The 270507-nt window shown below is 40.9% G+C and overlaps 3 protein-coding genes across 5 annotated transcripts; 2 read left to right on the forward strand and 1 right to left on the reverse strand.

Moving 5' to 3' along the window:
- Positions 1 to 999: 999 nt before the first annotated feature.
- Positions 1000 to 75564, reverse strand: LOC126292006 (REST corepressor 1). Of its 3 annotated transcripts, none has more exons than XM_049985790.1 (12): positions 74636 to 75564; positions 74233 to 74292; positions 74081 to 74155; positions 47112 to 47326; positions 45566 to 45739; positions 39624 to 39701; positions 27990 to 28102; positions 19427 to 19640; positions 17066 to 17201; positions 15159 to 15340; positions 7407 to 7651; positions 1000 to 6502 (listed from the first exon to the last, which is right to left on the reverse strand). In XM_049985790.1, exons 1-11 carry the CDS (start codon positions 74739 to 74741, stop codon positions 7430 to 7432), a joined length of 1575 nt encoding a protein of 524 aa, XP_049841747.1. In that variant the 5' UTR covers positions 74742 to 75564; the 3' UTR covers positions 1000 to 6502; positions 7407 to 7429. The 3 variants fall into 3 exon arrangements, with proteins under 3 accessions (XP_049841747.1, XP_049841748.1, XP_049841749.1); XM_049985791.1 differs by lacking the exon at positions 39624 to 39701 and having other exon boundaries at positions 74636 to 74912; positions 75032 to 75205; XM_049985792.1 differs by lacking the exon at positions 39624 to 39701 and having other exon boundaries at positions 74636 to 75079.
- A 546-nt stretch (positions 75565 to 76110) lies between these two features.
- On the forward strand, positions 76111 to 177420 carry LOC126292005 (uncharacterized). The gene is made up of 13 exons (XM_049985789.1): positions 76111 to 76225; positions 92238 to 92422; positions 103948 to 104021; positions 112430 to 112613; positions 124879 to 124970; positions 140949 to 141039; positions 145893 to 146078; positions 150630 to 150813; positions 156248 to 156570; positions 158982 to 159143; positions 164343 to 164508; positions 167995 to 168096; positions 169692 to 177420. Exons 1-13 carry the CDS (start codon positions 76111 to 76113, stop codon positions 170024 to 170026), a joined length of 2199 nt encoding a protein of 732 aa, XP_049841746.1. The 3' UTR covers positions 170027 to 177420.
- A 38824-nt stretch (positions 177421 to 216244) lies between these two features.
- On the forward strand, positions 216245 to 263159 carry LOC126292012 (MD-2-related lipid-recognition protein-like). The gene is made up of 4 exons (XM_049985804.1): positions 216245 to 216380; positions 236527 to 236664; positions 243771 to 243940; positions 262726 to 263159. The coding sequence occupies exons 1-4, from the start codon at positions 216287 to 216289 to the stop codon at positions 262831 to 262833; spliced, it is 510 nt and encodes a 169-aa protein (XP_049841761.1). The 5' UTR covers positions 216245 to 216286; the 3' UTR covers positions 262834 to 263159.
- Positions 263160 to 270507: the final 7348 nt, after the last annotated feature.

The following is a 270507-nucleotide window of genomic DNA, read 5'->3' on the forward strand; positions in this document are numbered from 1 at the left end:
TGCTGTAAACTGTTTCAAAGGTAAAAGTTACAATCTGTTTTACAGCCAAGGTTATGCACACAAATGGCAGGTATAGCTCCGATTTTGTGCATAGTGGCCAAAGTCACATAACAGTGGCTTTTGTAGCTCAGAAAAAGAGGTTTGGACCACACTTTGTGTATTTAAGCGATATTATTAAATGAAACAATCAATAATAAGACCAACTGGTTGCAAAGTATCAGTCCTGCAATTACTGATATGTAAGACACTTGATGCGATTGTATGCAATTTGTCACCACAGAAAAATAAAAATTGAATTTATGCAAAAATTGTGAGTGTTGGGTCACAACTTTTACTTGTCACCACCTTCATCTGCAGTGTGTATGGGGGGCTAAGTTCACAATCTTCTGCTGAACACTGCCAAGCCCACGACAGCTTTCACATTTAATTTCCTCTATACATGTAATGCTATTGTTCCAGGAGTACATGTATCATCACAATCTACTACATAGTCATTACTCATTTGTATGCAGGCCAAAAGAACCAGATATGTATTTGCATTAACAACGCCTCTGGTCAAAACCATCAAAGTCTGTTTATTTATAAAAGGATACGAATAAAATGGTCCACTCGCATGACATTTTTGTCGTAAGTCTTGACAGTCGAACCTATTTTTACATTTGAACCATAAAACATCTACAATGTTACTGTGTTACATACATTCACTACGTTTCCACATGTCTGCCTGCAGGTGTCACCTTGTGTCTACACTAGCTTAGTTGGCTTTAGTTGAAACTATGTCATGATAGTTCATAATGCTGGTACAGTGGCACAGGTTTCACAGGATAAATAGGATTTCAGCAGGCAGTCAAGAACAACAGACATCCCCACCGACTCACTAGCTTCTCAAGAAAACTGGAACAGCTACAGTATCTCCTTTGTACTGTACACCGACCATAGTGTGATCTTCAGACAAGTTTTTGGAAATCAGAGTTATGTTTGAAAGAACCACATCGCACATCAAAATAGTGATAGTTTTCTTTTTATTTGAAATAAAGTGGAGGAATGGATAATCTATTTAATATTGATAGTGATACATTTTGCACTGTGTGTGTCAAATCTTGGAAAAGAAACATAAAAATTGAAATTTAATGCAAATATATCTTACTATTTACTTAGAACATACAACTCACAATACAAATAAATAATCGGGTAAGCTTCTTATACATTTTTTCCAATTTTCAAAGTTCACCACGAGTAAAGTTTCTATCATTGTACTAACAACTGAAACAAGATCTTTTGGAAAACAATGGCAAAACTAAGTTTTCATGCAAATTTAAAATGATGAGTTAAATAATATCTGTGTTGTACACTTTGAGGAGGACAGTATAACAAAAAATTGTGTAATAAACGAGAAACAAAGTATGCTATTTAAACCGTGACGTGCAAAATAAATAATGGTAAAACAAACAAGTTACAAGACACACTAATCACAGGTATGGGCATTACCCAAAAATAAAAATCTATTTGAATTCGCAGAAAAAGTAAGCCTAAAATATGACAGGGAGTTGACAAGCAACACCTCTCACACACAACACATTGCTGTGTGCAAGTCAACTCATACTGAACGGACTTTACTGATATTATCAAGTAAATCAATGCCATATTGTATCAAAGATATATGGGGTATAATTTGTAATTCAAAGAATATAGGCAATGTCTATTATTCACACACGCACAGAGGAAAAGAAGGCAAGTGTACAGCTGCAGAGCATGTGAGAGGTAACGGATAACCTTGCGACAAGTTGCTGAGCAAAATATTTAGTGTGTAACTGAATGCTTGTGTACCCTTTATTGTAGTCCACAGTGTATTAACAAATTAACATTTCTCAGTGTATTCATCTTTATAATTCTCAAAGATGAATGATAATGTTTAACAGGATATTATTTACATAGTAAGAGGCACTCTAAGAAACACAGGATCCAAATGATTTTTGAGTACTGGTATTACATTATTTGAAAATGGTTGCAGAGATATAAAAGTAAGAAATTACACTTACAAGAATTATATTTTATTTGTGTTGAGGAATAAATACTATTGAAATAGCCCCAAGATACAGGAAAATCCTACAAACGCAAATAAATCAATGTTTTATATGTGATGCAAAAACATATATGCGTGAAAAGGAAAGGGTCTACTGAGTGCACAGATGCAAGAACTCCATACCTTCCAGCAATCACACGATACCAATTTTCTGTAGTATTGTAATGAATGTGTACACTGCTGTATGAAAATGCACATTCTGGAATGTATGAGAGGAATTGTTACCACAACACACTTATCGCAAAAATTGTTAAGGAGAAAGTGAAACTAGGTGCCAATATTACTATTCACAGGTAAAGTGACAAAAGACAAGGTAACTACTGACTTGTACCTCCATTGGTTACCTTCCTCATAAATACTTGAAGGTCCACTTTGCACCCGGACGCAGATTCTGTCATATGAAACCTATTCATATTTTTAAAAATGGGATTGTCAATCTCTTACTAAGAGCACAGAGGCACTGCACAGAATAACTAACAGAATTGCTTAATAAAATATATGGGCGAGGGCAGGAGGGGAAGTCTGAACCTGCAACATACTTATAGTTGTCTTCAGTTTCTTCACACGATTAAGTTTAACGCAAGCATTAACTTTCATAATCAGAAACCGTATCCAAAAATATATAAAAGTTGAATGTACAATCCACAATAATTGCTATGCAGGTGGGTTACAATTCACTTGGGAAGAAACAGGATGATGTAAAAATATGATTATTAAAATGAGTTCAGAATTTTGGTCATCTTGTTAGCTCATATTCTTATCCCTATGAGATAAATATATGAAAACAAAATTTTCAGTTACATTTGCATTACATGGCTAACAATCTGAAATAAACTTGTACACACAGCAACAGTGTCATGACAAAGAAATTAGAATATTATTGCTTTGACTCTCTTCTTCTTTACTTTCAGGCTACATTGAAATGCCTCAGAAATCAAACATTTGAGATACTTGTGATAATAGTATTCCTTTTCCTCCTTCAAAAAATAACAAGCCTTAAAGAAGCAATTTCAGCCTTCAGCTTATCTACTGATACAAAGAGGCGTGCCTGCGCACCACATTCAAATCCACACCAGCCACCACCACATCCACTGCGCTCTTGCCCTGCACTCACTCATTGTGACTTGTTTTATAATACTTAACAGTTCCAAAATATGGAAATATTGGGTTCATCATAACAAGGAATGTCTATTAAATACCAAACATGAAGACCAGGAGTAATTTCTGCTCTCTCAGGTCTAGTGCACAATGTGTGTGTGCACATACAGAATAATTCATGATGCACCAGCACTAATTTACACCACAGTTCACATGCGAGAACACTCGTAACTCCAACTTGCTGCTCTAATGCACTCACTCTCCGAAGATTGGGACGAAAACAGCAACACACTGTGCTGAGATATGCAGTTCATCTTCAGACAATGATGTATTTAAGTACTCACACCAAATGTAATTGTGCAACGCCACACTCCAGTTAATATTGAGACAACATATTGGCTATTATAGATAATTATCTAGAAATACCTAACACTACAGACAGTCAACAATTCACTATTTTTAAGTATTTCATTTGTCTGCAGTGAGTTAAATTTGCAAAAACACCCAGAATTTCAGGAACATCAGCAACTCCACTATGGGATAATCATTTTTCTTTTGCTTTCAATGATTTTAGTAAACATTTAGAAAATAGATCCTTCACAAAGCTACCAAAACAGGCAATGCAGATAACTGTACGAGAATGCACGGCTACAACATACAAGTTTGAATGAACTGGAAAAATACGTGCTCTTCATATGACCTAACTGCCTGGCGGCTTACAACTGCACACAACTGATAAATGTATCTATTTTTAACAAATATATTAAATAAATACAAAACAGCAATGGGCTTGTTTATCATGACACCAGCCAATCAATGGGAGTGATTTTACTGTCTAGAACAGTGTAAACACTTTAGCATACTTATTACATAATTGTTAAATGCACATTTCGACGCTCCCCCATCACATTAAAAAACCACTTCAGTTGTGATGTACAAATCTTGACTTTATAAATAAAAGAGAAACCTGAAGAACGTTTTTATTACAGTTTGGAGAAACTTATCTTCCCTTACTGTACCTACTCACTGGCATTTGTAATGCATACCAGTTTTACAAAGGAGAAAGATAATACTTATTAAGACAGTTTGATGATTGATATGCATGCAGTTTATAAGTACAGCCTGAAGCGATACACTTTCAAATTAACCATCACCAGAACTGGGCTTAGTATCCCCTTGGGACAGAATCTCAGCCTTCATGAAGTACCTTAAAAAAAGCTGACATACAGTTTATTGGGTGCAACTTAGAGCACTTTCATAATTGAGAAAAAAAAAATAATAATAAAATAATTCAACACAGAAATCAAAATAAATCTGACATCATAACTAGAAATGCCCTTAAGAACACTGCCTTGTTTGAGGACAAGTATTACAATGCATACTCTGACAGAATACGTAAGGTCAAAAAGCCATTAAAAAGCGAACAGTAAGGTTGTCTTACGCTGACAAGCTTTTGGCTAAAACTTTATTACAAGCAACATCCTAGAAGGGGCAAAACAGAGGCAAAAACATGAATAAGGAATGACAAATCTGAAAGAGGTAGATAACTCATTTGCATCATAAATGGAATGAAAAACAAGATTCACTACAGAATATATATTTGGATTTCTGTATACCAGCTGCAAGTATTTATTACAATAGCTGTAACAAAGGAAGATACATGCACACAACAAATAAATGTAAGGCAATTTTAATATTGTGTTGCAAATATATCATGGAATCAGTCATGATGATTATTTGTTCCACACCTATTCTTACGCCAGCACAAGAACCCCATAAAAACAATAAAAGTCCATATGTAAAACTGAACCAGGGACAGACAGGAAATCTATGCATTTAAGTAAACACAGCATGAAGAAAGCTAGGATTCAGACAGTCCCAAATGATTTTGCAGAACAGACAAAAAACACACGGCATGAACTGGGAAACTTAAAAATCGGCAATGTGCATCAACTAAATGAAATGCTAAAGAAGACAAAGAAAATACTGAGTAGACACAAGGGGAACGGCAATCAAAAGCAAACACATACTACCACAGAACAGTCAAAACACATACTACCACAGAACAGTCAACTTAAAAAAATGAGGACGACAATTATGAAGGAATTACGATATTTACATATTTTCAAACTATGAACTAGACAATACATTAATTAACTACAGAGCAACACAGAGTGACAGGGCAATTAATCCTTGTTCCTGTGCAAAACTTCAATGAAGCCCTAAACAAATAAATATTTAATAGAATTATAATAAATATATATGTATAATATGCCTATTACACTGTCCCTGCATTGTGCCCAAGCACTCACATATAAAATTTTCTTAAGTGTTAATCAAGTTCAAACCCTGCTCTCTACGCAGAGAATGTTTTACATAAAAGATCTCGAACTTCTGAATTGAAACTGACGATTAATTACCGAGTTTGGTAAAAATTAATAAATCCCCCTCCCTTTCAAAAAAATTCAGCATACATTTTTCCTTCATTTTCTACTGACAAACAGAAACATACCAGTACCTAAATACATAAAAAATTGAGAGCATCCATACAGTTGTACACTGTGATTTTTGGAAAATGTTAAGACCAGCCTGGTGACAGCCAAATACACTATCAATGTTAACTCATTGCTGAACGACTTCATGCACTCTCACTGAAGGCATTGGTGGTTAACTTAAACTCTTAGAGAGCAATGAAGGCCACAGGATTACAAATGCTGTGAATGGTCTTTAAATGTAGTCACAGTCATAGTGTGCACTATTCAGTCCATTTAAAATCGTAGTGTTCACTACTTAGTCCGTTCATAATCTGTTTTTCAAACACTGAAGTTCTCTTGAGGAATACGTCTTTACGAACACACGGATTACTTGGCATTTCCACTGACTAGTTTGATTGTGGTTCTACGGCATTTGTGGAAGTCCGTCATGATTTACAATTGCCCAATCTACATACATAACATCAAAACTCAATTTACAGCAATTCTAAAATGAATCCAGAGACTCAATATTTTGTAAACAGTGGCTGCATAAATCAAACAATATTTCACATATGACATAGATAACACAAAATGTATTATCTAAAAAAGAAAAAAAAAAAAACATCAGAATATACAAACTACACAATAGTTCTCATGAAGCACACATTGTTTCCCAAGCACAGCAGAATTCCAATGACTGGATAAGTGATATGACTTCAGCAAAAAAATTACACTGCATGAAGTGTGTGTGTGTGTGTGTGTGTGTGTGTCTTTCTCAACAACAAACAGCCATCACAATACCACTGGCTCTGCTCCACTGCTATGGTTCTCTGAAAATAAAAATTACCTGAAACAAACAAGAATGGCGTTAATTGGAAGTATAGCGTGCAATAAATTTTCAAGTTCAAAATTTTGCACAAAACTGAAGATTGACAATAGGAAAGGGTATACACTCTTTCAAGAGAGATGAAAAATGACACAGAAGCTACAAAATTTCAATAAACATAAGAATACGTAAAATCACAACAGGATCTACTTCAGATTTACAGTTTGTATGTCAGAAGTGGATCAAAACAGTCAAGTGTCTTGGAACAGGATGTATATTCCACAAGCAAAATTAAGAAAAAGAATGTTTTAAGTTCATGATAACACATTTCTGAGAAAGACTCATGCATTTGGCCTAAACATAATACAAGAATGTACATGACATCAAATTCTGAAAGAAACTAAATTTCAGTTTAAGAACAAATCTGAATAAAATTCTGTATATAAAAAAAGAGACTCGCCAAGGAAGTCTTTTTGTTCGTTCACACACACACACACACACACACACACACACACACACACACACACACACACAAAATGTAATGTCATGTCTGCCCCCTAAGAACAAGTTCCAGTCTGAATACGAGGGTAACCCAAAAATTGAGTGCCTGCTGTTCCAAGTTTTACTGAAGGTTGACACAGACAGGACTTGGCTGTATTCTTATTCTGACAGTCTTTATGTCTAATTTCTCAATCATCCAAGTTCTTTCCATATTTTGTACCTACTCACATGCTATAATAAGGGAGAAACAAAAATACTCTAAGCAACCAGTTTCTACTTCTTTGAACTCTCTCTCAGAGTAGCTTACGAACAAGAAAAACAGAGTTGCCAAAGCCAACCTTGCCGATTGGACCAGTTGCAGTGCCAATATCAAAAAATGCTGAATCAAAGAGTGGATACCACTACTGACACTACTGACTCTCACCTAATATTATGCTAGAGCCAATATCATTTGGCAGCTTGTCCTGGGCCTACAGGTGGTGTTTTGGGAAAACCAGAAGAGTTCTTCCCGGGAGAAGCGACGGGACCAGACCCGGCACCAGTGCTGCCGACCACTGCCGCCGTGCCCGCCGACCCTCCAGCTGCCGAGGACGTGACTGTGACCGGCGAACTGCCGCCAGGTGTCGGAGTGCTGGCCTCACTCCCAGAAGACACTCCATCAGTCTCCATCTAGTGAACAACAACAAATACCATAAACCCTGACTGAAGTACCAACAGCAAAAGTCGAGCTTCTGTATACATAAAATGCATCAACAGCACTGTCACTCTTCTGGTTACGTTGTCTTGTGTTAGACTCAGCCAAAGGGAGAGAGGGGGGAGAGAGAGACAGAGGGTGGAGGGGGAGAGAGACAGAGGGTGGAGGGGGAGATGGGGAGAGAGGGGGGGAGGGGGAGATGGGGAGAGAGGGGGTAGGGGGAGATGGGGAGAGAGGGGGTAGGGGGAGATGGGGAGAGAGGGGGTAGGGAGGGAGAGAGGGGGTAGGGAGGGAGAGAGGGGGTAGGGAGGGAGAGAGGGGGTAGGGAGGGAGAGAGGGGGTAGGGAGGGAGAGAGGGGGTAGGGAGGGAGAGAGGGGGTAGGGAGGGAGAGAGGGGGTAGGGAGGGAGAGAGGGGGTAGGGAGGGAGAGAGGGGGCAGGGGGGAGAGAGGGGGCAGGGGGAGAGAGGGGGCAGGGGGAGAGAGGGGGCAGGGGGAGAGAGGGGGCAGGGGGAGAGAGGGGGCAGGGGTAGAGAGGGGGCAGGGGGAGAGAGGGGGCAGGGGTAGAGAGGGGGCAGGGGTAGAGAGGGGGCAGGGGTAGAGAGGGGGCAGGGGTAGAGAGGGGGCAGGGGGAGAGAGGGGGCAGGGGGAGAGAGGGGGCAGGGGGAGAGAGGGGGCAGGGGGAGAGAGGGGGCAGGGGGAGAGAGGGGGCAGGGGTAGAGAGGGGGGAGGGGTAGAGAGGGGGGAGGGGTAGAGAGGGGGGAGGGGTAGAGAGGGGGGAGGGGTAGAGAGGGGGGAGGGGTAGAGAGGGGGAGGGGTAGAGAGGGGGAGGGGGGAGATATGGGGAGCGGGGAGAGAGGGGGAGGGGGGAGAGATGGGGGGGAGTGGGGAGAGAGGGGGGGAGGGGGGAGGGAGAGGGGGGAGGGAGAGGGGGGAGGGAGAGGGGGGAGGGAGAGGGGGGAGGGAGAGGGGGGAGGGAGAGGGGGGAGGGAGAGGGGGGAGGGAGAGGGGGGAGGGAGAGGAGGGAGGGAGAGGGGGGAGGGAGAGGGGGGAGGGAGAGGGGGGAGGGAGAGGGGGGAGGGAGAGGGGGGAGGGAGAGGGGGAGGGAGAGGGGGAGGGAGAGGGGGGAGGGAGAGGGGGGAGGGAGAGGGGGGAGGGAGAGGGGGGAGGGAGAGGGGGTTGTGGCAATAAGATATTAAAAATCCAAAACAAAAACAATGTTGCAAAGAATAACTGTCAATGTTATGCAGTATTGAACTATACGCCACGTGCAACTAAAATACACAAACACCTGTATATTTCATTTGAGTAGTTTATCTCTCGAATTCTATATTGCCTATTATATTAGTCTTATATTGGTACTTTAAAATTTTACTTACTTCTCTGTAATTTTTCTTTTATTTTACTCAATAAATGTAGTAGTTAACTAAGTCAACCATTAATGATAATACATTAAACACTGTATTGTTAACATTGCAAAATTATTGTAATTTTCATAAAGAAACAAAACTTCTGAAAAAGTTAATTTGACACAGTTAGCAGGCAGGGGACTGTATGTTTTACTAGTGAAAATTGGGTGTCCTCCAAAACTCTCGAAGATAACCAGTACTTTTCATGATGACATAGAGGGTGCTGTGATATTTGGAGGAAGCACATAATATCCTTTCATTGAGTAAAGATCTGAGTGCTATCACAAGGACTTATTTGTAAGCAATCTTTTATTTGCTGACAATGCAGCATTCACAGCTCAAACTCAAGTTGACCTTCAAAGACTACTGGACAAATTTGTTGTTCTCCATATCTGTGAATGTACAGACGATCATGATTATAGCACAAAGATACAGAGATATCCTGCCATAAGATTAGATGGCTTGTAGTTGAATGTAGTCATCTCAACGATGAACTAAATACAAGAATAGGCAAAGCGGCAAACAATTTCATGAAGCTCTGCACACGAGTACAGAATAGGAAACACCTTACTGCAGGCTGTCCTAACGGAGCCCGAGGGAGGAGGAGCATTCCGGAGTACTCAGTGCAGTGGCTCGAAGCCTGTTTGGTGGGGGAAAGCAAAGTCAGTGCGCCCTGGCCCCATTAAGCCGCAGCTGAAGCAATAATCCATGGTCAGTGGCAGTTATGGTCAGTTGCAAAAGTCCTGTGCCTCAACAGGAGTATCCATTTCTATTTTTTGAGAGCGATGGAAATCCCTAGTGCCTTGTCTGTCACAAAGTATTTAATTCTACTAAGAAGTGCAACATACAGAATCCCTAGTGCCTTGTCTGTCATAAAGTATTTAATTCTACTAAGAAGTGCAACATACAGCGTCATTATACACGTTTTCACGCACCGCATTAAGAGCACACAGCGAGCTATATCTAGCATCCAGGATGAGGAACGACGTACCAGGAGATATAAATTTAAACAAGAATTCCAAGTACAGAAGTAACAGAAACAATTCACGTACTGTGTTGCGTTTATACTTTTCACGGGAATGACAGTGAAGAAAACAGAACTGAAGAAGCAGTTTGATAAAACCACAAAGTCACTCACATTATAGCTACGAGTGGCAAGCCATTTTCTGAGACGCTTCTCGTAAAATCATGCGTGGTAGCAGCTGCAGAATGTTTGTTTCCAATGGAGCTGCAGGCAATTGAAGGCATCTGCCTTTTTAACAAACAGTGCCTCATCGAATCCTGGGCATTGTAGCAAGCTTAGGGAGACAACTATGGAAACAAGCCAAGAGCTTTATTGCATTTTCGTCAGCACGTGACAAAAGCACAGACATTTGTGACTGTGCTCAACTTTTAATATCTGTACTTGGTCTCGATACAGTACTGCAAGTAACTGAGGAACCCTTAGGCATAGTACTGATTATACCTCAACAGGACTACATATTTTTGAAGCTGTTTGGGAGTCAGTGCACAATATGAATTTCCCTTGGGATAAGGTCCATTCTGTAGCCACAGGCTGTTTGCCACAGTTGATATGGTGTCATCAAGGTTTCAGTTCTCATTTAAAAATAAACTCAAGGACGAATTTGGGAAAGACATTTTGACTGTTCTTTGTTCCATACACAAACAGATGCTGTATGCTGAAACTGTGGAACTAGATGATGTAATGAAAGTTATGTTCAAGTGTGATAATTATGCCTGGCGTCGCAGTGGAAAGAACTGCAACTCCTGATGGCTTTTGAAACAAGATTCTGAGAGCTTGTCATTTTTTAAAATGAAAATTAATTTTTTCAGCACTCGTTTCTCAGATTCACCCGATGGTTTCTCATTGTTATTCCAGCTGGAAAGTACTGACTTCCAAAATTCATACTACAATATGCCGAGTTTGTCACAGTGGCGTCGTTCATCATAGAAAAAACCTTTTCGCGAGATCCACAAAAATGCTGCAAAGATCACATGCACGTTTGGATCTACCTCTTCTTGTGAGTAGCTTTTCTCAACAATGAAAAGAATAAAAAACCAAGGAACACTCTTTTCTTCAGGACGCAAAAATGAAGGCCGGCCATCCTCTGCATTACTGCTGCGAACACTTCGACGCCCAACATTTTCGCTTGTTATGAAAAAAATGTCTAACTCGGTATACACTTGCCCCACCTGGGGGCGCCAAGTGGGCTCTCGAATTGGACTCCAGAGTCACCGATGAGCATGCGTGATTGTACTTTAATCTTCTGTTACGAAGTACAAGCCATTGATAATATTTACTGTAGGAGTAATCGTACTAATTAACAGTGTAGTTAACAAGTAAGAAAAATGTAAAATTGAAATGTTGATAAAAAGTCGACTTTGAAACTGTGTTTATGTAAAAGCCAAATAAGTTTTATATGTAATCTTGTAGCAGGATTATGTCGATTACGAAATTTTAATTCAACCTTAAAAAAAAGTAAACATAATTTTTATTGTCAAAATGTTATGGAGGTTGTCGTGGCTTTGGACTTCATGACTTAGTTATGCCTCACTTCAGTTCAGATTTTGTAGATAATTATTGTATTTTGTACTGGTTATCATTTTTTACAATCAAGAAATGGGGGTCCAACGTTGCTCAAGTCCGTAGGTCTAACCTTAAAGTACCCTACATGTAACCCCTGGGTGGTACTAAGGGAACAACAATGAATAGGCAATCAGACGTAAAGTTTTTTTTTTTTTTCCTCCTGATCAAGATGCAACACAGAATTATGACAATTATGAACAATTTCTCAAAGGGACCTTCTAAGGACCAAAATACCACTAGGATCCTGGGATCTGTCCTACGTGTGTATCAACTAAACATTGAAGGTATTAGTTGTGCTAAAAGTGAAGCCTTGTCTAATCTGCTACTCTCTCACGAAGTTGATCTGGTAATCATACAAGAAACACACACCAGTGAGGAAAAGCAGCTGCGATCCAGAGGAAAAATATCAGGATACGATCTTCTAGGAGCAACGCATTATCGCGCTTATGGTAATGCTACATATGAGCGAAGTACTATAGATAATGCCTTTCTTCTGTCTACTACCACTGAGGACGACATCCACTCCGTTGTCATAAGAGTAGGTGACATTGAGGTTTCAAACATCTACAGACCTCCGAATTCCAAGTGGCGCAATCACGTTGTAGACATCCGATCACACCCAGCAATCTACATTTCAACAGCCACCACCAGAATTGGAAATACAAAACTAATTATGAAAATGGTGAAGCAGTAGTGGAATGGATGAACAGAAACAACCTCTTCCACGTCTTTTATGCCAGAGACTGAAGCATGTTCAACTCAGCAGCCTGGAAAAGAGGGTGCTCTCCTGATCTGTGCTTTATGTCCAGAGATGAAGGAAAAAACCTTTACCAACTACTCGAAAGGTGCTTAATGACTTCCCTCATAGTCAGTACAGACCTGTGATATATGACATCGGCATCCAAATCCCCCTGATCACATCCAACCCTTGACCACACTGGAACTTCAATAAGGCCAATTGGCCTGGCTTCACTGAAGAACTTGATAACTGTATACGTCGAATACCACCTACATATGAAGGATCTTGGAGATGGAAAAACAACTGCACAGACAATGTCAGAAACCCACCCAAACAAGACTGCCTCGCATATAGTCATTATTTCCAAAAGCAAAAGGAGCAAAAATCTTACTAAGGATATAAAGAAAGAACTGAAACTCCTTAAACATAGCTTCCCGATGACACAACCCAAACCATTCAACGTGGAAGAAATAAACACTGCCATCAGTGACACTAAATTAGGTAAACCCCCTGGTGAGGACGGCCTACACCCAGAGTTCTTTGCTCACTGTAGAAAACAGGCTCATGCCTGGCTAGCCGAATTCTACACTGATATTCTTGAAAGAGGCCAGATAGCTAAGCTCTTCAAACAAAGATTATTGCTATACTGAAGAAAAATAAACGAAATTAAAAGCCAGAAAGCTACCGCCCTATTGCCTTGTTCAGCATTGCACACAAACTCCTGGAAAGACTTTTACTGAACAGAATTGGACCTGATATACTCAAGGTAATTCCAGTGGAACAGGTGGGTTTTAGACCACCCAAGAAAATGACAGATCAAGTTATGTCTCTTACAACTTACATAGAAGCAGGCTATCGATTTAAACTTAATACTTCAGCAGCAGTTATAGATTTAACAGCGGCCTGTGATACAGTATGGAAAGACAAAGTACTCTACAAGCTCCTTTAAGTTATCCCATGTAGAAGAACTGTACGACTGTTGAACACCAAGCTGAGCCAAAGACAATTCTGTGTGTATATGGGAAAAGATGTAAACAATAAAACATTGTTGAACAACGGGCTACTTCAAGAGCTGGTTCTTGCTCCCTTACTGTTTAGTATGTACATTTCAGACATGCCAGTGACACTTTCAAAGAAATTCAGATATGCAGATGACTGGGCAATTGCTATTAGAAAACAAACCATTGAACAAATGGACGAGATCCTGACAGAAGACCTCAAGAAGCTGACTCAGTACTTCATAAAAGGGCACTCAAACTAAACACCAATAAAACTGAAGTTTGTTGCTTTCATCTAAGCAACAAAATGGCTAATAGGGAGTAAAAGGTATGCATGGACAACCAGCAATCGAGACACAACAGGTACCCTAAATACCTAGGGGTCATATTGGATAAAACACTGTCTTTCAATCATCATCTCCAAAAGGTTGCTGCAAAAATAAGAACTCGCAGCAACATAATTCATAAACTATGTGGAACAACTTGGGGATCTAGAGCCTCAACTCTGCGATGCTCAGCTCTAGGGTCAGTGTACTCGACTGCTGAATACTGTGCTGCTGTCTGGCTCAACAGCACCCACACTAATATCATAGATACCCAACTAAATACCACAATGTGTCTTATCACTGACACAATCAAATCTACTCCCATACACTGGCCACCAGTACTAAGTCATATCCCCTCCCCCCCTCACCAGATCTCAGATATGAAGACGTTCTCTTAAGAGAATTCAAGAAAATAATGGACAATCCAGAACTACCAATACGTTCTGACACCAGCAACGCAATTGCTAATCGCCTGCATACGAGAAAACCACCGACAAGAGATGGCATGAACTTGAGGAATAGCAACTACCAAACTACCATTGAGTGGCATAAGAGACTTAATGACAAATGCTGCCCAAAAATGCCTCCTGTGAAGAAGACGCCACCACCTGGTTTCAACCTCCCACGCAGACAATGGTCCACAGAATCTGAACCACCCATGGGAATTGTGCAACCTCCCACTTTAAGTGGAACATAACTTCAACACCTGAGTATGACTGTGGTGCTACACAACAGACGATCCAGCTCATCATCAACGTACACAGGACAAGAAAGTATAATGGCAGTACTAGTGACTTTGCTCTTGTGACTCCACAAACTATAGACTACATTCGTAATCTAGACATAGAAGTGTAAATTTCAATCATGATAGATGTATCTCTAGCCATACGCTAAATAAAATAAACAATCAAGAGCCCTTTTTTATGGAATATGGAAGATAAATATTAATGTTGTTGTTGTTCTAACCACATATTTTTCATCAATATCATGTGCTGGTATGTTGTGGGTTGATATACCAACAATATCACCTGATAATTGATACGATAATTAATATTTTTTTAAGTCTGTTAATTTTATGATGAAACACTCAAGATATTTACAGTAGACAACAAAGATATTTACTGCTTAACTGCAATGCAAAGAGTCTATTTATTCAAGAATACCAAGGCTAATAAATACTCTGGGAGATATAAAACTGAAACTAAAAAACACACACACACACACACACACAAAAAAAAAAAAAAAAAAAAAAAAAAAAAAAAAAAAAAAACCACCACCACTCACATCTTGTTCCCCAACAAGACACACACCCACCTCTTCCTTAATTAACTAATAATGTTGAGCACTTTCTTATAAGTTGATCAGTCAGACACACAATGCATGCAAAATTCTTAAATGCAGCAAGAAATCCTTTCTGCCGCTAACCTTCTCATCTTTGTCTGCTTCAGCATCAACAATGGGTCCATTTTCTGCTTCAAATTCCTTCAGAACAGCATCGAGATTGTAACGGCGACGATAATTGACAAAATAACTACGCACGTGGGCTTCTGTTTTTGTGCCCAGAACTTCTGCAATTGCACGGAAGTCCTTTCCATATTTGCGCACACCTGTTGGTACAGGAAACCATCAACTATTAAACATTCCAGTAAAGATACAGTACAACAATAAGTGGCAATATTGCCAAGCACTACTTGAAACATACACTACCTGCTGCAAAATGGGTCATAGTCTAATGCTAAAATCACTACCGTTAGTTCACGTATATTATTTTCGATATCGAGGAAAATCTGAAGAAACTTTCACAAGATTACATATCATATAAGTAATTGTTACTGTGGGAAGCCATTTGGATGAATTGAGACAAAAGTAACAGACAACAGTTAGAATGGAAAAAGCCACCCTTGAGGAAGAAGCTGCCACAATGAAGAAGAATAGAGCAAAGAAAACTCAAACATTGGGAAATCCAGGATGGAATAACAACAATATTATAGATTGCTACTCACCATTAGAGGAGACACTGAGTTGTAGACATGCATCACAAAAATACTGTGATAAATATGAGCTTTCAGCCAAAAGGCCTTCTTGTGAAGTACACACACACACACACACACACACACACACACACACACACACACACACACACCACTACCTCTCGCCGTTGAGGACAGATAGCCTATAGCAACTGCAGCTGATGTGGTAAGGTGGGTGGTGGGGGTAAGGAAAATGGTTCAAATGGCTCTGAGCACTATGGGACTTAAAATCTGTGGTCATCAGTCCCCTAGAACTTAAACCTAACTAACCTAAGGACATCACACACATCCACGCCCGAGGCAGGATTCGAACCTGTGACCGTAGCGGTCACGCGGTTCCAGACTGAAGTGCCTAGAACAGCACAGCCACACAGGCCGGTGGTGGGGTAAGGAGGCGGCTAGTGTAGGGATGGGGACAGATAAGAGTAGTCGGGGAAATCATGTGATCTACACACTAAGCTGCAACCACTGTGTCGCTTTCTATGTGGGCACGACAATAAACGAGCTACCTGTTCACATGAATGCCCTCTGACAAACTGTGGCCAAGAGGCAGCTGGACTACCCAGTTGCTGACGATGCTGCCCGATACAACCTGCCTTTCATCAATGACTGTTTCACAGCCTCCGCCTTCTAGATCTCTCCTACAACAGCAGCTTTCCTGAACTGCACAGATGGGAACTCTCCCTGCTACATATCCACAATTCCGTAAGCCCCCTGGCCTCAACCTCCGATAGATCCTGTCCTTCACCTTCCCTGCTTTCACTCCAGCACTACACAGCTTTCTATTCCACCAATGCACACACTAGCCTTTGCCCAGCCTCTACTTCTTTCCTTTTCCACTCTTCCCCCCTCCCAACCCCCCCTCAAACTTCCCGACTGCACATAGCAGCTCTACCCTGCTCCCATCACATCCCTGCATGCTCCCACAAGCAGCACTAAATATTCCCCCACACCTTCCCTCCTCCTCCTCCCTATCTCAGCTTCCTCCTTATGCCAATCACCCACAGAGGCCAGGGACTGTGGTGCCTGTCTGTGTCTCAATGTCTCCTCTATATGGCGAGAGTAATGAAAAACACTGATGAGAGGGAAAGTATGAAAATTAAGTGTAGTCTCGACCAAAACTGGAAATTTTTATTACATGTTAGAACAGAAAAGCAATTTTAACTTTTTTGGTTTACCTCCAGGCATTTATTAAATTCAAACACTAGAAACTTGGAAGACATTTATCTGTATCTGTCATTCCCTTTAAGCCATTATATAAATCAACACTAATATTTAAGAGGAATACGTGAATACACATACCTTGCACTGCAAGCAACAATTCGTCATTTGTCCAACGAGCATTGATACGGGTGTTCGAGTCCAGAGGTCTGTACTCGTCAATGCCTTCAGATGTCTTTCGGCGGAGAGCACTCAAGGTTTGTTTGTTATTCTGCACCTGTTAAAAGCCAGATAAATCGAATCAAGTTTCTTGTAATAGAGCTGACTCAAATTATAAGTAATGCTTCATTTCCTTTCGCAAATACAACAAGTACATAACCCTGTTTTAACACCCTCGAGAGAAATAACTGGATGGAAGGGAATACGGTGCTCACATTGGTCAGTAACTGTAGCTTTTTCTACTTCCTTGGATGAATTTAGTACACAGGGAAAGAATTATTTGAAGTACCAAATTTAATCCATTAATGAGACATTCAGAAAGTTTCACACATTTTGTTTTCAGACAACACGGCAGCCGTACACTATGTGATCAGAAGTATCCGGACACCTGTCTGAAAATTACTCAAGTTCATGGCACCCTCGATCAGTAATGCTGGAATTCAATATGGTGTTGGCCCACCCTTAGCCTTGATAACAGCTTCCACCCTCACAGGCATTTGCTCAATCAAGTGCCAGAAGGTTTCTTGGGGAATGTCAGCCCATACTTCACGCAGTGCTGCACTGAGGAGAGGTATCGATGTCGGTCAGTAAGGCCTGGCACGAAGTCGGAATTCCAAAACTTCCCAAAGGTGTTCTATAGGATTCAGGTCAGGAATCTGTGCAGGTCAGTCCTTTACAGAGCTGTTATTGTCGTGTAACCACTCCGCCAGAGGCTGTGCATTATGAACAGGTGCTCGATCGATCGTGTTGAAAGATGCAGTCGCCATCCCCGAATTGCTCTTCAACAGTGGGAAGCAAGAAGGTGCTTAAAAACATCAATGTAGGCCTGTGCTGTGATAGTGCCATGGAAAACAACAAGGAATGCAAGCCCCTTCCATGAAAAACACTTCAACACCATAATAGTACCACCTCCGAATTTTACTGTTGGCATGCCACACACTAGCAGATGACGTTCACTGGACATTCGCCGTACCCACACCCTGCCATCAGAGCAGCACATTGTGTACTGTGACTCTGTCACTTCACACAATGTTTTACCACAATTCAATCACCCAATGTTTACGCTCCTTACACCAAGCGAGGCATTGTTTGGCATTTACCATTGTGATGTGTGGCTTATGAGGCACCGCTTGATCTTGAAACCCGAGTTTTTTTTTCACCTCTCGCTTAACTGTCATAGAACTTGCAGTGGATCCTGATGCAGTTTGGAATTCCTGTTTGATGGTCTGGATAGATGTCTGCTTATTACAGATTACGACCCTTTTCAAGTGTCGGCAGTCTCCGTCAGTCAACAGACTGAGGTCGGCCTGTACACTTTTGCATTGTACGTGTCCCTTCAAGTTTCCAATTCACTATTGCATCGGAAACAGTGGACCTAGGGATGTTTAGGAGTGTAGAAATCTAGTGTACAGATATATGACACAAGTGACACCCAATCACCCAACCACGTTCAAAGTCCATGAGCTCGGCGGAGTGCCCCATTCTGCTCTCTCACAATGTCTAAAAACTACTGAGATCGCCGATATGGAGTTCCCTGACAGTAGGTGGCAACACAATGCATCTAATATGAAAAACATAGTGTTTTTGGGGCTGCCCAGATACTTCTGATCATATAATGTATATGACCAACCTTTTATGATTATGATTATGTCCACAGAGGTAACCAAAATGTCAAGGATTAGGGAAATATTACTGTGGAATGAACAACATTATGCGTCTCAAATACGGGTTCTTGTAGCCTGAGTGGATTACACACTTCAATTTTCTTTAATTGTGCTTGTGAGGATAACATATACTAGTAGAACAAGACAGATAGTGTTTTGTAAAGAGGTTGTAAACAAAACTAAATAGAGAATAATGGAGTATAGCTGAAATAATTCACACAATAGTGAGGGAATTAGGATTAAGAAACAAGATTCTCAAAGTAGTACAGAACTTTTTTGTGCAGCCAAGTAACTGATAATGGCAGAACTAAACAAGCAATAAAATGCTGACTGCCAATAGAAAGAAAAGCTTTTCCAAAAATGAGTAGTATGTTAACAATTAATATAAATTTAAATGATAAGCAGTCTTTCCTGAAACTGCTTGCAGCACAGCTTTATACAAAAGTAAAATGTTAGCAATAATCAGCACAGACTGCAAGAGAATAGAAGCTTTTGAAATGCAATGTTACTGAAGAATGCAAGCATAGTTGGAAAATAAATAAACAAATAAATAACATAAAACTCCACCACTTTGTGAATGTAATCACTGGAGTGTCCAGACATTGCCAGAGTTACGGACCTGCCTCTTTAGGGAGACTATCTCGCGGTCCATGGCCTTCAGCATGTGCTCGCCCCCTGCGCCAGCACCGCCTCCCTGCGATGATGCCATGGCGACCAGGTCGTCGTGGTTGATGTACATGCCGCGCGGCGGCTTGCGCTTGTGTCGCAGTAAGGAATGCATGTGGCGGTCCCTCTTCACAGGGCCTGTCGTTGGACGCACACTGCCAGTACGCCTGCAGACAAAAACAATTGAAAATTTACAGTAAACTGAAATGTGAAGCCATTTTTTTAAGAACATCTATAAATTTGGCCTTTGGTGTAGCTTCCCAGATATAAAACTACATGTGAAGGTCACTCAAAATTATGAGACTTTGAGAGTTTGCCATTGGGCAGATTCATTCTGAGGCTGGTATTAACAGTGGCATCCGCAGTCAGTTGCACACATTTTAGATTGCTCAGCCTGTTGGGTGGTCCAGCTAACCGTCAACTGTTTTACTACACGAGTCTGTCACACTGAGGCAGTAATGCAGTAGTTATTTTATGATTTTAACGTGCCCACATCTGTCACTGTACAGTTAGCAAGTCTTTATTTTGTTTGGAGAATGTGGTTTCAATTCACAATAATGCCATCTATTTGTCTTTAGTGGGATACCTTTTTTAGGTGCAGTCGGCCTCACAAAGAACTTTTTAGGGAGGTGAACTCACATCAGTGTTTGAAAATTAACAGTAGATTTTTGTCGGCACTTCACCTTCTAAAGCAAAAGTCCGCTGCTAGTTTAACAAGTGCATTCATGAGAGAAACTATCTCTACGATGAAGTCGATTAGGCTGGCCACTACTGAAGAAAACAAGCTCAGAGCCCCGACGATAATTGAAGAGGATGCCCACTGCACCTATCAACACACTGAAGGCACTGTTTGAATTAGATGTGGTTCAGAGGATCCTGCACGACAATCCTGAAGTGAAAAAGGTCTGCAGTTCTTGAGTGGTAAATAATCAAACCATTTAAAAATTAAACTGGATCTATAATCACTAAAATACAGAAAGTCTCTAATGGTTGACAGTAAAAGTCTTGTCACCTGGTGGCTGTACCTGTTTACATGCAATGAAAATGCTACAATCTTTCCCATACATGAGGCAACATTATGTGAACAGGGTTTATTATTTATTCATTTACAGCATGAACATTGTTGAAAAGTTTTCACACACTTTCCTTTACTTTCAATTCTCTCAAAATAAAGTTCATAGTTTTTCAGAGGTGCACACACATTTACTCTGTTTTTCATCATCAAGTATGTTGTTCATCTTAAGACAACCATTGTAAAGAACACTAGTCAAGTCAGATAAATAAGTCATTTAATTAATAAAAAAACATTATTTCTCCCTGCAGATATTTAAATACTCAAACAGGTTATGGGTCATGAGAATTTACTAAGAAAAATATTGTCAGCCGCCATTACTATGTGTACTCTTTTTACCCCAATTACACAAATTCTGATGAAAGAAAATTTACAAAGTTTCTGTGAGACCTATCACAAAATTAGACAGGAAGAGTTATGATGCCTGGAAATTCAAGACGACTGCAATTCTCAAAGCCTACGGAGTTTTTGATCTTTTAACTGCAACACGAGTTCAGCCTACGTAAACTGACAAAGCCATCAGCACACAGACAGTGCATCCAAACTTTGAGCGTGCCAAGTTTCTGACATCATAGCGTGGAATAGCTCACTCAGGAGTCTTCCCAAACGTGCAAGGCAATATCTAGCAGATGAGAGATTCTGAGCGTGCGTCTGAGCGTTGACCAATGAGATGGGACAAAGCCACCTACGTCACATGCACGCATTATCCCTTTAGCACAGAGTTGTGAGGCACTGTACTGGCATTCATTTCAAGCCTATATGTACTAGGTGATCAAAAAGTCAGTATAAATTTGAAAACTCAATAACCCACGGATTAATGTAGATAGAGAGGTAAAAAATTGACACACATGCTTGGAGTGACATGGGGTTTCACTTAAAAAAAAAAGTATTGCTATATGCGTGAAAGATATCTTGTGCGCGTCGTTTGGTGATGATCGTGCGCTCAGCGCCACTTTCGTCATACTTGGCCTCCCAGATCCCCAGACCTCAGTCCGTGCGATTATTGGCTTTGGGGTTACCTGAAGTCGCGAGTGTATCGTGATCAATTGACATCTCTAGGGATGCTGAAAGACAACATCCGACGCCAATGCCTCACCATAACTATGGACAAGCTTTACAGTGCTGTTCACAGCATTATTCCTCGACTACAGCTATTGTTGAGGAATGATGGTGGACACATTGAGCATTTCCTGTAAATAACATCATCTTTGCTTTGTCTTACTGTTATGCTAATGATTCCTATTCTGATCAGATGAAGCGCCCTCTGTCTGACATTTTTTGAACGTTTGTATTTTTTTGGTTCTAATAAACCCCGATGTCATTCCAAGCATGTGTGTCAATTTGTACCTCTCCATCTACATTATTCCGTGATTTGAATATAATAGAGGGAAACATTCCACGTGGAAAAAATATATCTAAAAACAAAGATGATGTAACTTACCAAACGAAAGCGTTGGTATGTTGATAGACACACAAACACACACACAAAATTCAAGCTTTCGCCACCCACAGTTGCTTCATCAGGAAAGAGGAAAGGAGAGGGAACGGTGAGCAGAAAGACTTACCTTAGGGGGAAAAAGGGACAGGTGTAAACTTGCGCACACACATATCAATCCGCACATATACCTGTATATGTGTGGATGGATACGTGTGTGTGTGCGCGTGCAAGTGTACACCTGTCCTCTACCCCCCCCCCCCCCCCCCCCCCAAGGTAAGTCTTTCCGCTCCCGGGATTGGAATTACTCCTTACCCTCTACCTTAAAACCAACATCCTTTAGTCTTTCCCTCTCCTTCCCTCTTTCCTGATGAAGCAACTGTGGGTTGCGAAAACTTGAATTTTGTGTGTGTGTGTGTGTGTTTGTGTGTCTATCAACATACCAATGCTTTCGTTTGATAAGTTACAACTTCTTTGTTTTTAGATATATTATTCCATGATTTATACAGTTTTCAAATTTATACTGACTTTTTTATCATCCGGTATATATGCTGTTTCTGAGCACCACCAAATTGAGAATCACTCGAAAACCCATTGTTAACTGTGTGATTCGTTGCAAAAAAATAATGAGAAACATCATATTCGTGGCAAAAGTATTATTGTAACTTGCATGTTATGAGAGTATGCCATTTGAAGCCAACACCACACTGAGGATCCACCAAAAACGCATTTTTCTTGGTACTATTTGTTATAATTAAATTTCAATTAGTAACACAGCTATGATTAAAGCTTTTAGCAAGTGTCAATATATTAGGGTTGGCTGTGCGAGGTTTGATGTCAGTTTAGTGTGAGTAGCCTTACCGGCTTCTATTGAAATGCCAATGGTTCGCGTCTCACCATGTCTAAATTTTTCTTCCCAACATTCATGTAATAGGTTCTGACGCATTATTATTAGTTTAATATATGTATGTGCTATAGTATTTGATGTTATGTAAATATAAGTTCACCTTTTTTTGAGGAGTTAGTTTGTTCGATTGGCTTAATCTACAGGACAGCTTGCGCTACTTGTATAACGATATTTTGCTCCTTTTTCTTTCACATTTCGTAATTTACATATTGCAAAAATTCTGCTACTGGGTAGGAGCAGTGATGAAGTAAGAATGAGATTAGGGTTTTATTAAAATGTAGGAATGGTGAAATAATGCTTATCTTACGTGGAGAACTATTGCAAATTTTATCGCACTGTTTGTAATAGAACTTTTATAAGCCTTTGTCCTTACTTATTGGTCACGGTACTTCCTTTTTCGTCTTAAAACATGTACATGGATATCGAAGTTTTTTTATTTGTGCATATTGCACATAGAACAACATGACTAGCCTATGGGCAATAGTTGAAATGTGCGTTTTGATAGAGTTAATGTGGGATTTTATGCGCACCTGTTTAGTAGACAGTGTGATTTACGAACTAGAAACATCCTGCAACTGCCGCTGGAGTGCGTTGTGATCACGTATAGCACGTTGGGGCCCATGTAGCGTATGCATAAGTCACATCGTTCCCAAGTGTTCAGCAGCACGTTGAACTTGGCACGCTCAATGTTAACGTTCAACAGCACGGTCCGTGTGCCGACGGCTTTCGGCTATGGTCCAAATTTCCACATCAATAAAGGACAATTACATGCAAAATCTGTTAGTTTACGAGACAGCATGCAGAATGTGGAACAAGTTGAGAATCATACATGAGTAATTATCAGAAGCAAAAAAGTTAAGCTTATTGCAGCATTTTCATGAATACTGGATGAAAGTGAATGATTTGGTCATTATGCACATAGATAAGTTGAAAACCTGGCACGGCAGCTCCGAAATGTTGAAGAAAGTGTCGAATGCTATAGTGACAAAAATCATCACTCCATAGTCATTGAAATACAACACATTTAAAACAGCACAGGGAACCGATCAACTTGTCAACAAAATATGGAGAAGTTGCTGTAATGACTCGTCACAGAAGAGTCCTAATTGGCCATGGATGATGACATAGTTGGTGCATTTGCTGCCATGGCTATCAGCTAGTGGAAGAAAAAGTCAGTTCAATCTAATGAAACCAATAGTTCTACTGAGCAAACAACACAATCCAATGACTAAGAAATGGAAAGTTCAGGATGGAATGTTGTCACAATCCACTGACTAGTTTTTTACTACAAAAAGTGGGGACAGTCAGCTCTCAAGAATGAATGAATGAATGAATGAATAAAAAAAACAAAAAAAAAAAATAATAATAAAAAACAATAAATAAAAAAAATGGAGAAACAGAAAAATGACAAAGATAAATCAGAAGGTACATTTATTGTCTAGTCACTAAAACATGACATGTTGTCAAAAAGTCACTATATACTTTTGTGAAGTGGCTTGAATATTATCAGTGACATGTACGGCTTATGGACAGAGGTGTGTTGCATCACCTGACTTTTCCACGGGAATTGCTATCGAAATTTTGGTATGTAACAGTGGCATGCGTATGACTCAGCTATAATAAAAGCTTTCAGTATGGGAACTGCTATGGAAAAGAATTTGTTTGGTGTTGGACCATGTACTTCAAAGAAAATCAATGCATTTTTCTGAAGCTCTACTTATATTAGTGCATAACAAAGAAACTGTAGCAGAAGTTGTGAAGCGAGAAAACAATATTTATAGATTGTTTTTCATGACGACTTAAATGTTGCAGAGAATGACCTGAAACAACACCGTGAATGATTGGGGCACGACAGTATACAGGTGATACAGCAAATTTCAGCCAAGGGAATTGTTGAAGGCTTTAACATAATAAAACAAGAAGAGTTATTTGCGAACTCCGTCAGCTACGCAAGGTTTATCAGCTTAGGTTCAACAACAATGACATAATTCATTCTACAAATTCAGGTGAATGTCTATATATTTGGCCTTCTGAGGTCCAATGTCAGTGGAATCAATTGATGGTGCACTGTTTTTTGTCACATTTAAAGTGACAACTGGATACAGGATTGTTCATTTTCTAGGATACAGATCCAAAGTCATTGGTCAATCTCGTTAATTCGGTGTGTTCGTGCTGAATATTTAACTTGTGACATGAAACACCTTCTAAGAAACCTTGAAATCCAGCTGGACACGATTGCTACATACTCACAAGAGGCTAATGGTCAATACGGGACAGTCATTGGATCTGATGCTTTTGCTCTTCTGACAAAACAATTTTAAACCAAGCTTAATGCCGAATCCCAAAAAGTTATGCCAGATATCAAGGAGAACTGACCAATTATCAACTTTTTGACTCCACAAATCAGAATGTTTTTGTATCTCGAGATATCACATTCAATGAGGCCAGCAGCAGCATTTTACCAACAATACAAAAGTTGATCACTTATAACCGAAGATCAAGGATGACGAAGAATGTAAGTTTGTGGATTGTGACGGGCAAGCTCACATCAGACCAGTACAGAGAAACAAAGCGTTTACAAAAACAATTCAAGAATTGCATAACAGCTAACTGAAGAGCAAGCTAGTCCAGTCGACATGGCTGAGAGATCATTTCAGAATTTGTTAGCAACTTGGTATGAAGCCAATTCCATTCAATATTGTGCTCCTAATAGTTTCAAGGAACACTGGAGAAAGGTCCACATTTACACATGCCAAAAGCCAAGACAAGCATTTTGACATCAGATATTACTGCATAACAAAACATTATTTCCTAAATGTAGCAGTACTTACTAGTAGAGCAGTTTTGCAAAATTATTTAACAAATTGTAATGAGCTTTTCAGTTGCTGCAACAAAACATTCATCCCCCTTCGGGTTCATTTACAACTGAATGTTGGTCATTTGTGTTACATATTTTGTCAGCCGAATCTCTACGATTGTTAACTGCTACCTGTAAAATTACAAGTTTCTCAACTGTTCCATTCTAGAATAGCATGGAGAAAAAAGAACACCTAAATCTTTACGTGCGCGCCCCAATTTTTCTTATTTCATTGCGATAGTCATTTGTTCCTATTTAGGTAGGAGTTGACAGGAAATATTTTTGCAATCATATGAGAGAGAGAGCAATCGAAATTTTGTGAAAAGACCTTGCTGCAACACAAAATGGCTTTGTTTTAATGATGGTCATCCCCAAGTCACTTATCATATCCACGAGACTCTCTCCCGTATTTCTTGATAACATGAAATGAGCGGTTCTTCGTTGAACAACTTCAATGTCCTCTAATCCCAATGGTAATCATCCCATACCTGCAGCAACATTCTGAAAGACAGATAAATTTAGTGTGGGCAGCTTCCTTAGTAGATTTGTTGCACCTTTTAAGTATTCTGTCAATAAAATTTAGTCTTTGGTTCATTCCCCGACATTTACTACGTGATGGTTCCAGTTTAAGTAGCTTGTAACTGTAGTCCCTAGGTATTTAGCAGAATTGACAACCTTTAAATTTGTTTTATAAAGTGTGTAACCACAATTTTAACAGTGCAGTTTTTTTACTCGTGTGGAAGATCACACACATTTTATTATTTGGGATCAACTGCCACTTTTTGCAGAACACAGGTATCTTATCTAAATAATTTTGTAATTTGTAAATAAAATAGAAAGAAACATTCCACATGGGAAAAATATATTAAAAACAAAGATTCCATGACTTACCAAGCGGGAAAGCACCAGTAGATAGGCACAATATAAAACACACAAACACAAAATTTCGAGCTTCCACAACCAGCGGTTGCTTCATCAGGAAAGAGGGAAGGAGAGGGAAAGATGAAAGGATGTGGGTTTTAAGGGAGAGGGTAAGGAGTCATTCCAATCCCGGGAGCAGAAAGACTTACCTTAGGGAAAAAAAAGGACAGGTACACACCCACACCCACACACCCACACACACACCCACACACCCACACACCCACACACCCACACACACATATATATATACAGACACAAGCAGACATATTTAAAGGCAAAGAATTTGCGCAGAGATGTCCTTTTTAATGCGGGTCAGGATGAAGCTGGTTAAGGTGATGAGGAAAGAGGTTTCAGGTAGGGTGGCAGGTGATCGGCGTGAAAGGAAGTGCTCCATTACAGCGAGGCCCTGAACATGCAGGATATTTGGGTATAGGGAAGTGGCATTAATGGTTACAAGGATGGTTTCCGGGGATAACAGACTGGTTAAGGATTACAGGCGTTCGAGAAACTGGTTGGTGTCTGATGAAGGCTGCCCAAACTCTTTGCCTTTAAATATGTCTGCTTGTGTGTGTGTGTGTGTGTGTGTGTGTGTGTGTGTGCGAGCGCGCGTGCTAGTGTATACCTATCCTTTTTCCCCCTAAGGTGAGCCTTTCTGCTCCCGGGATTGGAATGACTCTTTACCCTCTCCCTTAAAACCCACATCCTTTCATCTTTCCCTCTCCTTCCCTCTTTCCTGATGAAGCAACCGCCGGTTGCGAAAGCTCGAAATTTTGTGTGTGTGTGTGTGTGTGTGTGTGTGTGTGTGTGTGTGTGTTTTTATTGTGCCTATCTACCGGTGCTTTCCCACTTGGTAAGTCATGGAATCTTTGTTTTTAATATAATTTTGTAATTAGTTTTGTATTTCCGATTACTTTACAAGACGGTAAATGACAGAATCACCTAAACACAGGGCTGCATAGATTGTCTCCTAAATCACATACACAGATCAGAAACAGCTCGGAGGACCCCAATCATCACTTCTGTTTCACTTGACAACTTACCATCAATATTATGAATTGTTACCTTTCTGACACAAAACGACAAATTCCGTTGCATAACTGGGACCATAATCTGTAAGCACCCAATTTAGCAAGAATCTACTTGTGAGGAACGGTACCAAAAGCCTTCTGGAAATCTAGAAATACGGGACCAACTTGATATCTTCTGACAATAGCACTTTCACTTCACACGTTTCACAAGAACATACCGGTCCTTGATTAACACAAAATCAGTTTGCCCCTCCCCTGACTTGTAGAAAGCACAACGCAACTTGAGAGACACCCACCTCCAGTGCTGGTAGCATGTGCTGCACATGTTGCCCTTCGGAGTGATGTGAGTGTGAGTGCATGAGACACCACAGTTTGCACACGAATTCTTGCCTCCTTCGGCACCGTCCTTCTGCAAAAATTTACACTCCATCTCACTCAGTGTTCTATTGCTTAAAAAGTTTTGGTGAAATGCAAGAATTTTTAATATACAATCAGCATGCAACATTAAACTAGTCTACATCTTTGAACTGTAACACAATAGAAGATTGTAACTTGTCTAATTACATAATTGTGAACCAATTGCTATATCTATACTTAACATGCGAAATCATCACACTAAGTACATTACTAAGGGTCATATTGCACGTATTGTCTTTGAGACACATGCTATGGGACAAAGAAGAAATAATGAAGATAAAAACTGTTCCACAACATTAATCTCTCATGGAATATTTACAAAATCATTGAGGACAATGAACTGGCCAGAGAGCAACAGCCGATATTGCTGAGACCACGGAAAAAGAGTGAAAAGGGTGTAAGAAGAGAGAAGAGCGGGAAAACACTAATGAAACCAACAGGAAAAACTGAATAAATAAACAAGAAGTCGAAACACTGACAGAAAAAAGGCCATGTGTGTTTAAGTACACACTAAAATTAATGGGAGACAAGGGACGTCTGTTTTTGTTAGGCACAACCAAGTTCAGGGCATGGGCAGCAATTAACTACATGGGGAACAAGTTACCAAGAAAAACAGGTAACATCAATTGTGCGAACATGTCAGAGTAGCTTCCTTTCCACAATATATTGAGAGCTAAATAATTTAGTTTATTTTCTTCCAGAGCAGCAAATCAAATTTTCCTCTTCAGCATTCAACAATAACCTAATGAATTAGCCTACATATATTTTTAAAGAGTATATTCTATACTGGAAAATTATTTATTTCAGTTGGATGTGTCTTTTGGCTAAATTTATCATCCAATGTGGAACTTTGATATGCCTCTTTCCTTCAACTACCACTTTTCTGTCTCTCCATGGTCACATATATTTAAATATTTCCTGTGTTATTAATCAATGATCACACAGTTTCTTGTCATCCATTTGTTTCCTTTCCCTTCCTTTCAAATTGAAAGATTATTTTTTCATTTTATCATTTTCATCTGTATAGTTATAATACTGCGTCTAGGTGCACATTCTGGTTTGCTCTGTGTTACTTTATTTGGCACAATTTATATCTTTAGCTATCCTCAGTTCAACATCATACTCGAGCAGGTATTGAGCCACTCATAATTCACACACAATTTCTCACAGAGGACGAGTGGTGGTCAAAAACAGTTTAGGTCTAATTTACCGGCAAGAGAAAACTGTTTTTCTCAGTCGAGTGCTGAGCTCACAAATAGTCCACTCACTTTGATCGATGTGGAGATGCTTTTATTGTTCATTTTCATACAGAGGATATAAAACAAATGAGAATCAAAGAACACTGGAATCTTTAGGGTATTAATCAATCAACAGTGTTTGAGCTTGGTCATTCGAGCTGATGTCCACACTGAAATTATAATAAATTTGTGAGACAGAATGCAGTGGCTGGAACAGTCCTGCTGGCACACAACCAGCAATAATAGACAAGGCTTTGCATGTGCCTGCAGAAAGGGCAACACAGCAAGCACTGCAACTAGCTTGCTGGCCACTACCAGTCGGCTCGCTGAAAACTGCTTTAATCGGAGTATTGAAAATTTAGTTTCATGCGAAACCTGCCCCTAGATGTCTTGCATACATGACATACAAGTATTAGAAAAAAATCATTGGGGATCAAATGTTGAACCTTTATCTTAAACATATTGATTTGTGGCCCACACGGGCCCAGTTAATTATTTCACTGCATTACATTCGTCTCTGCCAGATATTCCTTTAGTAAAGGTAGCCAGTTAGGGAAAATATATTCTCAGACAGATGTTAAACACACCTACAAAACTCACCAGTCTAACCATTATTTTATGTCTCGCTAGCGGCACATTCTATGTACGCTCTTGCGATGATGATCGATATTACTGGCACTTACGATAACCTGCCGTGGCCATGTTCCTATGATTGCCTTAAGGAGCTGGAGCACCAAGCCCCACTAAACAACTGCCTGAGAGACTATTGCCAGAAGACACACAACTTTTTTAGCCCAGGAAAGGAAATTATGAAAATCTTAACAAAAAAGACTATTCACAGGGATCATTGTGTGGCCAGAGTTACAGGATGCAGCATCGGAAGCCATGTTACAGAAGCTACATGCAGCGGTTCATAAGCAGACTGGTAGCATTAGCATGTGAGCAGTGGTTCTTTGAAAGTGGTGATTGCAGAAGCATCACAGAAGCAAATGTAATTCAACACTCCATGAACTTTAAGTATGGAAATGTGTCAAATTGTCAATAGCACCTCACAAAGCTACGGACCCTTATGCTGTAAGGGAACTTAGAAAGAAATCCTAAAATACAATAAATGATGTAATGATAAGATTAGTGCAGGAACAGTATTGAGGGGTTTTTCAGGATAAACACTGTAACTCTGCACGGCATACATGCGGGGAGGGGGGACATCCAAAAGTAACAGGAATTTTCCTCTGGTACTTGGGGGGACACTAGTTCTGAGTTCTCTCGCTATGTGCCTTCTCTAGACACCATTCTGTACCAGTCAGCCTAAAGATATTGGTGCAGGAACATTATAGTTATCACTGTAGCAGTTTTTGTAAGCGCTGTTGGATGTACCCGGCGATTTTGATTTTTCAATGGCAGACATAACTACAACATGCTAAAAATCTAGTTTACATGATAGGTAAATCAGCCGTAAAAACTGAAGTATTGCTTCCAACAGCTTATGGGGGGAATGCTTTGAGTCAGGTATGGGTTTGCAAGTGGTTTTCTTATTTTAAAACTGGTCATATATCGACTGTAGATATACCTGACTGGGACATCCCTCGACTTCCAAAACAGATAAAAATGCTGAAAAAATCTGTGCTAAGTGATTTCTTTGATTGTCATAGGACAATCAGCAAACTGGTACAAATTACAGGAATATTCTGGAGTTAATGCCAACGAATTTTAACTGAAGTTCTAAAGAGGAAAGATGTTGCAGCAAAGCTCTTTCTGCGTGTGCTTTCTAATGACCAGAGAGCCAATCATTTGCATGTGTGCTGGGAATTGAAATAACAGCCAGAACTGATCTGGATTTTGACAGAAAAGCATCACAGGGTCCGGACTGAGGTGATAGGGATAAAACACAGAAACAAAGCAACATCACCAAGACCAAAGAAAGCAAAGGGAGATCCCATATTTGTTTATGTTTTCCAACATCAAGGAGACCTTCCAACATAAATTTATTCTCCTGGGTACCACATTTAGCGAACAATATTACCTTGAAGTGCTACAGCGATTAAATAAAATGGTGAGAAAAGAACAAGCTGCATTGTGGCAACCAGAACATCCACCAGTGGAATTACCCTGTACACACAGCATTTAGCGACAGGAAGGTTTTGGTCAAAAATCAAATCGCTGGAGGCACTAAATGGCCTAACTACAGACAAATTTAAAAACTGTTTCCACCAACGGAGAAAAGAAAAATATTGGGACAAGTGTATTATGTCTGATGGACATTGTTTTGAAGTTGAAAAAGTTTTGAAAATGTTCCGTGAAATACACAATTTTTTTGAACAATTCTTGTTATGTTTGCTCCCCCCTCCCAATTTGGGCTCATAGATTGCAATTTGTGAAGCCAGCTTCTTTAGTCAACAGAGTTGAAAAAGGATTGCTACTAAGATTATTGGATACTTACAACACTACCCTGAACAATGCACTGTTAGTAATTCCAAGAATGTGTCCACTGAACTGGGAAAACTAGAAAGAGGGAGAACTTTACTGGTTAAAGAAAGGTAATGAAATGGAAGCACAAAGGGTACCTGGAACTGAGGCCAATATGAAACAGCTAATACAAGATCGCATAATACAACCATATGCAAGATGTATGGGACTCTTCACGCACAGGCAGGAAAATACATGAATTTCTCCCTATCAAAGAGAGACTAAAATTGATATTTCTTCAACTTTCAAGTGGACTGATATATCACCTGTACCAGTCATGGCCCATACACTATGTATCTGTGTAAAATCAAAAGACAGATTTATAACAGCTGCATCTGTGGCAGTGTGGAAACTACAGAACATACATTGTGGGAGTGTGCACTCTATGAAGACAGAAGGTAGTGGTTGTCAGGTACTGAGGCTGCCAGATACCAAAACAGCACAGAAGAACAAGTCAAACTGCTGCATCTTGGACAATCCTAGAGCCATAGTATCCAGAAAGGCCAAGGAAGACTTTAGAAGACATTCAATCAGATGACAGCAGTCTGCCATCCCAATTGGATGAGATTCTCCAAAGATGGAGATTAGGCAACTGAAGCCAGTGACCACTGACTGAAATGATCTTGCACGAATTTATACTGCATTGATGCAAGTGATCAAAGAGGTGTGGAGTCTTACACATTACAGTGAATCATGGAATCACTTGTAACAGTGGAAATTCCTCTGTCATTCTGCCCTATGCCCAAGGAATCTAGCAGACAATGGCTTGTTGATCACTATATAATGAGGGTGGACCTAGCAGCAGAATTAAACATTAGTTTAGATGCACCCTAATAAAAATGGTTCAAATAGCTTTAAGCACTATGGGACTTAACATCTGAGGTCATCAGTCTCCTAGACTTAGAACTACTTAAACCTAACTAATCTAAGGACATCGCACACATCCATGCCCGAGGCAGGATTTGAACCTGCTAGAACCGCTCGGCCACAGTGGATGGCATGCATACTAATAAATGAAAATAAAGGAATATGTAGCACTAACAGTAGTACTAATAGTTGGGTAATTAGCTGAAGGGTTCTTACTGTAGTTTTGTAGTGATAAAAAGTAGATGTATTAACATTTTGGTAGAATTATTATTTTTAAAAATGTTTATAACTACCAGGAATAAATGACTAATACACACTTTTATTACTACCCACAAAAATGTGACAGAATGATCTATGTCAGATCTCTAGATAATAGGCTGTAATTGTGAAGAATAAATAAACAAGAAATAAATGACCAAAGTCAAATGAGTTATAATTAGATGGAAACTCTTACTATTATCCAGAATGAGATTTTCACTCTGCAGCAGAGTGTGCACTGATATGAAACTACCTGGCAGATTAAAACTGTGTGCCCGACCGAGACTCGAACTCGGGACCTTTGCCTTTCGCGGGCAAGTGCTTTACCATCTGAGCTACAGAAGCACGGCTCACGCCCGGTACTCACAGCTGTTCTGCAAGTATCGCAGGAGAGCTTCTGTAAAGTTTGGAAGGTAGGAGACGAGATACTGGCAGAAGTGAAGCTGTGAGTGTCGGGCGTGAGTCGTGCTTCGGTAGCTCAGACGGTAGAGCACTTGCCCGCGAAAGGCAAAGGTCCCGAGTTCGAGTCTCGGTCAGGCACACAGTTTTAATCTGCCAGGAAGTTATCTTAAAATTATGTTTTTACTTTTAATCTTAATCATTTTCAATTGCTTTATGGGTAGACTATTCAGTTATACAGTTGTCTTTAACAGATGCATATCAATGGAAGGTAAATCTTCTGAAAGTGCTTGCCTTTAATAGATGAAAGACTACCACAAGTGGATTTTATTTACTGCAATAGAAGCTTTAAATTTATGGACTGACATTGACAGTTCTGGTGAAGTGAGATTTGTTTTATGTTTTGTTTCATTTCAAGAAACAGCATATAAAAAGAGTGTTGGGAATGTTATTGCATGAACTATAAACACTGCAAAAACACATATTTGTGTAGTAACACAGCATATCACTAAAAAAGTCAAACAATCTACAGTGGATTGTCGAGTATCATGTAGATCCAGATGTACAAGCAGACAGAGACTCACTGATTACACATAATATACTGATCAGAAACTCTACAAATAAATCACTGCTGTAAATTTCTACAAGTGAAGCACTGCTGTTAATGGTGCAGACAGCATATCATTTTTTCTGCAGGCACAGCACTTCACATTCAGAACTGTGCATCATGTTTAATGTACAAGACTAGCCTATGGGAGAGGAAGGTATTGCTTTTTTTACACACACACACACACACACACACACACACACACACACAAAGGGGAGGGGGAGATAAATACAGCAGTTGCTATTTCTAGAAGTCACAGTGAGGCAGCAGACACAAAAAATATAGTGATTACAAATGATACACGGCTTCTTTATTACAGCTGTTCATGATACTTAGGTACCCTAAATCTACAGATAAACTCAAGCATTGGAGCAACAATGAAAGTTCTAAAGTTGATATCCCTGCTACTCCAATTCTTTCAAATAAAATTGTGTGTGTTTACATACATGTACCAGATGCAATAGCAAAGATGCACTTTACGATAAGGTAAATCTCATGGGTGACTCATTGGAAAGCAGAGTGGGCAAACGATGGATTTCAGCCTAAGTACTTCATAACACAGTTACTACTTTTACAACTTTGTGAACCATGTTAGTTCAACATAATAGGTATCCACAGGTTAAACTAATGCACATGCTTTGTAAATACAGCACACCATCACACCTATTAATTTCATATAACATCAAACTAGGTACAGAGAAAAATTTGGATGTGGTTGAAGAAGTGGAATAATCTAAACAACTCTGGCTACGAATGATGACGATAGAAAACATATGTAACATAAAAAGTAACTGAATTGAGGGAGAAAGACACCATTACCAAAAGCACATAACTGATGTATAGGGTGATTCTGAAAGACTTACCTAGTTTCTCAAGACTATATCTTTTACACGAATGACGATAACAACTTGAGATAGATTTTAACTTCTGCATAAAACTAAAAGTTTACCTTGGTATTAGCTGTAAGCTGACGTTTCATGTGGTTGCCAGTAATGGGTCTAGGTCTAAGCTTACTTGGTCGTTCTTTACCAAATGTGACTCAAGCTGAGATGGCATAAAACACACCAACAAATGATGTTTTGTGTTCTTTCTTCCAGCAAGTGCAATTATGAGTACTGTGCAGTATGATTCTTGTTTAGAGTATTTCCTAACAATGTGCTACCACAGCAAAAGATCAGCAGCAAGGGCTATGAGGATCTTGCATTGCACTATTGCTATCCAAGATCAGCTGATCTCACAGTGTGAAAGATTTGTGAAAAACTATGTCTAATTCTTCTCCTTCCAACAACTTAGGTTGAACAGTGATTCTACATAACTACAGCAGTGAGTGCAGTACTCCTAACATGCTCTTAAAAGCACGGGAATATTTTGACTAGTGTCTGGATTTTTGTCATGCGGCCAGTGGGTTGCACAATGAACAGTTGTGAAAGATACATGAAAACTTTATCCTAAATGTAATTTTAAAAAGTACCCTAATGTTGTATGTGCATGCATGTGTATAAATACAAGGTGTAATTTAAATTCTCTTTACATACATTGAGGATTTGTAGCTGGGACCAAGACAGTTAAGTTTAGCGTAGGAACTCTCGTTCGGAACTGTACCTTTTTGTACTATGTGCAAAATACCACAACCTATGTTCAAATCTCCCACTTTTTGGTGCCACTAACTAGGCTATTCAGTACGTCATTCACCGATCACCTGATGTCTCAGACCCACAACAGGTTTGTTTACATGCCATTCAGATGAGTTTATGATCTGCACTGAGAGTTTTGTACCTGCTGCTGCAGTTTGTGTTCATAATACAGGGTTACTCTAAATGATGGACTCATCTCCAAAAAATTCATTTGCATCCATGTACAAAGCCAAAATGAACAAGTGTTATACCAATGAAACAAGGAAATTTGATAGTATTTGGTGGTGGTGGTGGTAGGGGGGGGGGGGGAGGAGATGATGGTTTCAGAAGCAGACAGTAGTGTTCGCACGGCAATAGGGCCGTTGCTCCATTTCACTGTCAGTTGTGAGAGAGATGGAGACTGTGGAACACAAGATTTTTTTGTGGTTTTCAGTTCGCAAAAACTGGAAATTGCAGTGCAGTTGTCCAACACAGCCGCTGCGTCACTACTGACTACCCTGTCAGTCAGTAGTGAGCCAGCAGGTGTGTTGGACATTCCATCGAGCTACAGACCCCCTTGTAGATGTCTCCTGCAGACAGGGACGAAACGTTGGGTATTGAGACAAAATTCATCAACCGACCACGGCATAAAGCCCGGATAATCATAATGGGCATGACACTTCTGGCTGTGAAAGTCTACACTTTAGTATCTCCCCATACAGACAGAAAAATTCAGCTGGCACTTTAATTTAGTAATGCGTACAGATACAATTCAACCTTCGTCGTAATATGTAATATCATAGATAATTATCAAAGTACATTTTTAATAACGTGATTAGTACTGAAGCTCGTCTGCCTTTTTTCCATCTTTATTTTGCAAAAATTGTGAAAATTAACTGGAAAGACCTTTTTCCCGATTGGGATACAATAAAAGTAGATAAAATTCTCAAAATCCCTATAGAAATAACAATACTATTATCACTGCTAAGCTATCTGTTGCTGGTGTCCTTCACAAATAACTAGCGTGTGTGTGTGTGTGTGTGTGTGTGTGTGTGTGTGTGTGTGTGTGTGTGTGTTTTTAAGGGACCAAACTGTTGAGGTCCATGCCCCCCCCCCCCCCCCCCCCCCCCAGAATATATGTAGACACACCAATGGTCTAATTATAATGTGTACTGTTATTCCATTATTCATATTGCATCCACAACTTTTCCTTACAATATTCACACTGAGGTGACAATAGTCATCAGATAGCAGTATGCACATATACAGACGGCAGTAGTATCATAGACACAAGGTATAAAATGGCAGTGCGTCGGCAGAGCTGACATTTGTGCTCAGGTCATTCGTGTGAAGTTTCGAAGGTGATTATGGCCACATGACGAGAATTAACAGGCTTTGAATGCAGAATGGTTGTTGGAGATAGCGTATGGAACATAACATTTTAGAAATTAAATATCCGCAGTATACCAATAATGACTCCCCCTCCCCTCAGATGAGCTATATACCAACCATAGTTTAACAGCAGTTTTTAATTTGTGACTTTTAAAAAATCAATAAAATTCAGTTTCAGTGCTTGGTTAAAAACGCTGAATTTCCTAGATGTCCCTCGTTTTTTCTGGATCAAATGTAATTCCTGAGAATTCCAGATTTTCCAGAAGAACTGACACCCTGGGGGTCCGTACTAAATAGCAGTAACAGGAGATACTGAACATATACAAGGGTGAAGAGGAAGTCTTTTCCCCTATTTTTTAGTAGGCAGGACTTTTGCCCTATTTTTTATTTGCCAAAATAAGGTACATACAAGTAATTACAAATATACGTACTATTCTATGCACCTTACACTATTTTTCCACAGTCCCCACAGCGGTTCAGACCTTTGACCCTTCACGGCACTAAATTTGAGATGCCCTGTGGTAAAATTCATCTGATTGACTGTGGAACTACTGTCTGGTTGCTGTCTTGGCTTCACCATTGCATGTGAATCACCATCTTGCCAACAACGTCTTCAATGGACTGAAAACACGAGTATCAACCGAGAGAAAGGTCTGAACTGTATGGTGGGTCATCCAGACTCTCTCAGCAAAATGACTGGTGCTTCTTAAAGATTCTGATTACCACATGTGGCCTCTTATTGTCGTGAAGAGTAACCAAGTTGTCAGTATTATGAATCCCTCAGTGCTTCTTCCCAATGGCTGCCACTGTGTGGCACAGTAACTGTCGGAATCAGTTGTTGCACCTAGTCACATGAAATCCAGCAGGTGCAGTCCACTGCGATCCTAGGAGACCATTAACATCACTTTCCCAAAAGACGGCACAGAATTTTTTTTTTTTTTTTTTTTTTGGTTGCAAGTAACCTGTATGTATGTGTACCGTGCTCTGCTGATTCAATTCCAGCATGACATGCAGTTTCCACATTTCCTTATCAGTCACAATGGGTCCAGAAAACTGTCAACCTGCAATGTTTCAGTGAAACAATGATTTGCTTGCCTTTCATCGTATCATCCAACTGCTTTGATACCCACAGACATGAAACCTTCCTGTACCCCGAGGACCTCTGAATGATGATGTAAACGCACACACACATTAAATGCTAAGCTCTCAAGAAATACCCTCGAATTGCACATGTCTATTTGCTTTGACCACTGCATCCACGCAGGAAATGTCAGTCAGTGACAAGCACGGTCTCCTTAAACACTCATTGTTGCGTAAGTCTTCACAGTCTTTGGCGAACTCACACCGCCTCCACCTCACACTTTTTTAAGCCACACACAGTTCCCCATATGTGGACTGTATTCCCCAGTATATTTTGATTGGCTTGAACATGTAAAACAGAACCGCCATCTTCAACAACTGACAATAGCGCCATGGTGCGGAGAGCTACCAGAAGTTAAGGCCAGGTCGGTCCAAGAAACGTTCACCACTGAGAATAAATTGTTGACTTCACACTTAAAGTGGTGATTTGGCGAAAAAAATAGGGGCAAAGTCTTTCTGATCTGCCCTTGTACAAAGAAGGGCAGCACAAATTTGTCCACTTGTGAGACAGCATCAATTCTGAATTGGCAGAGGCTTTAAGATAAGACACTAAGTGAACTTAAAAAGCCTACTTAGAGAAAGTTTTAAAAGCGAGTATCGAGTGAGGAACATGGACTATATGACAACCCATATGTACTGCTCACACTGAGACTATGTAGAGAAGCTAAGACTCACTCCAGTGCATTTCAGCGGGCTTTCTTCCTGTGCTCCATATTTAAATGTAAAGGAAGAAACTAATATGTAGTGAAGTAGACAGTATCTACTGTCATGAACTTCAAAATGGTATGCAGAGAAGCAAGAGTGTTGTACTTCTCTCTGTTAAAAGCACCCTTCTGATTATTCACCACCAGGAAATTCAAGTAACGGATTAGTGCACACCTGTAAACTCTTGCAAAACATGACACCATCAAGAGTTTGAGAATGCATCCATGCTGTGTGTACAGTTCTTGTGCAGAGGTTTCTGTTGTCTTCTGCATATCTGTACAATTTCTGCATTACTGACACTCTTACTTTTTGTGGCAGCACACACTTCAAGTACATGAAACTCCCCTGAGATGCTCTCTTCCTCTGATCTCTTACCAAAAAATAATTGGCATAAACTCTCATTGGCCTCCAGCTAGTGTAGCACATTTCTTGTTAAAAATTCTAGTTGCAGATGGGACTGAAACCAACATCTTAACAGTTAAAGAACAACTTTCCACCACTCAAAATTTTTTACTGGATAATATTATGTTCAATTTTTTCAAAAATAAAAGTTAACCATTCTGATTTATTACAATTCATTGGAAGTGGCAAGCACACACAAACCCCATGGATTCAATGACATACTGGCCTACACCGGTGGAATGCCAATCCACACATTCCCACTTCCTATGTGCTCTACAACTGAGGCTGAAGCCGACAAGTACAGGCTCTTAAACAACTGAACACAAGCGTGCTTAAATATCTTTTGAATCCCAAGTGAGTCATCTGACTGCATGCATGAAGAGTTTCTGGGCAATAATTTCTTGCACTGTTTGCAGAGGTACTCACCTGAGTGCCATCCTCTGCATTCTGAGCGCGTGGGGGCGATCCACTCTTTCGACGGATCCCCCGGTGGATTGTCCATTTCTGCAAAATCACAAGGTAAGGCCAACTGCCTCAAAGAACAAGGGAACGACAACAGTATGGAATACTTGTTCAACTGCCTAGCCATGATAGTGATAAACGAAGTACAAGAAACACACAATCAATTATAAATGTAGAACCTACACTGCAATACACCTGTACTTACCCACGGAACAAATTTATGCTTGTAACACCTCAGCACACCTATGTAGGATCAACTTCCAATAACACTTTGTCTATTTCCTAATTTTGTGATCTATATTTAGTATGCTCAGTATTGAAATTCTTATCGGAACCATCCAAATTCTCACGTCTTAAATACCTATTTATCATTTCCTGTGACTTCTTCACTTCTCTAACACATCCTATATCTTTCTTTCAATAACTTTGCCACAGAATATAAACACTCCAAGTTTGCTTCCTCTGCAGAGCCTTCTATCTCATGAGTTGATAGAAATCACTAGCAGTCAAGTAAAAAGTACTAAACTTAAATTATGAAACTGAAAAAAATTGTATGACACTTCAGACAAAGAATCTCACCCCCACTCTGACTGTTCTCCAATTTCACTTTCGACTGTTTCCATTCTGGGATTTTTCACACCAATCGAGTGCTTCATCTGGGTTTTCTGCCCACTCCAGGCATACTTAATACTGCTAATATGGGAGTATAGTGCCAGTAGCCACACAAATGTGTGAAAAATGAAAAACTGAATTACAAACCCACAACTGAACAACAAAGCAATTACTTTCAAACTTCCAGCAGTTTTGCAAGTTTGGTTAAAGTTTTATGTATAAAACAGTAAACTTCTGGACAGTGAGTACAGAAGATGCAATTTCATTGACAGCAAGTCTTCTAAGACAATTGGTATTATCCACCTACTTTTGTTATCTGTTGGAAATATTTATGATGGATGTATGATTGTGATACCTTCTTCCTTTCCATGGCATGTTTACATCTGAGGAGATACTTTAAAGTTAATGAAACCATAAAGAAAGCATGTAAGTGTGTGTGTGTTGAGAGAGAGAGCTATATACACTGAAGTGCCAAAGAAACTGGTATAGGCACGCGTATTCAAATACAGGTATATTAAAGAAGCAGAATATGGCGCTGCGGTCGGCAATGCCTACATAAGTCGACAAGGGTCTAGTGCAGTTGTTAGAGCAGTTACTGCTGCTAAACTACCAGGTTATCAAGATTACAGTGGGTTTGCACGTGGTGTTACAGTCAGCGCATGAGGTAGCGATGAAGCAGGGATTTTTCCATACGACCATTTCACGAGTGTAGCATGTATCCCGTAAAATGTCAAATCTCTGACATTGTTGCACCCAGAAAAAGATCCTACAAGAAAAGGACCAACAAGAAATGAACAGAATTGTTCAATGTGACAGAAGTGCAACCCTTCTGCAAATTGCTGCAGATTTCAATGTCAGGACATCAACAGGTGTAAGCATGCGAACCATTCAATGAAACAACATCAATTTGGGCCTTTGAATCGAAAGGCCCAGTCACATAGCCTTGATGACTGCACGACACAAAGCATTATACATCACCTGGGTCCGTCAATGCCAAAATTGTACTGTTGATGGCTGGAAACATGTTTCCTGTTCGGACGAGTCTCGTTTCAAATTGTGTCAAAGAGTTGGACGTGTCTGGAGACAACCTTATGAATCCACGGACCTGCATATAAGCTGTTGGAGGCTCTGTAATGGTAAGGGGCATGTGCAGTTGGAGTGATATGAGACTTCTGATACTTCTGGATATGACTCTGACAGTTGACATGCATGTAAGCATCCTGTCTGATCACCTGCAGCCATTCATGTCCATTGTGCATTCCAACAGACTTGGGCAATCCCAGCAGGACAATGTGACACCCCATGTCCAGGATTGCTACGGAGTGGCTCCAGGAAAACTATCCTAGTTTTAACACTTCTGCTCGCCACCAAACTCCCTAGATATGAACATTATCAAGCATATCTGGGATTCCTTGCAATGTGCTAATCAGAAGAGGTCTCCACCCCCTTGTACTCGTACAGATTTATGGACACCCCTGCAAGATTCATGGTGTCAGTACCCTCCAGCACTACTTCACACATTACTCAAGTCCATGCCATGTCATGTTGCGGCATTTCTGCATGCTCGTGGGGGGCTTTACAGGATTTTAGGCAGGTGCACCTGTTTCTTTGGCTCTTCAGTGTAAATTATCTGCAAAGTTGTTGATGCAAGCAGAACAGGTCATCACATGTAAAATAACATAACTAACCAAATTACAACATTAACAATTTAATGAGGAAGGGCACTTCAAAGTTACATTTTGATCAATGGAAATTGCTAGGGAGGATTATGTACATATGAGAAAGAGTTATAACCACAAATACTATACAACATAAATAGTATAATACACCAACGACATTGAGATTCAGATTCAACCAAATATCCACAGCTTTAACAGTACCCCTCCATACATTATTAAACACACAAGCTTGGCAGAAAGATGATAAAGCAAAGCAGTGTTGTGAGACATTTGAACAAAGGAGAAGTCATGACATTCAACACACATGGGTAATCTATTAGGTTTAATAACAAATAAGTTTTCATATAATAAATATTCTACTGTCAATATACATGATAAAATCCATAAAAAGCACATTATAAACAAATTTCTACAGTTTAGGATCTCTAGCCAACAGAAACATACTGTAGAACCTTAACCAGCCATCAATCCTCCCACCCCCTTTCCACACCTAACAGAATGACTGAATATGAGTCCATTTCATCAAACAGCTGCAACACTTTCAACAAAAGCTTGTTATGTTATGTGATACTACACAGAGACATCTAACAGACATCATAAATACACCTTTTATGATACTAAGATTAGTTCTAGAGAATGTAGAATAGGAGTTTTGGTGGCCAAACCTCCATCTCTTGAACTAGATACTGGTGTCCACAGGATAAGAGTCTCAATCAGTTGCAGTGCAGTTACTTATAAGTTTAGCGAAGCATGTTGGGATAAAACACGTGAGGGGTGATGGGAACACAAGTGTGGTGGCAGCAGCTGGTTGTAAGTAACCAATCAGACAGTAGTGGGCAGACAAAGTGATTCACAGTGTTGGGTGAAGGCAAATCCTTTACAAATTTGCTTCCACCCAGCACTCTAATCACAGACTTCAATTTACAACAAAAAAAGGTGGAGGGTAGGGCATTCTATAAACCATCAGAAAAAATAAATTTGCTGCACATGACACACTACCAAAATGAAACTACAAAGGCATGTTAGATATTCGACCCTGAGCTGAGTTGATCACAATAACACATTCATTGGCTTTAACGGCTTACAACCAATCTGAATCTATCAACCTACCCTGAATTTGAACCTTTGGTTGCGCTACAAACATGTGCATGCGTGTGTGTGAGGAGGAGGGAGGGAGGGAGGGAGAGGGAGAGGGAGAGAGAGAGAGAGAGAGAGAGAGAGAGAGAGAGAGAGAGAGAGGGAGAGAGAGGGAGGGGGGGGGGGCGAGGGGAGCTTCCCTTGATAGATGATCTAACTTTACAGACTCTGCCAGGTAACAAATCGGACTGCTCTTACTGTTGGGTAGGTCGACTATGCCTGTATCTGACACTGTTAGAGTGAAGTTACGCTTCAGTGCCTTAGGACTGATATACTTAGTCCATCAAGTGAACTAACTATTGCAGTCGTTTCCACCACCATCTATAAATACTGTCACACCTGGTCATTATCCACAGGGCAAGGAAAAAAAAAGAAAAAGATTTTTACTAGATTTTCTGGTTGAAAATACAGTTTTCCCTGGTGAAAACACACTTCATCCATGTTAAGAGACAATGTATTTGCCCTCAGAGCTGAAAAATTTATCAATCCTTTGAATGGTAATGGTTTTAAAACCAGAGTAGAACTTTCCAGCACTTTAGGAAATGAAACACAGCAAAAACTAATACAGTTTGGAAATATCTCCGATGTGCGGCAACAGGTAAACCGTGTATTTTCGTGTAGTAAAAGTATACATACAAATTCCACCAAATACAGAATCGTATCTTCCAAAGCACTGAAATCGAGACTGCAATGTGCTTTTGTCAGCCAATCATAGCTTGCATGATGTGATCAAGCCAGCTAATGACAGCAGCATCACTGTTAAGTAGCACGAACATACAATTAGGAAAAGTTAATGGTTTAAATTAATATGCATATGGCATAACAACACTAAAAGCTTTCACACATAATATTGCTCTTTTAGTGTATGTTACCCCTTAAGATATATCAAACACAATCGTCTCAGTAAAATTTAAATAATGGTTTAAATGGCTGGTCTTTCTGCAACTTAAGAAATTCATTGCACATTCTCATACGTAACACAATTCACCTTGTGTAAAATGAAATTTACTTTGAAAGTAGTGCTTCTCAAAACCCATTCACAATATTTTCCTGTGACCTGTTACAAATGTAAACAGCTGTGATGTCACACCCATCAAAAGCAGTTTGCTGTGACAAAGTACTGCATAGCCTTCGTCATTAAGCCTGTCAGATTTTGCTTCTCGGCAGATGCTTTTGTGTGCATTGTGTTTTGCTGTAGTAAATGGCACATTTTCTTTGCAACTAAAGCTTTATTTTGGTGTTATTCACTCATTTATGTTTTATGGCTGCAGTATTATTCTGCAATACCAGGCTGATGCAAAATCAGTTTTAGATTATCAGTTCTTACCAGAAAAAATTGCAAAAATTTAACTAAAAAACGCACAGGTTTTCCCCAGATGAAAAAGATTCCCGTATTTTTCAATGATTTTCTAGGGTGTATACACCCTGTAGCCAGCAAGATGCCTGCATCTAGTTTAACCGGCATGTGAATTTTTTTTAATTTTCATGTGGACCGGGAAAATTATTCTATTGTGACCTTGACTTCTGTTTCATGCTGGAGTGTAATTGCAAGTGTAATAAATAACTGCCACCACAGAAGAGCGACTCATAAAATGAAAAGTTTCAATTTCAGCACTTTTCTTACTTCCCACTATTTACACAGAACTAATGAACTACCAGGACATGCCTCAGGGCAAAATCATTCTGATACACATTGCCAATGTGCAAGACTGTAGCCAGTGATCACTTAAAAGAGCATATTTCTAGAAACACAGCTAACTAATTTTTAGGCATGCAAACAAGAAAGAGCGTAATTACTATTTTATAAATCAAGAACAAGCTGCCACATTTAAAAGTTTAGCTTTGGAATTATAAAAGTAGCAGCAAGAAAGAAGACACATGGAACCAAGATTTAGCCACTCAGAACTGTACTTTAAAATAGATGTGGGACAATGTAGGAAGCTAGAGGGAGAAACAAATAGGATCTTTAAAACTGAGTAGCTTGTTAGAAGCTCAAATGGCTCTTGCCACATATTTAATATTAAGCCCCCCCCCCCCCCCAAAAAAAAACCACTATGCAATATCTAGGGATTAAACAGATTTTAGTTCAACAGAGGCATTTGAATATGCACCAAACTCGAACAGCCCATGAGCAAGAAAACAATTTGTGAGAGCAGTCACTAGAATACCTGTTACTAAACTTAATATGCGAACAGTGAATGTAGAGCTCAAACAGCACTTGCACCAAGTGGTTAGAAAATGTTTGATGTTTCATAACACATTTCTCTATTTTTCCAGGGAGAATGTCCCATTTAGTGCAGCAGTAGTATGAGGTATGGCAGGGGAATCCCTTTGCCAGCTGTTGCTCTCTGACATACTGAAAACAACAAGCCGTTAGATGGACATACAATCGCCAGTGCAGAAGCCAGGAGTTACCGACAGTGTCGTTTGCGACGGGACGTCCTGGTACATTTTCTACCACTGCTCCACAGAACGTACCTTATCATCAGAGTCTGAGTCAGTGTTGGAGCCCAACTCCGAGCCCCCCTCACTGCCCTCCTCTCGGTGTGCTGCCAGCTTGCGAGCCTGCCGATCCATGAGGCTGGTACGACTGCGAGTCTTCTTCCAGGAATAATAGTAGCGGACGAGGCTCGCAATTGTCTTGTCAGGCAACTGTAAGGAAAAGAATTACTTTGCAACATTGGCAGTATAATAAATACAATTCATCAGATCTGGTGCCAAAAATATTGTGCAGGACATGAAGAAGATAAAATGCTGTTACTGACTTGACACATTGGCGACACAAACACTTGCCGCAGTTATGGCAAGAGGTCGTGTAACACATTTACTAATTAAGAACTGTATATTATGTTGTAGTAATTATTTTGGTCAGCTACAGTACACAAACTGCAAAACCTCTCTTCACATCTGTACTAACACTCTGGAAACCAGAGTGAGATCAAAAGTACAAAATTTGAAGGAGCAACAAAGTTTTGAAAGAATAAAATAAATCTGCTGTAATAATCTTCCTTTAATCGGGATTTATCTTTGCAGAATTAAAATTCATTATGCAACAATAAAATGGAAACCTGACTGCCTATGTGAAGTTTGGAAATTTGATCTGCATTTAGACAGACGAAAAAAAAGTCCTATTACTGAGTAGGGTTTCGAGTTGTTGCACTGTATGTGTAAACTTACTGCCAACTTGGCATTTATTTTACCCATAATTTACCAGCTGATAGCATTTGTTTTTTGTTATATAGACAAGCGACACACAATTTTGTCATTTTAATCTGGGGAAAAGAGAGAAAAAAGCATGTTGCCATGCAGTACCTGCAGGCACTTGTTTAAAAAATTCTGCTGGAGGTTGGCGAAGCTGTTTCCACCCTTCAGTTTAGTCAATATTTCTGATGTTGTTGAAGAAAATAGTGTGCCACAGTAGAGATGGCCATGTTAATGAGTTGCAACATGACTATATTTGAGCGTAACTATAATGCTGGATTTAGGAGCACATCTTGAGATGATGATTGCAGTGTACACAATGATCCTTATATCAAGAAACTTAGCAGCTGAGAAGTTGTTTGATGCTTCTAATTGTCTTTAGTAGTAACAAAACAAATAACAGGTGTTTTGAACCTTGTAATCTGAATGGGAGAAAAATAAAAGATGACTCTGTAATTTATTTTAGAAAACTATCCCATTAATGTTATATTTGAAAAACTGGGACTGAATAGAAAGGTATGCCAATACAACAAATAATAAGATAATTCTTTTATCTGTTAAGTGTAAGAAAAAAAGGAAGCCAGTTTTGAACAACTCAAAATTTTGAGATATTAAGAATAGTTAAATGAATGTTTAAAAGTACTGTCCCTTAGCAGTATATATTGCCAAATTTTAATAGACAATACTTGCTTTTAAGTCAAATAAATATTGCCTGCGTGACACACAAAAGCAAAAAGTTTTATCACAGCTGCTGGAACACTTAGCCATGAACAGCACCTTTAGATGCCTTTAAATGTAAATGATGGCTAGTACAAATACTCACCATCTGTCTGATGCGGTGGAAACTCTTTCCGTGAAACTGAAAGGCCTGCTCAAAGAGCACTTTGTCCTCCACTGTCCACTCATCCGGAAACGGTGTGAAATTTGCCAGGTCAAGGATGGCTCGCTCAAGGTCATGCTTGTGCCAAAACAGCATTCCCAGAGCTTGTTCTCCATTGTAGCCATACTTCTCCTTAGCGAGGGAAATATACTCATCCACTGTAAAAGAATAAAACATTTTCCTGATGATCTCACAGATGAAATTACATGCAGGGCAATATATATTAAAAACAAAGATTCCAAGACTTACCAAGCGGGAAAGCGCCGGCAGACAGGCACAATGAACAAAACACACAAACACACACACAGAATTACTAGCTTTCGCAACCGACGGTTGCTTCTTCAGGAAAGAGGGAAGGAGAGGGAAAGACGAAAGGATTTGGGTTTTAAGGGAGAGGGTAAGGAGTCATTCCAATCCCGGGAGCGCAAAGACTTCCCTTAGGGGGAAAAAAGGACAGGTGTACACACCCACCCACCCGCCCGCCCGCCCGCACCCACCCACACACACACCCACACACACACACACACACACACACACACACACACACACACACAATCAAAGATTCCAAGACTTACCAAGTGGGGAAGCGCTGGTAGACAGGCACAATAAAATAACACACAAGCACACACGCAAAATTTCCAGCTTTCGCAACCAACGGTTGCTTCTTCAGGAAAGAGGGAAGGAGAGGGAAATACGAAAGGATGTGGGTTTTAAGGGAGAGGGTAAGGAGTCATTCCAATCCCGGGAGCGGAAAGACTTACCTTAGAGAAAGAAACTTCTACATGGGAAGTCTGCTTGTGTCTGTACATATCTGTGTGTGTGTGTGTGTGTGTGTGTGTGTGTGTGTGTGTGTGTATCACAACAAAACCTATTACTATTTATCTCCCTGTCATGAAAGATTATATTACTCTGCAGGGCGAAGTGGTTACCCAGCCATTGCAGGGGCTAATTTGACCACATGAAGAGACACATTCATGATCCAATTAGAAGAAGCAGGACACAGTGAAACATGAAAAAATCAGTTCCTGGAACATCAGGTGGTCTTCACCAAAAGAATGAAACGTCTTAGTTTGAATTTGACTTTAACAATCCTGGTAAACGGCCACAGAGTTTTTCTTACATTGAGACATTATTTTATAAATATGAAAGGAGAAAATGGACGCAATTCTGACATCAGTAAAAGCTACATAGAAGGCCACAATTCAAATAAAAACTGGTTTCAAAAGATGTTACAATACCCTGCATGTTATTTTCTCACTTAGGTCAGATTCTGAATAAAAATCGTTCTTAACTAAAGAGGAAGGGATGGTTAACTGGAAAAAGCTTAAGTGAAAAATTGCCAGTCCATGAAAATTCTCAAAACCGTACACTTTGTTTTTTCTCATGGAAGAATCTAGAGTCTTCTCTCAGAATTGAGGGCATTCATACAGAGTTATAGGACCAGATTTTAAAAAAAGGCGGGGGTGGGTGAATCTTGTTTGAGAGCACTGCTGTACTTTGTTGTTGATGCTATTCTTTTCCTAGCAAAGCAAGGAGTCCACTTTGAGGAACAAAGGAAGTTGATGATTTTGGTGGTCCAGACTGACAAAATTTTTAAATATCAATAATCTTATATCACACTATAGGGGTCCCCCCTCCCCCCATACTGAACACCACAAGGGCACATTAGCTATTTTTCAACAATTTTACAACTGCAAATAAAATAAAGCAGGATATAATTAACTTAATATATTTTACATACTAAATACTTTTCCTCAATGTTTGACTGCACTCCAGATACCAGTCGCAGTGAGCAGATTATTCAAGTAGTTCGCTATGTCAAGTTAAATGACACAAAAGATGTGGAAAGTTCAACTGGCTTTTCATAGTTAGAGCCAAAACAGGAGAATGTCTTAGTCAAAAGAAGAGCAAGATGGGATGAGCATGAAACGCTGTAGAGGGCAATCTTATGATAACGGCATGTTAGGCTGGAAAGCGCAAAGGAGTCCAGCCAAAAATACTTCAGAAAAATTAACTGACCTGTTTTGTACATGTTGCTCATGGGTCATTCCATGTCAAATCATCCAGAAATTTTAGAGAATGGCACCCACAGTCACGCAAAACCTTGAAATTTTGGGCAGTGGAAGTTTACCTAGATACAGGGTGTTTCAAAAATGACTGGTATATTTGAAACGGCAATAAAAACTAAACGAGCAGCGATAGAAATACACCGTTTGTTGCAATATGCTTGGGACAACAGTACATTTTCAGGCGGACAAACTTTCGAAATTACAGTAGTTACAATTTTCAACAACAGATGGGCTGCAAGTGATGTGAAAGATATAGAAGACAACGCAGTCTGTGGGTGCGCCATTCTGTACGTCGTCTTTCTGCTGTAAGCGTGTGCTGTTCACAACGTGCAAGTGTGCTGTGGACAACATGGTTTATTCCTTAGAACAGAGGATTTTTCTGGTGTTGGAATTCCACCGCCTAGAACACAGTGTTGTTGCAACAAGACGAAGTTTTCAACGGAGGTTTAATGTAACCAAAGGACCGAAAAGCGATACAATAAAGGATCTGTTTGAAAAATTTCAACGGACTGGGAAGTGACGGATGAACGTGCTGGAAAGGTATGGCGACCGCGTACGGCAACCACAGAGGGCAACGCGCAGCTAGTGCAGCAGGTGATCCAACAGCGGCCTCGGGTTTCCGTTCGCCGTGTTGCAGCTGCGGTCCAAATGATGCCAACGTCCACGTATCGTCTCATGCGCCAGAGTTTACACCTCTATCCATACAAAATTCAAACGCGGCAACCCCTCAGCGCCACTACCACTGCTGCACGAGACATTCGCTAACGATATAGTGCACAGGATTGATGACGGCGATATGCATGTGCGCAGCATTTGGTTTACTGACGAAGCTTATTTTTACCCGGACGGCTTCGTCAATAAACAGAACTGGCGCATATGGGGAACCGAAAAGCCCCATGTTGCAGTCCCATCGTCCCTGCATCCTCAAAAAGTACTGGTCTGGGCCGCCATTTCTTCCAAAGGAATCATTGGCCATTTTTCAGATCCAAAACGATTACTGCATCACGCTATCTGGACATTCTTCGTGAATTTGTGGTGGTACAAACTGCCTTAAATGACACTGCAAACACCTCGTGGTTTATGCAAGATGGTGCCCGGCCACATCGCACGGCCAACGTCTTTAATTTCCTGAATGAATATTTCGATGATCGTGTGATTGCTTTGGGCTATCCGAAACATACAGGAGGCGGCGTGGATTGGCCTCCCTATTCGCCAGACATGAACCCCTGTGACTTCTTTCTGTGGGGACACTTGAAAGACCAGGTGTACCACCAGAATCCAGAAACAATTGAACAGCTGAAGCAGTACATCTCATCTGCATGTGAAGCCATTCCGCCAGACACGTTGTCAAAGGTTTCGGGTAATTTCATTCAGAGACTACGCCATATTATTGCTACGCATGGTGGATATGTGGAAAATATCGTACTATAGAGTTTCCCAGACCGCAGACCCATCTGTTGCTGACAATTGTAACTACTGTAATTTCGAAAGTTTGTCTGCCTGAAAATTTAGTGTTGTCCCAAGCATATTGCAACAAACAGTGTATTTCTATTGCTGCTCGTTTAGTTTGTATTGCCGTTTCAAATATACCGGTCATTTTTGAAACACCCTGTATATTCCCATTTATAAAACGTAAATGTGGCAGGTCAATTACTTTTTCAATTATGATAAAAAGAAGTTGTATAGATTGATGAATTGAGGCTTTCATGGATGACCTCCTTTATAATTTCAAAATGCAATAGTTCCTACAGTGGAAGCTTGATTTTAAGTTAAAGAGGAAGGTTTTTAGTCCTGCTACTTGAAGTGACTGTCCATCATCTAAATCTCACAAAAAACTGTAAATAATTTCTTTTAAACAAATTCCATGCATGGACATTATAATTTTTTAAGCTATTGCCCCATCATAGATACCTTCGAAAAATTTACAATATTATTATAAATATTCCATTATGTCACACAAAAAGAATCAATTTGTAGAAATTATGGGAAGTATGGAAAAAAATGTCATTGTAAAAAGAAATATTGAAGTTGTTAATTCATGACTACCATGTCACCACTAAATTGCTGAAGTTGGCAACGCTGGATTTCCCTAGGAACAAATAATATTTGAGAACACTGTTTTATTACCACTACATACACTGAACCATCTCCAGTTCCTTTGTTTTAATAATAGATTCATGGCAGCCAAACTGGCCATTTAGTACGCGAAGTACAGGAATTTTTCTCTATTTACTATTGTTATTCTTAGTCATGGAGACTACCTTCTCTTCATTCAAGGACAGATCGTTCTTTTGTGCCCAGTACACTAACTGGTTGAAGGTTTTCTGCAGGTTATCCTCAGAAACTGAGGTTAATGCCATTTTGTGTGCACGCAGCACGCAAGAGTAGGTTTACATTGTCGGCTTTTATTGTTTCAATGATGTCTTCTGTAGCTAAGATGAGGAGTAAGGGGCTCAGTGTGTCACCTTGTAACACTCCTTACTGTTTGCTCTATCAGGCTGGACTTATCTATACCATCATGTATTTCCACCCAGTTGTTAGTGAGAAGATCTCTAATGATTGGCAACCGGTAATATCTTGGACCTATAACAGTTTCCAGTTTCTTCATTAGAATGGATCTATTGATTGTGTCTAACGCCTTGGCATAGTCTATGAAAATTGCATGAAGCTTTCTCCCTCGGTTGGCTAACGCCATTTCTATTATCAGTTTGGAAACAGTGTGCAGCTTGTGTCATTGATCTCCCACATCTGAAACCAAACTGTGAACTGGGGAGTCTCACATCAATAGTGTTGCAAAGATCTTTGAATAGGGTGTTCTCTAGTACAATGCCCCTGTACACATCTGGGTCGGCCGTGTTACCTTTTCCCTTGAACAGCATTATCACCTTTGAATGTTTCCACTGATCCGGTACAGTTCCTCGTTTCAGGCACTCATTGAGGAGTGCTTGAGTGGGAATCACTAGTACAGGGAGCATAGTTTTTAGGTGCTCCTCACAGATGTAGCCTGGGCCAAATACTTTATTGTTCTTCACACTCATAACTGTGTGAATTATTTTTCTTCTGTGAAGAATTCAATCTCCTGCATAGAGGCTGGAGTCACTGTGGGGCTTCCTGCTGGCGAGTGTGTCATTAGCCTGAAGGACTGAGCTTAAATGTCTTTCCCACACTTTCATTGGGATGTTCCCTGGGAATTTTGGTTGCTTCCGGCGAAGAACCTCATACGGTCTCTGTCTCTCTGATTCTATTAGACATTTTTCCTCTTCCTCCCACAATACCCTTTGCGCCTCCTTAATCTTGGTTCTACGAGGGACATTTGAAAAGTCCGTGCAAAGTCCGAGAGGTGGCACCACCGGTGCGCATTGAGGTCATCTTTAGTTAGTACCATTTTTTGAAAGAACTCTCACCAAGTTTCAGCCATATTGGTCTATTTCTTTGGGTTTGGCATTCATGTAAATCAAGGAAGTCGAGTTACTGTCAAAAAATATACGAAAAAGAATTTCGTGTGGTGATTAAACATTACTTTATGAAAGACAAAATGCCTCAGGAAACTAAAAGAGAAGCTTGATATACATTACGATGACTCTACACCTTCGCTTAGTGATTTCAAAATTTTCGGAGTGGCCATTCTGGACATCCTGTGGAGGTTACGACTCCACAAATCATTGATAAAATCTGTGATATGGTGATGGATGACAGAAGAGTTCAGGTGTGTGAGATTGCTAGTGCTGTGGGCATCTCAAATGAGCGGGTACATAATATTTTGCATAAACATTTTTACATGAGAAAGCTATCTGTAAGATGGGTTCCTCAATTGCTCATGCCTGACCAAGAACGGAATCATGACAAGTATTGCAAGGATGTTTTGCAGCTGTTCAGGAAGAATCTGCAGGACTTTAAGTGTCATTTCATCACTGTGGATGAAACATGGGTACATTACTATACTCCTGAGACAAAACAACAATCTAAACAATGGGTTACCAAGGGAGAATCTGCACCAAAAAAGGCGAAGACCATTCCTTCGGCCAGAAAGGTTATGGTGCTGTCTTTTGGGATTCGAAAGGAATAATACACATCGACTATCTGGAAAAGGATAAAACTGTTACAGGTGAATATTATTCATCGTTATTGGACCATCTGAAAACCGAGCTGCACAAAAAACTCCGGCGATTGGACCACAAAAATGCCTTTTTCCATCATGACAATGCATCAGCACACACCTCAGCAGTTGTGGTTGCAAAATTAATGGAAATAGGATTCCAACTCTTTTCAAACCCCTCCCCTATTCTCCAGACTTGGCTCCCTCGGACTACTATTTGTTCCGCAATTTGAAGAAATGGTTGGCAGGACAAAGATTTTATTCCAATGAGGCGGTGATTGCAGCAACTAATAGCTATTTTGCAGACTTGGACAAACCCTATTATTTGGAAGGGATCAACAAATTAGAACAGCATTGGGCGAAGTGTATAAGTCTAAAAGGATACTATGTCGAAAAATAAAGTTTACCCCAAACACGCCCCTCATAGACTCTCCCCTCAGCTTACCTCAGCGGTCCGAATCATCCTGCGATTTGAGTTCTTCTGGTCATATGCATGGCATTGATGACTTTCTGTCCACTTTTGTAACATTCCTTGTTGAACCATGATTTAGCTTTCCATTTTGTGATGTCTACTGTGCGAGTTGTCTTTAGGATGAGTCGCCCTATCCATGATACACTACTGTAATGATGTTGACACTGCCAAGTGCTTATATGTCTGTCTTTCTGCTTAGTTTGACTGGATTTTTTGGCCTCTTTTTTACTGTGTTCTCTAGCTGTAGCAATGTTTCCACTGGTAGGTGTTTCCATTCCACTTCCAGGATGATGCATAGTTCTAGCGGTTTAAGTTTGGAGATCACAAACAAGAGGTCAATTGTGCTTGCACCATTATGACAGAAATAAATGTGGGTTGTTTTGTTATTGACAAGTGCAAAGCCATCCTCTTCCAAGTAGTTCATGACATCTATTGTTTTCCGTGAAGGGGTGTCCACACAGCAATTCAGGTCTCCTGTCAATATGACTCGGTCATCCTGAGTTGTAGTATCCAAGCACAAACTGATTTCTTCTAGAATATCTACTGTTGTTACTGAGGCTGAGAGTATACACACATAAGAACACAGATGGCAGTCCTTACTACTAGATAGTGACTTGATTTGTGGTAGACTGAGAAGGGTGAGAAAATATTTTTGATGAGATATTTAATGCCATCCTTCGGTCCACCCTTGGGGCCTTGTTCCGCCATAACATTGATTATGTAATGTGTGTTTACTTTGTTACAGTTGTTTGTAAGGAACGTTTCCATCAGGAACACTATATCATAAGGTCTAAAGAAATTATCTTGGACGGATGCTATTGCTGTGCTAAAGCCTCCAATGTTCCAGTTTAATCCTTTTAGTTGTGAATGGTGTTACAACCTGGTGGCTTCAGGTCCCTTACTCCCGAAAAAGGTACTGCCACACCAGCACTCGTATTGTCCACAGTTCTGGCTGTATGGCTCATTCGCGGAAGCCAAAAGGCACCCTAATTATGAAGGCCTTTAGGTGGCCCCTTGTGTCTTGCTTTCTCCTGCTATTCCCAGAACCTTGAGGTGTGTGATGATTTCCTCCTTTGTGGTGTCTTGATGGAGTTTGCCCATATAAAGCCAGGCGGTTCGCTCTCTTGCTCGAAGCCCCAATCCTGTTGGGTTCATCATCCCTCACACGAATGGACAATTCTGGGCTTCCTCAATAGCTACTGTTGGCAGCTGAGGGGCACTGTGTAGCTTTGGCAGCAGATGGTTCTCTCTTTCTCTGCTATGCACTCTCAGTCTGCGGCTCCTTTGACTGTGGTTTGTGCTGACAGATGGCATTGCGCTGGTGTCTTCCCTTGACATAGGCTATGTTACTTCACAGTTTATGCCTGTAGCTGGCACCACTCGTCTTGCTGTACTGCCATCATTTGCCTCCTGATTGACCTCTTTGAAAGCATCCTTAACCTCTCTACTAATTTTCGTGTTTGCATCAATTATATCTTCAGAGTTGAGTTTCAATAGTGCAAAACACTTTCTGATAGTACTCACTGCACCCTGAATCTCCTCCTTTACTTCTTTTTGAGGTAGCCTCCTACTTGTGCGATAGATGTTTGATAAGATTTTCCGTTCCTTTGTTTAGAGTCATCTGTTCAATGAGCATGCAGTTCTGAGCTCTTGCACTAAGTTGTACCCAGAGTCAATTATTAGTTAAAAACTCAATTGTCGTAGTTTTTAAATATTCATTCCAAAAAAAGGTCACCTAATGTTACAATAATAATGTGAAATACTTTTGTAATGTAACAATGTGAGAGAATGATTTTTCATTATTTAGTTACTTTTTACGTTATCCCAATCATCTTTTGGATTATTTACAACAAATATTGGTATTATGACTGAAGTAGTACAGAACGTACAAGTACGGAGTGTTTTCTTGGGCAGTATCTGTAAAATATATGTGATAATGCCCTGACTTGTTTGAATGAACTGACCAATGAAGAACAAGAACTTTTATTATGGCGAAGCAACACGATATAAGTGTTTCGTTTGTGTGTGTGTGTGTGTGTGTGTGTGTGTGTGTGTGTGTGTGTCTTAAACACCGAGACAGATACCTGTGCAGATTCTCTCTACATAAGAAAATTGGCAAAGACCTTCAAAATGAGAGGCTTTAGGATTTTCCTGTGGAGAAAATGTGCCCATCCTGTATCAAACTTATTAATGAAAAACAAGTGTGACGACTCATCACCAGACCATATAAATGAAAATAATGTGAGGATGCAGACTCCTGAAAAATCTGTGCTCAACACTAGCTTAACTACGTTAAAAGTACCTCCTGCAAAGCTGCATTCAGTTGCTTGGCATAGTCAGTATGCAGCAGCCAAATGATAATTTGAATCAGCAGCTGGGGCTCTGAAAACTAAAATTTGACATACATATCAAGTTGAGCTGGCTGCTGATGCAAGCACTATCCCTGACAGTGATTTAACAGAACTAGAAGAAAAGTCAAAACATCATGGTGAACTCATGGGCAAAATCAAGCAGAAAATTGAATATGCAAATAATCCTGAAAAATTTCAGTTACTTTGTAACTTGGTCTGAACAGAAAGTCAGTTCCAAATTTTAGGTTTCTGAATATTTGGTACAAAAAGCAAGATCTCTTTTAATGGAGAAGGGTATTTTATCAATGGATGAGCAGGAAAGAGGACACACATTGCCACGATACAGTGCAAAAAGTAAGAGTTTTTATTTGGATGACAAAAACACACTGGATAATGCCTGGGAAAAGAGACAAAGTGAGCACCAGCAAAAATACCTATGGACAAAAGCGTCTTGTTTTAAGTAATTTAACTGAACTGTACTCGGAAGACAAAGTAGGATACCTTCTTTTTGACCAAAACAGTGTATATACTTGCAGGATCATGAGGAACACATTCCATATGTGTGTGCATTTACCATATGTGTGTGTGCATTAAATTGTTCTGAATTCCATTTCTATTTAGGAAGCATGCCAAGATCTAATCAAAATAATCACATGTGATATAAATAACTGAGCCTGTACACTTCGTCTGTGTGAAAAATGCCCCACCAGCTTATTGCTTCAAACCCACTTAGAAAACGAAATAGACGATTATGATCCTGATGAGATGGTTCAGTACAGTCAATGGGTATTAACTGACAGAATGACTAACTGTTCAAATCACTTCTCTATCAGAATTCTGTGACACATTAATTAAGAAAATTGGGAAACTTACTCCACACTCTTATTTCTCAATCACAATATAATTATATGAAAATGAAGAAGGAAACAATTGATGAAGGATCAGTGTTAATTTTAATGGATTTCAGTGAAAATATCAATTTTGTTGTTCAAGATGAAGTACAGGGGTGCCATTGAGGCAATGGCAGCTGCACTCTTCACACTGTCCATATACATTACAAAAAGGAAAAACAGCTGCATGCAAAGAGTATTTGTATTGTTTCTGATGATCTAGAACATGATGTTGCCTTGGTGTACCAGACTCTGAAGACTGTATTGAATTATTTTAAGTGTGAATTTGCAGAAATTAATCTTGTGTATGCTGAATATTTCACTGATGGTTGTGCTGCACAATATAAAAATTGTAAGAATTTCAGAAATATCTGCTACCATGAACACGACTTTAACATAAAGTGCAGCTGGTCCTTTTTTGCTACCAGCCATGGCAAATCTTCCTGTGATGGTATTGGTGGCACTGTTAAAAGACTTGTCACAAAAACAATTTTGCAAAGAGTTTATAAATCAAATACTTACAGTTCCACAGGTATTTGAATTCTCTTGCGAGAACCTGCAAGGCACTTCAGTTCTCTTTGTTTCAAAAGATGAAATGGCACAAGTCAGACATTATCTTTCTCAGCACTTCAGAAGTGCAAAAACAATTCCTTGAACATGATTTATGCATCACATTGTACCAATACCACCAAACAAGATTGGAGCAAAAAGGCTGAGCTGTGAAACGGATTTTAGCATCGTGCATGATTTATCAGATGCACTTCTGCCACTAATGGCAGAATGCACTGTGCAGCCCAACTGCTATGTTGCATGTGCATATGACTATTATTGGTATTTGGGAATTGATGAGGTGAACTGGGAAGAAGGAGATGTTACAAAAGGTTCATGCATCCTCATGGATCATCCCCGTCCTTCTACTGGCCCGATGGTGATGCTTCTCTCATATTCTGTGTGAAGTTGATATCACCAAAGCAACAGGCCGTACTTATACTCTGAGCAAAGAGTCCTCAAAGATGGTGGAAGAAAAGTGGTTCTCATACAAAAAAATATTATCTAAGAATCAAAGTGTCTCCTCACATGAGTAGTTCTGAATCAACTTGAATGCAGATCGCAGCACCAGCATATTGGGCATCGTTGACAATATGGCTTTTGACAAAATAATATTAAAAACAAAATGCTATGTATTTTTATATTGAGTTAATTTGGTTATGGCAGAGGTAAGAAAGTGTTATATATAAAATAAAACTTTTTCTCCCCAATGCTATTCATTTCCCAAAACTGATTTTTTTCGTGACGAAATTTTATTATTTGCAGATAATTTTCTAATTTTTTCAGTGTTTTCCAGAGGGGGGAGGGGCAATTATCCAAAATATATTTTTCTAGTTTAGCAATAGCATTAAATAAAATTCATTTACAAAAATTTAATTGCACAATTGTAATGTGTTATCGGAAACTACATGTCCAAACAGATATTCACGGATAAAAATGTCAGCAAAACCGTTTTTGTTTAAAAACTGCAGCCAATTTTCAAATTTTTAGTATGCTTTGAAGTAACGCATTGCATCAAACTTTCAGCAATTGCTACTAGCAGAATGCATACAAAACAATAAAAATTGGCAAATGTTCATGAAATTAGATACAAAAGCTGTCCACAAAATCTCAGTTCACAACCAGATAACGGGTGTCGTGGTCCGGATGACTTGACATGGAATGACTTAGAAGCAGCACATGCAACCGGCACATCAGCCAAAACAAACTTTTTTTCGAGCTATCTATCGTTTATGTCTATTCATGTGGCTTCAGTTTCAAGATGATAAATTTTACAAAAACATGCACCCACAACACAGAGATCCCAGAGCATGAGTATGTGGTCTGCAAGAGAAGAGGGGGTCAAAGTTGTTTATAAGCACTTTGATAAAATCAAAGGATCTGGAAGAAGTTGAAGCTTCTGTCTTGTCAACAGCAGAATGCAAATACTCAAATTCATTGCTTTAACTTGTTCCTGGGGAGGGGGGATCATGTTGATAAATTTCTAGAAAGTGAAGACATAACAACTGATAAAGAAGCTCGAAATATTCAAAACCCTTTGAACTTTCTTACGCTTTCTAGTCTCTCCTGTACCTGCAAAACTATTTCTGAGACCAAATTATTTGCAGAAAATAATGAGTTATCAATCTAATTCTCAGACAAAAGGATTGGGGAGAGGATCACTGATGAGCTTTGTAAGAATGAAGTATCCGAACATTCACAGGAATATTGGGCAGCGAAACTGGCAGAAACGTAAGCAGAAGATATTAACAAGGAAGAATTCACATGAAGTTTAATTTGTAACAATAAATTGGCATTACTACAACTTTAAAAATATTTATCATCCCAGTTTCTGTTTCCTCTGGAGAAAGTAGTTTCAGCAAGCTAAAGCTAATGAAAAAGTTATTTTAGGAGCACAAATGCTCAACAAAGGTTAACAAATCTGAATATGATCTACATAGAGCACCAAGTCGTTTCTGAAAGTATTTGTATGGAGTGTAGCCATGTATGGAAGTGAAACATGGACGATAAATAGTTCGGACAAGAAGAGAATAGAAGCTTTCGAAATGTGGTGCTACAGAAGAATGCTGGAGATTAGATGGGTAGATCACATAACTAATGAGGAGGTATTGAATAGAATTGGGGAGAAGAGGAGTTTGTGGCACAACTTGACAAAAAGAAGGGACCGGTTGGTAGGACATGTTCTGAGGCATCAAGGGATCACCAATTTAGTATAGGAGGGCAGAGTGGAGGCTAAAGATAGTAGAGGGAGACCAAGAGATGAATACACTAAGCAGATTCAGAAGGATGTAGGCTGCAGTACATACTGGGAGATGAAGAAGCTTGCACAGGATAGAGTAGCATGGAGAGCTGCATCAAACCAGCCTCAAAACTGAAAACCACAACAACAAGAGCACCAAGAAGTTACTTTCATAAACTATGATGAGACCATAAACATTTTTTCTTCCAGGAAAGCTTGGAAAATGAAGTTTTAAATTTATTATTTGTAGAATGAGTAATCACATTTATCTTTTGTATTTTTTAAATTGTTTTGACTGCGATCTAAAATAAGTCAATGTTACAAGATCATGATCTTTATTTTGACATATATAACTTAAATTATTATTGTAAAATTAATGATTCTTATAGGGAGGAGGAGGAGGTGAAAGATGGGGCTGGTAATTTAAGCTTGATCCCAGCTCCGGTCCTAGCTCTTGCTACTTCCTCTCCCTGCTTCACGGGCATAAACACGAGAGCACTAATGCCACGGCCAGGTCACTTTTCCAGGCAATGAATCATTCATGAAAATGGTTTCACTTTTGCTGTTCAATGTCAGTACTACAGTATGAAATGGATCACTGATAGAACTTAAAGAGGAAACATGTCTGAAAAAGAGAAATTTGTTAATATTGAATATATATTTAAGTGTTGTTAAATTTCAAATATTGTCATTAAATTCTCCCCACTGGTTGTCCCATTGCAGTTGGATACAATGCTTCCACTGAACGAACCTCTGCGATCACTGACCCACTTCCAAACCATTGACCATAACCTCCCAGCATAAATTCAAGACATTGCTCACTTCGTTCACTGCCTTTCCTGTTTCGTTGCCACAAGACCACTTCTTGGTCAATGTGGATGTCACATCCTTATATACTAATACCCTCCCACCCCACACCCATAGCCTTGGAGCCACAGAACACTATTGATGTTCTCCTGATACCAAACCCCAAGTATCTTTCCTAAGCCTCCTAGCCAATCTTATTCTGATTCACAACTATTTCAATTTTGAAAGCCAAATATATACACAAATCATTGGCACTGCTATGTGTACTTGCATGGCACCATCCTATGCCAACATATAATGGGTGTTCAAAAAGAAACAAGCTGGAGGCATAATTACAGAAGCCAGTACCTGTATGTTAGAATTATTGACCCTGGCTGTTGGAGACACTTGTCCCACTGTGACACAAGGCAGTGAATGGCTGTCTCATAAAATTCCCGGGGTTGTGATGTTAACCAGTTCTGCACATACAGCTGGACGTCGTCGACCCAGAATCTGGCCATTTGCTTATTCCCTCCCCAGCACAGGTTTCTCCAGCATACCCTGCACTTTTCCAATCCCCCTGGCCTAAACCTCTGCTAAACTATGTTTCCACTGCATCACCTTATCTCTTTCCATTCTCTCTTCCATCAGTCCTCCCGCATAAAGATTCTGTACTGCCTTGTCCCACCACTCTCCCTGCTCCCTCCTCTGTTAGGTCTCTCTCTCTCTCTCTCTCTCTCTCTCTCTCTCTCTCTCTGTCTGTCTGTCTGTCTGTCTGTCTGTCTGTCTGTCTGTGTGTGTGTGTGTGTGTAAGTAAAAGTTGTACAGTAAATAGCTCTCACAATAAGAGAATAGAAGCACTTGAAATGTGATAATGCTGGAGTCGACGTGCAGAGTGAATAACTATTGAAGACGTATGAAGTTGAATTGGGGGAAAAATTTATGGGGCAACTCGTCTAAAAGAACGAATTTGTTGATAGGACATCTTGAGGTGTCATGGAATTTTTAATCTGGACATGGAAGGAAGTGTGAGGGTTAAAAATTATGGAGGAAGACCATGGTTCGAACACAGTAAGCAGGTTCAAATGGACATAGGCTGCAGTAGTTACATGAAGGGGCTCACACAGGATACACTGGTGTGGAAACCACCACAAACCATTCTTAGGCCTGAAGATCCCAACAACTCCACGGAACATACAGACATCCCTATGACTGACTGTTTCAATCAATTATATGATTAAGCTCATGCATTATGGATATTGTAGCACACTGTGATGGTCCATTAACTGAACATAAATGTAGACAACTGCAGGACAAATGTAAAAAGAGTGTGGGTATGTTAGTGGAACATAAAGCTATCTGGTGCTGGATTGTAAACAGGGAAGGGGATAGGTGGGTGAAGGACAGTGACCAACAAGGGTTCGAACCAGGAGGTTTACAGGAACATAGGACATAATTCAGAGAAAGTTCCCAACTGCACAACTCAGAAAAGCTGTTATTTGTAGGAAGGATCCAGATGGCACAGGCTGTGAAGCAGCCACTGAAATGAACAGTGTGGTGTTAGGCAGCATGCTCAGAAACTGGGTGGTCAACCCGTTCCTCAGCCATAGTTTGTCAGTGGCCACTCGTGCAGACGGACAGCTTGTCATGTCCATGTAGAACGCAGCACAATGGTTGCAACTTAGCTTTTAGTTCACATGAATGCTTTCACCAGCTGTGTCTTTTAGGGGATAGGGGATGCATGTGACAAACTGGAGTAGATGGTGGTGGGAGGATGTATCGAACAGGTCTTGCATCTACACCTATTACAGGGATACGAGCCACGGGGCAAGGTGTTGGGAGCAGAGATAGACAAGGATATTTTGTCAGTTTGGTTGCTGGCAGAATACCACTATGGGAGGGGGAGAAGGACAGTGTACAGGACATTCCTCATTTCAGGGCATGACCAGAGATAGCCAAGACCCTGGCAGAGAATGTGATTCAATTGCTTTAGTCCAGGATGGCCTGAGTCACACGGGGAATGCTCCTCTGTGAGCGGGCAGTGGTACTTTGGGAGCTGGAGGGTGACTGGAGAGAGTATGCCCATGAATACGTTGCTGTATTAGGTTGGGAGACGTACTTGTGGCAGGTGCTGCCTACAAACAAATCCAAAGTACAGAAATGGGCACCCAAATGGCACTATCCTACACCAACCTATTCATCGCTGATCTACAGTAATCCTTCCTAAGCACCCATAGACCCAAACCCCTAACCGGTTCAGATTCATTAGTGACATCTTCGTGATCTGATTGAAAGTGAGGGCACCCTACCCACACTCATTCAGAACCCCAAAACACCTTCTCCTACATTCACTTCAAGTTGTCCTCCTCAAACAAATAAGCCACCTTTCTCAATGTTGACCTCATAGATGGCTACATCAGTCCTCCGCCCTAACAAACCTACCAACCACCATGAACACCTCCACTTCAATAGCCCCTGCTTCATACCAAGAAGACCTTTCCATATAGCATAGCCACAAGTGACCATTACATTTTTAGTGACAAGTAATGCCTCTCCAATCTCTCCACATATACCAAGAGTCTCACTGAGGTCTACACAGACCTTGGTTACCTTCCCCCAACAATATACAGAAACAGATCTCCTGGGCCTTATCTCTCCCGTCACCCCACCAGCTCTCGAAGTTCCCCCGTCTGGCCACAGAGGCCCAGTCCTCTCAGGACTCAGTACCACCCAGGACTGGAGCAGCTGAGTCACATTCTCTGCCAGGGTTTCTACAACTTCTCATTATGCCCTGAAATGAGGAATGTCCTGCCCACTATTCTTCCCACCCATACCACAGTGGTATTTTGATGGCTATGGTACTTACACAATATCCTTGTCCATCCGTAATCAACCCCTACTCCTAACCCTTTGCCTCAGGGTTCATATCCCTGTACTAGAACTAGATGCAAGCCCTGCCTCATACATTCTCCTACCAACACCCACTCCAGTCCAGTCCAGTCCAGTCTGGTATCAAGCATCACCTATCCCATTATAAGCAGGGCTACCTGTGAAAACAGTCATACAAACTACAAGCTAAGCTGCAACTGCTGTGCTGCAATTCTACATGGGCATCAAAACACACAAGTTGTTGTCCACAAACTGTGGATAACTGTTGTCGACAAACTGTGGCCAAGAAATGGCTGGACCATCCAGTTACTGAGCATGCTGTCCAACGCAACACTCTTTATTTCAATGACTACTTCACAAACTATGCCATCTGGATCCTTCCTACCATCAGCTTTTCTGAACTGTGCGGGTGGGAACTCTCCCTGCAATGTATCCTAAGTTCCCAAAACCCTCAATCTTCATTAGTCACTATCCTTCACCCACTTACACCTTCCCTGTTCTCACTCCAGCACTACAAAACCTTCTATTCTACCAACACATCCACTTCTCCCCACCTCATCCATGTACGCTCACACAAGAAGCACCTCACTGCCCCCTGCCATCACCTTCTCCCTACCTCCATCATCCAGGTTCCTGCTCCCATCATGCACTGTTGCCCACAGTCTGGCCTTGGCAGCCAGAGACACTTTGTGTGTGTGTGTGTGTGTGTGTGTGTGTGTGGTGTGTGTGTGTGTGTGTGTGTGTGTGTGTGTGAGTGAGTGAGTGAGTGAGTGAGTGAGAGAGAGAGAGAGAGAGAGAGAGAGAGAGAGAGAGAGAGAGGTGTTTGAATTTTTGTGTGGTGTATGTCGCCTAATTCAGAAGAAGGCCTTTTGGCTGAAAACTTCTAGCAATCTTTTTGTTGTGCCTATCTGTGGGTCAACATCTCCACTACACAACACATAGCTATCTATGCTTTGTCAGAGGTAAACCACTGTGAAATAAATGCTCTCTGATGATAAAAGATTAATTACCTTCACAAGAACTACTTTGTTCTACGACAGTTAACAAACCACGTACTCATGACACGACATACTGATGTTGAATCTGTTTTTATCATAAATATTTATCAGAATTAACAGTAATCACTACCAGTCAAATTTGTTGGTATTTTGCTTAGAAACTTTAGACTGCAATATGTCATGACAAGAGAAACCTTATTAGAAAAATGTGGCCATACAACATTTATCTTCAGTCATTGTTCTATGGTGTCTTTGTATAGGCCTATACTGAGGATTGTGTGAAGACTACAAGAAGCACAACACATCACAGAATGCTGCTTTGTTCATGGGTCTGCTGTCAACATGAATGTTTAAGAAGTCACTGACAGGCACAATGAATAACTTCTAGTTCACTGATTGTGTTCCTTCGCATCCTGATTTTAAATTAGCATTTCTTTCTGCACAAGTCCTCAGCATTCCTCTCGTCCCCTAAGTCTTCAACTCTTTATTTCAGTTTCCACTTACAGCTCTAATTACATCATGCCATATGAAAGTTTTAACTACACAGGAACATGTTGCTATCACTGAGAATTCTTTCTATCCTGTGCAAAATGTGACATTCCAAGCAGTTCTCTAAAGTCGATGTGACTTACCAAACAAAAGCACTGGCAGGTCGACAGATACACAGACAAACACAAACATACACACAAATTCAAGCTTTCGCAACCAACGGTTGCTTCTTCAGGAAAGAGTTTGGTCTGTGTATGTGCGGATGGATATGTGTGTGTGTGCGTGAGTGTACACCTGTCCTTTTTTCCCCCCTGTGGTAAGTCTTTCCGCTCCTGGGATTGGAATAACTCCTTACCCTCTCCCTTAAAACCCACATCCTTTTGTCTTTCCCTCTTTCCTGAAGAAGCAGCCGTCGGTTGCGAAAGCTAGAAATTCTGTGTGTGTGTTTGTGTGTTTTATTTACTGTGCCTGCCAACCGGCACTTTCCCGCTTGGTAAGTCTTGGAATCTTTGTTTTTAATATATATAGGGTGTTACAAAAAGGTACGGCCAAACTTTCAGGAAAGATTCCTCACACACAAAGAAAGGAAATATGTTATGTGGACATGTGTCCGGAAACGCTTACTTTCCATGTTAGAGCTCATTTTATTACTTCTCTTCAAATCACATTAATCATGGAATGGAAACACACAGCAACAGAACGTACCAGCGTGACTTCAAACACTTTGTTACAGGAAATGTTCAAAATGTCCTCCATTAGCGAGGACACAAGCATCCACCCTCCGTAACAAGGAATCCCTGATGCGCTGATGCAGCCCTGGAGAATGGTGTATTGTCTCACAGCCGTCCACAATACGAGCACAAAGAGTCTCTACATTTGGTACTGGGGTTGCGTAGACAAGAGCTTTCAAATGCCCCCATAAATAAAAGTCAAGAGGGTTGAGGTCAGGAGAGCGTGGAGGCCATGGAATTGGTCCGCCTCTACCAATCCATCGGTCACCGAATCTGTTGTTGAGAAGTGTAGGAACACTTCGACTGAAATGTGCAGGAGCTCCATCATGCATGAACCACGTGTCGTACTTGTAAAGGCACATGTTCTAGCAGCACAGGTAGAGTATCCCGTATGAAATCATGATAATGTGCTCCATTGAGCGTAGGTGGAAGAAACTAAAATGAGCTCTAACATGGAAATTAAGTGTTTCCGGACACATGTCCAAATAACATCTTTCCTTTATTTGTATGTGAGGAATGTTTCCTGAAAGTTTGGCCATACCTTTTTGTAACACCCTGTACACACACACACACACACACACACACACACACACACACACACACACACACACACACATTTTTTCTTCAAACAATCAAGTGGTGTTGTCAGGTCTGGGGAATAGGGGGGGGGCGGCATGCAATCATACAATTGGCGCATCATGGCCAATCCACTGAATCTTGCATGAAGTAAACATTTTGTTCTTGATCATCCTCATTGATCTGTGGTATCGAAAATCGTTCTAACATATCGAAGTACACTGTCCTGTTGATGGTTCTCCCATGGAAAAAAAGGGGCCGTACAATTTGTTCTTGCTCAATGGACGAAAAACATTCAGTTTAGGGCTATCACGAACATGTTGCAATGTTTGATGTGGATTTTCACTGCCCTAAATCCTAAAGTTATGTGTGTTAAGGTTATCACTTAAGTGAAAAGTCAATTCACCAGAAAAAATTATTTTGGCCAAGAAATGTTCATCCTTATGTAATGATGTAACATGTCTGCACAGAAGTTTTCTCAAGCAATTTTGTAGTCAATGTCTTTTACTGCTTGTGCGATCATCAATCTGTACGGTTTCAAATGCAAAAGGTTTCTCAACACATGTCAAACAGTCGTCTATGGAATTTGCAGTTCACAAGATGCACACTGGTTCAACTTCGTAGGGCTGTTGACAAAATATTGTGTCACTCACTCATCATCATCATCAACAGATGTGCTTGGACGACCTAATGATTTCCCATGTCTTACCGAGCACCCTGTTTCTACAGAACATTGATGCCACTCTTAAATTTTATGTCTACCGGGAGGGTCTTTAGTGTACTTAGTACGGAAATTACACTGAACTGTTGTTGTCGATTTCGATTCTTCAAACCAAAACACACAGTTAGCACACTGGGGTACAATGAAGGCAGCCATCTTTAATGCAACTGCCTTTAGCACTCCCTGTGGTGCGATTCAGCTCTAGCGAACTACAAGAGACAAAACTTGATAAACACCCAGTGTTATCTAAGGAGGCCCACTGTTACTTCTCATAGCTGCAATACCAATTTACTCTAGTATAGCATAAGTAATCACCTCAGATGGCACACATACCCCTGATCTAAATCATGACTCTTCGATTTCGAGATGAGTACAAGCCTTGAATAAAACAACCTGAGACAAGCTAGGCTCCAACTTTCTGGAGCTTTGCCATAGGTCTGGGAATAGTAGGTTCCCCTTAAATATGTGAAGGATTCATAACACATCAGAGGCTGCTACTCAGGTGGCCAACTGTGCATGGAGTACACATAAGAATTTTCTAGCTTAGGCTCCAAATAATGATAGCTGTAAAAAGGCCCTGTGTGGCTACAGTAAAACCCAAAGAAGTGCTGCCCCCCCCCCCCCCCTCCAAACCGAATGAAATGATTAAAATCAACTGCAGCCACGTTCACAAAAAATTCCAAGAGGGTTTAAAGCAGTCCTAAAAACCAGTGCAGCTCAATAAAAACTACGCACAAAACACTGGCTATAGCCCAATAATGACAGCAGCCAAAAGGATAAGCTAAAACGCAATCGAGTGACCTGCACACAGACATGTGGTGCAACATACCTCTGCAAACCTACTAAGACCTAAGGACTAGTAGAATCCGTGCCACATAAATTTGCTGCTGTATTGTGTTCCAAAGGTGGACCACCTTTAAGTAGGTGGTCACAATGTTTTGGCTCATCAATGTACATTAGATCTAAATGGCAACAAATGGACCTGACCACAATGAAACTGGTATTGTCAACGATGAGGCAGTTGTAAGCACAACGATTAACAAAGTACAATGGGAGACAAACAAGTAGAAATACTTACATGTTTACAAGACAAGGTAAAGAGGCAACCATATCGTATCTCAAAGAGGAATTCAAGACATTTAGCGCTGGACAGGAGCCTGCCGAGGAGCTGTGATACAAAATTAAACCAATTTGGCTGTCGAAGGGGTGACATGTGAAGCCTTCAATAATAAAATCTTATTGAATGATCTGTCAGAAAACTCACAGAAATTCTGATAATATGTAAAGACTATAAATGGCATGAGGTTTGCTGACTGGACACACACAGGAGGAGGGGGAAAAGAGAGAGAGAGAGAGAGAGAGAGAGAGAGAGAGAGAGAGAGAGAGAGAGAGAGAGAGAGTGTCCAGTGGCTAGTGGTTGGAAGATAAGAACAGATAACTCCTGTATACAAAAGAGATAGCAAAAGCATACCATAAACCTACCACCCAGATATTCTGAAAATGACCAGTCATGAAAAACACAATTTGTAGGTTTCTTGCACGATTTTCTGAAATCTATGGGTCAAGGTAACCAATGTGTTGCAATATTTTTTGATGTTTGAACGCATTTGACTCAGTACCCTTCCAATTCTTATTAACCAAAGTACGATAATTTTACAAGAAAATCTGTTGTGCCTGATAGTCTTGTCTTGTCATTTTCCTGAGCTCAACATCTCACCCATCATAAGGGGATGCAGATGCAGTGTTGCATGGGGTATAGTTGCATGTTTACATCCTGCAGTTAGTTTTCTGAACATACTGGAAGAATTACAAGAGGCGTAGTAGCATTTTCGTGGCCTGTGAGTCACCAGAGTCCTTCGCATGCAGAGATAAATTATGTTTTATTATGTGAGTTAGCTGGTGCAAACTATACATGATCAAAAAAACACCGTACAATGGGGACCAACTGAAGGACATGTGCAGTTATTAAAACACCAACTTTATATTTCAGAGCATGGAGTTTGCTGTCCCACCATCCCAATTTAGGTTTTCCTAAACCATTTCAGGCATGCACTAGGATTGTTCCATCAGAAACATTATAGCTGCATTCCTGTATTATCTTTGTAAAAACACACTTATATTTTCTATGTAATTATGAGCTATCTATTTTCATTGTATTTTGATAACAAATTCTGTATTAGTGCGAGTCAATGCCTGGATGAACTACTAAATAAAATATTGTATGGGGTATCAAATGAAATTTGTGAATGAATTAAGAATTTTTTGGTAGGGAGTAGACACTATGTAATCCGGGATGAAGAGTCAGAGACAATGTAATGTACTCGAGGGAAGTGTGTTGTGACCCTTGCAATACATGTTTTACACTAATGACCTGACTGATAATAGTAGTCTCAGACTCTAGGTACATGATGAAATTACATATGAGTTTGGTACAATAAGTTTTGTAAAAAACAGTGAAATTTTTTTTTTTCTCGTAAACAACTCACCTTACTTTTCGACATAAGTCTCATTAGAGGGATATACTCATGTCCCAGTGATCCTCCAGCTTTTTCCATCACATCAGAATAATAGGTTCTGTCAAATTCTGCAAAATACTTGTCGACTGCAACTATCACTTCCTCATCTGATGAAAATTTCTTCACAGTAAGCGAAAGTTTAAAGTTAGGGAACAGGAGGAGTCACTTGGCACTAACATTAGTGAACAGAGGGTACAAGGTACCAATTCAAAGCTGAATTCGTGTATTTTCATCACTGTTATCACTGATGTGAGGTATGGTGCATTATCCTGGTGAAAGAACACTTTTTGTGTGTCAATCTTGTCTTTCTTCAGCCAACACACATTTTAAACAAACCAACAATGAATCCTAATAGGGTCCTGTTACACTTCTGCCATTTTTCCAAGCAATCTACGAGAATTATTCCTTGGAAATCCCAACATATAGTGGCCATCACCTTACCAGCCATCAAAACAATCTTTGCCTTCTTTGATGCACATTCACCAACCTTTGTCCACTGTTCTGATTGCTATTTTGACTGGTGGATAATGATGATGGATCCAGGTTTCGTCAATGGTCACAAATTTGCGCATAAAATCATGCAAATTGCAATTAACATCGCCAGACACTGTGTTGAAATGGACACGCTTTTGGTCGACTATGAACAATTGTGGCACCCACTTCGCACACTGCTTCTTCAAAGCCAATTCTCTATGTAGGATATTACATACTCACTCAGTTAAGGTGCCTACAGTCTCAGTAACCTCGCGAATTTTTATTCGGTGCTCTTGCATTACCTTATTATGGATTTTGTCAATGGTTTCCTTTGTGGTTACCTCAACTGAATAGCCAGTGTGTGCTTCATCTTTACTGCTTGTCCGACCACATTTAAATTCATTAACTCAAAAGTTCATAGTCTTCAATGATGGTGCAGAGTCTATGTGAATTTCAATTCTGTTTTGATTTGTGAGGCAGTCCAACCATTCAAATTAAAACTTACAAAAAAAAAAAAAAATGGTTCAAATGGCTCTGAGCACTATGGGACTCAACTGCTGTGGTCACTAGTCCCCTAGAACTTAGAACTACTTAAACCTAACTAACCTAAGGACAACACACACATCCATGCCCGAGGCAGGATTCGAACCTGCGACCGTAGCAGTCGCACGGTTCCTGACTGCGCGCCTAGAACCACGAGACCATTAAAACTTACAATAAAAGCACAAAATTATATATGTATTTCTTCCATTTTCAATTGCAGTCTACACACTGGCCAATTCAGTCAGCTCTAACATTGAACTGTATGCAGTACGTTGTTGAAATTTGTTAAATGATCCTTGGAATAATCACTCTTACCAACCACGAATGAACAACAAAAATGTTGCATTCTTCCCTGGAAATTTACCGGGTTAATCAAACCACCCTTGCATAATGAGATATTACCTGGACATAAGAAACTGCAGAAACATCCTGTAAGATATTCATAAGATTGCAACGCGGCAGAGAGACTAATAACTTTCCTTAAATGTACAGAAATTTAAAATTGTGCGATTAACTAAAGCCTTCGACACCACTTGACTCCCAGCCGAACTGTCACCTTTCAACCTAACTTAAAACTTAGGCTATACAAACTGAAATTCCACTACAATCAATGTTCCAATAAACAATCTTAACACGAAATAAAGTATTTTTTAAATTAAAATCAGTGCTCTGTACTCTTATTACTTGCACGCGTATGACAGCACTCACCACGTCATTGAGTCATGGGTCGACGCCAACATCTGATATTGATAGGTTCACTAAACACAAGTTGTGCCCTTCACAAGATGTAATACCAATAACCCCAACTGGAACCAATTAACTGTTACAAAAACTTAGGAGTAATAATTTTTATGCACACGAAATGTGGTGATCACATAGTTGTAATCACAAGTAACAGTTTGCAGACTTGGGTTCAGTGGCAATATGCAACTGCAGTGTCAAATGGACACTGTTTACAAAACACTAGTGTGCCCTGTCTTACAATACTGTGTATGTGTATGGGATCTGTAGCGAACAGGACATCATCTTTGCTTTTTCCCATTTCGCTAGAGGGGTGGCATCATTAATTGGGTTGTGACAATGTTAAGGGGGGCCTCACATGCTCATTATTTATGGCATACTACTGAGTATTGCTCAAAAATATTGAGCATCTGATAGTGATAGTGAAGCTTTGCACAATATATTGAAGGAGACTGGAGAGCTATAAAAATATTGATGTTCGCTCAATACACTGTACCCTGAAAGGACAATATTGTGCAATACATGGCAGTTCCCGCCAAGACTTCACAATTTGTGGACACGCAAACTGGTACAGCAATGAATTATGAATATGAATACATCAGAAAAGACACATGAAGGAAATGATCTACTGAAGTGCATTCAGGGGAGTAGTTTCAGAATGTGTTTAATACTTATGCAGTAAACAGCTCTAGAAACATATGATAAAAGTGTTTCAGTTCAAGTAAATAACAGCACAACAGCTTATTAGTTAGTCTGAGGAAGCAAGAATTATTTGTTGCAGAAATATTTAACAGCATTGCCTACCAATCCTCTACAAAATGTATCTCACTTGCCTACCAATCCTCTACAAAATGTATCTCACTTGCCTACCAATCCTCTACAAAATGTATCTCACTTGCCTACCAATCCTCTACAAAATGCATCTCACTCTTTGTGGAAAGTGAAATCTGACAAGTATCAGACCAGCAACTTTTCGGTGTATATGTGGTTTAATGAAGTTCATCAATTTGTTGAAAGGCTTTCAATACTCATCTAGCACTGTTGCAAGTTCTCTTCGCATATTAGTATGACTGTTTGTAGAACATCTTCCAAGCCACTTTGTTGCCCCTGCTGCTTCCTCTTGCTTTTCTTTTTGCAGCACATAGTTACTGGAACTGCAATACATTTGAGGTCTAGCTCACAGAGCACCAACACATTTGCTAAAAAGACAAGAGTCCTAACTGATGCAACCCAGGCATAAATTCTGTGCAACAATATTGTAGCAATCTTGGCCTCACACTTTGCGCAGAATATTGACAATGGATCTGGAAAATTGCCTGATGGCCACATCCGGAATGGCCAACTCACAAGCCCTTGTCGCTAATCTGCCATGCAGATTCGATCTGTGTCAGGCGTGCCTCCTCAAATTCAGGAAGTGGCACATCTGCTCAACTATCTAGATGGATTATTAATAGCAAATACGAATGATGAGGGATACTGAATGTATACAAAAATAGAGCAGCAATAACCATCCCAGGTTTGTTTGATTTACAGCAGAGCGTCACAGAAATACTAAAAAATCTGGACTGGCAGATGTCTGAAAATAGATATGAACACTTACTGTGCTCCATATTTGATTGGAATGGGAAGAAACTATAATGTGTGCTACAATGCAGAGTATTCCCTGCCATGCATTTCTCATAAGTTTGCAGTACCTGGTATGCAGATGTATTACGACATATAACTTTCATTATGGGATCTCTAAATTCTACATGTGGATAAAAAATGACAACAGCCAGCACACAGTCCTGCTGTGGCCACAGGAGCATTAGTTTGAGTGGTTATGTGTGAATGTGTCTACCACTGCTACAAAAAGAGCTAGTGCTCAAAAGTTAGTGTGAACGCCGTCTCCTGTTATGTGTTTCTGAGATCCACGCATTGATCCATTGCCTTTCCCTTATTTTAAGTACTGTTCCCACACACAGTTGGTTGAAGTCATTCTGCTGCACTCTTTGAGCACCAGCAGCAAGCAGCTGTAGATCTGTACTGTAACTCTGAAGGAATGGACAATAATTTCTCATCACTAGAAATGAAACACAAGTCCGATTACACAAGAATGAGAATGGCAGTGACCAGCGTCTTTTTGGAAGAACTATCTAGGCAGTTGCCTGTGGTGACTTAGGACAACCTATGGACAACCAGATGTGGATTTGAAACCACCTCTTCCAGGCTTGAGATGTCAGTGTCTTATCACTATCACATATGATTTTCTCTCTCTGAATGATTCTGAATAAACAGGAACGTAAAGTGACAGTTACTTTTACTTAGGGGAATGTATTATTATTTTTGTCTTGTAACGCATCATTCACTTTATGCAACTGCACTCTCATCAGCATTACACTTAGATTTTTTGCTGTAGGAGTTCGCTACACAAAGACATGTTACAAAATTGGTGTTGTTCTTTCAACAGTTAGTATTAACTCAACCATGTGCTAACTGCACTGAAATGAACTTCTATTGATATCTACTTCTGCAGGCACGTATTCTTACTAACAGTAAAGCATAAACTCAAAATGGGAACACACAAAATCCAAACAAAGATTGTGTCAACTACAAGGTAAGTCACTTCATGTCCATTTGTACCAAATGAAATCTTATGAGACTTATACACTAAAGGACATGGAATACGCCTTCAAATATTGTTGATCGAGCTCCAACCCAAACAGCATTTTCTAGACACTGACATATGTATAGAACATGAATAAATAATTTTAATTCTGTATAATCTCTGTAACTGACTTACACTTGTAGTCGGGGATCGAGTTGGTCGGGGACCATACCAGTAACGCACGGTCAGAACACTGTTCTGGTCGACGTTCTGTAAAACAGGATAACAGTTTGAACACAAAAATTGTTATAAAATAATAGTAACAAAAATATAGAAAAAGCTGTTACCCGACAGTGGGATGCATTCTGGTACAACAGCCTGATAATCTCGCCCCACGCGAATTTTCTCTGTAAAAATAAGATAACAATGAAATAGCGTACAATTGAAAAGGAAGGTCGTGCGTGTCTACGTGCAACCTACAATAATCCGCGACGCACAAATTCAATCTTCCATACCGTTTTTAGGAAAGCTACAAAGATCTGGTTAATATTAAAAATGATGTTCACACACGGAAGTATAAAGGTATGGAACAGACAGGGAGCAACAATTTCACATAATACAACAATACGTCTACTCAAAAGCGTATAAATGGTAAGCATCTAGCAGAAAATAAAGTATTAATAGTCGCAGGAATAGCATTTTTCCAAGCTTCAGTCTCTACAACTAAGCCAGATGAAGTACTGTAGTTACCTCCTTCTTCTTCGCTACTGGATTCCGATGCATGACCATTTGGACTCGGTCCTCTAGATCTCCGACCATTTCTAGCACTTTCAGTGTTTCTTTCTGCCAATACCATTTTTGACGGCCAACTCAATTAAAAAAATCAGCCCCCTTTAGGTATTTAACCGCAGTGAAATTAAGTTACCACAACCCGTATCTACACCACCGTATACTAGGCTTAGCGCACTTTCGAAGCACCATACAAGACATACGGAACTTAGAATAAAACACTGCTACAAACTCTGGACTGCAACCTCCCGCAAATGAAGGATAAAACACATAAAAAACAGAGTGAGCTTAAAAAAGATATAAAAATCATATAATTACCTATAATTACTCAAAAATTAAAAAGAAATAGTTCATTACCGTTCTTTTGAAAAGAACTCATCTTTTAATGAAGGCTGATTTAGAACTGATGTTCCCGCGGTGCTATTTCATAGGATTCCAAAGATGATAAATATTATCTGTTGGCAATCATTACGAAAAGGAATTGCGATGATTTGCGAATGAAGAGATTGAAGATAATATTAGCGCATCTGTGGAGAAACTGTACGTTGCGTCTGAACATATTTGCTAACAAATCGACGAAAAACATGCAGTAATTTGTTTGGAAGTAGATAACATCAAAGTTAAAACATGACGTCACATTGTACGGTGCTTCGAAAGTATTGATAGCGTGAATTCACGTTGAAACAAGCTACTTTTTTTTGAATTCCTACAATCTAAATAAATGTATTTCAGATCTTCGGTGTATCAGCTTACTTGATACGAAACAGCTAGACGCATTTTGTTATTTTTATAATTTCTCTGTAAAGACAGAAATAAAAATTCAATATATGAAGCAGAAAACTGAGCATCTGATTAGCTTGTTCGCAGATGTTGTTGCAATGTATTTCTGAGGTACTGTGGTCGTATACAAGACTGCGCCAGAAAGACGCAGTGAGCAAGGTTTGGTGAGCGTAGCGGATGACGCACAGTCTGTTAACTGTCAGGGAGCGTATAGAAAAAGGCTTAGGGAAACTTTTCAATCGGAAAGAAAGCAACATTCTACTTGTCAGTGTTACCTAAGTACATAAACAGAGTCGCACATCAGGCGTACCAGGCTTCAATAATAATACTTGCGGTGGAAGTAAATAATATCCTAAATTATATACTGCGTGAGAAATTTACTGTTAGTATGCCATTTCGCACCATTGTATTGTGAAAATTGTACCGTTGCTTTTTGCACGGCATCTGTTTTTAGTTTTTATCCGTGACTTGACACTTAACCGGCGATGATAACGAAGCCCTCTATTTTTAGTCATGTGGTGTAAAGACTTTGCTCTAGTGTCTACAGCTCATTGTGCCTTGCGTCGTAAACAAACATCTTTTAGTGACATTAGTTCTTGATTAGAGGTGATCTCAGTGTTTCCTACATTATATCGTACTACCTTCGTCGCACAAAGATGAAGGTCGTCGCTCTAATAAGTGGCGGAAAGGACAGTTGCTATAACATGCTACAATGTGTGGCCGCAGGACATGAAGTTGTGGCCCTTGCGAATCTTTATCCAGAAAACAAAGGTTTGTGTTCCCAATGCAGTATTCCAGTGGAATTTTTTATTCTCGTTTTACCTACGCTTCCAGCCTATGTTTCGCATTGACTTCTGCTCTGCCCTTGTTAAATATAAGTTAATGTTTTCTCGTGTATCAATAAAGCACAAAGGGTACCCTCTGCTGACGATGCGAGCATGATAATTCATAAGTCGGGTGATGAACTGTTAGAATAGATGAAACTTCTACATGATGTGTCAGTAATAACAAAACAAAGTCAGTGAGCAAAGAAAATATAGTTTTTGTTACTTACATTTTTCTTTTTACCCCCCCTCCCCACTCTCACGTTCAAATGTAGCCATGTTATTTCTCGCTTTTCCCCAATCCAGGTAGGCTAGCATAGTTTGTCTGCTTCTGTTAAGTATGGTCATGCAGGATAATATCCTGAGGCAATTTCTCATTTGGATATAAGGCCATCACCACAAAAAACATGCTATGCTGGTAACAACTTATGTCCAGTAATTTCTTGCGAACAACTGTTGGAAGTACCTAGAAATACTAACTACAACCTGTGGACACTTGGACTCCCCTGCGAAGTTTGACATTGACATCTCTGAAGTATGTTACTTGAAATCAGAAGTGTTTCTGCCAGAGCTTCAGTAATTCCTCAGCAGCTGGGGGTGATCACATGTGGATGTGACTGATGTGTAGACACTAACCCAGTTGCATTACACATGGTGGCTACATCTGAATGTTTCCAGTAAGAGGTTGCTTGCATGCATAGTTTAGAGGAGGATTGAGTGTGACCAGAACAGTATCCAGTCCTGTTGACTTCGGATGTTTTCACTAGGCCTTTTTGGGACAAATGAAGATACCGACACAGCAATAAATTGACCAAAAAGTAAATAAAAAATGAAATAAAATGACAGATTTCATAATGTATTTGGAGTTTTTCATGGGAACATAAGTTGATGGATTAGTAAGAAAACTCAGCTTCTCATACGAACACAGGACACTGGAAAACTCAAGAGATTCCTACAGATGTGCTCTGCATAACAATATCACCTAGAAGTCAAAATTGAACAGACACACTTGGATAAAAGTTTGTATCACATTACTGTAGGCATATCTGAGGAAAGGGGGAGTGACTATAGAGACAAAAAGTGGAGTAAAGTCCCAGGCCATAGACCTCAATGAATACTGCATTGAGTAGCCACTTGAGTGCTGTTTTTCAGTAATATATGTGGAAACATATGAGAGAGCCGCTCTGACAGTAAGCATACATAGGGCCCTCACTGGAAATATTTTAAATTACATTAAACAGTGTCTTGAAAGGAGCATATATATAAGATGAACATCAACAAAAGCAAAACAAGGATAATGGAATGTTGTTGAATTAAGACGGGTGATGCTGAGGTAATTAGATTAGGAAATGAGACACTTTAAGTAGTAAAGGAGTTTTGTTATTTGGGGAGCAAAATAACTGATGATGGTCGAAGTAGAGAGGATATAAAATGTAGACTAGCAATGGCAAGGAAAGCGTTTCTGAAGAAGATAAATTTGTTAACAGCGAGTATAGATTTAAGTGTCAGGAAGTCGTTTTTGAAAGTATGTGTATGGAAGTGAAACATGGACGATAAATAGTTTGGACGAGAAGAGAACAGAGGCTTTCGAAATGTGGCGCTACAGAAAAATGTTTAAGATTAGATGGGTAGATAACACATCTAATGAGGAGGTATTGAATAGAATTGGGGAGAAGAGGAGTTTGTGGCTCAACTTGACTAGAAGAAGGGACCGGTTGGTAGGACATGTTCTGGGCATTAAGGAATCACAAATTTAGCATTGGAGGGCACCGTGGAGGGTAAAAATGGTAGAGGGAGGCCAAGAAATGAATACACTAAGCAGATTCAGAAGGATGTAGGTTGCAGTAAGTACTGGGAGATGAAGAAGCTTGCACAGGATAGAGTAGCATGGAGAACTGCATCAAACCAGTCTCAGGACTGAAGACAACAACAAGATTAAACAATTGGAGGGGAGGGGGAGATACTGAAGATCTAGCAGAAATGACTGGGAAGTAATTGTAAATTGAGATTTCAATATATATTTCATCTCTGATAGCTCTGATCAAAGGAATTAGACTTGCAGATATCCAGCTTTGGTTTGACCCCACCAGTAAGAATATGAGAACACAGTGCAAGAGTGATTAATAATTTATTTCTTAATCCAGTTACAGTGATGATATCCCTGTCATCAGGCTTAACCGAGATAGGAAAAGTAAAATTTTACAGAATTACAGATGCTGATTCAGTTACACTATTCAGCAAGAATGTACTGTATGAAACATTGGAAGAAATTTGTAAAGGACAAACACTAGATTAGAAAGTTATATCTTTCCTAAAGATGTTCTTATTACGTATGAATCTAGTTTTCCTTTACAACAGTCATGGTCTTTTGCTGTGGAAGACAAGAAACAAGGTGATGAACATGTGGGATCAAAATATCTTAGCAGAGGACTAGCACAATCAAGAATATGTGCTGCAAGCAGTGTTGCAGAATTCCTCAGACATGTAATCAAAAAGAGGAATTCAAGCTCTATAATAAAAAAAAAAAATCAAAATTCCAGGAACAAGGTGAGGACAATTTTGCCACATTATTTGGCATGAAACGAACTTGCAAGACAAACAGTGCTGAACTCCCAGATGAGCCAGATAATGTTCCACCAAAACCAGATTCAATTTACTTAGACAGTGCATACTCCTCCACCAGACATCAGTCATGCAGCTCAGCTAGAGAGATCACAAAAACCATTAGGTGACTAAAATGTGGTAAAAATGGTGTCCCAGCCAAAGAACATAAAATCGTGCACTGATGATGTAGTGTCGCCCTTGAATTACCTCCACAACCAGTCAGTGAGTGAAGGTGTATTCCCTGAAGGACAAAAGTATGCAGTAATGACACCAATATACAAAACAGGAGATAAGCAACTGCCCTTTAGCTGTAAGGCCTTCTACATTCTTCATATTTTATAAAATTTTTGGAGAAAGTAGCTTGTAACAGAGAACAGCACCATATTAGTAAGAATAGCATCTTAATGTCAGCTCAGTTTAAATTCTGTATATGCTTCACTACTGAGAAGACAATACACGATCTCATAAACTACGTTTTGGTAGAACTAAACAAGAGAAATTACCTCGTTGGCATTTTCTGTGATCTCAATGGCTTTGGTTGCTTAGGTCATAAAATTCGACTCGGGAATTAAAATTGGTGTGGCCTTAAACCATTACCCTTGAATGGATGTAGTCATATCTTAACATTGGAAAACATATATAGCCTCATTAGCAAATGATATGACAGGAATCAGATTAAAGAAATATTAAATATTATATACTGGAAGGTTTTTTCCTTGTCTCACTCCTGTTCTTGGTCTGTATAAATAATTTACACGGGATGTTGGAGGAATCTTCAAAAACTGTAATGTCTGCTGATGGCAGAAGTAAATTGATAAAGGGTCCACAGCCAACACATTTATCCACAGTCTTGCAAAAATACATGTTATGCAAGTGCATACAAAAAAAAATGATGATTTACAGGCCCCGGAAACAGAGGTCAATGGGTGTGTGGTGTAGGAGGTTCCTTGGGTGGAGTTCCTGACTGTCCAGGGTTGTTGGGATGGTCCTGACATTTGAATAAGTTAACCAAAAAGCTCTGTTTTGCCTGCTTTGAACTCTGCAGACAGGGTAATTAGCAAATTTTGCAGGCTTTCCTAATTACTATCCTATGACAACAATCATCCAGAAAAATGGTTCTACAGAAGAGTGTGCTAAGAATAGTATATGAAGGTGATAACTGAACATCTTGCAGAAGTCCCTTCAGGGACTTTAGGTGTGAATTTGTTCCTTTGCTAATGGTGTTTATAGCTGATAGTAATAGAGAATTTATGGTGATCTCTACACCTCTCACATACTCAAATTTACTGCAGGTAAATGTAATTTCCAAATAGCCTATACATCCCTGTCTATGGTTAAAGTGGCATTTTAATTTTGGTGCAAATATTAAGCTGCTAGTAGATAGATAGAGAGAGAGAGAGAGAGAGAGAGAGAGAGAGAGAGAGAGCAAACATGACCACAGTCTCTGGCCACTGAAGCCAGACTGCAAGCAACTGTGAATGATGAAGGAAGCTGTCTGGATGGCGGGGCTAAGGAGAAGGCGTGGAAGAAGACAGTGAAGCACAGCTTGTGGGAGCACGCAGGGACATGGCGAAGGCAGGATAGGGCAGAGCTAGGTGCAGTCAGGAGGGGGAGGGGGGGGGGGGGTGGAATGGATAAGGAGAGAAAGAGAAAGAGAAGTAGAGGAGGGGAAAAGAAAACTGTGTTTGTGTTGGTGAAGCAGAAGGCTGTGTAGTGCTAGAGTGGGAGCAGAGAAGAGGATGGCTGGGTGAAGGACAGGAACTAACAAACGATGGAACCTGGGGGTATGGGAATGTAGGATATATTGCAAGAAAATCTGGTGTTGGTAGGAAGGATCCAGATGGCACAAACTGTGAAACAGTCATCCAAGTGAAGAACATTGTGTTGGGCGGCATACTCAGTGAGTGGGTGGTCCAGCTGTAGCTTGGTTGCAGTGTCGGTGGCAATTCGTTTGTTATCGTTCCCACATGTAATGCAGCACAGTAGTTACAGCTTAGCCTGTAGATCACATGACTGCATTCACAGATGCCATTAATGGGATAGGTGGTGCTTGGTACCAGACTGGAGTAGGTGGTGGTGGGAGAATATGTGATAGATCTGGTACCTAGGTCCATTACAGTGATACAAACTTCAACACTTTACCTCCCATTTGCTTCACCTGGTCCCCTTAAATCCAACAAACCACCTTCCTCGATGTCGATCTCCACCTCAAAGATGGCTTCATCACTACCTTCTTCTATTTCAAACCTGCCAATCACCAGCCATAACTCCACTTCAACAACTGCCACCCATTCCGTACTGAGAAACCCTTTCCGTATAGCACTGCCGCCCAGTGCTGTCGCATCTGTAGTGATGAGCAGTCCTTCTGGAAATACACCGAGGGTCTCACTGGCGGCAGATCGAAATTACCCTCCTAACATTGTACACAAACAGATCTCCAGTGCCTTCTCTCTCCAGTCACTCACCACTCTCGAAGCCCCACTGTCTGGCCACAGAGGAGAATTCCCCTCTTGACTCAATATCACTCAGGAGTAGAACAACTAAAACACAATCTCCACTAGAGTTTCAACTACCTCTCATCGTTCCTGAAATGAGCAATATCTTACCCACAGTCCTTCCTGCAGTGGTATTCCACTGGCCACCGAGCCTACACAATATCCTCGTCCATTGTACTTCGTCTCTGCTCCCACCCACTTGCCTCGTGGCTCATATCACTGTCCCGTACGTCCTCCCACCGCTACATACTCCAGTCCGGAATCGAGCATCACTATCCCATTGAAGGCAGGGCTACCTGACTGTCGATCCTGTCCACATCACACTCGGGCATGCTCCCACAAGCAGCACTTTATTGTCCCCCACTCCTACCCTGTTACCCCTCCCCTTCCCTGCCCAAACCACCACCTCACCTGCACCACCCACACTGCTTCTGAAACTTCCTGGCAGATTGAAACTGTGTGCCAGACCGAGATTCGAACTCGAGACCTTTGCCTTTCACGGGCAAATGTTCTAGTGACTGAGCTGCCTGAGCACAAATCACGAGCCGTCCTCACAATTTTACTTCCGCCAGTACCTCGTCTCCTACCTTCCAAACTTCACAGAAGTTCTCGTGCAAAACTTGCAGGACTAGCACTATGGGAAGAAAGGATACTGGGAGACATGGCTTAACCACAGCCTGGAGGATGTTTCCAGAATGTGTCATTCTGGCACATTACTTCCCATCGTGCGCAGTTGCTCGCAGTCTGGCCTCAGTTGCTAGACAGGTTTTTTTTTTTTTTTTTTTTTTTTTTGTGTGTGTGTGTGTGTGTGTGTGTGTGTGTGTGTGTGTGTGTGTGTTTTGTTTACTTTAAAAGAAGGCCTTTTAACTGAAAGCTCACATGTGTATCAGTCTTTTTATTATGCTTGTTTGTGATTCAAAATTAAAAGATTACCACATTATCTGCTCTTTCTGTAATTTTTCAGAGTATTTGAATTCAGATATGTAAATTCTGGTTTAACACTGATGTAACCGTCATATTCCTTGGATTTCAGCTTCCTTAATCATATCTGCTGTCAGTTCATCTACTCCTGCCATCTTCCCACCTTTCATCAGTTTTCTGATATTTTCAGTTTCTGTCCAAGATATTGGCTGTTGTTCTCCCTTTATTTCAGTGGCTTCGGTTCCACTTTCTTGTTCATTTTCCCTACTCAGTAAGGTTTCAGAATAATTCATTACTTTCCCAATGCCTTCCATCTCCCTAATAATATCCCCATCTTCTGTCTCAATCACTTTTATATCTTCACTATTAGTTCTCTTACTTTTCAGCAACCTGTATAGCAGTTTTTGATTCCCTTTGCTATCTTCCTCTAGTTTCTGCGTGAATATTTCCCAGCTCTTCTCCTTTTCTTCCTTCACTACTTCCTTTGCTTGGAGTTTGTTCTGTCGGTGTTCCTGACCCAGTGCTGTCACTTTGTGCTCATCTTCTGGCACCGTGCCTTGGTTCTGATCTCTTTTTTCAATCTCCATTTTTTTCTTTGCTATATTGAGTTCTTTAATCGCATCTTTTACTCTATTGTGCCACCAACTGGTTTCTTTTTCTTTTATTTTACCTTTTGTTTTGCCTCACATTTGCACAACACCAATGACTATTGATGTTCTGAACAGGTTCCGGTCTTCATCCACACTACCAGTCTCAGCTCTTGACAGTTTTTGTGCTACAAACTTTTAGAAACTTTTCTTATTTTCTTCTTCTTTCAACTTCCATTCCTTAAGTTAGGCATTCTTTGTACAGCAGTCACTCTTTTAATCTTATAATTCAGATTAGCTGCTAATAACCTGTGAACACTATGCACTCACTCACTTGGTATAATTTTAGTGTTTGTCACTTTTTCTCCATTTAATTTGTCTGTTTTAAGATGTAGTTGATAACCGTCTTAGATTTGGCATCCCCACCATATCTAGTAATCTCGTGACTACCTTGCTTTTTTTAAAGAATGTATTCTTTACTAAAAGCTTATTCCATATTTACAGATTTAGAACTTCTTTGCCCTCAACATTTTTCCCCATATCCAAAGGGTCTCATTCATATCAATCCCAAGCTGAGTATTCAAATTTCCAATTATCATTATGTTATGCCCTCTTACTTGATCTTCCAGTTCTTGAAGGAATTTCATTTTTTTGTTCTGACTGCACCCTTGCTGAGGTGCACACACTTAGAGTATACTCACTCTGACTTTTAACTGTCCTTTTACGTATAAACCTTACATCTGTAATAGGGTCAATATCTCTGTGAAACACCGGGCTCACTCCATATTCTTCGCCCCTTTATTGTGACCATGCCAGTACAATTTGTACCCACTGCCCAGCAATCATGAGTTCCTTCCCTGCCATTTAGCACTCATTCTGAGGATAGGAATCTTCCCCTTCTTCATCATATACTCTTTACTCTTTCTTGTCAAGATTACCACATTTAATGTTCCCACTCTCAATTTGTTTTTATCTTCTTGTTGAGTTCTAGTTTTTTGTCCTTTATCAATGGTTCTTCTTGCATTGTATGGATTTTCTTCAGGCTGTAAAGAGCTATTATTCATACCATGGGCACAAGAAGTGCCGTCATTAGTTACATTCAATGAGAGGCTCATTCTTTTTTTGAAAGCAGTAACATCTTTTACTCTTCTTCTGCCCTTGTAAGCCTAACACACCTGAGGATTGTCTTCCAGTGTTTCCTCCCTCAGCATTTGAAGATCCCTCTTTGCCAGAAGGAAGTGCTTTCTCTCTTCATTAGCCCTCAGAAAAGATATGGTGCCTCCTACACCAACTGCACCATACCAGAGGTTATCTTCTCTGTCGAAGTTGCCGTTCAGAGGTATTATTTTTTCCCTCAAATCCTCCAGACAAGTCCACCGAACCCCTCCTATCGGCCACCTGGGACGGGCCTGATAGGGGAGCAGGCAAACACCCATAGGATTTTTCATTGCATATGATGACAAATTGAATATCATTGTAGGGTGAGCCCTGAATGAATGAATGAATGAATGAATGAATGAATGAATAAATAAATAAATAAATAAACACTAGCCTTGTTAATCCCCGTTTCCTCTGATGTCATTACTCTTCTTCTTCTTCTTCTTCTTCTGCTTGCACTTGTTGTGCTGGCTTACATGTGCTTCAGTATACCACAAGGCATTCTGCTTCCACTCTCATTTAGCTCCTTTCCTGCTGCATTGTGAATAGTGTGTGCAGAACAACTGCCAGCAACCTTCCAAATGAGCTTGAATTTGTGTCAATTTTGCCCTGTTTCTTATTTTGTAAGGTGTATGTAAGAGTAAGTAATAAGTTCTCTGACTCAGCTTGGAACACACACACATAATTCTAACAGCGGTGGAGTTTGAGGACCATATCCGTGATGCACTCGCGTTTACTAAAGAAACCTCTGGCAGCCCTTCTTTGAAGTTTCTCGATCTTCCCCTCTGTCCCCCCTGGTAAGGCGACAGACTGAGAAGTTGTACTCGAGAACGGGTGAAATGTATGTTTTGTGTGCTCTCTCCTTCAAAGGTGAAGTGGATTTGTTTACAGTTCTCCCAGTGAATCTGTCTGCCGTCTGCTTTTTCTACACCTGATATTATGTGGTTGTTCTGCTATAAGTTGCTCTGCGTGGTTAGTCCCACACATTTTATGGGAGTTACTGTTCCAGTGATTTATTGCCTCCAACACAAACAAACAATAATGGTTATTAAAATCTATTTAAGCAGGATGTGGAAATATACTTAATACGAATGTCATCCGCCAGTCTCTGCATAAATTGTCCCTGTATACAGTGTTCAATTTCCTGGTTTTGTGATTTTCCTACATACAACAGAATCATCTATGAAAAGTTGTGTAGTTCTGCTGATGCTATCCAACCGGAACATTAATAAAACCGACAAACTGCAGGGACGGATTCCTGACTGGAAATGGAGGAAAAAAAGGTCCTATGAATATGTTTCCAGAAATGCATCGTTGCCACGGTAGATGACACTGACGGATGAAAGTTCCTCTGATCACATGCCATGTGTTTCTTTTGCGTTGGAAACTGTGTGACTGATGCATCATACTTTAAGCTACAAAATGCTCCTGTATTCCAAGCAGATGTAAACCATCAAGAGGCAGCAGCACAGTTATACCAAAACAAGTTTCCTATTGGATACCTACACGTCACACAACATTTCAAGGCCTTTTCAGATGTTTGTGTGATTATGGGTCCCTTCAGACAGATGAATATGCTGGGAGGCGGTGGACTTTGCATACACCAGATTTGCAGGACAGGATTCTGCCTCTTGATCATTTCCATCTGTTTGGCTGTACAGAAACACCATCTCAGCTTGTTCCTGACATGAATACTGGATCACTCTGCTACTTGCTGTCTGTCTGTCTGTCTGTCTGTGTGTGTGTGTGTGTGTGTGTGTGTGTGTGTGTGTGTGTGTGTGTGTGAGAGAGAGAGAGAGAGAGAGAGAGAGAGAGAGAGAGAGAGAGAGAAAACAATAATGGCATCACATCACTCCATAGCAAATACCTAGTATATAATTATTTCCACATATACCCGTGGTCTAGGGGTAGCGTCTTTGATTCATAATCAAAACGTCTTTGGTCCCGGGTTCGATCCCCGCCACTGCCTAAATTTTGATAAATAATCAGCATTGGCGGCCGAAGACTTCCGGCATAAGAAGGAGAAGGCAGCCTCATTCTGCCAACAGCCTTGTCAAAGAGGGCGGAGGAGCGGATAGAGGTTCAGGGCACTCTTATCCTAGGGGTGGGAAATTGCCCCTAAAGACGGAAGAATCAGCAATGATCAACGACATGAGAATGCAGAAGGCAATGGAAACCACTGCATTAAAGACACGTAACGTGTATCCACAGGACATGTGGGCCTGTAGTTAAAGAAGTGTCATGATGATCTCTCCATTGGCAAAAGATTCCGGAATAGTCCCCCATTCGGATCTCCGGGAGGGGACATCCAAGGGGGAGGTTACCATGAGAAAAAGATTGAATAATCAACGAAAGGATAACGTTCTACGAGTCAGGGCATGGAATGTCAGAAGCTTGAAATAGGTAGGGAAACTAGAAAATCTGAAAAGGGAAATGCAAAGGCTCAATCTAGATATAGTAGGGGTCAATGAAGTGAATTGGAAGGAAGACAAGGATTTCTGGTCAGATGAGTATCGGGTAATATCAATAGCAGCAGAAAATGGTATAACAGGTGTAGGATTCGTTATGAATAGGAAGGTAGGACAGAGGGTGTGTTACTGTGAACAGTTCAGTGACTGGGTTATTCTAATCAGAATCGACAGCAGACCAACACCGACAACAATAGTTCAGGTATACATGCCGACGTCGCAAGCTGAAGATGAACAGATAAAGTGTATGAGGATATTGAAAGGGTAATGCAGTATGTAAAGGGGGACGAAAATCTAATAGCCATGGGCGACTGGAATGCAGTTGTAGGGGAAGGAGTAGAAGAAAAGGTTACATGAGAATATGGGCTTGGGACAAGGAATGAAAGAGGAGAAAGACTAATTGAGTTCTGTAACAAGTTTCAGCTAGTAATAGCGAATACCCTGTTCAAGAATCACAAGAGGAGGAGGTATACTTGGAAAAGGCCGGGAGATACGGGAAGATATCAATTAGATTACATCATGGTGAGACAGAGATTCCGAAATCAGATACTGGATTGTAAGGCGTACCCAGGAGCAGATATAGACTCAGATCACAATATAGTAGTGATGAAGAGTAGGCTGAAACTCAAGACATTAGTCAGGAAGAATCAATATGCAAAGAAGTGGGATACGGAAGTTTTAAGGCATGACGAGATACGTTTGAAGTTCTCTAACTCTATAGATACAGCAATAAGGAATAGCGCAGTAGGCAGTACAGTTGAAGAGGAATGGACATCTCTAAAAAGGGCCATCACAGAATTTGGGAAGGAAAACATAGATACAAAGAAGGTAGCTGCAAAGAAACCATTGGTAACAGAAGAAATACTTCACTTGATTGATGAAAGGAGGAAGTACAAACATGTTCCGGGAAAATCAGGAATACAGAAATACAAGTCACTGAGGAATGAAATAAATAGGAAGTGCAGGGAAGCTAAGATGAAATTGCTGCAGGAATAATGTGAAGACATCGAAAAAGATATGATTGTCGGAAGGACAGACTCAGCATACAGGAAAGTCAAAACAACCTTTGGTGACATTAAAAGCAACGGTGGTAACATTAAGAGTGCAACGGGAATTCCACTGTTAAATGCAGGGGAGAGAGCAGATAGGTGGAAAGAATACATTGAAAGCCTCCATGAGGGTGAAGATTTGTCTGATGTTATAGAAGAAGAAACAGGAGTCGATGTAGAAGAGATAGGGGATCCAGTATTAGAATCAGAATTTAAAAGAGCTTTGGAGGACTTACGGTCAAATAAGGCAGAAGGGATAGATAACATTCCATCAGAATTTCTAAAATCATTAGGGGAAGTGGCAACAAAACGACTATTCACGTTGGTGTGTAGAATATATGAGTCTGGCGACATACCATCTGAATTTTGGAAAAGCATCATCCACACAATTCCGAAGACGGCAAGAGCTGACAAGTGCGAGAATTATCGCACAATCAGCTTAACAGCTCATGCATCAAAGCTGCTTACAAGAATAATATACAGAAGAATGGAAAAGAAAATTCAGAATGCGCTAGGTGACGATCAGTTTGGCTTTAGGAAAAGTAAAGGCACGAGAGAGGCAATTCTGACGTTACGGCTAATAATGGAAGCAAGGCTAAAGAAAAATCAAGACACGTTCATAGGATTTGTCGACCTGGAAAAGTCTACTAATATGAAATACCGGCCTTAATTTGAGGAGAAATTTCTGAGGATGTACGTCTGGAGTACAGCATTGTATGGTAGTGAAACATGGACTGTGGGAAAACCGGAACAGAAGAGAATCGAAGCATTTGAGATGTGCTGCTATAGACGAATGTTGAAAATTAGGTGAACTGATAAGGTAAGGAATGAGGAGGTTCTACGCAGAATCGGAGAGGAAAGGAATATGTGGAAAACACTGATAAGGAGAAGGGACAGGATGATAGGACATGAGGGAATGACTTCCATGGTACTAGAGGGAACTGTAGAGGAAAAGAGCAAATAATTGAGGACGTAGGTTGCAAGTGATACTCTGAGATGAAGAGGTTAGCACAGGAAAGGAATTCGTGGCGGGCTGCATCAAACCAGTCAGTAGACTGATTACCCCCCCCCCCCCCCCCCCAAAAAAAAAAAAAAGCTCTTCTTCTCTCACAGTACTTGTTGATTCAAGTGTAGCCATGTTAATGGTTTCCTTTCTTTTCTGAGCATTCAGTCACAGGCCTTTAAATATGTCTGCTTGTGTCTGTGTATGTGCGGATGGATATGTGTGTGTGTGTGTGCGCGAGTGTACACCTGTCCTTTTTTCCCCCTAAGGGAAGTCTTTCCGCTCCCGGGATTGGAATGACTCCTTACCCTCTCCCTTAAAACCCACATCCTTTCGTCTTTCCCTCTCCTTCCCTCTTTCCCGAAGAAGCAACCATCGGTTGCGAAAGCTAGTAATTCTGCGTGTGTGTGTGTGTGTGTGTGTGTGCGTGTGCGTGTGCGTGTGCGTGTGCGTGTGCGTGTGTGTGTGTGTGTGTGTGTGTGTTTTTTGTTCATTGTGCCTGTCTGCCGGCGCTTTCCGGCTTGGTAAGTCTTGGAATCTTATATATATATATATATATATATATATATATATATATATATATATATGACACTTTTTTGTACAAAACTTCATAAAATATTGATTTTGAACAAGTGCTTTTGATATATGCAAATTTCTGCTAGAATGATTAGTTAGTGATGTTTTCAGAGGTGCTTGAGTTACATTATTTGATACAACCAACTACCCTGTAAACCATGTTAAAGATTATCATTTACTGAACTATTTACAATTACACTGTGTTTTTATAGAGCATTCTATTTAATGGTTCTACATCTACCTCTACATGACTACTCTGCAATTCACATTTAAGTGCTTGGCAGAGGGTTCAACGAACCACAATCATACTATCTCTCTACCATTCCACTCCCTAATAGCGCGCGGGTAAAATGAACATCTAAACCTTTCTGTTCGAGCTTTGATTTCTCTTATTTTATTTTAATGATCATTCCTACCTATGTAGGTTGGGCTCAACAAAATATTTTGCACATGTCTTACAGAAACTGTATTGCTAGGTTACAAATTTTTGTTTTAACAGAATGGAAATGTTCGTTCACGAAATTCCAAATTATCGTAACGTTGCAAATGAAATAGTATAATCATATTTGTTATTATTACAGCAGGTTCAATAATTCTGCATATTGCTAGATAACGAATAATAAATGTGAAAGTAATTTATCCAATTGTAAATATACGATAATGCGATAAGTGATACAGTGTATCGAGTAATTCACTAAAGATGGTGTATCGTCTGCTCCCATAAGAAATACAAGGTTGTTGCATTACAGTTGATAGGACACTTCCTGAGATGTCAAGGAATAGACAGTTTGGTAATGGAAGGAAATGTGAGGGATAAAAATTGTGGAGGGAAACTTAGGTGTGAGTACAGTGACCAGATTCAAATGGCTGTAGTCTGCAGTAGAGGGATGAAGAGGCTTGTACAGGGTAGGTTAATGTCAAGAGCTGTATCAAACCAGTTTTCAGAATGGAGAAAACAACAATAATAAACAACATTAACTAGGTTAATGTCAAGAGCTGTATCAAACCAGTTTTCAGAATGGAGAAAACAACAATAATAAACAACATTAACTGCTAATAAAGTTGCTGCTGCTGGTACTGCTACTACTATATGTCATTTACTTCATTGTTGACAGCAGTCTGAATTGGTAGTATGGTGTCTGCAATTGAAAGTGCAGAAAACTGAGTTCCATGCTGTTATTAAATATTTTCATTTGAGTGGTTAGACTGCCACACAGATCAAAACAGAATTGGATGAAGTTCACATGGACTCTGCACCATCATTGAATGTCATGTACTATGTGGTTAATGAATTTAAATGAGGTCAGACAAGCACCGAAGATGAAGTGTTTGCCAACTATTCACTTGTGAGTTCACCACAAGGGAAACCATTGACGAAATTCAAGAACACAGAATAAAAATTTGTGAAATTCCTGAGACTACGCATCTCAACTGAGTGAGTGCATAATTCCTGGAAGGAGAATTGGCTGTTAAGAAGCAGTGTGCAATGTGGGTGCCATGATGCTCACAGTTGGCCAAAAGAGCATCTGGCTCAGTATTTCTACACGGTGTCTGGATATGTTTAATCACAGTGTGCAAGACTTTTTGTGACAATTTGTGACTGTTGATGAAACATGGCTCCATTATTACATGCCAGAGTCAAAATGGCAATCAGAGCAATGGACAAAAACTGGTGAAAGTGCACCAAAGAAGGCAAAGACCATTTTGTCAGCTGGGAAGGTGATGGCCACTTAAAGGTTGGCACACAAAAGTACTCTTTCACCAGGAGAATACATCATCCCACACATCATCAATAACAGTTGTGAAAGTGCATGAATTCGCCTGGGAATTGGTCCCTGGGTCACCCTATTCATCGGACTTAGCCCCAAGTGACTCCTTCCTATTCCCTAACTTGAAACTTTGGCTTGTTGGAAGTAAGCTTCATCAAACTAAGATGTGATAGTTGAGTATTTTGCAGAGTTTGACAGAACCTATTTTTATGATGGAATGAAAACATTAGAAGATTGCTGAACCAAATGTATATCTCTGAAAGAATACTGTCTTGAAAAGTAAGTTGAGTTGTTTACAAAAGAAACAGTTTTTCTTGCTCTTTTACTGGACTTATCAAATCCCCCTTGTATATCTATCCAGTCATCATCTTCAGGTGCTGCGAGTTGTGGTGTTGTATGTACTCACTGACTGTACTCCAGCCAGACAGTGAGCTCGCTGGTCTAACACCACTATTTATAACTAAGTGTATGTTCAACTCCTGGCACCCACTATGCCTTCATCTCCAGAGCCATCCAGCTGATAAAAAAAAATTACCTATTCAAAATATTGCACATCTGTTACTTCACCTGTGGTCAGGAATCATGCCGCTGGGCTCTGTAAGCTGGCACTGAAATCTCTTTTCGAAGTTGATTATCAGAGCCTGGTTTAAATAAGTAATAAGATCATCGACAATTGTGAGATTATAGAAATTTAAATTTTATTTTTAGTAAGGCTACACGAGCACTCTCAGCACCACTGACTCTAGACAGCGAGATGTTGAATTTCTTAATAATTGAACAACTGAGCCGTGTGTTGTTAATTTTGTGTGACAGATGAATGTATCCACCTTGAAGAGATAAAAATTATCAAAGATGCTGGCTTGTACAGCTATCAGTGTACTCTAATGAGATCTTTGTGCAGAAGTGTGCTGTCATATGTGAAAATCATATTCAAACTGAGGCACAGACACCTATGTGAACCAAGTGAACACCTAGAAGTACACCATTAATCAACCATGCTGAGAAAACCTGAGACAGAAAAAATAATAATGCGCAGCACTTCTTGACTAGTCTCTCTGTATGTATTATTTACAGACATTATTTGCGTATTGTTCCAGTCACCTCCTTTTCAGATGTGGCTCATATTTCTGTGGCAGTGTTTTCATTGTTGAGATATTTTTCCCCGTAGGAATTATGTACCTTGATGCACTGTTTACAGGAAGCATAGCATTTGAAGTTGGAAGGGGGAGGGGGGAGAGAGAGAGAGAGAGAGAGAGAGAGAGAGAGAGAGAGAGAGAGAGAGAGAGAGAGCGCTGGCTCTGAAAGGTTTGTTTGTTGCCTTGTGTGCAGAGGAGCTGGACAGCTACATGTACCAGTGTGTGGGCCACCAGGGGGTGGAGCTGTTTGCAGAGGCGGTCGGCCTGCCTCTCTTCCGAAGAGCTATCAGCGGTGTCGCCATCAACTGCGGGCCACAGTACACACCCACACCCAGTGACGAAGTGGAAGATCTTCATGAACTTCTGGCTTTAGTCAAGGTATGCCTAATGAGTTGAACTGCTTGATATACAAATGAATAACCCTAGTTTTTGAAGTAAGTGCCTGGTTTCCCCCTGTCTGCTACTGCTATTTAGTGTTTCTGTCCTTTGTGTCCTTCATTTTCAAGGCTTGGTATTCTAGCTAATTTCAGCACCCTTCACATCTTCTTGTGTTCATGTTTCGAGCAAGCGCTTTCCAGGAAGAGTCAGACAATGTATTATTACTTCTTCCCATACATTTCACAAAATGACCATGAGTAGAAATTTCAGAAATTAGAGCTAATACAGAGGCTTAATGAGAATCATTCTTCCAAAGCACCATTTGCCAGTGGAACAGAGAAGAAGGGGATCAGTTGGTGGTATCTTCCGCCACACACTGTTAGGTGGCTTGTGGAGTACAATGTCAATGAAAAGGGAAGTTTAGGAACCACAGTTTTCAACTTGCAACTCTAAGGACCCAGTCAGCATGTGCGCTCATTTTCTGAGTGATGTTGAATTGGTAAATTTGTTGGTTATTTACTGTGAACGCATTATCATAGCCAAGACAGACACGAAGCCCGAGCCTACCTCAGTAGTACAAGTTCGTATGCCAACTTGCAATGCAGATGATGAAGAGACTGAAGAAATATATGATGAGGTAAAAGAAATTATTCAGATACTTAAAGGAGATGAAAATTTAATTGTGATGGGGAACTGGAATTCTATAGTAGAAAAAGCAGGAGAAGGAAAAATAGTAGGTGAATATGGACTGGAGGGGAAAAGAATTCAATAGGAAACCAGCTGGTAGAATTTTGCACAGAGCATATTTTAATCAAAGCTAACACTTGACTTAAGAATCATAAAAAAATGGGCTGTATATGTGGAAGAGACCTGTAGACACCTGAAGGTTTCAGGTTGATAATAGTTAGACAGAGATTTAGGAACAATATTTTAAATTGTAAGACATTTCCAGAGGCAGATGTGGACTCTGACCACAATTTATTGGTTATGAATTGTAGATTAAAACTGAAGAAACTGCAAAAATGTAGCAATTTAAGGAGATGGGACCTGGATAAACTGAAAGAACCAGGGGTTGTTGAGAGTTTCAGAGGGACCATTAGACAACAGTTGACTAGAATAGGGGAAAGGAATTCAGTGGAAGGCAAATGGGTAGCTTTAAGAGATGAAATAGTGAAGGCAGCAGAGGACAAATAGGTAAAAAGACAAGACCTAGTAGAAATCCTTGGATACTACAACAGTTATTGAATTTAATTGATGAAAGGAGAATATGTAAAAATGAAGCAGATGAAAGGGAATACAATCATTAAAAAAATGTGATTGATGGGAAGTGCAAAATTGCTAACCAGGAATGGCTAGAGGACAAATTTAGGCATTTAGTAATACATTTCATTAGGGGAAAGATAGATACCACCTACAGCAAAATTAAAGAGGCCTTTGGAGAAAAGACAAGCAGCTGCATGAATATCAAGAGCTCAGTTGGAAAACCAGTCCTAAGCAACGAAGAGAGAACTGCAAGTTGGAGGGAGTATATAGAGGGCCTGTCTATACAAGAGAGAACAACTGGAAAGCAGTATTATAGAAAGGAAAGTGGACATAGATGAAGATGAAGTAGCAGATATGGTACTGCGAGAAGAATTTGACAGAGCCCTGAAATATCTAAATCAAAACAAGGCCCTGGGGGTAGATGATATTCTGGCAGAACTACTGATAGCCTTGGGGAGAGCCAGCCATGACAAAACTCTTCCATCTGGTGTGCAAAATGTATGCGACAGGTGAAATACTCTGAGTTCAAGAAGAATGTGGTAATTCCAATTCCAGATAAAGCACTTGCTGAGAGGTGTGAAAATTACCGAACTATCAGTTTAATAACTCATGGTTGCAAAATACTGAAACAAATCCTTTACAGCCAAATGGAAAAACTGGTAGAAGCTGACGTCGGGGAATAGAGAGAAAGCTTTTGACAGTGTTGACTGGAATACTCTCTTTCAAATTCTAAAGGTGACAGGGGTAAAATACAGGGAGCGAAAGGCTATTTGCAACTTGTACAGAAATCAGACGACAGTTATAAGAGTCGAGGGATGTGAAGGGAAACAGTGGTTCAGAAGGGAGTAGGATGGGGTTGTAGCCTATCCTCGATGTTATTCAGTCGGTACATTGAAGAAGCAGTAAAGGTTACAAAAGAAAAATTTGAAGTAGGAACTAAACTTCAGAGAGAGGAAATAAGAAATTTAAGGTTTGCTGATGACATTGTAATTCTGTTAGTGACAGCAAAAGACTTAGAAGAGCAATTGAATACAATGAACAGTGTCTTGAAAAGAAGAACTGAGGAGACAAGAAATTTGTGGTACAACATGACCAAAAGAAGGTATTGGTTGTTAGGACACATTCTGAGACATAAAGGGATCACCAATTTAGTACTGGAAGGAAGTGGGGGAGGGGGGGCGGGGGTCATTGAGGGAGACCAAGAGATGAATACTGTAAGCAGATTTGAAAGGATGTAGGTTGCAGTATTGGGAGATGAGAAGGCTCACACAGGTTAGAGTAGCATGGAGAGCTGCATCAAACTAGTCTTTGGACTGAAGACCACAACAAACACAATGGAAGTTACTCTTTTGAATTCTGTAGAAGTTATGGATGAAATATAGCAATTGCAAGGTTATTTGTTTATGAGGGAGGTTGAAATTGAGAAGGAAATGAGGCAGGATTGTAGGCTACTATTCAATATGTATAGTAAGCAGTTGTTCATGTTATTAAGGGAAGTAAAAATTTAATTGTGATATGGACTGGAATTCGACAGTAGAAATAGGGAAATAGTAGGAGAATGTGGATTAGGATAAAGAAATGACAGGAAGCTTACTGGTAGAATTTTGCATGGAGCATAATTTAATCGTCACTGACACTTAGTTACATGTCAGAAGAATGTGTAAAACGTGGAAGGGACCTAGAGACATTGGAACATTTCGTATAGGTTATATAAATGGTAAGACAAAGATTTTGCAACCAGATTTTAAAGTATAATTCATTGGTTATGAACTGCAGATTAAAACTGAAGAAATTGGATAAATGTAGGAAACTAAGGAGATAGATCCTGGCTAAATTGGAAGAACCATTGGCTGCGGAGAGTTTCAAAATAGTGTTAGGTAATGATTAACTGACACAGGCATGGTTAAGGAACCTACAAGGTGTTTCAAAAATACTTTTATCAATTTTGGGGAGACGTTCCTTACAAAAAAACTAGAAAAACATGTCCAATAAACATGTGCTCTAAAATGCATACCCTAAGAGCTGTGAGCACTTCCTCATCTTTGCTGCTGTGAAACACATCTTTCTATTGAAAAAGTGCTCCTAGCTCTTAAGGTATGCATTTTAGAGCTCACATTTACTGAACTATTTTTCCATACTACCCCCCACCAAAATATGGAAAGCAAAGAGCTTGCAGTAGACGTGATGTTTCACAGTATCGAGGATGAGCAAGTGTTCGTCTCTCTTAAGGTATGCATTTTAGATCCCACGTTTTTTAGACATTCTTTTCATGTTTTGGTATAATTAAACTGTCCCAAGTTGTGTAAAAGTTTTCTCAAAACACCCTGTATACTACTAAATGGCTAACCTGGTCCATGTTGCATGGTCTCAGTTGCAGGTTGCCTTCTAGCGGCTTTCAGAATCAACAAAAAATGTAATTTGCAGTATTTCATATACTTATTGACTGTCATAATCTGCTCATTAAGAGGTATAATCTTGTGTTAATGGTTTAACACAGTGGGACAAGTATTGCAGTTAGAAACAGTGTGTACCGTATTTATTGAAATCTAAGCCGCACCTGAAAAATGAGACTCGAAATCAAGGAAAAAAAATTTTCCTGAATCTACGCCGCACCTGAAATTTGAGATTCGAAATTCAAGGAGAGAGAAAAGTTTTAGACCGCACCTCCAAATCGAAACAAAGTTGGTCCATTGTAATATGAGACACAATTTAGGTCAAAAGGATGAAGATACAGCTACAGTAGTTTGGTTCAAGTTGTAAGCTTAACAGTTAAGCTTTACCAAGTAGCCATTGCTATGTGCCAGGTGCTCCATCCTTATTTGTATGGGTACCCTTCCTTTTTCACGTTTGAATCTATTGCTTATGTTGCTTTGATCTGATAAGTGCCATGCTCTTTGTTACAAGTGTTTACGTCACTCTAAGCTGAAGCTGAAACTCCATTATTTTAATGTGTCATGCATTGTTTGTCTCATTCTGATAGAGTGTTTATGACCTGTCGTTGCTCGTGGCATGGCTTGCTTTTGTGGGCGCTACTGCGGTTTACAATAAAAAAAAAAGAGAGGAATTGTCTTATAAGCGAAACAATGGCAAGAGACTGCTATTTGTTGTTACTTATACTGCTGCTTTCTTTGATAATGATCAACAAGAACACCAAATAATAGACTGTGTATGATAGATGATGTTCTGAACGAGGGTTTAGCGAAAATTTTTCTCCGTTTGAAAATCTTTGCAGAAGCCTCTTTAGTACATTACATGCTGCATAGAAATTAGGGTCATCTTAGATTTAAAAATCTAGTCAGTTACCATGCTTCATTTCTGACTGCATCACTATTCAGTACAAGAAAAATACGAATATAAACATGACATGATATGTAATATTCTTCCGCGCTTGCTGTTGTCTCACTCTAGTTTCATAGTTTATTAGGCAGACAGGATTTAAATGAGATAGCAGCAAACACAAAGAGTACATGGCATAATGTTCACATTCTTCTACCTTTTCTTTTAATTTATTTACTGATGCAGAGGTTTTGGCGCCAGTATTTATCTTTGTGCCTGCAAAGCATCCCTGTGTAGCGCCACATATATTCGACGGCAGAAGTTAGTTGTGGCAGCACCTACCAACATTTTTCAGAACTTCCGCTTACTTTGCACTTGATTCTAAGTCGCAGGCGGTTTTTTGGATTACAAAAACCAGTAAAAAAGTGCGGCTTGGATTCGAGTAAATGCAGTACATCTTGAGGCGCTGTAGCTCATCAAGTGAAAATTACCCAGACTATGTTCATCCAGTGTTTCGAGAATAAGAGCACTTAGTGACTTGCAACAAGTTTTAATCATAATTTCAAACTGTTTATCACTTACATGCTTAAGGGCATATATTTAACACATTTGGGGCTAACTCATGTTTAACTTAATCAGAGGTTTGAAGTTGCTTGATACATATGAGTTCGATTATTTAAAGAATCGGGACTTTAATGGTACAGTGGAAGACACATGAGTAGCTTTGAGGGATGAAATTTTGAAGGCAGCAGAAGATTAAAGAGGTGAAAAGATGAGGCCAAGTAGAAATCCTCAGATAACATGAAAGACTGAATTGAATGGAACTGATAAAGATGAGACAAGTAAAAGAGAATGTAGATGCCTAAAAATGAGTGCAAAATGACAAACCAGTAATGACTAGAGGAGAAGTGCAAAGCTGTCGAAGTGTGCTTCATTGTGGAAAAGATAGGCGGCCCCTTTATGAAAATCGAAGAAACCTCTGGAGAAGATGTAAGCATCTGTACGAATATCACAAGCTCAGATGGCAACCCCATATTAAGCAAAAAAGGGAAAGCTGAAAGATGGAAGAAATATATAGGGGGCCTATACAAATGAAAGAAATTTACAAAGACTATGTTATGGAAAGGGGCATGGATGTAAGTGAAGATGCAGATATGTTACTGCGAGAAGAATTTGATGGAGCACTGAAAGACTTGAAGCAGAATGGAGTAGATGACATTCGCTCAGAATTAATGAGATACTTGCTAGAGACAGCCATGTCAGAATAATGCCACCAGCTGTGCAATACATGTTAGACAAGTGGTACACTGTCAGATTTCAAGAAGAACATAATAATTCCTGTTCCGTAGAAGGTTGATACTGACAGGTATGATTACTATTGAACTATCAGTCCAAACTGGAAAATACTGACACGAATTATTTACAGAAGAATGCAAATGCTGGTAGAAGCTGGCTTTGGGAAAGATTTTGTTCTTTGTTGTCTAATTACATGAATGAGTTTGCAGTATTTCAGTTACACTGAATAAAAATATTTAGTTACAGACATTTATTTTGTTAGCAAGGTCTGAGTCATGATGACATCTGTCTACTGGATCCTCTAGTAGCCCCATATAATGTCTTACACAATTCAGAAGCTAAGCACTCTGACTGTCCAGTGACATTTGCCTATGGGGTCCTCTAGTAGTTTCATTTAATGTCTTACACCATTCAAAAGCTAAACATGTTTGCAATCATCTAAAACTGATTAGGTTCCAAAAATGACACAAGTTCTGAGCCACTGCCGCTTTCCATGGCAAATTTTGCCGTAATCACTGTTAGATTTGGAACTCGTGGACAAGACAGGAGCTGAGATTGAAAGAAGCAAAGCAAAAGGAGAATGCTTAACTCTGTTTTCAAATCTTCCTTCACAAAGAAAAACATGGGAGTATTGCCCTAATTCAACTCTTGTACCTCTGAAAAGTCATGTGAAATAGATATTAGTGCCAGTGACAATGAGAAACAGCTGAAATCATAAAATTGAACAAAGCTACAGGGCCTGATAGAATCCCTATCAGATTCTTTATCCAATTACAGCCACTCTGTTAACTATAATCTATCATAGATACTGTGCTCGGTAATTGGAAGAAAGCACAAGTCACACCCATCTAGAAGAGGAATAGTAAAGTGATCCACAAAACTACTGTCCAATATTCTTGACAGCGATTTGTTGCAGAATCTTAGGACATATCCTGAGCTCAAATGTAATAAGGTATCTCTAGCAGAATCACCTCCTCCATGTCAAGCAGCATAGATTTTGAAAACTTAGATCATGCGAAACTCAACCCGCACTTTTCTCACATGACATACAGAAAGCAATGGATCGAGGCAGTCAGGTAGACACAGTACTTCTTAATTTCTGACAAGAAGTTGACTGTGTACTTGTTATCAAGTTCAATTGTATGGGGTATCAGATGACATATGTGACTGGATTGAGAATTTCCTGGTACGGACACAGCACATTATCTCGGATGGAGGGTCATTGACAAATGCGTAAGTAACTTTGAATGTATCCCAGGGAAGTGTTTTGGATCCCTTGCTGTTCATGTTGGATGTTAGTGATCTTGTGAACTTAATACCAACCTCAGCCTTATTGCAGATGATGCAGATACCACAACAGAGTTCAGTCTGAATGAAGCTGTACAAATATGCAGTCAGAGCTTGATAAGATTTCAAATAAGTGCAAAGATTGGCAATGTGCTTTAAGTGTTCATAAATCCAAAACTGTGTACTTCACAAAATGAATGAAAAAAAACTTAATATTCTATGAATAAAATCTTAGTTAATCACAGGTGGAATATGTAAATTATACAAATACTTGAGTGTAACACTTAATAGGGACATGAAGTGGAACGGTCATATAGGCTTAGTCTTTGGTAAAGCAGGACACATAGTTGGGTTTATTGGTAGAGAACTAGGCAAATGCAATCAGTCTACAAAGGACATTGCGTACAAATCACTTGTGTGATCCGTCCTAGAATTTTCCTCACGTGTGGGGGATCTGTGCCAAACAGGACTAGCAAAAGATACTGAATATACAGGGTGTTACAAAAAGGTACGGCCAAACTTTCAGGAAACATTCCTCACACACAAAGAAAGAAAATATGTTATGTGGACATGTGTCCGGAAAAGCTTACTTTCCATGTTAGAGCTCATTTTATTACTTCTCTTCAAATCACATTAATCATGGAATGGAAACACACAGCAACAGAACGTACCAGCATGACTTCAAACACTTTGTTACAGGAAATGTTCAAAATGTCCTCCGTTAGTGAGGATACATGCATCCACCCTACGTCACAAGGAATCTCTGATGTGCTGATGCAGCCCTGGAGAATGGCGTATTATCTCACAGCCGTCCACAATACGAGCACGAAGAGTCTCTACATTTGGTTCCGGAATTGCGCAGACAGAGCTTTCAAATGCCCCCATAAATAAAAGTCAAGAGGGTTGAGGTTAGGAGAGCGTGGAGGCCATGGAATTGGTCCACCTCTACCGATCCATCGGTCACCAAATTTGTTGTTGAGAAGCGTACGAACACTTCGACTGAAATGTGCAGGAGGTCCATCGTGCATGAACCACATGTTGTGTCGTACTTGTAAAGGCACATGTTCTAGCAGCACAGGTAGAGTATCTCGTATGAAATCATGATAACGTGCTCCATTGAGCGTAGGTGGAAGAACATGGGGCCCAATCAAGACATCACCAACAATGCCTGCCCAAACGTTCACAGAAAATCTGATGACGTGATTGCACAATTGCGTGCGGACTCTCGTCAGCCCACACATATTGATTGTGAAAATTTACAATTTGATCACGTTGGAATGAACCCTCATCCATAAAGAGAACATTTGTATTGAAATGAGGATTGACACATTTTTGGATGAATGAACCATTCACAGAAGTGTACCCGTGGAGGCCAATCAGCTGCTGATAGTGCCTGCACACACTGTACATGGTACGGAAACAACTGGTTCTCCCGTAATACTCTCCATACAGTGATGGGGTCAATGTTTCCTTGTACAGCAGCAACTTCTCTGACGCTGACATTAGGGTTATTGTCAACTGCATGGAGAATTGCCTCGTCCATTGCAGGTGTCCTCATCGTTCTAGGTCTTCCCCAGTCGCGAGTCATAGGTTGGAATGTTCCGTGCTCTCTAAGACGCCGATCAATTGCTTCGAACGTCTTCCTGTCAGGACACCTTAGTTCAGGAAATCTGTCTCGATACAAACGTACTGTGCCATGGCTATTGCTCCGTGCTAATCCATACATCAAATGGGCATCTGCCAACTCCGCATTTGTAAACATTGCACTGACTGCAAAACCACGTTCGTGATGAGCACTAACCTGTTGATGCTACGTACTGATGTGCTTGATGCTAGTACTATAGAGCAATGAGTCGCATGTCAACACAAGCACCGAAGTCAATATTACCTTCCTTCAATTGGGCCAGCTGGCGGTGAATCGAGGAAGTACAGTACATACTGACGAAACTAAAATGAGCTCTAACATGGAAATTAAGCTTTTTCGGACACATGTCCACATAACATCTTTTCTTTATTTGTGTGTGAGGAATGTTTCCTGAAAGTTTGGCCGTACCTTTTTGTAACACCCTATATAAAGAGAGGGGCAGCACGAATGCTTGTTTGACCCATGAGAGAGTGTCACTGAGCTGTTGAAAGAACTGAACTGGCAGATTTTTGAAAATAGACAAAAACTATCCTGACAAGGTCAGCTAACAGTGTTTCAAAAACTGGATTTAAGTGATGACTCCAGGAATATACTACAACCCCTACATAACACTCACATAGGAATCGTGAGGATAAGATTAGATTAATTACAGCGTGCACAGAGCATTTAAACAATGACTGGTACAGCTGGATGTACACTCTACCACGCACTTCACAGCGATTCGCAGAGTGTAGATGTAGATGTAAAACTTTGACTACCTACTTTTGTTACCTTATTTTTTCTGTACAGAATGACATACAGCATGGATTAATAAACTCACTATTTAACAATTCCATGTAATTTACCCTAATTTGCAGTATGACACTTATATGTGTAAATGAGCGGATCCATATTGCGTAAGAATTATAGTGTCCATATAGTGGAGATGTTGAGTCGCAGGTAGGCACAACAAAAGGACACTCACAATTACAGCTTTCGGCCATTGGCCTTTGTCAACAATTGCACGCATGCACACACACGTGCAAACGCAGCTCACACACACGACTGCAGTCTCAGTCTAATATTGTTACACTCCATCCTGGTTTTTCCATTGTTTAATTATGCTTTTCTAAATTTCTAACATATTCTACAAGCCTTAATTAGCCATTCTAGTTTATCTAAATCAATAAAATGCAGCCTTACCAATTTTCAAAGGATTATATAGTCTACAAAACAACATTTCAGTCTTACAACTGTTATAAGTAGACAGACATCGACCAATATTGGTAGTTCACTGTTAGAAAGCCATGCATAAGACCTGTGTTGAGTGCACTCCTTGTGTCAGCTCACTCCACAGTAGTACACGCTTTGTAGGTGAAAATATGCACACCGCTAACAGGAAGACTCATTAATAGTAGGATTTAAAGACTTTCAAGTGGTTATAATATCTCAAATTAAGGAACATTTTAATTGAAGTATGTTGTGATTGTTAGGAAGTGAGGAATGTTACTGTCATTGAAATGAGCTATTGTTGGACATGTCAGTTCTGTTTATGGGCTGACTTAATTGAATTACTATAGTGTATTTTTTATCTAATAAATTACTACTAGGTTGTGCTAAGTGTGCACTGTGACATTTTTGTGTAAATGTGGAGTTTGTTTCTTTTTGCCACATTTAAATAGTTAACTTAACCACTGGACTGTGACTGTTGGGTATTGCAAGTGCCGATCTGGTTCAGTGAGCTGATAAATTTTTGTAGTTGACTATCTCTTCACATTTCTCAATAAATGAACTTAGCAGAGAATAAATGTGTATGTTAGTGCAATCTAAAAGGTGTCGCGTCCATCTTTAACTAAACACCATCCCAGTTATGCGGTGATCAGGAGTGGTGCTAGCGAGGAGAGACTGTGAGAATCAGTTCAGTATAGCCATAAGCTGTTCAACAAAACCAAAAAGAATTTTCAGTCAGTGATCGACAGGAAAAGCCTTGTTCACTCACTTTTGGGGTGCAAAAATGATAATTTTGGAGCATTATATGGAAAGGGTATTAACAGTGACCAGTAATTTGTATTCAAATATGCTTCAAAATCACCTTCACCTTCCAGTCCAGAGTAACGATGTGGACTGTGACTGCAGGTGTTTTGTTACAACACAGCAGTGCTCATCCTTGTACTTCTCGTTCAGATATGGCAGAAATGTAGGCTGTGGAATTGGAATGTCTTGAACACCCGCATTACTCACCAGACATATTACTGAGTGGTTTTCATATGTTCAGACTGCCCAAGGAAGCATTGGGAAGCAAGCATATCAGAAGTGATGAAGAGTTGAAAACTGCAGTGCACGAATGTCTGCATCCTTGACAAAAAGAATTCATCTCAGTAAATTATTATTGTTTTCATTTGAATCAACCTCATAGAAGTGAATTTGAATTGTATTTAAAAAAATTGTCGATCCATCTAAAGTTTGCTGTTACTTTTGTATTGGGGAAATTAAGTAATGTGCTGTGTTTGGGCTTGTCGATAAGGGAAACAATAAATCGGCAACTTCGCATCACCACAGGAAGCCAAGTAATAAGCACTTAATTAGAGTTAGTGACTTAGCCAACAGGTTGTTAACCTACCGTATGATCAAAACGCGTGTGTAAGGCACAATATTATTACAAAAAACTTCAGTGATTCTGTGTGAACACTACTTTGTTACTACATTGTATGTTTTCAATACATTTGAGATTTCAGGTTTGAATTTTATCACGTGGTAAATGTTACACTTGTTTTTTCAGGAGGAAATGAATGTAGAAGCGGTGGCTGTTGGGGCTATACTCTCGGACTACCAACGGATACGTGTGGAGAATGTGTAAGTCAGTTTTCAGTTTTGACATTCTGAAAATTTTCCATGGGCTTATAACTGGGTATTATTTTTGATCCTATCAGTTCCCTATTTCTTATAATGTTGTCCATATGTGGATTTTTATTTAATGATTATGATACTTTTCTTATTTTCTCCCTAAATGAGTAATTTGAACATCAGTTAGAGAGATACATGAAGCTTGAATGATAAATAATGCCTTTGTGGACAGTACAGTGTCTGGGTGGGTATACTATAGTAAATGAAACACAGGAAGTTTATCTAGAATGTTCTCATAAATTGCATTCTTATTATTCAATGAGATCGTCAGATTACTGGAGACACTTTTGACAATGAAGAATGTGATTCATAAAGCTGTCACAGAAGAATGCAAATTTCTGTTTATGCAATCAGGATCTTGCCATCATCTGGATTTCTTCACAGCAGTGTCCCAAAAGGTCTTAATTTATTTTGGGGAACAGAAAAAAATTCACAAGGCATCAAATTTTATAGTTCCAGGACGTCAGCTTTACATTATATACCCACAGCGAGAGAATGGTAATGTCAACACAGCCATTATCGTAAACTATTACACTTCTTCAATAAATTGCAACTGTAGCAACTCATGCTGCTGTTAGGAACTGGATAACCACACGCCCCTTCAATTCCGTTGCTGAGCTCCCCTCACACTGCTCCCGTTCAGCCACAATAACTGCAACCAGTTACAGAATTCACATTATCCAAAATGTGGAAGTGGACACTCGATGGTGCGAGACAACACAGGAGTGTGTCCTGCGTTATGCATCTTAACGGAAACAGAGACACTATGAGTGATCTTTCAACATTGGCACCAATTTAATTACTTGTCGTAGTGGACAGTACTACAACAGTTACGTCTATGTGATTCCATAAATTCTTTGACAGTCAGTTACTTTCCTCTCTAAATTGTGGGTATACAGTGTCAAAAGCTTCAGTTTTCATAGAGAATGAGGCCCCTATCACGTGGTGAAAGGTAAACTACCTGTGAATTCAAATCTGTTCGCAATGTCCGTTGAAGAAATTTTGTCACATTGCTGTAAAACTGGCTTGATGGGAAATCCCCTAATAATGTACACTACTCAGCTTGTGGTTAATGTGATTTGTTACACATTCATTACCTCTGTTAACCCTATGATGAACAGCTTCAGCTCTTACAGAAGACATTTTGGATTTTTTCACAGGCAGGCACTTCCTGTGAGTGACAGTGGCAATTACAGGGCACGTTGATGTATGAAGTCTGACAAATGAATATTCCAGAGTTGGTATCAAATTACACAGTTAATGAACACAGTAAGTTTCACAGTTGATGATAATGCACACATGTCACTGAGGAATTAAAACTGTAATATAAAAAGGCAGTAGCCTTCCAATATTAAACAGTTGACAGATATGCGTGAACTGAACTTTGATCGAAAAGTATCACAGAAGTATGACATATAAAATTACTCCTACTTTGATTCATAGATGTTGTGCATATGTATGCTGATGATTGACTTGTTAAATACTTACTGTTATTGTGGTAGCTTACACAAGTCTTTTGGATAGACATTGTTTGTGTGCTTGTGGAGCTTGACTGAAGATTTTGGGTTAGGGTTGGCCTTATAAAGACTAGTGTGTCAACATTATAGTACTTGAGAAACTATGTAAAGATTTGACAAATTGTTAGATTAGATTTTTGCAACTGGTCTGAGCTATATATATCCACAATAATTTGATTCACGTAATAAACTGTGAGTTAAGGAAGCACCAAAGATGATAGAACTATTTATTGTGTCTACGCTGTGAATTCTGTAATTACAAGTATGGCAGCCATATTTAACCTTGTAATCATTTGTGATAATTTATGCAAATTCTTAATTAATGATTTAACTAATTAGTGAAGGGTGTTATTTGCTCCAGGAAAGTTCGATCAACAAAAGTATAAAGGCAAAAGCTGGAATCTAACAATTACAATGACTAAATCTGCAATAGGAAAGCTAAGTGTTTTCAAACCAGTACCAATTATCTTTTAAGTTCATTAGTTTCATGAAAATTAGAACATGTTACTGTATAAAGTCTGGAGTCTTAATTTTCTAATAATTAGTGTCAGTATTTCTAAGATTACCTGTTAGCTCATCCCACATCTTCTCTTACATGTCACATTGATAGGTTCAATTTCTCAATTGTTTTAATCAACAAAGTTTCTAATAAAACTGAATATACTATTGCAATTGGTGGATCAAACATTATTATAGGAATAATGCATTTGTATGAAACATAGTGCGAATAATGTTGGGACTGAAATATAAACAAACAACTGACTTCAGTGAAACTTTTTTTTTTATTTTGCAGTATAGTTCATTAATTTGCTTGGTCCAATGAGGTTCCAATGCTTTTATCCCACCTCGAAAATTAGATCCCTCCAGCTCTCAAAAACATCCCTCAGCTTTGATTGTTTGTAGAGAAAAATTTTGAGTTTGGGGAAGAAATATAAGTCTGATTGAGCCAAATCAGGCAAATATCATGGGTGTGGCAATAATTCGTGTCATACATTGTGCATTTTTGCTACAGCAGTGATACTTCTGTGTGGGCGCACATCTTCTACGTGAAATAGGACTTTCTTCCTTGCCGAACCTGGCCTGTTTTCATGTATCTTTTACCGTAGCCAGTCTAACGGGTTAGCGTGTATTATCCCATAATTTTTTGACCTGCAGGAAGGCAATTTATGAGCAGAATCCCTTTTGCATCCCAGAAAACTGATGCCACGACCTTTCCAGCTGAGCTTTTGCTTTCTTTGGTGATGAATACATGTGTCCATAGGTTTTACTGTTGTTTTATCTCTGGAGCATAGTAATGGACATAAGTTTCATCTGTGGTCACAAACCAACTTGTCGGTTGCTTTGAAGATGAACAAAACACTGTTTGGCCATTTCCATTATGGTGCACTTCCAATCTTGCATTAAGAGCCGTGGCACCCATCTAGCAGTTTCCATCTTCATAAATCATTACACAGGAACAACGATAGGGAAATGTCCATACCAGAGATCTCTACCATGAGCACTTAATGCATCATGTGTTTACTCATAAAGGATGACCTATTGTTACATGGGAACCTCATTGCACAAGCTCTGACATCTGGTGGCGATTCTGTGAACTTTTCAAGCTGCTCTCATACTACTTATTTGTGATGTAAATAGCCATGTTTATATGACAATTAAGAAAGAAAAAATACTAATAAATGTTTATGATGATCAGCTGCAATCCCAAAATCTCTGTGAGCAAAATAATAATTATTAACAAGAGTGCAATTAGCCAGTGAGGTGGTTCCAGCTTGCTCTTTTATAATGGGTGGTGTGTGCCGGGATGCAGTGAGCCACTCACTACAGCTGGTCTTTGTGGCACAGAATGTGGTAGCTGTTGTTCTGTTGTCATGTCGTTGTAGAGCTACACAGCTGCAAAGTACGGTATTTCGCTTAGAGCATCTACATGTAATTGGTGTTCTCATTACAAAGAAACACAAAATGCAGAAGAAAGTTCTATCTCTTTTCTCTTCATGAACTTGACATTAGAAGGAAGTTCTGACCTTTCTCCCTTCACGAACTTAGCATTCAGAGAAAGAAATTATAAACAAACATTAAATTTATCTAGCCTACACCCATTGCGAGGGACCACAAGCTCACATATGCCATTCTCATACATTCATCTTTCGACGTAATGTCAGATGACCGCTGTTACTGTATCGTTATGCATCAGCCGTATTTATAGGTCTTATTTGATTTACAATTCATTTTGACGTTAGGTTAAGCTATCTTAAGGCTTCTGAATATGGTAAATGTATCATTTGTCATGACTGTGCACACATTATCATACTATCTGTAGGTGCTTTTAAAACTGATTTATATATATATATATATATATATATATATATATATATATATATATATATATATATATATAACGTTAAACTAACACAATTCCAGTTTGCATTTGTAAAAAGTGGTAAAAGTGATAAAAAACTTAACAATAGGCAGGAGCCACAAATGGTATCTATATTATATCTTATTTGTAATTATTCTTCTAGTATCAGACGGCCCACAACATTGCAATAAAGCCATTCAGGGTGAAACTTCCTGGCAGAGTAAAACTGTTTGCTGGATCGAGATTAAAACTCTGGACCTGTTTCAAGGGCAAGTGCTCTATCGACTGAGCTATGTGAGTGTGACTCATGAGTTTCTCACAGCTTTACTTCTGCCAGTATCTCATCTCCTATCTTAACAAACTTCATAGAAGTTCTCCTGCAAAACTTGCAGAACATGGTTTACCCTTAGCCTGAGAAATGGACTGTGCACTGATACAAAACTTCCTGGCAGATTAAAACTCTGCGCCAGACTGAGATTCGAGCTCAGGACTGAATTCGAGTCTCGGTTGCACACACAATTTTAATCTGCTGAGAAGTTTCATATAAGCGCACACACTGATGCAGAGTGAAAATTTCATTCTGGAACCACTCAAAGTGGTCAGATGCACATGAGATTATTCATGTCATTGTTTAACTGTATTTTAAAACAATTTAACTACCTTGGCTGTGTATTACACTTCTGTCTTGTAATACATTCTGGTACCACCCCATTTAAGTGATGTGTTCTGTTCCACAGTGTCTGAACTGTTCTGTGTCACTGCCACAAGATGAGGACTACAGCCCCCCCCCCCTCCCCCCTCTTCTAAGGTTGATGCAGCCCAATATGATTCTCCACCCTACTGAATAATACTATGTGCTTCTGATCACTTTATGTGGCTTCACTGCTCTTACTTATTAATACCTCTGTTGTTACTATGCTTTAGGATGGACACTGTCCATAGCTCTTGACTTTGGCCAAGGTACTTTGATAGTTACATGTTCATCCAAAAATGGGAATTTAATGTAGTTCATGTACAATCAGTTTTAAAAGTAACTATAGATAGTTTAATATTACATTTAATACAATTATGACAAAATATATGTTTGCTGTACAGGCGACTGAAGATGGCGTAATGTAACATTGAAATCAGCTGTAAATACAATAAGACCTTTGAATACAATGAAAGTGTTGTCTGTAATGCATAAGGATGATGTTTGTGTTTGTTACAGATGGAGCATTCTGTTTGTCTACAAATGAGATGCGTTCTCTTGCCAGAAGAGCTTTATGTTTGGAAGAGTGCATTTAATTACTGTCTGTCTAGAGCAAGATGTCTTACTGAATGTACATTTGTGTCATTATCCAATAAGGGATGTATTTTTTCACCAATCTTTCAATGCCTCTCTCAGGTTTGCAGAAGATGACATAATACATTGTACTGTGCTCCACAATTTTGTTCACGCTCGTGACAGAGTAAAGTCTGGTGGTTTTAAAGATACAGAATATGGCTCGGCTAAAAATTTCAGCTGGAGTGTGACAAAAATTGGTCACAATAACTTAACAGACTACTTCGTCAGTAGTGCTGGTGAAGATGAAAAGCATTGTTCTCCAATTTTAGCCTCAAAATTGTACAGCTCAAAGTAGAAAATTGTAAGTTGTTGTCATCACTTAGCAACAAATAAAACTGCACGTACAGGTTGTACATATATGTGCAGTAAATACCTTGCTAAAGATTAATAAAAATTATGGCAACTACCTCTTGAGTTGTAAATGTGCTAATACCCCCATTATATAATCTACATATGTCATTTGAAGTCTTAGCCTTTTTAAGTTTGTTTACATACTATGGTATGGAACAGTCCCACACTGCTGGCCTGTTCTGTACTTTGTATCAAAAGGAGGAGATTAGTGTTTAACGTCCCTTCAATAACGAGGTCATTAGAGACAGAGCACAAGCTCGGATTAGGGAAGGTTTGGGAAGGAAATTGGCCGTGACCTTTCGGAGGAACCATCCTGGCATTTGCCTGATACGATTTAGGAAAACCACGGGAAACCTAAATCAGGATTGCCGCAGACAGGTTTGAACTGTCTCCTCCCAAATGCGAGTCCAGTGCGCTAACCACTGCACGACCCTGCTCGGTTTTGTATCAAAACTCTCTACTTCAGACATATTCAGAAAATCTTCTCTGATCTGGCCACTTAATGATAATCAGTGCCCGGTGGTCAAAAACATTAGAGGTGCTGACTTGACAAAATATGTACCAAAACTGTGCACGAAGAGCACACCACTAGTGGCAAGTTGTTCACTGCCTCCTGTGTGAAAGTTCCCACGTAGACACAAGTTATAAAGTGAGCAGCGGTGATTCTATTGATGGGCTGCAGTCAGCTGAAGACGGTACTCTGTATTTCTCGTCAAAAAGGACATTTAAGATTCAATGCAGAGCTAATCACTTTAGCTCTTTGTATCTCGATGCAATGCCTCCTGCGTTAAAGTGTCCTTAACACGACATGTATTGAGGACATTTTAATACAACAGATCTGTGCAAAAGACTATTTTTGTGTAATCACACATATAGCTTGTGGCCTGTAAGCTTACCATCCTGTTTTGTGACTCTTAAGTCTCCTACACTTTCAGCTTCACCAGTCTTCTTCTTAGATTCTCTAAAAAGTTAATAATGATTTGGCGCAACACTGTCAAGTTTACTTTTCAGTTCCTTTAAATTTATTGCTACTAAACATACAATGATCAACTTGCTTCTAATATATTATAATATGTAGATTTATCAACTCTGTTAGCTAAGCTACATAGGCTACACTTATAGGAGCGGGCTAGCATAAATTCATAAGTTTCTAATTAGCTAGAGCAGATGTAATGTAATTACTCGGAATAACTTTGCTCATTGATTGCTGGCTGCCGACTGACTTTGGAATTGTACACATTGAGTAATGACTACAGACTGGGTGACATAAACTTATGCATTGAGTGACAGGTGGTGCTGACTGAATGAACAAACTGACTAACATAGTGTGTGTTGGTCAATTACTCACTGCTGGCTTTGTTTGTGACACATATTTAAAGATGCGTGTTGAACAGATATTACAAAATGATAAAATATAAAGCTATTACATTTTAGGGCTACAAAAAAGTAACTGTGTTTTGGAAAAAGATTTACATTCTAAGGTTCAAACATTGCAGAAGATGGTAATTTTGAGTAGAGATAATTCCAGAAGTATGAAGTTTTCGGAAAAAGTAAAAGTTTTTTAAGGTAGAGCTTTCTTAAAACAAAGATTTGTTTGTGGAGTCAAATTTTGAAGTACATGTTATTTACGTGATTCACAAAACTGTGAATATTTCTTTAAATGAAATGTTTAATCAGAAACTAATTATACTGTTTTCATCAGTGGTATGGAAACTGTATATTGGATAATAAGCTTTAGCAAAATACAGTGTGAACAGAAATTTAGCAATTTTGTCTTATTGTGGTATACGCATTATGTGTAGGAAATTAAAGAGTGGGATTATACCAAGTGGGGCCACTCCATCTAACTATATTTTAGCCTGACTGAGGTGGTAGTGGCTCCACACAATGTTTTAGAACCATTGGTTTGTGTTGCTCTGTGGTATCCACCAGGTTTATGAAGCAACAGCTTACCTTAAAGTCATGTCTATCGATCAAGCCATTCATAGTTCAACAGTCTCAATTAGAACACAGTCCCAAAACGACGAGGTCTGTCTTAATGCTCCTACTTATGTGAAATATGAACAGACAAAAGTTTTAAAAGCAGACCTTGTTTTGGGATTGTCTTCTGAAGAAGGCTCCTGAAGTATGTGTGGCCAATGGCTCAATCAATAGACAGTAGCTTCACTCACAGCAAAATGTGAGACCCAGCACACAGTTCACCGGATGTCGGCAGGAGCGGCTTCTGCACCCACAGGATGTGACAGAAGCACCGAGGGACCGGGGTTCACATCTGGCATTTGGCTGTCGCTTTCCCCCCCATCACTCTGTCTGACATGGTGTAAGGCCGGATAGTGAGGGAAGGGGTGGGGAGTGAAAAGAGTATAAAGCAGGCATGATATACACCGAAGGCACTCGTATAGGTACCACCCGGAGACAGTGGCGATGACCACTGTCAAAATGTCATATTTCGCAAATGACTGCACCCGGCCGGACACCTGGAGAGACCAATATGAAGAGTTGATTCACCAGGAAAGCTGCAGATCCCACATTAGTGTCAAAATCAGCTACACACCAGCGCTGCCACCTGTCAGGCAGCACAGTGCTCAGAGGCGTCGCTTATTGTTTGACCCTCGTAATGGTGATTTAGTGAAGAATGTGTTCGTCTGTTGGCACGTAAAAAATTGCTGGGCAGAAAAGGAGGGGAAGTGAGTTACAGTAGCACAAGACTGCGAGTGAACTATGACAGAGGAGGGAAATATGCACAACGGATGCGGAGTAATTGTACGAGGTGTGCTAACCCGGGCCGTTCCCGTGCCTGCAGGTGCTTGCGCCTGGGTCTGGTGCCCCTGGCTTACCTGTGGCGGCGCGACCAGGAAGAGTTGCTGCAGGAGATGATCGACTGCGCCGTGGAGGCCGTGGTGATCAAGGTGGCTGCACTAGGACTGCACCCCTCCGTGCACCTCGGTCTCACGCTCACCGACCTCCAGCCCAACTTCCTCAGAATGGTGAGCCACCGTTACTTGCACGAGAGTACGTATCCCGGTCCTGGATGTTCCCGGTAAATGCGTAATTTGAATTCCTCACCAGGTAATTGCGGGTCAAGTGGTCTATTCTTCACAAATTTTTGGCAGTGGGACTCACTGCTGTGTTTTGGTGACTGCTGACATAATATTTGGAGCGGTGCCGCTTTTCCCCGTGACGAGTCTTTGAAACTGTCAGTGGTATTAAGTTTGAAACCACGTTGACAACTCTATTTGAGCTTGTGCTTACGTCAACTTACTTTGTTTGATTGCAACTACTGTGAACAGATGAAGCGTACGGTTCTAGGATGAACACTTTTATCTATGGACCAAATTTATATACAGGAGAATTTGAAGATATTATTTTGGTACAGGCCAACTTGCAACCAGCATGTTTCTGCTACTATATTGGCTATATTGGTGAGGCATTTGTCTTGTGACCACGTGGACAGGAAACTGTAAAAGGGTTTCTTTGTCATCAGAATGTTTCATCTTGGCAGCAGGTTCACTGTGCATGGAGAACAGTGAAATATAACAGTATATCATCCCTCTCTCTTCCTTGTTATTAAAATGTTTTGATTTTAATGTAAGATGTCATCGGGATTGTTGGAAAAAATTAAAGGATATTTAATGCGCTGTTGGTGTTTTGTATATTCTACACCCTCATAAATGCAGCTTACAAACAAGCCACCAATAATCAACATTGCTATGCTGGCACAAATATTTCTAAAAATGGGGACAGTTTTGCTTGTAATGGTTTAATTACATTATCCAAACTCACGGCTAGCTCAAAGGTAATCAGAACTAGCATGAAACTAATACTGTTTTTGCCCGTTAAATTAACTGTCGCAAAAAGAGAGGCGATATAACCACCTATGTAGCCTAAGGATTTGTACACATGATAAATGATTTCACATTGATGTCATACTGGCTTCATTTTAAGTCAGTAATTTCCTCGACAGAAACAATTTTAATTGCAAACTCAAAAATATGATGAAGCAGACCTAAGCCTTGGTACCTACTGCAGTTAAATCTGTCCGTGCAATTCCGTAAAAATTCTGATACAATTAACTTTGAAAATATTAATGCTTCAAAATATCATCAATATTCAAAGTAACTTGAGGATGAAGCCCAATATTTAATATTTTAATTAAATTTCACATAATAGCCACCTGTGCACTATTATGACAAAAGAAAGCCAGATGGGGACTCTTCTTCACAACTCATTTTAAATAATTACTTTTCATTTAAATATTTCCACAGGGAGCAGAGGTTTTAACACTTGGAGGACTGAGTGCGAGTGTGGACGCTCAACTGGCTAGTACTGAGTGATTTCACAGTTTTTCTGAAGTTTTTACAGCAGATTCTATACCACAGAAAATGGATTGCTCTTTTGCATATAAAAACTATGTCCATTACCTTCAGAGTACACATTTACATTAGTGACAAGGGTTGTACATTAATTTGAGAGTATGCTGTTTTCACAGTGATTTTTTAGGACCTCTAAGGGACATAGGATTTAAGTTGTTAGTTTTAAATGAATAACTCTTGAAATATGAACTTTTATTTTATTAGTAATCACACAGTTACATTGGCTTCTGTATGAAATATTTCGAAACATTTTGATAAACAAAGTCCTACATCACAGGTTGGGTGTCTTTCCTTGAAACTTTACAATATATGGCCTTCCTTGTTTCTGCACATACTTTGCACCTTCTCTGAGGCCACTTAGTTAATTTAGTGGATGGAATTAATTTTGGAAAATGTCTTCCACTTAGTCCGTTGATGGGTGAACTATTCTGAGAAGTGCACGAGTCTAAGAGGCCACCTTTGTGAAACAAGTTCTCTGCTAACTCTGTAATGTATTCAACCAGATGCTTGCTTGTATTTCACGATGTTTTGTACAAAATGTACAGTAATGAGCATGAAAATGCGAAAGAAAACTTTTTTCCACCACTTTATTTGTTTTCGTCCAAAAGGATAGTACACCATTAGCTGGTCGCTATGATCCACACCAGCTTTTTTACTATTGTAGTCCAAAACACAGTCTGACTTCACTTTTTTCACCATTCCAAATTCAGTTTTTACACTGACATTTGTTGCCGTCATTTTATGCTTTGTTGTCAAAAGAAAAACGTCCCTGTTGTCCTTCCATTTTACAAACAGAAAGTGATCTCGTCTGCGAAACGAAAGTTCATTTTTTTTTCAATTTCTGGCCAACAAGATCCCTTGGTAGTCCTTTTCTATTTTTCTGCACAGTACCAACTGCCTTAGTTCTTTTCCCCCACAAATAATCCAGTAAATCAGGGTTGGTGTAAAATCGGTGTGACCTTTATTATGAAATGAATGACACAATCTGTCTACAATGTGTAAAATGCTGTTATCGACATTAGATTGTTTCCCAGAACAAATTTCACAGTTCATGACATACCCACTTTCACATAGCATAAAAAATTTTACGCCATATTTATTAGGCTTATTTTTCATATACACTCTACAACTCAGTCTACCACGAAAAGGGCAAATTCCTTCATCTATAGTAATATTTTCGCCTGGCTTGTAAGCCTTTCCACTTTGGATCACACATCTGTTGAATATAGGTCTTACCTTATGAATAGGATCGTGACTTACCTGGTTTTCAGGATTATATGTTGCGTTATCTACGAGATGTAACATTCGTAGAATTAACAAAAATCTCTCTCTTGGCAGATACTTTGCCACAAATGAGGACTACAACACGGGATTTGTTGACAAGTAATCAGACAGTTTTGGTTTCTTGACTAGGCACATATGCAAAATAATACCAAAAAATTTATACAGTTCACTGAGTTTCACTGTTGTCCACTTACACCACACTGACTGAGGCTTCAGTTTTCCTGTAGCACTTAGTGTCTCTATTGTCATTCTAGCATAGCGGTTTGCCTCTCGTTTGCTCAGTCTCACCAGTTCTTCATTGAAAAAGTACTTGAAACCATCAAACACTGAAGAACGTTAGTCAATCCCATATTGAATTCCACAGGATTCAGAAAAAACAGGAAGCTGGGGAGCGATTGTATCGTCATCTGTCCACTGACCAGAAGAATATGGCAAATTGCAATGACCAGTTGTGTTTGTTGTGACAACGATGTCAACAGCCTCATCTTCAGTCTTCCTGCTGGTTCACTGTCCGAGGGATCGTTTTCATCTTATAAGAAAATTCATAAAAATTATCTTTTTTCTGACCAGGAATCAAACCACAAAATTACAGAAAATTCGGACAAAAAATAACTTACCATCACTAATGTCAAAATCTGCAATTTCTTCATTTAATTCTGAACCACTATTGTTCAATAAAAACTCTATTTCTTCATCTCACAAGGCCATGACAAAAATAAAGGGCAAAGCTATCAGCCGACAACAATTTAAAGTTTTGAACTGCTGCGCGCCTGTTGTAAGTTGAGTGAGAGTGCAGCAAAGCAAATGACTCAAAATATAGTCCTGTACAACCTCCAACAGTAACATATGCTGCCACCTTTTTCTTTTCTTGGTGCTAGGATGACAAGAGGGTACATTTAAACCTACAGAATATAAAAGTCATGCTCTGGCAGTCGTTAACATCGCTGCTAATTGGCCGACGCATGAGCTACGTCAATCGTCTTTTTGGGATACTGTTGGACCGATGTAGGAGCTGCGTCGCTCGTCTCGAAAGTGTTAAATAAGAACAGGAGAAATTAACTTTTTACCATATATTGTAAAAGAAAATACGTACATCAAATACTTAGTGCATCAGAACAGCTACGCGACTCAGTTCTTCAGCACCAGAGACAAAAGTAATCTTCGATCTTCGAACCAAGTCTTTTTTAACCTTAGTGAGATAAAATGTCTGTGGTTACAAAGAATGTTTTTATGTTGTACTGTTACTGTTTGATACCAAAAATACATATGTTATTAACATTTTAGCACAAAAAATATCATACTAACGAGTTGTAGGTTTTATAGTTATTTGTCATATTAGATATAGTTTTTATCGACAGAAATATACTCAGTTTTGTACTTTCTTTACACTTCACATTTTCGCGTCTGGTAGAGGCTTTGTTTAACGCTTATAGGGCTTTCCAGGAGATGTCACAATGGTGATGGCACGGAATCTTTTAGTCCATAGCATTATTTGTGCTCTTTTACAATTAGATAAATAAATAAATAAATAAATAAATTGAAAGTATGTGCTAAACCAGTACTTGAAGCAAGAACATAGCGTTTCGTGAGCTGTGCTCTTAACCAAGCGAACCATCCGGGCACAACACATAATTCACCTTGACAGGCTGTTGTCAAACTATGTCCCCACAATATCTTTTCTGCCAGGAGTGTTAGTCCTGCAAGGTATGCTGGAGAGCTTCTGTGAAGCACGGTGGGTTGAGAGTCGTACCTGGGTAGCTCAGTCGGTAAGAGCATTGTCTCCATAAAGTGAATTTCTGTGTTTGAATCCCGGTCTGGCACATGATCTTAATCTGCCGGAAAGATTATAAAAAGTAGATTCCACCTTAGGAGGCACAGGCTATTGTGTGTGGAGTACTGAGGTCACATTAGAGGGCAGGATGTAAAGCAAGTGAGGGCACAGTGGCATTCTGAGCCTGCAGAGTGCTGCCCCGCTCCCAAAATGAGCCAGACCGTCACTCCTCGGCAGTCACCTGAAAGACGCAGCGATCTCCACTGCTAAAACTTTGTGCAGAAGCAAGGATTTAACTTTGCAGAGTGCCTTAGAAGAATTTAAATTGTGACTCTTCAAGCTTTCCCAACAGGTTTGTTGTTAATGGTCTTCAGGGGTTTGCTGCCAGATGACGTGCAAATTCCACAATATTTGCTCGGAGCAACTGTCCGACTTCTTCAGGTGGCTGAGCCAGGTTTGGTTAAAGATGATCTTGGCCTGATTACTAGATGTCTCTTTCCTAACAGTTGATTTGGGTCTGTTCTGAGTCTGCCGGGAAGTAGATCACTCCCACATCAGATCCGGTCAATGAGTTGTTGGCTGGTGGGGTATCCGCACATCAATGCCCCATATATAGAACATGCGCGCAAACAATGCGCAGGCACAGAAATCGTGATTTAATAGCAGCCAATGCAGGATTCCATGCTGTGCTCAGTTGAAATCTCTCATCCCTATTGATGAGATTATCACCTGTATGGATGTGTGTTGCTTTCTTAATGATGTAATCGTAGAAAGTTGATGCTAAGGATAAAACTTCCGCCTTTTTATAAATTGTGTGATGTCCTATTATTCAGACAGTGTTTTGCAATTGCCGACTTGTCCGGTCGGCATAGCCGTGTGTGACGCTGGTGTTCATCACGGCGTTCTTGTACTGTGCCACACGTGTGGCCTATATATGCTGCCCCACATTGACAAGAAATCTTATATATGCCACATTACCTCAGGCAGCCCAAGATCATCTTTAACTGAACCACCTTCAACCATCTGAAGATGTCAGACTGTTACTCCAAGGAAATATTGTGGAATTAGCATATCATCTGGCGGCAAACGCGTGAAGACTACTTACAGAATTTAAGTTAGTAGATGTCTCTTTCTACGCTACCTCACCATATCCTCCGTCATAACTGAAGCTGCACTGGTTGCATGTATCTACCATGTTAATGGCATGTTATATTTTTGGTGTGTGTGTGTGTGTGTGTGTGTGTGTGTGTGAGAGAGAGAGAGAGAGAGAGAGAGAGAGAGAGAGAGAGAGAGAGAGAGAGAGATGACGATGACACTTATCCATCTGTGAAAGAATAAAATATTCTCCAATGACAGCTGTCTTCAGTGCCAGGAAAAGGTGGCTACACATGTAACAGCCTGGTTGACAAGCAGGCACGATAAAGCATTTTTCACAAGCATGCACAAATCTGTCACTAAAACATGTTGAACTCGGACAACCTTCAGAAGACTGGTCTGAGGTAGCGAATGATTTTGCATATAGCTGGAATTTTCCACACTTTGCTCACTGCATTGAAAGAAAATGTGCAGAGTGAGTTCCTTCAGCTGCAAATGGGTCATTTTATTTTAATTACGAACCTACTCATGGTATGGTTTTACAATCCACAGCAGATACGAATTGTAGATATATTGCTTTCTATTTTGGCAGAAACGACAGAATATTGGATAGAGATGTTCTTCAGAATAGTGGATATGAAAGGAGGTGCAACTATCGATTATGCAAAGGGCACATTATTGAGCATAGTTTTGGGATCTTGACAGCATTCTTCATATCATTATAAATTTGAAAATAGCCCATATTGATAAATTAGTAAAAGCAGCTATTGCTTTACATAATTATTTAACCCTTTCACGGCAATGGGTATCTATACACATCCTGCTATGCTGTTCCCCAAGTGTTGTGAAAGTATATATGCGCATTGCTTGGATTTTCCTACACTGATACGGACATACACTATGTGATCAAAAGTCTCTGGACACCCCCAAAAACATACGTTCTCATATTAGGTGCATTGTGCTGCCACCTACTGCGAGGTACTCCATGTCAGTGACCTTAGTAGTCATTAGACATAGTGAGAGAGCAGAATGGGGCGTTCCACAGAACTCATGGACTTAGAATGTGGTCAGGTGATTGCATGTCACTTGTGTCATATGTCCATATGCGAGATTTCCACACTCCTGAACATCCCTGGGTCCACTATTTCCAATGTGATAGTGAAGTGGAAATGTGAAGGGACACGGACAGCACAAAAGCTACAGTCTGTTGACTGACAGAGACCGCTGACATTTGAAAAGGATCGTAATGTATAATAGGCAGACATCTATCCAGACCGTCACACAGGAATTCCAAACTGCATCAGGATCCACTGCTAGTAATGTGACAGTTAAGCAGGTGGTGAGAAAACTTGGATTTCATAGTCGAGCGGCTACTCATAAGCCACACATCATGCTGGTAAATGCCAAACGACGACTCACTTGGTGCAAGGAGCATAAACATTGGATGACTGAACAGTGTAAAAATGTTGTGTGGAGTGACAAATCACAGTACACAATGTGGCGGTCCAATGGCAGGGTGTGGGAATGGTGAATGCCCAGTGAACGTCATCTACAAGCGTGTGTAGTGCCAACAGTAAAATTTGGAGGTGGTGGTGATATGTTAGTCATGATTTTCATAGAGGGGGCTTGGACTCCTTGTTGTTTTGAATGGCACTATCACAGCACAGGCCTACATGTATGTTTTAAGCACCTTTTGCTTCCCACTGTCGAAGAGCAATTCGGAGATGGCGATTGCGTCTTTCAACACGATCGAACACCTGTTCATGATGCACGGTCTGTGGCAGAGTGTTTACATGACAATAACATCCCTGTAATGGACTGGCATGCACAGAGTCCTGACCCGAATCAAACAGAACACCTTTAGGATGTTTTGGAATGCCAGTTTCATGCCAGGCCTCACAGACCAACATCGATACCTCTCCTCAATACAGCACTCCGTGAAGAATGGGCTGCCATTCCCCAAGAAACCTTCCAGCACTTGATTGAATGTATGCCTGCGATGGTGGAAGCTGTGATCAAGGCTAAGGGTAGGCCAACACCATATTGAATTCCAGCATTACCGATGTAGGGCACCACACACTTGTAAGTCATTTTCAGCCATGTGTCCGGATACTTTAGATCACATGGTGTATAAATGCGCCCTGATCCACTGACATCTCATTGCTGCTGACAGCTTAGTTCTATGTCTCAGTGAATAAAAAAAGTTTCAAGTATATATTGTACAAAATATGTGCCTCATTGTGTGCTATCATTTGCAGGAAACCTGGTCTCTATATCTTGAATCATTTATAAGATGTCACGATTGTTATATACATAATTTGCAATGTGCAAGGAGGTGAATGGGTGCTATGCACTCTACCTTCCTTCGGATATAAAATGCAGTAATTCGAGAACAAAATGAGATATTCTTCTGATATTAGTTTTAAATAAAATTTTGATACATTTTCAGTATGTCATTCACTGCAATGTATAAACTAAAATCAACCATATGCAAACTTTATACAGTGTATTTTTACCTCTGCAAACACTTTAAAATTTCATGCAGTGTTTCACTTAATTTTTTGCAGCCCAGTACGTATGAGAGGTAACAAAAAGAAATCCAGTCCTTCATCAAGCAAATATATCAGACTGTTAGATGTTTAAAAATCAAATTTTTTCGCCACATAGTTTTCGAAAAACTGGATGATAAATATTTCATATTGACCAGAACACCATCTCTCAGTACAGACAGTATTCTACTTAATTTGATGCAGTGCAGTATTTATGAGGAATAACTAAAAGAAATTGAGTTCTTTGCTAAGTGAAGATATCAGACTGTAATATGTGCAAAAATCAGTTTTTTTCATGTAATAGTCTTTGAAAAATCAGGTGATAAATATTTTATATCAGGCGGAATGCCATCTTGCAGTGCAAGTACCAGAATTTGGCGAGCAGTACAGCCATAACAAAAGCAGCCTCAGTACAGAATGTGAAGAGGTTTCCTGTAGCAGCTAGACCTGTGCCACAGTCTGTCTTGTTAGTTGCGTGGTTGGTGCAGTGGATTGCTAAGTGAAGGGGCCTGGGTTCAATTCCTGGCTGGGGGTGGAGATTCTCTCTACTTGCGGGCTGGGTATTGTGTTGTTCTTACATTCGTATTGTCATAACTGACATTGTTATTGTGTTGGCTGAAAGGGTAAGGCATAAAAAAAATCCATGTTCCATGTGTGCTGGCTCATTGTCAGATACTTCAAATGTGTTCCCTTTAGAAAGCTCTATCTCTGAAAACAATCTGTTTGATGCTGAATGTGTTAGTGAAGAGTTCATAATCTACATTATAATGGAGAACAAGTGCTGTGGCCACAAAACTTGTATGTTAACAAAATGAAATCAGAATAAGTAAAATAAAACTATATATGTGGAACTTTTGGATAAACAAATAAAGGCGAATATCTTCAACAGAGCTATTGTAACTAACTACCAGTATTCATGAAAGCCTACGTCAGTCACTACTCTTTCTTCTAAATTAGTTGAGAAACTTCTGATTGTTCCCTGCTCATTCAGAAAGCTAAACAAGTGAAAATGACACAGCACTAGATTGTGTATCTTATATGAAGCTGCCCTTAATTTAAACTGCTTTTTATATTTTTTAACTACATCTTCCTCTGCTATGTAATAAATTGCTATGTATGTAACAAGATGAGGGTCATACATGGTCTCTCTTTTTGCTTTATCACAATATGCCATTGATTTAATATTCCACTAGATAGGCATGAATAAAATTTTTCAGCAACTCGCAGTTGATATGTTTCAAATAGCTAGACATAATTGCTACAAAAACTCAGTGACTTGCGCTGTACAAACCTCCTCACTATTAGTACTCATCCTTGCAGAAGTGAAACATGATTGAGCGCAAAGCAGCTCGTACCGTCATAATGCTTGCACAACATTGTCCTATCCACATTCAAGCATGCCTGTGCAGCATGCTTTATTCTGCGTGCAGTTACTTGTGTAGCCCCCTTAAAGCCAAGCCATTTCAGTTAGCATTTCAGTAATTAACTAGTCTCCACTAGGACTACTGAGGAAATAAAATATTTTTCGCTTTTAAAATAAACAAAAAATAAAAAAAATAAAATGTGATTCATTTTAATGTAGTACATCTCATTTATTGTATAACCACACTCAGAGCAGTAAATAATTCACCAAAGCAGAGAAGAAATTTCCACCTTTGTCAGTAGGTGCCTTCATATTTATGTGGAGATCAGCCCTTTGGTAATTTGTGTATCATTGAGTATAATGTTTATGATGTTTTTGCAGATATCTGTAATTTCATTTTTGCGACATGTGCTGTAGGTGACAACGGCCCAAATAAATACAGCTCATTCTGTGTTTTATGTGACATACATGATTAACAGAAAAAAACCTGTCAATTTTTTGTTACAAACAAAAAAATTCTTAAAGGGTAATTTTATGTGATCCCAAATTAATCTAGTGCTATATGATACACAAAAATGGTGAGACAATAACATGAACAACAACCACTACATCAGCTGTGGCCAAGTAATGTTGCTGCGTGGCTGTATATATTGCAGATAGACAGAATGGCATGGGCCAGCACACTAGGTGAGACAGTGAGTGATGGATAGAAAGACATGGCCAACATGTTTGTGTTTGTTGTTGCTGACTGCTTACGAGCAAGTCACATAACTGCAGTACTAGTATGCTCTGATACAGTTATATTGTTACACACACTTTTGCTGAACATTTGTAGGCTGTGTCTTCTAATACCACCACCTCCTCCTCCTCCTTCTCCTGCTCCTCTTGTGTGCCATGCTTCCTGTCTGCTGTTGCCATGCAGCAGCACTACTCAGTTGCAGTTTGACTACTGGCTGTTGTCCGTGCCTTGCTATCTCTTTTAAGTTGTCTTACTGAATCAAATATTGCAATAGTCTAATAAAGGAGCACTTTATGAATGCCTATATTCACTGAAGAGCCAAAGAAACTGGTAACCTGCCTAATATCATGCAGAAGTGCCACTGCACGACGTGGCATGGACTTGACTAATGTCTTAAGTAGTGATGAGGGAACTGATACCACAAATCCTGCAGGACTGTCCATAAATGCATGAGAGTACAAGGCGGTGGAGATCTCTTCTGAATAGCACGTTGCAAGGCATCCCGGATATGCTCAACATTGTTAATGTCTGGAGAGTGGAAGTGTTTAAACTCAGAAGAGTGTTCCTGGAGACACTCTGTAGCAATTCTGGGTGTGTGGAGTGTCACCTTGTCCTGCTGGAATTGCCCAAGTCCGTTGGAATGCACAGTGAACATAAATGGATGCATGTGACCAGACAGGATGCTTATGTGTACCAGACAGGATGCTTATGTGTGTGTCACCTGTAAGAGTCCTTTCAAGACCTATCAGGGGTCCCATATCACTCCAACTGCACATGCCCCACACCATTACAGAGCATCCACCAGCTTGAACAGTCCCCTGCTGACATGCAGGGTCCACGGATTCACGAGGTTGTCTCCATACCCGTACACGTCCATCCGCTCGATACACTTTGAAACGACACTCGTCTGACCGGGCAACAAGTTTCGTGAACAGCCCAATGTCAATGTCGACAGGCCCAGACAAAGAATAAAGCTTTGTGTCGTGCAGTCATCACGGGTAATAGAGTGGGCCTCCGGCGCCAAAAGCCCATATTGATGATGTTTCGTTGAATGGCTTACATGGTAACACTTGTTGATGGCCCAGCATTGAAATATGCAACTATCTGCAAAAGGGTTGCACTTCTGTCAGTTTGAACAATTCTCTTCAGTTGTTGTTGGTCCCGTCCTTGCAGAATCATTTTCCAGCCACAGCGATGTCAGAGATTTGATGTTTTATCGGATTCTGGTATTCAGAGTACACTTGTGAAGAGGTCATATGGGAAAATTCCCACTTTGCCGACTACAACACCACATTCGAACTCACTTAAGTCTTCATAATTTACCATTTTAGCAGCAGTAACCAAACTAACAACTGCACCAGACATTTTTTTGTCTTAGACAGGCATTCTTGACCGCAATGCCGTATTCTGCCTCTTTATATATCTCTGTATTTGAATACACATGCCTACACCAGTTTTTTTGGTGCTTCAGTGTGAAATTCCATTTTAAAAATTACGTTGCTTGTAACAAGAAACAAACTTACGTTTTCCATCATGTCTGGGTGACTTGTGAACTGGGTCATTCTGTCAACACTCTGGGAAAAAATAAATAAATAAATAAATAATTTGCAGATACCTGCCAAACTGACGAAGGTAATGCCCCAGAATGCTCTTAGCAGAAACACTCAGTATTTCTTATGGTCCTCACACAGCTTCTCCTTTTTAAAATAACTGAAGCAACTTAACATCCAATCCATCAGATCTGTGTCCATATTTGCCAGGTAAGCCGCGTAAGGTGCTGACATTAGTCAATACTAGCTAACTTCACCATATATTGTGTTACTCTTGACAGTTACTTTCAGCTCGCAAAAATAATTTCATTTTTAAGAAAAAGTAGATGTATCTCATTTAACTACGTTCATTTTTATCTCGCTATGTGCTGCTCAACTGGAACTGTTGTTCACAATCGTATGGAGTGGATTTTGGATAATCTTTGCATGTAACATTGTGTGGAGTGGTTTAGTCTGTTCAGCGCAAAAGCAATTACTGCATGTAAATTGTAATTACTTGAGAGAAACAAACCTGTTGATCCTTTGCAGAAGGAGAAGTACGGGCTGAATGTTTGTGGTGAAGGTGGAGAGTATGAGAGCTTTACATTGGACTGTCCCCTGTTCACCAAGACCATTGTCATGTGAGTACTGCAGCAAACTAACAGTTTTTTCTGTGACTAGCAGTGTTCAAAAGGTTTTTGAAGATGGGTTATAGAAAGTATGTTTATAACTATTGAAATATAGGTTTTTTGCTCGTGATTTTGTGGAAATTGTATTGGAAGTTTAGCAACACTACAATCAGTCTGAATGGCTGATGAACTTTCGGTGGTTAATCACGGTTGATGACTGTGTTGATACGAAGATAGACACCTCAATCTATGATAGCTCATTAAAGAGTGATTCATTGTACCTCTTGCATCGATTACCTTATTGAGAGTATCGCACTGAGGATATCTAATTACTAATGTAATGCTTGTAATACAAAGTATGTTTCAGGTTTGTGAAGAAAATATTTTTGTTGATCCTCTCCCCTGACTGCTGCTAACAGTTAATTCTCCATTTGCTTGTAACTGATGCACCGCTGCCCCCTCCACATTTTGAACTCACTGACATTAGGCCACTGCTGTGTGTAAAGCGAGAGAGAACAGAAACTGCCAAAAAATGAATAATGAAACAGGCCTTCTTTGATAAGGTGCAGCGCAGTACACAACAATAAAGAATTGAACTAAAAGAAGTTGTGGCTCTTCTGAGACTATGTATCCGTACATCACACAAAGACACACACAAAATTTCGAGCTTTCGCAACCGGCGGTTGCTTGGTCAGGAAAGAGGGAAGGAGAAGAAAAGATGAAAGGATGTGGATTTTAAGGGAGAGGGTAAGGAGTCATTCCAATCCCGGGAGTGGAAAGACTTAGAAAAAAAGGATAGGTATATACTCGCGTGCGCACACGCACACACACACACGCGCGCGCACACACACACACACACACACACACACACACACACACACACACACACACACACACACATCCATATATAAGACTTACCAAGCGGGAAAGCGCCAGTAGACAGGCACAATAATTAAAACACACAAACAATCACACAAAATATCTAGCTTTCGCAACCGACGGTTGCTTCTTCAGGAAAGAGGCAAACGAATCTGCTCCAGTCCTGAATCCCTGAAATCCTGCCCTGAAATGAGATCCATCCTTCATGAAATCCTCCCCAATCCACCAAGAGTGTCTTTCCGCCGTCCACCTAACCTTCGTAACCTCTTGGTTCATCCCTATGAAATCCCCAAACCACCTTCCCTAACCTCTGGCTCCTACCCTTGTAACCGCCCCCGGTGTAAAACCTGTCCTACGCACCCTCCCACCACCACCTACTCCAGTCCTGTAACCCGGAAGGTGTACACGATCAAAGGAAGAGCCACGTGTGAAAGCACCCACGTGATTTACCAACTGACCTGCCTACACTGTGATGCTTTCTATGTGGGAATGACCAGCAACAAACTGTCCATTCGCATTAATGGACACAGGCAGACAGTGTTTGTTGGTAATGAGGATCACCTTGTGGCTAAACATGCCTTGGCGCACGGCCAGCACTTCTTGGCACAGTGTTACACCGTCCGGATTATCTGGATACTTCCCACCAACACCAACCTATCCGAACTCCGGAGATGGGAACTCGCCCTTCAGTATATCCTCTCTTCTCGATATCCGCCAGGCCTCAACCTCCGCTAATTTCAAGTTGCCGCCGCTCATACCTCACCTGTCTTTCAATAACTTCTTTGCCTCTGTACTTCCGCCTCGACTGACATCTCTGCCCGAACTCTTTGCCTTTAAATATGTCTGCTTGTGTCTGTGTATGTATGTATGGATGGATATGTGTGTGTGTGTGTGTGTGTGTGTGTGTGTGTTTGTGTGTGTGTGTGTGTGTGTGTGTGCGCGCGCGAGTATATACCTATCCTTTTTTCCCCCTAAGGTAAGTCTTTCCGCTCCCGTGATTGGAATGACTCCTTACCCTTTCCCTTAAAACCCACATCCTTTCATCTTTCCTTTTCCTTCCCTCTTTCCTGACGAAGCAGCCGATGGTTGCGAAAGCTCAAATTCTGTGTGTGTGTGTGTGTGTGTGTGTGTGTGTGTGTGTGTGTTTTATTCATTGTGCGTATCTACCAGCACTTTCCCGCTTGTTAAGTCTTGGAATCTTTGTTTTTAATATATTTTTCCCATGTGGAAGTTTCTTTCTATTTTATATATATATATATACTTTCCTTCCACATCCCCTCCTAAACCACTGAACTGATTTCAACCTTGGAACACACATCATATATTTTCTGGTAAGAATCACTGTGGAGGTAAGAACCACCTACCTATCAAAGTAGTGGGGGGTGAGAAGGCAGTGTAGTCCACAATGCATGAATATTCAGACTTTATGCATCTAGTATTTGAGGATGAGAGCACTTAGTGACTTGCGACAAACTTTACACATAATTTCAAACCTTTACAATACTTTTCGTTCTTGAGGACCTCCACAGGATGATGAAAGGAAGAAAGTGTATCACTCATTACATTTTTGCTGTTCATGCAGTAAAATTGCTACATCAGGCGTGACATTTTAATGTATTGCTTCTTTAGTACTAACTTTATTTGTGACACATTTTGCAGTCAGTTGTCACATATACCACCGAATGTGCTTGGAAAATTATATCATTGTACAAGACATAGATCAGGAGATACTTTATTTCAGTTTCTGTAGTATTATGTCACATCTCCAACAACTTTAATCTTGGCACAATTCAGTGCACATTTAACCTATACAGACACAGACTCCGATTCATTTACTTTACGACGATTCCTCGTCCTAAGAACCGACGGCATTGTAGACATATAGTAAGACGAACTACGATCTCTGTTGTACACTTCACATATCAGAAATGTACAATAACTTCTGGGCTGTTAAAATCTCCAGTCCTGATTCAGTCTACAGTTTACCACCACGAACTAGAGCTACAGTAACCCAACCGTTACCATGTGCACTAACATCAGCATTAGTAAGTGTAAAATTCAGTACGCATCCACAAAACACTTGAAGGACCACGAAGAATAACTTGCGCACCTACTCCGCCCTTTGTAGTAATCGATATATTATCGATAGTTTTATACGCTGTAAGGCACTTACACTTTATCTTCGTAAAATAACATGGCCTAACTAGTCTGTGTCGATGCTGCTGCATGTGCAGCTGCATGATGACTCATGCCGTCTTATCAGAAACGTCACTCATGTAGCTGCCAGTTATCAGACCACAACTTCTGGCCTCCAGCAGCGCGCTGAGTCCCTTATCTACTTCTAGGTTTCTTTTTTGCTCTCATGTAATCTTTATTATTATTATTTTATTTTCTCAAGGAAAGGACAGGTACTGTACTTCAGTTTCTGTAGTAATGTGTCACACCACCTACACAGCATAACATAGTTCAGGAGATATGATGCCGTAAACCGGAGATGTGTGAAAACATTTTAAACATGCGCAGTGTCACCTTGCTCATTTGTTATAAAATGATTCCGCCAGCTACATGCTTTTATTTAAAACACAGTTAACAAGTCTGCAAAGTTTGCAGCAGTGTGCGATCGGTCAGTAGGTGGTATCTGGCAAGCTAGGATTAGGTAAATCAGATCACACATTTACATTCTCCTCCTGACAAAAGTTTATTCAAATGGGAAGTTAGCTTGCACCAACCTCTTCCTCTCTGATTCCCAAGTAAAGACCTGATATCTTCAACTTTTATAGTCCTGTCTTCCTCAGTTGTGTGTAATATTAGGGTATATTGATAATTTTTACTTATGGACCGTGTAACAGGGCTTCAAAATAGCATATAAGCCTGGGCAAACCCTTCAATCACACCTAAGCCAGCCAGCTACCAAGAGGGACAAATTCCAACAATCAGGAATATATAAACTTGAATGTCAAAGTTGTGATGCAGTATACATAGGCATGACATGCAGGAATTTTGAAACGAGATACAAAGAACATATCAGATGTTGGAAGTATGAAACAAACCATTCCACATTTGCAGAGCATTTAAAACACTACAACCATCATCCTACAGACATGGAACAAGAAATGAAAATAATGAGAATAAGCAACCATGACAAACATCTTATACAAATGCAAGAAAACTTCCACATCCAGAAAGCCATAGCAGAAAACAAACATGTGATAAATGAACAAACACACATCAGCACAGGCTCCCTACTACACTTAATAAAGGAAATGATAACATATAAAAAAAAAACCACTTCCCCACACCATCTGGACACACACACACACACACACACACACACACACAGTCAAAATAATAATAATAATAATAATAATAACACCAAAATACACACACACACAAATGCATACATGAACAGACCACAGATACTTCAATAGTTATACTCATAAGTTTGGCAATAACATTTGATCTTTGGCAAAAACAGTTGACAGTCGGCAACAGAAACCAAAACATTGCATTACAACAAGCGTTCAGTGCATAGTGCTGTGGAATGTGGAAAAAACCGCAAATTGGCGTTGTTCTTCACAACACCAAAAATGCAACAGGAGCGTAATATGTAAGACATTGTCCACGCAACCTGTAAGTACAGTTCAAAACATTACAACCTAATAGGAAATACCAACCACCAGAACTGTTTATAACCTATAAGCACAATGACAAAAATGTAAATAAAATAACTATACATATGTACATATTCCAGGCCACTGATGATCCCTTGCAGAAAATAAAGGTGAAACATGCATGGCACTAAAATTGTGTTTTATTCAGTTGCTGTCAGACGGTCCATAAGTAAAAATTATCAGTATACCGTAAAAAGACCTGATAGTTCCCACATGCTGACCAGCAGTTCTATCTCATAATTTTATAGTTTTCTCCAGTGATTTTTTCTTTCACTATAGGATTTAATCAGCAAGTTTCAGAATGTATTGAAAAATTAAAATAGAAAATTGCAGTGACAGCTGCAGTGACTTTCTGGTGCACTACAGTAGGAACTTAATCAGTATTGGGATACACAAACATTACTGAAACGATATTAAGATGGCAATTATTTCAGTTTTTCTCACTCGTCCATTGTTAAAGCACATTCTTCTTCTTCTTCTTATTTCTTTTCCAGTAATGTTGTGGTCCCTACAGTTCGCCGGCCTGTGCTCAGGCCTTAATTGCCTGTATGCGCATGTGTGAAATCTGAATTTATAGATGGAAGTGCAAAAGGACATCTTCTACCAGTTTTTTTGGGAAGCTATTTGTTCAGCACATTTGGACATAAAAGGTGAAGTGTGTTGGAATATAACCCTGTAGGAAAATAACATGGCTCTATTGTAATTTGTCGGAAAGTAAACAATGCAGCATATCTAAATAGTTGACAATTTAGTGGCATATCTAGATAGCTGACAATTTAGTGGTGTTGCTGCAAACATACTGAGATGTTAAGAGTGCAGTTTTCCATTATTATAATCTGTTCCCTGCTTTTATGGAATAAATAACAGTGAAGTTCGGCAGTTCTGTTTGATCAAATATGATGGTTGTGCTGATGTACAGATATCTTGAAATGAAAAATTTCCTTGTCTGCATGCCATGTTTCATTTATCTTTTTCAAACTTGAGGTATTGAATTGCCTACAGGTCTAATAAAACAGAGAGTTGTAATATTTAAGCTTTCAGACAAAGTTCATCGTCAGAAGTAGTCATTCACAAAAGAACCCCCCCCCCCCCCCAATCTCTCTCTCTCTCTCTCTCTTTCTCTTTCTCTTTCTCTTTCTCTTTCTCTTTCTCTTTGTGTGTGTGTGTGTGTGTGTGTGTGTGTGTGTGTGTGTGTGTGTGTGTGTGTGAACGTTGTCCAAAAGATTAATATTACAGCATTCTTTTTCATTATGCCTGTTTGTGACTCATTGCCTCCTCTTTGTGGGGAGCAGCATATTCTTTCTGTGTTGTTGTTATTTCATCTCAGATTGTCCATTTTTTTTTTTAATTTGAAAACTTGACACAGTTATGATGATTAATCTCTGTGACGTAACTGAGTTTCATATTTTGTGACACAACTGTTATGTATAGTTTGTATTAGTCTCTCTTGTTAGTTGAGTTTGAAATACTGAAGTGAAAACAGTAGTGGATGATAGTTTCTAATGTGTGGCTTTTTAATAACCTAGCTTTTACTTCATTGGTACTTCGCTTACTTTTGATTTACAATTATAAAGCTATCAGTTTTATTAAACTTATGAAAGCATATAATTAATCTGTTTGACATTGGCTTTTCTCTCTCTCTCTTACAAGAGAAACTCCCCATTGCACCCCCCTCAGATTTAGTGGTAAAATGGCCCAGTGGATAGCCTGTCAAAAACTGAGGGCAGATCAGGTGTGAAAACAGGAAGGAGGTGTACTGCACTGTGAAAAAAGAAGGAAAATAGTAACAGTGAAAGACCAAGCTCAAGCTGTTCAATATCGAGTGTGTGTCAGCACACACCAATGTCATGGTTATGTTGTCATGGTGTTGGACTGTGATGCAGGAGAGCCATGTTCAAATCTCCCTCATATCCTTACCCTCCCCCCCCCCCCCCCCCCCCCCCCACACACACACACACATGCAGACAGAATTATGAACTGTCCGTCCTGTCATTGACACATCTGTTCTCCATCTATAGTCTTGGAAATTATCAGACTGTACATTGCTTATAGAATGTGAGTCATGCTGTAAGAATATATTACCCTCACAAATAAATGTGAAGAGTAGTGAGAGCAGGCGAGATGACACATAGGCCTCTCATAGAAATGAAAATAACAAATAAACAGGTGTGAACTATGTTACAGCAAAGGAATCCAAGGGTCATAACTTCAAAAATGGAATGCAAGAGTCATAACAAGGCACTTTTGTAGAATGAATAGGGTGTATGTACATCTGGGGGTTCCTTTCTTACTGTCTGCTTTTGCAGAACAATAACACACCACTACAGACACAAATTTGAACACAGTGAACAGACATCTCAATGGCTGGATGCACGGTTCATAATTTTGTGGGTGGGTGGGTGGGTGGTTGGGTGGGGTAATGAAATGGTGCACAAGCGTGATTTGAACTTGGATCTCCCACTTTTCAATCCAATTACATGACCATGACGCTGTGGCTGTACAAACTTGCTCAATGTTGCACAGCTTGAGACTGGAGTGTTTACTGTTTTGATTTTGCTTCTTTTTTTCACAGTTCAGTACCCCTTCTTCCTGTTTTCTGCTGTATCTACAAGTCACCGGCTAGTGCTGCACACATCAGCGAACAGGTGAGAAACAATTATGACTCAAAGTGGGAAGACTGCCTACGATCGGGACTCAAACCCACGCCGGAGTTGAGTAACAGGGATGGGCTATCCACTGGACCCTCTTACCACTAAATCTGAGGGGCGGCGGTGGTGTGGTGGTGGTGGTGGTGGTGGGGGGGGAGGGGTGTGATGTAGAGTTTCCGTTATTAGTTATGTTTACACTGAACTACAAATTGAATTTGACAAGGTATTTGATGCGCTGGAATTTTGTTAGCACGGGCTCAGCCTCAGTGATAATGGATAATTCGTATTGAATTTCATAACACTAGTTCTTGTTTTTTCCCCATTGGAAATCTTCATGCATTTCTTTAGAGCAGTTTTTACTCTGCCTGAAGGATAAATGAAATTTTCTGAGGGATGAAAAGCAGAAAGTTTTGATTATGTTTGTCATGAAACTAAGTTATTTGTTATTTTTAAAAGATTTTTACTATAATCATAATTTTGCAGGACTCTAATAATGATTGTATAAGTTATCAGTAATTACTTTCTTCTCAGTTACTGGCATTAATGTGTGACACTATGCAGTGAAAGTTACGGATAACTCACATAGTCCACCAACTAAACACATACTTTGTGCTTTGAATCATACATCAATGGTGATAAAAGTGGAACATTTACATAATGAATACACATGAAAATTTCTTCTCCAAGTGGTTGATAGTTCCTGTAATAGATCATAAATTGCTTCAGTACTCACTTTGTAACAAATAAATGAACTAATTGATAGTATGACACAGTAGTAATGACAGGAAGGCTGCCATAGTGCTGTACACATTATTATTACTGTTATTATTATTATAAGAGTGGTCATAAACAAAGCATTAACAACCTGAAGTGTTCTGATTTCTGCCAGCTCAGTACTAATGAGTCCAGCAGTCAGGTGATTTACAAACAGTAAGTATAGTGCACATGTTTTAACTTGGTTGATTTTGAATTGGGGTACAGGTGAAGCACATGCTGTTAGGGAGAGGAGAAGTGAAGGGAAGCAAGTTTTGTAACGAGTGTCTATCCTTGCTATGGACACGGACGGACACACACACACACACACACACACACACACACACACACACACACACACTGAAAAGAAATGTGACATTCAAAATTTACAGATGTGAAGGTAGATTTTTAACTCTGATAGAAATAAAAACAAAAATGAAGAATTGAACGGATCTGGAGCATGATGTGCACTGACATAGAAAAACTGAAATATAAAAAAGGTTGTTAGAAGTGAGCAGTACCAATTGTCTTTATCAACTCATTAGTTTGTGGTGTAATGAAATGGTCACAAAACTAAACATCATTCATCTTTCATTATTTTAAAAATAAAAGTGTTTAAAGAAAATTCTTTTTCATTTTAGTGTTCAGTTTCGTGCTAACATTGGTGATAGTGTGGGATCATGCTAGGGGGAGGTAAGGGGGGGAGAAGGAGGGGAAATGGTTGGTTTAAAGGGGGGGGGGGGAACCAAATCGCTTGGTCATTGGGTGGAGGAGGGGGGTTAATAGATAATGTATTTGCACGCAGGGTTAATCGCCTAAGAAAAGTTGGGAATCACTGTTACAGAACAACACATTAGAGCTATCAGAACTGCCAAAGAGATTCACATGTGGTAGTGCTATAATTTACACTTTTGGTCATTAAAATTGCAACACTAGGAAATGTAGCACATAAGAAAATTTGACTTATTGTGCAAGTGTAGAATAGTAGGAAGAATACATTGTTTAATTTGTAGCTGATGTGGTCATATACAGGGAATTAAGTTTAGCACAGATAGCAGCTACATCTAACAACCAACACAACTGGCTGTAGTGTCGAACAAAAAAAGAATAAGCTCACACGACAGATAGAGGTGTATCATTCCACGGTGTGTCAACTCCACATCAGTGTCACGATTCGTAGTGGTTGGTGATTGGTGGCGTGCCAGTCCCTCGCCAATGCCGGGGCAGATGTTTTTGAATGGTGCCATCAGGGGAACTGTCGAATACCTCCCGTGCCGATGTAGATTATCTTGTTGACAGATTATCCTGTGAGGGCCTTGAAGGTAGGCCGAGGGTGCCAACATGATAGGAATGTAATGCCTGCTATCTAAGTTACTGGTGTGTGAACCAGAGGTGATCATATTGACTTAATATGACTGCACCACATACTACCCTAACAGGTGCAGTACCTGTACTAAGGTGAATGAAATCTTGCCAACATTGTTGTCCTTGAAGCCTTCTCATGCCGAAACATCCGTCGTGATTTTGCTCTGTAGATGACTGGGACTCGTCTGAAAAGATTAAGTGAGCCATTCAAGTGTCCAGAGTTATTTTTCAGTGTAGCACTATCAGTCTGCCTCCATCTGCTGTGGTGTCAGGGGAAGCCACAGCCGTAGTGATTGTGCTGCCAGTCCCTGGAGCAGGCTTCAATGCGAGATGCTTATAATAGTTTGCACAATGAAACTTTGTCTCAAAACTTATCAGAAAATCCAGGGAGATGTAAAGTATGCTAGCGGCAGGACACAATGGATGCCTTCTCTGTGCGATAGCAATAAAAATACAATTGATGGCAGTGCTGCTAAAGCAGAGTTACCGAACACAGCCTTCCGAAATTCCGTTGCCAAAGAAGCTGAAGTCAGTATTCCAGAATTTGAATCGAGAACGATTGCCATCACAAGTGACTTAAAAGTGGATATCCTCCGAATATCGAGGCAACTGAAATCACTTAATAAAAGCAAGTCTTCCAGTACAAATTTTAGGCCAATTAGGTTCCTTTCAGAGTACGCTGCTGCAATAGCTCTCTACTTAACAATCATATACAACTATCGCTTGACAAAAGATCTGTACCCAAAGACTGGAAGGGTGCACCAATATTCAAGAAAGGCAATAGGAATAATCCACTAAATTAATGTTGTTGAACAGCAGGATTTTGGAACATATATTGCAGTTCAACATTATGATTTACCTTGAAGAGAACGGTCTATTGACATACTGTCATCACAAATTTAGGAAACATTGTTCTTGTGAAACACAGCTAGCTCTTTACTCACATGATGTGTTAGAATACTGTCAACAAGGCACTTCAAAGTGATTCTGTATCTCTAGATTTCCAAAAGACTTTAGACATTCTGTACATCACAAGCAGCCTGTAATCAAATTGTGTGCTTGTGGAATATCGTCTCATTCATGCGACTGGATTTGTGATTTCCTTACAGAGGTCACAGTTCGTAGTAATTGACAGAAAGTCATCAACTAAAACAGAAGTGATTTCTGGCGTTCCCCAAGGCAGTGTGCAAGCCACCTGCTGTTCCTTATCTATACAAACGATTAGGGGACAATCTGAGCAACCGTGTTAGAGTGTTTACAAATGATACTGTCATTTATCATCTTGTAAAGTTATCAGAAGATCGAAACAAATTGCAAAACAGTTTAGAAAAGATATCTGTGTGATGGGAAAATTTGCAGTTGATTCTAAGTAATGAAAAGTGTGAAATTATCCACATGAGTGTTAAAAGGAATCTGTTAAACTTTCATTACATGGTAATTCAATCACATTAAAAACTGTACATTCAAATAAATATCTAGGAATTACAATTACGGACAACTTTAATTGGAAAGAACACAAAGAAAATGTTTTGGGAAAGGCGAACCAAAGACCGTATTTTATTGGCAGGACACTTATAAAATGTAACGGGTCTACTAAAGAGACTGCCTACACTTTTAGAATACTGCTGTGCGGTGTGGAATCCTTACCAGATAGGATGAATAGAGTACATTGAGAAAGTTCAAAGAAGAGCAGCACATTTTGTATTATCAAGAAATAGGGGAGAGAGTCATGAACATGATATAGGATTTGGGGTGGAAATCATTAAAGCAAATGCATTTCTCATTGTGCAAATCTACTCATGAAATTTCAAACATCAACTGTCTCCTCCAAGTACAAAAATATTTTGTTGCTGCTGACCTACATAGGGAGTAATTATCATCATAATAAAATAGGGGAAATCTGAGTTTACACAAAAAGACATAGGTGTTCATTTTTTCCATGTACTGTTAGAGAGTGGAATAATAGAGAATTATTGCGAAGGTGGTTCAGTGAACCCTCTGCCAGACACTTAAATTGGATTTGTGGTGTATCCATGTAGATGCAGATACTGCACAACTGAGTGAACGAAATAATGTCTCCTCTCAGGCTCTTGTTGGGTGGGACTGTTGAGATCGAGTACGGTATTGAGTGTGGCTCTCTTGAACCCATACATTCCATACTCACACGAGTCGAGACATCTCGGCCGATACAAGCACTGGTATCACAGAACGATAAAATGCAATCTTCATAAGCTGTGCCCGTCTGCTATTTCTGGTTTCTCATGTGTTCTGGTAGACACTTCTTCTTCATACAAGAGGCAGAACACAATCTTCTCACAAACACACATAATTTAAACCCAACTTGTTAGGTAGCAAACCACTTCATAATCTTTCCCTATACACACAGTCCAGTCACATTAATGTGACCACCACCTGTGCTCAACGTCAGTGTGCAGACAGCAGGTGGCAGCACCAGCGGCGGAGGGTATATAAAATGTGGTGGAGGATGTAGAAAACAGTGCAGTGATTGCTTTAATGTGGAAATGGAGCATTTCATCCGATGTCCCAAAGGGCACGATCATTGGCTTTTGCGCCAAGGATGGAAGCATTTCCAAAATGTCTAAGTTTATAAACTGTTTGTGTGCTACTGTGGCTGTCGCGTTGTGTGTGTAGCAAACTTCTGCTACCGAAAACTGATGCTGTGGGCACCACGGACCATAGATGATGGGAATGAATGACGACTGCAGATGAGTGTACAGGTGAGCAGATGTGCAACTTGTAGGGAAGCAGCCTACTCACTCCGTATAAAATTCACAGCAGTCTTTCCATTGTGTGCCACCAGTCCACTGTAACTAGCTCTGACATCATAAATGTTGCGCAATACTTTAAAATCTAATAAATAACCTGAAACGTTTCTAGAATGTCAGGAGTAATACTAAATCAATATGTGTTGAATATCAGTTCGATAACTTTAACCACTTCCGAAATTTGGACGTTTTTCTGTAAAAATCATTGGCTCAACAGAAAAGAGCTAGAAACTTAAAAATTTATATTTAGATTCCTTTTGCATAATAATTTAGTAGAAACAGTATTCTGGATCCATAAATTAAAATTTTAGTTGAAATTCATGATTTTCTGATTTTTGTCTTAAAAATTAAGGAAGCAAGATAGATTAAGTAGGTGAATAAATAAAACTAGGATGTTTAAATTTAAGTAGAAGGGAGATCCGCTATATTCATAAAGATGTGAGAAGTTTCAACTGAATAACTATAAAACTATAGCGATAGCGTATCTCCAAAGGGCAAGTTCAGAGCTCATCTACTGCGTGTAGTGTAATTAAATTAATTCTCTCGCCCAAAATATTGGACTTAGCCACATCAGACTTTTATTATGATTACTTACCTGTGTGCTGATTGCACATTTAAATTGAGAGCTTCATTGGCCATCAGCAAAGGAAGCAATGATTTATGCGATAACTTAAAGTGGTGCATTACTAGCCCAGCGGCTAGTCGGGACAGCGGATTTAATCAGGCGTTCCCTTAGCCGTGCGCACCGCGGCTTTATATATAAGAACGCTGTGCGAGGAAGTAAGGCCCCAGTTCTCTCCAGACGCTGATCAGCGCACCACCTGTGCCGGGAGTCGCGTCGCGTCGGTATCTTTGCTATAAACAGCCTCGGATGCCGTAATAAGTTACTCAGGATACGTGTAACTATGAAATCATTTTCGAGTGAAGTGTTAATTCTGGGATGACTTCAATGATCTATCTTCAGTTTGCGTATGTCGTATTTTCACGTGCCGCCGCGGGACAGACATTCTACCATTATTTAGTGTGTCGTTTGGTGAACATTATAATCAAATTATGGCGAGCATTCACTTAAACATTTAATTGGAACAGTTATAGTTGCATCAGCACATTAGACTCTGAACTGCTCTGGTAGCTGGATTGTGTGGATTCTTTTTGGTCTGTGACTTTCAGAATATATTGAACATTTAGAGTGAATTGTTTTGATTATGAATCCCAGACAGTCTCCTAATTCCTCAGAGCTATAAGCTGTAGCTATAAGTGTGTTTCTCAGTTGAAGTGGGCACTAGGAATTCTAATTACAGGCTTCACGTTTTGCTAATCACTTTCTGGTTGCCAATATTGTAGTTAGAGAGCCAGTGTTGAGAACGACAAACAACAGAGTTAAATAAATTCTACATTCCATTCAATAACAAATATTCCCACCCGCCGCCCCACATATGGTGCATGTGCCGGGAAAGACATATCATTCATTTCTAACAACAAATTTCCACCGGCCACCCCACATATGGTGCATTGTTGGGAAAGATATTCCACATTCATTTTAATAACAATAATTTCCACCCATCGCCCCACAAACTGTTGAGCAAATGACTGCCCAGATGAACTGAAGGGCAGGGGGCAGTGTCTCCTCAATGACAGTTCAGCAAACATTCCTAAGTGGTAAGTGCCTGGTTCGTGCACCCGTGCCGACAGCTGTTAACAAGTGATGAAGGCTGGAATTTCTGTGCCAGTAGTGCAACCGCATGTCAACTGATTGGTGACAGGTGGTCTTTTCAGATAATCACATTTTATGCTCCATCAGACAGTTGGCTGTTGGCATGTACCATCTGGAATCAAACACTTGCAACCAGAAATGAGCATTATGATCTGGGGAATATTTTTGTGGCATTCTGTGGTTGATCTCATTCTGGAAGGCACAATGGATTGACACAAGCACACATCTATCGTTGCGGACCATGTCTGTTGGCACAACAGCATTTACCAACATGATAATGCAATGTGTCCCAGCTCGCATTGTTCATGCGTGATTCGAAGAGCACACAATAAGTTCACTGTGCTACCCTGCCACAAAACTTCACACATTTAAAGCCAATTGAGAATCTGGAGGACCATGTCGATCAGCTGTTCATGCCACAGATTCTCGACTGCGAATCCTAGCATAGCTGTCTGCAGTGCTGGAGTCACCACAGCTCCACATCCCTTTCAGCATTTTCCAGAGCCTCACTGACTCTCTTTCTGTAATCTGCTGTAAAAGGTGGGTATTCAGGCTTCTGACAAATGCTTGCGTTAATGGAGCTGGACCATGTGCAAATGCATTGGATATCAGAGCATATAGTAGTCATGTTGTCAATTTGGTGTTTGTCACCTGCCATCATCATGGTGATGCAACTGTAATGGCTAGCAGCATATGAGGGGAAAATGGAATTGTGTTATCATACAAGTGACATTTTATAAGTAATGCACCGATTGGTATTACTGTTGATCATTTGTTGCAACAACAATGAAAATTAGCCAGCTGTAGTTGGGAGCTTGAGGAAGAAGCATGTGTTTTTCTTTATTGTTGAGTACTCTAACATAAAATTGGTGAGAGGTAGAAATGGACCCTGCAGGATTCTCAGGTACTATGACTGTTGAAGATCAGAGATCGTACATCGAGATTGAAACTTTACACTGCAAAAACCTGACAGAAATCTACAGTGCATTAAGTGAAGTTTGTGGTGAGTTTACAGTGGACCTTAGTACTGTTTCACATTGGGTTAATCATTTTCGTGGTGGTCATATGAGCTCGGACGATAATCCGAGATCCAGAATGCCAAAAATGTCAACAGACGAACAAAGTGTGAAACTTGTGGCAGATGCTCTTGAAGAAGATCTCAGTGTGCTGAAGAGAAGCAGAAATGCTTGGGCACTGCAACCTTGCTCAAACAATGATTTGACTGTGGAGATTAAGAATTCTTGAGTCAAATTGTCGCTATTGATGAAATGTCGATTAGAGACTCTGAACCGGAGTTGAAATCACAGTTCAAAATGGGGAGAGCTTCAGATTTTCCACATCCAAAAAAATTTCAACATGCTCAGTTGAAACTTGAGCAAATGATGATTTTTTTGCTTGTGATCACCAAGGCTTCATGACAGATAAGAGTCCCATGTGGAGCAAGTGTAACAGCAGTGTATTATTGCAACTTTATGCAAAACATGAACAGGAAAATGCACAAAACCAGACTTCAGTTGCTTGTCCACATATCGGCAATGTTGTAGCCCAAAAACTGCCTGAATATGGATGGCAAGTGTTGCCGCATACTCTGTACAGCCCAGACGTAGGTCAACCAAACTTTGATTAGTTCCTGAAGTTGAAAAAAAAACTTAAAAAATCCTATTTGTGGACTTCATTACCTTTCTCTGGAAGAGCTTTCTACTGCAGTTTCCTGAGCCATCCAACAGATGGACAGAAGTGGTGTCCTGGATGGAACATTAGAGCTTCCGAGATGTTGGGATTCAGTCGTGTAGAAGCTATGACACTATATTGAAGGACTGTAAAGAGATATTGAAAAACAAAATTAAATGTGTAAGTAAAAAAAAAAAGTGTGCGTGTCTCGCATAGTTGCTTTCAAAGACCAAAGAGTTTTTAAATAGGCTATACTAGAAGAGTGATAAAATACATATACAGAATACTGCAGGTCTCCTGTGCCATGGGGCTGTGTGCTTTCAGCTGCTCACCTGGTGAAGACACCCAGACACATAGATTATTATGTTTTTCAGAGATCGTAAGACTGTGTTGGATTTATGTGTAGACTGTATATAGTCACATTTCAGTGGTGATTTATGAATATCCTTCACTTACAATGTATGACAGGTTGTGTGGACTGTTTATTACTATGCATATTGCAGAGATGAAGCAGAAACCATCATCCACTCAGATGATGCTATAGCACCTGTGGGCTACCTTGTTTTCAAGAAGTTGCATCTCGTTGAAAAGGAGGTAAGTTCATTTTTATAAATTGACAGTGTCAGCACTTGGTCAAAATTTTCCTAAAGTAAGCTTACAGGTGTTCCATTAACTCTGGGATGCCAGTGTTTGCCCTGTTTTCGGCTCATTAGGTTTTCTGTTTTTATAGTGAAGGTGGAGACATATAGAAATGTATGCCTTGTATGTTCAAATTTTAAACATCCTGCATTGTCTGATTTTGAAATCTATGTTGACATCTACAGGTTCCGAAAAGTGATGTACTGATATTGTGAGGTGTAATTTCAGAGTATTCTCTCTTTCACATTCGACGTCTGTAACGATGTAGCTCCTCAAAACAAAATTACAGTTGAATAAAGTAACTTGTATGACATCAGTTTACTGCATTGGCTGTTATTTTTGCGATTAACCATTCTTTTATTTTGTGTTGTTCACTACTGCATAGTGGTTTTTCTTTTGCTGTGTTGCCGTTCTTGAGTGACTCTATGTACCAGACATAATGCAATTAAAAGACAAAGCATAAATCAAACATAGGTTGTCATTGGTTATTTAGTTGACAGAATGAACAGAGAATTTACAAAATGTAACCTATTAAATCCAAATATCTGATTTACAATCAAAATACTTGTCCGTGTCACACAATTTTATAACCAGTGTGTGCATGGCCTGATGAACAACAAAATTAAACATGAATCAAGTAATGATAAAAATCTAAGTACACATAAAGGGATAAATGTTTAACTACATTACTGAACTTTAAATTTATAGGCATAAACCAGATGTTGTGGAAACAGTAGTTACATAGTATAGTCAATGAAAAGGGGAAGGAGGTACTAAACCAACACCTTGTAGTTAATTAATCAGAGATTTAGAAGGATATACTCTATGTATAATTTTTGCCAACATTGAGAGTCACATAGTACAATGTATAAGTGACAGAGAGTGCAAGGTTCATAGGTCCGATCTACATTTATCTTAACATAGCAGTAACTAATAGCCACAATATTAAAATTTTTGTGAGAGTTATTTATACAATATACTGTAATTAGATATGTGGCAATGCAAAGTACAACTTCCATTTTTCTGCTTAATTACAGCAGCAACAAAGAACAGCCAGATAAAATGAGACAACAGTATTAATTAAGAGTGACAATATTTATGTAATATTTACTGTTTTACATTATGCCAAAATATATGCGTGACCAGTCCATGCACCATCTCATGCCTTCCATTTTAACAACAGCAGTAGTAGTAGTCAGCCATAATGCTCTGGGTAAAATGTGGAAAATAAAGACAACGAGCATGGGGTCTTAGGCCCTTAACTAGACCAGGCACATTATTTATACAAGGTCACAGATTTAAAAGATAATGTATGACAGCTTTCATTAAAATTAGTAATTATACTGAAATAAAGGAATGTATGAACAGATTTTTCTGTGTATTCTTCTTGACAATAACAACAAAAAGCATCTAGAAACTTTATTAATAAGTAAACATAAAAAAGATGAACTGCACACTATCATGAATTGGACACTTTATTAGATTTCCATGCACTGATTCTAACAGTCCAGATCCCACAGTTCAATAATCATGATGACAGAACAATTAATGTAATCAGGTTTCAACATTTGTGTCAGCATCATCTAAGGTAGAAATGTATAATATTTATGACTTCAACAGAATTGCAGATAGGCATTGCCCAAATTGATTGTATCAGTATTTGACAGTCAATAATTACACTCCTCTTGATTTCTTGTACTTATCATATGATTCCAATAGAGGCTCTGGTCTTGACAAGTTTATAAAAAGGAGCATAAGCTGTTAACATTGGTTCATCAGAGCATATTCTTCAACTACCATTGTCAATAATATGTTTCCTTCCAATTGTGTAAAAATGCCACTCGATAAAATGATGAGTTCCAATTGAACACCATTTTTAAAATTAACTACTTTTATATTTTCTGCTTTCATTGATGTAATATGATCAGTAATATTATTGATACAGTTAGATTTTACTGTAGGCATTTCACAGTACTAAAACTTCAGTTTATTAAATCTGGAAGCAAGTGACAGACTTGGTTGCCTATGCCTTTCCTCCTGCAACACTTCACAAAGACACTCTTGAAAACATTGTAATACAGAAAACCAGGAGAGAGATCTTGTTGGTCCAAAGAGTTTTTATGGTTACATTACAGCAGTGCCTAGATGAAATTTATAAAGAGAGTCATAATCAAAACACAAATATATTTTTTGGAAAAAAAAACAATTAAATATTCCTAAGCATAATTTTTGATGAGATATTGTTATTTCGGTAATGTTAAATATATAATTTTCTTCTGGTTACAGATGAAAGAAACAAATCGAAGACTATGAAAGAAATGAATTGTCAAAATATAAGGCAAAAATATAAAAGAATAAATGAAATTTCAAACAACAGTTGCCAAATGTCATAATGATTCTGAAAGCTCCCTTAATGAAAATAAGATATTTAATTTTCAAAGAAATATTGTCAAAGTAGGAATGGTATCTAACAGTTCATTAAACAGAGAATTTTTGACAATTACTATTAATTGGGTGACACAATAGTTCAGATTTGTTTCAAGATGTATAAATCAGGATGTGATAAAAAGTATACGGCAACCGGTATACCAAAACAATATGAAAGATACATTGATTTCTCTCTTATCTTAGTAATTAATGCAATAAAACTACTGCGAAAGGATAAAAAATCAAAAAATAAAAATAGTAACTAATGAAAGGCAGATAGATATATATTAGAAAAAGTCATCCATTCTACATCTACATACGTAAATCACAAGTAATCGTACAGTGCGTGGTGGAGGATACCATTTACCACAACTAGTTGTTTCCTCCCCTGTTCTGCTCACAGATAGGAGGGAAAAATGACTATCTGTATGCCTACATATGAGCCCTGATTTCTGGTATCTTCGTGGTCTCTATGCGAAATGTATGTTGGCGGCAGTAGGACCATTCCTCAGCCATCTTGAAAGGCTGCTTCTCTAAATTTTCTCAGTAGTGTTCCTCAAAAAGAATGTCTCCTTCCCTCTAGCAGCTCCCGTTTGACCTTCTGAAGCATTTCTGTAACACTTGTATGTTGTTCGAGCCCACCGGTAACAAATCTAGAAGCCAGTCTCTGAATCGCTTTGATGTCTTTCTCAAATCTGATACGGTGTGGATCGAGAATGGGTCTCACTGCTGTCGTGTTTGTGGTCTCCTTTACAGATTAATGACACTTTCCCAAAATTCTCCCAGTTAATCAAAGTTGATGATCTGCCTTTCCTACCACAATCCTCACACACTTGTCCCATTAGATATCACTTTACTACGTTATGCCCAGATATTTAAACGATGTGACTGTGTCAGTCAGGACACTACTAATGATGTATTTGAACATTTTGGATTTGTTTTTCTACACACCTGCATTAACTTACATTTTTCCACATTTAGAGCTAGCTGCCATTCATCACACCGACTAGAAATGTTGTGCAACTCATTTTGTATCCTCCTATAGTCACTCAGTTATTGCACCTTCCCGTACGCCACAGTATCATAAGCAAATACCTGCAGATTGCTGCTCATTCTGTCTGCCAGATCATTCAGGTATATGAAGAATAGTAGTGGTCCTATCACATGTCCATGGGGCATTCTTAAAGATGACATTGTCTCTGATAAACACTCACCGTCAAGGACAGCATATTGGGTTCTATTACTTAAGAAGTCTTCAAGGCTCTCACTTATCTGGGAAACTATTCCATTTGCATATTCCTTCTTTAACAGTCTGCTGTGGGTAATTGTGTCAAATGCTTTTCAGCAGTCGAGGAATATTCAGTCAGCCTGTTGCTCTTTATCTGTAGTCTGCAGGATATCTTGTGAGGAAAGGGCAAGCTGAGTTTCACACAAGTGATTCTTTCTGAAACCGTGTTGCTTTGTGGACAGAAGCTTTTCTGTCTCAAGGAAATTTATTGTATTCTAATTGAGAATATGTTCAAGAATTCTACAGCAAACTGGACATTGGACTGTAATTTTGTGGGGCTGTTTGTTTTTTTTAGTATTCCTATATACTAAGAGTCACCTTCACTTTTATCACTTCCTGATTTTTACATCGGTTTATGGAAATCTAACCAGGCATCTGATATGTTGTAGTGCACAGGTCATGATCTTTTTTTCTGTTTACCTCCTCACCATTATTGTCAAGAAGAAAACACAATGATCTATTATTAGTCATTAGTCCAGAATGCCAAAGTCAAATAACAACAGGGGCTGGAGATTGGGAAGGAGAAAAGCACTATGATGATTCACTAACATATAATAGGTAAAATGAAGTCAGCATATACTTAACAACTATCTCAAAAGTAATTGAGATGGGCCAGAAGTGGACAACCTCAGTAGTATTTAAATTACACGGAAACATTGCTATCCGTCAGGTGTCACTAGAGAAAGGACAACACTGGAGATCGAACAGAGTGCAGAAGCTGGAGCTGTGGGGTACGACAGTCGAAGGAAGGCTTTGTACCGCAAGAATGTGACAATGTGCGAAGTGGACGGGAAATTGGGTTACAGTGTGAAGCTGGGAAATGAGACTGAAAAATGTTAAATGGTGTGCAGTACCTTATCAAAGTTCTCTAGGAACTATGCTTTACAGCTCAGTTTGTCCAGTTGTTATACTTCAATATTCTCTATAACTTTTACTTTACTCAGTTTATAAAGGATCTGCCTTATATATACTCAGCAGATCATGTCTTTCTGACATACTGTATGTGTATAAAAAGAAGCTGTAGTTAATGTTTTCCCCCACACTGTCTACAATAGCTGCAGTGTGTCTGTAACTGTACTGTACCGTCTTTCAGAATGCGCACTTCACAATGGCAGAACGTATTGCCGGATTGCCTGTTAAGACGTGGCAAGATCTGACAGCAGACATTGACGAAGAAGCCGAGGACAGTCCACCGACTCCGCCTAAAGGCCGCGATGCAGACACCGGCTATGGGCCAGATGATGACTACAACGGTGACTGTGAGTTCACAGAGGCACAGGTAGACACCAGTTTATTTTATACATATTTAACCAAACTTAGCTCATTGGTGCATGGTGCACAGTCACATGTGATAGTACAGAAAATTTTACTAGCATTACAACTAGCTAGCTGTTTTTTTCATTTTTAGATTTGCATAGTCTCTCACACAGCCACACATGCCACCAGGTACACCAATCCACGTTCATAGCAAAAGAACTTAAATCCATTATGTTTGGGAATGTGCACTTAAGGAAATTTGTGGATGGAAAAATACATAAAATAAGGGAAAGAAAACCACTTACTGGTGCATGGTGCAGAGAAGTAGGTAATAGAAGAGAGTTAACACTAGCTTCTGAGCTCTTGCTCTCTTTCTATTAAGAGTGCACAAATTCAAACCTACAGCCACAAAGACACCCAAGCGTACTCGCTCGTGGAGCAGCGACACTCGTTATTGAATTTTGATTATCAGAAGCAGTTGCCTTTCGGATGGAGCTGGAGAGGGGCAGGGCAGGACACATGAGGCGAGGAATTGGTGGCATGGTGGTGTACCGCAGGTTTTTACCAGATGACTCGGCAGCTGCTCAAGGCAAAAGAAGTTCAGAGGACAGAGCAAGAGAGAGACTGAGCGAGACAGGGGTTAGAGGGGAGAAAACGAGAGGAAGATGGTGGTGAAGGGGACAGGAGAAGGGTGAAAAAAGGGGAGGGGAGAGAGAGAGAGAGAGAGAGAGAGAGAGAGAGAGAGAGAGAGAGAGAGAGAGAGAGAGAGAGAGAGAGCATGTGGGTGGGGGGAGGGGTAAGAAGAGAAGTGGGAGAAGGCATGCCTGAACTGGATGGGAAAGGAGTGTTGTGGGCAGAAGAGAGAAGCGGAAAGGTAAGGTGAGGCAGTTGGAGACAGGTTAGTGGAGGTTTAGGCCAGAAGGGTTGTGAGAGCGCAGGGTATGCTGGAGGGGAATTTCCATCTGTGTAGTTAAAAGAAACGTGTGCTGGGAGTGAGTATCCAAACGGGTCATGTAGGGAAGCAGCTGTTGAAGCCATCAGTGTTGTGGTGCATTGTGTGTTCAACAATAAGATGCTCAAGTTTGTGATTTGCCACAGTTTGGCAGTGGAAGGTGTATGATAGTGCCCGTGTCCCCTCACATGTATTGTCACATTGTAACTACAGTTTGAACTGGTAACACTCTGCCTCCCTGTCTCTATCACTTACATGAACACTCTTTATCTTGTGCAGCCACTTAGTCATCTGGTGAAAGATCAACCTTGTGCTACCCTGCTAAATGTCGTAGTATACGGCGGGAAATCGTTAATTCCAGGAACGTAAAAGTTGGGTTGTACTGTATTCTCTGTATTGTGTGTGAGGGGGAGGCCGGGGGAGGTGGTATGTGCATGTACGTGTCTATGAGCCAGACGATCACAACAATGTTGACTGTGAGTTTACAGAGACACAGGTACACAAGAGTTAAATGGGAAATGCCTTTATAGTCACTCCCATTAGCCACTGCGCTGAGTGTCAACTTTGTTTGCGCATGTAATATAGCTGACTGATGCACGGTGCACAGTCATGTGCAAGCAGGCATGCATGTACATGTGAAATTCACTTGTATTCAACTGAAATTAAACAAAGATGGAAGCGGGCTGTCGATAAGTTTGTCAAGGTGCAGAGTTTGACACAATTTGCTGATATTTGAACTCTCTCACACTATATTGTTTGGAAGAAAAAAGTGTTGACTTGCCTCGCGTACTTTCATTTGCTGTTGTCCTGTGACATTATATTCTGGGGCAGTGAAGCTGTAGTAAATAAAATATATATGCAGAATAAGCAGTTAATGAGAACGTTGAAAGAAAGAGATGAGTACACATCTTGCAGAGACTTCTTGAAAGGTGTCAGATTCTTGCAGTCACTTTCCAGTATACATAGTCTGTAATGATATTTTTTGTTGACACTGGAGTCACTGTACGCAGAATGACAACTAACCATGATTTCTTTAAACTGGCTTATATTGTTACAAGGGGTAAACAACTGTTTCTGTCATTTGTCATGAACTCTGAGGTTGCTTTGATGCAGTTCTCTATTCATCTTGCTTTCCCCCCTACACATGTGGCTCGTCATGTGTCAAATGACAGAGCCTGAGGTCCAAAGTTTGACCCTCAGTTATCCTTGTGATTTTTTCCCCATCACTTTTCATTTCTGTCACCTCTGGAAATAATTTGTTAATGTAAAAAAACTCTGTTGCACCATGGTTCACAGTCCACCCTAAACTGTACAGCTTCCCGTAAATGGGCCAGCTAACTCAGTTCACAGGTTGGAGGAGGCACAGGTGTACTTCAGTAACCCTGCTGGATGTGCAGATGAACAATAAAAATGTATCAATAGTGCCACGAACTGTGCCGCGTGCAGTTTGGAGTAATGGTTAGCATAGCTTTGCAGCTTGCTGTGGGTTACCATTTCAAATTTTTGTTACAATGTGAGAATATATGTAATTTTGCACGCATCTGGTGAGGGTGTCTGAGGTGGGAACACAGCCACTTTTGTAGACCGGTCACATGAATGTCCTTAGAGAGCCAAATAAATGGCTACCTGCCAGCCACTCTGCCTCAGTTTGCTGTTATCCGACTGCCTTTACAAGTGGACTCTGCAGTGTCGATTGTTTAGCACATGTTAAGTACGGTAGATCCCAGATTTGTGGTCTCCACCACCTCATACTTATAAGGAACTTTACTTATGAAATACGAGGGTAATTCAATTATTATCTGCAAAGTAGTTATTAAATGTTATTGTAATCAAGTAGGAAACTTGCAAGAACATCATTTTTTGACATATTCACCTTGTGTATCAATGCACTTGGTCCATCATTGTACAAGCTTCCTGGTGTCCTCATAAAAGAAGGTTCTCAGTTGAGCTGCAAGCCAGGAATGCACTGCTTCTTTCACTTCTTCACCCGAGGCAAATCTACGGCCCCTTAATGCCTGTTTGAGTGGACCAAATAAGTGATAGTCAGAAGGGGCAAGATCGGGACTATATGGAGGATGATCCAATACTTCAAATTTGAGTTTCTGGTGTGTTTCAGCTGTGTGGACAGCAGTATGCAGACGGGCATTGTCGTGCAACAACATGACACCTTTTAACAGCAATCCTCGGCATTTGCTTCTTCTAATTGTAGGCTTTAGCCTGGCAGTAAGCATCTTACTGTAATGTACACTGTTTATTGTTGTACCCCTTTCCCCATAATGTTCCCGTACTAGACCTTGTGTGTCCCAAAAAACCATAAGCATCAGTTTTCCTCCACACGGTTGGGTCTTAAACTTTTCTTGCATGGCGGATTTGGATGTTTCCATTCCAGCTCTGCTGTTAACTCTCCAGCTTGTATTGATAGATCTGTTTCCTCACCAGTAATGATCCTGTCTAAGAAGTTGTCCCCCTCGTTACCATAGCGATTCAAATGCTTTTTGCAGATATTCAAGCACATTTGTTTATGCAACTGTGTGAGTTGTTTTGGGACCCATCTTGCACAAACTTTATGAAACCCAAGTCTGTTGTGGATGATTTCATAGGCAGACTTGTGACTAATTTGCAAATGGTGTGCCACTTCGTCACTAGTTAATTGTCTGTCTAAGATAATCATTTTAATTGAATGCTCAATGGTTTCCTCATTTGTGGTGGTAAACGGTCGTCTGGCTCCTTCATCATGTGTAACACTTGTTGCAAATCACTGTTCCCCTATTGTACCGAAAATCTTCAGTGAATTTCGGCCCCGTGGTACACATTCCGACCACAAAAAAACGGATCACGTTGCTCTTCTTTGGTGCAAATAGACAGTGGGGCATCCATGATTAACAGCACGGCAGCAATAACGAAACTAACCTAGCAGCTTGAAAATTGCAAAGGTATAACAACAAATAACAAAGCGTGAGTCATCAACATAAAACAATAGTACTACCAAAATAAACAAAAATATAACTAAATTGCATATAATAATTGAGTTTCCCTCGTACATGTCAACTGACTTGTTGCACTGGAACCGAATCCTTCTACTCTGGGGTGATCTTCAGATAGTTTCTAGTGTGTCTCTTGACACAACTGAGAACTGTTTCTGCTGGACTATTTTATTATTTACTTGTTACAGAATATGTTTATACTAATGAACATTCTGACCTGAAGTGAATAACTCCACTTATCTGTTTCACATTACTGTCAAGATTCTGATATGACCACCTGCTAAATGTGCATTCCAAACAGTTGTTTATCTTGTTGCGGTTACTACAACCACACAGCTGATAGTGCACTTTTTGCTGTATTTTAGGATTTGGGAGCAATGGCAAACACAATACAAACAAAGAAACAAATTTTTTAATACTTGTATTAAAATCTTGGCATTGTACCAACATTGCACAATGCAGTATTAAATTCTTCCCTCAATTGGCAAAAGTATTGTTGCAGCCATAATCAAAATAACCACACACACACACACACACACACACACACACACACACACAAACAAACTGTATCTGTCTGATTAATTAGATTCAAGAGCTTATGTATTAATTAGTGTCTTCCTTCTGGTGGGGCCGACAGGAAAAAATTCCACTTGACGACAGTGATGCAGATAGCAGCTACAGTGAGGGGATTGACGAATCTACGCAGACGTACCTGCCACTGTCTGCAACTGATGAGGCAGGGTGGACTTGGGTGGCAGGCGTGGAAGGCCACGGGAAGAACACTTCTGCAGCCATGAGGGATGCCCTTGATCAGCTCCAGAGTAGGTACAGTACTCGAATTAAAAGTTCCTTATGGCATCAACTCTATCTTCCACCCTTCATCCTTTTCCTTTTGACAGAACTGTTGATCTGTGACCTGTAAAATTCTACAGGGTGGCTTAAGATGGGAAGTTCAGACATGTTTTTTTGGATGACAGAAAGGAGAGGGTCACATTAGCAAAATTTACTGCAATAGTGAAAGTAAAACAAGAATGCTGAGCATAAATTGTGAAGTATTGCAGGATTTGATGTTGGTTCCACTTCTGCTGCCAACATACGTAATTCACCTTCCAAAGACATACTTAAAAAATTGTAGTGTTTTTTCATTAGGTTGGAGGGAAACGAGTTGTGTGTTGCTGTTAACTGGTTATGCTGTGAAGCACGTGGAAACTGAGCCGGATTAATTTCGTAGCGCCGCTGCACCAGCTCAGAAGTCAATTTATTGTAGCATTAATCAGCTTGAACATGGCAGCAAAAGCAGTGAAGATGCAAAGTACTCCAGCTACCCAGTTGAGACCACCATAACAGAGCACGTTGGAGAAATTTGAGGAATTATAATTCGAAGCCTTACCCGTAGCAGCGTGATTGGTGTAGGCGGCTACCGTGCAGATGACACAGGCTCAATTCCCGGTACTGCCTAGGATTTTTCTTCAACAGGAAGACTGGTATAGACTGCACTTGGCCTTTTGCTATCAAGTGAGGAGCTACTTGATTGAAAAGTAGTAGATTTGAGGTCTGGAAAGTCAATAAAATGACCAGGAGGGTGGTGTACTGACCATATGCCCCTCCGTACAGCACATAGCGGCTGGTGAGTGTCCCCCAGGCCAGAAACACCTGGATGAGAAGACTTGTAAGGTGAGACTGCTGAGAGAGATTCAGAAATGAATCTGGACGAGTGATTCAGCAAGATGTTTGGTGATGTTTAACTGCAGCCAGTGTGACATTTTGCTTTGATTCGTGACTGTTGGGGGACACAGGAATACTTGGAGACTTTCGTACATCACTGATGGATTATTTGGAACAAGAATTGAATAAAAAGGCCTGCAACAAGATGATGTCAGATCAGAGCAACTCAGTAACCCACTCTGCAACTGTCACAACAGCAAAAGTGCAAAATTTGAGCTTCTAATAGGTTTCCTATTGGCCCGATTTCCTATATTTACCTTCACAGGACTTATTTCTATTCCTCATCTTGCAAATTCAGTGTTGGGGGAAGAGATTTGCATCAAATGAGAAAGAGTTTGCTACCATCAGTGCGAATTTTGCAGAGTTGGACAAAGCTATTTTTTGATATGGAGGAAAAAAATTGGAAGCCTTTTGGAATAAATCTTTAGCCATGGGTGGAGAATATATTGAGAAATTGAGTAATTTCGTGTGCAAAAATTTTTTACTTGGTTTCTTACTTCGTTTGTCTTATTACGCCTACCCTTGTAGCTGTTCTTGCTATCTTGTGGGTGGAAATTACTCTTTCACATTACTCTCCCCTCTGTTGCAGCCTTGCTCTCAAACAGGTAGTTTTCTAATGTAGCTAATGTATTGCAGTGCCACTAGTAAATGTTTGGTAGTTTTATGCAGCACTTTTGTAGTAACAAAATGTTCAGCCATATGCCTGTTCCTGAGTTACTGCTATTTCTGTACTGTTTTTCTCATTTAAGAAAAGATAGTGTACAAAAAGAAAAAAGGTAAATTGTAGCAGTTAGATTATCTCTGATTGAGTGTCCTTGCTCCGGTCTTCAGCTCAAAGCCTGGTTTTAAGCAGCTCTCCGTGCTAGCGTATCCTTTGCAAGCCCCTCCCATCTCTCCATAACTATCCATCCACCTGAAGCTACTTAATGCAGTCAAGCTGTGGTCTCCCCCTACAAATTTGTATCCACCTTACTTCCCTCCAATGCAAAGTTGAATATTCTTTAATGGTTCAGGGTGTGTCCTGTCAATCAATCCCTTCATGCTGTCATATTGTCTCATAAAGCTCCTTTCTGCATGACTTATTTCAGTACTACTTCATTAGTTATCTGATTTCTCCATCTCAGCTTCACCATTCTTTTGCAGCATCACCTTTCACTTCTGTGTAAGGCTACTCTCCAAGCATATAAAATAAACTCCTTGTCCACACCGTGAGGTCCCGAGGGAGATATATACTGATTGCTGTGTTATTTTTTGCCACGTGGTGTTATGCTGGTGTGATACAGAGGGGCACAAAGTCAGCACAATGCTCTCCTGGCCATTTTTCAGACTTTCCAGATCATGGAGCCACTACTACTTGGCCGTGTAGCTCCTAAATTGTCATCATGAGGCTGAGTGACTCACTCACTCACTCAGCAAATTTGTTATTTACATTTTTCCTTCCAAAATGTTTTTTTTTATAAAACAGATGATTAATCTTAAACTTACTTCACATTCTTTCTGTATTAGAGTTCATGTGCTAATATTAGAAAGTGATTCATAACACTAACAGTATCATGTAATATACATCTCTCATACAGTTGTTTGAAAATTTATAAACATGTATGTATTAAAACAAGTTCTAAATTTTGTATTGATATCTTTCAGTGTAGATATCCTTTGGCATTAGAGTTTGAGAGCTTGCTAAGTAAAATTAAACCATTGATGATAAACAGACTGTGGTGTGTCATTTTTAATTTTTACTTTGCCAAAACCAGTTATATTTTGTCCAGGTGTTGTGATCATGTGCATCGCCGTATTTGTTTGGCTCATTATTTGGGCCACAAAAATGTAATTAATATGAAAAAGTATAGAGACTATATCAAGTATATATAGGCATTGATGGCGTACATCATGTGTAATTGCACTTTTCTGTAACAGGAATATTCTGATTAATTATGCATCCACTGCACAGCCCCATAATTCAGTCCCGTTATACACAATTGTAAGGACTTGGTTATAGACAGTTGCAATTTCTCCAACACAGAAATAATATTGTTTACCAACTGAAGGTTATCACTCACATACATCCCAAAACATTTTCAACTACCAACTTCTGTTACCGTGATAGAACATAAATCATTTATATTGATGTTGCGAGAACATTTCCATTACACCATTTTTTGCAAAGGATTCCATCTCCTCATACTCTCCGGCATAGAATAAGACTGAGGTGTCATGTTACTACATGGAAATTGCAAGGGTATGCCACATCATTTACATAAATCAAGAAGAGGATATTGGCTGAAGTATTGAATGCTGAGGTACTTCTGTGTCTCTGTTTCACTGGTTGACTGAAAATTTAGGATCATACTCTTATTTTACATTGCAGTGGTTAACTTCCATTTGGGAGGATGATGTTTCAAAGCCACATTTTGCCATCGTGATTCAGGCTTTCCTTGATATTACTAAATCACCTAAAGCAAATGGTGGAATGGTTCCTTTGAAAGGACATGGCCGATTTCCTTCCCCATCCCTCCTTATGTACTGTGTCTTTGATGACCTTGATGTTGACGAGATGTTAAACATAAATCTTCCTTCTATTTTATGATATTTTGGTACTTTGTTTGGAATTCATGTGGTGTGTGGCTAAATACTGTAATGATTAATTCTCAGTTGTAATACTTCAGCTGCAGTGTAACCTATGGTTTAGGCTACTGAGTCCAAAGATTCAGCAGGTTTAAAAACATAGCTGCAGTCTGCAGCCACCATGCTTGACTCTTTTTTTTAAACTGTCCTGTGATTAGGTAAACAGTTTGTTAAGAAGCTCAGACAGGGTAACCCATTCAGATATCGTACTGAAGGCGAGGATTAATTATATTGGTCAGCAGTTTGAGACTTGTTCCTTATTTACCTTATTATAAGTCATCCTAACCCCAACATTTTTAGGGCAGTTGGAAATGTTTCATGTAGTACTGAATTCAATGAGGTAGGTAAGAGTTTTTCAGAGATATTTAAAGCACATATTAGTAACCATGCTGGATATGCCATCCTAACCGTATAAACATTTATGCATAAACATGCCTGTTACAATGGTAATAACAAAAGGAAGGTCTGTAAAGCACTGAGGACGCAGAGAAACTATTAAAGCAGCTGTTGACCACACTGTTGTGTCTGACATTCCCGCATTCCTAAATAAGCATGCAGATCTCTTAGTCTTACTGGGACATTCACTCTTGACTTGGCAGCTGTAGAGAATGGAGCTCTCATTGGACAGTACCACCAAGTTCAAAGTTCACATAGTTATTCAGTTTTTTTTTTTTTTTTTTTTTTTTTTTTTTTTTTTTTTTTTTTTTTTTTACACAAAAGATGTTGAACAAATTGAAATTTATCACTAATTGATGGAGAGTGCTATATGGGGGTCAAAAATGTCCACAAGTGGTATAGAGAATTTACAGCTGGCCATACTGAAACTCACACTGGACAAAACAGCAGATAATGATCAATTTCTAATGAGGCAATCATGAGGTTTCAGCAGACCAACAGATCGCTCTTGATGATAGCTGAATTTTGGTTTCCATATCACCATTCACAGGATTTTAATGGCAAAATCACAATATTGAAAGGCGTGTGCAAGACAAGTACTGTGAGTGCTGATGGCAGACCACAAATGGCCACTAGTTGGTACTTCCCACAAATTTATTAGCCATGAGGCAGACAAAAATGTCAACTTTTGGACTCAATTATCACATTTGATGAAACTGAGGCACTGCATTTAACACACAAGATCAAACTGCAGTCATGCGAATGGCAACATTCCTCTTCACCCATGCCAGGAAAATCCAAAGCAACACATTCTGTCAATAAAGTTGTTTTGGAATTGAAAGAGAGTATTGTTTGTTGACCATATTCCTATTGGGACCTCAATAAATGCTGACAGGTACTGTGAAACACAGAAAAAACTCTGATGAACAAATCAGAATTAAAGAAGAGGAACATCGAGCAAAGTTGTAAGCATTCTTCATCCCAGTGCTCACCCACATCTCCGCCCGTCTGTCACTGTCCGGCAAAAGTTTGAACGGATTGTCATTGCCTAACCTATAGTGTAGTCTTGGCACCAAGTGACTACTGCCTCTTCCCTAAGTTGACAGAACAATTGGCGTGAAGGCAATTCAGTTTTGAGGATGAGCTGAAAGGTGAAGTTCATTGCTTCATTAAGGACATGGTGGCAAGTTGGTATGGCATGCATGTACCAAAACTTTCACAGTATCTACAAACATGCATTGAAGGAAATTGCAATTATGCAGAAACACAGATGAATGTTCAACGTTTAAAATGATGTAGATCTTATGGAAAATAAATTATTTTATATAAAGAAATATTTCTTACTTTTGGAATAATCTTTGTACTTCTCATATGTTATGTCTAGTAGCATAGAATCAGAAAGATATGCTTTGGCATTCTCATGGTTTGAGCAAAACTGTTAGCTTTCTCTCATTCCCAGATACGTCTGTGTCAGCAATCCGATTAACGTTTCTCAGTTTCGACTCGCAGGTCTGGTGCCACTCAGTGACGTTGTGTCGGTGACCCTGTACCTGCGCGACATGTCGCAGTACCCGGCCGCCAACGGAGAGTACGCCATCGCGTTCCCCGGGCCGGACCCACCGGCGCGGGTGTGCGTACAGTGCCCCCTGCCGGAGGGGGTGCCGGTGTCGCTGGAGGCGACGGCGCACCGCGCGGGGGGCCCGGGCGAGGACGGCTGCGTGGACCCCGGCGCGGGGGACGGCAAGTGCTGGCTGGGGCGGCGGCAGCTGCACGTGCAGGGCGTCTCGCACTGGGCGCCTGCCAACATCGGGCCCTACAGCCAGGCCGTGCGGGTGAGTGGGCTGTGGCACGACTGTAGGGGCAGCGTGAGTGCGACGGAATGAGCCGACGTTAATAAATCGTCTCGGGCACTTCGTTGTTAAGATGCTAGAAAGTAGATATACATTTGCTGGGACTGCTTCAGTTTGCAGCAGTTTTTGCTGAGATATGTTGAACTGAAGACCAACTTATCTTTACATAATTCTGTGATGCCATTATCCAGTCTCACATAAGAGAAGCATTATCTGACAGGTCACCGATTTTGATTATCTGTCACACAACTGGTGTAAATACTTAGATGTAACTAATGATGCAGTAGTACAATCTACTTATGAACTGCATTCAAGAAATTGAGTTTCAAATTTTGAAGAGCCTGTCATATTGTACATCTGTGTCATTACTGTGCAATTCACAATCAACTGCGTAGCAGACAGCTCATCGAACAGCTTTTAAGCTACTTCTCTACCATTACACTTTTGAGCAACGTGTGGGATACACGAACGCTTAAATCTTTCCGTGTGTGCTCTGATTTCTCTCGTTTTATTATGGTGATCATTTCTCCTGTAGATCAACAAAATATTTTCATAATGTGAGGAGAAAGTTAGTGATTGAAATTTCATGGGAATGTCCTGCTGCAATGCAGAGTGTGCCAGCCATTGAGCAGTGGTGTTGGAACAACTAAAGACATCCAAGAGTGGGGAAAATGGGGCGGAGGGGGGGGGGGGGGTGTGCTGCAGCTACTCCCTGGAATCTGGAGTACAGACCATTTGTTCATAACAGAATTTTCAAGTGTTTTGGAAATGACTGAATGTAATTCTACTGAACTGGAGATTCATAACTTGCAAATGCAGAGAGAAACAATGTGGCCTTAGCAAGTACCTAATTTTATGGGCTATAAGATACTATGGACTGTTATAACCCTTAATTTTTAAACAATTTTTTTAAGTAACATTTTTACCATTTTTATTATTAGGTTGCAAAGAGCATTACTTATGCCACACTTCTTGAAATAACTAACAATAATGTCTTCTCTCACTCTAGACCATGGCTGTTTTGTCCAGTGATACACATGTTTGATTGTAGGTCATATTAAAGCTCCCTTTGGTGTAAATTCATGTGGGTTTCATGCATCATCCATTTGTTCTCTCATATACACTTTAAATGTTTGTTTATCGAGATGTCAGGAGGTTGCAGTTGTGAAGTAAGTCCTCCCAGAATAATAGCAAGCTCTATATTTCCCTGTCTCAATTTCTCTTTCACAGAATATTTCAAATGACTACTGCTAAACTGATTAGCTCAAGAAAAAAACTCTTCTTCAATAAAACACTTTTCCTTCTCTCCCACACACTGTTAATCCATAATTTCATACGAACCTTGTCTGTTCGCTCATGACGTTTGTTGTAACCCATTGTAGTTCAAAAGGAACAATTAAGTATATAATTACAATACCAGAAGAAAAAATTACTTTAATTGTTCCACTGTGAGGATGTCCTTAGCACAAAAAGGGGTGCACAATGCTGCCACCAAAATTTCTGATCACTTACCCGTTTACATAAGATGTCTGACAGACACGGAAGTTCAACTCCGTAAAAGAATTTCTGTTTATGTGCTACCTAGAAGGTGGTGGATAGGAGATGATAATTTACATGTGTAATAATAAAGTTCTAAGTGGTCCATGTGTTTGGGCATCTTTACCTATGAACATGTAATGTGAATGTAAAATGACTCATTCTACATTCTTATAATTAATCACACATACAATCCATGGAACATAAAACTAAGTAACTATATATTTACAAGCTCTGAATTGGGAACTTGTGTGTAAGCTTACCATTGGTTTCAGTCTTGTTTATGTGCTCGTTGATCGATCAAAAGGTCACTTGGACTTCTTCCATTGTTTACAGTACAGCTTTGATCATTCAAAGGCCATAGTGCAATCAGCATTGTTTTTCTTTTTTCTTTAAACTCACCTATCCAACTGGACAATATAAAAAAAATTAACTGAACATAGGCAGTTCATTAATATTTTTTATCTCTTGAGTGTTGTGCTTGGCAGGCCTCCAGAACACATTTAGTGGCTGACTCCAATGCTATGGTTGTAATTTGGTAGGCCACAGTGTTTACATATACTGTGGCCGCATGGTGCCATTCATGCTGCTGAAGACTTTACCTCAAACTGCGTATCACATAAAAAATATGTGTCTTTACTGAAATTATTAACATTAAAGTTACAAACACTTGTCCAAAGTTCATGCTAAAAGAGTTGTTCCCTTAAGTGAATACTTTCCCCAACAGAACCAAGACTAGCACAGCACAATAACATTTTGTCTGACCTTCAGATTGAAGACAGCTTTACTGTATGCCTTTTTACAAAAGCAAAATCACTTGTACGTAACACGAGTCTTCATGTGATACCATTTCACAGGTTGGTGATATTATGTACATGGCAGGCCAGATCGGCCTGGTGCCAGGCACGATGCAGCTCATCGAGGGCGGCATCAAGCGGCAGTGCCGGCTGGCACTCCGCCACATCGAGAGGGTAGCCCGCGCCGTTGACTCCACGACGCAACTGCGCGATGTCGTCCAGGTGAGTAGAGAGGCAGATAGGAGAGGCGAGGAGACAGAGACAGACACAGAGAGAGAGCCTGTGAATTTTCGTCTTCTTTCAGTAATGTAGTTTACCAGCAAGACTTAATAAACAGGCTATATTTATGATAACTGGGATTAGAAAATCTTTGTATTAGATAATTCCGGTTGGAGCTGCTGGTAGTAGCAGTCATGTGTACATGAGGTGCCCATGCTTGTGTGAATGTGTGTGTGTTTTCTTTGCTGAAGAAGACTTTGGCTGAAAACTATAATGTGTAACAGTCGTTTCGCTGTGCCTGTCTGCAACCTAGTGTGTCATCTTTACGATGAGTAGCAATCTGCCCTTTTCCTCATTGTTGATATTTCAACCTCGAGTTTCCATTCTTTAAATTATCAAAAATTTGTATGACTTGTCTATACAGTTTGTCTCTTCACTGATTTGGATGTGACAGAACAACACACACGTTAATTTTGTAAAACTTGCTTGTAGAAAATATAAATGATCAAACTGAAATCCCCCATCACAAAAACTGTGAAATAAACTAACAGATAGCATCTTGTGACAGTAAGTGAAGAGACAAATATCTTGCAAAATAAAATCCCATACCACTGAAAATATCACAAACTGTACAAAAATTACATCGACAATTATTACAGTTTTATAGTGGGTTATGATGGGTTAAAACAGTTGTGTGGTATTTACTAGTTTTGTTATTATAAGGATGACCATTTTTATCACATATTGCTTCTGTACATAAGGAAAGGTTGTCTTTTTGCAGCTTTTAAATCTCGTGACCAAAAAATCAATTTCACACCCATTAAACGTTGTTACAATTTCTGCAATGAGGGCATGCTAGTGTCATTTTGTTGTGTGCTCTATTTACGTTAGCACTGAGTGGAATGAATTGCTGAATAGCACACCTTTGTTATGTTCTCAGCTAAACCTTGTGACAGAACTGTACTTCCCAGATGTTTCCTACATAATTATTGAGCAAAGTCAATAGTCAGTGGTGGAACCAATGGTTAGAAACAACAAAGCTAATTAAAATGTGTGAAACAGACAGTCTGCCATTTAGAGGTGCGATATGGTGGTCTTCATACCTGGAATATAAAATGTTGTCACCTAATCTGTGAATTTCTACAGTGTCTCCAATAAGACAGCACGTTATTACTTACTGAGTGACATATGCTGGAATGAAGACATCTTCAAAATTGACTGCCTGTCTTTGGTTCCAAGTGATGACTGGCAGAATGTGTAATATGGTGTGTAAAATGTATTACACTTCTACAAAATGTTAAGATACTTAGACAATTGGCAGGATTATTGGAGGGGGGGGGGGGGGGGTGTTCTTACCATGAGGCAATATGGATGTCCAAATTCACTACATAAAGTGGACCAAAAAAAGGTTGTGGTTACTTTGTCATTCTCTTCCATATCTCTAGGATGAATATACTAATGCTTTGCTTTCTGCATCCATTTTCTTTCTGAGAATCCAACAATATGAAATAGAATAGATTGCTTCTCACCACAAGGAGCAAGTGTTGAGTGCCAGACAGACACATAGAAAGAAACAATATGATCAGTAGGAACGGGAAAAAAAATCGTTTTATTTTATGGCGAAATTTGGTGCTATTTTTGGCCAAATTTGTTGCTCTTTTTTGCCAATTTCAGTGTTATTTTGTTGCCAATTGCATTTTTTGACAATTTCTGTGTTTGTTACAAGTTTCAGTATTATTTTTTGCTAAATGCAGTGATATTTTTGTGAACAAATTTGGTGATATTTTGTGTTGGTGTTGATATTATTTTTTGCCAATATCAGTGTTATCTTTGACAAATTTGGTATTATCTTTAAGCCAAACTGAGTGTTATTTTTTGTGTTACCTTTTGTCAATTAAAGTGCTATTTTTTGCCAAATTAGGGTTTTTGCAAATGTTGTCTTTTTATCCCAGATTTTGTGTTTTTGCTGATTTTGAATTTTTTGCCAGCTCCGCTATTAGGGTTTTTACCCTCTTCAGTGTTTTTGTTTCCAGTTTCTATGTGATTTTTTTTTCACTTTCCATGTTTTGTATGCCAGATTCATTGTTACTTTTTTGCCACATTGGTGTCATTTTTTTGCCAAATTTGGTCATGCTTTTTTGCCAGGTTTGATGGGTTTTTACCAAATTTGGTATAATTTTTTGTCACTTTTGGTATTTTTTGCCAATTTCAGTGTTTCTGTTGTTTTTTTTTCACCTCCCTGCCAGTTTTGGTGCAGTTTTTGATGTCATTTCATAGTTGGTTGTAAGCTATATAAATTGTCATTTACGTGAAAAAAATGAAGCCAAAATGTGGTTTCAGCATTCAGTAACTATTACCACATGCTATTATGCAAAAAAACCACTAATTTTGCATTATTTTTTAAGTTATCATTTTCACAAAATTTTCCTGTCCATAATTATCAGTTATTGGACAAAGCCCTTAATCAGACGATGACAAAAAACAAGCATATTCACGTATGCATAATTCAAACATACAGTCAGGCCTTATTGCCTGGAGATGACAGCAGCCACATGTGCAAGAGTTATGCATGTGTGAATGTGTGTTTTGTCTACCTCCGATGAAATACTTTGTTCCATAGCTGCCAATATTGAGCAGTCTCATTTTCATGTACTTGGCTACCACTCAGCACCTCCTCTTTGTGGAGAGTAACCACCTATCATATTTCACATTGTTGTATTTGAGTGTGGATTTTTTTCATTGTTTTATTTCTGACAATTAGTTTTTAGGACTTCAGAAAGTTTCCTTTCCAAATATTACAAGATGTACAACTTTGCTTCTGCCATTTGCCGACAGGTGGTGACAACAGTAAGTAGTGGCCAAAAGAAGCAGAAAGCAGATGTCAGGCAGTTAGCTTGGACCTCGGTAACCTAACCTCATTCAAACGTTAGTCGATTTGTGTCTGCATTGTAAAGTTGCGGCTCATTGAAAATGTCAGTGAGCCTCATTCTCATCATTTGCGGAAGGTGTTGCTGTTTTGTTTCAGTATGAAGAAAAGAGCAGCTGAGTCTCATCAAATGCTCTCAAGTACATATATTAAGGATGCTATTAGTGAAAGATCATGTTGTGACTGGTTTCAACGCTTCAAGAATGGTGATTTTAATGTTGTACACCGGCATAGTGGTGGAAGAGAGAATATTTTTGAAGATCCAGAATTGGAGACATTGCTGAGTGAAGACTAATGTCAAATTCAGGAAGAATTGGCACGATTACTGGGAGTCACACAGCAAGCCATTTCAAAACATCTCAAGACTATGGGCATAATTCAGAAAGAAGGAACTTGGGTCCCGTGTGAGCTGAAACCGAGAGACCTTGTATGGCGTTTGTACTTATGTGAACAATTGCATCAGAGGCAAAAATGGAAGAAGGGATTTCTGCATGGCATTGTGACTGGGGGCAAAAAATGGGTTCATTATGATAAGCCTAAATGCAAAAAATCATGGGGATATCTCAGCCGTGCTTCCATGTCGATGTCCAAACCGAATATTCACGGCTCCAAGATCGTGCTCTGCATTTGGTGGGACCAGCTCGGCATCGTGTACTATGAGGTGTTACAACCAAGGGAATCAATCACAGATGCTCATTATTGAATGCAGTTAATGCATTTGAGCAGAGCATTAAAAGACAAATGGCCCCAATACAGCAAGAGACATGATAATGTGATTTTTCAGCACGACAACGCTCAATCCCACGCTACAAACGACGTCAAAATGTACTTGGAAACGTTAAAATGGGAAGTCCTACCCCACCCACCGTATTCTCCAGACATTGCTCCCTGTGACTATCACCTGTTTAGATCAGTGGCGCATGGCCTGGCTGACCAACACTTCCAATCTCATGAAGAAATCACAGAAATCACAAACTGGATCGATTCTTGGATCGCTTCTAAAAATGAACATTTTTTCCGACACCGGATATATACATTGTCCGAATGATGGGAGAAAGTGGTGGTCAGCAATGGAAAATACTTTGAATGATACGTGTGTAACCAATTTGTTTCAGTAAAGCATCAAATGTGGGGAAGAAACGGTGGAAGCAAAATTGTACACATTTTACCTTAAGAATGCAGTTCTTCATAAGAGCCCTACCATATTTAAATTGTTATCTGTTCAGCAAAAGGATTTTTATACATTATTTTCCCATGTTTTATTCTTATAAAACTACAAGCGTACCAAAATGCCAACTATTGGTTGGACATGTATTATGACATGCATTGTTGCTTTAAAGTACAGTTGAATGGGTGTTCTGAGGGAAGAATTGCAGGGCTACTGCAGATATGAGTTTATAAAGCTGATTGTTGATGTGAAATGCAGCAGTCTTGTTGAAATGAAGAAAATAGCTGTCACTGCTACAAGTAGAGTACTACCTCAAACTAATTGTAGGTTGCTAAGTGAAACAACTACATACCAAAATACCACAAGTATGAGGGCAATCCATAGTGTACTGACTATTTGGACTTAAATTTTAAAAAATAAAAACATCTTCCTTAGGAAATGGAAGTTTTCTTTATTTTCATAATCAAGTCCAGTATTAAGCATTTGTCACATCTGTTCACTAGCTTTAGAATTCCCTTGTAGTACTTAGCTACTATGACTCCATTAAGCCAGTTCACTGCATTTCCAATATCAACATAACTTTCAAAACGTTCTTGCTCAGGAACTTTCTCAAGTTCCGGTAAGAGGTGTGTCACACCATTTCATTCTTCACTCGATTCGTCAGATCATCTGTGCTGAGGGTCAGGTGCCTGGGTCGAGTTTCGTGGTACACATTTCACACCGATCCTCACATTTTTTTGTTAAAGACTATCTTGCCTTACATTTCCTTTAATTTACTGTAATTTTATAAAGGTTCCAACAGCAGAGCATCCAAAAATTGAATAACACCTCCTACCTGATAGTCAGCTGAGCTCTGTATCATACAGTTCACATTAAACAATCATAAAATGTACAAAAATTAAACTTGTTGTGACTACTGTTGACACAATACTGAAACTAGGTGATGGTGAAACTTTTTGTCCTCTGGGTGGAAACCCAATATCAACCTTTGCAGCGGCAGTACACATAGAGGTGCTATTTTCTGGATTGTTCTCATAAATACCCTTGCCCAGAAGCAGCCACCTAAGAAGAGAAATAAAATTGTTAAGCTTTTGTTTCCCTTGTTCAGGCCATATGTTACGTAACACGTGGTACTCACATATGGGAGGCACGGCTCGAGTGGGAACGTCACACTACCAATGCCATTGCTGACTACGTCGTGGTGCCCCGGTTACCGAGGGGTGCACTGGTTGAGTGGTCGGTTTGGTTGCACCGCCACAACAACAGATTTGAATGTGAGTATGTTTGAATGGATGTACCATTGTACTGGGGGCTATTTGTATTGGTTCTGAAAAAGTCATATAATTGAGACCTCACTATTGTGTCATGTTCAGTTAATATTAGCAGATTAACTGCCACATCCAAAGTGAGGAAACTGCTCCCTAATGCCATGGTGATTACTCAGTTTTTATTGGGTACTTGACTATTAATAATTCTGAATAATCATCATTTTAAGAACCTAGCTAATATTTTGTGATAGAGATAAAAAGTAGAAAATTCTGTTCAGGACCATAAAAATGAAGCAGGTCTCGATTTGTCTTTCTTCTGTCTTTATTAATAACTCTTCAGTCTCTGTTTTATTTGGTTCACTGATATTCAGTGTTACGTGTCATTAATTTGCCTTTTAAAACAATTAGTAATACAGTCAGGTTGAACTGCATAAGATTTGAAAATCTAATTAGGACATTAGAGTTAACATTCATTGAATTTATGAATGGATTTTCAGGTGTTCGAATTGTTTGTGAAGTTGTGAAGCTCTGCATATTACGAGTATCCACACAATATCTTGCTATCATACATATCAAATGATATATGATGGTGATGTACTTCAGCTCGCACATCCTTGTGTCTAAACTCGTTTTGAAATTGATTATGTATAAAATGGGAAACAATAAAATGAAAGAGAAGGATCTGCTCATCCACTGTCTGTCAAAACAGGAATAGTTAAAGAAGGGTTGAAATATGCACTGGGGGAGGGGGTGGGCACATAATTGAATATCTGACATTGAAACTTTAACATTTCCTTCACCACAAGGAAATGGAGGAAAAAAAAAATGTGCAAATGATGCTCAAGGTTTTTTTTTCCCCCTGAGCCCTCAAAGTAAAAAAAAAAAAAAAAACAACAAAAAAACGTACAATTCACCCTACATTATGTTTACTTGGTATCAGCGTTTCTACAATTTGTGTGCTCTTCATATTCTCACACCAGTGTTTTTTGAGAATCTAATAAACGTATATGGCTATGATACTACATCGGGCTGTTCACAGTTAGCTCACGCAATCCTCCAGTGCCCTCTGTTGAGCTGTGTAATCTTGTTACAACACTTTGCACATTCTCAGAACTTGAAGCAGTATTGTGGAAAGTGTCTGGAATCACTTTCAACATAAGAAATCATATTTAATAATAAAAATCATAATTTTAATCCGTTACTTTCAGATCGTTACTTGCCATCAAATTTACATAATTTCACTACAAAACTGGCAATTTTTATAACGTATGTTTCATGTGTGTCACATCACCGTACAGTAAGTAACTGAATGAAATGGAACTGCATAAAACAGTGGTGTAGAAAAGGATTGCAGCCCTAGGTGGGCAGTTATACATTTAGTGGTAGTGATAAAAGAAAATCATAGCTGCACTAAAAACACATACTGATGTGCCTATGTTAGAAACAGTCAGATTACTCATATTCGGGTAGGGGTTCCTGCTGCAATAGACAGGTTTTGTAACAAGGGAATACAACTCCGAAGCAACGCAGTGAAAATAGCAGATAGGTGCACCAAAACATAAAAAAAGTAAGCAAGAAAGAGCAGGTCATTTCAGTCTGTGGTATTACCTATAGACAGAACGCTAGCTAAGGCACAGAAATAAATGTCGGGCTCGGCTATCACTCGGATGACTCACCATCCAAGTCTGCTGAGCACTGTTGGCAAGTGGGTCACACTCGGCACTTGTAAGGCCGGTTGAGGAGCTATTCGACTGGGCATTGGCGGCTCTGTCACGGAAACTGACATGTTCCTCTGTATCCGTATAAAGTGGCACCTACTGGCTGAGGAGGACACGGTGGTCGGTTGTTACCATTGAATGTTTACTGTTGTTTTTATTTACTGGTCGGTTTGTGACTGGAAAGGGGGCAGGAGAAAATTTGCAGTTTACCAAATACACTCCTGGAAATTGAAATAAGAACACCGTGAATTCATTGTCCCAGGAAGGGGAAACTTTATTGACACATTCCTGGGGTCAGATACATCACATGATCACACTGACAGAACCACAGCCACATAGACACAGGCAACAGAGCATGCACAATGTCGGCACTAGTACAGTGTATATCCACCTTTCGCAGCAATGCAGGCTGCTATTCTCCCATGGAGACGATCGTAGAGATGCTGGATGTAGTCCTGTGGAACGGCTTGCCATGCCATTTCCACCTGGCGCCTCAGTTGGACCAGCGTTCGTGCTGGACGTGCAGACCACGTGAGACGACGCTTCATCCAGTCCCAAACATGCTCAATGGGGGACAGATCCGGAGATCTTGCTGGCCAGGGTAGTTGACTTACACCTTCTAGAGCACGTTGGGTGGCACGGGATACATGCGGACGTGCATTGTCCTGTTGGAATAGCAAGTTCCCTTGCCGGTCTAGGAATGGTAGAACGATGGGTTCGATGACGGTTTGGATGTACCGTGCACTATTCAGTGTCCCCTCGACGATCACCAGAGGTGTACGGCCAGTGTAGGAGATCGCTCCCCACACCATGATGCCGGGTGTTGGCCCTGTGTGTCGGTCATATGCAGTCCTGATTGTGGCGCTCACCTGCACGGCGCCAAACACGTATACGACCATCACTGGCACCAAGGCAGAAGCGACTGTCATCGCTGAAGACGACACGTCTCCATTCATCCCTCCATTCACACCTGTCGCGACACCACTGGAGGCGGGCTGCATGATGTTGGGGCGTGAGCGGAAGACGGCCTAACGGTGTGCAGGACCGTAGCCCAGCTTCATGGAGACGGTTGCGAATGGTCCTCGCTGATACCCCAGGAGCAACAGTGTCCCTAATTTACTGGGAAGTGGTGGTGCGGTCCCCTACGGCACTGCGTAGGATCCTACGGTCTTGGCGTGCATCCGTGCGTCGCTGCAGTCCGGTCCCAGGTCGACGGGCACGTACACCTTCCGCCGACCACTGGCGACAACATCGATGTACTGTGGAGACGCCCCACGTGTTGAGCAATTCGGCGGTACGTCCACCCGGCCTCCCGCATGCCCACTATATGCCCTCGCCCAAAGTCCGTCAACTGCACATACGGTTCACGTCCACACTGTCGCGGCATGCTACCAGTGTTAAAGACTGCGATGGAGCTCCGTATGCCACGGCTAACTGGCTGACACTGATGGCGGTGGTGCACAAATGCTGAGCAGCTAGCGCCATTCGACGGCCAACACCGCGGTTCCTGGTGTGTCCGCTGTGCCGTGCGTGTGATCATTGCTTGTACAGCCCTCTCGCAGTGTCCGGAGCAAATATGGTGGGTCTGACACACCGGTGTCAATGTGTTCTTTTTTCCATTTCCAGGAGTCTATTACCTGAAACACTTTTTTAAAGTTGTTAGAAGTCATTAGGAGCATCAACTATTGTTCACTAATATAACTGTTTGTAGTCTGCCTCTGCTGATTGAGAGGGTGCTCTCATTTAATTCACAAACTTGTTTTTTTGCTTTCAGACGAGGAAACAGGGTGTCTGATTGGTCCATTCCAAGTGTCTATATGCCGCCGATGGAATTACGAGAACAAAGTGTCAGCTATTGTCTCTCGTATATCGATTGGTAAGTATTTGTTGAATATATGATTTTCTTGTTTACTTATACTAAAATATTAAAGAATAACAATATCGTAACTTTGTGAATGGAACAGTACTTAAAATAAAGCAAAGGCATCCATTCGCCTTTAGCAGACTGTCACGTGGTGCATAGACATATGTACAAGAGCACAGTATTAGCTAGCTTTCGAGCTCTGGCTCTTCTGGCAGAAAACGACCACACAGACACCCAAATGCACATCACCTCTCACGAGAATCACCTCTCACGAGAATCACCTCTCACGAGAATCACCTCTCACGAGAATCACCTCTCACGAGAATCACCTCTCACGAGAATCACCTCTCACGAGAATCGGTCTACGATGAAGTAGGTTAACATCCCAGGCATCTTACCCTGCAGCCATTTGCCCTGGTCGGTTGACAAACAATCTTGCGATTTCACATGATGTTCTACAGCTTCAGAACAGATATATTTTACAGATTGGTTGTACAGTGTAATGGTTATAGTACAGACCTCATATACGAGAGGTTGAGTGTTCAATTCTCATCAAGTGCTGTGAATTATTTTTATTTTAAAATTTTTATTGACATGATGTTGATTATTATTTTTATTCAGTTAATTGGTTTAAATGTATTTTTTTCTGTTCCTTTTTCACAGAATCTTTGTTTATTTATTGACAACATCACATCATTTTAGTCACCATATTAACTTTTTCAATTGTTTTCATTTTTTCATTGTATAATTCTTTTTCCGCAGATTCCAATCTCTGTGCATGGGATTTTAATTATTTTCATGTATTATCTAGATCTAATATCTTCAGTTTTATCATTGCTTATTTTTGTCCATATTATTGCACTCATTATGTCTGTTTCACATTTTATTTATATTTTAAATGTTTGTGTGATGATCACCATCCACAAAAAATTTCAGCCTTGTAACAAAAATTACATTTTGCACAGTCAGTGTAAGCAGATTATTGTATTTTGTAACCGATAGATTAAATAATTAAATTCACATGCAAAAACATTCCAACGGGAAAAAAAAATGATGAGAAGAAAAAATGAGAGCAATTGAAAAAGCTTGTACAGTGATTAAAATGATGCAACAAAGGAATATAAATAAAAATACATTTAACTAGTTAAGTAACGAAAATAATGATCAAAGTGACTTCAATAAAAATTTAAAAGTAACAAATTTCCTGGATTTGAATCCACAACCTTTCGAATATGAGGCTTCTACTTTAATCAGTGTGTTACAAAACCAGTTTGTATAACATTTCTTTCTTAAAGCTGTGGAGCATCACATACAGTTCGAAATCTTTTTTCAGCAATTAATTGCAAATGACGGCCCGCCAGGGCAAATGGATTTAGGATGTGATAATAAGTACTGACATTTCTCGTGTTAGTGTGTTTCTCCTTATGATAATGATGTAGACCTAAAATTACAATGCAACCTTGTCTTCAAATGCAATGCTGCCAGATTTACTGAAAAACAATCTCTTTTAAGTGTGAGAGGCTTAGTTCTATTACTTTCTGCACATGCCTCATATTACTTTTCTCCCCATATTACTCCAGTTTTGGAGTCTGTCAATTTATACGCAGGTGCGTCATACCTTTCCGGAAGCAGAGAAACGGAAGACTGCTCTGACAGCCTACCCCCTTCGCCCCGCCCCATGACTCGGGACGAGCTGGACGAGGCGATGTCTTACACGCTGTCTCGCCTACTGAGGGATTCACCCGCGGCGGCACCTGTCTGCCACCTCCGCCTGGCATACTGTCCTTCCTCGGAGCATGCGCCGCAACCCCCGGAGCTTCGTGCGGCGGCGGCACGGGCGGCGGAGGCGAACGGCACCACGGTGGTTGCCAGCGTGCTTCCTGTGAGGGGGCTCATGACCAAGTGGACCTTCCTCTCCGTGTGTGGTGTCAGACACCACTGAGGACTACTACTGTTCCAGCAGAGTACTGTATACCACATTTATTACTGCAGGTGGGCATTGGATCTGATTACAGTTGATGTGGTGGACTGGGAACCAAACTGGCTATTATCTCTCTCAGTAATCAGCTACATCAACACATCTCATGGTTTTTGTGTCTCACTTTTCTGGTATGTGGGATATGAGTTTCTTTTGCTGTTACACCTTTTTTTTGTTTTTGCATGTTGGAGCTAGTTCAGGGGGATACAAGTTCATCCCCTCTCAGTCTCACCTCCCTCAAGATAGAGGAGTGTGGCTAGAGGAAGAATTAAGTTCCAGCCCCCTCATGCAATGCTGCCAACAAAAATAGGACCTACATTTTATGTTTTGTAGTGAACAGTTATTGGGTTAAAACTGAAGTTCATAGTTAGTAAATAATTGATGACATACTGTTTACCTGATGTTAAAACTTTTACTCCTTGTAGTTGTGGGTAGTTCCCGAGATGGACCCTGATGGACCAAGCTTAATTATTCTTCCTGCACAAAATATTTTTAACATACCACAACAAATTAAAACAGTGTTTGACAATGGTATTTGGTAGTTATTACATCGCAGTATCTATTTTTTAATTCTTTAAATTAGCAGACACACTGTGTGGCTTAAGTATTCTTCTTCCTGCCATACATAAAGTGAGAATTGTAGGGGAATAAAGTGAGAAACATGTGCATAGGTGGTATATGTATCAAAACAAAGTCTTTTGCAGCAACATCCATATCTACAGGGGCTGTTCAAAAATTAACCTCCTATTGGCTGCTTTAAAAAGGTAAATATTTGTTATCAGTTAGTACTTATATGTTGACGTTACTTCTCCACGTAGTCGTCACCCAAATTCAAACATTTGTCCTACTCTGACCCAGCTTCTTTATTCTTTCATCAAAGAATGCTGCTGCTTGATGGTTTGGCCAATTCTCGGCAGCTTCCTTGAGATCATCTTTTTTCATGCGGTGCTAAGCAGCCAGCCAGGCCTTCATCTTCGGGATGAAGGAACACCGAGCCCAACCCAATCTTTTGGCTGTATGATTATCAATTAGACATTTTGGTGCCCACGGTGGACAAAACTTACGGCCTCTCAGTGAAACTGTTAAAGACGGCTGTCCTTGTAACCTGAGCCATATATTCAGAAAATTTGAAGATATCTCTTGCACACAATTTCATCAGTATGTTGCTAGACATTGTCACATACGAATGTCTTCTTTGGCCACTTTCATCGTGCAAATCTGTACGACCAGCTTTGAATTTTCTGCACTACCCCCTCACAACGCCGTCAACTATAACTCCAACCCCATACACACAACACAATCAATGGTAAACAATGGCTATTTCAGATGGTTGCTGCTTACACACTGAAGATTGCAGCAGAGAGCTAACTGATGCAATGTGACCTTCAGAGTCTCCTTTTCCACAGGTGCCATGAAGCTACAGTCAATTGTTTATTTTTAATTGACAGTCTGAGGTTAACTTATGAATAGCCCTCATAAAATATTCTTGCAACATAAAATTTTGGTAAAAGTTGCAGTTTTTTGTTGACCCGTGTACATCAGTCAGTGACGAGCAGACTGTCGATGACAGTAATGAGACCATAGTAGCTATCTTCCTTCAGTTACCTGTGAAAGCATTTGAAAGCTCAAGCACTTCCTCAAGCTTCAGCAAGGCAATTAATTTGTCTCAGCTGTGACAGACATCTGGGTTTGCTTCCCATTGCATATTCACAAATTGCTGTCAAAGACTGAATTTGTGCTTATTTGATAGCTAATTAAGACGTGATTGTTTTGTGGTGTACAATGTAAGGCAGCGCCTATCAATACGTAAACTTTTTTTTTTCTCTTACCATGCTATAGCATTTAAGATATTCAGTTTTGAGGCAATGTGTTTGTATTTACATTGAGCAATATATCCTCTGTATGTTTTATGACTAGCTTGTGTTCTGTTCCTGGCATCAGTGTATATGACCTTTTACTTGTAAGTGTGTCCATTGGCAGTACTTTGTATATCAGCCAGTGATTATATACATTGGCCAGCTAGTCCATCTCCTTGTAATTTTACCTTCTCATTTTCCTTCAAAATATAAATAATGCTCCTCTCCTTTAATTTTGACTGGTGTCCATTCCATGCATCCGCACACCTTCAGCAATAAACTATTTGGCTAACTGCCTTCCTTCCAGATCAATGCACAAGTACATTTCTATTTAAACTATACCAGGTCAACCGATGTGAGAAGTTATGTTTTGTATTATAGTGTACCTTCATTTCGGACCATTTTGGTTGACTTGATTTTTATTGATTGAATTGCTTGTTATACTTAAATATCCCAACAAAATAAAACATTGAAACCCCTTAGCAATGTATTTTCTGATTACAGTGGCAGAATGTAGGTCTGGTTGGTGCCACAATGTAATCAAACACAAGTCTGATGTCCATTGCTTATAACTTTGGGTCTATGTTTATGACCGCTCAGAGGGTTATGTATGTAATGAACACCTTGGAAAATTAAACAAAATTAATTGCAAGAAGCAGAATATAAAGTGGAACATTGGCTTATCACCTGTGATTTTCATTTTTGCTGTGTTCCTTATTTACAGCAATTGTTAATGTATCAAATTGCTCTCTCACTGCCATCTAAGAAGTGGCACAAATCTGAACTAAGTTGTTGTTCAGAACTGTTGCATATCATTAAATTATTTATTTTAATGTTCTATGGTAAAGCTTTACATGTAAACTATTCATATTTATAATAAAGTACAGATTTCTGCTCAATATTAACGGAAGAACACGTCTTTCGTGAAACATCTGTGTTAATATAAAGAGGCAAATATATTGGTAATTGCTTGTTCAGAACTGTTGCATATCATTAAATTATTTATTTTAATGTTCTGTGATGAAGCTTTAAATGTAAGCTATTCATATTTGTGGTAAAGTGCAAGTTTCTGCTCAAATTAATGGAAGAATTTGTCTTTTATGAAACATCTGTGTTAATTACAAAGAGCCTGCTAACAGTGCTTCAAACCAAAAAGCAAGTTTTATGCCTACAGACTGTGTTGTATTTTTCTAGTGTCTGTAAAAGATATAAATTTTAAACAAAATAATTCACTGCACTGAGACAAAACTTTTGAATAAAAAATATAAGGAGGCAAGATGAAAGTAGATGGATATCAGTGTACTGCAGAGTGCAAAGAGTAATGTACATCACTCAGTTGTATTTGGCTTTATCTTGTGAATATGTTTTGTAAACCACAGAAACAATTTTTAACACACTAAGTAGTGCTGTCATCTGTAAAATGAAGAATTTCAGCATGAAAATGGTCTCTAGCAGACCTTCTTTTAAGCAGAAGCAGAGGTAACCAATGATCTGTTACAATTATGTGCTGCTGCAGGCGAGTTGCTTATTAAGCTGCATCCCATTTGCAATTACAATGTCCCAAGTGAACTGAGGCCTAAGAAAAGTTATTACTAGATGGAAGAGTGACAGCAAGGTGCTGGCTTTTTTAGAAGCCATTTTTCTACTTTTTAATAGAGTGAAGAGTTAAGATTTTGTATATGACTGGGACTTGAGTGGTAATGCAGTGCATTACCTATCACTTCTACACACTCCACAGTATAGTTCTGACTTGGCACATATTTGTGACTTGCTACTAATATTAAATGATTGCTGCTGTCAGAAAGGACACCGCTTGCTTTCTCTTTGTAGTTGAGACTTGGAACAGCAGAATATTTGCAGTCTCACACTTTCTGTTGTGCATGAACATTTGTCATAACTACAGATTGAATTATTCCTAGATGTAATTTAATAAATGAATGGAAAATAAAACAGAAACAGTTTCTTTCTTAGGTGCACCACATTGGTACATGGTGTGTTGACATTTTTGCCAATAAAGAGACCAATTTCTCCTCTAGTGAATGCATTAACTGCTGCAGCATCTGCTGTGGCTATCTTCTGAACACCTGAAAAGGCAACTGTATGTACAAATAAATTATATTGCTGTGATTTTCAGATGGTTAAACATTATTTGATGTGAGGTATTAAATATCTTTTTTATTCACTATCAGATCTTTGCCAATATTTTCTGTAAATTGTTATAAAGTTACGTGCAGTGAGTGAGAGAGAGAGAGAGAACATGACCATGACCAGCTGTTTTAACACAAAGACAAATTGTTGACTTGCAAGGACATTAACTTGTAGATTCACTGGCTGTATTTTGCACCAAAACAGGAGAGGTGTGAGAGGAACAACATTGGCAGGACAGTGCCAAGATGGAGATAATAATAAGTAATTCATTGTTACAAATGGCTGACAACACATATTTATTTTACCTCAACACAGTATAGTATTGATCAACTGGTACCATGTAACAACTATTTCACTCGCTTAGCTTTCTTTGTTCCATATTTCTCCATTTCTCTTTCATCTTCTCCCTATGCTGTCTTTCCCCTTCTTACTTCCATGTTGTTACCTATTTCTTATTTCTTCTGCCTTGAAAGCCTTCTAAATGTATTAGTTTGTTCTTATAAATATTTCTTTCTGTTATTTCTGATTCTTTGATGGAGTTCCTTTCAAGTTCTTTTTTTTATTTCTGTTATTCATACTACTGTAAATGCAAACACCACTCACACGCTAGGCCTTAGGCCTGTTCCAACAGTTGCCTATGAGGCAGTATGAGGATCAATTTACGGTTGTGGGACACGTGATCGTCATGTCGCAAATCACTCGAGCTGTTATTGCCAGTAGGTGAATCCCGATAGTGCGGATGCTTCTTTACTCGAGCAGCTCCTCATTTGACCTCACGAGGCTGAGTATACCCCTTTCCGGACCTCATTTGCTCAGAAAAATCTGAGGAGGTACCAGGTATCGAACCAGAGTTTGCCCACACTGTAGACAGCGATGTGAACTGTTCAGTTGCGGAGGCGGTCTTTGTACTGTTGGTCAATTCCTTTTTCCAGAAATACAACTATATTTGTTTTGTTAGCCTGTTCTCACTTATTTGGCAAATATGTGCAAAGAAGATTAATTTTTGCTATGACATTACATCTGATTCTGTATATCTTTGTAGATCTCCATGTTACTTCTAATTTTCCAACCACTTATAGTTTGTGTGCATTCATTGTTTTTCTGCTAATCAGAATAATCTGTCTTTCTGGTTTCTCTGTTCTGCCCTACTTATAGTTCACCAGTAAGCTTTCAGTAAATATAAACTGTGGCACAGTTTTTTTTGTAAAATCATATGCTCTTTCCATTTTACTAACTCTTATAGATATTGCAGATTTTGTAGTTCTTTCCAATGTATGGCTTAAGTTTAACTGATTTATGTTTCTCTGCATTTTAACTGTCATGAATTTTTCTTTTTAAGCTGAAATTCTGAGATGAGTTCTGTTGGCTCAATCTTGTGATTTTTTAGCTCAAAATTCCACATCTTTACAGTATTTTCTGAAACACAATTAAACAGTAAGTGTCTTAAGCTATCCCCTTGTTTAACAACAGTTTCCATTTCAAATGGGTGAGATACTTCCCCCATAAATTTCATTTAATATACTGCATTTGTTACTTTCACAAATTAGGTTTGTCAGTTTCTGTAACACGATGAGGCTGAGCATCTAAATGGGCAAGCGTCAAATTACAAATGCACAGCTTTGACGTTCAATTCTTGGTCATTCCAAGGATTTTTCTGTCACTTACCATATGTTTCACCTCTGCAGTTGATAATGTAGAGAACACAAAGTTAAATCATGGTTCAGAGACCACATTAAACTGTAGGTCCCACTGTGACTAGCTACATATGTCGGTTCAAAGGTCGGAGGATGACTAGAGCCTGCCAACCCTACCAGGACTGTGACCAGGTCAGACCAACCTTCAATTTGGATACACCTATCAAGCAGCTGCAACCCTACAGTTAAATAATGATAGAATATATTTTTGCTGAGCACACTGCATCTTTCCTGACCCCCCCCCCCCCTCCCTCTTTCCATCCATCCATCCCCCTCTCTCTGTCAAGTTGTATGTGCTAGTCATCAGGTTCCACAAATGAAATTATTGGTGCTGTTTTAGATGTTGCTCAAATATATGATGAGAAGCAGGCTGAAGTACCAGTGATCACATTCAACATTGCAAATATGAAATAAAGATTTTTAACTGTGTGAATTGTACCTTTTAATTAAATACAGTCTTCTTGGAATACACACATACAAAGAGAATGCATAATTTATTATAGGATGAGACACTGAAAAATGCAGCTTGTGAGACATGTCACTTGTTTGGAAAAGGTCATCATTTTTTATCTCCAGAGCACTTTCTTAACACTTTTGTCCTGATCAAATCCAGCAGTGCACCCTCGTAAACTTATCGTGGGATGTTTAAGTCAGAGAATTTCTTTTTGCTGCTATCTTTATTCAGTGCAGTTCAGAGATTTTTGACTGACTTGTAATTTTATTCATTAAAATGAAAACATTTCATAGCAAAGTTTCTTGCTGCATTTGATAACAGCAGTATTCTCTGACAATTACATCTATATGTTAATTTGTGCCTCAAATCATTCTATAATACCGAAGGCTTTTTCTCGTGTCTGAGTTTGTGGAAGACACTGTATAAAGCATTTAGCTATTTTATCTTCATTCGATTTCGTGATTGGTTCCAGCAAAAATAAAGTAATAACTTTATCTGTGCAGTAGATCAAGCAAACTGATCACAGGACTATAATATTAGCAGCATGCGACTGAAATCCTAGTATTGCATGGTAAAAACTTGATTTGGGACTGCCTATGGTACAATGCTGTGCATTCAGACTAGTCTGTTCTCAGTGCAGCGAGTGTAGGCACACCCTCACCTGCTCATATTGGAATTGACATGTTCCTTCTTTTCTGGAAGCATGCATTGTCTGTCTAACTAATGAAATGTTTCTGTTATTTATTTTGTACTTATAGGGTGTGATGGTGTTGTTAAGTAATAATTTGTTGTGACAGGAGTTCTAATTAGTAGATGATATGTCACTGCCTAGGTGATTGACATTGTCCTAAATTTGTATCGACTGTTTTGAATGTGAGCTTGGAAAACTCTCACTAACGCTTAATTTTACAAAATTTGTGTGGTGCCTTGTATCTGTCATTACAACACTTTGTCTTTGCTTATAAATGTTTTTCTCTGGTTAAGATCAGCTAACATTGCTTAAGCAGGTAGCTAAACTAAGACTTAGCATGCTGGTCATGCAGTAGTTGTTATTATTTTAAATTGATGTTGTGTTATTGTTGAATATATTATTGTAAGCCTGTGCATCTTGTCTACAAATAATGGATCTATTATTTTTGTCGAGATTTTAGAAGTTGTATGAAACTATCCTTCGGTTAATGGAAATAAATGTAATATCTTTCTGTATCTGTCTCTGGTGATTTTTTTATAGTGTCATTGAAGAGTCTCCCTTTTATATCTGTTACTGGAACCTATAGTTTAACTGAAACATTGGATGCAGAAACAGATCAATTTTCTAGACTGAGCAAACAAGAGTATCTTCTTTAAACTGTGAATCATTTAACATTACTTTTATATGTTCACACTTTACTTCCAGCAAACCCGTCACTTGTTGTTTCTGCACTCAGTCAATGACTCTTAATAATTGTGATGTAAAACTTTTGTATTTTGGGTTGGAGGTTTAATCACTGGACAGGAGCTCATAATTTCATTGTGTCTCTTTTTTCCCAGCTTAGCCCTTGGATGGGTGTACCATTTTTCATAACATGAGTGGTGCATTTAAGGAATAGCTCTCTTATGTTGCCAAGGTAAACATGTATGAGCAAAATCACAGTTTAATATTAGTGTAATTGAACACCAATAAACAATCTTACTTAATATGAACAAAAGCACTGTTTAATTAAGTGATAATGAAATAAACTGTCATTGTATCACTCTGTTGCCACAGACAGGTGTATCTCACAATAATGAACTGCTCAGAGCATCAGATCCCAGCCAACTGCATATTCAACTATTAATTATCTCACAGACAACTGCCTCATTCTGGGCTTGTGCTGCTAGCTCGTAATGTGGGTCATTTGCTTGCGATGGGTTCCAAATTTTTCTCTCCCCTTCTCGCTGTTTATTTTATACTACTGCCACTCACTTGGACGTATGGCAACACAGATTATCCACTGTGGCACGTGAACAATGATGGAGGGATGGGTACGGGCTGACAATTGTGAAACAACAATAGAATGGTGCAAAACATATTATTTTTGGTTGGCGCCCTTTATACATTGAAGAATACATTGTTGTAAGCCTGTGCATCTTCAAACTCATCACATTATTATGGTTCAGCTCATTAAAAAAGTCACAAATATCTCTGAAGATTAATTACTGCACAGTTAGACAAATATGCAGATTGAGACTGAATCTTTCTTGTTGTTGCAAGTAATTGAGGAGAAACCCAAAAATAACTAGAATTTCTTTGTAAACAGCTTGCAAACAGAACTTTAATCTCCTTCAGAGTACCCTCCATTAGCACGAATACACTGATCCAAACATTTATTACAGTGCTGGAAGCACCTTTTAAATTCACCCTATTCCATCCCTGTTAACATTATCGTGACATTGCATCTTACGTGATTGAAACTGACAAACCCCTTTCCTTTAAAATCCATTTTCGTACTAGGGAACAATGAGACATCCTAGCAACCACCGAGAGCCTCATAAACGAGAGAATTGTCATGATGCAGGAACCACTTGTCAGAATTCCACGAGCCGGACTTTTCATGCCGACTTCTGTACAGACCCTTTGTAACCTCCAAATAGAATTTGTGGTTTACTATCTGGACTTGAGGGGCAAATTCTGAGCGTGTAATCCCTTTAATGTAAATAAATAAATAAAAGTTTGTCTTCACATTCTGTTTCACCTGTCAAGCTTCTTTTGGACAAGGCGAGTTCCACTGTTCCCATAGCCCTATGACTCGTCACCTGCAATAATTTTTCAGAAAAATTAGCATCAGGTTTGAATGCATCCCTTTCACAGCAGGGTTCCCTGTGAGAAGTCTGAGCACAGACTTCGCTCCCTCTCTTCGTGCTTTCACAAATCAACATTCAAAATGCCCTGGATTGTGCCCCGACAAAACCCGAATAAGTCTCAGATTTAATTGGTTGTCATACACTTGTCTCACTTGTGAGATTACCAATTTTGTTGGTGTATTTCTCAGTCTGACAGGAATGGCAATTTTTTTTTTTTCCTTCTTCTTCTTCCATGGTCATTTCTCTCTTTTTAAACTGAGGAAACCATTTTTACACTTGAGTTTCAGTAAGAGCACATTCTTTGTACAGTGTCTGCATTTTAACAATAGTTCCCACTGTGTTCTTGTAATGTAAAAAAAAAGAACTTCACAGCTGTCTGTTGTTCGTGAGAGTTATCCATTTCTTCATGCCACAAGTGCACTACAGGCACACACAAAGAACTGTCACAGAAACCACACTTGTCGTCGTGGGGTGATACTGCTTGGCACACTCACTTGGGGAAGGTCATGCAGCAGCTTCCTAGCATCACAGCCTGGTACTACAGGTACACAGTGTACCATGTTATGATTCTGGTTACTTTTGGGTCCTCCCTTCTATGCTTTTACCAAACTTCCTGATGAATTTAACCTGCAGGCTGGACTGTGACTCAAACCCAGGTCCTCTCTGTCGGTACAACTTCTTTCCCAACCTTCCTCATGGCAACTTCTTCACCCCCCCCCCTCCACCTCTCTCTCTCTCTCTCTCTCTCTCTCTCTCTCTCTCTCTCTCTCTCTCTCTCTCTCTCTCAGCAGCCTTTTTGCTGTGCCTGTCTGCCACTCAAGATCTCCACTATATGGTGAGTAGTAATCTATCCTTTTCATAATCTATCCTTACAGCAACTGTCTGACAAAAGGCTTCTGCCAACTGTCAGACTCCTTCCCCTACAAGCTGTGCCATAGTGATACCATCGCAGAAGTCCTACATAACCACCAGTCCTCACTGGAATCCTTACCTCTATCCCAGAACCCATGTCCTGAGTCCGTTTCTCTCATCATCCTCCTGACACCCTGCACAGCCAACTTCTACATGCTTCCCAAAATCCACAAACCCAATAGTCCTGGCTGCTCCATTACAGCATGTTATTGTGCCCCTACTAAAAGAAATTCTCCTCTTGTTGACCACCACTCCTGAACAAATTCCCGAAAGTCCATCATTGTGACTGGCCATTGGCAAACTGTGACCAAGAACAAGGTTGACCTTCCAGTTGCACAATATGAGCTGAGAAAAATGTGCCTGATGTCAGTGACCGCTTCACAACCTGTGCCATCTGGATCCTTCAATCTGGCACCAGCTTTTCTGAAGTATACTGTATATGGGAGCTATCCTTGCAGTGTATCCTTCATCTTCTTGGTCTGTCCCTTTAATCCTTTGTCCCCACATCCTACACGCAACTATTTCCCCTTCCTCTGTCCTGTCACTTCCTCCAAGTCATGTCTCCACCTTATCTTCTTGTGCACAGCATCTGACCGCCTCTGGCACACAGCGCGCCTGGCCCGTGTATCTACCACTCCTCCCTCCCACATTCCTTGCCAGCAAACTGTCTGCCTTCCTCTGAGCCACTAACTACTCATCCCAACCCCTCCAGCCTCCTGCCTCTCTCCCCCTCTATCCACCCCACTTGACCCTACCCCCACCTCATCAGTCCTTCTACAGTCACTGAACTGTGTGTATAGTTGGCACAATGTAGGGGCGTCTGTGTGCGTGCGTGGGTGCATGCTTGCATCTGCGTCTGCATCTGCTGCTGTGTGTGTGTGTGTGTGTGTGTGTGTGTGTGTGTGTGTGTGTGTGTGTGCGCGTGCGTGCGTGCGTGCGTGTGCACGCGCGTGTATGTGTGTGCACGCGTGTGTATGTATGTTTTGTGTGTGTGCATTTGTACTCTAGCTTGGGAGTGCCTGTTAATGACTCGTTGCTTTAGCTATTTGGTGAGTGATTTCGTTTAAACCTCAATTATTTACATTCTACCAGTCCTGTACATATATTTTCTATGTACTGGACGTGCATTAGATTGATAATATTGAAAGCTTATGTGACCTTTTGAGCTCAAGCACATGCTACAGGGCATTGCCAATAAGGCTGTGAACAGTTAGAAAGAGCTTTTGTTATGAGTGACCCTAAAATTTTGTGCGTTAATTGGCTGAATAAGGGCGCCGACAGTCCCCAGTGACTCTGATTGTAATGGATAGGAGTTTCTACTAAAATGAATGTAAAAATTAAGAAGAATAGAATTAAACTTCCATGTCTGTGTTTTTGTTTCTCATGCAGATTTTAAAATTTCCAGATTTATTGCCTTACGTAGACACTGTGTTTAAGTGGACAGCCACTTCCTCTAATTCCACATTGCACCAAAAATATGTATAGTTATTCATTGAAAAAGACAGAAACAATATAAAAGTGCGTTATAACTTCAATATCAATAACTACCAGACACTTAAGAAAGAGACTCGTTATGACTTACTAGTACAGAGATTGTAACAAAAGCACAAAATTATCTAATAGAAAGGACTCCATTACTTTTAAAAACATCACTGAAGGCTCTTCTTCTTGTAGTGATCTAGGGAACTTGATGTGTAACTAATTAAACAAAAGTTACAGTACCCAAACAGTTTTTAGAATATGAGGTTCTTGGGATAGGAAGCCATGATAAAAGTATACCACCTGGTGTCAAAGATGTATCAGATGGATGAAATACCCTCAGACTTAAAGACAAACGCAATAATTCTTGAAACTTCCTGGCAGATTAAAACTGTGTGCCCGACCGAGACTCGAACTCGGGACCTTTGCCTTTCGCGGGCAAGTGCTCTACCATCTGAGCTACCGAAGCACGACTCACGCCCGATACTCACAGCTTTACATCTGCCAGTATCCGTCTCCTACCTTCCAAACTTTACAGAAGCTCTCCTGGTTCGCAGGAGAGATGACACTAATGGTACATAACTCAGATATCAGAATACATACAGGATATATAGACAAAATATAAATAGGTGGTGTGTGATGAGAGATGACAGTTTTGGTACATATTATACATAGCAGAGCACATATAAGAGATACGGTCAGAATATGAATAACATACAATAATTAAATTATCTTACTAAGTAGAAATACCTACAAGTGAATAAACAGTTTATTACAAATAATTAAAATTTTGTGTTACACACTTCACATATCAGTATACTAATATGAGATACAGACAGAATATAAATAAGAGAGAATGATTAAATTGTCTTACTAAGTAGAGATAACTACAAGTGAATAAACAGCTTCTTCCAAGTAATTAAAATTTTGTTTCAAGAAATTCATGTATGGAATAGAAACAATGATTTAGTAGTAATTGCTTTAATTTAATTCTCATTATTTTTGGGTTTTTGCTTGCTTTTATGTCTGTTGGGAGGTGGTAGTATATTTTAATGCCCGTACACTTAACCCCATTTGTATATAATTTTGAGTTGTGAGCAGTAATTTGTAATTGGGTTTGGTTTCTGGTGTCGTGTGTGGTGGCCTGCATTTCTGTGGAGGTATTCAAAGTGCTGTACTGTAAAACAAGCTAGTTCCATTATATAGAGGCATAGCAGTGACAGGGTTTTTAACTGTTGAAACAGGGGTCTACAGTGTTCAGTTCTTTTTTTACATTTCATTATTCTTACCACTTGTATTTGTAACTTGAAAATGATGAGAGAATAAGAGGTATTTCACCAGAAGTTTAGACCATACCTCAAGACAGACTCAAACAGGGCATGGTAGACCAGCTTCAAGGTGTCTACACTGGCTATGTCTTTTAATGCTCTTAATAGATAACAGGTTTTATTAAGCTTTTGTGACAGTGTCTCAATATGTGGTTTCCAGTTTAGAGTGTTACTCTTAGTAAGTCCAAGAAATTTGGTGTCCTGCCTGCTTGTAATGTGATCTTTGCCAATAACTATAACTGCACTGAAGGGGGTAAGATTTTGTATAGTATGGAAGTTCATACTTACAGTTTTTTAAAGTATTTATGAGTAATCTGTTTGCTTCAAACCAAGATTGTAATTGACAATTAGTTGCGTTGACTGCATCTTGTAGTGTGTAACTTCTACTGTCTATCAGGGTATCTGTGTCGTCGACATAAAGAAAGGAGCTGGCATTTGGTATGTGTTCTGGGATATCATTAATGAACAATATGAAAAGAACAGAGCCCTGAGGGACGCCATTTTTTGTATGTAGTGTATCTGACCTGCAGTGCCTGGATGTCTTTGATTTTCTTATTTCTACATACTGCTTTCTTTCACTAAGGTAGCTATGGAACCAATTGTGGGCTACACTTCTAATCCAATACTTCTGGAGTTTCATAAGAAGCAACTTGTGGTCGACCATGTCAAATGCCTTGGACTGATCAAGAAATGTACCAACAGCAGGTTCTTTATGCTCAACAAAACATGAGCACTTTTCTAGAAATGCATACAAAGCATGTGTGGTGGACATATTTTTTTCCGAAATCCATATTGGGATGTTGTGATTATGTTGTTAGAATTTAAAAATATTTCTAACCTATATTTTTGAGAAGGCTGATAGAATACCAATTGGCCTATAATTTGCTATGTCTGTTTTCTCTCCCTTCTTGTAGAGAGTTATAATTTTAGCAAGTTTTAGCTGGTTTGGAAATGTTCCCTCTAGAAATGAGCTATTTATGATATGTAATTTGAACACTTGTGAAGTAAGAAGCAGGGTATCATATCATGCCCTGCAGAATAAATCTTTTTAACTCTTGTTTTAATAATATCTTCAATTTCATATGTTGTTGTAGGAGATAGGAAAATGAAATTCAAGGGGTATTGTTTTTGAGAAGAGAGTGTACAGTGTTTGGAGAGTTAGTCAGGAGATTTGTGGGAAGAGAGAGCACAGTATTAGAAGAGTTGGTTAGGAGATTTGTGGAAATTTCTGAAAAATAGCTGTTGAATTTATTGGTAATTTTATGTGCATTTTCAGTATTTTGTCCTTCTACAATTAGTTTGTTTTTATCCTCTATCCTTAACTTTTTACCAGTCTGTTCATTTACTATACCACAGACGGTCTTACATTTGTTGGAAGAGTACATAATTGTCTTATCATTATGGGCTTTTTTGGTTCCTTTGATAACTCTCCTGTATGTGGTTTTGTAATTTTTACAGTATACCTTGAACTCTTTGCATTTGCCACTGTCCAGTTTGCTAAGTCTGTGCAGCAGCTTCATCTTTTCTGCTGAAGTCTTAATACCTTTTGTGACCCAAGCATTCTGTTCTTTGTTAGTGGTAGCCTTTGTTTTCCATGGGAAATGGCAATTAAAGTAAGATTCAAAAATGTGCAGAAAATTGTCATATTTTTCATTTGTAGTTGACGAAGTAAATACATTTTGCCATTCTTCTTTCTTTAACCTAAGTAAAAAGTTATTTATGTTAATGTCACTATAACGTCTACACTTAATAACTGTTTTTCCTGTTGGGAGTACATTGAGTGGTGGATTAAAATGTGGTGTTAGTGCACTGTAGTCTGAAAAACCAACATCTATAATTTTTACAGTGCCACTAGTGTTAGTAGCAACCTGATCAAGACAGCTGTTTAATCTCATTGGACATATAACTTTCATATTTAACTTGAATGACACCATTAAATCTACTAATTGCAACTTTCGAGCAGATTCTTCGAGGAAATCAATGTTGAGATCACCACATATTATTATATTTTTTGAGTTATTGTGACATGCTTTTTCTAGCAGTAGTGAAAAGTTTCTGAGAAAGATAGAAAAATTACCACTAGGTGATCTATATTCACAGATTATATACATATTCAGGTCAGCAAGTACTACCTCAGCTATTTCAATGTCTTTGTCTTTGAGTAATACACTTCACAGGGATGGAAAGGTTCACAACTAATGCTATTTCTTATGTAGATTCAAGTTCCACCACCTTTGTCATTTTTCCTAGAATATTGGAGACTAATCTAAAGTTTTGAAAATACCGATAAGGTAATTCTGGCTCTTTTAGCCAGTGTTCACTAATACACAGTAAGTGTATGTATGCCTGACAAAATGTTAACATCACTCGTAAGAATTGCAAGCTCACTTACTTTATTTCTCAACCCATGTACAATATTGTAGAAGACTGAAGTTATGTGTAAAGTGTCCTGGAAGTTACTAAGTATTTTCATTCTCAAATACTGGATGCATATAGTCTGGGTAATATGCGTGCTGTAAGCTATGTTGCCTCAAAATTACACAGATTCTAACTGTAGTACATGCTTTACTGTGTTGCAGCCTTAACATAAGATTATGCATATTAACGAGCAGGTTTTTGACAGCATTTACAATTTTTAATTTCCGTCAAAAATTGCACTCTAAAGCAAACAATAAGAAACTGACGCACCGCAAAGGACTTATCCGAATGGGACAGAAGTCGGTAGATAGGATGTACATGTATGGACAAAGAAGTGATTACAATTTGAGAAAAACTGGATGATTTATTGAAGATAATTGAGCAAGTCAGTAACGCATTGGTCCACCTCTGACCACTATGCAAGCAGTTATTTGGCTTGGAATTCGTTGATAGAGTTCCTGGATATCGATGTGCAGGATATTGTGCCAAATTCTGTTCAACTTGCACAGTAGATAGTCAAAATCCCACGATGGTCGGAGAGCCGTGCCCATTACGCTTCAAACATTCCCATTTGGGGAGACATCCAGCCACCTTGCGAGCCAAGATAGGGTTTGGCAAGAACATAAATTAGATCATCTTTACAACTATTCTGAAATTCTTCTACACTGTAGAAAGTATTTTTCTTCATCCACACTTTGGTTTTAGTTTTGAAAATATCCATTGAAACCAATTGAGCCTGTATAGATAAAGTGTCTAGGGTGCCATTTCTCTTCATAGGAGGACTATGTTGTTTGTCACTCGCAAAACCTTTAGAGCACAGCTGCAATTTGACCATATTCTACACCCTGTCTTGTTGCCTTTCCTGGGTTTACATTTCAGCGCGCTAATGCCTGCCCGCAGATGGCGAGAGTTTCTACTGCTTGTCTTCACGCTTGCTAAACCCCACTTTGGCCACCAACATCGTTGGATCTCTCCCAATTGAGAACGTTTGGAACCTTATAGGCAGGGTCCTCCAACCATCTCGGGGATTTTGGTGATCTAATGCGCCAGTTGGACAGAATTTGGCACAATATCCCTCAGGAGTATATCCGAGAACTCTATCAAGCTGAATAAGGACCAGAGATTGACCAATGCACTGTTGATGTGCTCAATTTCTGAAACTGTTTCAATTGAATGAATCATCTAATTTTTTTGAAATTGTAATCAATTCTTTGTCTGTACATGTACATTACATCTACCGTTTTTCGTCCCATATGTCTAATTCCTTCGTTTTGCGTCTTTTTTTGTCTTAGAGTGGATATGAAATGGTGAAAACTAAACTTTTGTTGGCCCTGGAAGCCGGTAGATAGGCGACCGACAACTGAGACTGTGCTCCACGAACCAGGTCACTGGCTTGCCATTTGGTGATATATATTTCTCCTCGATGGCCTCCCATAGCTCAGGTGTAGTGTCCAGTATTTGTTCATCTGGTCTGATAGGCGAGTGTCACCCCCCAGTAGAAGAGTCAACAACCCTTTTTTAATTTTCGCTGTAATTATGTGCCATCGGGTTGAGACATCGGAATGGAAACAAATATGTTTGGGCCATCAACTCGCCAATCCACAATCGGACATCACGGGTTGGTATTGTATTGCGTTTCCACTTCTCTTATACACGCTTACAGTGTAGTCTTGATTCTCCTTTTCCTTACAGCGTCATCTGATGGCAGCCCAACATTGCATCAGGAGAATTACAAAGTTTAGCACTCTAAATTGACGTCCTACAGGCTCATAGTAATTCAGACCTCAATTTCTTACAAACACTTGAGTAGCACATTGTCCTATGGTACCATATATACTGAAGTGCCAAAGAAACTGGTATAGGCATGCGCATTCAAATACAGACATCTAAACAGGCAGAATACGGTGGAGCGGTCAGCAACGCCTATATAAGACAACAAGTGCCTGGCGTAGTTGTTAAATTGGTTACTGTTGCTCCAGGGCAGGTTATCAAGATTTAAGTGAGTTTGAATGTGGTATTATAGTCGGCGCACGAGCGATGCGACACAGTATCTCTGAGGTACAGATGAAGGGAGGATTTTCCCATATGACCATTTCACAAGTGTACCGTGAATATCAGGAATCCGTTAAAACATCAAATCTCTAATGTGGCTGTAGACAGAAAAAGATTCTGCTAGAATGGGACCATCAACGACTGAAGAGAATCGTTCAATGTGGCAGAACTGCAACCTTTCTACAATTTGTTGCAGATTTCAGTGCTGGACCATCAAGAAGTGTCAGCTTGTGAACTATTCAACGAAACACGATCGATATGGGCCTTCGGAGCTGAAGGCCCACTCGTGTACCGTTGATGACTGCACGACACAAAGCTTTTCATCTCGCCTGGGACCATCAACACTGACAATGGACTATTGAAGACTGGAAACATATTGCCTGATCAGACAAGGCTCGTTTCAAATTGTATCAAGTGGATGGACATGTTTGGGTATGGAGACAACCTCTTGAACCCATCAGCCCTACATGTCAGCAGAGCCGTTCAAGGTTCTGTAATGGTGTGAGGCGTGTGCAGTTTGAGTGATATGGGAACCCTGATACATCTCACTACAACTCTGACAGGTGGCACGTACATAAGCATCCTGTCTGATCACCTGCATCCATCTATGTCCATTTTGCAATCTGACTGACTTGAGCAATTCCATCAGGACAATGCGACACTTTACACGTCCAGAATTGCCACAGCTCCAGGAAAGCTCTTTGGAGTTTAAACACCTCCTCTGGCCACCAAGCTCCCAAAACATGAACATTATTTAGCATATCTAGGATGCCTTGCAATGTGCCGTTCAGAAGAGATCTTCACCCCTCGTACTCTTACAGATTTATGAACAGCAGCCCTGTAGGATTAATAGGGTCAATTCCCTCCAGCACTACTTCAGATATTAGTCGAGTACATGCCACGTGATGTTGCCGCACTTCTGCATGCTCACGTTGAAAGGAGTACACTAGGGCACATTTGTATGTGGCACCTGTATATGATTTTATAAACGATTTTATAAATGATTTTATAAATGATTTTATATCGCAGACCCAGAGACACTACTTCTGGTCTGAGATTATTAGACTGGGTGTCCCACTCAAAACCTCCCTGATTTCAAGGACCCAGGAGAGGAAAACCACAGTAGATACGACGATAAAAAATGCACCACACAGTAGAGCGCCTCAAAGAATTTATATTCTCGCGTCAGAAGTGCCCAGTATCGTCGCTAGAATTGAAGTGGAATCGGCGACTTAACAGAAGTGTGCGCAACAAGTAGTGTGGTTTACAGAAACTATATTGCCGATTACTGTGCAAAGAAATATCGTCGTGTGTATGATGTGAAAACAATTAAGGAATAGCATAGGAAGTTTCTGGCACAGGAAGTATTCTGAAACATTCTGGCGGTGCACGTTATGGAGTTTCAGATGAGACAGTGGAGGACATCAGACAAACGTTTCTCAGAAGCCCACGTAAGTCAATTCGTCAAGCATCTAGGCGACTTGTACCTCAATCACCATCGCGTCGTGTAGCTCACCAGTGTCGTCATATGTGCGCAAATTCTGCAACATCTGACGCCAAACTACAAACCGTGCTGACAACAATTTACTGTGGATATACTGCAGCTTATTGATATGGATGTCAGCTCCCTGGAAAGATGTTTATTCTCAGATGAGGCAACCTTTCATCTATCAGGAAGGATTAATAGGCATAATGTTTGGATTTGGGGTTCGCAAAATCCGCACGTTGTCATTGAACATGTTGGTGATGGCCCTTTACTAAACTTCTGGTGTGGACTAAAGCATGACAGGATTGTTGGACCGTTCTTCTTTGCAGAACAGACAGTGAATGGGTCAGTGTATTTGGATATGTTGGAGCAGTTTGTGTACCCTCAGATACAAGACTTGCAACGCAACATCATTTTTCAGCAAGATAGAGATCCGCCGCATTGGTCAACGGCTGTTCGCAACTTCCTGGATAGGAAATTTCCCAGTCGTTGGATCAGATGTGGAGGACCCTTTGCCTGGCCACCACGTTCACCCGACATTACGCCGCTTGATTTCTTCATGTAGGGATTCGTGAAGGACCATGTGTTAGCGACCAAAGTGGACAATATCTCTACGTTGCCACATCATATCACCAATGCGATTGCAACAATAACAGAGGAAGTGTTACAAAAAATTTCGCAAGAAATTGAATATAGGCTCGATTTTCTTCATGCTACAAATAGTTCACATGCAGGGGTGTATTGATGATAAATAAATAAATAAATTCTTTGAGATGCTCTACAATGTGGTGCATTTTTCACTGTCATATCTACTGTGTGTGTGGTTTTTTCTTTTTTTTCCCCTGGTTCTTTGAAATCAGGGAGGTTTGAGTGGGACACCCTGCAGTGTTGGAGCAAGAGAGAGCTGGCGCTCAGTTGTAGGGAGCTGTCTGTGAGGGGATAGACGATGGATTAGACAGTTTTTGTGGTGTGCTGTGTGAAGCCACCATGTGGTAGATTAATTTAGGTATGTTAGTATTGTTGAACATGGAAGCAGAAGTCTTCATGTAAGCAAGGTAAAGATGTTAAATAATTATGATTTCTGTTTTTGCCAGTGCGTTAATATAGATGAGTTGGCTGATAATTTGTAATTGTTGAGTAACCCTAGAATGTACGTAAACCGTTTTGGTAAAAAGGCTAGTTAGATATTGCACTTTGTTATGTTTCTAAGATTTGTTCACAGAGCTATATTTGATGATTTGCATGTATGTTGGGTTAGTGAAGTTAGATAATACTCACTATTCAAATCTCATTGTTTGTGAATCTCTTGCGAGTAATGTAACTTCAATTGTCAGGTGTTTTTGAAAAGACAAAGTTAACTTGCAATATAATTTGCTCAAAATGTCAGTGTTATTCACCATAATCAGTACCACCTCCCTGTCCAGGTCATACATTTTTTTAAGGAAGATGGATTTTCTTAAATGTTCTCGTTTATCAGCCAAAAGAATTTCATGTACATTGCAGCATTGCACACAGCTGAGCCTGTAACTAGCTTTCATATTTTTTGTGAGAGACCTGAACATATCCCGTTCCACCTTTGCTGCTTTAGAGGTCAGACAATTTAATTGTTACGTGCACTGGGACCAAGGATATCAGTTTTGAACAGGGCCAGATGTTTCAGTGCGTAAGGGGCCTGATGTATTGTGCAGTGACTATTTCTTTATTGGTATTGGGAGTTGCATTTCCCAATCAATTCGTATAAAGTTTTTGCTAGCAATAACAGAGAGTAAGTACACCGCTTGCACTTACAACAAGCTACACGATAATTCGAGTTCAGTACCCATTCCACAGATCAGACATTCATTCAACGTAATCTTAAAGCTTTTTAAAAAGGAACGTTACAGCGGGAGCCCTACACGATATTAGGCAGGTGTACCAGTTTCTTTGGCTTTTCATTGTATTAATATAAGTGTGTGCTGCAAGAGGGCGCAAATGAGCAAAAGCTCTAAAATAATGGGTGTATGTCCCCCATTATACGCCGCTGCTTTGCCAGAACGAATATCTCACTCCGCAGCGGAGAGTGCGCCGTTTTGAACCTGAGGGCGAAGTAGCACCGACAGACTTCGGCAGAAGAAGGCCGATCTTTTCAGAACAGTACACTAGTACGTGCGCAGTCTCGGAGCAACCGATCCTCAACGCCTGAACGCACGGACTTCGGACGATGGTCAGTGGAATTAGTTTGTTTTCTTCGGTCGAAACGGCCGACGTTCGCCACGTAAGAGGAGGAGTGGGAGAAAAATTTTAAGTTTAGCACAACAAAGAAGGAGTTCGTGGCATCCTGAATATGTGAAAGATAATAACGAGGGTGTTCCTCGTAATAAATGGTCTGTAATAGCTACTTTATTGGAAACGGCTTCATAATTCAGTAATAATTAACTAAAAGTTATATTCCACAGATCATGTTCTGTGGCCGCCTAGCCATTTCAGTCTCGTGTCTGTACTTGATGCAGCATGACACGAACAACACAGGCAAAAATCGGTATTGAAAATTTTAGCTCTAGATTACGAACTGAAAAAATTTTGTGTTCAAGTGAGAAAGGTGGTGTACGTCAATCTCGATGCGTAAGTTTTAGTGGCTCTTTTTTTAGGTTGTGATAGGTGATAATTAGCTAGCTACAAATTATCATTGCTGCTTACTGGTGTTTTCATGCCAAAAAGGTGGTGTTTCTGCTACATGAGGTGGTTTGCAAATGCGGTGTATGTTTCTCCACTTTTCAGTGCTTCAGCTGCTCAGAGCATCTCATTGTAAAATTTGTGTTTGTCTTTCACACTTATACTCAATGACAGTCGTCGAGAGTTAATTGAAATGTTTTGCTGAATTTATTTGAAGTTGTGCGGAGTGTTTGTAATCCTGCTTTTCAAAGTGACTACGAATTATTTAGAGTTGTAATAGAACTTTCTCTTTTCACCTCATATATTCGTAATATTTGTCTGATTATTCCAATAACTGAGGAAAGAGCCTACAGTAGTCTCCACGTTTTTTTCGAGACAGATACAGGTTATCAATAAATTGTGCCTTCCTCGGCGCTGCCCAAAAGTGACAGAGGACCCGGGACGGCAGCGTGACTAACATAAGCCGTCGGCCGAAGTAGTCGGCAATGTTAGGGATTCAGATCCTGGTCCAGTAGACAGTTTCAGTGAGTTCTCACTGCTCTGTATTGCATTAAATTGGGTCATAAGCTCGTACTGTTTTCCGATTAGCCTAATACTCACAATAGATGCACATAACAGAGACTTTAGTCATTAGTAATAGACCGAGCGTGGTGGCTCAGTGGTTAGCACACTGGACTCACATTAGGGGGGACGACGGTTCAATCCGAGTTCGGCCATCCTGGTTTAGGTTTTCTGTGATTTACCTAAATCGCTTCGAGCAAATGCCGGAACAGTTCTTCTGAAAGGGCACGGCCGACTTCCTTCCCCATCCTTCCCTAATCCAATGAGACTGATGACCTCACAATTTGGTCTCCGCCCCCAAATTAACCCAACCCATTAATAATATATTCGCCTTCACCATTTACATCAGTCTGCCAACGCTGGGGTAATTTTTCGATTCCTGCGACTGTGGAAATCACTTGGCTTTCAGGCGAAAAACTCGTTGAGCCACTTTCGGAACGCATTTTCATGTGTAAAGGAACTTTCATGAAGGTTGTTCCATAGAGAGCGGAAAAGGTGAAAATCTGAGGGGGGCAAGATGAGGTGAATAACGTGGGCGCGAAATAAATTTCCAACCTAATTCCAGTATAGTTTTTTGTTTTGTTTTTCTTTTCAATCTAGTAGAATGCCGGCTGTGGTGAGTTTGCATCACTTCACGCAATCTTCCTGGTCGTTTTATTGGACTGCGTCTGCAAGACGTCTCAGTTGTTGACAATAAATGACAGCAGTGATGGTTACACCTCGGGGGGAAGGTAACGTAGTACACCAGACCTTGCTGTTCCAACAACCTTTATCTTTGTATGGGGAGTTGCCGCTTTGTTGGTGCTCAGCCATTCCTAGTTTTTCTCATGTTGTCATTAAGACACCGTTTCTCGTCGATGTTAACAATTGTTGTTGTCGTGCTCTTCAGTCTGGAGACTGGTTTGATGCGGCCCTCTATGCAGCTCTATCATGCGGAAGATTCTTCATCTCAAAGTGACTATTGCAACCTACATCCTTCTGAATCAGCCTAGTGTATCATCTCTTGGTCTCCCTCTACGATTTTTACCCTCCAATATTAAATTGGTGATCGCTTGATCCCTCAGAACATGTCCTATCAACCGACCACTTCTTCTAGTCAAGTTGTGCCACAAATTCCTCTTCTCCCCAATTCTATTCAGTACCTCCTCATTAGTTACGTGATCTACCCATCTAATGTTCAGTATTCTTCTGTAGCACCACATTTCGAAAGCTTCTATTCTCTTCTTGTCTAAACTATTTCTCGTCCATGTTTCACTTCCATACATGGACACACTCCATACAAACACTTTCAGAAACGACTTCCTGACATTTAAATCTATACTCGATGTTAACAAATTTTTCTTCTTCAGAAACGCTTTCCTTGCCATTGCCAGTCTACATTTTATATCCTCTCTACTTCGACCATCATCAGTTATTTTGCTCCCCAAATAGCATAACACCTTTACTACTTTAAGTGTCTCATTTCCTAGTCTAATTCCCTCAGCATCACCCGACTTAATTCGACTACATTCCATTATCCTCGTTTTGCTTTTGCTGTTCGGCTTATACCCTCCTTTCAAGACACTGTCAATTCCATTCAACTGCTCTTCTAGGTCCTTTGCTGTCTCTGACAGAAGTACAATGTCATCAGCAAACCTCAAAGTTTTTATTTCTTCTTCGTGGATTTTAATTCCTACTCCGAATTTATCTTGTGTTTTCTTCACTGCTTGCTCAGTATACACATTGAGTAACATCGGGGATAGGCTACAACCCTGTCTCACTCCCTTCCCAACCACTGCTTCTCTTTCATGCCCCCCGACTCTTATAACTGCCATCTGGTTTCTGTGCAAATTTGAGAGTATCCGAATCAACATTATCAAAAGCCTTCTCTAAGTCTATGAATACTAGAAACGTAGGTTTGCCTTTCCTCAATCTACACTCCTGGAAATGGAAAAAAGAACACATTGACACCGGTGTGTCAGACCCACCATACTTGCTCCATACACTGCGAGAGGGCTGTAGAAGCAATGATCACACGGACGGCACAGCGGACACACCAGGAACCGCGGTGTTGGCCGTCGAATGGCGCTAGCTGCGCAGCATTTGTGCACCGCCGCCGTCAGTGTCAGCCAGTTTGCCGTGGCATACGGAGCTCCATCGCAGTCTTTCACACTGGTAGCATGCCGCGACAGCGTGGACGTGAACCGTATGTGCAGTTGACGGACTTTGAGCGAGGGCGTATAGTGGGCATGCGGGAGGCCGGGTGGACGTACCGCCGAATTACTCGACACGTGGGGCGTGATGTCCCCACAGTACATCGATGTTGTCGCCAGTAGTCGGCGGAAGGTGCACGTGCCCGTCGACCTGGGACCGGACCACAGCGACGCACGGATGCACGCCAAGACCGTAGGATCCTACGCAGTGCCGTAGGGGACCGCACCGCCACTTCCCAGCAAATTACGGACACTGCTGCTCCTAGGGTATCGGAGAGGACCATTCGGAACCGTCTCCATGAAGCTGGGCTACGGTCCCGCACACCGTTAGGCCGTCTTCCGCTCACGCCCCAACATCGTGCAGCCCGCCTCCAGTGGTGTCGCGACAGGCGTGAATGGAGGGACGAATGGAGACGTGTCGTCTTCAGCGATGAGAGTCGCTTCTGCCTTGGTGCCAATGATGGTCTTATGCGTGTTTGGCGCCGTGCAGGTGAGCACCACAATCCGGACAGCATACGACCGAGGCACACAGGGCCAACACCCGGCATCATGGTGTGGGGAGCGATCTCCTACACTGGCCGTACACCTCTGGTGATCGTCGAGGGGACACTGAATAGTGCACGGTACATCCAAACCGTCATCGAACCCATCGTTCTACCATTCCTAGACCGGCAAGGGAACTTGCTGTTCCAACAGGACAATGCACGTCCACATGTATCCTGTGCCACCCAACGTGCTCTAGAAGGTGTAAGTCAACTACCCTGTCCAGCAAGATCTCTGGATCTGTCCCCCATTGAGCATGTTTGGGACTGGATCAAGCGTCGTCTCACGTGGTCTGCACGTCCAGCACGAACGCTGGTCCAACTGAGGCGCCAGGTGGAAATGGCATGGCAAGCCGTTCCACAGGACTACATCCAGCATCTCTACGATCGTCTCCATGGGAGAATAGCAGCCTGCATTGCTGCGAAAGGTGGATATACACTGTACTAGTGCCGACATTGTGCATGCTCTGTTGCCTGTGTCTATGTGGCTGTGGTTCTGTCAGTGTGATCATGTGATGTATCTGACCCCAGGAATGTGTCAATAAAGTTTCCCCTTCCTGGGACAATGAATTCACGGTGTTCTTATTTCAATTTCCAGGAGTGTATGTTCTAAGATAAGTCGTAGGGTCAAAATGGTTCAAATGGCTCTAACCACTATGGGACTTAACATCTGAGGTCATCAGTGCGCTAGACTTACAACTTCTTAAACCTAACTAACCGAAGGACATCACACACATCCATGCCCGAGGCAGGATTCGATTCTGCGACCGTAGCAGCAGCGCGATTCCGGACTGAAGCGCCTAGAACCGCTCTGTCTCAGCGGCCAGCCGTAGAGTCAGTATTGCCTGACGTGATCCTACATTTCTACAGAATCCAAACTTATCCTCCCCGAGGTCGGCTTCAGCCAGTTCAATACTAACGACACAGCAGGAAATGATCGTTGTTGTTCACGAACAAACTGATGACGGGCAAGCAGAGATGTACATATGGCCACACGTTGATTTCTGAGAGTTTGGCTTAGGGCATGCGGTACCCATAACTGATTTTTAACCTTCCCCGTTGCATTGCACGATGGTGAGATGATCGCAGTACATCATATTTTCCAGTTCTCGAGTACACTGACATGGATAATTTTGGATTAATGCGTTTGAACGAACTTCATCAAACCCCAAAGAACTTCCTGAAAATGAAAAGTAACTAATGAATACGTTTGACCAACTTCATCAAACCTCGAAGAACTTCCTGAAAATGAAGAGTTACTAATGTCAAAACGTTCCTCCTCAAAACGAGAAAACCATTTTCTTGCCGTCTTCTGTCCAATCAAATTATCCCCACCCACGGTGCTAATGTTTCTGGCTGCCTCTGCTCCTGCCACCCTTCTACTGATCTCAACCAGAAGAATTAGTTGGAAATGTTCCTATTTCTCCACTTGACATTCCATTTTGTAGCGTTCACAGCTCCACCCACTACCTCCAAAGGACAATATGTTAACTCAAATAGCAACAAATAGTAAATAAAAAATGACGATCAACAAGTAAAACCATAGCACCAGGAATAGCAACATGAAAAAGAAAAATGCGACTAACTTATGCAACAACCTAATAGCTCGCCCAGTATCTCCTATTTAACGACAGCGCCTTCCTCCACCGCACTGCTCCCCATCATGAGGCGGGCAGGGAGGAAGCAGGAAAACCTCGCCGTACTCCGCCGTTAGCGCCTCGTTAGGCCGCTATCGATGCTATCGCAGCCTCCAACAACATACGCCCAGCCGCAGACACTTACAGGCCATCGGGGACCTGCCTGGAATTTTAATTCGAATGCGATAGACGCATTGGAACTGTGAGCAAAGTACACTGACAGAAAAAATAATTAATGTAGAGTAATAAAATTTCGGGGGTATATTTGTCTAGATAACATACACTACTGGCTATTGAAATTGTTACACCACGAAGATAACGTGCTACAGACGCGAAATTTAACCGACAGGAAGAAGCTGCTGTGATATGCATATGATTAGCTTTTCAGAGCATTCACACAAGGTTGGCGCCGATGGCGACACCTACAACGTGCTGACATGACGAAAGATTCCAATCGATTTCTCATACACAAACAACAGTTGACCGGCGTTGCCTGGTGAAACGTTGTTGTGATGTCTCGTGTAAGGAGGAGAAATGCGTACCATCGCATTGCGGTTTATCGTATCGCGACATACCTGCTCGCGTCGGTCGAGATCCAATGACTGTTAGCAGAATATGGAATCCGTGGATCCCAACGGCCTCGTATCACTAGCAGTCGAGATGACAGGTATCTTATTCACATGGCTGTAATGGACCGTGCAGTCACGTCTCGATCCCTGAGCCAACAGATGGAGACGTTTGCAAGACAACAACCGTCTGCACTAACAGTTCGACGACGTTTGCAGCAGCATGGACTATCAGCTCGGAGACCGTGGCTGCGGTTACCCTTGACGGTGCATCACAGACAGGAGCACCTGCGATGGTGTACTCAACGAAGAACCTGGTTGCACGAATGGCAAAACGTCATTTTTTCGGATGAATCCAGGTTCTGTTTACAGCATCATGATGGTCACATCCGTGTTTGGCGACATCGAGGTGAACACACGTTGGAAGCGTGTATGCGTCATAGCAATACTGGCGTATCACCCGGCCTGATGGTATAGGGTGCCATTGGTTACTCGTCTCAGTCACCTCTTGTTCGCATTGACGGCACTTTGAACAGTGGACGTTACATTTCAGATGTTTTACGACCCGTGGCTCTACCCTTCGCTCGATCCCTGCGAAACCCTACTCTTCAGCAGGATAATGCACGACCGCACGTTGCAGGTCCTGTACGGGCCTTTCTGGATACAGAAAATGTTCGACTGCTGCTCTGGCCAGGTCTTTCACCAACTGAAAACGTCTGGTCAATGGTGGCCGAGCATCTGGCACTTCACAATACGCCAGTCACTACTCTTGATGAACTGTGGTATCGTGTTGAAGTTGCATGGGCAGCTGTACGTGTACACGCCATCCAAGCTCTGTTTGACTCAATGCACAGGCGTATCAAGGCCGTTATTACGGCCAGGGCTGGTTGTTCTGGGTACTGATTTTTCAGGATCTATGCAGTCGAATTGTGTGAAAATGTAGTCACATGTCAGTTGTAATACAATATATTTGTCGAATGAATACCCGTTTATAATTTGCATTTCTTCTTGGTATAGCAATTTTAATGGCTAGTAGCGTATTTAAGTGATTAACATTTCAGGATGACAGGTTAACGTAAGCGCGAGATAAGCCGTAGCAAACGTGAAATGCAAGTACATTAATAGCCGGTGCAACCGCTAGAACGTTGAATGCGTACATGCAAATGTGCATTGTGCTGTCCAGCCACCGAGTGTCAATTTGTGTGGTGGAGTTTGTAATCTCCCCCTTCCTTCCTAATTACAGTTATTGTCCACAATAAGCAATGTCTTTTATGAAAAGTTTGAGAGGAGCGAAGATTACAAGAAACTTTCTAGTTTACTTAGCTTTTCGTTCAGAGTCGGCTCCAGTTCTTCCCGTCATGGGGTCTGATTCTTGGAGCTGGAATTCTCACATTTTTGGTCCTCGTGGTTGAATTGATCTAAATAAATTTGATGTTGCAGAATTTTTGTTGTTACGTTAATATATTTTCTCACACATCATACAGTCTTTTTGAATTTTCACTTTAACGAAGCCGAAATTACATTGTTCGCCCAAAATACAAAAATACGTCTGATCACAACAGAGGCAGGCTTACTGTTACTTCATTCTGCCATAATAACAATATTCCAAAGGGTTTACAGTTTTTCTTGACAAATGAATTTCTAATAATTTTGATTATTATTTCATAAATGAATTCAGAAATAAACATAGTAAATAGTGCTAAATTACGTAATTAATAACAGAAATTTTAAGTGTGCCAAACAATTCGTAATTTCAAATGTTCCTTAAAAAAGGAATTTTAAGTGTACATTCAGAGCCAGTACTTATCGATCGCTTGTAACGTCGAAAATAAAGTAATTTCTGTTCATAAATTTTAGCTTGATATACAACATGTTGTGTATAAAATTATACGAAAGCTTTCAGAAAAACAACTGAGATATTGACCTATCCAAAAATAATGCTGGTATCCACAACTACTGTTGAGGAAAACTAACGCTAGGGGAAGATGTCCCGTTACACTTCCATGCCGTATGTCAGTTTATGGAATGGAGTTCCATGTCTGTTGCACACGGTCGTTCAATAGAGGGACCGTTAACGCTGTTGGTGGATGACGCTGGAGACGTTGTCCCATATGTGCTCGATTGGAGACAGATCTGGTGATCGAGCAGACCAAGGCGACGTGTCGGCATTCTGTACAGCGTGTTGGATTACATCAGCAGTAGGTGTGTGGGGGGGGGGGGGGGTGTTATCCTTTTGGAAATCACCTCCAGGAATGCTGTACACGAGCTGCAGCACAACAGGTCGAATCACCAGACTGACGCACAAATTTGCAGCGTTGGATAACCACGGAGTTCGTGCAGTGCACTGTCCTTTTATACCTTCTGTATGCGATGCTACCATCATCTGTATATCTGCATATCGCTAGCCCATGACTTTTCCCACGTCGGAAGTTCCATGTGACTTTCCGCGCATCAAGCTGTTGAATACAGAGAAGTCGCAACGGTAGAAAATTGTAGCAAAATTCAGGAAGACTTACAGAGTGTCCACTTTTGGTGCAGGAAGTGGGAATTGACCCTAAACATAGAAAAAATGTAACTTACTGCGTATACATCGACAGAAGGACCCGTTATTGTATGATAACATGAATGCAGAGCAATCTCTGGAAGTAGACACAACCATAAAAAGCCTAGGAGTGTTCGTACGAAGCGATTTACGGAGGGATGACAAACGACACACTGTGGTTCATTGGAAGAATTCTCAGGAAATTTAGTCCACTCGCAACAGAGGTAGCTTACAGAACGCTCGTCCGATCAGTACTTGGATAGTGCTCATTAGTCCAGGGTACGTACCAGACAGAATTGACGGAGGAAGTAGAGAAGATCCAAAGAAGAGCAGCACATTTCGTTACAGGATTCACACAGTAACCGCGAAACCATTACAGAGATGCTCAGTCAGCTCCAGAAGCTGTAAAAGTGGGGTCCTGTATCACAGAGTAGTCTGCTTCCGAAATTCCGACAGCGCACGTTCCTACAAGAGTCAGCCAATACACTGATTGCTCCCTCCTACATGTATCTCACGAAAACAGCACGAAGACAAAATTAGAGAAACTCGAGCCCATGTGGATGCTCGCCAGCAATCGTTCTTCCCACGAACCAGACGTTGGCTGCGGAGTACACATGTAGATATAAACAACATACCGTTCATTTAGACGAGTCAGTTGCACACGAGGGATCGGCAAGAATACTTTGGGGCCTCTACCCACGGGCGTGGTAAAGATACCTTTCCAAGGAGCTAGGCATTTTAACTGTACAGTCACAAAAGAGATGTTCGCTACTGAAATTCGTCATAAATAGTCCATCACAATTTGAGAAGAACGGCGACGTCTATACCTACAATACTAGAGGTAAATGACCTTTATACTCCATTATTAAATTTGACAGTGGCTGAGAAAAAACAGAGTTCAACGTCGAGCAACAAAATTTTTGCTCATTTGTCCCAGAATGTAAAACGTTTGACAAGTAGAAAAAGAACTTTTAAATCCAACTTAAAATCGTTTCTCCCAGATGACTTCTCCTACTGCACTGACGAATTTCTACTTAAAAACTGGCAATCTCCGACAAAAACACTTGTAGCACTAAAATAGTAGTGTGGTCATTAATGTGAACAGTAATCATTTACACATATCCTGTGAAGTGATTCGTTCCACATCATTTTGATAAGAGAATGGTTGGTATGATCTAGGGAACACGTAGCTAACTTGATCGCCGTACGCTCTCCCCTCCCCCTCCCACGTTCGGAGCTCCCCTGGGCCGCACTGCGTGATCACCTCTGGTTCAGGTAACGAGTAATTTAGACTCCGGCCAGTACGTTGGCCGCCAACTTGTTAAGCCCCGAGGCTGTAGTTTTTCGAGCTCTCGATGACATCTTCCAACAAGATAGCGCGAGATAGCATGTTGCCCCTGCTGTTCTGACTTGCCTCATGCATACAGAGAGTGTTCCGCTGTTGCCCTGGGAAGTACGTTTTCCAGCTGAAAGCATCTGGCCACGGTTTGCTGAGAGTCTGGCGCACCACTACTCACCAGGCAGTATGGCTGACGGCCTCTGGCGCAGAGCTGAAACATCTCGGAATGACACACCCATATGCGTTAGCTGAGCACTGTGCAACTCGATGTCTAGACGCCTTAGTGCCACCTTGGCTGCAGAGGTGGCAGTTCTACACTCTCTGATCAAAAATGTCCGGACACTCCTATGTAACCGCGGAAATGACCACCAGATATCAAGACAAGAGGGCCCACCAATACAAAATGAGGCATGGAGTGTTGTGTTGTCGGTAGAGTAGCAGCAATAGAATCACTAGGTGAGTTGACTCCAAACGTAGAGTAATCATTGGATGTTATCCGAATAACGACTCCGTCAGGGGCATTTCATGCCTTCTAAAGTTGCCGAAATCGAATGTAGATGACGTGATTGTGGAAATGCGACGAAATAACCACAACTAAAGCAAGCCCAGGCAGACCTCGTATAGTGGCGGACAGTGATCGCCGTCCATTGTGTGGGTTGGCAGCAAAACACGGCGTGAAACCAGCAGTAGGTGGCACTACTCAGGAGCCAGCCAGGAGCCATGTGCTGCCAGGAGCCCAGTAAGTACTACGACTGCACGAGAGGAGCTGCCAGCAGTGGGTCCCAGTGGTCGAGCAGCTCCTCGTAATCCAAATATTCCCGTGCCCAGCGCTGAGTGGTGCTTGAGGTGGTCCAAAGAGCGCCGCCACTGAGCAGTGGATGACTCGAAATGAATTATTTGGAGTGATGAATCACGCTTCACAGTTCGTAGTAATTGACGGAAACTCGCCGAGTAAAACAGAAGTGATTTCTGGCGTTCCCCAAGGTATTGTTATAGGCCGCATCCATATAAACGACTTGGGAGACAATCTGAGCAGGCGTCTTCGGTTGTTTGCAGATGGCGCTGTCGTTTATCGACTAATAAAGTCATCAGAACATCAAAACAAATTGCAAAACTGTTTAGAAACGATACCTGAATTGTGCGAAAGTTGGCAGTTAACCCTAAATAACGAAAAGTGCGAGTTCATCCACATTAGTGCAAAGAGTTCGTTAAACTTCGGCTACACGAAAAATCAGCCAAATCTAAAGACAGTAAATTCATCTAAATACCTAGGGATTACAATTACGAACAACTTAAATTGGAAGGAACACAGAAAATGTTGTGGGGAAGGCTAACGAAAGATTGCGTTTTATTGGCAGGACACTCAGAAAATGAACAGATGTACTGAGGATACTGCCTACACTACACTTGTCCGTCCTCTTTTAGAATACTGCTGCGCGGTGTGGGATCCTTAACAGATAGGACTGGCGGAGAACATCGAAAAAGTTCAGAGAAGGGCGGAACGTTTTGTATTATCGCGAAATATGGGAGAGAGTGTCACCAAAATTATGCAGGATCTGGGCGGAACATCATTAAAGGAAAGGCGTTTTTCTTTACGTCGCAATCTTCTCACAAAATTCCAATCACCAACTTTCTCCTCCGAATGCAAAAATATTTCGTTGACACCGACCTACATAGGGAGAAACGATCACTACCATAAAATAAGGGAAATCACAGAACGGTTTAGTAAAGTTGCAACTACGGTCGTGAGCGATGTGGGTTGTATGCGGATAAAAGTAAGCGAATTCGCCGGCTGTTATTACCTTCCGGACCATTTCCAACTAAAGTCTGTCATAATTTGTTCTTCAGAATCAACGTTGTTGTTGTTGTAGTCCTCAGTCCAGAGACTGGTTCGATGCAGCTCTCCGTGCTATTCTATCCTGTGCAAGCTTCTTCATCTCACAGTATTTACTGCAACTTAGATCCTTCTGAATCTGTTTGGTGTATTCATCTCTTGGTCTCTCTCAACGATTTTTACCCTCCACTCTCCAATACTAAAGTGGAGATCCCTTGATGCCTCAGAACATGTCCTACCAATCGTAAATTTAAGTTTTCTATGATGCACAAGAGGAGCTGCCAGCAATGGGTTCCAGCGGTCGAGCACTTCCTCATCAGCCAAATATTTTCGCGCCCAGTGCTAAATGATGATTGAGGTGGTCCAAAGAGCGACGCTACTCAACTCAGGATGCATGGGATAACCACGGAGCTCTCCTGTTGTCACACGAAATTCCACTCCAGACAGTAACTCCAGTTGTAGCGTGATCCAGGCCCTCAACAGACCTCCTTCTAAGCAACACACAGCCATCAGTGGCACCGAAGCACAACTGACTTTCACCAGAACACGCGACAGACGTCCATCCTGTCCTGCAATGAGCTCTTCGTTGACATCACTGACGTAGCAAAGGGCGGTGGTTTGAGGTCATTGGAGTAGATGCTACAGGGCGCCTGGCTCGGATTTGTAACAGTTCGTTATGTGACGATAGTGCCAAGCGCTGCTCGACTTGATGCTGCAGATGGAGTACGATGCCGCAGAGCCGTACGCTGAACACGACGGTAGAGACACGTGGCCGTCCGGAGCCCGCTCTTCTTGTGACCGTACATTCCTTGGACCTGGATAAACTGAAAGAACCAGAGGTAGTACAGAGTTTCAGACGAGCATAAGGGAAAAATTGACAGGAATGGGGGAAAGAAATACAGTAGAAGAAGAATGGGTAGCTTTGAGAGATAAAGCAGTGAGGGCACCAGAGTACCTAGTAGGTAAAAAGACGAGGGCTAGTAGAAATCCTTGGGTAACAGAAGAAATATTGAATTTAATTGATGAAAGGAGAAAATATAAAAATGCAGTAAATGAAGCAGGCAAAAAGGAATACAAACGTCTCAAAAATGACATCGACAGGAAGTGCAAAATGGCTAAGCAGGGATGGCTAGAGGATCAATGTAAGGATGTAGAGGCTTATCTCACTAGGGGTAAGATGGATACTGCCTACAGGTTGGAGAAAGCAGAACCACTTGCATGAATATCAAGAGCGCAGATGGAAACTCAGTTCTAGGCAAAGAAGGGAAAGCAGAAAGGTGGAGGGACTGCATAGAGGGCCTATACAAGGGCAATGTACTGGAGGACAATATTATGGAAATGGAAGAGGATGTAGATGAAGATGAAATGGGAGATGCGATACTGCGTGAAGAATTTGACAGAGCACTGAAAGACCTGAGTCGAAACAAGGCCCCGGGAGTAGACAACATCCCATCAGAACTACTGACGGCCTTGGGAGAGCCAGTCCTGACAAAACTCTACCATCTGGTGCGCAAGATGTATGAGACAGGCGAAATATCCTCAGACTTCAAGAAGAATATAATAATTCCGATCCCAAAGAAAGCAGGTGCTGATAGATGTGAAAATGATCGAACAATCAGTTTAATAAGTCACGGATGCAAAATATTAACGCTTATTCTCTACAGACGAATGGAAAAACTGGTTGTAGCTGACCTCGGGGAAGATCAGTTTGGATTCCGTAGAAATATTGGGACACGTGAGGCAATACTGACCCTACGACTTATCTGAGAAGCTAGATTAAGGAAAGGCAAACCTGCTTTTCTAGCATTTGTAGACTTAGAGAAAGCTTTTGACAATGTTGACTGGAATACTCTCTTTCAAATTCTGAAGGCGACAGAGGTAAAATGCAGGGAGCGAAAGGCTATTTACAATTTGTACAGAAACCATATGGCAGTTATAAGAGTCGAGGGATATGAAAGAGATGTAGTGGCTGAGTCGAGGGGCATGAAAGGGAAGCAGTGGTTGGGGAGTGAGTGAGACAGGGTTGTAGCCTATCCCCGATGTTATTCAATCTGTATAAAATTCGGAGTAGGTATTAAAATCCATGGAGAAGAAATAAAAAGTTTGAGGTTCGATGATGACATTGTAATTCTGTCAGAGACAGCAAAGGACCTGGAACAGCAGTTGCACGGAATGGACAGTGTCATGAAAGGAGGGTATAAGATGAACATCTACAAAAGCAAAAAGAGGATAATGGAATGTAGTCGAACTAAGTCGGGTGATGCTGAGGGAATTAAATTAGGAAATGAGGCACTTAAAGTAGTAAAGGAGTTTTGCTATTTGGGGAGCAAAATAACTGATGATGGTCGAAGTAGAGAGGATATCAAATGTAGACTGGCAATGGCAAGGAAAGCGTTTCTGAAGGAGAGAATAGAAGTTTTCGAAATGTGATGTTACGGAAGAATGCTGAAGATTAGATGGGTAGATCACATAAGTAATGAGGTATTGAATAGAACTGGGGAGAAAAGCAGTTTGTGGCACAACTTGACTAGGAGAAGGGATCGGTTGGTAGGACATGTTCTGAGGCATCAAGGGATCACCAATTTAGTATTGGAGGGCAGCGTGGACGGTAAAAATCGTAGAGGGAGACCAAGAGATGACTACACTAAGCAGATTCAGAAGGATGTAGGTTGTGGTAGGTACTGGGAGATGAAGAAGCTCGTACAGGATAGAGTAGCATGGAGAGCTGCATCAAACCAGCCTCAGGACTGAAGACCACAACAACAACAACATTCCTGTGACCACCGCTGCCAGCAATCGTGTACAGTGGCTACATTCATGCCAAGTCTTCCTGCAATATCGCAGAAGAAACATCCAGCTCCTCGTAGCCCTGTTACACGACCTCGTTCATAGTCCTATTACACGACGTCCTTTAAACTCTGTGAGGTGTTGACAATGGCGCCTTAAGTCGTTCTTGACTGTCATTGACTCACAACGTTGAATTTCAAAGGTAACTAACACTCGAGACCGTTACAGCTGAAACTGCCCCTCTGAATGTTAAGAAAGACTGTGCTGGTAAACTTCTACGTTATTTGATACTGAAACAGCAGAGTAAAACTGAACGAACTATAATAAAATAATGGAATAGATGATAAGAAAATGTTGAAATGCGTGGCTTTTTAAAATGTATTGAATTAATGAGATTAATTTTTTGGCACGAATGACAAGCACAATTAGCTGGAAATAAGTTCGTATTAGTTCATATTATTTTGCAGGGGGAAGTAGTTTCTTTCTCCGCTGTAGATTTGTGCTTACCCTTCTTTATAATGCTACGTTTGGTCGCCGTGTTCACCTTCGAAGTCTTGACCGTGTTCCCATTGAGCTTATCGGATCTTCGTAATATTCCAAGGTACACAGGTGGGCTTCAGTTCTTATAATTATCGTACTATTTGAAATAACAACTCACACGACCTTTCTGTTAATAAAACAATACTGTATTTTCTAAATGGTGCACATAAGAAATCAAGGGCGTACCCAGGATCTGAACTGGGGGGGGGGGGGGGGGCAGGTCATCAGCTCATACTAGTCTCAGGAAACAAGGACTCGAGACAACATACAGCACTTCTTATTAAATAAAACAGTAAACCAGTGAAAAACTGCTTTCAATAAACATTTTAAATGTGAGAATGCACTTGTTTAAAAACACAACTTTTTAATTCAGTAACTATCTTCTAGGATTTGCCGACGGTAACGTGCTGAAGACGAAAACACTACTCCCGAATCTGCGCGAACGAGCTCGAATATCATCTAGGCGGGGATGGGGGCAGCTGCCCCCCCCCCCCCCCCTTGCTGGGTACGCCCATGTATGAAATACATACACCCCACTTATTCATAGCGACGCAAAAATGGCGGTCTACAATTACCCGCTTAAAATGGCTTGTTTCTCACTCATTCACTAGCTGAACACGAATCCTTCCTTCCTCTTACTGGCACAAGAAAAACTCCTCTCTTTTTTAACAACTGAAAATCAAAAATACATGACGGTAGGCATAGGTTCAATGATGGGCTACCGCTTCATCTTATCTCTTTGCCTTTAAAGAAGACGAAACCATAAAAGAAATGCAAAAGGTTTATCACAGTACTCAGAAAGTTTTCTCTTTACTTATCCTGATCATTTCTAAACTGACACACAATATTTTAGCGTAACGCAGTCTGACTTTTAATAATCCCTACAAAAGAATATCCCTGTCTAACAATAACCTATACCCTTCCTGAATCACTTACCTCGCAAAAATCTTCGTTACTCAAACTACTGCAACACAGCGAGCGCCAATACTGCCAGCTAAATAAAAGATTCTAACTACTGAAGGCACTAACTACTGATGGGCGTATAGTTAGCAAATGAAAGATTTTTACAGAGAAGAAACAATGTATGAATTTACCTTACTAGTGTTCAAAAGTTATAATATATATATAAATTCTTGACATCTATTTTGACAAATTTCCTTTTTCTGACGGACACACGTCCAGATCGTCCGCTCATATTAACATTTCAAATCTCTGGCATCTCTCCCACATCCACTACTGCTGGCGGCTCACCTTCAACTGCCCAACGCTACGGGCTGTTCACATCCAACTGCCCAACACTACAATAGCGAATACTCCAACAACGAGTCCAACCAGCCACAGACTGCACACTGCGCAGTCAGCGATTTTAATACAGAGCCCTACGTGGCGTCACCAACATAAAGACCTAAACAGCCTACTACACAGCGTGTATTTAAAACAAACCTGATTTTCGTCCTCGTAGTGGCACTACTATGGCTACTCTTATACGACTGGCGCGAAATTTGAATAGGCATCATCTTTCCGATGTAGAAACACGCCTACCGACTTTCGTTTATGCCACACAACTCCTTCCTGGTGTTGCGATTTTTCTTTCCTGTCAGTATACATCGTGCGTCGCGGTGTGGATAAATACATTGCCGGCTATTGAAAATGCGACAGCTTGTGCGATTGCTAATACTAGAATTTTATTTATTTGTCATGTGCAGGAGGAATGCAAGAATCAATTTGTAGCTGAGTTGGTCGCATACAGGGTGTCACGATCAGTATGACCACTTCCTGGAACACCGTTTATTGCACATCGACATGGCGTGTGTCCTCCATTTGACCTTATTACGGTTTGAACTCCGCTAAGCTCACCTTCGGTGGGTTCTCTCAATGTCTGTGGAGGAATGGCAGTCCATTCTTTTTCAGTACCTGAAACTGGAGAAGGTAGCGACGCCGGATGCTTTGATTGGGAGCGGAAGTCGACTTCTAATTCACTGCAAGGATGTTCCATAGGGTTCATGATGGGACTCCAGGAAGACTGGGCCATTTCAGCGATGTTATTGCCCACAAACCGTTGCCTAACAGATGCTGCTTACTGACAGGGTGCGTCGTCATGTTGATACAATTAAACATCGTCTCCAAACTGTTCCTCTACTATACGCGGTAAACATTGCCCTAAAATGTGTTGGTATTGCCCCACATTTAGCCCTTTCTTAGCGCAATAACCAAACCACACCCTAAGAACAAAAAAAGCCCTCCATTAAAATTCAAGATGAAAGGATATCAATGATACGATTCGTTGAACTAGGAGTTCTGCTGCGGCTACACGTTTAGCAGAACCATTAAAGTGCACCGCTTTTCACTTTAACATTCAGTTCTTCACACGTAATGCATGTGCCTACACTGGGCCTACCAAATCTCAAAGGGAAATGGCTATTTAAATATCTGTGATAATAGTGGTAAGACACATTACTATCAGAATATTTAACAGGAAGCATTTCGTGCATAGTTTTCACAGTAATTTTCCTTTTTAAGTAGAAAACATCTGTGTTTACATAGTGAGTTTGTTTAGTTGGTAATGACGGAATATGGGCATGAACAGAACCAAGTATATCAGCCTCTTTTGCGTTCCCTGGTTTGTGTTTTCCACGTTGGTCTTCAGGAGACTTGCCATGAAGCAGCAACTTACACAATCTCTTCATCCTGGATTCGGTAACACAATAAACACTGAGGAAGGCTTTCTTACAAACCTCTATCTGCTTGTCATAATACATGAACATAGCTGCCCTAGTACCAGGCTCGTCTTTCCTTCCTCTTCGTCTTTTTACGGCAATACTTTCAGTTTGACATTGTAAGAACACATCTTGTTCGTTCTTAGTGTCAAAATCTTTCTGCTTCTAACAATGCATTTTCGGAAATCAAGTTGAGACATTGTTTCCTGCATCTGAAATATATGACAATTTTTTATAAACAAGAGTCATTATTACTAGTAATTACCAGTGAGCTACAATCATGTGTACAACAATATTGTGAAACAAAATTAAATCCAAATTGCTCACCCGCAAGCAGGTCCTGTTTGTCTAGCTGAAAATAACTTCCCCACATGATTTACATGCTCTAAACCTTTAACCTTAGCACACTTTATTGTAACTCTTGTATTCTGCAGCCCTTTTCATTCCTTTCTTCCTTTTCTACTCATTATTTTCTTCATTTTCAACAACACCAATACATAAAGAACTGCTGTTAGATGCCATTTTCGTTTCCAGCTAACGTATCGTAGGTCCACACACTAACAAAAGTAATAAAGACGTTTTACCAACTTAAAGCTATACATGAATCTGTTAACTATTATCATTACCTGTCAAGCAAAACAACTTAAGTCCTGGACTAAGTCTAATTTGTCAGTAAACACGAATGTTCTATTACTGGAAATCATGTATAGAAGCTAGAGACTAAAGTCTCTTTGGTATTAAGCGATGCATGTTGGATATTGGAACATTGCTGTGCCCGAAACTCAAAACCATGAAAATGTGGACTTAAGCCGTTTTGCAAATTCATGATTCAGTTGTGGTTTCTGCGTGCAATGGCCCTCCTGAGCTAGAAACGTGCATTTGATAGTTGCATGAGATACCATAAGTGAAAACCGTTCAGAATGTTTAACAGAATGCCGAGAACTTATCAAATGAATTTGGTAGGATAATTCTATGCCACCAAGTAAGTCTACTGTCACAAGGTTGCCATACATGCTCCACAATGTTGCCAACACCCAATATTCCTCGCAACCGAAGTACCATTCGCCTTCCCTACCACAGTCTTCGCATGCTCCTCCCATCTCATACCGCTCTGCAACGTTACGCCCAGTTACTGTATCCAGCTGGACGGTACTAATACTATATCCGAACATTACGGGTTTATGACTCCTACTCATCCGCATTAACTCACATTTTTCCACATTTAGGGCTAGCTGCCATTCATCACACCAACTGAAAATTTCGTCTAAAGCGTCTTGTATCTCCCTACGGTCACTCAACTTCGACACATTACCGCACACGCGGCATCATCAGCAGACAACCTCAGACCGCTGCCTACCCTGTCCGCCAGATCATTTATGTATACAGAGAGCAACAGCGGTCCTATCACACTTTCCTGGGGCACTCCTGACGATACTCTTGTCCCTGATTAACAGTCGTCGTCGACAACAACATACTTTGTTCTAATATTTAAGACGTCTTCGAGACACTTACATATCTGTTAACTTATTCCATGTGCTCGTACCTTTATTAATAGCCTACAATGGGGCACCGTGTCACATACTTTCCGGAAATATGGAATCTGCTTGTTGCCCTTCATCTACAGTTCTCGTACATCATGTGAGAAAAGTGCAAGCGGAGTTTCGCACTAAATCCTAGGATCGACTTTGGAACTGAAACCAAACCGTGTCGAAGGAGAACCGACGTGACAGAGTCTACACTGAAGCGCCAACGAAACTGTTATCGGCATGAGTATTCAAATACAGAGATTTGTAAACAGGCACAACACGGCGCTGCGACTGGCAACACCTAAATAAGAGAAGTGTCTGGCGCAGTTGTTAGATCGGTTACTGCTGCTACAATGGCAGCTTATCAAGATTTAAGTGAGTCTGAACGTGGTGTAGTAGTAGACGCACGAGCGATGGGACACAGCACCTCCGAGGTACCGATGAACTGGGGATTTTCCCGTTTGACCATTTCACGAGTGTACTGTGAATATCAGGAATCCGACAAAACATCAAATCTCCGTCATCGCTGCGGCCAGGAAAAACATCCTGCAAGAACGGGACAAATGACGACTGAAGAGAATCGTTCAACGTGACAGAAGTGCAATCCTTCGGCAAATTGCTGCAAATTTCAATGCTAGGCCATCAACAATATCAACGCGCGAACCATTCAACGAAACATGATAGGAGCTTTCGGAGCCGAAGGCCCAGTTATGTACCCTTGATGACTACACGACACAAAGATTTTACACCTCGCCTGGGCCCGATACAGGGCTGTTGACGAGTGGAAACATGTTGCCAGGTCGGACGAGTCTCGTTTCAACTTGCATCGAGCGGATGAACGTGTATGGGTATGGTGACAGCTTAATGAATCCATGGACCCTGCATCTCAGTAGGGGACTGTCCAAGCTGGTGGAAGCTCCGTAATGGTGTGCGGCGTGTGCAGTTGGAGTGATATGGGATCCCTGATATGGTCTAGCTACGACACTGACAGGTGACTCTTATGTAAGCATCCTGTCTGATCACCTCCATCCATTCACATCTTTTGTGCATTTCGACAGACTTGGGCAATTCCAGCAGGACAATGCGACACCTCACACGTTCATAACTGCTACAGAGTGGCTACCTCTACATTTACATCTACATTCATACTCCGCAAGCCACCTTACGGTGTGTGGCGGAGGGTACCTTGAGTACTTCTGAAACGTCCCCTTAGAAAAATTATACATGACTGTGCTTAAACTGACAAACAATATTTTTTTTTTTTTTTTTGCGCAACGCAATCTGACTTTCAGTAATCCCTACAAGAGAATGGCCCTGACTAACATTAACCTATACGTTTCACATATCACTTACCTCACAAAAATCTTCGTTACTCGAACTACTGCAATACAGCGAGCGCCACTACTGCCAGCTAAATAAAAGATTCAAACTACGGAAGGCACTAACTACTGATAGGCATAGTTAGCAAATGAAAGATTTTAATAGAGAACAAACAATGTATTTACCTTAATAGTCATAATATATATACATATCAGTTCGTGACACCAATTCTTACAAATTTCAAAACTCCGCCATCTCTCTCCCCACGTCCACCACTGCTGGCGGCTCACCTCCAACTGCGCAACGCTACGCGCTGTTAGCATCCAGCTGCAGCTGCCCGACACTACAATGGCGAGTATTACAACAATGCCAACCAGCCACAGACTGCACATGGCACAGCCAGTGATTTTCATACAGAGCGCTACGTGGCGGCGGCGTTACCAATAAAAAAACTTAATCAGCCTACTTACATAGCCCCCATGCTCCCTCAAAAAATTTTTACAAATTGTTTTGGGCAGTGGCCAATAATGATTTGATAATTTTTTTCATAATCACTATAATAAAGATATCAAATGCACACACTTATTGATACAATGTTGGTCAGAAGCTAAAATTTTCTCACAGTCCATAAAGACAGTCCTGATCATTCATCAAAGTAAAATTGCAGTGTTTTTCTCAAAGTCTGAGTAGTAAAAGAAAATGCACACGGAAGTAGTGGATTTCCATGCAGTCTTGAAGAAGTAGTGTTGTCCCTCCAACGGTAAGACAGTGCTGACTCTTGACATGCAGACAGGTAATGGGCCATAACAGAGCAAACCCACAGCAGAGTCAGTCTAAGTTTTGAAGAATATTGGTAGGTAGGTCATCTCAGAGCAGACCCACTGTAGTCCTGGTAGAGATTACGGTATTGGTGGGCCACCAGAGATGCAGACCGACTGTAGACCTTGTAGAAATAATGGTATTGGTGGGTCATCAAAGGTGTAGACCCACTGTAGTCCTTGTAGAGATGGCCAGCAGCCATCTGTTTGACTGCGCAGGCGCAGAATCACCATTGAAGAGTCTTGCGAATAATATAGCAAGTCCATAACCACCACTTGTGCACTCACAATTTTTTTTTTGAAATGTCCTTAGAACCAGCAATGCTGTTATCCAGTCCCTTGCTGAATTATTAACACACGTGCAAACACTATCAGTCCCTACTTCTCACATATTATCCATATACTATGACCAACAGAAACGTGTGCAGTGGAATGTAATTTACAAGTTACTTAATTTGATGAACTGGTGTCAATTACAATTTTATACCATGAAAATACAATAACAAAGGTACAAAATACATCTTTAAATAACATAACAATACAGAGAACATTTGCAGTAGTACAGGCTTTACAAAAGAATCGAAATAACAAATTCATCGGTGTTGCAAAAATTATGACATAAGTACATACATAAAAGATCAGAATAATTATTGAAACATCAACTTCACACATTAGCATTAAAATAAAAGAGAATAAATAATGTCTAAACATCAGAAAAATTCTACAATGTAAAAATTATTAGCTAAACACATACAGACAGGAAGATCACGTATATACAAGAGTACACAAACACATAGCGGAATAATAGAAAGGGAAAGGACAGGGTTTGTTTTACTGCAGTATCTTGCAAACAAAACTTTCTTTACTTCTTGGAGATCTCCATTCGTTCTTCATTATTTCCAAAAAGTCCTATCTTTACCTGCTTTCTGTACTTTTCTCATATAACCTCTCAGTGCATTTCTTCAAATTCATCGCAACTCATTCTCTTATATAGGCTACCCCCTCTTAAGCTAACTTAAATCTACTGAGCTCAGATGCTTAACTAAGGGACGACGCAATGCAGCAGCACAAAACAATTAATACAAACAGCAATGACAAAAAAATGCAAGTAAGCAAATCAAGCAGCAATAAGTGTAATAACTTGTACCTAAACATGACAAACCCACAAGCAGAAAAAAATAGTACACTAAAGACAACAATGCAGATAAGGGAAATGTATATTCACATCTTAATGTCTATATAATTAAAATGGTGCACCACAAAAATTTATAGTAAAAAAAAATATTACCATGTACTTGAAAAGAAAATTCTGTATGCAATTTCTGTGAAGGGAAATGTCTTTTTGAGCTCCTTCGTTTTTTTTAAGTACATCATAAAGTTATTATTTATTTACTGGATCTGTAGGCATAAAATATTTATATTAGTACATCCATTAAATTTTATAGTAACCAATGCTACAGTGCAGCTATAAACTACATATTAAACAAAATAGGCAAAGCAAGGCGTGAAACGTCATTCGCTAGCCGTATGGCGTTTCATAGTGCAGTAAACAATCTTTCAACTAGCAAGACAATAGACACGAAACGTTTCTCATAATTTCATTTCAGGAAATAATAAACAATGTATTTACCTTAATAGTCATAATATATATATATATATATATCAGTTCGTGACACCAATTCTTAGAAATTTCAAAACTCCGCCATCTCTCTCCCCACGTCCACCACTGCTGGCGGCTCACCTCCAACTGCGCAACGCTACGCGCTGTTAGCATCCAGCTGCCGCTGCCCAACACTACAATGGCGAGTATTACAACAATGCCAACCAGCCACAGACTGCACACGGCACAGCCAGTGATTTTCATACAGAGTGCTACGTGGCGGCAGCGTTACCAATAAAAAAACTTAATCAGCCTACTTACACTTCTATCGGTTCTCCCTTCTATTTCAGTCTCGTTTCGTTCGTGAAAAGAAGGAGTGTGGGTATTCCTCTGTGTGGGCTCTAATCTCTCTGATTTTATTCTCATGGTCTCTTCGCGAGATATACGTAGGAGGGGGCAATATACTGCTTGACTCCTCGGTGAAGGTATGTTCTCGAAACTTCAACAAAAGCCCGTACCGAGCTACTGAGCGTCTCACCTGCAGAGTCTTCCACTGGACTTTATCTATCATCTCTGTAACGCTTTCGCGATTACTAAATGATCCTGTAACGAAGCGCGCTGCTCTCCCTTGGATCTTCTCTATCTCTTCTATCAACCCTGTCTGGTGTGGATCCCATACTGCTGAACAGTATTCAAGCAGTGGGCGAACAAGTTTACTGTAACCTACTTCCTTTGTTTTCGGATTGCATTTCCTTAGGATTCTTCCAATGAATCTCAGTCTGGCATCTGCTTTACCGACGATCAACTTTATATGATCACTCCATTTTAAATCACTCCTAATGCGTACTCTCAGATAATTTATGATATTAACTGCTTCCAGTTGCTGACCTGCTATATTGTAGCTAAATGATAAGGGATCTTTCTTTCTATGTATTCGCAGCACATTACACTTGTCTACATTGAGATTCAATTGCCATTCCCTGCACCATGCGTCAATTCGCTGCAGATTCTCCTGCATTTCAGTACAATTTTCCATTGTTACAACCTATCGATATACCACAGTATCATCCGCAAAAAGCCTCAGTGAACTTCCGATGTCATCCACAAGATCATTTATATATATTGTGAATAGCAACGGTCCTACGACACTCCCTTGCGGCAAACCTGAAATCACTCTTACTTCGGAAGACTTCTCTCCATTGAGAATGACATGCTGAGTTCTGTTATCTAGGAACTCTTCAATCCAATCACACAATTGGTCTGATAGTCCATATGCTCTTACTTTGTTCATTAAACGACTGTGGGGAACTGTATCGAACGCCTTGCGGAAGTCAAGAAACACGGCATCTACCTGGGAACCCGTGTCTATGGCCCTCTGAGTCTCGTGGACGAATAGTGCGAGCTGGGTTTCACACGATCGTCTTTTTCGAAACCCATGCTGATTCCTCCAGAGTAGATTTCTAGTCTCCAGAAAAGTCATTATGCTCGAACATAATACGTGTTCCAAAATTTTACAACTGATCGACGTTAGAGGTATAGGTCCCTTCTTGAAAACGGGGATGACCTGTGCCGTTTACCAATCCTTTGGAACGCTACGCTCTTCTAGAGACCTACGGTACACCGCTGCAAGAAGGGGGGCAAGTTCCTTCGCGTACTCTGTGTAAAATCGAACTGGTATCATATCAGGTCCAGCGGCCTTTCCTCTTTTGAGTGATTTTGTTTCTCTATCCCTCTGTCGTCTATTTCGATATCTACCATTTTGTCATCTGTGCGACAATCTAGAGAAGGAACCACAGTGCAGTCTTCCTCTGTGAAACAGCTTTGGAAGAAGACATTTAGTATTTCGGCCTTTAGTCTGTCATCCTCTGTTTCAGTACCATTTTGGTCACAGAGTGTCTGGACATTTTGTTTTGATCCATCTACTGCTTTGACATAAAACCAACTCGAGGAACATTTTTCTGATTTTAAATGCTTTCGCTGGCTACCAAACTCCCGAGACACGAACATTATTGAGCATATCTGGGATGCCTTGCAACGTGCTGTTCAGAAGAGATCTCTACCACCTCGTACTCTTACGGATTTATGGACAGCCCTACAGGATTCAAGATGTCAGTTCCCACGAGCACTACTTCAGATATTAGTAGAGTCCACGTCACGTCGTGTTGTGGCACTTGTGTGCTCGCGGAAAGGGGGGGGGGGGGGGGTACACGATACTGGGCAGGTGTACCAGTTTCTTTGCCTCTTCAGTGTAGAAGCTGTATAGCTGCGTGGTGTGGCAGGTGAGTGACGAGTAGGCGGAAACGGCACATCGGACTTGGCCGTGACGTCAGATAGGGGAGGCAGGATTTATAACGACCGACTCGAGGCGGCCGGAGTGTTTACCGGCAGTGGGCGCAGCGAGATGGCGGCTCCAGGGACGTGGCTGCTGCTGGTGGTGGTCGCAGTATCCGCCGCAAGCGCTGAGGTCGTCAGCTTCGGCCACTGCCCCGAGTACAGTCAGTATACGCCACGTCCGCTCACATTGGTTCTGTCGTTATTATCATTGTTCGGTTTCTCGAATTACCACCGTTTCCTCGGCCTTAACTCGATTCCACCCCTTCTTAAATTCCGGTACGAGTCGGCGAGCTTCATGAATATTTTGTCAGTGAACCAGCCTAGAACGCTAAATAAAATGTGTTTATTTATTACGACGTTTCGGCATATCTGTAACTAAGATAAAAAAAAAAATAGGGTTCAAATGGCTCTGAGCGCTAGGAGACTTAACTTCTGATTTCATCAGTCCCCTATTACTTACAACTACTTAAACCTAACCAAACCTAACTGAACCTGCCTAGAACGCTAAATGAAATGTGTTTATTTATTACGACGTTTCGGCATATCTCCAACCAAGATGAAAAGAAATGGTTCAAATGGCTCTGAGCACAATGGGACTTAACTTCTGAGGTAATCAGTCCCCTAGAACATAGAACTACTTAAACCTAACTAACCTAAAGACATCACACACATCCATACCCGAGGCAGGATTCGAACCCGTGACCGTAGTGGTCGCGCGGTGCCAGACTGTAGCGCCTGGAACCGCTTGGCCACTTCGGCCGTCTATGATGAAAGGACGCAGTTTTCGCAACATACAGATATGTTGTTGTTGTGGTCTTCAGTCCTGAGACTGGTTTGATGCAGCTCTCCATGCTACTTTATCCTGTGCAAGCCTATTCATCTCCCAGTACCCACTGCAACCTACATCCTTCTGAATCTGCTTAGTGTAGTCATCTCTTGGTCTCCCTCTACGATTTTTACCGTGTACGCTGCCCTCCAATACTAAATTGGTGATCCCTTGATGCCTCAGAACATGTCCTACCAACCGATCCCTTCTTCTGGTCAAGTTGTGCTACAAACTTCTCTTCTCACCAATCCGATTCAATACTTCCTCATTAGTTATGTGATCTACCCATCTAATCTTCAGCATTCTTCTGTAGCACCACATTTCAAAAGCTTCTATTCTCTTCTTGTCCAAACTATTTATCGTCCATGATTCACTTCCATACATGGCTACACTCCATACAAATACTTTCAGAAATGACTTCCTGACACTTAAATCTATACTCGGTGTTAACAAACTTCTCTTCTTCAGAAACGCTTTCCTTGCCATTGTCAGTCTACATTTTATATCCTCTCTACTTCGAGCATCATCAGTTATTTTGCTCCCCAAATAGCAAAACACCTTTACTACTTTAAGTCTCTCACTTCCTAATCTAATTCCTTCAGCATCACCCGACTTAATTCGACTACATTCCATTATCCTCTTTTTTTCTTTTGTTGATGGTCATCTTATATCCTCCTTTCAAGACACTATCGATTCCGTTCAACTGCTCTTCCAAGTCCTTTGCTGTCTCTGACAGAATTACGATGTCATCAGTGAACCTCAAAGTTTTTATTTCTTCTCCATGGACTTTAATACCTACTCCGAATTTTCTTTTGTTTCCTTCACTGCTTGCTCAATATACAGATTGAATAATATCGGGGAGAGACTACAGCCCTGTCTCACTCCCTTCCCAACCACTGCTTCCCTTTCATGTCCCTCGACTCTTATAACTGCCATCTGGTTTCTGTACAAATTGTAAATAGCCTTTCGCTCCCTGTATTTTACCCCTGCCACCTTAAGAATTTGAAAGAGAGTATTCCAGTCAACATTGTCAAAAGTCTACAAATGCTATAAACGTAGGTTTGCCCTTCCTTAATCTAGCTTCTAAGATAAGTCGGTGTGTCAGTATTGCCTCACGTGTTCCAACATTTCTACGGAATCCAAACTGATCTTCCCCGAGGTCGGCTTCTACTACATTTACTGCATTTTTATATTTTCTCCTTTCATCAATTAAATTCAATATTTCTTCTGTTACCCAAGGATTTCTACTAGCCCTTGTCTTTTTACCTACTTGATCTTCTGCTGCCTTCACTACTTCATCCCTCAAAGCTACCCATTCTTCTTCTATTGTATTTCTTTCCCCCATTCCTGTCAATTGCTCCCTTATCTGGATCTTTATTTTCATTCATTTATTTATTAATTGTTCCGTGGGACCAAATTAAGGAGAAGTCTCCATGGTCATGGAACGAGTCAATACATGAAATTATAACACGATAGTAGAAACAGATAAAATGAAATACAAGAAACGTATTCAGGCGACAATTCGTAAGTTTAAATAAAGAAAATCAACAATGTAACACTGGAATTTGCTTAATTTATCAGCTCTTCCAGGAGCAGTCTAAATCGCATTGCAATTGGTTTTGATCTTCTGATGACTCTACAAGGCGGTAAACGGCAGCATCATCTGCGAACAAGCTAACCAGTCGTTAGATTTTAATACTGATACTGAACCTTGTTTCGTATTCAAAATCTTCTGGTGAGTGAATGTTTTAAAACATTATTTAACTTTTAAAATTTTTCTACCCTGATGTATAACAAACCGCCTGTCGCTCTTTACATTCCTTTTATCCTAACTGCAGGTATCTGTGGATGGCAACTGTCGATATGTCATAATAAATGAAGACATCATACTTAGTGATCGAAGAGGTTTTATTCATTAAATATTGGTTGCACATCTACGCACAACACTTTTTTCGTGTCACATAATGCACACGATTTAGATATACAAATTTGTGGTCTATTTGTCCAAGGTAATAATGTTAACACAGAATTTCATACACAAAATAAAAAATTCTTGAGGGTGTTTTTGTTCTGTTGTTGCAAGTACAAAAAGGCTTGATTTTTTTCACCAGACGAGTTTCTCTTTATGAGGTAGAATATCGCCAGTGGTCTATGATTTAGTTATATGTATATTTTGATTTGCTTTTAGATCGATAAACATTTCATTAAGACTATGTTGAGTTGTACTTACGGTGATAATCGATTGATTTCCGCTTACATCAGGAAAAGCCATCTGCGAGCACATCGTTGATGTTTTTCTGCAATAGACACTTATAATTTTTGCCTAATTTTTACTTGTTCTAGAGCACTATGAGTTTCATTTTTTTTTTCACACCACACTTTTAAGCACACCACTGTGTTTTGTTTGTGTTTTGTGGTGTCGTCCGCATAACCTTTCCATTAGTTTGTCTTTGCCCTATAACCTTTTTTATTAGGTTATTGTATGTGTGTAACTCTATTTAATTATGTTGTTGTGTATTTATATACTGTGTAAGAGTAGGGAAGGAATGGTGATGGAAGGCGCCTATTTATTTATTCATTTTTATTTTTTGTTTGGGGTACGGGGAAACCATGATGAGTCGACATAAATGTATAGTAGTGTGATGCAGTGTGAGTTAGAGAAGGTGAGGAGCATGAAGTGAAATGAAATTGGGAGGTGGGGGCGGGAGGGGGGGGGGAGGATGAAAGAGGGTCTTTTCTTTGTCGTGTAATTTCATCAATTATTTTGTATAGAGTCTGGTTTCGAATATTTATTTGGTCATTGAGCAACTACTTATTTTGTGTTAATGCTTTTTGTACGTGGAAAGGGAGGGAGGAGGTAACTTTCTTTACTGATTTTTGTGATATTCATATCTTTCTTTAATATTGCACGGTCTATGGTGCTCTTGTTTTAGATGGTCTGGAAATGATGAATGGTTTGTACGGTATTTAAATGCTCTGATGTGTTCTTTCTATCTTGTGGCGAATGTCCTACCAACCATTCCAATGTATATCTTTTGACAATCTCTGCAACTGAGCTTATAGGTACCAGATCGTTGGTATCTGTCTGGTTTTGACTATTGTAGTGAGTTGTTTCTTTTATAAGCAATGATTGTGCCTTGTTTTTTTGAATCGGTTAGCTGTTTTATGTGTGATTTTGTTGTGGTAGGTAATTGTATGCTATTTTTTGTGGTAGTAGCACAAGTCGTACATGGCCACACGCATGAAGAACAAAATAAAAAGCAGGAAGTGCTCATATATCGATGTCTGATCCGCTTTAAAGGAATACCTTCCTCAGTGCCGACCAGCACATCGATCATGCCTCGATTTCCGAAAAGCATTTGACTCTGTACCACATCTACGATTATTATCAAAACTACAGTCGCATGGGGTATCAAGCGAAATTTGTGACTGGACTGAGGATTTTTTTTGGTAGGGACGATGCAGTATATTATCTTGGATGAAGAGTCATCTGCAGATGTAGAAGTGATTTCAGGTGTGCCCCTGGGAAATGTGTTGGAAACCTTGCTTTTCACATGGTACATTAGACCTGGCAGGCAATGTTAACAGTAACTTCAGAATTTTCGCTGATTGTGCAGTTATCTATAACGAAGTGTCGCATGAAAAAATATGCACAAATATTCAAAAAGATCTCGGTAAGATTTCCAAGTGCTACAAAATTGGCAACTCACTTTAAATGTTCAGAAATGTAGAACTGATCACTTCACAAAACTGAAAATCCGAGTGTTCAAATGGCTCTGAGCACTATGGGACTTAACAGGCATGGTCATCAATCCCCTAGAACTTAGAACTACTTAAACCTAACTAACCTAAGTACATCACACAACACCGAGTCATCACGAGGCAGAGAAAATCCCTGACCCCGCCGGGAATCGAACCCGGGAACCTGGGAACCCGGGCGTGGGAAGCGAGAACGCTACCGCACGACCACGAGCTGCGGACAAAGCCGAGTGCCCTCTGTCTACAGTCTCAGTGAGTCTTAGATGGTATCACTGAATTAATAGAAATACCTCAGTGGAACAATTTGTAGGGATACGAAATCGAGCGATCACATTGGCTCATTCGTGGATAAAGAGGGTGGAAGACTTCGGTTTACTGGTAGTACACTAGGAAATGCAGCCAAAGGAGACTGATTACAAAAGACTAGGGCGACCTATCCTGAACATTGCTCGTGTGTGTGGGACACTGAAAGACACTGAAAGAATACAGAGGAGGGGAGCACGAAAGGTCACATCTTTGTCTGACCCATGGGAGAGTGAAACTGAGAAACTGATCTGGCCGATGAACGAAGGAAGACGCGAACTATCCAGAGAAACACATTAAATGAATTCGTAATTGCGAATAAGGACAGCTGTAGAATGGAATGACCACAATGAAAATTCGTGCCCGACCGCGACTCGAACCCGTATTTCCCGCTTGTCACAAGCTGTCGCCTTACCATTCGGCTATCCGTGCATGACTCACGACTAAACTCAAACTTCCACATGTCGTCAACCATACGTCTACGACCTGTGCTCGTACAAACCTTATGTATATTCCCGTACAGGTCAGACGTTGTACTTGAAAGTCGCTTGCCCGGTACCGGCAAAGAAATACGACACTGCAGTGCCTGTGTTATTCTGATTACGATGCAATGTTCCTTTGGACGTGCATGCATGTTGACAATCCGACGTGTTGACCCCATAGTGCCATTTAGACGCTCCCAAGTGGGGCCTTGACTGCGGTACAAACCACTTAATATTAGCGCACGTAGATACAGAAAACAGCAAACATACTTACACCTACCTCCTTTTAGCCGTCTTATGTACAAACAAAGTCGAAAGGAGCTTCGTATCGTAATTAGAATAACACAGGCACAGCACTATCGTATATCCCGAGAAAGTCTATTCGGTAAGGTCGCAGAAAGTATGAATATACTGCAAGCCCCTTGGCATCATTCCCGTAAAGACCGCAATCACAAGTGTAAACTAATTACAGATCGCACCGAGACGATTAAACAGTAATTCTTCACGTGCTCCATACGCAAACGGAACGAAAATAAAGCCGTGATAACTGGCAAAACGGGGAGTACCCCGTGCCACGCAATACACAGTGGTTGTAGAGTTGTGTTGTTGTGGTCTTAGTCCTGAGACTGGTTTGATGCAGCTCTCCATGCTACTCTATCCTGTGCAAGCTGCTTCATCTCCCAGTACCTACTGCAACGTACATCCTTCTGAATCTGCTTAGTGTATTCATCTCTTGGTCTCCCTCTACCATTTTTACCCTCCACGCTGCCCTCCAATACTAAATTGGTGATCCCTTGATGCCTCAAAACATGTCCTACCAACCGTAAATTTAAGACTTTCTTATGATGTAATAGTTCATTAATTTGTTTGTACTTACGGAACTAGGTATAATTTGGTTTGCTGTTTTCTGTATCTACGTATACTAATATTAAGTGGTTTGAACAGGCTTCTTCACGACTGTCATGGCCCCACAGGGGAACGTTTAAAGGACACGACCGGGCCAACACGTCCCAATGCCAGTCGTATTACGTAGCGCTGATCCAGTTTCGCCACACTCCAGCTATAAATGTGGATGTGGGATGTTTTGTAAACTAGTCCACTCTCTTCTCTAATATTCTTCTTGTCACTAATGCCAGTTTCCAGGAAGATTCTGGAACATATGCTGTCTTCGAACATTATGAATTTCCTCGAGCCGGCCGTTGTGACCGTGCGGTTCTAGGCTCGTCAGTCTGGAACCGCGTGACCGCTACGGTCGCAAGTTCGAATCCTGCTTCGGGCATGGATGTGTGTGATGTCATTAGGTTAGTTAGGTTCAAGTAGTTCTAAGTTCTGGGGGACTGATGACCTCAGCTGTTAAGTCCCATAGTGCTCAGAGCCATTTGAACCATTTGATTTGAATTTCCTCGAAGGTAATGGTCTATTGCCACAGAGTCAGCATGGATTCATAAAATATCGTTCTTATGAAACACAACTATCTTTTTACCCTCGTGAAGTAATGAGTGCTATCGACAGGGGATGCTGAATTGATTTCATGTTTCCAAAAGGCTTTTGACACCGCTCCTCAGACGCGACTTCTAATCACACTGTGTGCCTATGGAGTGTCGTTTCAGTTGCGCGACTGGGTTCGTCTCATTTGTAGCAACTGATCATCGAGTAATGCAGAAGTCATATCTGTTCCCCAGGGAAGTTTTATGGGCCCTCTGCTGTTCCGAATCCATATAAACGATTTAGGTGACAATTTGAGCATCTATGTTAGACTTTTTGCAGATGGTTCTGTCTCTCACTATCTAGTAATGACACCAGAAGATCAAGACCAATTGTACAATTATTTACACAACATATCCGTATTTTGCGAAAAGTGACAATTGACTCTAAATAATGAAAAGTTGAGGTCATTCAAGCGAATTCTAAAAGCAATTTGTTAATTTTCTGTTATAAATCTAAAGTCTGTCTACTAAGTAACTATGGAAAACAATTATGAACAAGTTAAATTGGAACGATCACATAGGTAAAGTTGTGGAGAAGACGAACCAAAGACTGCATTTCACTGACAAAACACTTAGAAGATGCGACATATTCAGTAAACGGACTGCCTACTCTACACTTCTCCATCATCTGCTAGAGTACTGTCTTACCGTACGGGCTCCTAACCAGATGGGGATGACGCAGGACATCGAAAAATTTCAAAGAAGGACAGCTCGTTTCGTACTATCACGAAATGGGGAATGAGTTGGGGTGGTAACCATTAAAAGAAAGACTTTTTCGATGCACCGAGATCTTTTCACGAAACTTCAGTCTCCAACTTTCTCCTAGGAATGAGAAAATATTTTGTCGGCGTCAACCTACACAGGGACAAATGATCATCGTAATAAAATAAGAGAAATCAGACCTGCCACGGAAAGATGTAACTGTTGGTTTTCCCCGTGCGCTGTTAGAGACTCGAACAGTAGAGAAATAGTGCGAAGTTGTTCGATGAACCTTCTACCCGGATCTTAATAAATTTTTGGAAATTTGTGGTAAGTACTTAGGGACCAAACTGCTGAGGTCATCAGTCCCTAACCTTACACACTACTTAATCTAACTAACTTATGCTAAGGACAACAGACACACCCATGCCCGAGGGAGGACTCGAACCTCCGACGGGGACCGCCGCGCGAACCGTGACACGGTGCCTGAGACCGCACAGCTACCCCAGCGCGGCCGGCACTTAATAGTGGATTGCAGAGATGTAGATGCAGATATTTCCAGACTGAATTAAATCACTACTTTGCTGACTAATTTCTTGGATTTATTATCTTGTAATGATTTCTGTACCTTTCATGTCCGCCGCATCGTTCACTATGGTTCCAATGTGTCCCTTGACCCACACCAAGTTCACCCCAATGTTGATGCCAGTTGATTTTCATTCATCCGGATCTCTATGCCAGAGCACAACATATTCACAATTAATAAAAGAAATTTTTTTTAAACAGTACGCGTTTCGATAGAACCTCATCATTAGATGTATTACAATCAATACAGGATATGTTTAGGACATAGATGGCGTTACGGAGCGAAGTGGGCACTGACAAGATACTCTGTACAGATTTTAATACAGCTGGCAATGGGATTTTTCCAGAAATGCGTCATTAGGTAATAAATAAAATTATTTTGCCGATCAAGATAAGTATTTTACCATTTAGTGACAGCATGGTCCCAGATCTCTCCACATGTCTCTTATCTATAGTGCTAATAACGTCCTAATAACAAAAAATCGCAGTGTCTAATGAACTGTGAACACACATTATTATACAGGGTGTATCAAAAAGAATCAACCGATTTCAAAAAGTCATAACTATTATGTTATTTGAGATATGTGAGTGAACAATGTACTGTTGGAAAGAGCAAACTCTGAGTTTTACATGGTTCCCGCCAGGTAGCAGCAGTGTACGCCTACTTCAGGTCTAGTAAAAATTAATGGTGTCGGGATATCAGACAGCGTTTTGTGTTCTACGTTTTGCGCAGTGCGGGTCAGTAATAGCTGCTCAGCGTGACTTTCGTACTGGGTGTGGTGTGGATCCTCCTACAGCGCAAAGCATTAGACGGTGGCATGAACAGTTCCGAGAAATAGGTTGCCTGTGTAAAGGCAAATCGCCGGGCCGTCCCCGAGTGTCTGACACAGACGTCGAACGCATCCGCCAGAGTTCCACAAGGATCTGCAGAAATCCGTTCGCTGTCCACCTCGACAGCCCAGCATGTCCCCGATGTCCATCTGGCGTGTGTTGCGTCGACGTTTACACGTGAAACCATACAAAATTCAGCTGCTACAAGCTCTTCGTGAAGGTGACAAACAACAACGTGTGGAGTTCTGTAATTTCGTTCTTGGCAAACGCATTGCGTTTAGTGACGAGGCAACATTCCATTTGAATGGAAAGGTGAACCGTCATAATGTGAGAATATGGGGTACGGAACAACGACATGAAGTTGTACAGCATGAGAGGAACTCTTCAAAAATTAATGTATTGTGTGCAGTTTCACGGGAAAATGTGTACAATCCATTCCTCTTTGCCGGAAACACTGTTACAGGAAGCACACATTTCGATATGCTTGAGAACTTTCTTTTCCCACAGTAGGAGACTGAATCGAACGACTTCATTTACCAACGGAACGGGGCACCGCCACACTAGCATCTGGAAATGAGGGAATTTTTAACTCAAAGGATTACTGAACGTTGGGTCGGTCGCACTGGACCAAATGATTGAGCCTTACATTACTGGCCTCCAAGGTCAGCTGATCTGACTGTGTGTGATTCTTCGGGGGAGGGGGGGGTTCATAAAAAGACTCTGTTTATGTGGCTCCGTTAGCAACATTAATGAATGAAGTGAGACATCGCATAACAGCAGCTGTGGAAACAGTACTCAAGACACGCTCCCTGCAGTGTGGGAACAATCTGAATACCGCATTGACATATGCCTTGCGACACTATTTTTACTAGAACTGAAGTGGGCGCATACTGCTGCTATCTAGCGGGAACCATCTAAGACTCAAAGAGTTTGCTCTTTCCAAAAGTACATTGTTCAAGCACATATCTCAAATAACATAGTAGCTATGATAATATTTAAATCGGATGATTCTTTTTGATACACCCTGTATTTGCTATTCCTCCTGAAGCGAGCTGTGTGTTATGGTATCATATTTCGGATCGGTTCTGTGGTTTCGCCAAGATTATAATATCTCGGTGCCGAAATTAGCAGTGAGGACGATCTGCGGTGCCAGTTCGCGAGTTTTGTGCATGTCGTACAGGCGGCGCTGTATTCCTACTCGGCTATCCGTGTGCAGCAAGCAGCCACATGAGCTTTGTCGTCGATCATAATATGAATTCATTCAAAAGAAACTGTTACACTCAGTAAAGAATAGACGGAAAGACGGTCTGCAATTAGATAACATCTTTAACGTTTTCAGGGAGGCGATAGCTATTCTCCAGGTATCATTTTCATTAGGCGCACAGTATAAGTGAAAAATTGGAGTCATAAACCTCAGATTTTCAAGGCGAAGAGTTGCTTGGGGCACATTCCTTTTACCTTTTACCGTGTACAGGAGTTCAGGGCCTTGTACTGTAAAGTGCTATCTATTGTTTATATTATCGCAGATCTTGTCTCTTTTTTTATCCTTTTTTCTTTTTTTAATTCACTTATCATTTTTCTGTTAATTACGCAAGCCTCGTTCCTCTTATGGTCTCGCAGAGCCAGGTCAATCAAAACTACAGTGGCAGAGGAGGTCACCTGATTTTAAAAACTTGCATCTTTTCATTTGCTGCCCTTAACGCTCAGCAAAAAATTTTAAACTTTTTTGTACGGTGGTTAAGAACATTCCCGCAACAGATAAGCGTTTCCTTTGTGTAGTGTCCACTGACTGTGTATTGCTGTTTTGACTGGTTAGTCAGCGATGTCAGCCATTCCCACAAGCGAGGAGAAGTGTTACGATGTCATAGACTCCGCCACTTATTTTGCAGGGGTCTACACGAGCTTTCGTGATTTACTACCATGAATAGCCCATGTGGCTTGCTAATGCGCTAAACACAGCATTTGTGCTTGAGTTTAGTGGCCAACACTCTGTGTCGTGGGATATCGACGAATGAAGGTGCCCCAAGTTAAATCTCAATGCAATGCCGGTGTTAACACTGGTAGGATGCTGTTTGGTGAGCCCCTTCCAACTGTTTCTTTGCGTAAACACAGATCACCGACAGCTTTAACCATCCTAAACGATATTTGAGGTGGAAACGTTATGCAGAGCATTCTACTGTTTGCTCACTTCAGAAAGGTGCTTACTGCCTCAGCCGAAGTTATGAAACTGTTTTTGTACATTCACACGGGCTCTCAAATCCGGTTTACTGTGACCACATCACCCTTCCAGATGTTGCTAAAGAAGTGTCGGATCGACCAGGAAGATACTCACTTCCTTCATTCAGTCAATGATATGCGCATTTTCTCTTAACTGAGTCGAAAAGGGTACAAAAGCGTCTTGCACCATTTTAAATTTGGAGAGTAATACTAAGTTGACAGACGTCACAAAAGAATGTCAGCGTTTGTGAACTGAACTCTTATGCGTACCAAATTACAACGAAGCGCCAAAGAAACTGCTATAGGCATGCATATTCAAATACAGAGATATGTAAACAGGCAGAATACGGCGCTGCGGTCGGCAACGACTATATAAAACAAAATGTTGGCGCAGTTGTTAGATCGGTTACTGCTGCTACAATGGCAGGTTATCAACATTTAAGTGAGTTTCAACGTGGTGTTATAGACTGTTGACTGCAAACATGTTACCTGGTCGGAGAGTCTCGTTTAACATTGTATCGAGCGGATGAACGTGTACGGGTACGGTGACAGCCTAATGAATCAATGGGCCCTACATGTCAGCAGGGGACTGTTCAAGATGGTGGAGGCTCTGTAATGGTGTGGGGTGTGTGCAGTTGGAGTAATATGGGACCCCTGATACGTCTAAATACGATTCTGACACGTGACTCGTACGTAAGCATCCTGTGTTATCGCCTGCATCCATTCATGTCCATTGTGCATTCCGACGGATGCATTCCGACGGACGGGCAATTCCAGCAGAACAATGTGACACCCCACACTCTCAGAATTGCTACAGAGTGGCTCCAGGAACACTCTTGTGAGTTTAAACACTTCCGCTAGACAGCAAACTCAGAAGACATGATCATTATTGAGCATATCCGGGATACCTTGCAACGCGCTATTCAGAACAGATATCCACCGCCTCGTACTCTTTCGGATTTATGGACAGCCTTGCAGGATTCATGGTGTCAATTCCCTCCAGCACTACTTCAGACATTACTCGAGTCCATGCCACGTCGTGTTGCGGGGCCCTACATGTTATTAGGCAGGAGTACAGGTTTCTTTGGCTCTTCCGTGTAGTTAGCAGCAACTCTGCTTTGCACAGCTGGTTGATATGTGATCTGCTATAAACGTCTTCTTTTTGTTGCACACACTTCCAACTGCTAGCTACAAAATATTTACTAATTCTGTGTTTACGAATAGAGAGCCGGGCGTAATTGACCGAGCGGTTCTAGGCGCTTCAGTCTGGAACCGCGTGACCGCTACGGTCGCAGGTTCGAATCCTGCCTCGGGCAGGGATGTGTGTGATGTCCCTAGGTTAGTTCTAAGTTCTAGGGGACTGATGACCTCAGATTTTAAGTCCCATAGTGCTCAGAGCATTCTGAACCATTTTTTATACGAATAGAGATGGCTGTTTCCTCATTCAGAAGTTTTCTAGGCGTTCCAAGCCAGCAAATTGTTGGAGTAATGCCTCATGAGTAATACCTTATGTCACAACGCCTGTGATCTAGGCGGGTGTAATAAAACCCATTGCTTGGCGTTTCTCTTCTTGAGCCGCCTCCCCCCCCCCCCCTCTCGCTCCCCCCTCTCCCTCTCCCTCCCGCTTTCCCCGCCCTCTCTCTCTCTATTAAAAACATCACGAAATCACTGAGCGCCTCCATTGTAAACACTGATGATGTCAGAACAGATCATTTTCAGAGCCCACAACAAGGAGTGGCGTAACTTTGGTAGCTGGCGGTCTGAGAGCTGCAGCCCCTATCGCTGGGCGGCAAACTTTCCAGCCATTAGGGTCGCGGCAGATGTGTTTTGACGCATCAGCATAGATGTCACCAGGAAATGCGATGATGGCTGTTAATGGACGCCTGCACGAATTCTCTCGCTCTTATTCTAGGGACCAGTATCCTGTATGTTGTCACCACGAAAAAACAGTGAAGACCTCTTTCTATCGAACATTCAACAACGAACAAGAATTTACTCACGTAAACGGTAGGCGCGCGTGAGGAAACGGCATCTGGTCGTGTTCGCTTGGCATTCTCTTGTGTTCGCTCGTGTTCCGCTTCTTGTCGGCCTTTTAGCGAAGCGCCAAAGGAAGTTCGCGTTTTCGATTCGGCGCCAGCATATAGAAAGCTTTCGTCTGCTGTCCCCTTTACATTTGTTGTTGCTGACTGGAGTTGCGGGAGCGACAGGTGGTCCGAAAAGAAAGTATTGTTGCCGTTAGAAGGACATAGATATCATATGTGCTTCTGGGCTCCAAGGGATCTACAGCACGTATGTCCAAGGAAAAGAAATATGATTAGTAAAAAATTGCCGAAGCTCTCATAGGTCCTACTCGGAACGTGAGAAACATAATACACTACTCGCCATTAAAATAGCTACACCACGAAGATGACGTGCTACAGACGCGAAATGTAACCGACAGGAAAAAGATGCTGTGATATGCAAATTATTAACTTTTCAGAGCATTCGCACAAGGTTGGCGCCGGTGGCGACACCTACAACGTGCTGACACGAGGAAAGTTTCCAACCGATTTCTCATACACAAACATCAGTTGCCTGGTGAAACGTAGTTGTGATGCCTCGTGTAAGGAGGAGAAATGCGTACCATCACGTTTCCGACTTTGATTAAGGTCGGATTGTAGCCTATCGCGATTGCGGTTTATCGTATCGCGACATTGCTGCTCGCGTTGGTCGACATCCAATGACTGTTAGCAGAATATGGAATCGGTGGGTTCAGGAGGGTAATAGGGAACGCCGTGCTGGATCCCAACGGCCTCGTATCACTAGCAGTCGAGATGACAGGCATCTTATTCATATGGCTTTAAAGGATCGTGCAGCCACGTCTCGATCCCTGAGTCAACAGATGGGGACGTTTGCAAGACAACAACCATCTGCACGAACAGTTCGACGACGTATGCAGCAGCACGGACTATCAACTCGGAGACGGTGGCTGCGGTTACCCTTGACGCTGCATCTCAGACAGGAGCGCCTGCGATGGTATACTCACCGACGAACCTGGCAGACGGTTGGCAAAACGTCATTTTTCGGATGTATCCAGGTTCTGTTTACAGCATCGTGATGGTCGCATCCGTGTTTGGACACATCGCGGTGAACGCACATTGGAAGCGTGTATTGGTCATCGCCATACTGGCGTATCACCCGGCGTGATGGTATGGGGTGCCATTGGTTACACGTCTCGGTCACCTCTTGTTCGCATTGACGGCACTTTGAACAGTGGACGATACATTTTAGATGGGTTACGACTCTTCGCTCTACCCTTCATTCCATCCCTGGGAAACCCTACATTTCATCAGGATAATGCACGACCGCATGTTGCAGGTCCTGTCCGGGCCTTTCTGGATAAAGAAAATATTCGACTGCTGCCCTGGCCAGCACATTCTCCAGATCTCTCACCAACTGAAAACGTTTGGTGAATGGTGGCCGAGCAACTGGCTCGTTACAATACTCCAGTCACTACTCTTGATGAACTATGCTACCATGTTGAAGCTGCATGAGCAGCTGTACCTGTACAAGGCCATCCAAGCTCTGTTTGACTCAATGCTCACGCGTATCGAGGCCTTTATTACGGCCAGAGGTCGTTGTTCTGGGTACTGATTTCTCAGGATCTATGCACCCAAATTGCGTGAGAATTTAATCACATGTCAGTTCTAGTATAATATGTTTGTCCTATGAATACCCGTTTATCATCTGCATTTCTTCTTGGTGTAGCAATTTTAATGGCCAGTAGTGTAAATTCGTTGAATACTTGCGTAAGGCGGGAACGGAGTGAATAAACACAAACTTAAACATTATTTTTGTTAAAAAGTAAAAGCACAATAAATTTCATTGAAAGTAAACAAATGCCATCATGCATGTATTATGCTGATTAAAACATACGAGCCGTGAGGAGTGGCCGCTCAATTTGAGGCGCCGTGTCACACGTGGTGTGGTGTTCTTAGCATAAGTTAGTTTAAGTAGTGTGTAAGTCTAGGGACCGATGACCTCCGCAGTTTGGTCTCTTAGGAATTCACACTCATTTAAAACAAAGGAAAGAGTTAAGTCGAAACAAGGCCACGGGAGTAGACAAAATACCGTTAGAGCTACAGATAGCCTTGGAAGAGCCAGCCATGTCAAAACTCTTCAAAAATTGGCTCTGAGTACTATGGGACTTAACTTGTGAGGTCATCAGTCCCCTAGAACTTACATCTACTTAAACCTAACTAACCTAAGGAAATCACACACATCCATGCCCGAGGCAGGATTCGAACCTGCGACGAAGCGGTCACGTGGTTCCAGACTGTAGCGCCTAGAACCGCTCGGCCACCCCGGCCAGCCAAAACTCTTCCACCTGGTGTGCAAGATGTATTAAATACCCGCAGACTTAAGGCGGGGTATAGTAATTCCAATTCCAAAGAAAGCAGGTGCTGACAGATGTAAAAGTTACCGAACTATGAGTTTAATAAGTCAAGGTTGCAAAATACTAACGCGAATCCTTGACAGAAGAATGCAGAAACTGGTAGCAGGCGACCTCGGGGAAAATCAGTTTGGATTGTGGATAATGTAGGGACATGCGAGGCAATACTGACCCTACGACTTACCCTATAAGATAAGAAAAAATAAACCTTTGTTTATAGCATTTGTAGACTTAGAGAAAGCTCGAATAATCTCTTTCAAATTCTAAGGGTGGCAGGGATAATACAGGGAGCGAAAGGCTATTTAGAATTTGTACAGAAAGCAAATGACAGTTATAAGAGTCTAGGGCCACGAAACGGAAGCAGTAGTTGAGAAGGGAGGGAGACAAAGTTATTCGATCTGTATATTGAGCAAGTAGTAAAGGAAGCAAAAGAAAAATTCGGAGTAGGAATTAAAATCCAAGGAGAAGAAATAAAAACTTTGACGATTGTCGATGACACTGTAATTCTATCAGAGACAGCAAAGTACTTGGAAGAGCAGCGGAACGGAATGGACAGTGTCTTGAAAGGAGGGTATAAGATGAACATCAACCAAAGCAAAACGTGGAGAATGGAATGTACTCAAATTAAGTCGGGTGATGCTGAGGGAATTAGATTAGGAAATGAGACATTTAAAGTAGTAAAGGAGTTTTGCTATTTGGGGAGCAAAATAACTGATGATGGTCGGAGTAGAGAGGATATAAAATGTAGACTGTCTATGGCAAGGAAAGTGCTTGTGAAGAAGAGAAATTTGTTAACATCTAATATAGATTTAAGTGTCAGGAAGACTTCTCTGATAATATGGAGTGTAGTTATGTATGGAAGTGAAACATGGACGATAAATAGTTTAGACAAGAAGAGAATAGAAGCTTTCGAAATGTGGTGCTACAGAAGAATGCTGAAGATTAGATGGGTAGATCACGTAACTAATGAGGAGGTACTGAACAGAATTGGGGATAAGAGGAAGTTTTGGCAGAGCTTGACTGTGGGGTGTCGCATTGTCCTTATGTAATTGCCCAATTCCGACGGAATGCACGATGGAGATAAATGGATACAGGTTATCAGACAGGATGGTTACCTATGTGTCACCTGTCGGTTGGTAGGACGCATCCTGAGGGATCAATTAGTACTGGAGGGAAGCGTGGAGGGTAAAAATCGGAGAGGGAGACCAAGAGACGAATACACTAAGCAGCTTCAGAAGGATGTAGGTACGTTGCAGTTGTTACTCGGAGATGAAGAGGCTTGCGCAGGATAGAGTGGCATGGAGAGCTGAAGCAAATTAGTCTTTGGACGAAGACCACAACACACGAAAGATTTGATTATTCTATTTTTGCTGAATTTCATTGTATCTGTAAATACACGGCTATTGTATCGCCGTTATGTTACAGTTTTTTATGTTAAATAAAAATGGTTTACCTGGAATCACTTTATCTGCACTCTAACGTACTATACAGGGTGGTCCATTGATTGTGACCGGGCCAAATATCTCACGAAATAAGCGTCAAACGAAAAAACTACAAAGAACGAAACTTGTCTAGCTTGAAGGGGGAAACCAGTTGGCGCTATGGTTGGCCCGCTAGATGGTGCTGCCATAGGTCAAACGGATATCAACTGCGTTTTTAAAAATAGGAACCCCCATTTTTTATTACATATTCGTGTAGTACGTAAAGAAACATGAATGTTTGAGTTGGAACACTTTTTTCGCTTTGTGATAGATGGCGCTGTATAAGTCACAAACGTAGAAGTATGTGGTATCACGTAACATTCTGCCAGTGCGGACGGTATTTGCTTCGTGATACATTACCCGTGTTAAAATGGACCATTTACCAGTTGCGGAAAAGGTCGATATTGTGTTGATGTATGGATATTGTGATCAAAATGCACAATGGTCTGCTCGGTATCCTGGACGACATCATCCAAATGTCCGGACCGTTCGCCGGATAGTTACGTTATTTAAGGAAACAGGAAGTGTTCAGCCACATGTGAAACGTCAGCCACGACCTGCAACAAATGATGATGCCCAAGTAGGTGTTTCAGCTGCTGTCACGGCTAATCCGCACATCAGTAGCAGACAAATTGCGCGAGAATCGGGAAACTCAAAAATGTCGGTGTTGAGAATGCGACATCAACATCGGTTGCACCCGTACCATGTTTCTATGCACTAGGACATCACATACATCCATGCTCGAGGCAGGATTCGAACCTGCGACCGCAGCAGTCGCACGGTTCCGGACTCGAGCACCTAGAACCGCTCGGCCACAACGCCCGGCGTTTGCAGATGATGCTGCCATATACCGTCTTGTAAAGTCATCAGATGACGAAAACGAATAGCAAAATGATTTACATAAGATATCTGTATGGTGCGAAAATTGGCAACTGACTCTGGCCGGCCGCGGTGGGCGAGCGGTTCTAGGCGCTTCAGTCTGGATCCGCACGACTGGTACGGTCGCAGGTTCGAATCCTGCGTCGGGCATGGATGTGTGTGATGTCCTTAGGTTAGTTAGTTTTAAGTAGTTCTACGTTATAGGGGATTAATGACCTCAGATGTTAAGTCCCATAGTGCTGAGAGCCATTTGAACCTTTTTGAATTGACCTTGAATAAAGAGAAGTGTGAAGTTATTAACGTGAGTACTAAAAGAAATCCGCTAAATTTCGATTACGCGATAAGTCACACAAATTTGAAGGCTGTAAATTCAACTAAATAGTTAGGGATTACAATTACAAATACCCTAAATTGGAACGATCACATAGATAATGTTGAGGGTAGAGCCAACAAAAGATTGCGTTTCGTTGGCAGAACACTTAGAAGGTGCAATACGTCTACTAAAGAGACTGCTTACACCATGCTTGTCCGCCCTATTCTGGAGTATTGCTGTGAGGTGTGGGATCCGCATCAGATGGGACTGACGGATGACATCGAAAAAGTACAAAGAAGGGCAGCTCGTTTTGTATTATCGCTAAGTAGGGGAGATAGTGCCACAGACATGATACGTGAATTGGAATGGCAACCATTAAAACAAAGACGTTTTTCGTTGTGACGGGATCTTCTCACGAAATTTGAATCACCATTTTTCTCCTCCGATTGCGATAACATTCTGTTGGCACCGACCTACATAGGGAGAAATGATCATGACGATAAAATAAGAGAAATCAGGGCTCGCACAGAAAAGTTTAAGTGCTCGTTTTTCCCGCGCCCCGTTCAAGAGTGGAACGACAGAGAGACAGCTTGAAGGTGGTTCATTGAACCCTCTGTCAGACTCTTTATTGTGAATAGCAGAGTAATCACGTAGATGTAGATGTAGAACTGCCACTTACACAATTCGTTCAATATGAGTACCGGAGACGTCGGCCATATGCTCCATCTCTAAAACGACGTGATCAACCATTGTTCGCAGCCGTTCTTGCGGAATCTGAGCAACGTGGCCTCCAGGTCAGGTAGGGACCGAAAGCGTCCCTGGTAAACGTGTCCTTTTCGATATCCTCGGAGCAAAAAGTCACATGGACTCAGATCAGGTGATCTCGCAGGTGGTGCATCAGTGAAACTTCTGGCGATAGCAAGCTCGCGAAAGGTTGCATTACGCGTATCTTGCACTGCGCGAGCGCCATGAGGCACTGTCCGATCTTGCAGGAAAACAGTTGCACTCTTCCAAAGCAGGCCCCACGTGCTGTACAAAGAGTTCTGGATAATATTCGGACACCACGTAACACTTGACGGGTGTACCCTCTTCAAGAAAGAACGGACCGAGAATAAACGCACTTGTCAAACCACGTTACACAGTCACACAGGGCAAGTGTAATAGTTCTCCGTGCACAATACGCCGTTTGTCCGTGCCCCACACTCGGCAATTCTGTGTATGCACTGCAACATTCTGTGTGAAATGTGCCACAGAATCTTGCCCGACCACATGTCGGCAACTTCGACCCGTGCCGGAAACTGAAGGACAAATTCAGAATGTTGCTATGGATCATGAGGCTTCAGTTGGTGCGCCATCAGGATCTTGTACCGGGACGAATCTACAATAGATCTTAAAGTGTTCCAAACTGTTAACTGTGGAACGGACAACTTTCGTGCCACTGCACGAGCACCAGCACTACCCGGGCCTACCGTCAGTTGGAGCAACCGCGACCACGCGAGTAACTTTCACCTGGATGTGACGCCTTCCTCTTCCAGATGCCTCATCAAGTTACCAATGTTTTCGAAGTTCATAATCTTCTTTAAACCATTTAATGACATCGGGCCTCTATCAGATCTTACAGCCAATGATACTCTCTCAATGCAGCCCTGTAATTGCTGCCGTTCACATAAAACAGTTTCACTAAGAGCGTATGGCCTCTCTTTCTAATTCTCTTTTCACTCACGCTATGGCTACTCAAATGACAGTGTGGATGTTGTCCCCTCATACGAACAGTGTACAGCCTCAGATTTGCATCTGGTGGCCACAACTGGAACTAACTTGTTTTCCAGGGCAGCGCAGGGTCTCATTCGGTAATTACAGCCCACATTGGAACTCCGTGAGTAGCTGCACCCGATAACAGGGAAGCGTTGAACGACACTGGTAGAGCACAGAGGGCCCATAACAAACAGTGCGATGGTGTGAGGAGTGCAGAAGCAGAAGTTTCTTACATGTGGACATGTGCTTGTGTTGCAGGGGTGAATGGCACAGTGGAGCCGAGGCGGTGTTCCGTGCAGACGGCAATGGTGCACCCGTGCAAGGAGGCAAGCAGCCATCGGCCGTGCAAGGTGCGCCAGACCAAGTCGGCCGGCATCTCTTTCACCTACACCACAGGTGAGGGCCCCATATCCTTCATCTACATCACAGGTGAGGGCCCCATCTCCTTCATCTACACCACAGATGAGGGCCTCATCTCCCTTACCTGCACCACAGGTGAAGCCCCATCTTCTTCACCTACACCACAGGTGACAGCCCCATCTCCTTTACCTACACAACAGGTGAAGCCCCATCTCCTTAGCCTACACCACAGGTGAGGGCCCGATCTCCTTCATCTACACCACAGGTCAGGGCTCCATCTCCCTTACCTAAACCACAGGTAAAGCCTTATCTCCTTCACCTACACCACAGATGAGGGCCCCATCTCCCTTACCTACACCACAGGTGAAGCCCCATCTCCTTCACCAACACCACAGGATGAGGGCCCTTTGACCTTGACTTACACCACAGGTGAGGGCCCCATCTCCTTTACCTATGCCACAGGTGAGGGCGTCATCCCCTTCACATATACCAAAGGTGAAGGCCATACTGTCGATTTCCGTCGCTTGTTGGTACACCAAATACTGCCTCTAGCAAGCCTTGTCAAAGATCTCACAGGAAACGAACATACCAATCTTCACTGCTAGTAAGAAGCTACAAGAAATGGCGAAGTCCCTTACCAATAATCTTACAGGCTATCCCTTTAACATACTCTTTACTACAGCTCCAGTATCACCCTTGCCACACGATTTATGAAACAGAAAAGACATAAATTACAAAGTTGGTCACAGTACACTTGTAGATAAACATATGGTTATAAAACAGAAGCGGGACAGGACACGCCTTCTTCAGCCCCCCCCCCCCCCCCCCTAGCGGTGCCTATCAAATCATTGCACCTGCACCTGATGCTTCTACATATAGTGGAGCTATTGGCCATAAGGGAGGCTATTTGAAGCACAATACATACATTTAAGCTCGTGTTGGTACTCAGGGACTGCCAAGCCTTTTTGCAGAAAGTACAGAACACAAAATTCGGCAAGTAGACCAAGAGGTGTATTTGTATACTGTAGACCATTGAAAAATTATTTATATTCCCTTCTAAATTTGTCCTTTGTTTTCTTTACTACTTACACTACACACAAATAGAATGGAATGTATCAGAGGAGAGACACTGGACTTCCATTCCAGAGGACGATAGTTCAAATTCCCTTTCAGCCATCCAGATACACGTACCTCGCAATTTTCGTAAATCACTCAATGCAAATAGCAGGATGAACGCTTTAAAATGACCTTGCGAACTTCCTTCCCCATCTATCTCCTATCCTATGTCTAATGACATATTACCGAGTGGGACGTTAATCCCTTCTTTTTTTTACGGCTCCTGATAAATAAACTGGCTTTTCCTGGATGTATCAGGATATGCAACCTGCTCGTACAATTTAACGGGCAGCGCATTAGCCTGTGACGGAAGACGGGATCCATAAATGGATCGAACCCACGAGGCACATTAACGACCGATGTTGCCAGTTTGAGTGTGGTTTTTAGGTGGTTTTGCATGCTTGTTTAGGCAAACCCTGAGCTATATCCCAGTCTCTGCCGTAGAAAACACGATACGCATCGAGTTAAAACACGAGTGACAGAACCAAGCTTACTCCATACACAAGCAGAAGGCGACCATGACTTCCGTGCGTTAGGTTAATCAGTAGCTGCGATGACAGGCAGGGTATCCAGCCACAGAGTTGTGATTACATAAAGTCCCAAATAACGTGAACGACGCACAACATACGACGGTACAAGTACTAGGAATGAGGGATGTCTTGTTACTGTCGTATCTCACTGGATAACGGAATCGGATTCACCCAGAAGGCATCGGTGTTTGGTCCTGCCACCTATAAGCAGTAGCCGGTAGCTCCAGTGAAACATCAATCGCTAAATGAAGACTGTTGACGCCATCCTCGTGCCACGCTTAGAAACCTGACTATTCCCTACTAGATTGCTACTTCTTCTTTCTCAAATGTTACTGCTCATGCACGTAGCTCATAAAGCGTCTACCAAAGTTCTTGTTTTTCCAGCAGTCTGTTGTTCAGTACTTCCTTCCCTTGTAGTCCTCTTCAATCCACGTCTTTCTTGACCTGACCTGTCCGTCTTGTACGCAGCCTTCCAAGTGTTCTTCTGCCAGATGCTGTCCATTTCAGAGTTCTTCATTACAGTATTTCTTTTCGCATTCTTTTAACGTGGCCTAACCAGTTCAGCCTATTTCTACCCATACTTTCTTTTATGGGATTCATCTTAAGCGTGTTTCATATTGTTTGAAATCTTATCCTGCCCCTTCTCGTCTTATCCTGGATTCCTTGTAAAAAACGCATCTCTGTCGCTTGTATTACACTCAGATCATTCTTTGTCCGGCTCCAACATTCCTCGTTCATAGGTCAAAATTGGTTGACAATATGGTTTGCATATCATGATTTTTGCTTTGACAGGCATTTTCCAATTCCCAAATATATCTGAAACACAATAACAAAATTTTGAGCAATTTTCTATCCTCTCCGAAATTTCTTTGTTGAAGTTTCCTTTTCTGCTTAGCTTATTTACTAGATATATGCAAGCATCTATTTCTTTGATTCTTATGATTACAACTTACAGCCTTCAGTTCTTTTCATTTTCTCTGGTGAATTTCAGTACTTCACTTTTTGTTACATTAATTTCCATGCCTGCTTCTTCAGATACCCTGTGCCAGGAACTTAGTTCTTCTTCCAATTTTTGCTCATTGTCTTTTTGTATCGCTGCGCCGTGAGCATAAGCTATTATTTTGACATCATCCGATGTCACCCTTTGGCGAACATTCCTTATCATATAATTAAATGTTTCCTTAAGACATTTAAGTCTCTTTTTATCATCTACGATAGTGATCGAAGCAGACGAAATGAATTAAAATTTGTGCCGCGGCTGGGACTCGAAGCCGGGTCTTCTTGCCTGGCAGAAATGCTAACGATTACACCACGGCAGTACGATGGTCAACTGCTGTGGTGTAATGGTTAGCATTTTTGCCTAGCAAGAAGACCCGGGTTCTAGTCGCGGCCGCAGCACAAATCTTAATTCACTTCGTCTGCTTCGATCATTCCTTATCATGTTTTCATAACTCTGCTGAAGACCGCTGGTGGCAGGCGCATCTTGACCAACTTCTCTATCCGTTCTAAAAATTTCTTATTTTCTATTTTTACCACCTATTATAACACAATTGAGAGATTTGTTATATGTGTTTGAGTCTGAATTGCAATCCTTGTGACAGGTCCAGTCTGTTCAGAGCGTGCAATATTCCTTCCCTTCTAACAGCCTCGTAGGTTATGGACGGGCATTTAGCTGCTGTGGTGATAACGACTCGTATTGTTCTTCCACCATCAAGTTTGTTTGCTGACGCCCACCCAGCTTAGCAGTGACCTGTGGTGGTGCAACTGTCACTTGCTAAAAGATTGAGATTAGATTAGATTAATTATTCATTCCACAAAGAGGGAATCATCCTGTGTGTGGAACATGTCAGATAAACATATTACAAAAATGTAATTAGAAAAACTTGAGTTTCATTAATTTTTATGATGCTCAGTCAATACACAGTAAAATTATGTACATGAATTAAATTTAAACTTCTAATATTTATAGGTTTAATACTTAGATCTGCTTTCATTAAATCCATCATTCGGACATTTGCTAGTTTCTTGGCTATTACAACCAAGTATTGTCAAAAATTGAAGTAAATTATTCATTTCAGTGATCCTCAGTTAAGAACAGTCAGATTATGTACAAGATTTAAAATTAAACTTCCACAATTTGCAGACTTAAGACTTACATCTGCTTTCCATACATCTATCATTCACACAGTAGTTAGTTACATTGCTGTTACAACCAAGTATCGCCAAAAATTAAAGTATAATAAATTTTCATTAAAATGGTCTACTGAACTTGTTGAGAAACTCATGGATGGAATAGAAGGAGTTGGCCACCAAAAATTCTTTTACATTATGTTTAAATTGTGCCTTGTCTGAAACTAAACTCTTAATGGTTGCTGGTAACTTATTGAAAATATGCGTTGCTGAATACTGGACTCCTAGTATTGATACTGTGTTCTAAGCAGTTAGTTGGAAAAAGAGATGTATTATTTACAACAAACTTCATTGTTGTTGTTGTGGTCTTCAGTTCTGAGACTGGTTTGATGCAGCTCTCCATGCTACTCTATCCTGTGCAACCTTCTTCATCTTCCAGTATCTAATGCAGCCTACATCCTTCTGAATCTGCTTAGTGCATTCATCTCTTGGTCTCCCTCTACGATTTTTACCCTCCACGCTGCCCTCCAGTACTAAATTGGTGATCCCTTGATGCCTCAGAACATGTCCTACCAACCGATCCCTTCTTCTAGTCAAGTTGTGCCACAAACTCCTCTTCTCCCCCAGTCTATTCAATACCTCCTCATTAGTTATGTGATCTACCCATCTAATCTTCAGCATTCTTCTGTAGCACCACATTTCGAAAGCTTCTATTCTCTTCTTGTCTAAACTATTTCTCGTCCATGTTTCACTTCCATACATGGCCACACTCCATACAAATACTTTCAGAAACGACTTCCTGACGCTTAAATCAATACTCGATGTTAACAAATTTCTCTTCTTCAGAAACGCTTTCCTTGCCATTGCTAGTCTACATTTCATATCCTCTCTACTACGACAATCATCAGTTATTTTGTTCCCCAAATAGCAAAACTCCTTTACTACTTTAAGTGTCTCATTTCCTAATCTAATTCCCTCAGCATCACCCGACTTAATTCGACTACATTCCATTATCCTCGTTTTGCTTTTGTTGATGTTCATCTTACACCCTCCTTTCAAGACACTGTCCATTCCATTCAAGTGCTCTTCCAAATCCTTTGTTGTCTCTGGCAGAATTACAATGCCATCGGCGAACCCCAAAGTTTTTATTTCTTCTCCATGGATTTTAATACCTACTCCGAATTTTTCTTTTGTTTCCTTCACTGCTTGCTCAATATACAGATTGAATAGGGCCGGACAGAGGCTACAAACCTGTCTCACTAACTTCCCAACTATTGCTTCCCTTTCATGTCCCTCGACTCTTATAACTGTCATCTGGTTTCTGTACAAATTGTAAATAGCCTTTCGCTCCCTGTATTTTACCCCCGCCACCTTTAGCTGTGTTTAATATGCCCTATTCTTTGAATACGTTTCGACACGATGTTCTTGTATTTACACTACTCATTACTCTTACTATACGCTTCTGTTTGTGGAGTTACCCCAAAATATGATACCATATGACATAATGGAGTGAAAATAAGCAAAATAGGCCAGTATTTTTATATTTATATCTCCTATATCTGACATCATTCGCATTGCAAACACAGACTTGTTTAGGCGCTTTAGCAGTTCGTAAGTATGTTGCTCCCAACTACATTTATTATCAAGTTGTAATCCCAAGAATTTTACACTCTCAACTTCTCCTATTTCCATGTCATCATACTTTATACACACACCAGAATGAAATCTCTTGGAAGTTCTGAACTCCATATAGTGGATCTTTTCAAAGTTTAATGACAGTGAATTGGGTATGAACCACTTATTAATGTCAGTAAAAATTTGATTAGCTGCCTTTTCTAAATTTATATTTGATTTACTACACTCCTATAAATTGAAATAAGAACACCGTGAATTCATTGTCCCAGGAAGGTAAAACTTTATTGACACATTCCTGGGGTCAGATACATCACATGATCACACTGACAGAACCACAGCCACATAGACACAGGCAACAGAGCATGCACAATGTCGGCACTAGTACAGTGTATATCCTCCTTTCGCAGCAATGCAGGCTGCTATTCTCCCATGGAGACGATCGTAGAGATGCTGGATGTAGTCCTGTGGAACGGCTTGCCATGCCATTTCCACCTGGCGCCTCAGTTGGACCAGCGTTCGTGCTGGACGTGCAAACCGCGTGAGACGACGCTTAGCCCAGTCCCAAACATGCTCAATGGGGGACAGATCCGGAGATCTTGCAGGCCAGGGTAGTTGACTTACACCTTCTAGAGCACGTTGGGTGACACGGGATACATGCGGACGTGCATTGTCCTGTTGGAACAGCAAGTTCCCTTGGCGGTCTAGGAATGGTAGAACGATGGGTTCGATGACGGTTTGGATGTACCGTGCACTATTCAGTGTCCCCTCGACGATCACCAGAGGTGTACGGCCAGTGTAGGAGATCGCTCCCCACACCATGATTACGGGTGTTGGACCTGTGTGCCTCGGTCGTATGCAGTCCTGATTGTGGCGCTCACCTGCACGGCGCCAAACACGCATACGACCATCATTGGCACCAAGGCAGAAGCGACTCTCATCGCTGAAGACGACACGTCTCCATTCGTCCCTCCATTCAAGCCTGTCGCGACACCACTGGAGGCGGGCTGCACGATGTTGGGGCGTGAGCGGAAGACGGCCTAACGGTGTGCGGGACCGTAGCCCAGCTTCATGGAGACGGTTGCGAATGGTCCTCGCCGATACCCCAAGAGCAACAGTGTCCCTAATTTGCTGGGAAGTGGCGGTGCGGTCCCCTACGGCACTGCGTAGGATCCTACGGTCTTGGCGTGCATCCGTGCGTCGCGGCGGTCCGGTCCCAGGTCGACGGGCACGTGCACCTTCCGCCGACCACTGGCGACAACATCGATGTACTGTGGAGACCTCACGCCCCACATGTTGAGCAATTCGGCGGTACGTCCACCCGGCCTCCCGCATGCCCACTATACGCCCTCGCTCAAAGTCCGTCAACTGCACATACGGTTCACGTCCACGCTGTCGCGGCATGCTACCAGTGTTAAAGACTGCGATGGAGCTCCGTATGCCACGGCAAACTGGCTGACACTGACGGCGGCGGTGCACAAATGCTGCGCAGCTAGCGCCATTCGACGGCCAACACCGCGGTTCCTGGTGTGTCCGCTGTGCCGTGCGTGTGATCATTGCTTCTACAGCCCTCTCGCAGTGTCCGGAGCAAGTATGGTGGGTCTGACACACCGGTGTCAATGTGTTCTTTTTTCCATTTCCAGGAGTGTATTTATTGCAATGCACGTTCGGTACACAGGAAGAGAAAAGCCTCTTTTGCACCGCGTCATTTCGGTGTGTGACGGCGTGTTTCAGATTCGGCGGCGGAGGAGCTGCTGAGCCAGGCGTTCTGGCACAGCCCGCACGGAGAGCTGCCCTTCCTCGGGATGGACACGCACGCCTGCCGCTACACGCACTGCCCCGCCGTGCCCGGCGCGCGGGGGAACTACACGTACAACCTCAACATCAGCAGGGCCTACCCCACGGTCAGTACGATACTTTGTGCTGTCGAGCACCTGGCTTTTTGCGCTTTGCGGAGCATTTTCGCACATTACGAGATCAAATGGAAATGGAAGAGGAGGTAGATGAAGATGAAGTGGGAGATATGACACTGCGTGAAGAGTCTGACGGTGCACTGAAAGACCTAAGTCGAAACAAGGCCCCAGGAGTAGACACCATTCCATCAGAACTACTGATAGCCTTGGGAGAGCCAGACCTGACAAAACTCCCCCATCTGGTAAGCAAGATGTATGAGACAGGCGAAATACCATCAGACTTCAAGAAGAATATAATAATTCCAATCCCAAAGAAAGCAGGTGTTGACAGATGTAAAAATTACTGAACTATCAGATTAATAAGTCACAGGTTCGCCGACGACATTGTAATTCTGTCAGAGACAGCAAAGGACTTGGAAGAGCAGTTGAACGGAATGGACAGTGTCTTGAAAGCAGAGTATAAAACAAACACCAACAAAAGCAACACGAGGATAACGGACTGTAGTCGAATTAAGTCGGGTGATGCTGAGGGAATTAGATTAGGAAATGAGACACTTAAAGTAGTAAAGGAGTTTTGCTATTTGGGGAGCAAAATAACTGACGATGGTCGAAGTAGAGAGGATATAAAATGTAGACTGGCAATGGTAAGGAAAGCTTTTCTGAAGAAGAGAAATTTGTTAACATCGAGTATAGATTTAAGTGTCAGGAAGTCGTTTCTGAAAATATTTGTATGGAGTGTGGCCATGTATAGAAGTGAAACGTGGACGATAAATAGTTTAGACAAGAAGAGAATAGAAGCTTTCGAAATGTGGTGCTACAGAAGAATGCTGAAGATTAGATTGGTAGATGATATAAGTAATGAGGTATTGAATTGAAGTGGGGAGAAGAGGAGTTTGTGGCACAACTTGACTAGAAGAAGGGATCGGTTGGTAGGACATGTTTTTAAGTTTTAAGGGATCACCAATTTAGTACTGGAGGACAGCGTGGAGGGTAAAAATCGTAGAGTGAGACCAAGAGATGAATACACTAAGCAGATTCAGAAGGATGTAGGTTCCAGTACGTATTGGGAGATGAAGAAGCTTGAACAGGATAGAATAGCATGGAGAGCTGCATCAAACCAGTCTCAAGACTGAAGACCACAACAACAACAACAACGAGATCAAAAGTACCTAGATACCCTCGTGTAGTGCGTATCTGACCTCTAGACATCACCAGAGGCGGACCCCCACCAGCATCAAAAGGAGGTGGTGAGTACTGTGCTGCGACTAAAGCAGCAGAGCAAAAGAATGGCTCCGTCAAGGGAGCTCAGTTACTTCACACGTGGTCGCGGATGTCACCTGAGTAACATATACATGAGGGACATGTAAACCCCTACAAAGACCGGCCGTTGTAACCGAGCTGTTCTAGGTGCTTCAGTCCGGAACCGCGCTGCTGCTACAGTCACAGGTTCGAATCCTGCCTGGGGCATGGATGTGTTAGGTTAGTTAGGCTTAAGTAAATCTAATTCTAGGGGACTGATGAACTCCAATGTTAAGTCTCATAGTGCTCAGAGTCATTTGAACCCCTACAAAGCTGTTCAAGTCGACTTATGGTGATGTGACTGTGTAATAGAACGGCGAAGGAACCGAAGAAACAATTATAGCTAAACCAAGGCCACACATACGCTGAAGCGCCAAAGAAACTGGTGCTGGCATGCCTATTCAAATAGAGAGAGATATGAAAACAGGCAGATTACGGCGCTGCGGTTGGCAACGCTTATATAAGGTAACAAGTGTCTGGCGCAGTTGTTAGGTCGGTTAGTGCTGCTACAATGGCAGATTATCCAGATTTAAGTGAGTTTGAACGTGTTGTTATAGTCGGCGCACGAGCAATGGGACAGAGCATCTCCGAAATAGCGATGAAATGGGAATATTCCCGTACGACTTGAAACGTCCCCTTAGAAAAATTAATGAATTACTGTTGTGGTAAACCCCTTACGTTATTTGATTTTCAAACAAGTGAGTAAAACTGAACGTACTCAGACATTTCTCTCTTTACTTATCCTGATCATCACTAAACTGACACACAATATTCTTAGCGCAACGCAATCTGACTTTCAATAATCCCTAAGAAAGAAAGGCCCTGACAAACAATAACCTATACCTTTCATGAATCACTTACCTCACAAAAGTCTTCGTTACACGAACTACTGCAATACAGTGAGCGCCAATACTGCCAGCTAAATAAAAGATTTTAACTACTGAAGGCACTAACTAATGATAGGCGTAGTTAGCAAATGAAAGATTCTGAAAGAGAACAAACAATGTACAATGTATTTACCTTAATAATGTTCAAAAGTATCAGTTCATGATATATAGTATTACAAATTTACTCTTTCTGATGGACACACGTCCAGATCGTCCGCTTTCAAAATTCTGCCATCTCTCTCCCCACGTCCACCGCTGCTGGCGGCTCACCTCCAACTGCGCAACGCTACGCGCTGTTCACATCCAACTGCCCAACACTACAATAGCATATATTCCAACAGCGCAAACCAGCCACAGACTTCACACAGCAGTCACTGATTTTCATATAGAGCGCTACGTGGCGTTACCAACATAAAAATCTAAGCAGCCTTCCTACAGACTATTTCACGAATGTACTTTGAATATCAGGAATCTGGTAAAACATCAAATCTCCGACATCGCTGCGGCTGATAAAAGATCCTGCAAGAACGGGACCAACGACGACTGAAGAGGATCGTTCAACTTGACAGAAGTGCAATACTTCCGCAAATTGCTGAGGATTTCAGTGTTGGGCCATCAGGAAGTGTCAGCGTGCGAACCAATCAACAAAACATCAGATGGCCCACTCGTGTACCCTTGACGACTGCACTACACAAACCTTTACGCCTCGCCTGGGTCCGTCAACAACGACGATGGACTCTTGATGACTGGAAACATGTTATCTGATCGGACGAGTCTCGTTTCAAATTGTATCGAAAGGATGGATGCAGACAACCTCATGAATCCATGGACCCTGCATGTCAGCAGGGGACTGTTGAAGCTGGTGGACGCTCTGTAATGGTTTGGTGCATATTCAGTCTGAGTGATATGGGACTCCTGATCTGTCTAGATACGATTCGGACAGGTGACACGTACGTAAGCATTCTGTCTGGACACGTGTGAAATCTGGTTTCACAGGACAGAGCGGATCAGGTTGTGGAAAGGGGCCCCAATAAGTTGCTGCTAGTTGCACAAACATACAAACTTTATTTTGCTAAAACACTTAATTACACATGATCTTAAAAGAATTCAGAAACAATATGGCTGAAGACCAGAACACAAGTTGTTAAAATTGCCTTAAGGAATGTACACGGCTGAAGGCCTTAGTTACAAAACAGAAGAACTGAGGGCTTAAAGCTTGGATAACAAGAATTTCAGTAAGAAAATTTTAAAAGGTTTTAAACCAATGACCTTTTAAATCGACTGAAGGCCTTATCTTAAAATATTTCACATAAAGTTTGGCTGAAGACCATATACTGAACACAGAACAACTCAAGGCTTAAGGGCAGGATAACAAAAATTAAGATAGAGAGAAGAAGTCTCAAATTTTCAAATGATTATTCAGATTTTAATTTAAGACTGCTGAAGAATGTATCTTAAAATATTTCACGTAGAAGTTCAGCTGAAGGCCACATACTGAACATTAAAAACAAACTAAATTAATACTCGGCTGAAGGCCTTGCACAGTACTTGAGACTAAAAGAAAATCACAGTCCAAAACAACAGAACAGCAGTGCTCAGAAGTGTTCCAAGGATCAGCCTGGGGAGGAAACTATAACATAAGTTTACGTGAGACAGGCAGCCAAGCATAATACTAAATAACCTGATGGGAACACGATCTAGGGATGACTGAAGAACCAACCAACGACCTAATCAATTCCATTCCACCCGACCAACGGCACGACAACCGAAAATATCAACGAGCACGAATATACCAGCAGCACTACATCTTGACAATTGGCGTCTAAATAGTCAAGGCACAATAACCACTCAAACAAATATGAACAACACCAAGGCTGTCGAACTACACGCCTAGCCGGACAGCATCAACACGGCGAGGAAAACACACTGCCGGAAAACTACGCTAGGGCAGGTAACCGGAACGTTAACGGCCACAAGGCAGAAGATATCGCTGGTGCACACCACTAATAAGTTACGATCAATTCAATAGTTAAACACCATACAGGAACATGGCTGAAAAATTTTGCCGACTCCAGCACACCATACATTACTGCTCGCGGGAACGGCCCAGGGAGCAACAACTGGCAATGAACAAAGAGATGTCACAGCAGTTGAGGTTTCATAACAGGTTAACTGACTACTCAACTCCAGTATCCAGGTTCGGTGGGCGACGAACTTCGCAGTTCTCACAGGTAGTGCCTCACAAATCCGACCGCCGCCTGCGGCCCCGGCATGACTCCGCACGGTGGGGACTTCCCCACTGCACCGTCGCAACAGACCGACTGTCTAACACACACCACCACACGCAAATATAGCGGTCGCACCAAATATGGTACACCAGTACTGCTGTTGCCATTGACGGAGGCGAGTCAACAACTTGTTACGGTGGTAACTCAGGGAGCAATAAGACGCCACTCGATTGTGACAAAATGCCAAAGAAGAAACGGCATCAATGCGAGCCGGCCACAGCTCAGCCTCCATCCATTTATGTCAATGTGCATACTGACAGACTTGGGCAATTCCAGCAGGACACTGCGACACACCATGCGTCCAGAACTGTTACAGACTGGCTCCAGGAAAACTGTCCTAAGTTCAAACATTTCCGCTGGCCACCAAACTCCCCAGACATGAACATAATGAGCATATGTGGGATGCCCTGCAACGTTCTGTTCACAAGAGCACTCCACCCCCTCGTACGCTCTCGGATTCATGGACAGCTTTGCAGGATTGATGGTGTCAATTCCCTTCAGAACTACTACAGACATTAGTCTAATGAAACTTCCTGGCAGATTAAAACTGTGTGCCGGACCGAGACTCGAACTCGGGATCTTTGCCTTTCGTGGGCAAGCACTCTAGCAACTGAGCTACCCAAGCACGACTCACGCCCCGTCCTCACAGCTTTACTTCCGCCAGTACCTCGTCTCCTACTTTCCAAGCTTTACAGAAGCTCTCCTGCGAACCTTGCAGAACTAGCACTCTTGAAAGAAAGGATATTGTGGAGACATGGCTTAGCCACATGCTGTGAGATGTTTCCAGAATGAGATTTTCACTCTGCAGCGGTGTGTGCGCTGATATGAAACTTCCTGGCAGATTAAAACTGTGTGCCGGACCGAGACTCGAACTCGGGACCTTTGCCTTTCGTGGGCAAGTCCTCTAGCAACTGAGCTGCCCAAGCACGACTCACGCTCCGTCTTCACAGCTTTGCTTCCGCCAGTACCTCGTCTCCTACCTACAAACTTTACAGAAGCTCTCCTGCGAACCTTGCAGAACTAGCACTCCGCTGCAGAGTGAAAATCTCATTCTGGAAACATCCCCCAGGCTGTGGCTAAGCCCTGTCTCCGCAATATCCTTTCTTTCAGGAGTGCTAGTTCTGCAAGGTTCGCAGGAGAGCTTCTGTAAAGTTTGGAAGGTAGGGGCCGAGGTACTGGCAGAAGTAAAGCTGTGAGGACCGGCCGTGAGTCGTGCTTGGGTAGCTCAGTCAGTACAGCACTTGCCCGCGAAAGGCAAAGGCCCGGAGTTCGAGTCTCGGTCCGGCACACTGTTTTATTCTGCCAGGAAGTTTCATATCAGCGCACACTCCGCTGCAGAGTGAAAATCTCATTCTGGATTAGTCTAGTGCATGTATGCCACGTCGTATTGCGGCACTTCTGCGCGGTCAGGAGGGAAGGGGGGGGGGGGGGGCGAAACACGATATTAGGCATGTGGAGCAGTTTCTTAAGATCTACAGCGTATAATGAGCGATCAAAAAGTTTCAGTTCGAGGGTCATACAATCCATAATCTGTATGCCAATCAGATAAAATTGCCGTGAGCAAGGAGGCAATCGCCCCGCTAACGCACCAATTGAAGATACCCGGTTGGTTAGGACACCGTGTCCTGCTGCGTAAAGAAGTCCGTAACTGTCTGCTGTACGTCCTCGTCGACCCTTCAAGGCCCTTTTTAACGGACCGAAGGCGCAATAATCGCATGGGGAGAGATCAGGGCTGCAGAGCACGTGCTGAAGGGTCTCCCAAATGGTTCAAATGGCTCTGAGCACTATGGGACTCAACTGCTGTGGTCATTAGTCCCCTAGAACTTAGAACTAGTTAAACCTAACTAACCTAAGGACATCACACACATCCATGCCCGAGGCAGGATTCGAACCTGCGACCGTAGCAGTCGCACGGTTCCGGACTGCGCGCCTAGGAAGGGTCTCCCACTTGAGATGTCCGTAACGTATAACGGTCGACCAGCGTCTTGTGTCGAATCGTGGCCAGCACGCTACTTGGCGCACCATTCCACAATGGTGTGACTTTCGACCGACATGCTGCCCCATACGCATTCTTCATTCTCCTGTGGTTCTCTACCGGTGTTTCTTCTTCGGCAGCCAAGAAAACAGTAACAGCACATTGGCACTGTTTCTACACATTTGGCAATAATGTAGCCACAGTTCACGTTTCCGCACTTTCGCACATACGTCTGAAAGACACGAATAGTACAATGATCCTTTGCCTACATGTTGGTGCTTATACAGGGTGGTCCATTGATAGTGACTGGGCCAAATATCTCACGAAATAAGCATCAAACGAAAAAACTACGAAGAACGAAATTCGTCTAACTTGAAGGGGGAAACCAGATGGCGCTATGGTTGGCCCGCTAGATGGCGCTGCCGTAGATCAAACGGATATCAACTGCGTTTTTTTTTTTTAAATAGAAACCCCCATTTTTTTATTACATATTCGTGCAGTATATTTTAGTTGGACCACTTTTTTCGCTTTGTGATAGATGGCGCTGTAAGACTAACAAACTTACGGCTCACAATTTTAGACGAACAGTTGGTAACAGGTAGGTTTTTTAAATTAAAATATAGAACGTAGGTACGTTTGAGCATTTTATTTCGGTTGTTCCAATGTGATACATGTACCTTTGTGAACTTTTCATTTCTGAGAACGCATTCTGTTACAGCGTGATTATCTGTAAATACCACATTAATGCAATAAATGCTCAAAATGATGTCCGTCAACTACAATGCATTTGGCAATACGTGTAACGACATTCCTCTCAACAGCGAGTAGTTTCCCGTCCTTAATGTTCGCACATGCATTGACAATGCGCTGTCGCATGTTGTCGGGCGTTGTCGGTTTATCACGATAGCAAATATCCTTCAACTTTCCCCACAGAAAAAATTCCGGGGACCTCAGATCCGGTGAACGTGCGGGCCATGGTATGGTGCTTCGACGACCATTCCACCTGTCATGAAATATTCTATTCAATACCGCTTCAACCACTATGAGCCGGGCTTGTTAGAAGTACATCGCCATTCTGTCATGCAGTGAAACATCTTGTAGAGACATCGGTAGAACATTACGTAGGAAATCAGCATACATTGCACCATTTAGACTGCCATAGATAAAATGGGAGCCAATTATCCTTCTTCCCATAATGCCGCACCATACATTAACCCGCCAAGGTCGCTGATGTTCCACTTGTCGCAGCCATCGTGGATTTTCCGTTGCCCTATATTGCATATTATGCCGGTTTACGTTAGCGCTGTTGGTGAATGATGCTTCGTCGCTAAATAGAACGCATGCAAAAAATCTGTCATTGTCCCGTAATTTCTCTTGTGCCCAGTGGCAGAACTGTACACGACGTTCAAAGTCGTCGCCGTGTAATTCCTGGTGCATAACAATATGGTACAGGTGCAATCGATGTTGATGTAGCATTCTCAACACCGACCTTTTTGAGATTCCCGATTCTCGCGCACTTTGGCTGCTAGTGATGCGCAGATTAGCCGCGACAGCAGCTAAAACACCTACTTGGGCATCATCATTTGTTGCAGGTCGTAGTTGACTTTTCTCACGTGGCTGAACACTTCCTGTTTCCTTAAATAACGTAACTATCCGGCGAACTGTCTGGACACTTGGATGACGTAGTCCAGGATACCGAGCAGCGTACATAGCACACGCCCGTTGGGCATTTTGATCACAATAGCCATTCATCAACACCATATCGACCTTTTCCGCAACTGGTAAACTGTCCATTTTAACACGGTTAATGTATCACGAAGCGAATACCGTCCGCACTGGTGGAATGTTGCGTGATACCACGTACTTATACGTTTGAGACTATTACAGCGCCATCTATCACAGAGCGAAGAAAGTGGTCCAACTAAAACATTCATATTTCTTTACGCACTACACCAATATGAAATAGAAAATGGGGGTTCCTATTTTTAAAAAGGCAGTTGATATCCGTTTGACCTATGGCAGCGCCATCTAGCGGGCCAACGATAGCGCCATCTGGTTTCCCCTTCAAGCTAGACGAGTTTCGTTCTTTGTAGTTTTTCGTTTGATGCTTATTTCGTGACATATTTGGCCCGGTCACTATCAATGGACCACCTTGTATACTCCCATCGGATTCGCGCTTCTTTGCATATACGCTGCAGCAAGGCACTCAAATGGAAACTTTTCGATCGCCCGTTATATGAAGAACACGGCCACGCTATACTGTACGTATACTTAGCTATACTTCATCTGCGGACCCAAATACGGAAAAAATAACAAATTTATGCGCTCGACGAGAGACAAAAATGCTGAAATATCGAAGTCGGGAAGGTGTTTGGACCTTCTTATACATTATGCTACTTAAACTACGTAGGGTGCAACAGTGCACGACATCCAGCCACAAATTCTGTACTCCAGTTGCCATGTCCACACATAACGTGTGTAGTAGACAAATGGGGTTTGCTGAAATTAATAAAGCACACATTGAAGCTTTTATTGATATTTTTTGTTGAACAATGTTAATATCTACACTGTGTAATAGGAATTTTCCCGAGGCAGCTCTGAAAGGATGTAGATCGACGGTTGTCGCTGTAACTCCGGTCGTGGTTATCTGAAACATGAAATTAACGTATCACCCTTATAGATAGATATTTGAAAAAAATGGCCATTTTTGGCCCCTTCTTTATTGGCCGAAAAAAATACTAAACATCAACATAAAAAAATTGGCTACAATGAACTGAAAAGAATTCAATTTCCTTCAAGGGAGACCAAAAATCATTAAAACTGGATTAAAATTATAGCGTGGGCGACAACAGCCATGGGGAACACAGATAACACGAACCGTGTACCTCCTTCCTGGTGGAATGACTGGAAGTGATCGGCTGTGGGAAACCCTCCGTCTAATAGGCGCTACTCAGGCATGGTTGTTTGCTTCTTTGGGCGGGTTTGTTGACATATCTGAACAGTCAAAGGGACTGTGTCTGTGATACAATGTCGACAGTCAACGTCTATCTTCAGGAGTTGTGGGAACCGGGGTGATGCAAAACTTTTTTTGGTGTGTGTATAAGTATTATGGCATGAATGGCTGGAAGGGCCCAAAAGGTAGATTCAGCCGCCTGATTGATAAGGTTTTCCCTATCATTCACGCTAGCAAGCACTTCCACTTCTTAAAGCACGAGAGCTGTGAGACTGATAGGTACATTTTATATTCGATGTACACTACTAGCCATTAAAATTGCTACACCACGAAGATGAAGTGCCTCAGACACCAAATTTAACCCACAGGAAGAAGATGCTGTGATATGCAAATGATTAGCTTTTCAGAGCATCCACACAAGGTTGGCGCCGGTGGCGACACCTACAACGTGCTGACACGAGGAAAGTTTCCAACCGATTTCTCATACACAAACAGCAGTTGACCGGTGTTGCTTGGCGAAACGTCGTTGTGACGCCTCGTGTAAGGAGGAGAAATACGTACCAACACGTTTCCGACTTTGAGAAAGGTCGGATTGTAGCTTATCGCGATCGCGGTTTATCGTATCGCGACATTGCTGCTCGCGTTAGTCGAGATCCAATGACTGTTATCAGGATATGGAATCGATGGGTTCAGGAGGGTAAGATGGAACGCCGTGCTGGATCCCAACGGCCTCGTATCACTAGCAGTCGAGATGACAGGCATCTTATCAGCATGGCTGTAACGGATCGTGCAGCCATGTCTCGATCCCTGAGTCAACAGATGGGGGCGTTTGCAAGACAACAACAATCTGCACGAAGAGTTCGACGAGATTTGCAGCAGCATGGACTAGAGACCGTGGCTGCGGTTAACCTTGACGCTGCATCACAGACAGGAGCGCCTGCGATGGTGTTCTCAACGCAGAACCTGGGTGCACGAATGAAAAAACGTCATTTTTTCAGATGAATCCAGGTTCTGTTTATTGCATCATGATGGTCGCATCCATGTTTGGCGACATCACGGTGAATGCACGTTGGAAGCGTGTATTCGTCATCGCCATACTGGCGTATCACCCGGCCTGATGGTATGGGGTGTCATCGGTTACACTTCTCGGTCATCTCTTGTTCGGATTGACGGCACTCTGAACAGTGGACGTTACATTTCAGATGTGTCACGAACCGTGGCTCTATCCTTCATTCGATCCCTGTGAAACCCTACATTTTAGCAAGATAATGCACGACCGCATGTTGCAGGTCCTGTACAGGCCTTTCTGGATACAGAAAATGTTCGACTGCTGCCCTGGCCATTCTACAGATCTCTCACCAACTAAAAACGTCTGGTCAATGGTGGCCGAGCAACTAGCTCGTCACAATACGCCAGTCACTACTCTTGATGAACTGTGGTATCATGTTGAAGCTGCATGGGCAGCTGTACCTGTACACGCCATCCAAGCTCCGTTTGACTCAATGGCCAGGCGCATCAAGGCCGTTATTACGGCCAGAGCTGATTGTTCTGGGTACTGATTTCTCAGGATCTATGCACCCAAATTGCGTGAAAATGTAATCACATGTCAGTTCTAGTATAATATACTTGTCCAGTGAATACCCGTTTATCATCTGCATTTCTTCTTGGTGTAGCAATTTAAATGGCCAGTAGTGTACTATGACCCTTAAATACGTCATTCCGTGGTTGCTGGGGTGACACGATGAGCCCCAGACAGCACACGTGCGAGACCGGCTCGGACGTCAACCCCTTCCCAGCATATAAACGACCAGCTAAAACAGTTGTGGACCAGCTTCTCCCAGGAGAAGATACATTAGCCTTATGACACCCATCCCAACACCAGCAGTTCATCCTTCCAGGCCAAACGGGGTACAACGTCATACTCGTAAGTGGCCACATACTACCAAATCCTTTTAAATCTGACGCGATTTTGTAATCACTGCAATAATATGACATGAGCTTTCAGCCTGTCAGGTATAATTTCGTTCACTCCTCCCTACCTGGGTGCTTCACTTTTCTTACCAGTCAGTGAGTATACGAGGTCTGTTCAAAAAATTCCGAAACATTCGTAATTTGGGGTGTTGGAGCGTAATGCGGTTGGCATCCCTGTACAAGCCGGTGTTTAATGTGTGACTGCCGGAAGTTTCGTTTTCCACGTCTGTTAGTTATTGTTCAATGCTGTATTAAGTAGACCGTTGTGTCTCGCAGTTTGCGAATTTCGAGATGGCAGAGTAGAGGAGCGACACGTGTGTATTAAATTTTACGTGAAACTCAAAAAAACCTTCACAGAAACACACCAAGTAATGCAGGAAACCTATGTTGATGAGTGCTTAAGCTGTACTCTGTGTTACGGACGGTTCACTCGGTTAAAAATGGCCGGACGTAAGTTAAAGACAACCCTCGTTCAGGAGGCCCTCCGACGCCAACCGACGACTCTCATGTCAGGAGCGTCAGCGAAACTGTGCGTGCCATTCGAAGATTGTCTGTCCGAGAGATTGCAGAAGAATGTAACATTTCAGTTGGATTGTTTCATGAAATCCTGACGCCGCACCTCGGAATGCATTGTGTTGCCGCCAAATTCGTCCCACGACTCACGAGTTAAGGCCAGAAAGACCTTTGAATCGCAACCTGTGAAGAGCTTTACCAGGTGTACCGGTATGAAGTGAGCGTTTTTTTGTGAAAATGAAACACTAATTTTGAATTGAAAAGTAAAAACATTTTATTCAAAGTACTGACCATTGTTTTCTATACGTTTTGACCACCTTTCTGGCAATTTGTGGACACCACGCCAATAGAAATGTTCGTCTTTTGGAGCAAACCAAAAACTCAATTTTCGACTTCTTCGTAGGTATCGAAGTGTTCCTCAGCCAATGCGTGTCCCTTTGATGAAAGCAAATGGTATTCGGAAGGGGCCAAGTCTGGTTAATACGGCGGGCGGGGTAGCAGCTCCCATCCAAGTGTTTTGATTTATCCTGAACCAGTTTGGCTTTGTGTGCAGGTGCACTGTCCTGTAAAAAAGTTACTTTGCCATGCCTTCGTGCCGAATCTATTTGGTTTTGCAGTCGATGTTGATGGTTGTCCCGGATTAACCCACGATTTTTCCCGTTTAGGATTCTTAAAATAAATTCATTTTTCATCGCCAGTAACAATTCGATGCAAAATTGATTTTTTTTCATGTCTTTGAAGCAAAATTTGACAAATGATTTTTCGGTTTTCCATCTGTCTTTCATTCAATTCATGTGGCACCCATTTTCCACACTTTTGGATCTTTCCCATAGCTTACAAACGGTCAGAAATTGTTTGCTGTGCAACATTTAGCATTGCCGCCATTTGCTTCTGACTCAAAGTATCATCTTCATCCAATATTGATTGCAATTCGACGTCTTCGAACTTTCTTGGTGGTCTTCGACGTTCTTCATTTCTTACATCAAAATCTTTATTTCTGAGCGGTTGAAACCATCTTTTGGATGTTGCTTCTGATAGAGTACGATCACCATATGCCTCGACAAGCATTCGATGCGACTCTGCAGCACTTTTTTTTCAAATGAAAAGAAAAAATTAATGCTTTCCACAAATCATCACTTCCTGGTACAAAAATTCGACATTGTTAACACGATGGAAACACATGATGTTGTTTGTTCCGTGACTTGATGTATACTACATATCTTTGACAGATGTCATACCAACCAAACAAACAAAAAAATTAAGGCTCCTTCGCAACAAATATTCAGTATCGACACATTTGTGTCTTAACGCTCATTTCATACCGGTACACCTGTTAGGATCGCGCAAATGAGAACGAGATGTTCCTTAAGAGAATCACAGCTGGTGATGAGTCGTTGGTCTATGGTTATGATGCCGAAACCAGTATTCAGTCTTCACAATGGGTCGGGAAAACCAAAAAAAGCTCGTCAGGTTAAGTTCAGACGTCACAGCCACGTTGATACCTTTTTTGTGATTTTGAACTATTAATAAATTAGTTCCTCATGAATTGTGTCACAGTGAGAAACTACTAATCGATGGTATTATTGGGACGTGATGCGATGCCCGCGAGAAAATGTAAAAGGGAACGGCCTGAAATATGGCGAGACAAAGACTGCTTTCCGGAAGTGGAAACGGCGTTCGGAGCAGTGTATCAATTGTGGAGGAGAGCACTTCGAAGGACACCATGAACTAGGGTGACCAGACGTCCGGATTAATCCGGGCATGTCCTCCGTTTTAGCTCTTTGTCCGGGGTCCGGGCGGATATTTACAGTGTCCGGCTTTTTCGCAAAGTTGAGCATAATACAGTTCAATTTACAATTCGTCCCTTCTATTGCTCTTTTCTTAAATACTTTAAGTATTGGCACAGTTTAATTTTTTTTTTTGTGGGATCTAAAATTTAAAAAACTTCTCTCACACCGGCCTGATTTAGCTTCACTGATCAGGATAGTAAAAAACATGCGTATATTAAGGGAATTTTCATTCACAAAGCAGGCTTATCACATTTACACAGTTCAATACTGTTCTATCCTGATTAAATTGAGCTTAACTTAAATTCCACAAGGCAGGGAAGCAATTTCGAAGTCTCGGTGCGACGCAAATTGTCAGTCGATCTCCTGAAAACGTTTGTAATAATTATTAACTTTCGGTGATCACATGGGGAAGACCGGAGATCTGCTGGTAAGACGTGTTAGCCTATTTATTTGAAGTAATAAACTGGATATCTTGAGCATACAAAACGGCAGGTTCGTCCAGAGTAAATCAGTCGTTCCCCACTGATCCCGTGCAACACAGCGCAGTGCGCAATAATAATCAGTTAAATAATACGCGAACACACTTACTTTAGTTTAGTGCATGTATTAAATTCCTTCTCATACAGAATCTCATCAAGATGGCGACTAGCTCAACAATACATACATATACATCCTCTCTCTTTCACGGCTAATCGGCAAGATCTCCTTCCTTCTTTTCACAAGAGAAAACATAGATAGCAGAGAAGCTATTCCATGGAGTAAATGCACGCTCCAAGGAATAATAGGGCTTGAAACTACTTTGCACTGATTATCATCGTATATTAAAGTTTAGGAATCGGTAAGATAAGAAGAGATATTTCGAGATATGTACTGAGTTATATAATTTATAAAATTTCTGAAAATATCGCGGAAAGACCGCTGCAAGAGACATTACAACAGCCTTCGTGATAAACACGCGCGAAGGCGGTGTTAGTAGGTGGCACCAGGATCGTCGATGTTATCGTTGATCGACCTATAAGCGAATGCAAATATCGATTATTTAAAATTTTCGTTTCGTATCTTCGCTTTGTATTGGCTTGGCTTCCTGTAGTGTACGTGTGATTTGTGAGTGTAATTTTTAAGTGAGTGAGTTATGTAAAATATTTGGCTATGCCTAAACGAAAGAGTACATTTTCTGGTGTCCTTTCCTGCAAATATCCGGCTTTACGAAAGGGAGAAATGAATTTGAAGCGGAATTTAAGATATATGGAGCTGGTTCGTACGTCTCAGTGGCCAATAAAGATAAGAAATAACTCGACAGAATAACTGTCATGATTTTATTTCATCGTTTCATACTCATTCCATTTATTTGTACTCAGAAGGTTAAAGTGCAATTTACATGTAGTCAGCTGCTGCTTGAAGTGTTGATGTTGATAGCGGTGTGTCGAATGAAGGGAGGTGAATGGCCTTAACGTTTTTCGCTTTGTAAACAATTCCGTGTTGTTGACATAACAAAACAATTGACGCCACACTGTCACCACAATCAATGTTTTTAATTTTTTTATATTGCTCATTTAACCACCACCTGACCATCAGTAACAATTAATTACTAGTTTTACCGGTAATTCCCCGCAGTCACGTGACTTGCGCAAAGCTGACGGGTTGTATCCTCATCTGCAGTTAACCCGTTTGATGTGTTCTCTTTTTTCTTCCTTTGTCCTCCTTTTTGAAGCTGTTTGCCCTCCTTTTTAAACAATTGCATCTGGTCACCCTACAATGCACAATAAGTAAGAGGTCAGCGTAAAAAAATTCTGCGGACAAAGTTCCGGAATTTTTTGAACAGACCTCATATATTGCGAAAAGCAATGGTCCTGTAACAACACTCTCTTGGAATACGCTCGAACTTACTTTAACGTCTGAAGATTTCTCTCCGTTACGAATGACGCTTGGGAGCTGCTGTGAAGTTTGGAAAGTAGGAAACGAAGTGCTGGCAGGGGCAAAGCTTTGGCTCTGAGCACTATGGGACTTAACTGCTGTGGTCATCAGTCCCCTAGAACTTAGAACTACTTAAACCTAACTAACCTAAGGACATCACACACATCCATGCCCAAGGCAGGATTCGAACCTGCGACCGGGCAAAGCTTTGCCTGAATAACTAAGCCAGTAAGAGCACTGCAAGGACCAGTCCGGCACACAGTTTTAATCTGGCAGGAAGTTTGGCGACAGCGCACACTCCGCTCAGACCGAAAGATTCGCTCTGGAGTAAGGGCGCCGGCAGAATACTGAGCGACGGTTCCCCGCGTGCACAGGAACTGGGGTACCCCATTGCGGACAGCTCTTGTCAATGTAGCACCTGTCTCCAGTGGAGCAGGTAAATAAATTATTACAAATATGTGTCTTAATAGATTTTTATAATAGTCGACAAACTAAGGATGTGCACGATATTTTCTAAGTTTTACTTATAACTTTTGATGCCGTGATTTGAGAACCTCGGTGCCTTACCTCAGTACCATACTTTGACCCTTACTCTACCGTCCCTAAACGTTTGTATCATTACCATAGAAACATACTGTGCGCAAACTGCTTTGTTTGTTCTGTCCGTGTTGTTGTTTTTGTGGTCTTCAGTCCTGAGACTGGTTTGATGCATCTGTCCACGCTACTCTATCCTGTACAACCTTCTTCATCTCCCAGTACCTACTGCAACCTACATGCTTCTGAATCTGCTAAGTGTATTCATTTCTTGGTCTCCCTCTACGATTTTACCCTGCACCCTGCCCTCCAGTGCTAAATTGGTGATCCCTTGATGCCTCAGAACATGTCCTACCAACCCGTCTTCTAGCCAAGTTGAGCCACAAACACCTCTTCTCCCCAATTCTATTCAATACCTCCTCATTAGTTATGTGATCTACCCATCTAATCTTCAGCATTCTTTTGTAGCACCACATTTCGTAAGCTTCTATTCTCTTCTTGTCTAAATTATTTATCGTCCATGTTTCACTTCCACGCATGGCTACACTCCATACAAATACTTTCAGAAACGACTTCCAGGCGCTTAAATCAATACTCGATGTTAACAAATTTCTCTTCTTCAGAAACGCTTTCTTGCCATTGCCAGTCTACATTTTATATCCTCTCTACTACGACAATCATCAGTTATTTTGTTCCCCAAATAGCAAAACCCCTTTCCATTACTGCTTGCTCAATATACAGACTGAATAGCATCGGGGAGAGGCTACAACCTTATCTCACTCCCTTCCCAACCACTGCTTCCCTTTCATGCCCTTCGACTCTTATAACTGCCATCTGCTTTCTGTACACGTTGTAAATAGCCTTTCGCTCCCTGCATTTTACCCTTGCCACCTTCAGAATTCGAAAGAGAATATTCCAGTCAACATTGTCAAAAGCTTTCTCTAAGTCTACAAATGCTAGAAACGTAGGTTTGCCTTTTCTTCATCTTTCTTCTAAGATAAGTCGTAGGGTCAGTATTGCCTCACGTGTTCCAACACTTCTATGGAATCCAAACTGATCTTCCCCGAGGTCGGCTTCCACCAGTTTTTCCATTCGTCTGTAAAGAATTCGCGTTAGTATTTTGCAGCTGTGACTTATTAAACTGATAGTTCGGCAATTTTCACAAAGCCAGACCTTAATTAACTCCAAAATAGTTAACAGGTTTGTCAAAAGTATTGGTTGTATAACTATATTTGTTAATTTCGTTATTAAAACAAAAAAATTCTGCCTAACCTTTATAGCAGGATAAACTGTTAAAAATAACCAATTTTTCGTTGTATTCAGTTAACTGAATTAAATGTTTCAATTATAATTTCTGTAACTTATACATCGGACAATATGTAGTTTCAGTGCGTATTATTGTGACGATATATAAAGGTTCGATTTTTGGTCCCGATTCAGTCAGTCCACGGCCGATTTTCAGACGGGAAGTCATTATCAATAAGAGTATTGTGTCAACTGAGAAGTGGAATTAGTGTAACATAAACAGGCTGTGTGTTAAAACAATGACAATGTCTGTTAATTTATATGAGAAGTAGTGAACTGTGTGGTTAGGTATTTACTGCTCATAGATGTCAACAGCAAACTGTTGTAGCAGTATGTCGATGTTGTCTGCTAAGTATAAATGACGCTTATCAAAAATTAACCAATAGTGAACTGGCCATATCACTGGGTAATATTGGGGGTTGTGAACTGAAGTAAAGAACTGTCAAACGCAACTGTACAACTGTCGGCTCCATCATTTACTGTAGCCAGTGTATAAGTTGCACCCCCCACCCCCATTTTTCAGCCTGTGTAACAATGCTGTACGTCAACACCGAGGACTATCAACGCAGGAATCAAGCAGGCAAACATCACAGAGTGTTTCAGACATTCTCCAGAATGTTCTGAAGAAGAGAAAAGTATATGCTAGTTTGTCCCGCACACCTTGATTTCCGAACAATGGCCAAGACACCTGCATGCCTCCCGCGACTTGATCGAAATGCAAAACGCGGACAATTCTTTTCTGGAAGGAGATCATCATGTGTGATCATCCTTGGATAAATGAATACGAACCTACCATAAAACGACGAAGCGCTTAAAGTGACTTCAAGTCTGAACGCTTTGACGATATAGCCGACATTCAAGTCAGTATGACCCGCGAAACGAAGAAAATTCCAAAGAAGAAATTTTATGACAGTTTCACATGGTTATATGAACGTTCTGTACGTTGTACTAAAATGGGGACAGGGTTGGGTAGAAAACGTGAAGCATTAAAACAGCCATCTCAATCTTTCTTCATTATTTTATTAATCCAGCCGTGAACTTTTTGGAGTGACAGGGTAGACGATATTTCTAATACTTTGCTGGTAAATATCTCAAAGGTGTGTGAACTTGTATGTTTCTTTACATTTTTACTTTACAAATGACTGCAATGTCTACTTCTTCGCCGTTTTCGCTTTACTTTTTAAACGTTTGACTTGTGTAACTACTTCTGTCAGATTCTCTTGGAGTATTCTAAGGTAGTCTGCGAAGTCTACACACACTATGTAAATTCTGTTCGATGTACTAATTTCTTTGTTTTAATGCAGACAGTTACAGTTTGCTTACGTGTTTTTTTCTTTCTCTTTGTAGGGTGTCTACGATGTTATGTGGAAGCTATGGGGCAAAGGAAAACCGACCGCCAAATTTGAGTGCTGCTTCATAGTGCAGATTAAGATAACCTCTCCCAAGGCAGGCTGAAGAAACATCGCAGGAATGAAGCAGGACCACCTCACGGTCTTCTCTCCTATCCTTCTGCTGACGTTAGCATTAGTTCTAATCTAGGTCTTACACATTTTAGTTTTAAGAATGATCAACGTGCGTCGCCCCCTGTAAGAGTATTTGTCTAAAGTCTGTTTGTGGAAACATATTTTTATGTGACGACGAAGAAAAGAAAACAGCTTAAAGTGAGAATGAACATGTAAGTTTCCTCTAAGAAGTATGTTGAGTAGGTGCAAAGAAATCTTTGCTTTCCTTCAGTGGCTGTAAAACACTTTTGGGAACATTAATAAAGTTGTTGAAAACTACCAGCGAAGGCTTGTCTCTACTGTCGACTGAAGCATTCCACATGCCTTCGAGTGTCTGTAATAATTTTAGGCAGCCAATACAGTATTTGATTGTTTGCTGGGAATCGCGTTAAATGCTTAATTATGTCATTTTGTGCTCATAACATGCTCTTTGCTCATGAATTTTAGTATTTTGAAGAAAAACTGGAATTAAATTCGAATAATTTGAAAACGTTCCAAGTAATGCATGCGATGTCTGTGAGGTCACTGGCTAGCACACTATTTCTGCTTTTGTAAAACTCATTCACAGCGTAATCTTGTTTTGGAATTTATGTTTCAGAAAATGGGTTACAAATAGTATATAGTACCACATTGTACAAATACGTCTATAAAAAATCTTGAAAAATTCTTTTTGTGTGCTCCGAAGAATGAGAAGGTGCATAAAATGGGTTTGCAACTCGCTAATAGAGATAGATATAGCAGAAAGGGTGAGAAAGCAGTGTTTGCAAGATCGATCCCCATTCTGAGCAACCTTTTATTTCATTTATTAGCTTTATTTTCCACCTAACAAATTTGAGATGAACCACAAGAATTGTAAATGAAAATTAATTAAAACCTTCAGGTGCCGACAGGTGTTGTTGATATACCTCGATGGGGACAGCTGTAAACGTGTGCCCCGACCGGGTTCGAACCCGGCATCTCGTACTTCATGGCAGACGCTCTATCCAGCTGAGTCACCGAGGCCACAGATGAACAGTGCCACTGCACGGAGTCATCCCTTGCACGCTTCCCGTGAGGCCCACATTCCCATCTGTCCACAATCTACATACGTAATGTTCCTAATAGATATTTGCCCATCCACTCATTACTCGCGCCAACTAAGGTGACAATTCCCGTAAGAGTTCGGGCAACCTGTGCGCATTCGCAGCTGAGGGTTTTAATTAATTATCATTTATTCTAGAGAAGCTGCACAGTCATCAATGGTATGTGTTCTTTCGGGAACAGTTACTATCTTCATATATAGTTGAAGGCTACCCGGCCATTGACCTTCGTCTGTGCGAATGCTCACTTAGCAGCCGAAAGGAAGTACAAGGCATTAGAGACACTACGTATGTCACATGATAGGAATCTCTTACCTACGCACCTAATTTGAACGCCTGGTAAGTGAGTGAGATATGCCTGTTTGCCAGCTATAGGCGTTCGTGTGAATGTGATCACTCCCAAAGAAATGATGAAAACGTAATAATTTGCCACACAAGCTGCAACAAAGGAACGCAACAGCTTCAGTCACACTGTTTCTCTGCCCTCTGTCAGAGAATATGTTTTTAACGTTTCTGGAGTTCCGTTCCGTTTTGATTCTTGAATTCCTTTGTTATAGTTCACACCCATTTAATTGTTGTTTTCGTTTCTGCGGGAGCGTCTATGTGGCATCTCGCCCGCTATCACTATTCATCACATTTGCTTGCGACGGTAACGTATTCTTACCACATGACTCCCTATTCTATAACCAATGTATAATACGACAGTATATAATACTACAGAAACAGAACAAACGTTTCAATGACCGGAACGACAGTTCATATTTGTGGGGAAAAATATATATATATATATATATATTGGCACGAAGTAATTTAGTGACCACATTCAGTTATCTCAGTTTCCAGATCTCTGCTAATGGCGACTGCAGCCATGAAATCCGGAGACGCTTGTTGCTCGGTAGGAAGGCGATGTCAAACCGTGACAAGGTTATAAGGTGCAGAGATATAACAGTAGCAACAAAGATCCGTACGAATTGTGAGGGCTATGGTGTTTCCAGTTGTGATGTATGGATGTGAGACCTGGACCATTAGAAAGGCTGAATGGCGAAGAATTGACTCCTTCGAATTGTGGTGTTGGAGGAAACGTCTTAGAGTTACATGGACTGCACAGAGAACCAACAGATCAATATTGGAGCATATAAAACCAGATTTCTCCCTGGAACGTCTAATGTTAAAACAAAAGCTGACCTACTTCGGACATACAATGCAAAGGCATGCCTCGCTGGAAAAAACATTAATGCTGGGGAAGACCGAAGGGACTAGAAGAAGACGTCAGGGAATGAGATGGATCGATGGCATCGCAGAAGCAATGTGTTCCAACCTGGAAGGGCTACGGGAGAAAGTGCAAGACAGGAAAATGTGGCGTGATTTGGTTACTGGTGTCACGAAGAGTCGGAACCGACTAAACGAATAGAGAGAGAGAGAGAGTTTAAAATACGGCTCGCCCACTTAGCTGTCCAACGCCATAACCACTTACACGACAACCACCGCTGTTCTTTATTGCACTGTTGGACTGTTCACTGTTTCTTTTTTTTTCACAGCTTCTTCCTGTCCTCATGCCTGATCTGTGTTCAGTTTTTTAGGTCTATCCACTGGGCCATCTTACCACTAAATCTGAGGAGGTTGGGATGGGGAATTACACTTGTCAGATATTAGTGAAAAATACAAGAAAATGTCTGTTATGATCGAGACCAAACAGTTTCCGAAAAATACCTGTTATTTAGAACTAAAATATCGGCATCGGTTTTAACGAGTCGGATTTTCGCTTCGCGAACGTCACGTCCGCACTCTGTTTTTGAATGACTGTTCAGTCTTCTTACATTATAGGGAAGAGGGGCGGCTGTTTCTGGTTGCCTTGGCGTGGAGCAGCTTTCGGCACTCGGCTGCCAGGGTTGCAGCCGATGCGAGGAGGTGGCGCAGTGGCAAGCGCTGAGCTGAGAGCTACTTCCTACCTCCTCGCGTCGGCTGCAACCCTGGTAGCGGACGGGACGCACGCACAATCTGAGAGCTCTTCGTAATGATGTGGAACGTGTCAGGTTAATTAAAAGATCTCTGTACAAAATATTGCATGACACTAATGTTTAAGTTGTTGTTGTTGGCTTTTTTTCCCCTTAATTTATATTTAAAAATTCAGCCAATGAGTAGAAGGAGTTGTCATCTAGAAATTCTTTTAATTTATTTTTAAATGTTAGTCTGGCAGGCTTCTCATGCTATTAGGTAAGTGACCAAAGACTTTTGTGGCAGCATAATTTACCCCTTTCTGTGCCAAAATCAAATTCAACCCTGCATAGTGAATATCATCCTTTCTCTTGGTGTAATAGCTATTATAACTTTTGAACTGGGTTGGATTATTAACAACAAATTTCATAAGTGAATATATATACTGTGAGGATCCCTAGATCCTTAAATAGATGTCTGCAGGATGACCGTGGGTGGGCTCCAGCAATTATTCTGATTACACGTTTTTGAGCGATGATTACTTTTCTACTCAACGATGAATTACCCCAGAATATGATGCCATATGAAAGCACTGAATGAAAGTAAGCATAGTAAGCCAATTTACTGAAATTCTTATCACCAAAAGTTGCATACGTAGCTGAATCCAGACGTTTCAGCGGACCATCACTGTGTTGCTCATCAATGGACACACCTAAAAATTTTGAAAATTCTACCTTAGTTACAGACTTCTGTTCAAAGTCTATATTTATTACTGGAGTTGTGCAATTAACTGTACGGAACTGTATATACTGTGTTTTTAAAGAGAGTCCGTTTGCTGAGAACCACTTAATAATTTTGTGAAAAACATCATTTACAATTACATCACTTCGTTCTTGGTTTTTGGATGTTATAACTATACTTGTATCATCAGCAAAAAGAACTAACTTTGCATCTTCATCAGTGTGGAATGGTAAGTCATTAATGTATATCAAGAACAGTAAAGATTTCACTCAGACGAATATATGTGTGGCTCACTCGAACTCCACTAAAAACACCAAAGAGTGTTTTCGTTTGAAAGGACGGTCGGTGTTTCAACCGACAGAATCCCTACAAATTGGTTTTTCAGTTGAAAAGAAAGAACGAGTAATTCAGTCAGTGTGCAAAACTACAATGGACTATATAGATTGTTTTCATTCGGTTCCTACCACAGACTGGTTGCACTCAAAAGAAATGAAGAACACTTCAACCGACTACATACAAGCAAATGAGCCGATTTCTTTTCCGACAACGGATTGAATCAGTTATTTTCATTCGGTTGTTCCCATCACAAGTGCAGACATATGAATAGCCCAGATGCAAAAGCCGCTAAACGCATTTGTTGTGGATTCTGAGTTGAGCACATTGTCGTGCAGATTTTTTCAGCGCCGACACGATGGAATAGGCCTCAGGGTGCAAAACCCGCTATAAACGCTTGAAATTGGCAGTAGAAAATATTGTTTGGTTGCCAAAGGCGCTAACCACACGTTGTCTTCGGGTGCAAAGCCCGCTGAATGTCCAACGTTTGCAAAATCCACCAAGTTCAATTGACATCAGGCTTACCAATCTACACTTTCAAGGCTACCTTCCAGTTTGTTGCGAGTCGAAGGGATATTTTCCCTGTTCAGAGTTAGGTTGGCTGCGCTGTATCGAACGCTTATGCAACAATGAAGCTCTCGCTGCCGATGCATTGTCGAAATATACGCCGGTAAGCAAAGTTCAGGTTATCAGTTGGATGTTTGTTGACGTACTTGCGTGAATGGAAGAAAATAGCGATTTTGTGGACGGTTTAAATGCAGAAGGTGGTACAAACGAAGTGGGAGTAATTGAAACAGTAGGAATTCTGCAGGAAGGCGTTCTGTTCAATAGCAAATAAATGTTTCCAAAACAGAAAGGTAAGAATGTGAAAAGTATTAATAATAATGAGCGTATGGTATTGGTGGCCGGGAGACCCCTCGTGGCGCCGGTTCGGCCGCCACTACACAAGTTCTTTAACGCCACTACGGCACTTTGCGAGTGAATGAGGATGAAATCATGATGAAAGACACACAACACCCAGTCATCTCGAGGCAGAGAAAATCCCTGACTCCCCGGGGATCGACCCCGGGATCCCGTGAGCGGGAATCGAGAACGCTACCGCAAGACCACGAGCCGCGGACAAATGTACTATTAAATCAATGAATATTGTGTTGACACTAACTGTTGTGGTACACGTGGACACGAAAAGCAAAAACAAGATAATTTGTCTAGTTCTTGAAGATCCATTCTACAACTTTGAAGCTCGAGATGGGAAGAGCGTCCTGAAGAGGGGAAAAAATTTCAGCAATGGGAACAGCCCAACACCAATCACATCTGGTGTAAAACTTTCAGAAGCCAAACTCGGAGATGTCAAACAGCTTTTGGAGCTCCACTTAGGTGAACACTAGGCGACCAACGGCAATTAAATTCCCCATCGATGCGTTAGACGAGCAGGAAGGCAGTGTCAGAGTCGCTCCAGCAGCTGAAAACCACCTGTAGAAGCCGGAAGCGATTTTGAGTTGATGGGCAGTGCTGAGGTCGATGTCACATAAAAGAAATTTTCAGTTAATTTCATTTTCTAGGATTGTTTTGTCCCTGTTTTAGCTAAGATGCATTGGTTCCGTCAGTTTTATTATTTTCTAAAATTTTGTCGAGGTTTTACTAAGATGCAATTTTATTTTTTACAATGTCTTGTAAAGTCAAAAACGCGTATTTCTTTAACCTAATGCTGAGCATTCATTTCTGTTCTCTTTTTGACATTAAATATGTTAGTTTTTCCTGGTAAAATAATGGCACTTTCGTATTTCTATACGCCATTTTTGTAGACTTTCCAGACTTCCCTTTGAAATAAAACCTGTTTTGTTTGTATTTACCTTTCTGTCATTTCTAACATGTCACCGAATAGCCAGTTTTGCAACCGAATGTTTGTTTTGTAATTGGATGGACACATTTGAAAAACCCGCTAACTGCATAAATCGGGTGCAAAAATCGCTAAGTCAATATTTCCTTTAAGATTTTAACGTATAAAACTTTCAGATTTCACCCAATAATACTGTGCAATTAGTCTTTTACCTACTTTTAGAAAAGAAATTATGTCTTTATATTTGATAGCTTGCATGGGACAGTTTTTCGTGATATCACAGTTTTGCTTTTCATGCAGTTAGCAGCTTTTGCATCTGGGCTACTCGTGTGTATTAATAACACAGGTGCAAATATCCCAAATCACTTGAGCAATGAACACATACGCACCCTATCAGTCAGGCAGGAGTGACCACTCCACACAGCCACTACCGCACTGCACAGGCCTACTGTTAACCTAACCTGTCAACAAGCATCCGATTTTCCTCAAGTTTCTGAGGAGTAAAAACGCCATCCAGGGAGCTTAATGGCCACTCATCTGTACCACAACATCAGCCACACAGTCGAGAACTGCGTTTCTGTTGCAGTACTAATAGTATAAATCTTCTTATACAGGGTGTACACTAGATCGCGTGTTAAACTTTCAGGAAACATTCCTCACACACAAATAAAGAAAAGAAGTTATGTGGACATGTGTCAGGAAACGCTTAATTTCCATGTTAGAGCTCATTTTAGTTTCGTCAGTATGTACTGTACTTCCTCGATTCACCGCCAGTTGGCCCAATTGACGGAAGATAATGATGACTTCGGTGCTTGTGTTGACATGCGACTCATTGCTCTACAGTACGTTTGGGCAGGAATTGTTGGTGATGTCTTGATTGGGCCCCATGTTCTTCCACCTACACTCAATGAAGCACGTTATCATTATTTCATACGAGATACTCTACCTGTGCTGTTAGAACATGTGCCTTTACAAGTTCGACACAACATGTGGTTCATGCACAATGGAGCTCCTGCACATTTCAGTCGTAGTGTTCGTACGCTTCTCAACAACAGATTCGGTGACCGATGGACTGGCAGAGGCAGACCAATTCCGTGGCCTCCACGCTCTCCTGACCTCAAGCCTCTTGACTTTCATTTATGGGGACACTTCAAAGCTCTTGTCTACGCAACCCCGGTACGAAATGTAGAGTCTCTTCGTGCTCGTATTGTGGACGGCTGTGATACAATATGCCATTCTCTAGGGCTACATCAGCGCAGCAGAGATTCCGTGCGATGGAAAGTGGATGCATGTATCCTCGCTAACGGAAGACATTTTGAACATTTCCTGTCACTAAGTGTTTGAAGTCACGCTGGTACGTTCTGTTGCTGTGTGTTTCCATTCCATGATTAATGTGATTTGAAGAGAAGTAATAAAATGAGCTCTAACATGGAAAGTAAGCATTTCCGGATACATGTCCATATAACATATTTTCTTTCTTTGTGTGTGAGGAATGTTTCCTGAAAGTTTGGCCGTGCCTTTTTGTAACATCCTGTATATGTGGTGTATGATCTTTTGGACAGTTACGAAAGAACAAACACTATTTTGATCCTGCAGCCATTATGAATCAAGACGCAAAGGGATCAGTGATATTTAGCTGCTAGAGGAGATTGATTTACATCAATGGGGAACACTTAAAACTTGTACTGGACCAGGCTTT

The sequence above is a fragment of the Schistocerca gregaria genome, chromosome 9, assembly GCF_023897955.1.
Source record: "Schistocerca gregaria isolate iqSchGreg1 chromosome 9, iqSchGreg1.2, whole genome shotgun sequence".
NCBI classification, from domain to species: Eukaryota; Metazoa; Arthropoda; class Insecta; order Orthoptera; family Acrididae; genus Schistocerca; species Schistocerca gregaria.

Coding starts and splice junctions, on each gene's coding strand:
- LOC126292006 (XM_049985790.1), bottom strand. CDS start 74,741: ATGGTATTGGCAGAAAGAAACACTGAAAGTGCTAGAAATGGTCGGAGA. Junction 74,293..74,635: donor CAGTAGCGAAGAAGAAGGAG/GTAACTACAGTA, acceptor TTATTTTTACAG/AGAAAATTCGCGTGGGGCGA. Junction 7,652..15,158: donor AAGCAGACAAAGATGAGAAG/GTTAGCGGCAGA, acceptor GTTGTTCACTAG/ATGGAGACTGATGGAGTGTC.
- LOC126292012 (XM_049985804.1), top strand. CDS start 216,287: ATGGCGGCTCCAGGGACGTGGCTGCTGCTGGTGGTGGTCGCAGTATCC. Junction 216,381..236,526: donor CGGCCACTGCCCCGAGTACA/GTCAGTATACGC, acceptor CTTGTGTTGCAG/GGGTGAATGGCACAGTGGAG. Junction 243,941..262,725: donor TCAGCAGGGCCTACCCCACG/GTCAGTACGATA, acceptor TTCTCTTTGTAG/GGTGTCTACGATGTTATGTG.
- LOC126292005 (XM_049985789.1), top strand. CDS start 76,111: ATGAAGGTCGTCGCTCTAATAAGTGGCGGAAAGGACAGTTGCTATAAC. Junction 104,022..112,429: donor CGGATACGTGTGGAGAATGT/GTAAGTCAGTTT, acceptor CCGTGCCTGCAG/GTGCTTGCGCCTGGGTCTGG. Junction 164,509..167,994: donor CCACAACAACAGATTTGAAT/GTGAGTATGTTT, acceptor TTTTGCTTTCAG/ACGAGGAAACAGGGTGTCTG.